Here is a 239,993-nt window from a genome sequence, read left to right as displayed (position 1 = left end):
TACTTTAGTTTTCAACAGCTAAAGTTTGAATATATAACCAGAGTAATGTTCTTTGCATCACAGATACTGCCAACCTAGGGCTACATACATACATATATACATAAATCCACTGAGGGTACACCTGGAAGTTATACAAATATTACATTGAAGGGGCTTATCTAGGAAGTAATGTGTTGCTAAGTTGTTTCTGGGTTTATCAGCCTTTCACATATATAAATTTATTTATATTTTACAAAAAATGTATCCTGTGCTGTTATATACAGTGAACATCAAGGTGCACAGCAAGTATAGAACAAAATATATTAATATAATTAAATGGAAGATGCATAAAGAAATACAAATGTTTGGGTGGTCCTACATGCTGAAACAGAAACTGCCTTCTGCAGAGATGAACATGAGCTAGGTTTAGAGTATTAACTGGTTGATGTAGTCCTACAGTGACATCTTGTGGACTGTATCCTTTGCTGCCTTAATATGTTATACTTCAGCCTGCCTGAGGATTATTTTTTAAAAAATAATATAGTACCTTTCAGTCATTGCTCAATTGTCACCTGCTTTACTCAGGGTGAATGGTCCCCTATAAACACCCTTCATAAATAGAGAGTTGTTAAGCCTGCAGCTCTGCAGGCAGAAGAGGCTTGATTCAGTTCCCTTTCTCCCACCAACTTGTATGCAAATAAAGTTTAAATTTGGTTCCTCATTCCAGTTCAGCCAGTGCTGCCCAGCAGTTTGCTTCTCGTAGCAGTTCTAACTATAGAACTGCAAACCCTGACAATGCCTCTTGTCTTGATGGAGGACAACTAGAGGTGTCTGTAGAAGCTAGCCTACTGTACAAAAGTAAATTTGTATTTGTTGCTCTCTCCCACTTTTTCCTCCGGCTGTGCTCACGCCAGCATATGACCTGGAAGGTTACTCAGAAGGGAATGTGGTCCTTGGGCTGAACAATATTATCAACACTTGATGTAATGGAACAAGATCTCCAGGGATCTATGCTGGAGATCTATCAAACTGCACAATTAGTCGATGGTGAACTCTTGTCACTGTATTGGAAAGGTAAACAGCAAACTCTTCCTGTTTAAAGGGAACAACCTTGACCACAGTGGAATAAATTTTCTAAGCAGCAACATAGCTGGAACAACATTATACTGGGAAGAGTTATTTGACAACAAAAGCTCTGTACTATATGGGGAAGCTACAAAATATCAGAGTAACAGAACTTTATTCCCAAAACATCAAAGACCTCTTGTCGTACCATTTTACTTCTGGCTTATTATGTCACGGGCCTGCTTAGTCTGATGCTAGTAACTGTGTGCGTGTAGCTTAACAGGAAGAAGCCCTAGTTTTACAAAGCAAAGCGAAAGGCCCTGGAAATGTTACTGAAAGCAGCTGTGTCTCAATTTTATGCAGAGCACAAATGACTTCTGGATCCATAGGTGTGATTTACTTCCCCCTACACTTCAGAAGATACAGGGTATACACCCTGCTACTGGTTACCAATAATCACAGAGGCATTATAAGCAAGAAAAGAATCATCTGTGCTACGCATTTCAAGCAGTATCATGCCACTGGAAACAGTCCTGCCTTCTCTCACAGAATCCTGGGAGCTGCAGTTAAAGGGGCTGAGAGTTGTTAGGAGAGACCCCTAATTCCCCTTGCAGAAGCTACAACTCTGAGAGCAGCTTAACAATCAGTCCCGGGAATGGGAGGTCTATGAGGGGAATAGGTTGACTTCCCAGCCCAGGCCCAGCTAATAACTTTAATGCCCACTTTTGAGCTCCACCCCCCCCCTCAATTATCCTGAATGTGTGGGACGCAGAGGCTGAGACCAGGGCTGGGTTTAGATTTGGTGAGGCCCTTTATATGTCCAGCTGTCCTTTGTCAACAACAAATTGTCACTGTTTTTGTGTTGAATATATGCTATATGGTAATTTATGGACCTAATAGGTATCTAAAGCCATTTGCACATTGTTGCCATGCGACCAGTCCATGCAAAATGTAGGCACCCTATATACAGAAATGAGCAAACCGGTGATATTTTAGGGAGCACGTAGGGCCCATTACTTACGGCATAGGAGCATACACAACACAGAACACTGTTCCTGTATGTAGGTTTTATTTTATTTGTTTTTTATCTTATATTTTGGAAATGTACACCCAGGTTTTCTTTCCTTTAAATTTTGCGGGGTCTCCAAGAGAGTGGGGCCCTAAGCTACAGCTTGTTTAGCATATATACGTAAATCCGGCACTGGCTGAGGCATGCAAAGGGAAACAGAGCGAGATTTCGACCATTAGGGCTCCTGTGCTTTTGACAGCTGCGCGAGGCAGAGGCTCAACAGGTGAAGCCGCCTCTAGCAAAACGACGCAGGGCAGAGGAAAAGCTTCCCTTGCCGTCCTGTGTTGGATAAAAGGCACACAAAAGCCCGGGAAGAAGAAGAGCGGGGGTCCCAGCATGGCGGAGCCGAGAAGTCCCGGGAGCGCTGGCGACCCAGCTAGCTCCTTCTCCCCCACCCGGCCGGAGCGGGCCAGGGGGCGGCCTCAGTCAGCGCTTGGCTCCCGCCTGCTCCAGCGGATGCGAGTCGCCGCCGCCGCCGCCGAAGGGGCGGGGAAGGGGCTGCGGCCGAGGCGGCCCACGAACGGCAGCCTCGGAGGAGGAGGATGTGGAGCGGCAGCGGCGGCGGCCCCTCAGGAGACCTAAGGCGTCGGACCCCTGAGAGCTCGGAGCCGAAGGCCGGTGAGGATTGGGCGCTTCTCGGGCTGAGGGGGCGGCGGGGACGCCGGAGTTCCTCCTCGCCTCAGCTCCACGCCCGGCGGCGGGCGCGGGAAGAAAAGAAGCGGGATTCTTCTCCTCAGGCGCAGCCGCTTCTCTAATGGGGGAGAGCGGGAAAGCGCCGCCTCTTCCCCCTCACCCCCCTGGAGCCTTGGGAGCGGCAGGCGGCGGGAAGCAAGGGGGAAGGCTTTGCTCCCTCGGGAGAAGTTTCAGTGCTGCTTTCCCCTCCCTGTCTCCGCTGCCCCTAGAGGCGGCACTCGGGCAGCCCGGCAGCAGCAGGCGAGGAAGAAGACTAAAGGGGGCTGCCGGTCCGTGTCCTGCCTCGCCAGGGCTCCTGGGCCTCCAACAGTCGCCGCCTCGGTTAGAGAGGCAGAAGTTGGGAAGGTCCCTCACTTGTTGACTTCCAACGGTTAAAGGCATAGGAGCCCTGCAGAGAAAAATGGGGCGGGGGGGGGGGGGGAGGATCCGACGAAGGGAAGTTATTGTAAAAAACAAACGCGAAGGTAAAAGTTATTGTACTGCACCCTATACCGGGGCTAGGGGCCCTGGGCTATCCAGGGCTCTTGGACTACAGCCCCCATCAGCCCCAGCCAGCAAGGCCAGTGGTCAGGGAAGGTGGGAGTCTAGCAACATCTGGAGGCCACAGTTCCCCCTTCTCTGCCATATATTGTGACAGGACGTGTTATTATGATCTGTGCTCTTCTTCTTTTGTAAAGTTTCTTTTATTTCATTTTACAGCGTGTATAAAGCAGAAGTATTAACAGCAACAAGATGGAAAACAAAACTATAAAACAGGCACCTAGAATGAGTCCAGTTGTTGCACATGGGTTAAAACAACAAAAGTCTGAGTAAAGACTGTTGTTGTTTCCAGAATATCAAGGTGACCTGTATTTGTCGATTTAACAGGATTTGTTTATCTAGTTTAACTTTAAATAGGACCACTCAGCAGTTTCCAAGGAATGCATTAAAATTATTCGTAGAAGTCCCAAGTTAAAAACGAGGTCATTATAAGCGAAAGTTACAGATGAAAAGGCATATTGACAAAGTTTTTATAAAGTTTTTGTGCAGGCATCATAAAGTGTATAGATAGGGCATTCTGCCTAATGTCAGCTTGTAGGAAGTTCCAGAATGCAGGAGTTGGCAGTCTAAAATATCAATCCCTTACAAGTGTGGAATTTTGTGGCACTTGTAAAAGTACCAGTTCAATATTTATTCATTAATTGTGGAATGATTACAGTCCTGGTTATTTAGGGTTGTTTATATATATATATATATCTATATCTTTTTATCTGTTGCTGTTTCTATGGCATTTTTTGTTGTTACTACCAAAAATGGTAGCAATCAGCTGAAAGTCTAAAGTTTGAAGACCTTCTTCTAACTTGCCCTTATTGGACCTGTTGCTACATAAGGTATTTACAGGTCATAATGCTGGAATTTGCTCTTTTAGTTACTGTAACAAATAATCATCTAGATAAGCCTTTATGAAGCAAGTGTAGCCAACTCTCAGAAGACTGAAGAAGCTAGATTGGTGGCCAAGATTTATCTGTCTGCTTTGATAACTGTATCTTGCAACTTCTCCAATTCCATCTCCAACCAAGAAAACAAACTAACAAAAAATAGATAAGGATTTGTTTATTTAATAGCCCACACTTCCTCCCAAAGATGCCCAGAGCAGTAAACATTTTGTGATTTAAAAAACAATTAAAAATAAAAAATATATTTAAAAACATAAAAAACAGTTAAACACAATAAAACACGTAAAACAATTTAAAAAACTGATATAGCGAAACACTTTTCAGCAGGTGTGTAAGAGAGTATAGTGATGGCACCTGCTTAATGTCAACAGGCATGGAGTTCCAAAGCACAAGTGTTGCAGCATAAATTGTACTGATGAAAGTCGTTAAATTTCTTCTTTTGACAACCAAGCTGTGTCTACATCTCACTGCTGTTCCTCAGAGTACTAAAAACACTATGTATAAAATTATCTTGTAACTACTGTCTGTTCCACCTTGTAAGTTACAGAGGTAGAGCAGCTTTCCAGGGGGGGGAGGGAGGAAACAGTTAAACATTTCTCTCCAAAGCCACTTCACTGATCTTCAAATCCAAAAAAAAAAAAAAAAAAAAAAAAAAAAAGGAAGAAAGAAAGAAAAGAAAAAGTGGGAGATCTGGGTCATGGATTGTCTGTCCCTGAGGATCAAACTAAATTAATTAAGGTGGCAAACCAAGCGTGGCCAACCATGATCCAATCTCCAATATATATATATATATATATATATATATATATGCTTTCGTAGATTTTCACGGGTACAGGAATGCAGGTTTTGGTGTCCTCGGGTGTCTTCCCGTGTAAAAGTTGGGGTGTCTAGGCGACGTTTCGACGAGGTCTCACTCGTCATCTTCAGGCTGGTGCTTTCGGCTTCTTGTTACTGGAACAGAGCAGGATCTCAGTGTTTGAGTTCCTATAAATACTGTTGAGGAGGTGTGGTGTATAGCCTCCAATGTTCTGGGCAGAGAGGAGGTTCCCAGGCTAGTGTGCCTTTTCTTCTTTTGTTCCTTAATTACTTGAGGGATATCTTGAGTGATTTCTTGAGTGATTTCCTGAATCCCACTTAGGTGGGTCATTAGGTGTGGATTAGTTGCTAAAGCCTTCGTGTCTTGAACTCTTGAACTTTGTGAAGAGTTTTTCTGAGAAGATGGCTGTACTGCACTTGGTTGTGCTCTGGCTTGGCTTCGTGTATAGGGGCCACAGCTCGCCCCTATACACGAAGCCAAGCCAGAGCACAACCAAGTGCAGTACAGCCATCTTCTCAGAAAAACTCTTCACAAAGTTCAAGAGTTCAAGACACGAAGGCTTTAGCAACTAATCCACACCTAATGACCCACCTAAGTGGGATTCAGGAAATCACTCAAGAAATCACTCAAGATATCCCTCAAGTAATTAAGGAACAAAAGAAGAAAAGGCACACTAGCCTGGGAACCTCCTCTCTGCCCAGAACATTGGAGGCTATACACCACACCTCCTCAACAGTATTTATAGGAACTCAAACACTGAGATCCTGCTCTGTTCCAGTAACAAGAAGCCGAAAGCACCAGCCTGAAGATGACGAGTGAGACCTCGTCGAAACGTCGCCTAGACACCCCAACTTTTACACGGGAAGACACCCGAGGACACCAAAACCTGCATATATATATATATATATATATATATAGGGGGGGGGAGTTAAAAGGAATCATGAGACTGATTTAGATTGGGGCTGCAGTTCTGGGAAAGGGATATTTAACCCTTCACCCCCTGCACTAGTTTCCCAATCTCAGTTGCATCCCTCTGAAGCACCCCTCTTTGCACTGCAGAAGAAAATGTGCACATACTGCTCAGACACACTTTGGGATGAAGAGTGTGGCATCATTTGCAGCCAGCAATTGTGGAATCATTGTGCCTCATTATTGTGGTTCAGGTGAGCAGGTTTGTACGCCTTTGCCATATGACTTGGGGTTCAAATTGATTCTTGCTGTGTCATCCAAAGTGTAGCTCTGGAACACGGGGGGGGGGGGGGGCGAAGAAATACCCACAAGAATTGACACACTGTTATTGCTTTGTTTGACTCTACTTTTAGCTAGAAAGATATCTGACTTAGAACCTTCAAATTGCACAATACTAGAGGTGCCAACTCCTTGGGGCCCTGGGAGCTCAAGCACCCACGAAAATCCCTGTGAAGGGGTTGGGCACCCACAAATTTCAAAACCAGGGCCATGTATGCTGCATGGCACCCACAGCTCTGGGCACCCACAGTCGCGGGATCACGTTGGCACTCCTGTTAGTATGAATAGTGCTTTGGAAAGTTTAGAAGAGAAATTTTGTGGAAGTGATCTTCCCAGATATCTTAGAGGCCTACTCAGCTGTCCCTATCATATTTCTTGTGAGATCACTAAGCAAGGCAGAACAGCTTATGCTTGCATTTTTCATGTAGCTAGCTCTGACTCTTGATTAAAATCTAGATTGTTAGCTCATTGTATATCCTCCTGTGTCAGACTGGAAGAGGTCAGTACATTCAAATAATATGCAATGATATTTTTCTGAAAATGATTTCTGGCATACGCAGTGATTTCCAGACTCTTGTGGCAACTTAAAGATATAACAAATTTATTACAGCATAGGCTTTTGTGGACTAATACGTTCTGGTGTGCCTGCTCCTTAAATGTTTCTGTTGTTTCTCTGAATTACAAGTTGCCCATTTTGATAGCTGTAATACCTAGTGGACTTTTCTGAAGTTTTGTATATGTCCTTTTCACACAATAATTTGTACCTCTGTATGTTAATCCATAGATTGCTAATTGCATGGAAATGTCACTGCATGCGTTCTCTCACACATAAAAGTTGTACAATCATTTCTGTATTGAAATAGTTGCAAAGTATTTTCTTAAACAAGACAAGGGCTGCTCTCCAGCACAGAGTGAAGGATGTTTAAGTGCATTGAAACTAGTTGGCTTTAGCCAGCCTCTGTGTTTTTTTGTGGTCATGTAGCACAGTGACACCCTAATGCCCACACTAAAATAATTTCCTTCCTATTTGTTCTCTTCCCAAACTTCTTCACATTAATTAGAGAAGTGCATTTTATTTCCTCTTCTGCTTTTTTGCTGGTGGATTATGAGATACTTAGACCTCTTACATTTTCTATGTAAAGAGTGCCTTTAAAAATACAGCCCTCTTCCACAATCATAGAATCATAGAATTGGAAGGTGCTCCAAGGGTCATCTAGTCCAGTCCCCTGCAAAGCAGGAAACTAAAGAATCCCTGGCAGATGGCCATTCAACCTCTGTTTAAGAAAACCGCAGCAAAGGAGAGTCTACTGCCTTCCAAGGTAGTCCTTTCCACTGTTGAACAGCTTTTACAACAACAACAACAACAACAACTTCTTCTTATTTCTACCTCGCCCATCTGGCTGGGTTTCCCCAGCCATTCTGGGTGGCTTCCAACAAAAGATTAAAAATACATTAAAACATCAGTCATTAAAAGCTTCCCTAAACAGGGCTGCCTTCAGATGTCTTATAAATGTCAGATAGTCATTTATTTAATGGGAGGGTGTTCCACAGGGCAGGCACCACTACTGAGAAGGCCCTCTACCTGGTTCCCTGTAACTTCGCTTCTCGCAGTGAGTGAACCGCCAGAAGGCCCTCGGAGCTGGACCTCAGTGTCCAGGTTGAACAATGGGGGTGGAGATGCTCCTTCAGGTATACTGGGCCAATGTTTAGTCAGAATCTATTTTCTTGTATTTTGAATCAGTTGGTTTGGGTCCTACCCTCTGGAGCAGCAGAAAACAAACTTGATCCATATTCTGTATGACAGCCCTTATTTGAATATGGCTATCATTACCACCTCTCAGTCTTCTCCAGTCTAAGTATACCCAACTCCCTCAACCATTCCTCATAAGGCTTGGTTTCCAGCCCCCTTATCATCTTGGTTACCATCCTCTTCACACGTTCCAGCTTGTCAACATCCTTCTTAAACTGTGGTGCCCAAAACTGGACATAGTATTCCAGGTGGGGTCTGACCATGACAGAATATAGCATTACTGTTATTTCCCTTGTACTGGACACTATACTTCTATTGATGCAGCCTAGAATTGCATTAGCTTTTTTGTTGTGTGTGTGTGTGTGGGGGGGGGTAACATCTTACAATTGGTTTTATTAAGCTTGTTTCTGAATGGCTGTAAAGCTAAGTGACTAAGAAGTGGAGATGGCTCTTAAAATTTGTGTTTTGCTGATAGACATTTTATAGAATTGGCTTTCATCCATCTTTAAAGTAAACTTTTTTTTACTTGAGTTTACTGATTTGAGAAACAGAATACCATATTTTTTGCTCTATAAGACACACTTTCCCCCTCCTAAAATGTAAGGGAAAATGTGTGTGCGTCTTATGGAGCGAATGCAGGCGGTAGGCTCTGCTCAGCATCCCTTTAAAGAGTCCCGTGGAGCGTGTGTGCGGCTGCCCTTCTCCCCCTCGGGGAAAAGCCCCGTGTGCTCTTTAAAGGGAGCGCGGCTCTTGGGGGAGCCTTCCTCCCACTGCCCGGGAGAGGCTGCACACGGCTATCCCATAAACCAGGATGCGCTGTGCAGCGATCCCTCTTGTTGTTCTGGCTTCTGGGATTCAGAATATTTTTTTTCTTGTTTTCCTCCTCCAAAAACTAGGTGCGTATTATAGAGTGAAAAATATGGTAGGTAGAATGGATATTTCTTGGGAATTATTTAGAAATCTGTTCAAATGGTTTGAAAACCTTTTATTGCATCAATTGCTTATCACATTCACATTAAAGAGGGTCCTCCATTAATCCCACCCCCAGCAAATTTAGCCTGATGGCTGATGATGTGGACATTCTACTATGTGAACAAAATATTCAATAACTTGCATAGGATACTGTACACATTGCTGTGTATTTCAAACTGCATGTGCATATAACAACCTGCACTTTCCCTTTATTTCTTGTTGCACTGTATGAGGTAACTAGTTTATCTGAAGAAATTCACCATCTGTTTTAATCCTACAGAGGGCATTCTAACCTTACGATTATTCTAAGTGGATATGTGTCTGAATCATATTTTCTGTTTTAAATATCTTGCATATTTATTTGGATTTTGAGTGTAGAAGGGAAACGTGATCACATGTTATACCTGTTATGGAAAAACATAATGAATTTTTTAAAAAGTAAATAGTAAAATAAAAACAGTGCAAATATTCATGAAGACTTGGATGCAGTGCATTCGCAGCAAATCTTTACTCATATCTTCTCAAAACATCAAGAAACTGTAGGAGCTTTTACACATCTTCCTGTTTGTTTTTGTGTAGTCATGTGAACCGTCTTTGCCAAGAGAAGAATTCTTTAAATAGTGAAGTATTTGGAACCCATTTGAAAGCCTCCTTTGGGTGTTCCCTTTTCAGTTTTATTCATAGTCCCCCAGAGAGTCAAAAGGCTTTCAGTTCCAATATAATGCCTACACTGTTTCACTGGAATTTTTTTTAAAAAGATCTCTATCAATAGACTTCTTTGTCTCTTCAGCTGAAGAAGCCCAGGAAGTCCTTAAGTCGGACAGATACTTTATTAAGTAGCCATCACCCGATCAGATGTCTGATTCAGTAAATGACATTATGCTTTGTTTTTTTGGACACTTCCATAGCCAAATATTGCTTGGCTGAGGAATTTTATTTATATGAGCGATTAACAGTCTGATCCTCTGCATGCTTACTTAGAAGTAAGTCCAACTGAATTCAGTGGGAGCTTACTTTTAAATAAATGCAGATACTATTCTATCCTGAATAAATACTTACTAACGAAGAAAAAGAAATTGCCATTGTGTGTTTACCAAACAGAAGGAAAATCCCCGAAACTTGTATGGCCAGATGTTGAGTGCACTTTGTGGATCAAGTGAAATTTGAGTAGTTTTAATATATGGGGACAGCTTTTATAAACTTCAATATGTTTATAAACTTGCAGCTCAATCCAAGGCATAAGTATGCTCTATTGGGCTTGATGGGACTTACTGCCATGTAAGTGGGATTTTAGGATTGCAGCCTCAGTGTGTAAAGTGGTTCCAAGGGAAGATTAATAACATTGAATTGTAGGTATCCAAGTTGAACATCTTTGCTTTTGTCATAGCTTATCCAGCCAAATTCTATTAGCTTTGTCAGCTTGTTGCTGTATTTGGCTCATGCCCTCCACGGCTTTTGCAAATTTGGAGAAACCTGCCTCTGTTTTGATGACACTGCATGCAGCAATACTTCTGCTTCCCTTTTTCGTGCATGATACAGATGTAAACAAATAACTTGCGTGGAATGGAAACAAAAGTGTTGGGTTTGTCGTTCTTGAGGCTGATTGATTCCTTTTGCTCTTTAATGATTCTTGAAGTTTCATACTCTTGTATAGGGATTTAATTTTTTTTACTGGTAAGTTTTTATTTCGGTGTCAAGCTGGTAAAATGTGGGCTGGATGAGGTTGTTGTTAGGAGGATTTATAGCTCGTTGGCTGGCTGAACCCAAAGAGTGCTCACTAATGGTTCCTCAGCATCCTGGAAAAAAGTGTCAAGTAGGGTGCTATGAGGTTCTGTCCTGGGCCCAACATCTTTATAAATGTCTTAGACGAAGGAGTTGAGGGGATGCTAATCAAATTTACAGATGACATCAAACTGGAAGGGGCAGCTAATGCTGCAGAAGACAGAATCGGGATTCAATATAATAATAATAATAATAATAATAATTTTTATTTGTATCCCGTCTTCCAGCTGTGACCTTAATGGATTGAAGAACTGGACCCAAACTAACAATAACAGTTTTAATAGGGACTAATGTAAGGTTCTACACTTAAGTAGGAATAACCAGCTGCACTAATATAAGATGGGGGATACCTGGCTTACCATTAGTACATGTGAAAGGGATCTGAGACCACAAGCTTAAAACGAGTCAACAGTGTGACGCAGCAGCAAAAAATGCTAATGCTATTATAGGCTGCATCAACAGAAGTACAGGAAAGTAATAGTACCACTATTCTGTCTTGGTCAGACCACACCTGGAGTACTTCGTTCAGTTCTGGATGCCGCATTTTAAGAAGGATATTGACAAACTGGAATGTGTGCAGAGGAGGGCGACCAAGATGATCAAGGGTTTGGAAATGAAGCCTTATGAGGAACAGTTGAGGGAGTTGGGTATGGTGAGCCTAGATAAGAGGAGACTGAGGGGAGATATAATGTAACCATATTCAAAGAGCTAAAGGGCTGTCTCATGGAAGATGGAGCAAGCTTGTTTTCTCCTCAAGTTAGAAGAAAACAGATCAGGAAGAGCTTTCTGATGTAGAGTTGTTTGACAGTGGAACAGACTCCCTCAGAAGGTGTTGGACTATCCTTCCTTGGAGGATTTTAAGCAGAGGTTGGATGGCTGTCTGTCATGGATGCTTTAGTTGATATTCCAGCATTGCATTGCTGGAAGTTAGACTAGATGACCCTCAGAATCCCTTCCAACTGTACAATTCTATGATTCTAGCTAGTGACAATGGGTGGCATGTACATAGTACAAAATGGCTTCCTTCTTAGAAAGATTATCGGGCTGAATGCTTGTGATAAATACAGTATTTTTGCATGATAGATGCTCTTTAATCCTCAATGCCTTCATTTTTAATTTAACTTCTAGATACGTCTAAAAGACCAAATCCTTTTGACATAACTTTTGTATTCAATATTTAGATACGAATGGAGTCTTCCTGTGGCAACTCCTAGCTAGTCCACAATTTTAGATATTTTTGAAGGCTGTATACTTGTTTGACTTGTTTATTAAATATGTCGGTCACTTGTTGCACAAAAGGTCTCCAGATGCTTACAAGATATTTTAAACATATATAAAAATACATTATACTGCAAACATGTTCACAGAAAAACACACACAGCTAATATAAAAAATACACAAAACAACCCACCCACTCCCTACAATAGCAGCAGCAACAACACATGCTCCTGATGGTTATTGTTCAAGCTGCTCAACTTATGGCTTATGGAGCCATCACCCCTTTTTTTGTTTAAGAAATTAAGGGCAGCTGGATGGTGGAAAACCTTGAAGAATTTTGAAGACAATGATGAAATGGTTGTACAAGATCTGGGAGCAGACAGGAAAACAGTGCAGGGATTTATAAAGGGACATTGCATAGTTAGAGTGACAGTAAAGGTAAAGGTACCCCTGCCCGTACGGGCCAGTCTTGACAGACTCTAGGGTTGTGCGCCCATCTCACTCAAGAGGCCGGGGGCCAGCGCTGTCCAGCGTGACACGGAACGCCGTTTACCTTCCCGCTAGTAAGCGGTCCCTATTTATCTCCTTGCCCCCGGGAGTGCTTTCAAACTGCTAGGTTGGCAGGCGCTGGGACCGAACGACGGGAGCGCACCCCGCCGCGGGGATTCGAACCGCCGACCTTTCGATCGGCAAGCCCTAGGCACTGAGGCTTTTACACACAGCGCCACCCGCGTCCCAAGAGTGACAGTAGAGGCAAATAATTTTGGCACCAGGGTGGTAGAGGTGATGGGGCAGTGGAAGGCTAGACAGAAGATTGCAGCAGTCAACGTGAAAGATGACTAGGGTGTGCAACAGTATTTTTGCCGAGAGGACAGGAATATTTGTATGTACAAATATTTGTACAATATTTGTAATGTTAAAGAACATACTATCACAATTGGACATCTACAACTGAGATGTCAGAGATGGAGCAGTTCTTGGTGAAGTGAAGATCAAGAGAATATTATCATGCTCTAGTTCCATGAGTCCAAGGGGACTTTTAGGGTTGTACTTCCTCAAACAGCTGGCAACCATGCTGCATGATTAGCTGCTTTTGAAGCTCCCCTTGAGTTCAGAAGAGGTTTTTTGTGTTTCTATTTCTTCAAATGGAAATATCTAAAAGTCCACTGGGATATCAGAAGCCCACACTCTCTAGCAGGGTGCTCAGAGCACTGATAATAACTAGAAAGAACAATGTTTTTCAGTGACTTGGAAAGTGAATGTCCATGCTGTTTGGTTGACAGAGTCAATACATTATTTTGCACAATAATAAATAAGATAATGACCTACTGTGTCATATTAATAATGCTTGATCCGAAAGGTCAAGCAATTTTCCATTTGGTTAATTCATTTACATGGGGAAAAACACAAGCATTAACTCAGGGTCATATAGAGAATTTCGAGAGAAGTGTGTTTACTGTGTATTTAAATTCATGTTAAATTTTAAACCAGGTTACTTTTCAAGAGGTGTATGAATGTAGCTGAAACAGAAGAATAAAAATGATCTGATAAAAAAAACATTTTGGTTTGAAAGGGTCTTGAGCAAGGGGCCTTCCGGTGGGCCCTTCCAAAGTCTAGCAGAGAACAGATAGGGATGGGCAGAAGGGATGGGTGGTGGCATTGAAAGCAGTACAGCTCCTGCCTCTGAGTACTTTCTCAGCCCAGCCCCTGATGGCACCACCTGAGAAAAGTGTCTCACCCCTCCTGGGTTTTTTTTTAAAAACATATTTTTTATTAAAGGTTTCTTGGTTTACAAAAGTATGTGCAATGTCTCTTTTTTCAAGTTACATTTTCTACAGATCAGTTTCATTTGTTGAGACATTAGTGCAGGCATAGGCAAACTTGGCCCTCCAGATGTTTTGGGACTACAATTCCCACCATCCCTGACCACTGGTCCTGTTAGCTAGGGATGATGGGAGTTGTAGTCCCAAAACATCTGGAGGGCCGAGTTTGCCTGTGCCTGCATTAGTGTTGCATTAGGAAGAAAAGGGGGAAAGAGGTGGAGGGGGCCATGGTGAGTGGGGGTGGAGTTGGGTGGCGATGTTTCTATTTTACTTAATGTATGTGTGGGGTTTTGTGTCAGCGTTGCTTGTGCGGGTTCTCTTCACTGTTTGTGTTTCTTTGGTGGTGAGAGAGGTTGGGGTTGGCCTAGGGTGTGGTTGTTTGTTTGTGATTGGCTGTGGTGAACTTTGTTTTCATATGTAAGTGGGTTGGGTGGGGCCTCACCCCTCCTGTATAGGATTTCAGCCTTAGGAATCGATTGGCTGTTAGCAACGTTAAAATATCTCATTGATTTGTCTCGTTATTTATTTATTTTGTGACTTTATATTCTGTCCTTCAGTATAAATTAATATTAGAATACTGGCTTTCCATAAAATCGAGCAGAAAAATAGAACTTTTAAAATTAGCTAAATAACATATTGAAAGGTGATGTTATCAAGTTCTTACAATTTCCAAAAGATTACTCATTCCAGATTTGAGAATGTGTTCAAAATAATTTAATGTATGTTTAAAAACTGTATCTGGGTGTTTTAGGATCAGTTTTCCACCAACTTTATGCTGGTCTTTGTCTTTAACCTGAAATCAATTTCCCTAACCAGCTCTCACAAGTAGTTAACAGTGGAATAATTTCATTTTAGATATGCTTAAGATGGGTATATATGTTTTGAACTTTGGTGGGAAGGGAATGGGGAGAGAATAAACACTTGTAATATCTTACAGTATAGTACTATTTTAGTATCATGATTGTGAGCCCAATCAGTAGGAACTTCCTTCTGTGAATTATGCCATGTGGGGGGGAAAAGCAACTTAAACAGTAATTAGCGCACCTTAAATGGTTTTGCAAATGCACGTGCTCCTTCCTCTGCCTTCCTTCCATTCTTTAAGTATCTGGATAACATGTCCTGATTCTGTTATGTGATCTTATGTGATCCTGTGGATTACATTATATTGTAGTTTTGAATATGCAGTAAATATATTAGAACAGCCAAAGTGGTATAATTTGGATAGCTAGAGATCAGTCACAACCCAGATTTTTATTAAATTGAATGGCCAAATTTTGGACATATCTGACTTATTGACCTGAAATGGCAGCTTCAGTGTTTGTTGTCTTATTCTCATTATAGGCAATCACTACTGAGTTGCTAGGAGAAGATTGCTTTCTATTTCAGTAAACTCAATTCTCATTCCAAATGGACTGTGTGTCAGACACTTAATTTGCAATATATTCCCCTGGTGAAATTAAAAATTCAAATAGTTCAGCTGGAACACTCAAACTGTGCTTGCTTCTTAAATTGGCCTCTGTTGGCGTGTTGTCGTGCTGCCTTTTATCTGCCTGATGAGTCTTATACTGAAGCACTCACCAGGTGTTTTGACAGAAGCGAGTGGCGTTGAGGCCAAAGATTTGTCTTTCAGCCAATAGCTTGAGACATGAGTGACTTATTAAATAGCTCCTCGAAGGCGACAGTCATACAAGACATCACATTCTACCAGGTAATGCTACCCGTTAAAATATTGTTAAAACCCTATATTGAGTTTCAACAAAAACCATTTTGTATACAAGTAGCCTAACTCCAACAAGTTTGACTTAACCTAACAGAGCTTACTTTGAAGTAAATTAGAGACCTAAATTTTCAAGCTATCCTCTGCTTAGAATTGTCAGCGAATCAGACCAAATCACTGAGCACAGGACTGGAATCTTTTTCCAGCCATTTTTATTGGACATACAGTACATCTGTGCAGTAAATACAGTACAAAGTGATGTAAAAAAATACACATACAGGGTTGGTCTTCTTAATGTGAGGGGCATGTGTGAAGTAGAAAATTGAACTACAGTAAATTATTTTATAAGCAGCTGTTAAGTTAGCACTGAGAGCCAGGAGTCACTGCAGGGGTCTGAGTGAGGAGCAAAGCCATGTCAGGTGAGAGCCAGGAAGACAGCTATTGCCCATGGAAACCTCAGCCTAAACAGGAAGCCTTTTATAGTTTGTCTGTCCTATGGGAACCCAATGGTTAGCCTGGATCGGCCTGGCCAGAATCTACAATCACTTTACTGTCCAGGGAGATGACCCAAACTGCAGTTCTGGTGGCTCCCTATAAAGGTCAGCCAGTTGCTCATAGTATTGAGTGTTTCCAGTCCTTGACCTGGTTGCTCCTTGCAGTATAAAAGCTGAATTTTTTTTACTACATATTTTAATGATTAATAGTAAGGTTCAAATTATTGATGTGGACATCCAGAACCTTAATTAAAACTGTATCATTAGGCAGCTTGTTTCTCTTGGATTCAGGAATGGCTGGCGTTGAAAAATACTGACTTGCTGAATCTAGAAGGATTCAATAATAGATATGGTTGGCATGCCTATTTGGGATACTAGAAGGTTAAAGTCCACAAAGGCTTTCTGAACCATGTGATTAGAAAACTGTTATATACGGTGTGGGCTAAATATAAGGACTTACTGGAACAAAAATGCCATGGTGGATTTCACTGACAGAAGCATTCTCAGTTAAAAGAAAAAATGAGAAGAAATTGGGCAACTTAAAAAGATCTATTGGAGTGGGAAAATAAGGTTAAAATTTAAAAGAAGTTCAGACCCATTCGATTGATTGCAATATTTCCAGTTAAATGAAACATTCCAAAAGGTTTTTCCACAGAAATTTCAAGACTTGAGAAAGACATAATACAAGCACAAAAAAGCCACTTTCTAAAATGTACAGACTTCTTGACTGGGAGGTCAAGGAGGAAGAAGTAAAATATGTTATGGTACAATGGGCCAGAGATTTGGGTTTGTTGTTTAGTTCTTTAGTCGTGTCTGACTCTTCGTGACCCCATGGACCAGAGCATGCCAGGCACTCCTGTCTTCCACTGCCTCCCGCAGTTTGGTCAAACTCATGCTGGTAGGTTTGAGAACACTGTCCAGCCACCTCGTCCTCTGTCGTCCCCTTTTCCTTGTGCCCTCAATCTTTCCCAAGATCAGGGTCTTTTCCAGGGAGTCTTCTCCTCCCTTAAAATTAGACTGGCAGAATAAAATGTTAGAATATGCAGAGCTAGCAAGATTAACAGCAAGATTCCAAGACCATACAGATCAAATATTTAATAGAGAGTGGAATATTTACAGAGAATATCTAAAAGAGCATTGTAATAATCTAAATTCTTTGGCAGGCCTGATTGACTTCTGCATAAAATCAGAGAATTTTACAAAATTAACACAACTGAACAACCTATGAGAGAGAACGTTAAGTGCGCAGTTGTAATGTAATTTAGGAACCACAGTGTGGGAAGTTGAAGTCATGTCGGAATTCGTGACATCTGAATTCAATCTTTTCTTTTTTTGTAATGAGTGTTGATTTTGGATTGCCTTTTGTTGATCATTGCATATTGTTTTCTTTTGTAGTTGTTTTGTTTTTAAAACCAATAAAGCATTTTTTATTTTTTATTTTGTAAAACCTTTAGTTCTGTGTTGGTTTATGCCTTCCCTGGTACCTTCTTCCAGAAGACTAGATGTATATTTTTGGTGTATCCCCCCTGTGGAAGCATTGGAAGCTGAACTGGATAAAAAAAAATCCTACAGGATGGATCAGTGGTTCCCCCCAAAATTTCCTCAGTCTGCTTGAAAATTGCTGAGGGTCTTGGTATGCCACTTAGTGATTTTTTTTCTGCCTGTGGTAGCAATTGTAATGTGCTGTGCTATTTGCTGTTAGGATTTTTAATTGCATTTTTACAGATATATTGTGGACCACCTGAATGAGGCTTACACCTGAATGAGGTGGTCCATGGACCACAGTTTCGGAAGCCCATGGAGGTGGGGAGAGAGTCTGCATCTGAAATGATGCAAATCTACTCCTAGTGTTGTTTCCTACTAGAACTCTGATCAGCAAGGTAAAATGTTGTTCTTTAACCCAAACAGTTTAAGTGGCTTGCTTAAAGTTAAACCATGACTACTTGCAGCAGATGGTATCTTCTGGGAATAGGAAACTTACAAGAAGGATCTTTCCTCTAGTTAAGAGTAATGTGAATAACAGGAAGCAACTTGCCAGCTGGTGTTCCTCCTGTTTCCAAAAGTGTGCAGTGTTGCTGCTTTCTGAATATGCACTTCTCTACTGTAGTGTGCCATTTAAAGACATGTTCAAGGGGACTGAAAGCAGCAAAGGATTTTTCAGTCTTACAAGAAGCTACCGTTTAATGATACATCACAGCAATGGTATATATTGCTTTTAAATTTTGCACTCTGTGTATGTGGGTGTGTTTAAATGAACAGGTGGTATTTCAGCCTTTGTAACCTTGCTTTGTGCAGCAAGGTGATGCAGATTTGAAAAACAAACAAACAAATATTAATCAGTTCATTTTATGACTTGACTTGGTGTAGTTCAGTGCCTCCTTGCTTCACTGGGTGGTGCTATCCTTGAAGGCTTATGAAGGTATATTTGAAGACTTTGCAAAACTGCGAAATTGATAGGTGTATTCTCTTTAAAAGCAACAAACACATATTCAAATGGGCTGTCCTTTCCTGCCATAGTTCTGCTATGAGGGAGGAGAAAGATGGGAGAAAGCGTGTTCTCCTTCATGGAGAGCACGTGTTGCGGTGGGGGCCACCAGGACACTCCAAAGTTGGGGGTGGGCAAATTGTTCGTTGGCCACCGATGCTATTGGGGCTTCCCTTGTTGTTGGGAAGAAGTTAATGTTGCCATTTGTTGACTGACAGCCAGAAATACTAAAACTCCTTGCACGAGGCTAGGGCTTCCTCTTTTCAACCGTGCATCGGATTGCCTCCCTCCCTAGAATAGGGTTGTTCGCTTTGACCTTGCTATGCCTGTCATGGGGTCGTCTGCTCTTGGGGCAGGGGCCTGGTAGGAATTTTGTCCATCTGGCTGATTGGCTGGGGCCATTTGGTTTTTGCCTACTGCGTAGCAAATCGTTACAACTTGGAAGGTTGCGGTTAGGCATTGGTTTATGGTTTGGTTGGTTGAGGGGAAGTGGTTGAGTGCCTGCCCTTGGTAGGTTGAGTGCCTGCCCCTCTAATGCTGCTGCTGCAAGGGATTCCGTTAAAGGAATTGGGGGCTAACTATTGCTTGTCCACTCTGTCAAGGGGGCTCGGGCCATAGCAATGAGCTCCTGGTTGCATTTGGGGTGAGGGCAGGTTCCCTGCTCCACATAACCGCCAAGTGTATTCCCCTATTCTGACTTTTGCATCGTGCGGAATGTCAGTCTGTCCCCCATGGTGGGGGCATATAGTCACAACCAATGCCTAAGCAACCACTCACAAATTTGTATTTCAATAAAGTTGTGGCCAAAATTATGCCAAAAATCTTAAACAAAAAATTCTGTGTGATGTGTGAGTTATTGGGGTGGCCCTGGAGACCTCGACACGCAAAGCATGTATTTTATTTTGTATTTTCTCACTCGCTGTTTCTTATACAGTGGTACCTCGGGTTACATACATTTCAGGTTACAGACGCTTCAGGTTACAGACTCTGCTAACCCAGAAATATTACCTCGGGTTAAGAACTTTGCTTCAGGATGAGAACAGAAATCGTGCTCTGGCAGCACAGCGGCAGCAGGAGACCCCATTAGCTAAAGTGGTTCTTCAGGTTCTTCAGGTTAAGAACAGTTTCAGGTTAAGAACGGACCTATGGTCCAGTGCGTCCTATAGAGCAAAAAATACGGTAATTCGTTCCGCAGGTCCGTTCTTAACCTGAAACTGTTCTTAACCTGAAGAACCACTTTAGCTAATGGGGTCTCCTGCTGCCGCTGCGCCGCCAGAGCACGATTTCTGTCCTCATCCTGAAGCAAAGTTCTTAACCCGAGGTAATATTTCTGGGTTAGCAGAGTCTGTAACCTGAAACGTATGTAACCTGAAATGTATGTAACCTGAGGTACCATAGGAGGGGGAGAACAGGAAAAAAAAATATCTCCCCCTCTCTGCTCAGCGCCCCTTCAGCGAAGCAGCAGGAGAAACAGAGCCCCTTCCATTTCTCCTCCCACTTCACTGAAGGGGCGTTGCACAGCTCTCCTCTGTGTTCACCGACCCCTCTCGCTCTCCAGGCTTCAGGCGGTTATCCACAAGCCTTCGGAGCGCAGCGGGAACTCCTGCTGCGCTTGGAAGGCTTGCAGATAGCTGCCTGAAGCCCCCAGAGCGCAGCCTTTGAAGCCTCCGCAGAGCAGCAGGGTGAAGGCACCCCGCTGCCCTGCAGAGGCTTTGCACAGCCATCCCCAAGCTAGAACAGCGAGATGGAGCGCTGCGCAGCGCTCCGTCTCGCTGTTCTGGCTTCGGGGACAGCCTTTGAAGCCTCTGCAGGGCAGGGGGGTGCCTTTACCTCGCTATCCTGCGGAGGCTTTGCGCAGCTAACCCCAAGCTAGAACAGCGAGACAGAGCGCTCCCTGTTCTGGCTTTGGGCTTAGCCGTGCAGCCTGCATTAACTCTATAGGACGCACACACATTTCCTCTTAATTTTTTTGGGGGAAAAAGTGCATCCTATAGAGCGAAAAATACAGCAAGTACTTAACCTGAGGTACCACTGTAGTTGCATACCCTCCAACACTTCTCTGATGAAAATAGGGGCATCCTAGTTGTTGGGTCCAGACTGGCAAGGTAAACGTAAGGCTGGGTTCTGTGGTGGTAATTGCAGCAGTTAAAGGGAGGAGTTGCGGAGGGGCTCAGATTTTGTTGGAATGGGGGCTTCAGGGAGAAGGGGAGTGAGTTGGTGTGACAGTAGATCTGGAATTAGGGAGCATTGGGGCTGACTGGGCATGAGTGTGTGCCAGCTTGGAGCTATCTGAGTGTAGGGGTGCCAACTTGAATAAAATATTGGGGGAGCACGTTAGCCCCACTCCACATAATTGATCCAAAGTTGTGGCGTGTGCACACACTATTTGAATGGCAATAAAATTTGGGTGAGGGCTGGCCACCTCAATACCCTCAATGGGGTGTGTGTACAAAGAGACCTCAGCCCCTAGGAGTTGGCTCCTATATCTGAGTGATTCTGACTGGGGTTTGAGGTATTTGGCAGTGACTTGGGGACCAAGGCGAAGTCATTGGCCAGTTGGAAAGACCTCAAAGGGGCAAAACATGTCAGAAATATCTCAGATGGAAAAAGCTTTTTGCAAAAGGCATTGATTTGGACCCTGGAGAGATACTGCTAGTTGGAATGCACAACACTGGGGTAATTGAACCAGTGGTTCTCTCAGAACACAACAGTTTTGTTTTTCATATATTCAGAGGGTTTGGGAAAGTATTCGCCCTAAAAATGGTGGCAAGGTCTTTGATAGAAACTGGTTTATATATTCCTTATGTGTTGGAGTACAGGTATATACTTATCCGTAAAGCCATACTAGGCTCAAAATGTGTGGAAGTACTTATGTAGACCATAAAAGTTTAATGTTTGAAAATAAAAACAGGCCATGAAAACAGGTCTGAGGCTAAAGTTGAAAATTGGAATTGAATGTGAAATGCAGCTGGATTATGGCACACAGAAGAATTTCTGTGATTGTAAATGGAACAGAAGCACTCTGTGATATGGTGCCATCTAGGTCCATGGTGCTTTGCAAGGAACTGATATGACAGGTCCCTACCCCAAGGAGCTTACAATCGGAAATAGGCAATAGGAAAATGGTCTAGCTGCTATTATTCTTCACATTAACAGCAGGCAGTCTGAATCTTATTGCTAAATTTTCAATGTGAGGGACAGCACAGGTGGAGAGAAAACAACTGTCATTCAGCCTTCAAAAGGCATGAACAAAAAGGGGTGGGAGGAGTGGGGGAAGAGGGTTATCCATCACAACGTCACACCAGGGCTGTGTGCCTATGCCTTTGTCAATGGAGTACAAGGAGTTAATACAGTAATGTGTGCAGGGTTAGAATAACCAGCAGACATTGTCAGACATTCTACTGATCATGGTGGGGAGAAGGGTACTCTGCAAGAGTTTATTTATATGTGCATTACTAGGCAGTTCTTGGGCCCCCAATGCAATTTGCAATACATTAAAACAATAAAATAAACAATTTAAAACATTATAAAATTTGGGGAAATTAAAACTCAATGCCATAGTTAAATGCTGTTGAAAACCAGGGGTTCTAGGGCATGAATGGGTCAATCAGTTAGCTGTCCACATGCCAATCACTTTGAATGGCTGACATAATGTACACTTAGACATGTGTACGTACATCTTGTCCCTGTATCTAGGGATAGAATGAAATCCAAAATCCGTGATCTCATATGCAAGGGCTGTGCCTGTCTATTCAGATACAGATCTACACACATAATAGATAATGTGCATAATCCCAAGATTTATAAGCCAAATATGTCAGCCAAAGGGTTAGAGTGAATGATAGCAGTCTCTTAAGTGTATCTTTTTATATAAAACATTTCAGATATATATTCCGCATAATAACTTTTGTTATCTCTAGATTCTAGGTTGATGGGTGTCATCTGAATAAGAGTGCTACCTAGCCAGCTTTAAACCAGTCTGGCTGGTTCTTTGCCTTCTATCTGCATTGTTCCCTCTAAAATCCAGGTTCATTGCTTAAATAATGAGCAACTTCAAATGTGCACACATTTAAATAGATTGACAAAAGTGGTGAAATTACAGACCTGGGAAGAGTAGGAGAATGTGTTGAGAAATGTGGGCACAAACCACTTGAATGGATGGAATAATACATGGGCTATTGAAATTTGTGTTATACCAGATGCCAGCCCCTTAGTTTCTACTTCTCAGCAGCATTATGTTGCTAAAAGCTAAGCCTATGTATATATTTCAGGGAAGTAATTTTCTCCAGAAGCTGTTCCCTTACAAGGCAAAATATTGTTGTGACCCTTTTGTCATTTTCTTTATTTTAGAGGTCCAGGATGGCTCACTGCCTGCGGCCTCTTTTCACAAAAAGAGGGTGGTGAAGAGGCCAGGATACATGAGAACAGAAGTGCTGCAGCAGATAGGATTTCAGCCTCTTTCTGACTGTGAACCCTTCGGCCCCAAAGGGCTTGAGCATAATGGCAGAAAACACTACAGAGAATTTAAAAATTGCTTTCTGAAGAGGCGATGCAAAAATGATACATTACATTGTAATGCTTGTGTAAACAGTCCCTCGGTTTCCCCAGATGTGGCAACTGGATTGCCTGCTGCTGGAAATAAAGCAGACAGTCTCAGACCCCTGGCTGATTTCAGAGTGCAGCAATCAGAAGATCTGATTCAACCTGTTTGTCCGGTGGTTGCCATCTATAAAAGAGATCTGTTGCCTGCATCCAACTCATCCTCACAGCAGACTAGTTTGCTTGACTCTGTGAAGGAGACTGCTTTTCCTGGTGGAACACAGAAGAAGGAAAGAATGCATGCTTTGGATCAGAAGGAAGAGAACAACAACCAGGAATCTGAAAGCAAGGACATGCCTTGTAGCTCTTTCAGTCCTCAGGATCACTTTAATTCAAGTTTTAGCTTCATACAGCTCTCGCTAAATTCAGCTTGTGAAACAAACGGCATTGGAGGCCCAGTAGACTGTAGAGAGCCTAAAGAAGCTTGGCAAACATGCAAAACAGGAAGAGCAGAAAACGTTAATTTGCATGTACCTTGGGAGGGACAAAGAACTTCAGGGAAAGAACTGTGGGCTTCATCCATCTCTCTGTGTAGCAAAGACCATAAGTGCCCAAGGGAGACTGCAGAAGATGATAAAGTGCTGGATTGTGAATCACACTCACTTTCACATTCGAATGCTGCATTTTCCTGTTCAACTGAGTCTTTGGAAGCAGCATCTGCTGGTTCTTCTGTGACCTCAGGCTATGAAAGTAGTAACACTGTTAGCGATCACAGCTGGGATTCCCTGATGAAGAAATATGAGCCAGTGCTACAGGACTGCTTGCTGGGCAACCAAAGTATATTAAAGGTTAGCGTTTTTCCTCATTCCTGTTTTGTGTTATAGGAATTTGAAATCAAATCCACAGCTTGTTGTGCAAGACAGGAAGCAGTTGTTGCACTTATTGGTGGCATTTGTAGTGTGGATTGGAAAATATGGTTATGGAACTGTTGTTAGCCAGTTCTAACCAACATGCAAAATTCAGCCCCATCATGCCCTGTAGTGCATCCTCCATCATCTTGGTCCTTTAGTTCCTTAGTGCGCATTCTCCTCTCTTACAAAAATTCCTACCTTACCTGCTCCCTTTCTGTCAACTCCAGTCCCTTTCTGCCCAACTCCAGTTTAAAAGGGGCCTTGAAGTTGCCACCAGCAGGTAGCAGCTGGGAAAGCAGACTGGGCAGACACACAGATCACCAGGCCACAGTCTTCCCTGCTGTGGTGAGGTGTATTTCCACTTCTATCATATTATTTGCCTCTATACATATAAATATTATTCAATGTGATGCCCTCTCTTTTGGTAGTGCATTTCCTCCCCGCTCCCTTTTTTGGCAATACATAAACAGCCAACCAACACAGTGTCATTTGCCATTAGGTTTTTTCCTGGTTATGCTCCCCATAGCTCCCTCCATGCCACTTCCATCCTCTTTCACAGAGGTCATTCCCCTTGGGTTATTGGTTCTTAGCTCACTGCTTAGTCTTAATGGTTTCAGGCTTATTTTAAAATTAGGTAGAATTATTACGTCATATTATTATTTGACGTCATATTTCTTGGCTGAAGCATGAAAGGCAGGAGACGGAATTCAGAGTTTGTTCTGTATTTGTGCTTTCAGATTTGCATGTGAATGGATATTATCAAACATGAAACCTGTCTCATTTGACAGCTTGTGAAATGCTCTTCTAATATCTCGATGCCTGCTCTGTCCTGCTTTTGAAATCTATAAGACATAAGTACCCTTAGAAATTTTCTAGTTAAGTGTGCCAAAATTGACACACTTGAAATGTTACGATCATATATGCAGTTATATAGATTTGAATTCAATAGCAAATAAAGATTCATAGAAATACTGTTAATTGTCTCTTAATTAATGCAGATAAAATCCTTAATAAGAAAGCTTCAAAGACTTCAAGCGAAGGCGGTAGCTGAGGATGATTATGAGAGGGGTGAGTTTTTTCCTCCTATTGCTGGACTTCTATTTTGTTTTACAATAGTTTTCTGTGATAGTTTTTTGGGATGCCGAGGTCATTCCCCTTCATTCAAGGGTTCAGGGTGGATTTCAATATTCTCCTATCCTCAGAAAAATCCTAATGAAGGAGGTTATAGAGAGTGAGTGACTTGCCAAGGCCAACCAGCTAACCTTAATGATGGGGTTGAGATTTGAATCTGAGTCTTCCACATCCCCATTAGGAAGAATAAAATGACTAATAGCATGTGAAAAAAGCAATGTTCTGTATTATTGCATAGAGCTAATTGTATGTTTAATTCAAACGTTTGTAACAGAGTCTTAGTACTCTAGAAAAGAAAATCAGATTTGGAAGGGAGAAAACTGGAGCTGAGAAATAGTAGTGGAGATGGGGAACGTAACCCTTTTCCTGCTCATTACTTTTCTGCCCCAATTTTCTGCCTCCTAAAGTGGTGGTTCTGTTGTTTTTCAAGGTTTGGGGGCTCTATTATATGTATATATTTGCATGTGACATATAGTTAGCTGCTGAGTGTTAACTCAAAATTAGAAAAAATGATATGGGAATAGTCAACTTCTACTAAAAAGAAATGAGATAAAGTAATGGGGAGAAAGACATTATTTCTTCCCTGCTCTGTGCTTAGTCACTAAAGGAGGGCCACTCATGGTCCATATGGTTGGATTACCCTCTCTCTCCACTACCCTTTTCTATGCCTAGCTGTAGGTGAAGTTGGGAATCTAATCAATGTTAACCATGCAAAAAGAATGTGATCAGCATCTAAAATAAATAAATGCAGAGTCCAAGGGTATGATGGTGTTGAGATGCAACCACCCTTGTGTTGCACTTCTTCCAGTGTCTTCACTTGCGGAGTCATCTGTCTGTTCTGTTCATTCACACTGTGTGCTTTGACATGCATGGCTTTCTTTCATTTTGTGTCAGATCCTCAGAATTTCTACTTCCCCCAGAACTGGGCCCATGGCTATTTGTATTCCATCATGGGACCACCATGTTCTAAAAAGGCACTTCTTGTGTTATTTTTGAAAGGCAGATGTTTGTAATGCAGTGGTTTGCACTCAGGAGTGACGAAAGATCCATGAAAAAATAAGGTTGATTCTATCTAATGTACATGACTCAAGGGAACTTAGTGTAAATTCCAGAACTACCTTTGGAGCTTTGCATTAGTTGCATTTTTATAAGTAACAGGTATGTAATCATTATGACATTACATTTCCATAGATCATCTTGTCAAAATGCACATAAGGAGGCAAACCTAAAGCTGTAAGAACAACAATATTAGTTTTTCCTAACTTTTTAATTCTTGACCTATTTCCTTCTTTTTCCTTTCTGCTGACGCTGTTCTCAGCCAAGTTTCTGGCACTGCTTTTTATTATTTTGTGTCATATGACCAGACTTCTCAAGATCTTTTGTGAAATCCACATTGCTTCTCTCAAGGGAAAGCTTCTGATCTTGAAAGCTGAGAGCAGGAAGAAGAATTAAAATCTTGACCTTCCATTCCCTTTGCTGTCATGTCGGTTTCAGCTCTGTTTGCAGAAATTACTTTGTAGTTTGGGGAATGTAGCAAAGTCACACCTGGTGAAAAGTTAGGTTTTAAAACTCACTAAACTATGGAAAGACTACTTGTTACCAGTCTCTTTTTGCAAGACACCTGAGCTGATTATTTATAATTCCTCATGTGATGTGAATAATAGGTTGTATGCTGGGGCAGCAAGGAAGTGGATTAGGGGAACTTGCAGGCCCCATATGATAAACAGAGTACAGTGGTGCCTCGCAAGACGAAATTAATTCGTTCTGCGAGTTTTTTTGTCTTGTGAATTTTTTGTCTTGCTAAGCACGGATATGCATTGACGGTTTCCCATAGAAATGCATTGACGGTTTTAAGAAAAAGGCGCAAGATGTTTTCGTCTTGTGAAGCAAGCCCATAGGGAAATTCGTCTTGCGAAGCAACTCAAAAAACAAAAAACTCTTTCGTCTTGCGAGTTTTCGTCTTGCGAGGCATTCGTCTTGCGAGGTACCACTGTATATTACGGGGAACAGGATGAGATAAAGCACCGTCATTATGAAACAAGGTGGGGCAGACTACATTAAGAACATCTACCAGTGATCTACCACAAACATCCAGTGATCTACGATCTACCTGTTGGACGCACCTGATCTAAGACATTTTATTGTAGGGCTTCACTGTACATGAAAATGTTTCTCACAATGATGCATTGTGGTCCTGTTGTATAATATCTCCCACCCTATGCTTTCTGGGCAGTCCCTGAACTAGACTTGGTCTCTTCAGCCACCTTTCCCTATATAGCTATGAATGGAATGGTGAATCTGCTGGAGGTCTTTTAAGACTAGCATTTTGGGCACAGGATTTCTTCCATACCATGAATTGGTTAGAGAGCATAAGTGGGTGATGAGGAACTGGAAGTATGTAACTTGTTTTATGGAGATGATGTTTCTGTGCTTTTCTCACCTTCTCATGAAAAGCTATTTTATTACTATGTCTGAAATGATTCACAGCTCAGCTTGGCCTAACCTCATTGTAGCATGATCAGCCATGCCTGATTAAACAAGGTGTAGCTTGGAATGCTGTGGTTGTGTTGACCCTGGGGCTCCAGGAAAACCAGAATTAATTCCACGGAGAGGGCAGAGAAAGGGATGATTTCTCTGCTGGTCCATATGTAGGCTTCCTCTGACTTTGGGGAATAATTTGACCTTCCAAAGGGCACACCCTTCTGAGAGATCTTTCCCTAAACCAGCCTTGCCTGTTGGACTGTAGCCAAAACTAGTGGAGTGAAATATCTCTGTCCCAATGTGTTATCTAGGAAAATATAGGTATTCTAGAGAAACCAGCTGCCTGTGATGAGGGGTCCACCAGTATCTGCCTGGTAGACTTGGTTGCCTAGCGACTTCTAAGTCACACCAGGTTTATGCCCTCGGTTGCATTGTGTTAGTGAAATCTTGGAGAATAATTATTGCCTGGAAATAGGTATTTATTCCCTATAATGGATATACATCTGATAATCTCTCTCTGTAATATGTGGGTTGCTTTCATTATCTCCTCTCAATTCCCCAGATAATCTTTGCGATATTGAATATTGGGCCCTCCTGTAGCTGGATCTCTCTCTAATCCAGATGAACACAAACATTGTTTCCCAAAGGTATCTGGTCATATATCTTAGCATAGTTTTCTTGAGTAATGAAGAGAGATGAATTAAAATTGTTTTCACCTGGCGGACATTGGGGAGAGACCCATTCATTGTTCCCACTTCATTAATAGAATTTACATTTCACAATGAAGGCACCGATTAATCATTAACATTTATTGAAGAGGCTTTCCTGGGATAATACATTTGGGAAGTAGTTAATACCATTTGCTTAGAGAATCTGTCTCTTAACAACAAAGGAGCAATACATTCTGATGAATTTGTGCTGATATTTCTAATTAGCAGGCAAGAATCTCCTTGGTACTATATGTTTTGACAAGTTTTTCCCTGGGTATTAAAGGTATTGTTTCATTATTGTGGATTTTGCGTGATATTTCCCTCTGCGCAAGGTTATATTTATTCTGGGGACCTATGTTATCATACCTAGGGTATTTCTTCTGTAACAGAAAGGCACAAATTTACCTTTATTTTCTTCCTTCTCCTTTCCTTTCTTTAGGTCTCTTGGTGAGTTTTAATTGAGATTTGTGTTCTGGTCAGGAATAACCCATTTGCTATTACTAATGTATTGGTAACAAGATCCTCTGGTAATAAATGATTAATTCATTGCAGCTGATGTAATAGTAGTTCCCCAGGAAATGTACTGGTGGTAACAGCCCCATGCGGCAATACAGGCCTAATTTGATTTGTTGGCATCTGGGGACTTTTCTTTCTTTAAGGCTCTTACTTAGCTTTATATGTGAGTGTGATCTCCATTCTGATATTGGTGGGAGAGTGAAGAGATAAGCCCCCGCCCCACCTTCCTTTCACAGTAAGAATCAGACACGCCACCCTTGTAGCTAGTTAAGGAAAAACAAGATGTACAGCCACCTGCTAGGTATTTATGCACATTTCTAGTTTGGCCCAGTTGCTTGATCTGTGAAGGGTTAGCTGTGTAGACAGCATTAGGCCTTTGTGCCATATTCAGCCCATGAAGGCTTTCCCACCATTCTGTACAACCTGAACTGCTGCCATATGGTGACTCGCCCTTGGGGTAATGTTGTTTCTGCCCTGTCTAAACTCTGGAGTGGCTCACAGGATCTGGAATGACCTCTGCAAATTCATTTCACAGCCACCTTGCTGCCCCCACTTGGGTTTAGCAGAGAAGTGGTGCCCCCCCCACCCCAACAAGCCCTTTTCTCTTTGGTGTGCAGTTCTGCTCTTACAGAAACAAGCTCCTTCACTGGGCAGAAAAACTTCCTTTGCCTAGATCTCAAGCTGTCTTGTGTGTGTGTGGTCTGGTTTCTAGCATAGCTTTCAAAATGGGCACCAAATTCTAAGAAGGGGCGAACTGCTTTTTTAAAAAGTGTGTGTGAACTTACTGAAGAAGTGTGCATGCACACGAAAGCTCATACCAATAACAAACTTATTTGGTCTCTAAGGTGCTACTGGAAGGATTTTTTTTATATTGAAGTACACACACAGTACTACTAATTGTATGAAAATGGATTCAAATTCTCCCTTGCTTTGGTAGCTAATTGAGAAAATTCCAGTGAAAGTGTCAAGTTATCCGCTTTTTGCAGATTTCCTCTGCAAATTCTAGTCAATTGCTAGCAGACAAACGTATCTGTACCCACTCATCAATATCACCCACTCATCAATATCTGACAATGCAAGATGCAAGAAGGGTGGTTTGGGTTTTGTTTGGGTTTTGTTTAATCTCTCCTTGGAGCACAAAGCAAAGGAGCATTCCAAGGAGGGAAAGGTAAACAATAATCTCAAACCACTTTCCTAAGTGAATCTGACACTCAGGTGCAGGGTGTGCCTGTCCTCAAGCTCCTCCCTCCCACATCTGTTGTCCTAGACCTGAGCTGCATCCAGGGAGAGGTTTCTCATTATGGGATTGCTTCTCTGTTACCGTGCTCCAGCAAGGGAAATTGAAAACAAAGAAGCAAAGCTCCTGCTGCCTGCACCAGACTTTCAGGAAAGGTCAAACTTGGTTCTTGTTTTGTTTACAGTCAAGCAGCATATGCATTTTGTTAAATAAACGAATTTTGAATCTTTTTATTTTCTCTGTTTCATCAAATTTATATGGGGCATAAACTGTTTAAAAAACAACAGCAACCCACAAAGTGGTTTACAAAAAGAAGGAAACAGAGATATCAGTAAAAACAGTTAAAAACAAAAATCCAGAAAAGCTTGGTTTCGAGGGTGGGGAAGGTTTAGGAATGATGGGGAAAGGGCAGGGCAGTGGCTGGGAAGAAAGATATTGTGAGGGATTACCCATCCTAATCACGGATATATATTTTTTTATCTTTTAAGTGCTTATTTTTCTTTTTCTAGTGGAAGACCTGATCAATGGTTTGTAGCACTAATTGGGGCCCATCATTGAGTGGGAGGACTAGGTATGGACTGTGTCAGGTCTGTGTGCTGTTTTTGTTGACATATTTAGTGTGAAATTGAGCTGGTACGACCATAGGGGGGAAAAAGTAGCTTAAAGGCAGCCCCCTGGTTTGTTTAAAATAATGAGCTGAACAGCTAATTTAGGATGTAATCCACAGCCTTGCAAGCCTCACTGAAGTGATGGATTGCATCTCTAGTAAACAATCACAAGTTAATTGGATTTTATGGAAAACGTATGTTATCAGGAACTTCAGAAGGGTGAGAATTCCTGCTTCATACTTGCTTCTTTAACCACAATCCTTTCCTAGGACTTTATTAATGTTTGGTACGCTGTGCACAATATGATTTAAACACCAATTAAATGGGATGCCTGGTGCTGGTAATATGGGTAATATGAATAATGCATTCATTTGGATTTCAGTTATCATGTATCTCGCTCTCTTGCCTACCACTGACCACAAATTACCATACATGCAATATATTGCCAGTGGTTTTGTGGTGGGAAACTCCTTGTCCTTTACTGACTCAAGGAGATGTTACATTGACATGACCTCAGTGAAATACTGAGTAGGAGGTCTTACATCGCCATCAAAGTTGGATTATTTTGATAGTTGGCTTGGTTGATTAGGAAACAGTAATTCTCCCTTAAAAAAACAAAAAACTATATATCAGAGCAGCTGATTAAGGTGGAAGGTGAAACATTTTGCCACATAAATGAAAACTCAGTTTTGTTAATCATAGGACCGTATATAATATTGTAGTGATTAACCAACTCCTAAAAGAGATCCAGAGTGTGGTTGTATGAAAGTGCTGTTTGATGGTTTATTTCTATCTATATTGAATAAACACAGAGCACAGTCACAACTTTCATATTGGAAAGCCTAATTGAGTAGGAATTGCACATTATCCTTCTGGATGATGCTAAGAACTCATTATTACTATTATATACCTAGGGAGAGAAGCCTGAAATCTTTTTACCAGATTTTGCTTATTTTGAGTGCAGATATGCTATCATATGCAGATGCCCTGTTGAGTGACTATTAGGGCAAATGTAATGTTCTGTTCCTTGTTTTAATTTTAAATGTAACATGTTTTTGTTTTACACATTATTTTATTTATTACACAGTTTATTTATTACCCAATTTTCAGTCTGTATGATGAAACATAATGAAATGGCTCATTTGTATTTACTTGCAATCTCCTCTTGATGGCCACATTACCATACGTACTCTCACAGGTAGGATGGTAGGGGGAAGTCATTTTGCCTGGCATAGCACAGAAGAGAAATGTTTCTGTTGTCCAAGGATGTTGGAATGTTGTTACGGCTCATTATTCATGACAGAACTTGACAGCTCCAAGGTTAAACTTGCTGCCAAGATTTTATTTTATTTTTTAAGTAAAATATCTGTGGGAGGTAGATGGAATGGGTAGCTTCCTTTTTTTTTTTGTACCAACTTGAATGTTTGTATAGGATTTTTGGAGGGCATAAATGTTTTCAGATTATTTTCTTTTCAGTGTGGGTCCTGGCAATAGGCACACGTGAAAGGGGTTCAGTTTAGGCTCTGCACACCGGTTGTATATTACACTGTTGTATGTTCAAATCTCACCACATTAATTGAATGCAGTTCAGAAAATCAAAGAGTTCACATACACATACCTTCACTGAATACTCCCAAAGAATATCTTTGTATCAGAGGAATGCTATTTCTTGTCAAGCGATATGGACAATCAGTTTTTAATTTATAAATACGGTAGTTGGGATTCAATGTTGCCTCACCAGCTCTAAAGGCTCCTTTGTTCTTGATCTATCTTCCGTGGTTGGACATGATTGGACACCACCCTCTGATTCCCTTCAGATACTTTTTCCTTTGGGCTCCAGTGATGCTGCTTGGGCTGCATAAACTGGTATGTGCTGCCCAAATTTCCCACTTTAGTATTTGAGTGGGACCAGTGATTTGTTAGCCACAATCTGCTTGGTATGGTGCTTCCTGGCTGAGTCTTTCACCAAACTGTGTGTGTAGGGGTATATAGGACTTATGAGATGGTATGTTTTAAGATAGCGCTTTTTTTTTTACATAGCATATTTTTCCTTGCATCAAATAAAAAAGATGAGTATAAACATAACAAGTTGCTTGGGTTCTTCAAATAAGGCATAAATTATTGCTCAATACATGATAGATGTTTAGTAGGGATAACCTGAGAAATGAGCACCATTGTAGACGAAGACCAGGGATAAGGAACCTCAGGTGGGATGGCCCTTTAAATGGGAGCTGGAGTTCAACAATATCTGGAGGACCACAGGTCTCCCATCACTGCTGTACACTCTTGTTGGATATTAGTTATACTTCTGTGGTGAAGTTCTATTCCACAGATTACATATGAGGGATATATGAGCTTGCTAAGTATTTTGGAAAAATGTGCTTATTTAAATAAGTGTTTGCTAGCATGCACTTTAATCAATCCAGCAAAGTTTCAAAAAACTGCTGTTGAAGGAATATACAAAGCCAAAACCATCTTTTGCTATGATGGGATCGTGAACATAATGTTTAGGACTAGTTGTGATGGTAATATTTAGCAATTTAGATCATACACGTGAAAAATGTTTGATCTGAATGAGTTATCAATATAACTTTATAATGGATGAGCCTATCTGATAATGTTGTATTCCTGACAAAATATTACACATCTTTGCTTTCTTAGGTAAACATTTACAGGATTATGCTGTTAGGCAAACATCAAATTTACCTTCATAACTGAATGCAGACAGCAAGCAAGTTTTCAGGAGTCAAGCTTAAGAAAAAGAATCTACTGGCTTTTGAGGAAAAGACTCTTTTGGCTATAATGCTTTACCCTTGAGAATGGTACCAGGCAACAGCAGTATCTGAAGATGATTTATTATCTTAGTTATACTTTGGACCACATTGCTTTAGAAAGTTAATTGTTTTGGCTTGCATATTTTATTAACTCTATTGCAGATTGCTTGAATTCTTCAGTCAGTTTTATGACTTTTGATATTTATAACACACAGGTTAGCTAACTGCCTCAGATGGTTTAGAATGGAATTCTTACCACTTGTGCCATTGAAAATACCACACAAACAGCTTAGTTGATGTTGCTTGCTATGCTTTGATTTGGAAATGGTGGGCGTTTCGTCCTTACCACTTGTTTAGGCAGGTTATTGACGTAGAGTGACTTGTAATTTGATTTGGAATGGAATGGCACCTCCTCTAATTTTAAAAGTAGGACAGACTGATTCTGTCTTTGTGTAATTTCTTATATACATCCTAATGTAGAGGTCAACAATTTGTGACTCTGAAGATATTTTTGGATTACAATTCCCATCAGCCCCAGCCAGCATGACCATGGGTTCCCCACTCCTCATAAAATGGAACTGTGCTTACAGATGGAAAAGGTTGTGGCTCTTGAATTAATTTTGCTCTGTTTTATAGAAACACAGCATTTTGACTTAAATGGCACAAATGGAATACCGTAAGCATTGATTGCTTAAACCCCACTGAAGTGATTGTGATGCACACAACTGTGCTCTTATACAAAACCACCATTCATTTTTCTATCAGCAAAGTTCTTATTGTGTTCCTTTAAAAATAGTGTGAACAATTGCCTATATCAATGTTCAAGTTTCTGAATGTCAATAGGTGCTGAGAACATGAACTGCCTTTGAATTCACTGGAAATCTTGTATGTGCTTACCAAGTATTAAATGTTAAAGTGAAATGTATAATTAGGTATGATAGCGGCTGCCTTGGAGTACGTATCTAAATTTGAAAATGTTGCCCCATGGGAAATTTTCTTTATTTGAAAAGGTATTTTCTTTAATTATGTTCTCAAGTAAATTTTGATTATGTAGCCAGAATAAGGAATAATGGCTTTCTTTAGAGGCAATACTGCTGTTTATAACGGCTCCTCTCCTACTACTAAACCTCTAGGGAAATTTTGCAAATGCAATTATATGAGATCCTAAAAATCTGAGAGTTTCTCATGAAAATTCCATTTGCTGTCCTGCCTTGCTAAATTGGAGGAAGGAAGAAAAAGAGGTTTAATCTTGCAGATGCTGGACCTGCATGCATGCTATTCTGCTGCCTAATCAAGCGAACCAATCCACAAGACTGTCAGTGAGGATAGAAAATGGCAGCTTCTAGTTTGACAGCACATTGGTATTGTCATGAATGAGAATCTCTGAACACTTAATTAACTGGCCATAATGATAAACAGATGTCAGAGGAGCAAACCTCCTGCAATAATAATTGTCTAATCGCAGCAGAGTTTGACTGATCGGAAAATTCTATACTTGTCTCCTAGCATTTGTTTTTAGATAAAGGGTTCGTGCTTTTCTGGTATAAGCCTATGTAAAAAGGTATGAGGTTTGGAGTAGTTCTATAATTTCATCAAGCACTCTTGAAAGATCTGGGAATATGAACAGGATGCCAACCCCTGTACTTCATGTATTGATTGCACTGCAGTTCATTTTCTGCCCAATATGACTATATTTGTCTCACTGTCCGCTGTAGTGAAATTACATATTTTACGTAATTAATTATGTAAATTGTGTAATTACATTGCCATTATGCTATTCTACCCCATTCATCTCAGTGCAAAGGAAACACAACGCAAATGGGAATCAACATAATCAATTATGTAACATTTGCAGATTGAAAGGAACAACAGTTGATTGATTTCATTCTGGACATGGGATGAACAAATGAACATTGGTAATTTCCACTCTGTTTCAGTTTTTGTTGGAATTCTCTGACATTCTTATTGCAAAGTAAGTCCTCTTGAGTTCAATGGGGTTTGCTGGCAGTTATGTGAGTACACTGCATAGATAATTGCAGCTTTAATAACCAAAAGATGACTCCTACTAAAACTTTATAGTTTCTGGAATGTTTTGTGAATCTTTTTGTGCTGGCAACCATGCAACATACTTATAGGTAATTTAAGTATAAGGTTTCTCGGGACTTTTACCACTTCTTTATGTTGAAATCAACAGTGGCACATGCCATGGATTTTGACTATGGCCAGTTCTTACTACTTTATTTGAGTGTCTACATGTAGAAATCAAACAACAGGCTTTCAGACAAAACAGACTTGGATCCATTTCATTTGGTATTGTTTTTAGAAGAAAATACACCTCATACTTGGAATTTTATTGAGTTCAGTACATTAGTTAAAGTAACTGGAACTTAGAGTTTATAGAGGGATTGTCATAAGAGTGCATACAACCCAAACAGCTCTTTTTCTAAGTACTGAAAGCGCTTCACATTTATTGGCTCTAATGGCAAATCATATATGGGATAATGGGAAACCTTTGACATCTTATAAAATGTACTTGTTGAAATTTATGTCCAGCCTATATGCAATCCATTCTGTGCAGCCTAGATTTCTGTAATTAACCCTGTGAAAAAGAAATAGGCAAGTTGACTTGGTTCTGAAGAAACATTTGGATGAGACAAAAGGTATTGGATCACTTCTTCGTCAGGTATTGGATCGTTTCCTCGTGTAGATTTGTTTTCTGTAGGAGCAACTATTGGGCGGAATGACCTTTACCAGCTGAAGTTGATGATGTAGTGGAAGGGACATTTTTCCACTTGACCTTTACACAATGTGTCATCTTGTCCTGTAGCACAAAAACATGATGCAATTGACAGATTTGATGGAATGCTAACCTGACAGAAGCGTATTGTTTGGAAGGATATGTGTGTTGAAATGTGAACCCTGTAGCTATAGCATGGCAAGCTTTCCATGTACCAGTCATTCCTAGGGGACTGATGGCACAGAAATGGCTGCTAGATGTTATCACTGTTGGACATCTTATTCCATTTAGTATGTTATCACTGCCTCTCTCTGTGTGTGTCTTTCTCTTTTTAAATTGGACCTCAGTAATTGTTTCCTAGAATATGTTTGACAGTGTCTTATTCTATTCAGAGTATTAATGGGGAGAAGGGGGTGCTGCTTGGAGCAAATTACTTTGATTTTGTGGCAAATTCACAGGCTCCCAGTAGGTTTCTAGGTTCAGTTCAAGATGCTAAATGGTCTAGACTGGAATGGACCAGAGAGAGGGGAAGGGGAGTCATGCTGCAGAGAAGCAGCTTCCACGCCACTTCTCTGGACTAAGCTGAAATACAGGAGATAGGTGAACTTTAAAATCAACAAAAAATAAAGTATAGCAGCTATGGCAGTGGGTGGGAAAGGTACCCATAACACTGTCTGTGGACTGTTTTTCTGTTTATTGACAAAAGATACTGGACAAATGGTTGGGATGGGGCATTGTTTGGGAAAATGACCTTTGTGCAAAGGGTTATTGATACCTTTCCCCACCACTGATGCAGTCATTTTCAGGTGCTGAAAGCTGCATTGTAGTTTATAACCAAACTTAGAATCAGAGAATCCATAACAGATCCAACTTCCGCTTAAAAACCCCCAAGGAGGGATAGTCCCAAGGAGTCTGTTCCACGGTTGAACAGCTCCTACTGTCAGAAAGTTCTTCCTGATGTATTCCAGGGAGAATGCTTGGGAGAATGCTCACGCTTCTCTCACATCTAATTAGGTGGTCACTTCTGTGATGGCCTTCTCAAAATTGGGGACCCCTCCAGTTTTTGAAAATCTTCACAAAACCTGCCCCCATTTGCTTCAGTTTAGCCCTCATTTAGATGTATTTTCATTTCCCTCAAAGTACCTAGCTGAATTTTCTACTTAAGGGTGAAATAATAGTTCTGATAATGAAAACTGAGTGAAGGTGGTTGGAAATGGTGGAAGAATTGGAGGATCTTTTGTTTCTCAAAGAATAAAAAAATTGTTTTACGTTTGTTTGAAATTAGTATATTTAAATATACTCTGTGGAATTTAAAAGCCTCTATAAAGAAACAAAAGGATGCTAACTTTTTAAAGTGTCAATTACTAACAGAAGATAGGCAGCTTCTTTATAAAATAAGATGTTAATATTGTTTTCAAGTATGCCTTTTATCCAAGTTCTCAAAGTTTCATCAATGTTATTTCAACCCAAGACATAAGTTCTTAAGAAATAAGTTTTGGAATAGGGAATATAGAGTTGACTTACCCAAAATGAGATGGCACATAAAGATGGGGTCAAATAGTAGTTGTGTGGGCCCTGATCCATTTTGGGACAGTAACAGAGGCAAAGGGTTAAATCCCCATAGTCTTTTTGCTTTAGTCCTGATTCAAATTGCCTCCCCCTCCACCTGTTTTTTGGTGGAGGAAATAAACAAGCCTATGATTAATGTCATGTCTAATTTTGCTGTAAGCATTTGATGTCAGTACTGCAAGTTTCATAATGTGTGTTACCATTTTCAACAGTGTATGCAATAATGTCAAGGGTTGGTTCTTTACATATATATAGGTTAAGTAGCTTGGCAACCAGTGTGACTCTTTGGCTGCATTTTTAATAATGTTGCTATCATTTAAAATATTTCACATAACCAAAGCTTTCTCTCTATGATATGTCCCTTTTGTTTATCACTACACCAGACTTTCTTTCGAACAAAATATAGCCCTGAATCATTTAATTATAATTTGTTTTCCTCCTTGTTTTCCCAGCTGATAAATTTAGAAGAAAACTTGAAGAGCTGGAGAAAGAGAAAAGTGCACTAAAATTTCAGCTTCCTTCACAACATCCTTCAATTAGCAGCTTTTTGGAGAGATTTAAAGCACAGGTTCAAGTGGCATTGTATGGGGAAGTTCCTAGGTAAGTTTGCTGGCCCGAGTGATATAGGATAATGTTTTAAGCTTCCTGAAAAACTGCGCTGAAATTTGTGAACATAGGGTGAAACCCAGCACTCAATTGAAATCAATGGTCCTTTGTCATTTATTTATTTATTGAGTGAGTGAGCGAGTGCATTTATATACCTCCCTTTCTGCCAAGGCACCCATGGCCAACTTAAAGCACATGCCACTATTTGCTGACTTGCACACTTCTTACCCAAAGAAGTCCAGAGAGCTCATGCAGTGTTAGGATGCTGAGCTGTGAACCAGAAAGCCCTTCATTTGAATATTGCCTCTGCCATAAACTAACTGGGTGGCCTTAAGATAACTAACTCTCAGACTTGGCTCCTCCATCTGCACATTTTGGGATAGTGATACTGCACTGACCTATTGTTGGTTGATAATATATGTATCTAATGATGATGACTGTTTGGGGGCACAGTCTAACAAGAAGTATTTCTCTGCAAGCCTCACTAAGGGCCATGTACAGGTCTGATATATTTACTTGCACAGGAGAACATCTCAATGGATTGTAGATCAGCCTTCCCCAAACTCCTGCCCTTCAGATGCTGGCTGGGGCAGACAGGAAGTGTAGCCCAAAACATCTGGAGGGTACCAGATTGGGGAAGTGTGTTGCAGATTATTACTCACCATAGCAGAGGTCCTGACATTTTCTTTTTTTTTTTTGCTGAGCCTCTCCCTCAATCTCCCACTTCATGGAAAGAAAACCTCAGATTTGTCTAGATTATTCTTTCCTTGTTCAAGTCTCTTATAATCAGTTCTCTATGATTGTTACTGTCTTTCCACAAGCATTTGTCAAGGTTCATATTTTCAGTGGGAAAGGCGAGTGGTTTTGTCCACACTCTTAATTGATTTCCCATGTTGTTCTCTCATGCCCTCTTAGCAGGTCAGGTGTTTCCGAACTAATCAAATCCCATGTGGCTTTCATAAGTGACTTCAGAAGGCATTTGACTGAACTTTGAAACTGTAACTGGGGAATGAATGATTGTTGTGTTATAAGAGAAATTAAAGAACACATAGTTGCAAAGGATGTATCACATGAATTAAAGGATTTATGTGTTCAGCCTTGCACAGGCCGGCAGAATCTTCTATTTTTATACACTAATAAGGAAAAAGAAGCCCCTCCCCCAATAAAAATCCTGCTTGCAAGCTGACCCAAGGGAATGTGCTTGGACACTTTTTAAACTGGGAACTGTGCAGCATAGTTTCTGTAAGGTAGAATCCAGCAACATGCTCACCTTAAATATCTAATTTCCTATTGGATGATTTTCCTAACAAGAGTAGGAAAATGTTATTTTGAGGTGTGCTATCTTCAAGTAGGACCAGTCATCTAAAAGTGTGATCCTATGCATATCTGCTTGGAAGTCAATCTTTGGTAAATGTACCCAAGATTGCAGCCTAATTTATCATTTCAGAAGGTGTTTTTATTTTACTTTCTAAAATTCAAAGCAAATGAGAGCTTTGGGAAAATCTGGGCACTTCTTGGATGGTAGTGAAAGAATGATTCATGATTGTTTTACATTAATCACACACATATTAAAAGGCTTGGCACTATTTTTAAAAAGCTGCATACCAGTGATTGTGGGACTTTCCATATATACACCACCTGCTGGTGAGGAAAGTGTTTTTACTCCCTTACAGTAGTATTGGAAACGAGGTGGAGTTTTAAATAAAATTATGACAGTAATATTTGATAGCAGTTTACTGAATTCTGGAAAGGTGCGATTCAGCACAAAAAGGGATGTGATCCATCTATGCACTTTCCTTGGATTTGCATGTCTCATCCTGGCCACTAAATGCTCAATTTAACAAATTATATAGAGAGGAATTCAAATTTGCACTCTTCCAGTCATTCCATTAGTGCAAGCATTTTATGATCTGCTCTCTCCCGCCATGTGCTGTTCTTGAGGTTCTCCAGACACTCCAGAGCCAATTGAGGGTGCATGGGGGTAGGGAGGAGAGCAGGGAAATCTTGTTCTTGTAGTGAGACTTCTTATGCTGGTCCCCACAAACCATCAGCACAGCCTCTCAGCATGGCTTTCTGCCATCTTTTAAGGTGGTAGTATTGTTACATTCCAGGCAGATATCAGCACAAATGCTGAGGACTGGAGGGCTAATTGATAAAGAAATTTGTCACGGTGGGGATAAAAAATTGCATTTATGCATTTGCCTCTAGCCACTCATTTAAGACACTAATGGATGCATTTTAGGCAAACAACATTGTATGGTGTACACAGAGAAAAAAGACCCTTAGGGCATCATATTGTAATTAGTGATCCCACCTTATGGCCTCTGCTAAACTCTCAAGGCCCCACACAACATCAAGCCACTAAACTGCTTTAGAATTTAAATAAATTCTCAAGCTTGGCACAACTATGTTTTTAGAGAATGGATCACCGTGACCTGGAAGATAGTGTGTGTTTTTCTGAATGTTTAGGAGATGACTGCCAATTTGCTAATGCAACACATGTCATCGTTTGTAATGGTTATTTTTGAAATGCTTAATAGAGAAGAAAAACAGCTGTTGCAGAGATGTGAACAGAAGATTTTAAATTCTCCTCACCATGGAAGACTACTAATTTCAGCCACAAAACGAGATCAGCTGCTTGAAGAAAAGGCATGGATACAGGTAAGAAGGACATGATGTCCCAGTATATGCGCCAATATTTATATATAGGAAAGCAAATGGGAAGTATGGTCAAGTGGATTTATTGTTGTGCGGTAATTAGAATCTTAGTCCATTTGGAAGTCTAAAAGAAATACAGTGGTACCTCAGGTTAAGAACTTAATTAGTTCCGGAGGTCTGTTCTTAACCTGAAACTGTTCTTAACCTGAAGCACCACTTTAGCTAATGGGGCCTCCTCCTGCTGCTGCACCGCCGGAGCACGATTTCTGTTCTCATCCTGAAGCAAAGTTCTTAACCTGAAGCACTATTTCTGGGTTAGTGGAGTCTGTAACCTGAAGAGTATGTAACCGGAAGCGTATGTAACCCGAGGTACCACTGTAATCAATAATTTTGGCCACAGTAGTGCAAACTTCTTGCAAAGTTGGAGAGTATTGAAGATTCAGTTGTTCATGAATATGTTTTTACATTTCCGAGTATTTTTAAAATACGCTCTTTATGCTCACTTGTGTAATTTACTTTCTTACATTTAATTGGCTATTGGAAATTAGTTGAGCTGGAGGGAAATAAAACTTTCAAAGACAAATTTCATTTATTCTTTGTTTTGTTTATTCTATCAGTATCTGATCTATGAACTTCATGATTTAGGTTCTTGAAAAAGTAACTTAGAAGTTTGACATGCAATGATTATTATAAAAATGTTGTTCTTGCCTAACTATTTCTTATAGGGTTTTGAAATCTTCATTTTCTTCTTCTAGTAAAATAGGAAATATTCACAATCATAACTAATAAATGTAAACTTGTAAATGTTGACTTATGATGTAGCTTTTGTTGTAACTGGTTTTCAAAAATAGGTACAAGTTCTTTGCTGAAGAAAAAAGGCTGGGTTGTCAAAAGCCAGCAGGACTACCTGTTCATGAACCAATGCAGATGTAGTGTGTAATGTTCTCTGTTTCAATGATGAGCAGGTCAGAGGAGTTGAAGAAGAAATAGTTTTATTAAAGAACTATGTACAATAGGTCTTCATTCCCTGGCTACTTTCTCCTTCTGAAGCCCTCCACAAAGGTTAAGGGATTGGGAGTGAACCATGGAGTATAGCATCATTCTGTAGTTTGGTCATTAGGTATTTGAGTAGAATGAAGAGCTGCTTGTTGCTGTTCTGCTCTTGGTTGAAAGAAACAATAAAGTTCCTGTTCAGTTTTTTGCCTGGCCTGTTCTCTAAGCCCTACATGGCACCTGGAGTTGTATGCTGCCTCTCCTGTTCCAGAATGAATTCCAGCTATCCGTCTCTAAGCATTATTATTCCTAAACCAGGAATTTGGAACTTCCGGCTCACAGGTCAAACTTGATCTACCAGGGATTCAGATTTAGCCTGTGAGATGTTAGGTGTGTGACAGGTTGGGATACAACTGCCAATGCGCAATCTTAAATCTTAAAGTGATTGCACATTGGCAAGGAAATCAGACTGGATTTTCTGCACAAGCAAGTTCTCCACAGGGAACTCACTTGTGCAGCTGATGCCTGTGGAAAGCCAAAGCCTTAGCTTTTAAGCACCACAAGCCCTGCAAGCCCTGCTGGGTGTTTTGAAGTCTTGATTTTGGAACTTCAGATTGCCTAATCAATCAGTCATTATGATTTCATGTGACAGATGTCATCAGCCCTACCCATCTGTCAAATTCGGCTCACAAGGCTAGTATCTGAAAAGGATCTGGTATGTAGCACCAAAATGGTTCCCCGCCCTGATTTAAATAAACATTAACCACACTTAGCACTAACCAGATTTCACTGTTAAGACCCAAACCCAATGGCTTCAAGTTACAAGAAAGAAGATTCAAATGAAACATCAGGAAGAACTTTCTGTTGGTAGGAGCTGTTTGACAGTGGTGGATTCCAAAGGTTTTTAAGCAGAAGTTGGATGGCTATCTGTCATGGATGCTTTAGTTGAGATTCCTGCATTGCAGGGGGTTGGACTAGATGATCCTCAGGGTCCATTCCAACTCCACAGTTTTATAGGATTTGAAGCTAGATTTAGAAACTGCTTTTTTACTGGATGGGAAGATTCATGTGGGAGTGGCATACCCTAACAACGCTGGGCCCAGCCTGTTGATGTTTGTGCACCTGAAATAATAACATTGTTAGAGTGTACTTTTTTATGTTGTGTCACATAGCTGTAATTTTGGACTTTAGTCCTGTATCCCCCCCTACAAATGTTGTCAAATATTTAACAATACAGAAGTTATGTAACACCATTTCCCTCTTTATTTCTTTCTCCAACTTTACCAGCTAATGGAAATTAGTACAGTTGAGTTTAGAGATGTAGTTTTGTTAACTGAAGACCATTGGGTTTTTGGCTCTATTATCAAATCAATAATACAGAGAATGAATTGTTTGTGCTACAACTTGATTTTATACACAAAATAACAGACCTGATGCTGTCCTGGTGACCTTGAGAAATACTTGTGTGTGCTGAAGCACTACGTTTGTCTCTTTTCCTGCTGCAGAAGAAACTGTACAGCAAATAATATATGTTTCAGGCAACACGAGTGCAAATTGAATTTATTGGACTATTTCAGTTCAGAATGAAAAGCTCTTCTTCCTGTGCTAATTAGTACAACTGCAAAGCTGAATTAGCTTTCAAGGGTTGGCATATCTTCAGAAATGTGTCTTTACAAAGTGACTGACTGTTGCTGCTTTGATTCATGCTGTTAGCTTGTATTTGTTTAAACATATTGATCCTAATCCTGAGAACATAACTCACAGATAAGCTTTCTTTAAATCAGTAGGACTTACATTAATAACATTCAACTTGAGTTTCATTGGGTTCAAGAGGATAAGGTAGAACTTCAGCTCTTTTCAGACATATTGAGTCTCGTGAGAGATTCTTTTCTATAGTTCTGTCCCATGTGACTGTGACATGGCTGCACATATTGTAATCATGTGGGTGAGGTTCATTGGGTGGGAAAGATGAGCTTGGTATCCATGATATTCAAAAATGCATTATAGCCTTGTGGAGAATTGGCTCTTGCATGTGTTTGTGTGTGCTTGCACCATTTGGTATAATTCATCACACTCCTTTTTTAAACACGAATGCACAATTCTCTCTCTACTTCATGCAGAAAGAAATTGAAATCCTTAGAGCAAGGCTGGCTGTTCTAGAAGCTAAAGATCAACAGCTAAGGAGAGAAATTCAAGACCAAGATCAGTTCATTCAGATGCAGGACTGTGAGTTGTCTACCTTGCTTAGCTGGGTATCGCTTGGAGAGCTGCAAGAAATAGGCAAAGCCTTAACTGAAACTTCAAAGGCATCACAGAATATTCCGTGCACTTTGGATTTACCAGAGTCCCTTAAAAGGTAGGTATTATTGTATGATACTTTGAAATCCTGTATAAAAACTCTGATGTATTGTTTTCTTCTGATTTCTCTCTTATAGGGCATCTTACCTCATTGGAAAATAAATACATGAAAATTTCTGTTTTTAGCTTTAGAGCCTGATGTTCAGGAAAGCTGCCTTGGGGCATTGGAATGATTTTGGTGCTACATAATATTTTACCAGGAATTGGGTTTACTATAGCTATAACAATAGTCACATAAGCCATTCATTGATAACATACATTTGTGATGGCATGGTGAAAACTTGCCAGCTTTGAAAGGATCTACTTCACTTGAACACCTTCCCACATGGAGCACCTTCCATGTGGTTGTTTTCCCCCCAAGAGGCTTGCATCTTATTTCTAAATGAGGTTTTCATGAGTGCAGAGATATGCCCCAAAGGCAATCATTTCATCCCCTGTGCTGAGTAAGAAGCAGCATTATCAATCTTTTGTGCCATTTCCATCCTTACTGGTGTCTTTCCCACGTGTCATGGGAGGGGATTATTTAAATTGTTAAATAAAGACTCAGGCAGTTTATTATAGTGCAGGTCTTTCATTTTGATACAGTGATTTGTCCTGCCCACTAGGCAGAGAAGTGGCAAAATAGGTCCCCACACCCATTTATTGACCTCTGATCTCAAAACCTTTTATCATATTGCAGCTGAAGACCCTCATTATTACAGAAGAGAGGTGCCACCCCCTCCCCACATTACAAAGCAAATGTCATTCACTTCACATCATGCTGAAAGGGGTGGGTGTCTTTAATTTAGCATAATGCTGATGGGGTGAAAATGTCTGTCCTGTCTTATTTCCATTAGTTGGTTATAGAATTCTGTAAAAAAAGAAAGAAAAGACTTTAGGGTCGGATAAATCAGTTGCATATTACATTGATTTTAAATAATTTTTGCTCCTATTTGTCAATTTCAGTTGGAAAATCAGTCAACAAATGCGGGAGTTAAAATGACAGCTTTTGGATTAGTCAGTTGCTATCCTGCTTTGTTATTGACACAAGTAGATACATTGAGAAGGACATTTTTTTATTGCATGCTTTGATGAAAAAGATCAATGGAGGTCACATCTACAAAACTGAGATTAATTATCACAGAAACCACTTATCTGTATGTATCTTGCTTAGCTTTCATATTTTTTTTAAAATTTAATCTTCTCATCTGCTTTCCTGTTGCTCATTCTTGGCTCCCTTGTATTATACTCTAGGGTAATGCCAAAATACTTATTTTGGATTAGGGGAGGGAGTGGGAATCTGGATGCCAGTTCTAAAACAGTGCCTTGAGGGCTGGATAGTGTCCAATATTTTTTAAAAAAAACTTGAACGCTCCGCTTTCATTCCCACATTTACCCCCTGTTTAGCCGTTGCTGGTTGAAATGCGTCCAGAATGCAAAACCTGTTTTATGGATGTTTTAAATAATCTGGATTAATATTGTCATGGCCATTGGCAGTAGGATTTTCTCTTGATGTTTCTGGTAACCACTCCATTCAGCTACAAGAGCCCTTAAAGGTTTGTCTGAAAGAGGTTAATTCAAAGATAATCTTAAATGCTTGGGGCCTGAAAGGCTTATTAATTTGAATATTGTTCAGCCACATAGTAATTCTGGTTGAAGACAAGGCCAGCTTGTGCCAATTACTCTCTCTCTCTCTCTCTCTCTCTCTCTCTCTCTCTCTCTCTCTCTTTCTTTCTCTCTCTCTGTGTGTGTGTGTGTGTGTGAGAGAGAGAGAGAGAGAGCGCTGCTTGAGGAAATTAGCGTGAAGAGAGTACTATGATTGTTCAATATGTTCATTAAGCACTATGAAAAGTGGTGCCCTGAAGAAATATCTATTGTCAGTAGGAGGGTCTGTCACCATAGAACTTATTGTAGCATAAAATATACATAAATCTTGGTTTCATTCAGATTTGGCCACAAATCTGTAGAGAGCTATGTAAGCTGTAAGGCAGGGGTCAGCAAACCTTTTCAGCAGGGGCCGGTCCACTGTCCCTCAGACCTTGTGGGGGGCCAGACTATATTTTGGAGGAAAAAAAGAGCAAATTCCTACGCTCCACAAATAACCCAGAGATGCATTTTAAACAAAAGCACACATTCTACTCAGGTAAAAACACCAGGCAGGCCCCACAAATAACCCAGAGATGCATTTGAAATAAAAGGCCACATTCTACTCATGTAAAAACATGCTGATTCCCTGACCTTCCACAGGTCGGATTTAGAAGGCAATTGGGCTGGATCTGGCCCCCTGGCCTTAATTTGCCTACCCATGCTGTAAGGTGACTCACTCATCTGTACTAGGTATTTATGTTTTGTTCATCTCATGTTTGGCTCATCTCAAGGATCTGGGGCAAGTTCCAACACCAAATCCTGTCCCTTCATAAGAAAAGCAATAGAATAAAAATCCTGCAAAAACTACTATTACCATAGGTCATAACAAGCCACCTAAATTTGCATGAAATGTAAAATTATTCTGCTAGTAGCATAATTCCAATTACCAGCCAGATAAAATGATACTATTTTGCAGTGCTGGTGGAAAATATTCAGATCCATACACTAGCAGATATCCCTGGAAACAGAATTCAGCAATTTTTTGGATTTGCTAGCCAATGTTTAATATCCCTTTTTGTACTTTCTTTTTTATACCTGGTGTGTGGATAATATGGGTATCTAAGGATTTGCCCAAGCATTATAGAAAACTCAAGGGAGTCTTTAGTTTTGTGCGCCTTTACTTTCAGGTTTGTCAGTAGCCACAGGCAAAGCAACAAGAAGGAGAAAGTCTTAGAAATGTCACTTCCCTCCTGACTTTTCCATTCCAAATGGTAAATTATTTGGAATATGCATAGGGACATAAGGAGGTGTCTTAGACCAAAGACCATCTGTCCATCTAGCTAAGTATTGTTCTACATTGATGGGCAGCAGCTCTCCAAGGACAAAGAATATTTCCCAGCCCTTCCTGGAGATGCTGGGGATTCAACCTGAGACCTCCTAGATGCCAAGCAGTTGCTCTACCAATGAGCTATATGGAGTGCCAGTTGGACTGTTATTCTGTGGTCTTCCCTGTCTGGAATTCCTTTCTGACAGTCGTTTCCCCCAATGGCTTGCCTTCACTTCTGTACTTGACTTTGTAGGGCTTCTGCTGCAACTTCCCCTCCTAACTTGGGGTTTGCTGCTGTCTTCCCTAGCTGCTGGTGAAGCACAGTAAAGTTGAGTATTCTACCTCATTTTAGCTTACTTTTAGTCTTCATTCAGAGCCAAATGGCTCCTTGGTGAGCCACATTTCTTCCCCCAGCTTCAGTTGTTCAGCTTTTGATTACTTTTTTAAATGCATCTATGGCTATTTTAGGGACGCGGGTGGTGCTGTGGGCTAAAGCCTCAGCGCCTAGGGCTTGCCGATCAAAAGGTCGGCGGTTCGAATCCCCGCGGCGGGGTGCGCTCCCGTTGCTCGGTCCCAGCGCCTGCCAACCTAGCAGTTCGAAAGCACTCTCGGGTGCAAGTAGATAAATAGGGACCGCTTACTAGTGGGAAGGTAAACGGCATTTCCGTGTGCGGCTCTGGCTTGCCAGAGCAGCGATGTCACGCTGGCCACGTGACCCGGAAGTATCTTCGGACAGCGCTGGCCCCCAGCCTCTTTGAGTGAGATGGGCGCACAACCCTAGAGTCTGTCAAGACTGGCCCGTACGGACAGGGGTACCTTTACTATGGCTATTTTGATGCATGACTTGCACGTGTGATTTATACTACTCATGGAAGATGATAAATTTGTATGCTGCGGTCTGAAAAGTCTGCATTTATTACTTCTGCATGTAAGCAAATAAACCCCTGGATATACAGACCAAACCTTACAACCTTACATTAGTTTATGTATTTTTCTGCATTATTTGTGCCAGTTGTGGAATGCTCTGCCCAGGGAGGTTTGCCTGACGCCTTCAATATATATCTTTAGGCACTAGGCAAAAACGTTCCTCTTCAACCAGGTCTTTGGCTGATTAATATTCTACAGCCTTTTAAATGTGTTTGTGGGAGGGGGCTTTATTGTTTTGTTGTTTTCGTTTTAACTATCTATTTCTGCCTTTATCTTGTATTTTTATCATGTGAACTGCCCTGAGATCTGAAGGGTCTTATATAAATAAAATGGATAAAAATAAATAAAATAAACATTATTACACCATTCTTACACTTACAATTCCTTTCACTTTTTATGAGAATTCTGTTCATCTCTGAAATTCTAAGAACCATCGCATTAGCACCTATTTCCCTTTTTGATATTGCAAGTAGTCCTTAACCTTAGAACTTTATGTTAATTGCCTAACTGTGTCTTGTTAAAGTATCAGAGCCCAAAAGCTGTTTAGCCAGTGTGGTGTAGTGGTTAAGAGCAGTAGACTTGTAATCTGGTGAACTGGTTTCGCATCTCCTCTCCTCCACATGCAGCTGCTGGGTGACCTTGGGCTATTCACACTTCTTTGAAGTCTCTCAGCCCCACTCACCTCACAGAGTGTTTGTTGTGGGGGAGGAAGGGAAAGGAGAAGGTTAGCCGCTTTGAGACTCCTTCGGGTAGTGATAAAGCGGGATATATCAAATCCAAACTCCTCCTCCTCCTCCTCCTCCTCCTCCTCCTCCTCTTCTTCTTCTTCACTTGAAATATTGATAGCCTCACTTTATGGGTTAACAATCACGTTATGCTATTTGGATTAAGCAGTAACTTTTCAAAAGATGTAACGATTGTTAGGGTAAAGTGAAAGCACCTGCAGAGAATCCAGTATGAGTCTATTTAATTTTTATTGTGCTTTCACAATCCATAATTGGTCCAAGAAGCATTCTTTTTTTGTATAATTTATGATATTAAAACAAGTTTATCCAATGGTGAATAAGTTTTTTTAAAAAACAACTTTAATTGTAATGAGCAGTTGCTTGATAAAAGATGTGCAAAATTGCACATGGAGAGGTTCACAGATAAGAACTGTAATCATGCCAAGGAGTTATTGATTCCTTGATTGATTCGTATTGTGCAGACTTTGCTGAAGGGCAAGGAAATCATTCCATTTCAAACTTTTAATAGAATTTTGCTATATATCTTCCACTGAGGCAAGCTTCAGCAGATAGAAGCCCCTGGAGTACAGTGTTTGCCTTCTTTCAAAGCACTTGGATTAGATCTATTTTGAAGGTCATGGCTTTCAAAATGCCATTTGTGGAAAAATTTCAAAAGTCTGTGGTAGAACCAGTGTGTACTGCTGTTTTGGAGTCTCTTCAGCAAATAAAATATGATCGCCTCCTTAGGCACCCACACCTGCTCACCAACATCTTCTAGTTGTCTTTTCAGATGTAAGTGTGGATTATTGGCATTATCCCACACTGAGTTAGCTTTCTTTTCCTACCCCCTGCCAGCTTTATTTGGTAATGGGATGCTACAGTTTCTGATGGCCTCATGCTAGAAACAAGCCTTAAAATATAAAATTTAGTGGGCATGGTCAAGTCAATCTTAAGTACTTTTTATGTCCAGCCCAGGGTGGGGTAGGGATTAAACATATGTTCTTCATAAATTAATGTGATTTTGTGTGACCTCTTCTTTAGAGCCAAAAAGTAACATAGGAATACTTTTAGAAATAAATACATACATTTAAAAGTGCTTAGCTTTGGATGAGTTGGGCTGTAAAGAAATGAATGGGTGTTTTGGTATGACAGACAATAGTTTCAACTATCTGAGAGAGTTGTTATGGGATAAACAAACTGGAATATTTGTTTTTGTTTCTGAGATGTTGATTATCCAATAATGGGAATCTTTTAATATTCATTTAATTTTTCTAGGCTTCAAGAAAAAGAGCAATCGCTCAATATGTCCATTAAAGATACAGCTGCCAGAGTAAGTGCACTTTAACTGCTATATTTGTTTCTGTAAATGTAAGGCATTAATGAGGCAATTAATTACATAAGTGTAAGGAAGCAGTCTGTGAACAGCTTTCTAAAGATCTTGTTTTTAATGTAATATTAAGTGATTATTGGAATGCTGACATTATGCTAATTTGGTCAGTGTATAAAAAGTGAAAATGTGACAGCTGGATAGTGGGTGGAATGGTGCATTAAATATTTTATTTCTTAGCTCATGCAAAGGAGAGATAATCAGTGAGCCGCCAATTGAAAAAAATTTATCAGGTTTATGACAGCTTTGAATATTATTTAAAACATCCCCCCACCAATCTCCATTTGCAAAGACTTTTGGAGTGGCTTAGAATAGGATTAATAAGAATAATAACAAACAAGACAGTCTTTACCCATCAGGTTGCAATCTAAAGGACACAACACAAAAGAAAGTAGGGATTCAGAGACAGGGGGAAAACAAGCAAGCTCAGGCATAATTTCTTAATGGTGCTTGTAATGACAGACCTGAACAGAAACAGTTCAGGGATACAGAGTTGAATGATGCTGGTTTTTCAGTAGAGTTGATAAGAGTGAAAGAGTGAGTGCTGCAGTCCTCTCCCTCCCTCTGCTTGCTCATATCCCTGATTTTAGCCATCATAGCAGTAGTTAATGGCCTGGTTTACATGTCACACAAAGCCAAACATGCAGGCACATGGAGAGGAGATTGCAAATTAACGTTACCAGATTTTTTTCAATGAATCCGGGGACACTTTAAATACCGGTACGTACGTACGTACATACATACATACATACTACATGTTCAGGACGTTGATGCTGCAGTGATGGCGGTGGCAGAGGGGCGGCCACCGCCTTGACCTCAACCGCCACATTTCCCCTTCCTCCAAGACTTCTATCTCCTTTCTCCTTGAGTCTGGGCAGCCCCTGAGTTGTTGGTTCTTCGGTGGTGGTGGGGAAGTGGTGCGCGGTGGGTCAGGCATGGAAGGCGGAGAAGGAGGGCCGAGAGTATGCAAGTAGGAGTTGGGATCAGGGCTGCTCCAATAGGCAGCATGAAGCCTCCCTTCACAGCTTAGGTGCTGGGGTCAGGGAAGGTGGAGGCAGCCCAGAAGATGCATCTTAGAGCCCCTGCACCACCATCATATGAGGACTTCCGGCGAGACAAAATGGTGGGCGCCACAGCAGCGAGCAGCTCTTGAAGCCAGCCAGAGCCAACTGCGCTGCCGGGCTGGCTCCGGGCTGGTGAGGCTGCCGCTGCCACATTTCCCGGGGACATTAGATGAAATCCGGGGACATTCCAGGGATGGAATTTGTCCCGGGAAAGATTCGCAAATCCGGGGACTGTCCCCGGGAAACTGGGACGCCTGGTAAGATGCTTCACTCCTCAGTCGTTCAACTACAGTGCTGAGCTAAGGCATGGATAATCTTAGTGTGTTGTTTGAAACCGGACTTGCGATTTAACTTTCTTTAGGCTAACCAAGATTTGTCCTGTGATTTACACTTCATGGAGAACTAAACCACAAGCCAGGGATTGGACAACATGCTAAGCCAAATCATGCTAGTAAATTTAACAAGAAGGCTCATTCCTACCATTCTAAGAGGTACAAAAGTGCTTTGATATTAGGAACCGAACTGCTGCTGCAGTCTTTATGACAGATTGCAAGAGGAAAGGAAGTGGTCCACCATCTTCCACACCCTAAGAAAATGCATTACTTTTTCATGTTAGGGCTTTCTCAGAATGTTGGAGCAGGAGTTCCAATATTTGCTCCTACCTCCGTTCATGGAGTAGGCAGGCTTCCTTGTCCTGTCTGAAGCACAACATGCTCTTCTATTAGTCTTGAGAGTCTCGGCCCAATACTGTGCTAAGCAACCTCTTCACAATAGCAGGGAGGATTATGATGGTAGAATTGTTTATAAATGTTTCAGTATCCATTTTGGATTCAGTGGAGGCTATTGAAAAGTTATTTGGTGTGAAAACTGTCCATAGAATATTCTGAAATCAACATTGCTGAATTAGAACTGTGCAACTGCCTCATAGATTATGCAGTTTCATCTTGGAAAAGTAATATAAACACAGTGGGTTCACTAATTTCTACGGGTACTTAAAATTGCAGGCTTACGTAAAAATCTTGAAAGCCCAGAATTAAATAGCATGAAGTGTCTCTCACTCTTCCCACAATAATAAGTAACTGATTGTTCCCTCCCCTTACTACATGGTCGTAGGAAACATGTGCTATTTATGAAGATATGTAGCATTTCGAGTGACTATTGAGCAAGACTTTGTGATAATGAACTGAGCAGTCAGCCTTAGTCACTTTATCCCCTTCAGAATAAAGCCAGGCCTGGTCTGATGCAAAGTGGCGATGCCTCACTTGGATATGAAACTCTGACAGAGGTGCTGCCTTTGGCATCAATAACTCAGCACTGCTTCCATCTATTTGATTTTTCTAAGTGATTGTTACAGCAAATACTGAAGATAGCATGACATTTTGAAAGAGTGAGTTAATTTTAGTATTCTAACACACACTGCTGCATCCTCCATTCCTGCCACTATTGATTAGCTTCATATACGAGTGAGGTATTGTACGGAGCCTGGCTCTCTAGGCTTAGAACACTCTAGTGCTGCTCGGAGTTGCTTATTTAAATGCCAAAATGGTGGCAGTTCACTGAAGGAGGGCAGTTGGCAAGGCAGAGCCACAACAGCAGTACTGAGACAGTCGGTGGAATCAGTACAGAGCTAGCTGATGCTAACTGAGCTTAAATCTTTGGCCATTTTATTCTTGTTGTTGCTTTCAAGGTTTCTTTCTTTTCATGTATAAACCAATATACATACTTAGTCCCAAGTAAGAACAAATAATATTTATTTTTGGGTGGTTGTATTTCTCTGATAGGCACTGAGCCACCTGTGTTTGGCATTGGAGGAAATGATGCTTGTTTTTAGATGGTAAGGGATGGAAGACAGTCTCTTTTGCAAATTTAATTTATCTATTTCACCTGTTTATATACTGCTTAATCTCTGAAGTTTATAAGCAGTGTATGTAAACAAAAAAACTCAGAGTGAATAAAATCAATTAAAACTTAATCACAAAAGCATAAAACTTCCTTATTGTCTGCTGAAATGGAAAGGTCTTTGTCAAACTTCTGACATTCAACAGGGAGGTGACTTGTAATGTATTATTTCTGCTTTGATTCTTTGAATAGTTGTTTGGCGCTCTGCTAGCACCTTATACTGCATTCCTCTTCCTAACAGATATTTGTGCTAGCTGTTCACTCCAGCAAGAGAATTGGGCTCAGTTTCTAGGAACATTGGTCCAGCCTGCGTGACTCTGCCCTGTATGTCTTGTGGTGGAATGCTGTTTTAGCTGTTCCATAAGGACAGCGAGAGTAGAGAGTAGGGCCGGATTGTTAATCTGAACCAAGTATTTGTTTACTTTGATCTTCAGCCGTTATGACTGTCAACAAGATATTTACAGAAAGATCAAACATCTGCAATAATTTTCCAGCTTTGGCCTCTTGCCTGAAATATAGTCTTGCAGTATCTACTTGTCTGCTTTGTTTGTGATCATCATTTTTCCCTATTTGGGCAACTGTTAAGAGAGTTACTATTTCTGGGGATTCTGTGGCAAAGCCCTTGAATGGCAGGATGAATGTCTTGCAGCAATATCACACATCACTTTTTATTAACCTTTGTTGTCATGCTGTGTAATGATATGTCATGTCTGTAAACCAAGACAATTTGAAATGCCTTTTTTATTCCCTTATATTTTTACATGAATGAATTATATATCATGGCTGTCTGCCTCAATCTAGGTGTGTACCAGTCAGAAGCTGTGCAGCACTTTAAGGCGGAAAGTGAATGATATTGAGACTCAACTACCAGCTCTTCATGAAGCCAAAATGCTTGCTGTTTCAGGTGATTTTTTTTAACCATTAACTTTTTCTTTTTTTTTTAGTTTTCAAGAAGTATTCATACAGGTTGCATAGATGCAGACAGAGCTGCAAGGCATTGTACTGAATCGCTATAATAAGACCAAAACAACAACAAAACACCATCAACTGCATTGTGCTACATATCCATAGGAAGCTCAAACTTACTCAAGAAAAGGGTGTGCACTAGGTGTTATTGCAATGTCCAGTGTTTATTTGAAATAAAGTTATGACCATAAATATTTCAGAAATTAATCATACCAAATGAATATTTATGTTTGGTTCCCCTATGTACTCAGTTTGGCTTCATCAGTTTTCCAACCAGTGTTATGTTCTAGACCAGTGGTTCTCATTTGGTGGTCTGTGGCACCATTCACATAACTCTTGAGAAATGGGGGGTTTGCAGTACTTAGTTAATTTGGAGCCACTGTTTTCAAGCTTTGCCCACCATCCTTGCAGCAAAAATGAAGTTTTGTACCACCAGTATTTGACTACCTTTGCAGCCAGCAGCAAGGCTGTTAAATCTTTATGCATAACTTTGTCTGTAGCCTCAGGGTTAATTGGCAATAAACCAATACCAAGATTCATCAGGATTAATTATTGGACTTTGAATGAGATCTCTTGAAATTTCCTGGAATTTCCCAAGATGTATTAGCCACTGGGCATTCCTACCACATGCAGTTAAAACTGCTGCTTTATATTGCATCCCCTCTAGCAGGTAAGTCCTTATTTGTCTGATTTAGCTTTACCAGCATTCCATCATTTTGATGAAGGGTTATTGAGCCTTCCTAGTCTCTAATGGTGAATTCTTCATCATGACCTGCATATGTAAAGAAAGCAGGAGACAGTTCTTCTAGCTAACAGTAGTTTTGTTTCATAAACTCATGAACACAAAGATGTTAGAGAATTAAGATGCATCTGATTTAAATGACATTCCACAATGGAATACAGGAATTGGCAGCTTCTTATTGAGATCGATAAGCAGCTAATGCTGGCAATGGAAGAACTATTTGTCTTCAGAGTGCATGTGAATATTATTCATGAGCAAAACACTGATATGTGAATCTGAACTTCACAACATATTAAGTAGTTATGATTTCCACCCCCCATAACAGCTTTTTATGCCATGAACTTTGGATTACTGTAGTCCCTTGCCTTTTTTTTCAGTAGGGGTGAGAGAGAACAAATTATGCACAGTCGTGTTTACAATTTGCAGAGTTGACAAGCAGAAAATCTCTCCATTAGGCAATGAGCCAGCCCAATGAATGGGTGTATGGTTCAAGAAGGTCTCCCATCGAAGAACACTGTGTTTTCTGCATGCCAAGAGGATGCATATAGCTTATGATTTTTGCACTCGCCAGCACATATAGTGTTGTGTAATAGCACTTTGTACTTTGAAATAAAGTGAGGCGTTGTACCATCAGCTCTTGAAATATTCTTAGAAGGGCTGTACACCTATGATCTCACCACTTCAGCTCCTCGCATTCTCCTCTCCTACCCTTCACCATGCTGCCCATCTGGCCTCTTTCCACAGCTGGCTTCTCTTATTGGGCAATTAATACTTTTCTTAGGCTTCCAGTGAGTTTTGTCTCTGCTCTGGAGAGATGCTCTTGCATCTCTCAGAGGGGATTAATGTTGAGTGAAATTATATGAATCCTATATAAATTACTTGGCGGGTAAGAACTTAGAACTTTTATATGGTTCACAATGCTTTTCAACTAGCGCTCTGTAGTTTCAGTTTCAATAATATTTGATGTATCGTTCAATAGCAATGGGGAGGGGGGAGGAAAAGTATGGATTGGGAGCACAGTGCATGTGGTTTGAGCTTAACCTTTCCCGCGGTTCCTGGGGAAAAAAGCCCTCTGCAAGCTGCTGTTTGCTGAGGGAATAAAGAAGATATGTAGCAAATAGTCTGGGGAAGGAGGAGTTACATTATGACTGTGGCATGAGAGAAGGGATACAGCCTCCTTCAGCGTAATAGTTCTGTAAAACAAATGTACTATTATGCCCACATTGCAAATGGGGCCTGAGACTGAGAGTCATAGGTTCATCGCTGACCCTGTTCTTTCCCTGAAATGTCAGTATCGTAGGTGGGTCAAGGACTAATTTGCATAAGCTACCCATTTGTTTGCTTAAGACTACCGCATGGCCTGACTTTTAGAATCTCTTCTTATATGGACTTGCAGCTTCATCAGTTTGTGGCAGTGTGGCTAATTACAGATCTAGGCTAATTACAGGTCTAATTTCTTCATGGCCACTCGGAAGTGGGGTGTTTTTTTTTTGCAGTATTGGCTGCCTATAGAGCACTGCTGTCTAGAAGCTTGGGGCTGCAACTATCAGTCCCAGCTAGCATGACCAATGGTCAGGGATGCCTTGACTCATGTATTGCAGAGGGTTGGACCTGATGACCCTTTGGGCCCCTTCCAGCTGTACAGCTCTGCGATTCTATGAGTTGTAGTTCATAACATCTGGAGGACACTACACTGTCTACCCCTGAAATAGTGGATAAGGTTAAGATGGCACTTTTGTGTTTATGTGGTTCTGAACTACATTAATGGTGCCTGTATCTGGGGCTTATTCCTGCACGGCTGTCTAGCTTCCATTCCATATGTTAAAAGCATCCGAATGCCTTTTATTTTCCGCACTCTTTTAGGGAATAAATTCTCATTTCCCTTTTGTATAATTTTCAGTTTAAAATATTTTACATGATTTTGTTTCATGTTGGCAATGTATATATTTTATTGTTTATAAGTGTCTTGTGCACAGCTGTTTGGTGTGGTATAGAAGCAAAATTATTTTCATTCTCAGTCGTGGGTGGGCAGTAAGGGGTCGAGGCAGACAGCAAGCAGTTTACCATTCAGTTATTTGCCTGGGGCAGCTGCTATCTATTCTGGGCAACCTGCCAAGTGGCAAATTGCATGGCTGAACTATATGTACAGTTTATTTCAGCAGCATTATGTAGGTCTTCATCACAGAGTTTGTACCCTACCCAGTTTGTACCCCACCCTAGTATCTTGCTTCAAATGGCTCAGATTGAGTCCAGATTGATTGACAGCTAATTGAAGGTGACTTGCCTGTCCCTGGGTGGGCCTTGAAAAATATTTTGACTCCAGGCGTGTTGCTTTAACCCCCAAATCTTCAGGCTGCCTATTTCATTTATTCGTTATTTATTTTGTTTGCAATTATTTGTTTCTGCCTTTCCACTGAAATATACCCAAAACAATTCCAAAGAATAAAAACATATAAAATTGCAAGAAGCAACAAAACAAAATAGCAGTTAAAATTCAGACCTGAAAAAAATCCTCAGCATAAAGACATTTATTTCCTCCCCTTTTCCAAGGACATACAAATAAAATTGCTTTCATTTGCTGCCTAAAAGAGAGGAGAACAAGGGCCAGGCAGACAGCTCTGGGGAAAGTATTCCAAAGTCTGTGCACCAGTAAAGTGTTGTAATTGTTTCATCTTTTATGCATTATAAAGGATGATATGGAAAAATTGGCAATGAAAGAAATGCCTCCATATAGCTTTACACTTGGAAACACAAGCATGGACTTCTGCTAATATTCTTTTGTGTTTATTTGTTTTCATTTTAAATAGATATATTAATAGAAAATTGGTGCAGGAAGCTAGTAGTTGCTATATGTTGTGCTACAAATGTCAAAGCAATGTTAATAAAGGAAACTACAACGTTTGTGTGTGTGTGTGTGTGTGTGTGTGTGTGTCTACCGGTATATGTGTGTGTGTGTGTGTATATATAAATATATAATGTAATTGCTATTTTTAAAATATTGACCATCATTTGATCAACTTTTTCTGCTTTTTGGAAGATACTTTCTTTCAAATTATTGGGAAAGGCTTGCTTAGCAAGATCTGACAAGTACTATCTGAGACAGTGCAGTATGGAAATGTTGAAAGAGAAAGGCATACTGAATAAATTATAACATGCAGTTTACATAAAACATAAATCTGTCATGGAAATGAAAAATTGTAGTAATTAAACAGTATTAACTAGATGCTTCCCTGATGAATATATTTCCAGCCACCAAAAAATTACCTTCGTCTCTTTTTTTAAAAAAGATACAGAACACCTTTATTATTTTGTGATTTTTAACAGTGGGACAGATTTATATTTATGTTTTTAAAAAACGAGTTCTCTTGTAGGATTTAGAAAGTGCCCATTGCAGTTACTGTGATTGAGGTCAGGAGTTCAGCACTGGCACTTTAAACGAGTGGTGTGCTGATCTCTTGATGAGTTCTTGATATTTGAAGGCCTATTCCCTCTGTCAGGGAAAAAGCTGCATAGGGCAGTTTTGCCTCGTGGGCATATATTAGAGGCAAAAATGCTTGTAAATTATTAACAGGGATACTATGTTTATTCCATCATAGCTTCAGGTTTTGATATTAACCTTCCCTCTGGGAATTAATAATGATTCAGTATATATGAAATTTTAATAGGCAAGGTAGTGCCTTCTTCTTAACTTTTTTTTTTAAAGATGAAGAATGATTAGGCTGTGAATTCTAATTAAGAAGCCTTAAATTTTTGAATGGCCCCATGGCAGAATAGCTCCAGCAATAGAGGGAAGCACACAGGTGCTAGCTCCAGACTTGCCAGACAGAGAGTTTTTTTGACCCCTCTCTTACATCAACAAGCCCCTTTCTCCTGTCTGTTGGACTCTGCACACAAGAAGGACATAGCACAGTGCACCAGACAAAGAAGACTCTAGTCTAGGTACATTATTCTATATCCTCTTTTCAGATCCTAACTTAAAGCAACTGCACAGCAGAGCTTGTGAGACAAAGAGCTTAGAACCACAAATAATGTTATTTATTTACTTATTTATTAAATTTGTATTCCAGCATGGGTGTAGCCAGGATTTTTGTTAGGGGGGGGGCAGGCCTTTTGTTGGGAGGGGGCAGAACCTCAGTTTGCTATGTATTTTTATTGAATTTTATTGATTCAATATTGGCCCCGCCTCGGCTGCGCCAATGTATATCAGCGCTTCAGCCAGTGTGGTGTAGTGGTTAAGAGCAGTAGTCTCGCAATCTGGTGAACCGGGTTTGCATCCCCGCTCCTCCACATGCAGCTGCTGGGTGACCTAGGGCTAGTCACACTTCTCTGAAGTCTCTCAGCCTCACTCACCTCAGAGTGTTTGTTGTTGGGGAGGATGGGAAAGGAGATTGTTAGCCGCTTTGAGACTCCTTAGGGTAGTGATAAAGCGGGATAACAAATCCAAACTCTTTTTCTTCATCATCCAAAGTTCTCAGGGCAATTCACAGCATAAAAATACAGAATAAAACCCAAAGTACCTAATAAGAACAAGAAAACAAACCAATAACCTCCCTTCCCACAAGTACACTTAAAAGGATCTAGACATCAGCCAAAGACCTTGTTGAAGAGGAACATTTTTGCTTTACGCTTAAGATTTATGATGAAGGTGCAGACTAGCCTCCCTAAGGAGAGCATCCCACAAACAGGGAGCCGCTGCAGAAATGGCCTGATCCCGTGTTGCCACCCTCCAGTCCTCTCGTGGAGGAGGAACACGAAAAAGGGTTTAAGATGATGATTGCAGTTTATATGGTTTATATGGGGTGAGGTGATCCTTGAGATATTGTGGTCCTGAGCTGTTTAAGGCTTTATAGGTCAAAAACAGCACTTTGAATTGGGCCCAGAAACTAACTGGCAACCAGGCAGGTGGGCCAGGATTGGTGTAATACACTTAAACAATCTTGTTCTGGTCAACTACCGGTCCACCGAATTCTGCACCAGCTGAAATTTCCAAACCATCTTCAGAGGCAGCCCTCTGTATAATGAGCCGCAGATAGAATTCCTGATCCTCACTTCTGGTTGTGGCTCCAACACACCTACATTCAGTACAACATTGCTATCAATTAACAGCTGCAAGGTAACTTTGAATCTCTGTTCTGTCCTCTTAGGTTTTCATGTCAAATGGTCATGCTTCCACCTTTTTTAGAGTAGCACAATCTTTCCTCTTTAAAGAACACATTTTACTCTTTAGCGTTGTTAATGTATTAGGGTTAAATGCACCCGTGAATTCATGCTTATATGCTGTAGTGTATTGATTAGTTTGAAATTAAATTCCTTTCCCCACCCCACTGTAATAAATACCATTTAAACTGAGTTTTTGTTTTGGGTGTGAATTCCTAGGTTCTGAAGTCTTTAGACATATTCTCAGGGCGGTGACCACTTAACCCAAGTAAGAGATCTACCGCTCAGAAAAACACATTTAAAGTTTGCATGTGAAAAACATGCACACACAGGTTCTTTGTGACATGTATAACAGCTGGCTCTGGAGAACCAGTCTGTAACTAAAAGAAACACCATGTGGAGTCTTGTATAGCAAAGGAAAAAGATAGCAACTGGAAAGGATTCCTTTGGCCAGGCTAGTCTGCCATGCATCTCTAATGAAAACAGAAGGAGGCCAGCTCATTTGGGGATGGGGGTGGTAGAAGCTATGTGCATGTCTTGACTCTCTCTAATTTTAAGGATTTATTTATTTGCGTATAATATATGCTCCACATGATGTGCAAGGGAGATTTCATTTCAGTTTTTTGAAGATATCCATATAACTAGCTAGCTGTAGCATAATGATGTGATGGATTGCTGGGTAATGATCCAGTCAGCATGCAATTATTTGTTAATCTAAAAAAAAATTACATACTGACCAGATCATTACCCTGCATTCCATCACCTTTAAAAAAAACCTAAGTAGCAGTTTGGTAACCTGAATGAAAAAATAATAATCAAATTACGGTAGGTTACCACTGTTTATACGGGCAGTATAGGTACGAGGAAATGGAAATCAGTGGACATAGGGAAAATGTGTTTACTACAAATTTTCTTTCATTTTCACTGCTCAGGTTTTAGCTCCTGTATGAACGATTAGCTATTAATTTCTTTTAGTAAGCTCCTTGAGGGTGTCTATTATTTATTTCTTCTCTGTCTTCCTCTGTCTCTCTAATACCCCTCCAATGAATCCACAGGAGGTAATTTCTGTACGGCTAGAGACCTTGTAGAAGAAATTAAGTCGTTAACAGCTGAAAGAGAGCGACTGGAGGGACTTCTCAACGAATGGTTCACGCTGAGTGCCAAAAATGTCCAAAAATTAGAGAGAATGAAAGAAGGTTACAAGAGACTGAAGGAAGAAATGGCGCAAGGGGAGTCTGCTTTTGGTAAGTGGAGCAGTTGGCCAGCTGTTGGGGTGACAGAAGCCTGGCATTTCCTGGGCTGTGTGTCATTCAGTATCCTGCCTGAACTGATGAGCAGCCATCTAATTTATATGACATAAGAATAGTTATTTTGATGGGCAATTCTGGCAGACCATTTGATATATATTAGGTTGAATGTGCTGTCAGCCTTGGAGTTTGTCATTCTTGAGGGGTATTTTTTCCCCTGGCGTTGTGTATGCTGATGATGTAGCAGGCTTTGAGTTGATTTCCTCTTGCTTATTTTTTGCATAGCCTCCTGTGGTGAAAAGCCTGCTAACTGACAGTGAGAATGTCTCTGCATTCATAGCTCCTGCATAATTTAATAGTGCTCTGCACATAGAATTGTGCATGCTTCAGTTTTAATCCATAGGAAATATAAGATCCCGCAAGCCCAGGAAGAAAGCTGTCTAGCATCACTGGGTTTTTGTTCTCTAAGCATGTTGTGTAAGGATGTAATCCACAGCATGTGTAATGTTTTGAAAGCAATAAGTCTTTATTTACCTGGAAGATTAAGGTGGATTTTGCCAGTTTAGTGACTAGAACTGTCCTGAAAAGGTAAACATGGTTGAGATTATTAATCACATTGAAAATAGGAAATATTTTTCATGTGTTGACATTGGTCAGCGGAGCTTATTTTAAACCACAGGCTTGGCTTTGACAGGACTCCCACACCAGAGCAGGTAACTAAGAGGCAAGCAATGTGGCTAAGGTGGCTGAAGGTAGGCACACCTGAACCAACCAGAGATAAGATGAGGATGTTGTTGTTTAGTCATTTAGTCGTGACCGACTCTTCGTGACCCCATGGACCAGAGCACGCCAGGCACTCCTGTCTTCCACTGTCTCCCGCAGTTTGGTCAAACTCAAGCTGGTAGATTCGAGAACACTGTCCAGCCAGTCCTCTGTCATCCCCTTCTCCTTGTGCCCTCCATCTTTCCCAACATCAGGGTCTTTTCCAGGGAGTCTTCTCTTCTCATGAGGTGGCCAAAGTATTGGAGCCTCAGCTTCAGGATCTGTCCTTCCAGTGAATAGGATACCTCAGCCTATTCAGCCCTGAGTGCTCACTGGAAGGCCAGATCCTGAAGCTGAGGCCACCTCATGAGAAGAGAAGACTCCCTGGAAAAGACCCTGATGTTGCCAGTACCAAAGAGGATAGAGCTAGCCATTGGGCTAAACTGTACTGGATGTTTATCATATAGTTTATGCTTGTGTTCAAGCTTTTCTTTCACCAGTGGTGGTGCTGATCTTTAATCCTTTTGCCTCCCCTCCCAACTTTTGATACTGATTTCCTTCCCTGCCCACATCTGCAATTTGCAGTCGGGAAAAAAGATCCAATTGGAGTTGTTGTGGGGAGCAAAGAGTTAACCCCACCCACATCCAAGTTGCAACCCAGATTGGGACCCTGCTCTGTAAATCTTTGAAGCAAACAGCTTGCACTCAAGCTGATGATAATTGCTGTGTGTAGTTTGCCCCATAGATGTGTAAAGAATGATGATAATTGCTGTGTATAGTTTGCCCCATAGATGTGTAAAAGTTATGGCTTAGATAGCTAAGCATTTATTGGTCTGACATCACTTTGTTTTATGTTAGGGGTGGACTATGGTCCTTCAAATTTCATCAGTGCCCCCCACCCTGCTTCTCCCCTCCCGTTCTGCTCAATTCACTATGTCACAGTTGTGACGCCCCGTGGCGGCCCTTAGGCTCAATGCCAAGTGCGGCAGAACTGGTTGCACCATCCTAAGGGCTGCATTAATGCATGGTCAGCTCTCTGGGGTCTGAAACATAAAAGTGGGTGAAGCAAAAAAAAAAAGTTTAGAAGAAATTTTGTAGGGGACCTTGGGATGGCTGTCACAAAAACCTTTCATCATCACAACAGTGTACTTGTGAGAGTGGTCAGCAGAGGCACCATATTCTCAAGATGATTGAGTGGTCCCAACACAACATTGTGAGGAGGCAGGGGGCAGAGCTGAGCACTCTCTGATCATTGAGATGGCCCGGTCCACTCAAAAAACATTGCCCCACCAAAGTGCCTTGGCCTTTTGGTGCTGGCACCTATGGTGGCCAGTGAGTTATTAAATCTTACATATAATAAAAATGCATGAGTGTCATGTTGCTGTTTTCATTGGTGGTTTCCCAAGGTCCTAAAGGCAGGGGTCAGGAGAGGTTGCCCTGAGAAAACAGCATGCTATTTAAAGTGATTGCCCTCTTGGTTACATGTGTGTGTGTATAGCCAGTCTCCTCCTCTTCATCCTTTTGCTGTGTCTAGCTCTGTTTCAGACACTCATACACACAGAATTTGCAAACTGACTTTCCTCTTGGCTTGTGCACAGCCAGTCTTCTCTTCTTCTTCTTATGCTCCTGCTCTATTTCATATAAATAATACATGTGCAGGCAGGCACACATAATTTTCCTTCCAATACATGAGGTGAAATATGAAAGGAAAAACAAATGTAAAGAACTGCTTTCTGTTCCCGGCACAGAAACATAATTTTAAAAAGGTAAAGATACTGAAAAGTTGATCCATTGTTACAATAACCATCTTTCAGAATATAGCATGGAGATTAGTTTGGTTTTCAAGTGAGTGTCTGATCACTGATAGATCTATTCTTGTTGCTAGGTAGTCTCTGTAAAAGAAAAGAATAATGTTCTTTTGCTAAGGTGCTGTCCTCAGATCTGTTCTCCTTTTTCTGAGATTTTACCTCCATCTGAACTTCCAAACTGCTTTTTTAAACTGCCCTAAATTTAAAATGCAGTCTGGGGATTTGATGCTGGAATCCCCACCTGCCTCAACCCCTCCAGGAAGAAACCACACACACCAGCTCAGTTTTCCCTGTAAAGACTGTAGTGTTACATTCCCAAACTTGGGTTTGAACTCTGGGGAATTTATAAAACTGTTTTGAGGGATTCACCTTCCAAAAGGAGAAAACTTAGCAAATTTTGGATGACAGCATGCATGCTGGCTTGTATCATTGTTTGCTTGTATCAAAGTGTCATCATCCTTTGTTTAGGGTGTAACCGCATTAGAAAACACACAACACTATGTGTTGCTTCCCCCTCCCCCTTAAGATGAACCTTACATTTCTTGTAATTCTCAAGCAGTGACTACAGAGAATATGTTCTCCTGGATAATAAAGCCCAGTGGAGCACAAATTCCTCCAAGCAAATATAAATAATTAAAATGAGTGATCCCCATTTTACTCTGTTTTCTATTGCATGTCTCTCTTTGGGCTATGGTAATTTGTTTAGCTCTGATTAAATTAAGCATATGATGGGTGTAACAAATTTTGTTGAAAACAAACCTATGCTGCCTTTTAAGGATTTTTTTTAAAAATGAAGCTATTTGCAATATTGTTATATATATTAATGTTGTTGATCCCCCATTTGCTTTTTAAAATAAAAATACTTTATAATGGGTGTATTATTATTATTATTATTATTATTATTATTGAAAAACATCCCTACATATTTAGCTGGAAGACCTAGTTGTTGGGAATATTTCTTGAAATATTTTCTTAATTGGCCAGTATATCATATGGGTAATATTTTACATTTATAGAAGCGTTCAGTGTGCTTCATTTACATGGTCTGTATAATACACACAGTAACCATATAGTGGGTCAGTGTTACCCCATTTGCAAGGATTATATTTGGGTTGACTGAGAGCTCATTATTCACCTATTGTTGCCTAGTGATATTAGCCATATGCCAGGTTTACAGTTGTTAGGACCCATCCTACTCTGCTGGTTGCAAATTGCTGTAACTGATTTTAACGTTATATTTTTATATTACTGTAATTTGTCCTTGGACCTTATGGTGAAGGGTCGGAGAGTAGAAATAATTAATAATAATAATAATAATAATAGCCATGGGGAATCTGTGGCCCTCCAGATGTTATTAGACTTCAACTCCCATCACTCCCAACCACTATGCTGAATGGTAATCTAACAACATCTTGTGCATCACAAATTTCCCATTCTTGCTATATATGAAAGTAGGATATTGGAATGCTGTGACTGAAAATGCATGAGTAGTTTTGATCTTTGGGGCAATATATGGATCACTATTATCTAAGGTCTGTGGTAACATATACATCGGCTGCAATCACATACTTGGTTTCCTGAGAGTCATCCCCATTGAGCTTAATGGGAGTTACTTTTGTGTGGTTGTTTATAGGATTGTGGATATAGTTGTATATTAGGGTTGCTGTACCTCCAGGAAGGGTCGTGGGTGGCACTGTGGGTTAAACCACAGAGCCTAGGGCTTGCCGATCAGAAGGTCGGCGGTTCAAATCCCTGCGACGGGGTGAGCTCCCGTTGCTTGGTCCCAACTCCTGCCAACCTAGCAGTTCGAAATCACATCAAAGTGCAAGTAGATAAATAGGTACCGCTCTGGTAAACGGTGTTTCTGTGCGCTGCTCTGGTTTGCCAGAAGCGGCTTAGTCATGCTGGCCACATGACCTGGAAGTTGTATGCCAGCTCCCTTGGCCAATAAAGCGAGATGAGCGCTGCAACCCCAGAGTCGGCCACGACTGGACCTAATGGTCAGGGGTCCCTTTACCTTTACCTCCAGGAAAACCTGGACATGTTCTCTTTTGGGGGGGCCAACATGCCCATCCGGGCAGATTTTTACATTTTAAAGGCAATGTCTGGGTTTGGGGTTTTTTGGGGGGGTTGGTTCTTTTTGGGGGGGAACACAGGCATACTTAGGAGGGTGCTGTGCCTGGGAAGCAGAAGTGCCGTGGAGGAGTGAGGCCATTGCATGGAAGATCAGGTTGGAGCTGGGGTCCTGCCTTCGCTTGGGCTGGCAATGGCTCAGGCTTTGGTTGTTCTGCACACCGCAGTGGCCTCACACATGCCCTAGCCTGTATGCCTCTTTTCCTGGCTTGGGCTACCAGTGGCTCAGGCTGTCCTCTTTTTTGCTTTTCTTGATATGGCAACCCTATGATACTTTCCTAGGTGTAAGCCCTGCTGAATGCACTTGAACTTACTGCTTAATAAACATGCATCGGATTGCACTGGATACTTTATTTTATTTTATTTATTTCATTTACAAGATTGATCCAATACCTTTCCAGAAGACCAAGAATTATATAAAACACAATCACATTAAATCAAGATCAATGTCAAATTAACTGAAATTTAGATGCAGTATTAGTTAATACTATTATGCTAAACATTTGATAGGTGCAACAAACACTTCTGTCTAATTTTTTAAAGGTTCTTAAGTTTGTGCCATGAAAATGGAAACATTTATTAGTAAGTTTGAGCACATTCTAGTAAAGCTTGCAGCTTAACCAGCGAAGTATTGGTAGGGAATGGCAGTATGTAATAGCTTAATTATTCTTGTTGTCTGAAAGTTTTAATCACATGTATAGGCATACATCGTAGATACTGTGGGTTCGGTTCCAAAGTTTTGTAGATTGTTGAGCACTGATTAATTTGGGACAAGATTTTTTAAACGAACTGTAGCACATTCAAATACATTGCCTTTTTGCAGACTCAGGTAGTTGATAAAATCTCCGCAATTCAAAGAATAAAACTTATTATGATTGCCAAATGGATGTGATAGCATCTGAATACACCCTCTAACAAAATTATTCTAAAAGATTTGCCTGTGGGATCTCTGCATATTTTCATACACTGATATTAGCATGAGTAGAAGGATCAAAACAGGGAAGAGTGGCTAAGATTTTGTAACTGTTAATATTTGGCAGGCTGAGAGATGTATCAGAAAATGTATCAGTAATGGACTTGAGGCTGCCTATCCATTTAATCAAGGCAGTTGTGTTAAGTCCAACCCAAACTGGTATCCTTTACAATTAAAATATTAGAATGAATGTATAACTCTTGAAATGCAAATCACTCCCAGTTAATGGAAACTGTAATTTAATATGCTCTTTTTTAGTTTAATTTAGTTTGTTTAGTTGTATATCAACAAATGAATATTTCAAAGATGCTATTTCAAATATGATAAGAGACCCATATAAACTGGCAGTTGTCTGACACCCTTGTTAGTTTTCCTTATCAGGGTGTGAGTTTTGCCCCAGTTGATTCTGAAACTAGAGAACTCCCCAAATAATGGAAACTTCTAATTTGTTTTAATCAAGCACACCATTGTAGGAAGTTGTGGTTCAAGACAGGAAAGAGTCCACTAGCACCATGTGTTCATGTCCCCAAATAGTGGTGATCTCAATCAGGGGCGAACAAAGGCGTTGTGACATCCAGGGTGGGGCATCGCTACATAGGGCGCATATGTGGCATTGCTACATATGATGCATGCGCCGTACATAGCGACGCCTCACATTCGCTGTACATAGCGGTTTGCTGGTGGCACCACTCCAGCACCATATGGACTGTGCCGGGATCCTCTGCTCATGGCTGCAGGCGCGAACAGAGGATCCTCTACATGCAGCTGTAGCGGCGATGAAGGGGTCCCATCACTGTCCGTATGGCGCTCGAGCGGCGCCAGCAGCAAACCGCTATGTACAGCGCATGTGTGGCGGCGTTACGTACATAGCATGTGTGCGGTGCTGCACAAGCACTGTACATAGCGGTTTGCCGCTGGTGCCGGGATCCTCTGCTCGCGGCTGCAGCCGTGAACGGAGGATGCTCCACATGCGACTGTGGCGGCGCAATGGCTGCTCGTGCCTGTGCGAGCCCCCGCAGGGTGACTTCTTGTCACCCCCCCAACATGGCACCTGGGGTACACTGCCCCCCTGTTGCAACGCCACTGGTCTCAGTGACCTGGTTTGCATGTAACACTAAGCCAAACCATTATTTCCTTGCTGTCTGATTATGCAAGCTAAAGGTTCTGTTACCAGATCAAACACCGGGTGTAAGATAAGTCAGGCCTGCCCTGGTACCCTCTTTCCAAAAGAAAACCTGTGAGGGTTCCATTTACACAACCTCTAGATGTCATATATTTCATCGTCTTCACACCAACCAATTTGGAAAGCTAAAATATACTGAGGCACTATATAGAAATTTTCAGTGAATTGGATCAAATGCTTTCTCTCATCTGGTTACTATGCCAAAAGCAGGCCTTGGATCAGAGCCCTTTCTACCTGAAATGAACTCAACTTGATCTGAATGAATAATCAAAGGAATAATTATTCACAAACTTGCTGCCAAAACTGTTGGCAGGATCTAACTATCAAGATTAATGAATAAAATTGGTTTGTAGCATGAAAACCAAAGATGATCTTTCACCAGTTTGAACAAAAAATAAAGTATGTTCATAAACAGGACGGGCTATTGAGTGCTGTTATTAGACACAGCATAACTATCTGTAGAGTGGAAAAGGTAGCTTTTGAATCTCATCTTTATTATGTAAGGAACTAGCGTGCAAGTTCAATCTTTGTATATTGATAGAAAGGCTACATTATGATCCTGGCACTCTCCAGAGTCTTTTGTGCCTGTGTGTCTTTTTTTTTTTGAATAATTATAAGCAATATTGAGGAACATGTACTGAAATAAATTAAAGGATGGGATAAATTACCATGAATATTAGCATCACAAATATACTAGGAGGAATAGAGATTTTAAAAGTTTTGAATGTCAAAACTAGGCCATGAGGCCAAGAAAAGTGGGAATTAGATAATACTGAAAATTTAAACAACCACCAGAAATAGCAAGGGGTGACAACTGGCTCTGCTTAGATCACCAGGCTGGAGGAAGGGGGATGCATATCACTATCCCCGCCTCACACACGTGAGTTTTGGCTGCCATTTCTTGGCACAGGTAGAGTTATGTGTTAAATGGTGTGTTGTAAATACAGTGGTACCTTGGTTCTCAAACTTAATCTGTTCTGGAAGTCCATTCCAAAACCAAAGCGTTCCAAAACCAAGGCGTGCTTTCCCATAGAAAGTAATGCAAAATGGATTAATCCGTTCCAGTCTTTTAAAAACAACCCTTAAAACAGCAATTTAACATGAATTTTACTATCTAACGAGACCACTGATCCATAAAATGAAAGCAATAATCAATGTACTGTACTATAAAATAAATAAGACAGTATTGTAAATGATAATTTTTTTAAAAAAAATCTTACCTGCACAGATGATAGTCATTGTTTGGATAGGGGGCTTTTATCCATTTCCACAGTCACACAATTAATCAATCAGTAGCTGAACTGGGTTCCACACAGTCACAACAACAAATTAACTGAAAAAGCCTCAAAAACAAAAACACAAAATAAATAGCAAAAACAAAAGCACCAAATTTAATCCATTCCGGAAGTCCGTTTGGCTTCTGAAATGTTCAAAAACCAAGGCACAGTTTCTGATTGGTGCTGGTGCCACAGAAACAGTAGCCAACAGCTACATTGAACATTCGGCTTCCGAAAAATGTTTGAAAACCTGAACACTTCTTTTCAGCATTTGAAAACCAAGGCATTTGAGAACCAAGGTACCACTGTATATTTATCACGTATCTATTTGCCTGTATATCACATACCAAATATTCATCTGATGAATCTGTTCCTGAGAGCAAGTGCCACATGTATCTCTGCCATAAAGTAGCTGCCAAAATACGTTTGTTTTTTAGGAAAATGGTTGTGGATATAAGCCCTCTTTTATTTCACTCTGGGGCCCACTCTCCACTAAACACTATTGCAGGGCTATTCCCCATTCTTTTAAATAAATCTCACCCTGGGTGGATTTGTGGATTATTGTATGAAACATAAACAGCAAAAAGCACTATTTAAAAACTACCAGTGTTAAGTGATAAAAGCTTCAGAAAGGCATACTTCGGAAATCTAATTTAGAACATCCATGCAAAAGAGACCAAAGAACACATTAGATATATTATTTAATGTGTTCAAATTGTTGGAAAAATGTTTTTGTTTTTTTTAAAATGTCATTTTAATGAGAATTTCACAGCCTGAAAATAAGCAACATAGCAGGTTTATTTTTTTTGAAGCAAGTTTAGGTGTAGAAAAGATGTGCTAAAGATTGTAGAACCATGGATATGCTGAACTTGGATTGGGGAGACCTTGGTTCAAATCCCCAGTCAACTTTATAAAGGTCAATTAGCAATCTTGAGCCTGTCACCATCTCTAAGCATGACCTACATTAGTAAGGTTTATAAAATGGATAACCCCCTGAGCGCTGAGGTTTTAAGAGTAATTCTGCATGGTATTCAGCATCTCAAGATTTTGCCATGCAAACTCAATGAGAGTCTCCTTATTTCCTGTAGTTTCCAGTACCACTACAAGTATTCCATTGTAACCCAACTTTATAAACAGGGGAAAGGTAAATGGATCTGTTAAAATAACAAGATTAATTGCAGGTGTCCAGAAGACTTCCTTCAAATTTGTGTTTCTTAAGAGGAGAGCTGCCTCTCACTATTTAAAATGGTTGCAAATAAATGTATGAGTGAGACTGACAGACAGGTCTTTCTGCTTTTCTATTGTTGATGCCTTACTTACTGTTACTTAGATAGAAGGAAGCAGAAGTCAAGGGAAGAGATTTAATCACATAATAATCAGGGCTAGAATTTTAAATGGGACGCATCATTAGCATGTTAATGAGTTTTCTCTCTTGATGCCAGCTGCCATGTATAAAAGGTTGCAGAAGTAATGCAGAGATGTGGCTTTGCAAAAATGTTTATCCTTTGATCAGTATATGCCTTGTGGGACAGAATCTGTGATTTTTAGAAAAATGTTTTACTTCCTTTTGAATAAACATTGTATCAGCTCATGATTTAAATATTTAGGACACAACCAGCCCATGCAGCTAAGGACACATATCCCATTGGGACAAACAAGTAGGCATTTCTTCTGCACAAGCTCCATTAAGAGGAATTGGAGCTCATTAGGTGAATCCTACCGAAAAAGTGTAAGGAAGCATCTGTATCTGATGGAGTTGATTTCTGCTGTTATTTCCTTTGCCCACCTCTGTCTGGGTTGGCAATGAATCTCCTCCTAGCATTTTTCAGTTCACCAGTTTGAGGACCCACTGTAGGCTTGAGTGCTGATGTTGTCAAATGTATGAGTGGTACATATTGTCAAGAGGTGTATTTCTACCCCATACTGGGAAACTTTTCTTTCTTTTCAGTACACACAGTGTTTTAAAATTATTTAAGATTATTTAACAGAGCAATCTATTATTACATATTCATTTTTCAAATTGGTGTAGGATGCGGCAGAGTGGCTCTATTGTATACATGCAGATTTTCAATGGCTTAGAAATTCTGCGTGTCCTTGTGTGTGTTTCTGAATCTACACATGGTCAAAAGTATCCCATCATTTCCTAGATTTTATTTTATGTTTGATATGGGTTGCCTCATGCTAAAGTGGAAAGATTATAATTCTGATTCCATCTGCCTAAATAAATCATTAAGACTAAATTGCATAGGACACATAGCAGATGGGTTCCCATCTGAAGGCAGCAGCCTTTAGTAACATTCCTTTGACCACTTCTAATATGAGAGGGGCTGTCAACATTCCCTTGCATCTCCCCTGCAGGGGACGCATGCAGAAGAAACCATCTGAAAAGTTGTTTTGATTGCTCAAGGAGGGGTGCTTTGTAGCTTTCATCTGAAGTTGTCCCAGATGAAACAGATTTTGTGAAGGCAAAGCAGCAGATAGCACTGCAGATTCACTAGGAGTTTAACCAGGATTAGAAATCTAGCTGAATAGATTTCTTATTTTAGTCCTGTATCATTATGGAAATTTTATTATGAACCAGAAGATGCACATATATGAATGCATTTGTGTGGTGATTAGTATTAGTAGAAAAACTCCTGCAATTGAGTTTTTTTTAGGACTGCAAAGGGTTTCAGAGCTCAATGATAGAGCATCTTTCTTGCCTGCAGAAGGTTCCAAATTCCAGGTAGTGCCGGGAGTGACACTTGCTTGTGGCATTGGAGAACCACTGCCATTCGGTGTAGACAGTACTGAGCTAGATGAATGAATGGTCTGATTCATTATAAGACAGCTTCCTGTGTTCATACAACTGAAACCAATGGCCTACTCTTATCCTGACATTAATTCTTGGTATATTTTACCATAATGACATTTGCCATAGCCTCCTGTTGTCATGTTCAAAATGTCATATTAATTTGTATTTTTTACTAAATATACAATCACATATCCTCCATGAATTGGTCCAACCCTCTTTTAAAGCCATCCAAATTGGCAGCCATCACCATTACATCTTGGGAGAGTGAATTCTGTTGTTTAACTCTGTGCTATGTGAAGCCACTGAGCCTCTTAGGCTTGCTGATCAGAAGGTTGGCGGTTCAAATCCCCACAATGGGGTGAGCTCCCGTTGCTCTGTCCCAGCTCCTTGCCAACCTACCAGCTTGAAATCACATCAAAGTGCAAGTAGATAAATAGGTACCGCTGCGGCAGGAAGGTAAATGGTGTTTCCGTGCGCTCAGCCTCTGGCTTCTGTCTCAGTGTTCTGTGCACCAGAAGCGGTTTAGTCATGCTGGCCTCATGATCTGGAAAACTGTCGGTGGACAAACACCGGCTCCCTCAGCCTGAAAGCGAGATGAGCACCACAACCCCATAGTTGATCTTGACTGGATTTAACCGTCCAGGGGTCCTTTACCTTTTACCTTTACCTTTTATGTGAAGTACTTTATTGCCCTGATGTTTATCACTTTACTGTTGCTTACATTTAATTGCATTTTACCTCTTTGCTTCCCATTCATCCAGTTGAGAGAGGTCACTTTTTATTTAACCACAATAGGGGGAAATGGTATCATCTGCAAACTACGCTACCTCACTGCTCACACCTAGTTTCAGATTATTAATGCACATGTTAAAAAGCACAGGTCCCAACACTGATCTTTGGGGAATTTTGCTTTCTATAGGCTACTTCCATTGGGAGAACTGTCCATTCCTGCTGTTAGCTTCCTGCTCCTTAACCAGGAGGTCCTCTCCCCTAGCATGGAAGACGAAGAGCAGACTCCATTTGAGGATCTCTCCCTCATTACAGTCGATCGGGTATATGAAGATGAGCAGCAAAGTCAGTCCTCAGGGAATGTGCAGGCGACCTTGGAAAGGACCGCTCATGGAAGAACCCCGACCAAACCTAAGAGGAGGCGTGTAGTGGTGATAGGGGATTCCCTACTGAGGGGAACAGAAGCAGTGATCTGTGGGCCTGACAAGATGTCTCGGGAAGTGTGCTGTCTCCCCGGGGCTAAGATCCAAGATGTAACTGAACGACTGCCAGGAATCATAAAACCCACTGACAAATACCCCTTCCTCTTGGTTCATGTGGGAACCAATGACACTGCAAGCAATAGCCTCCAGAAGATCAAAAGAGACTACGAGGCTCTGGGCAGGAAATTGAAGCAATTAAATGCACAAATTGTCATCTCATCTGTCCTCCCAGTTGAACGACGTGGCCCAGGGAGAGAGGGGAAAATAGTGGAAGTAAACAGGTGGCTTCGCAAATGGTGTAAACAGGAACGGTTTGGATTCTTAGATCACGGACTGCAGTTTCTTGAAGATGGACTTCTGGCAAGCGATGGGCTGCACCTCACAACGGTTGGGAGGAATGTTTTTGCAAAAAAACTCAGAAACCTCATCAGGAGGGCTTTAAACTGACTAATGTGGGGGAGGGAGACAGTGCTCCTGAAGGTAGGAGTCTATCAATTGATGAAGATGATCATCCAAATGTCATAGACCAAATGGAGCAAACAGCAAGCAGACCTAGTGGTGGGAGGAAAAAATCCTTAAATAAGAGACACGGGGGAATGACTAATGGACTTCAATGTCTGTACACTAATGCACAAAGCATGGGAAATAAACAAGATGAGCTTGAGCTCTTGGTACAGCAAACTAAATATGACATAATAGGCATCACTGAAACCTGGTGGGATAAGTCCCACGATTGGAATGTAAAAATGGAGGGATACAATCTATTTCAGAGAAACAGACCAGACAAGAAAGGAGGAGGAGTGGCGTTATATGTCAGGGATGTGTATACCTGTGAAGAGATCCAAGATTTAGAACCTCAAAGCCAAAGTGAGAGCATTTGGGTCAAAATTAAGGGAGAGAAGAATAACAGTGACCTCATTGTGGGAGTTTACTATAGATCCCCAAGCCAAACGGAGGACATAGATGATGCCTTCCTGGAACAGATGGCCAAGCAAGCAAAAGGAAGGGAGATAGTGGTAATGGGGGACTTCAATTACCCAGATATTTGTTGGATGTCAAACTCAGCCAAGAGCATAAGGTCAAACAGATTCCTCACTGGCCTTGCAGACAACTTCATTGTCCAGAAAGTGGGAGAAGCAACAAGAGGAACAGCCATTTTAGATCTGGTCCTAACCAATGTCGATGACCTGGTTAATGGGGTAGAAGTGGAAGGATCATTAGGTGCAAGTGATCATGCTCTTCTGAAGTTTACTATACAGCGGAAAGGAGCAGCCAAGCATACTAGGACTCAATTTCTTGACTTTAAGAAAGCCGACTTCATAAAACTTAGGGAAGTGCTGGGTGAGATCCCATGGACAGGAATACTAAAAGGAAAGGGAGTTCATGATGGCTGGGAGTTTGTTAAGAGGGAGATAGTAAAAGCACAACTTCAGGCAATACCAATGAGACGGAAACAGGGAAGGTGCCTAAAGAAGCCAGGGTGGCTATCTAAAGAACTTTTAACTGAGTTAAGATTAAAAAAGGATGTATACAAAAAATGGAAAAGGGGGGAAACCACCAAAGAGGAATTCAAACAAATAGCCAGCACGTGTAGACACAAAGTCAGAAAAGCTAAAGCACAGAATGAACTCCGGCTTGCTAGAGAGGTTAAAAGCAACAAAAAAGGCTTTTATGGGTATGTTCGTAGCAAAAGGAAGAACAAAGAAACAGTGGGGTCACTCAGAGGAGAAGATGGTGAAATGCAAACAGGGGACACAGAAAGGGCTGAACTCCTCAATGCCTTCTTTGCCTCAGTCTTCTCCGATAAAGAAAACAATGCCCGACCTGAAGAATTTGGAGCAAATGATTCAGCAGAGAAAACACAGCCCAGAATAACTAAGGAGATAGTACAAGAATACTTGGCTAGTTTAGATGTATTCAAGTCTCCAGGGCCAGATGAACTGCATCCAAGAGTATTAAAAGAACTGGCAGATGTGATCTCAGAACCACTGGCAATCATCTTTGAGAATTCCTGGAGAACAGGCGAAGTCCCAGCAGACTGGAGGAGGGCAAATGTTGTCCCTATTTTCAAAAAGGGGAAAAGAGAGGACCCAAATAATTACCGCCCAGTCAGTCTGACATCAATACCAGGGAAGATTCTGGAGCAGATCATTAAGCGAACAGTCTGTGAGCACCTAGAAAGGAATGCTGTGATCACCAATAGTCAGCATGGATTTCTGAAAAATAAGTCATGTCAGACGAACCTGATCTCATTTTTTGACAGAATTACAAGCCTGGTAGATGAAGGGAATGCAGTGGATGTAGTCTACCTTGATTTCAGCAAGGCATTTGACAAGGTGCCCCATGATATTCTTGTAAAGAAGCTGGTAAAATGCGGTCTTGACTCTGCTACCACTCAATGGATTTGTAACTGGCTGACTGACCAGACCCAAAGGGTGCTCATCAATGGTTCCTCTTCATCCTGGAGAAGAGTGACTAGTGGGGTGCCACAGGGTTCTGTCTTGGGCCCAGTCTTATTCAACATCTTTATCAACGACTTGGATGATGGACTCAAGGGCATCCTGATCAAATTTGCAGATGACACCAAACTGGGAGGGGTGGCTAACACCCCAGAGGACAGGATCACACTTCAAAATGACCTTGACAGATTAGAGAACTGGGCCAAAACAAACAAGATGAATTTTAACAGGGAGAAATGTAAAGTATTGCACTTGGGCAAAAAAAATGAGAGGCACAAATACAAGATGGGTGACACCTGGCTTGAGAGCAGTACATGTGAAAAGGATCTAGGAGTCTTGGTTGACCACAAACTTGACATGAGCCAACAGTGTGACGCGGCAGCTAAAAAAGCCAATGCAATTCTGGGCTGCATCAATAGGAGTATAGCATCTAGATCAAGGGAAGTTATAGTGCCACTGTATTCTGCTCTGGTCAGACCTCACCTGGAGTACTGTGTCCAGTTCTGGGCACCACAGTTCAAGAAGGACACTGACAAACTGGAACGTGTCCAGAGGAGGGCAACCAAAATGGTCAAAGGCCTGGAAACGATGCCTTATGAGGAACGGCTAAGGGAGCTGGGCATGTTTAGCCTGGAGAAGAGGAGGTTAAGGGGTGATATGATAGCCATGTTCAAATATATAAAAGGATGTCACATAGAGGAGGGAGAAAGGTTGTTTTCTGCTGCTCCAGAGAAGCGGACACGGAGCAATGGATCCAAACTACAAGAAAGAAGATTCCACCTAAACATTAGGAAGAACTTCCTGACAGTAAGAGCTGTTCGACAGTGGAATTTGCTGCCAAGGAGTGTGGTGGAGTCTCCTTCTTTGGAGGTCTTTAAGCAGAAGCTTGACAACCATGTGTCAGGAGTGCTCTGATCGTGTTTCCTGCTTGGCAGGGGGTTGGACTCGATGGCCCTTGTGGTCTCTTCCAACTCTATGATTCTATGATTCTAGGTACTTAACCATAGAAGGCTCTCTCTCCTCTTATTGCCTGACTTTACAACACTTTTGATGCCAAAAAAAAACTTGTCTAGAAACAGTGTTGGATGCCAGCTCCCATTTGTCCCAGTCAGTAATGGCCAGAGATGATGGGAGTTGTAGTCCCAAGAATAGCTGGAGGGCACATTGGCTTTCCTGTGCCATGTGATTCAGAATATTGCATTTTGTAGAGACATTTTCCCCATCCTGGCCCCACTACATATACATCTGAAGTATGACTAGGAATATATTAAGACCCTCCACCTCTCCTGCCAGCGTGACATCACATGCTTCCTGCCTTCAACATCATGCAGCAGAGACACATTAAAATAATCATTATCCCTTAATTTCTGTATAGGATTGTCCAGACATGTAGTAGACCTAATGTTAACACTCTATTACCCTGCCCTGCCCTCCATTATCTGCTGTTAGATACTGTGAGGCCAAAACCCCTTTTCATGAGAACAGGTTGATGTGCCTTCTTGTTCTAGGTGAAATCCCCATTTGTCCCTTCTTGTTTAAATGAGCTATATTTTAATTTGCTTGGACTATTGTAAAAAACCATCAAGGAAAATATAGGGTTTTTTAGCAGCATTCTTAATGGTGATCATTTGACTAACTTATTTATCCCCCCCCCCTTTTTTGCACAAATTTCTTCTTTTTCTTTTCTTTTTTTACAGTGGTATGGTAAACTAGAAACTTAGACATAGGATGTGATGAAGTGATCACAACCACCAGAGGGGAGATAAAAAGAAGATAAAACCAAATTCCAAAAATTAACATTGCATCCTTTACTATAGTTTTGTTCAAATTAGCTCACAGCTTGCTTTTAATTCTAATGATAGTATGTTTCTGAATCAATATTTTTTAATTCTTGCAAGAATATAATTCACTATAATGAGAATAATAATGACCCCACACTAATACATAACTCTAGTCCCAGTTGTTGCATATATGATGCCTGCTACTGACTGTGGATTTAAAATCTCTGGAACAAATTACAAAACTAAATTATAGTTAATAGGAATTTTTTTAAAAATTGGTAGGTGGTGGAAACAAACACCCCCTTTAGTAATTTTAATATGCGCACATTGGCTCTCCCCAAGATATAAACCTAAGAAAAATTCACACCTGACCCAACGAGTTCTGTGTCAAGGTTAACAGAATTGTGCACATTTTAGCCTGACAGGGAAATTGCTTTTTTGCCTGAATGAAAATGTGATAGTTTTCTGGGATATGAAATTTCATCTTTACGCTGACTGGAAAGATTATGAAACATCAGCTAGAGGCATGAAAGTCAAGGCCAAAAGAAACCCATGGGATACTTCCTTATGTTATAAGTATAATACAAGATGTCCATTTTATGAAAAAAAGGGTATTGGGTTTCATTCCCACTGACGGCTTCCCAGCAAGGAGCTGGGCCTTGCTTCAAGTTTGTAGAATGCCTTTCACACATGTTTCTTAAACCACAGAGGTTTTAATAATATGAAAGCTGACTAGGTTTAAATAGTTCAGGTATTTTATACGTAGGTCCAAAGTTTTGCATGGTGTTTCTCAATTATTCTCAATTGGCCTGGTTTGTGCAACACTTGAGACCACATGAATGTGGAGGCTCTTAGAGAGGAGCCTGCAGTCATTTTGATCCTCTCTAGTCCTTTTTACTTTTTACTGGGGACGCGGGTGGCGCTGTGGGTTAAAGCCTCAGCGCCTAGGGCTTGCTGATCGAAAGGTCGGCAGTTCGAATCCCCGCGGCGGGGTGCGCTCCTGTTGTTCGGTCCCAGCGTCTGCCAACCTAGCAGTTCGAAAGCACTCTCGGGTGCAAGTAGATAAATAGGGACCGCTTACTAGCGGGAAGGTAAACGGCTTTTCCGTGTGCGGCTCTGGCTCGCCAGAGCAGCGTTGGCACGCTGGCACGCTGGCCACGTGACCCGGAAGTGTCTTTGGACAGCGCTGGCCCCCGGCCTCTTTGAGTGAGATGGGCGCACAACCCTAGAGTCTGTCAAGACTGGCCCGTACGGGCAGGGGTACCTTTACCTTTACCTTAGTCCTTTTTACTACCATGCTGAGTTAAGTGAAGGTTTGGCTTGGTGCATTGTCTAAACTGGGACTTGTGGCAAAGTTCTTTTCTCATTAACCATGATGCAGCCAGGACTTGTTCTAATTCTGACGTAGTACAGTGCAGCAGCAAAATGACTGGGAAGGAGCAAAATGGCCACAATCTCCTCTCCAGGATCCTGCATGTTTGCTCATTCACCTGGTTTGGTTTAGCACAGCATGTGAACCACACCTGATACCTGAAAGTCACACAGGGAAGAGATCCAGCTCAGTGGTAGACCAGCTATGCTCTGCATGCAAAATAACTTGGGTTCAATCCCAGGGATTTCCCAGTAGGGCTGGGCAAGTCTCTTGTCTAAAACACTGGATTGCTTCTGCCAGTCCTTGAAGAAATTGCCAAGCTAGATGAACCAATTGCCTGTATCACACACTTCCACTCCAAATGGGCTTGGAGACTCAGCTCGGGCAGCAGCAGCAGCAGCAGCACCACATCTCAACTACTATAGCAGTAAACCTCCACCCTGTGAAATGAGTCCCTTTCTGTTCAGATTTCTTTGTTGGTGTTATGATGGGCTAGAGAAGCTGCCATGTGGAAGCACCCATGGATTTCCTCTTTGGAATTTGCTGCCAAGGAGTGTGGTGGAGTCTCCTTCTTTGGAGGTCTTTAAGCAGAGGCTTGACAACCATATGTCAGGAGTGCTGTGATGGTGTTTCCTGCTTGGCAGGGGGTTGGACTCAATGGCCCTTGTGGTCTCTTCCAACTCTATGATTCTATGATTCTATGATTCTATGATTCTACTTCCACTTTTTTTTTTAACAAGGTCCTGAAGTTTCAAAAAGGTTTGCTTTCCTATTCTTTCACGCACCTTCCATTTTGACTTGCAAACATAATTTTCATTACCGCCGTGCTTTCCCCCACTTTCTTTGTACATAATTCAGCTCTTTTCACACATTAAGATGGAAGACACATTTTAGGTGAACATAACCTCTGCTGAAAAAGCATTGGAAGTTGTGTGTAGCCATGCAGAACATTCCTTCACATCTTTTCTGAGACAAGGTGCAGTGTTTCTACTTCTTGGTCCTGCCAACTTTCTCTTTTAAAGAGACTGTTGCTTTTGAATCTTCATTAATATTAACGTGATTTGAAATTTTGCATTGTTTTATCTACCTGCAGTGCTGGCAGATTTTTCTTTTTAATGGTTGTGGGGTGACTTAAGTGTACTTAACTTTATGCGAAGAGCATTCTGGGCCTGCAGTTCTTCAGCCAGTGATGTATTCCTGATCCCTTTGAAGTCAATGGAATTAAATATATGTATCTAGGTGCTGGATGGCAGCCTAAGGCCATTTGGATGCATTTTATTAGCAACTTCTTTCTCTACTCTACTTACGATACCAGTCATCAGTTTATGCTCTGAAGTAGAAAACTTCACTGTGGTTTTGAAAGTTGTTTTTAAGAATTCTCCTTAAAAACCCAGAGTTCCTGTTCCATTACAGTTCAGTTTATATACTTTGAAAATTAGATTTTATTTTAGGCACTTTGAGAATATTTTTTTTTCATTAAAAGTTCTTATAACCTTTTCTTGTTAAGCCTTTTCTTTCTAGGAACCTTTTGTTTGTCTTTTAGTAAAATTTTATCTTTGCTTCATTAAAACCCTTGTGGTCTCTGTTTGAAGCCGAAACACATGCTACCTGGAAAGCTCTTGGGGGGATACCAGGCCTTTTTTGTTTTAGACTGAATGGTGTAAAGCAGCCTTGTAGGAATTTCTTTTTTACACCTGGTGGCAGAAAGTTAGTTTCTTGGAAAGGTGGGTGAACAGGCGGGGACTGGTACCCGCACACTGTCCAACATATAGGGCATCTGAAATCATGGACAGTTTAGATACAGTTGCATTATTACTGATACTGTTGTCATTATTGTTATTGTTCTTATGAGCATCTTTCACTTAAACACTCCTGTGTAGTATTTTTTTTAGTCCGTGTGTGTGTGTGTGTGTGTGTGAGAGAGAGAGAGAGAGAGAGAAACAAATGATCTACTTCCTTTTATGTTGACTTACTATTCTCTTGCATTATGTCTGCACCAAATTCAGAGGTTCATATACTGTATGTATTGGATTTAAGCTGATGTGCAGCTGATCCCCAACATCTACATATCTAACTTTAATTTTGCCCCACAGATGTAGATTATTATGTGTCGTGGCAAGAAGCAGAGTCTGCACCAGTGACTCACGCTGGTCTCATTTCAGGTTTCCCTGTGAGGCGTACGCTCTGCTGAATATTGACTTATTTTTGCGGCGCTTCTGCTTCATTCCAGGCAGGAATGTAAGAGATCTGTTGGAACTCTGTCCTGTGCAGAGTTTGTGTGCTAGGGTAGGTAGGCTAAGGTTAGCAGATTTTTTTCAATGAATCCGGGGACACTTTTCAACTTCCCTGGATTTTGTATGGGGACTGATTTGTAAATCCAGGGACTGTCCCTGGGAAACGGGGATGTCTGGTAACCTTAAAGTAGGCTGAATTTTGTGTGCAGCGAGTTTCCAGCACAAATCTCATAGTCAATATAGTAGAGATTTTAATCTCTAAATACCATCGCTTGGCTTGGAAGAGTTCCTAAAACAGCTTCTGCTCATTCCTTGTCACACAAGGGTGTGTGTCCACAATTTCTCCTGCCTCCCCTTTCTAAGGGCTGACCACTTCACCACATTCCACTCTGGCCTTGAAAGTCAATGGGTGCTTAGGCAAAGCTTGCGCTGGGGTACAGGAAGTGGCATGAGAGACAGAGAGAGGCTGTTCCAGAAGTGAGGCTCTGCTGGTGGGTGTTAGGATTAGGGATCATGGAGAATTTTGCAGTAAGGAAACTTTAATGCGAGCTGTGTGGTATTCCCTTGTTCGCCAACTATGAGCCAATTGAGTTCCATGCAAGTCTGAGCAATACTTATTGGTATCATTTAAACCCCCCACAAACTTAATAATAATTTCGTAAACCACTTTGTGGTCTTCTTTTCTTTTTTTACAATCAGACGGTGTATAAATTTTATGAAACAAATAAAAACATTTTTTTCTGAATCCAGACCATTATGCTAATGGTATTCTGTTCGTTGTCATTATTTTGGAGGTACTGCCTGATCTGATGTGCTGAAATTTGCAATCGCTTGAACTGCTTTGTTTGAGGTGATCACGGTAGTCACTACCATGCATAGTTATGCTTCTAGTCCTGTCTCCCTACCTGTACAGACCTTACATGAATCTCTGAACTTCTCTCAGAGGTACTTGAGGTAATCCTAGTATTGAAATGGCTCACTAATCTGCAGGATCAGTGCTGCTTAGAAGTCTGTGCCCTAAGGCAAGAACTATCATGAGCAGACTGATGATGAGAGGAGGATGGTGGATGGAAGCAAAATTATTACTTATACCATAAATTAGTATGCTGGGTGGGGGATCTTGCATTATCAGTTTTGGATTGGGTCACACTATGTAACTGTAAAGTCTACAGAAGTGAGCACAGCACTGCAAGGGTTAAATTAAACTATGCAGACAAATGTCGTGACACCTTCCCAGTGTTACCCCCCCCCCCCGTAAAAAAACCCTAGTGATAGTCAACAACACAATTGAGGACCATTGACTTTAAAAATAGCAAATTTTAAAACAAAGTACTTTCTTCAGCTGCATGCAGAAGCCTCATTAGATTCCTAGAAAATATAGAAAGAAGAAAGGAATGTGTCAAAATTAATGTGACATTTCAAGACAGGCAAATTACAATACCCCTGGGGGCATGCAAATGGTTACTTGATGATGGGTAATGAATAACAGTAGCAGTACTGTAAATTATGTGAGTTATGCTCGCAACACTGTCAGGAGAATTGAAACCAATAACATTATTTTTGCAAACCACCAGATTGTGCCGAGAGCATAAAAGTTTTAACAAAATGTGAACCGCAACAGGCCATGTCTGAGTTATGTTAACACGATCAAAGGATGAACAGGTATATCTCCTAATATAACAATGGATTAACAATACATGAACCTTCTGGATGAGGCCGCCTAGTCCAGCGTTCTGTTCTCACAGTTGCTGACTAGATGACAATTGCCTGCCCTGTTCCCTTAGCAGAAGCTGAATAGAACCGTACTCAGGACAGGACTAGAACCAATACCCTGCTGATACTATTCTAAATTGTCTTGGATGCCACAACTGGGATCTACATCAAAATGATGAGTCATAATAAATATTAGCCTCATTCTTTATGTTTAATTTTGGTTTTCCTTTAGAGCATCTTCATAAAAGCACAGTTGTTGGAAGGAGCTTTTATTCCGAGGAAATATTTAAGGGAATCATGTTAGGTTTAGTTCCATAAGAAAATACGTTTTCAGAAGAAGTCCAGTTTCCCCCTGCAATTCTGCAGATAAATAATCTGGGATTACAACAAGAGTTGTAAAAAGGTAAACACATATATGAAGTAGGGAAAAATAACATGCAGCAATATGGTGCCTTTCAAAGAATAGCTTTGGCAATGTGAGATTTTACTGAGGAAAATTGGATGCAACCGTTTGCTTGTCAAAATTTACTAGCTCAGATGGGATTAATATTAATGCTGATATAATGCCACTTTGGCTAATGGAGATATCAATAGTAGCAACGTTATGTGTCTGTTTTTAGTATTCCTTTGCTTTGGCTGTGTTGCATAAGGGTAAACTTGTTATTTTACTGTATTGTTTGGAAATATACATTTTAAAACAGCATGGGCTAGTTATGTTATTTTATTGGCCATTTCATTTAGAATAAACAGTATACATTTTAGCATGACTTTTGCTAGAAAGCTAAAAGTTGGATTTCTGAGACTTCCCCCCCTCCCCCTTTTTTGCATGCTTTAAATGAGTAGGTGGGCATATATGCACAAAGCTTTGCAGAGCTGTGGCTCATGTTCTGCTATATTGCTTTTGTCATGAAACGAGGAGCGAGAGCACCTATGCATGTGCTAACTCTGTTATATATACACTAAAGATCCTATATCTGCTCCAAGTTGGTGGATATGCATATTGTTTACATTTGTATATCAAGGAGCGTTATGAAAATGATTGTTGGAAAAAAGAAAATGAGGTTATGGATTATAGTGGTGATGATGACATTGATATTTAGGCAAATCAGAGTAAGTTGTGAATGTGATACTGTCCTACAAAGCCCCTGTATGCTTGCCACTGGTGGCAAAAAATTCCCAGATACATAAACCTTCTAGAAGTAATTCCTTAACTGCAGTGTGACAGTGAGCAATGCTAACGGATCATTCACAGATCAGTTTTCAGCACAACATACTATGGAATTGTACGCACATTGGATTTTTTCTTCAGCAGAACTAAAAACGTTTGAGATTAGCATTTTTGAAAGTTTAGACAGTTTTGAACTGTACAGCTTTCATCTCATCATAACCTTTATAGTCCCTAGAAATACCTCCCTGACCTTGCTGGAAGGTAGTAATGAATCTGTAATTAAAGTACAGAAATAGGTTTTCAAAGTAGAAGCTAACCGTGCCATTGCCACCTTTTTTCCACCAGGGGGCAGTGTTGTAACGCTATAGAAGCAACCCAAGATTATTTGCAGATTACTGCTGCACTTTTCACATGAAACTTCAAAGTGGTAGCTCATTTATTAACTTCAAATAGCTAGCTTTGATTCCTGCAGAATGGGGGGGGGGGGAGACCGAGAGAAATAACAGATACATCTTCACAATTACACTCCTCTTTGATATTGGGCTGCTTCTGTCTTTTGAAGGCCCGTTTTTCAGAACAATGATCTTTTGTTTCAAATTACAGTATATTTTGGTGTTGATTCTGCCTTAATATCCACCTTGCAATAACACTGTCATCTTAGCAATAATAGATGAGAATGGGTAATGGGGGTGTTGCCTTTTAAATCTTTAATATTTTACTGGTTATTCATACGCTATCTATTTGCAGTTCTTTGTGATCAGGCTCACACAATTTCAGGGAAGGAAATGACTAGTTTAAAATCAGGTTACCCTATTGGGTGACTTTTTGGAAACGATTGCGGTGTAGTAAAATCTGAGATGGTGTTGGAAAGAAGCCTCGGTTTATTTGATTTAAAATCTTTCCTGTCTTACGTTAGCGATTTGCAACTGGATACAGAGGGATACATAGCTGTGGTGGTCTTCAACTGGTGGGACTGAGAACTAGAAGTGGGTCACAGCCCAATTTAGCAGGGTGTTTGCGTGCCTGTCTCAGTGGTCCTAGTACTGTGTTCTCTTTGTTGCATTTGGTCACCCTACTTAAGTATGTGTGTTTTATCTATTTATATTGGTGGGGGCAGGATGACCCAGCTTTAACCTTGTGCCACATCTCTGATTGTTATAGGCAGCACTATATATCTATTATAACACCCCCTTTTTTCATGAGCAACTTCGTTTATAATTAGGCAGCAGAACTCATTTCTCACTTAAATTACTCTTGTTGAACGCTGAAGTCATTTTAAAAGAAGCTTCTTGAGCAGTTCCTTAAAATACTACATTTCTACTCTACCATGCAGCGCAAAAGAAATGGTATTGTATCAAAAATAAATGAACCCAAGTCGTAAAATGACCGTCTTGCAATCACAGTTCTGGTTAAGCGAGTTTATTGTGGAAACATCACTGCCCTTGGCGACGTGGAGGGAGGCACAAAGTGAATGCACTCTGGGTCCTCTAAGCAAGAATGCGTTTCCTAATGCCAATTGATGTGAGAGAGCACTAGAATAACATTTTTGCCAAAGCACCTTTGAACATCCTTGGCTTGGATCAGCTGGTGAATGGCTAATGACTCCTCCTCAATGAATGGACCACTTCAGGGTTATCTGGCTGCATTATCAAAACAAACAATGTTTTGATTTTGAATCTGCTATGGATATTTATATGACGACCACATTGCAGCACTGACTCAGAATGGATATGATACCACTTTCAGCGCTGAAGGAGGCCCCTTCTACTTGCACGCCCTGCAGCCCAGAGGCCCCTTCAACTGGGGCAACTGGAGTGCAATTTATGTGGATGACTTCCTTTTTAATTCCAGCCTCCAATAATATCCAGCATCCTCTTCCTTTTTCCTTTCCTGCCTGCTTGGGCCTGTTAAGCTCAGGAGTGCAACTTTTTACAGGAAGACCAATTCTTAGCTTGGTGGCACCCCAGGTATGGAACTTACTTGCTGCCTGTCCCCATGCTCAGGGCATCAGCTAAACGCTTGTTTGTTCCTGTAGGCCCCTTCAGAACAAACATAAACATGATATTACCTGCATAATCTGCCCAGCTTTCTGCTCTCTGTTGTAGCTGTGGATTTTTGGGGTTTAATTGTGGTTTTAAGAGTGTTTTGAAGAGCTGGTTTTTTTATTATGGCTGTTAACTTCCCTGGATTTTTTTTGAGATGAAGGGCAGCCAGAGGTGACTGGAAACTACTGGGCCTGATGGCGTGGCCAAGGGGGTTGCTAGAGGCAGAACCAATTTATTCTCATTTCCAAGGGAGAGGGCAGAGTTTCTGATGAGCTTGGTGGTGGAGGAGGAATTTTGAGAGAGTTCGTGGGGGGAGACTGTTGTTCTGTCTTGATTATTTGTGGATTAGGAGCATTATGTTTATCAACCATTCCTTTCCCCAATAATTATCTCTATATATTATTTTTTAAAACACCTGAGTCTTCCTTTTCTTTTACTCTTAAATACAATTAGCACTTTACTGGCAGTTGAGGAAAAGACCCTAGGCAGCTGTTTCCCATCAGGAAGCAACAGCTGGTAATGGCTCCTGGAAAAGTGTTACCCTTAGCACTTACCCTGTCATCTGTTGTGCTTGTGTTGCTGCTGCTCAGGCAACATGCAGAGATGGAGTTCTAGCGTTTGTGCTATTCACTCAGTGGTGATGTAGTTTACATAGGCACTCCAGAGAAGGGACATAGCTCATGTTTTGAATGCAAAACGATGGCAACAGCTCTGGTTAAAAGGATCTCAGGTGGCCAGGCTGGGAAAAACTTCTGCCCGAGACCCTTAAGAGTTGCTGTCGCTCAGTTCTGGGCTAGAATTGCCAGTGATCTGCCTGAGTATACGGTCGCTTCATTTGTTCATGTCGGTAATCATTTGCTTGTGGTGTTTAGAAGTTAAGCTGAACAACAACTCAGTGATCGTTCCAAGATTTCTGGAGAGACAGTCATGAAGGCCTCACCTGTATCTTGAAAGTAACTGTAATCAGCATCATATTTTATCTACTTCAAGTTGCACTTTGCACTTCTGCAGCTTTTGTCCACATTCAGAAGACTCGAAGATTCATTCTTTCTTTTTATACTGGGCATATGTTAATACCTCGGGTTTTAGTGGTACCTCAGGTTAAGAACTTAATTCGTTCCGGAGGTCCGTTCTTAACCTGAAACTGTTCTTAAGAGATCCGTTCTTAACCTGAAACTGTTCTTAAGCTGAAGCACCACTTTAGCTAATGGGGCCTCCGCCGGAGGCGATTTCTGTTCTGATCTTGAAGCAAAGTTCTTAACCCAAGGTACTATTTCTGGGTTAGTGGAGTCTGTAACCTGAAGCGTATGTAACCCGAGGTACCACTGTATGTGATATACAGGCAGTCAGGTTGTGTATCCAAAGCAGTGACCAGAGGAGAAATGACCACTGGAAAGAGCACAGAGAGAAGAAACGCCATGGTTCATCGGCAGCAGCACAACCGTATGCCTTCATCTGTCCCAGCTGCAACAAAACATGTCTCCCCCACATGGATCTCTGCAACCACATCAGGAGCTGCAACTGTCCAACAGATCGACCTCACCCCCAAAGGTTCACTTCTCTGTTGTCTCCCAAAATAGATGGATGCTAACTCAAAAAACTCAAACTGTGACCAGAAACTATTGATGCATTTATGTTATGTTTACTCTACAAAGCTGCTTCATAGCATTAGGACTGAACATAAAATAGAGAAGAATGAAAGCATTGAAATGATTGCAGACATCCAGAATTCTGCATAAATACATCTTGGAAACTTTGTCCTCTCAGTACAGGTGAAATTAATATAAAATTTATTCAAACAGTTCCAGGCGTTAGTATGAAAGGAAACAAATGCTCTTGGGATTAATCTAGATTCGTTTTACTTGACCTATGCTAGTTGTTTGTTTTCTGGACTTGAGACAGCTGTACAGCATGCATGTGTAGCCTAAAACCTCCACAAACTGAGTCAAGCTCTCTCCTGATCTGTGGAATGATGGCATGAAATATTTGTTGTGTGAAATATTATTTTCTGTAAGAATCAATACAGTTCTCTTGGACAACAATTTGTTTCAGCACTTACTTGGTGCGACGTATTGAATTATGCACCCATTTGTCCCCATAGTATGACTCTCCATTTTGTTTGTTAGTAATGAAAAAAGTGTCATATTAGTCATTGTTGTATGGTTATTCTTTCATATATTTCCAAATCCACCATATTGATTTACCTGTATCAGAGCTCTGCAAATGCCAGTCATTGATCCAGTGTTATGTATTACAGTACCTTCTTTCAAGCCAAGGTCACTCTGATTCTTATCTTATTCTTTGTCGACTTTGACTCATGAGCTATTTTTGCAGCCGATACGGAATGGAGTGCAGGAATGTGTTGTTAAAATGAATAATAAAGCGCCGCCTCCATCCCAGTTGTAAGTCTGCAATTGAAGGTTATTTTAAGGTGTTTCGAGCGGTGAGTGGCGGCCGCCTTCACATTCAGGCCTTTAGCCCATACAGCAATGTTTCCAAATGTTTCTCTGAAAAAGGTTTATAAACTATATGGAGAGAGAAAAAGGGAGAGAAATTTGGATTCATCACATTGAAATAACTGGGCAGTTGGATTCTAGTCCCCCTCAAAAGGGAGTATTTTTTCTGTACTACATAATTGTTTTTTTGGCTTCATGTTCACAAGCTACAGTGATAGGCACCAGGCTCAATGGCTTTTTAATAAAAAAAGAGGTTGGATGAATTCATTATAGATCGATATACAGTGCACTTTTGATTGCCACATGCTGAGGGCAAGTAAGAATAAATGGCTATCACACTCAACCCGGTTTCTCAGCTTTCTGCTGCAATCTGACATTTTTTTCTGGCTAAATGGACCCTTTGATCTGTTGCAGAATAGCAGTTCTTAAGATTTCATTGCTTAATAGTTCAAAATCTCTTTAAGACCAGTCTCTGGAACTAACGGGCGTATCTGTCAACCAAAGATATATAGTAATATATTATTCATAGCTAGCTTTCAAAAGATGCAGAAAAGACTTCCCTAATAGAAGAAGATTATGATTTAGGGACAACTCATCTATTACAATTGTCTGCCTATTTGAGCCCACAGAAGGAGCATGCAGATCAGACAGAGCTTGCAAGTAAAACAAGGAACGCCTTTTCCACAATAATCAAATGCAACTTTCGCAAACAGGTTTTGTTTGGCTTGGTGGTGAGAACTAATGGGTTTAAGGCAACCCATGTGCCTTCACCGAAAAGGTGGAGTTTGTGGAGAGAATGTAGAGAAGGGAGGGGAGAGGCAGTGTAGACACTTTTGGGAAGCAAGTTATAGATCTGGTGGACTGCAAGGGAGAATTTGGATGGTGGGTAGAGCTGGGAAAAGTGAAGACCATCATGAGGTAAAAAAAAACTTGGGAAGTATGGACACATTCTTAAAACACCTGTCTGTGCAAAGGAGTTTTCTTCTTTGTTCATCCACCAACAGTAATCATATTATGCAGAGCTGAATAGGTACTCTTTCTTTTCTAGCTGATAATCTCTGCTACTGTGTCTGGCTTCTCCCTGCACCCCTAAAAAGCAGATTTTCTTGAGTTTTCTTTTACAAAACCATTTTAGCCATTTAGGAAAGCTCAGCAAAGTTAATGGAAAAGATACAAAGACTTTTCATAGTGCTGTCATGTGTCCTTTACTGGTTGTTCCTTTCTGCTTTCAGGTGCTTAGGAGAAAGTCTATGTTGTTATTGCTTTCCTGTCAAATAAAGATGAGATTAAAGCCTTGAAACTATTTGCAGAGACCTCTGGAATTTCAAATATAATTAACTTTCTCCTCTTGAAAGAGTTCATGACATATATTTATTGCAAGAAGTTTAAGGAGTGCCCAGATCTAAGTCCTGAAAATGAAGCAGTTTGAATTGAATTTAGCTTATTATTCAGAGCACCAAGGTTTAAAGTCATACACATATTAAAAATTATATCTCTGCACCTCTAGAATGATTTTGAAAAAGGCACAATATTTTAATTTGTAAGTTCTGTTAGAAAACGAATCTTGCTACATTACACTCTGTATTAATTAGGTTATCGTTGGTGTCATTGGTTCTGATGCAGTTTGCCAAATATTACTAGAAATACTAGGAAAACAGAGCTTGTAAATTAAGTAAATATGCATGACTCATTCCAATGGCAGAATTCACATTTTCTCATCCCAGGAACTGGTATGTGCCCTCTTCCGCACTTTTAGCTCAAGGATTCCTGGTTATTAGGATAGGAGGAGCTGCATAATATTTTGTTGGGCCACTGATCCATCCAATCTTGTACTGTACATTCTGATTGACTTTACAGGGTGTTTGGCAGAGGCCTTTCACAGCTGTACCACTGGAGATCCTTTTAAAAACAAAAGAGAGCTGGTGGACTGATCCCGTAGGGCGAGGCTTACATGTGCAAAGCAAGTTGTCCACCATTAAAGCGTTGCTCATCCCTCATTATATGGTGCCTTTTAAGTATTTATATGAACAGTAAGAAGAGCTTATAAAATAAAGATGAGAAGGAATTTAACAAGGTGGTTATTTAAAAAACCACTTCCAGTTTTTGATAAGGTGGAATCCCTCTTGCATTTCAGACTGGTACAAGTTCACTTTTTTATGCAAGAAAGGAGTGAGACAGCAGTAACTGGAGGCATTGCTGTTTGTAGCAAATGATTACTCCAGTATACATCTTCTTGATTTGGTTGCTAAAATGGTAAGCAATTAGAGTTTACAATGTGCATGCGTTTTAAATTGAGTTATTTTGTGCTCAATCTTGTTTGCAGATAGAAAAGGTGAAACAGCCTGCCACAAAAACCTTCTGCCTAATTGACTTAGACTGTTTGTTGACACACACAAAGAATTGAATTTTGCACACAGAATTGAATATATGTAGTTAATACTCTGTGAAAGTGCAACAGTTATTCATTGGCTGTCAAACAGTTAACACTGACACAGGGAGGGTGCTGTGCCCTCTTGACACTTGAGCAATAGCCCCTTTTCTAAATTTGGAAGATGCATAAATAAATTAGAATCACCATCCAACTGAATACTGGGTCTCTTGGAAATGGGTTGGGCTAGTGGTGATTTCTGGATGGTTTTCTCCATCTCCTTTTCTGTTTTGAGGAGCAGTATTTTTAATCAGTTCCTAAAATTCAGATAGCTAGCAAATAAAAAATTAGTGTGGTCCCTTAAGCATGTTTAATTATCTTGATCTTCATCTAAACTGCATATTCTGCAAGACATCTGTGATTGGATTTCCCAATTTAGTTTTCTTAAAAGTAGTAATGCACCCCCATTTCTTTGGATACTTATTACTTAATTTTAATGATAAATTTTGTATTTGTTATTCACACTGTGTCTATATGTTTCCCCTCTGTAGCTAATAGCCACTCTAGAAGAAGACTATTTGATTGGGTAATCAGTATCGGGATAAAGGGTAATCAGTATAGGGACATTTTTTTATATTCTACAACCCCAATCTAAATTGACTCCTCCCATGCCTGCTTTAAGGACAAGAAAACTATGCCAGGCGATCCAGTCATACACACACAGAGATTCTATTTGGATGTGCGTGAAAGTTGAAGTGGATAAAAAGCCACTTGTTATGTTGTGAGAACCATTGATATAGAATGTGGGCTGCAACAAAAACTAAAACCTAGTAAAAAAATACGAGTCAAAAAAGCTAGATTACCATTTGCATCCATGCATCTCATATTTTTGCTTTTCATGAATAAATCTATAAGAAAAGTCTCAAATATTTCTGTGGCTGTTTTGACATGCTACATAGGTTTCAATGCAAATATGAATTCACACAAATGCTTGTGAAGATTACAATTCTACATATATTTGGGAGTAATAAAAATGTTGGGCTCAGCAAGCAACAGTATGTTAAATGGCCAAATGATTTGGAAGTATGACAGGCACAGTGTGGAGTATAAACTGAATATAAACTGAAGTGTATTCACAGAAACGATAATTGAACTGTTTTAGCTCATGACCCTGTTTATAAGCATGAAAGTCTATAGATAAGAATACAGAAATAGCTTTAATAAAGCAGACAGATGGCCTATCAGGCCAAGTATTTTGAGTATCCAGTCAGTGCTGATGTAGTAGAATTCCCATTATCCACAGTCCAGTTATCTGGAACATGTCTGCACCCCCGCAAAAAAGATACGATTAGAATCAGCTTGGATAATATCCCCAGGCCGTTGGACAAAGTACTGTACTGCATTCCTTTAATGGAAAGAAATTACAGCAAACAGTCTACTACAGAATTAAACTCATTTTTCTTAGAAGTCTTGATATTCCTGGATGCATAGATTAGTCTGTGTCACACTTCCATTTCTGTTTGATGAGAATGCGGGAAGAGAACACAAGAAAGAATATATGGAGAAAATTGTGACGCAGTTTTAGGGTCTCTGGTCTGGTCATGATTCACAAGCATCTTCGCCAAAAAAGAATGAGGATATTTCTTAATCAGGTTGACTCCTCCTACTGACCTTGAGAGGCAGGATCTTTAGAGCTCTTTACCACATCTGCAGTGATTCCAGATTGTTGGCTTACTTGCTTAGTGTGAAGTATGGTGGTTGATGTAAGCGGAAATGAGACTATAGTTTAAGGGTTCTTCCATAACTAGTTTGGGAGATTAGGCCCAAACAATGAACATTACAGTTGGTAGGCATGCAGAAAACATGGAGATTGGTGTAATATTTTATAATGCAGCAGGGGGTGTGTTTGGCCTCCAGGATAAACTAGAAATCAGGGTCAAACCCTGCTTAGCTTCAGGCTCAGTCTGCACTGAGCTCAATGTTATATCATATAAAGCTCCTCAACACCAGATCTCCCTGCCTCTTCTGAAACTTATGTGAAAAAAGTGGGAAGCCTTGCAGCTGTAGTAGCCTTAAGTCCAGGCCTGGGTGTTCCTGTTGCTGGAGGGAAGCACTCATGGAGATATACAGCTTGTTAGTCTTGAGGCCTTGTTATCCCCCCTGCCCCATGCCAGAGTAAGTTTGAGGAAAGAAGGTGAGAGCTACAGCAAAGGGGAGCTCTCTGGTTGAGCCTAAATCAAGTTTATGCTGCCCAAATCAAATTGAGCCCAAAGTGAACTAGTGTGAATCAAGCACATTCCAAGCAGACTAGGGAGCTTCCTTGTGACTAGTAATGACCATGTACTCAATCATTTTGTGATGGTCCTTCTCCAGTAGTAATTGTGTTCACAGAGGCACAGATGATTCCTCAAGCAGAAGAAATCAGTGATTTACCTTTTGATAGTTTCTAGGAGAAGAGGTTTTGGGGGGACTTTTGCCCAGGGGCATAAAAAAAGCTTGGTAGGGCATGTAGACTGACACGCAAATGTCTAGAACATCATTACCAAATACTTTCCTCTTAGATATATGAATGTTCTGTAAGTTTTAAATTTGGAATTTTTTTTTGCTTATTTCAGTCATACACTCCCCTGAGATCTAGGAAGTACACATAATATAGCAAGTAAACAATATAATAGTTTACTTTGTCAGCAGTGTTTTGTTCTGGACAGAGGAAACCCAGGTTGAAATCTCTACTAAGCTGCTGTTTGGCTTGGACAAGCTATTATAATTCTGCCTTGCCTATCCCACAGGACAGTTGTAAAGGTGAACTGTAGAATGTTTTGTATACTGAAGCCAAGTGTATAATATATACCTGTAAATCAAACTAACACATCATGTGTCTGATGAAGTGCACCTAGTTGATAGAAGATTAAATTTGTTAGTCTTCAAGGTTCTACAGGACTCTGTTGTTTTCATTTAGATTTGATGATGATGGTTTTTAAAAAAAGCTTTGTTCAGTCAGCCTCTACCACAGGACTAAGTTTGATGGATGGCAACCCTTGGAAGACGAACAGGTAACATTATATTCAGCACATTTTGCAAAGCCATTTTATATGTTGGTGACTTAGAATGAATTCTTGTCTGGTTATTCCGAATGCAACACAGCTTGAATATGAGAACACCAGGATTGAATTTCATTCCCACAAAGGTGTTATTTGTATCATAGGGGTAGCAAAAGACTTACAAACCATTAGATCTGAGATTATGGGAGATAAAAGTATAAGCAGGAAGAAAAATCATGATTGTGCCTAAAAAATAAGAAGTGGAAAATATATTATTCAAAGCCTTTTTGTAGAATAAAATGACTTGTTGGAATGCACACCGTATCAGCTCACCTCTGACTTTTGGTGACTTTCCAGTGAGCTGCTCTTGCCCTGTCCTTCTCTCTCATATGGATTATACTATCTCCTGTGGATGCTATGCTCAGCATTTCTATGTCTCCACTGCAGCTCTCTTAGCAATTTTTCTTTGTTGCTCAATGATTCATCCGGTTAAGCTTATGTGCTGCACGGGCAATTTCAGTGTCCCTGTCTCCCTTCCTCCTTGGTAAAGCATGGATTATTTTTTTTAAAAAAATATTCTGTTCAGAGACAGGTCTGCCTCCACAGTATCCAATTTGATGTATTTGTTGTCATATACAGAATGAAAGCTATGTTTCATTATGAAGCTCATCACTTGCTGTTTGTTCATATGGCAGAGCAATTGCTCCCACTGATAGGGGAAGGGCAGTGTGCTCAGTAGGAGAAGATAGACTTTGCATGCAAAAGGTCCCAGGTTCAGTCGCTGGCGTCTCCAAATAATGTCAGGAGGGAACTCTGTCTGAAATCTTGGAGAACCGCTGCAAAAAGTACTGAGCCCGGAAGACTAATGGTCTGACTCAAAATATAGCAGCTTCCTATGTGACCTATGTGAAAGAGGTTATGCTGTCTGTTGACAGAAGTTATCATGATATGATCAAGGCTGGCCCAGCCCAATAGACAGGGCAACTAAGAGATTCTAACCAGGAAAACACTTGAAAGGGAAATACAGTTCTCTCCCTCTTTGATTTTTTCCCAATAGCAGCAAGTTCCCTTTATTAACATATGGAGAAGTAGAAAAGGGTTGTTATCAGGAAGAAAACACGTTTCCTTTCCTGCTCATGCAACAAGATGCAGGATTGGGGGTAGAATTAATATTTAATATAAATTAATATGTAATAGGGACGCGGGTGGCGCTGTAGGTAAAACCTCAGTGCCTAGGACTTGCCGATCGTATGGTCGGCGGTTCGAATCCCCACGGCAGGGTGAGCTCCCGTCTTTCGGTCCCAGCTCCTGCCCACCTAGCAGTTCGAAAGCACCCCTAAGTGCACGTAGATAAATAGGTACCGCTAGAGTCGGACACGACTGGCCCGTACGGGCAGGGGTACCTTTACATTTACCTAATATGTAATAATGATTTCTGGTCATTATGTTAGCATATCTTCCCAGTCCTTTGCAGACTTTCCTCCCAATTGCTGACAAATTCATATTATCTGAAAGAAAATAAAAATCCCTGCAATGAATTTTCTATTACTCCTTGCAGAAGTTTCAGCATTCTATACCCAACATGTTTAATCTTTTATGGTCACTTTTAATTTGTTGTTTTAAATTGCCTTAGTTCTTGTATATATATTTGTGATGTTATCTTCAGTCAGCTGGAACAAGAAAAGAAGCAGATATTTTAATTATTCCCATTGTGGGGATTAGAACTTCACATGAGCTTCAAACCACCCAGAAATTCAACAGAGAGCTATAATGCAAGTTGTGAAACCACCCCTTTTTCAAAATTCCTCCTCCTGCTTATTGAAGTCTCTCCTTCCTTCAACAGAAAATGTATCTGACATGAGTATAAGTGTTCTAGTGGCTTTCTTTACCCATTGGATGAGATTATTTATGCAGACACCTACAACAAAAATATGTATATTGCTTTTGCTATCTTTTACTGAGTGAGCCTCATTTAAATGTAGAATCTTGATGTGATTACCCACTCCTAATTTCATTGGGATGTGTACTGGATGATTTTCCAGTGAATTGTGTCCTTTGCCTTCCTGGAGAGTTTTGAATCACTTGTCAAGAAAGCATAGGAAAGGCAAAGCCATCAGGTGACCTTGGTCACAAAGACTTGTCCTGACACAAACAAACAAACAAACAAACAAACAATGGTGGGCCATGCCTGTGCTTCTAGAAACCTCTCTTCAGCACCCGTATTGACTGCACATTCCCAGGCATGTGTCTCACTTTTCTTGTGATGGCAAAGTTAGGAGTCTGTAGCTAATGCATGGATTCAAGCTCCACAAGTGAATGTGAAGCAAGAAACCCTAAACCCCAAAACAAAAAGTTTCCAAGTCCTGTCACAGACATCACCAATCTATTCCTGCCTTTTTATCTGTTGGTTGGAAGTTGGGTGGATGGGGGTTGGATTTGCTGCCAGTCTGTTAGTTCTTGGCTCCTGATGTGCAGCTATTATGTAATATTTCCATAACAGTGCCTTAGAACTCCTTGCTTTGTTTCGGTATTGAAGATAAGTGTAAAAACGATGGCTCATTTCATCAGCAGTATCTGATGGGAAAAGTGTTTTTACTGTTACTGTTAATAAACGATAAATGTGTACTGTAAAATGACAAAATTGCATTTTGAAAAGGAATTCAAACCTTCCTCTTTATGCTATTATCATTATTCTGTTTTCATTTGTGTCTTCCTTCTGTAGTTTGAGCAATGTACAATGGATATTTTATTTGATTTCCCCCCTAATATTTCAAGCACCAGTTAAATTACCTGAGGATTTCTCCAATAAAGATTCAATTCCTTAAGGGCTATATAACGATGCTATGCACAGCAAAACATTATTTATTATGACACTAACTTTGAATATAGTGCTCTAAATGAGGCAGTCCTGTGCTTACATGCACATCTAGCTCCTTTTAACATGAATTTCCATTTTTATTTAATGTATGTTAATTGGCAGGGATACTAATCTGAAGTACCCAAAGTGTCCTTCTTTTCATTCCCCATTCTTTCTGATATGAGTGCTAAAGAACTTAATATGAACATCATATGAGGCAGCTGCATATTCCTGCATTGCAGGGGGTTGGACTAGATGACGTTCAGAGTCCCTTCCAACTCTATGATTCTAAGTAATCAAGGGTGGCACCAAATGATCATTTGAAGGTAAACTGATATGGAGAAGTTACATGGTAACTAACTTTAGTGGTTGGTAAGTGAATGTTGCAGAAATGGAATGTCTTGGATGGCAATTTTTCTTAGCTTTGGTTGTTATCCATGAATAAGTATTCCGGTTCCTCTTATGTCCTCTCCACCCTTTCCACTCTCACTTGATGATAAGGCCAGTCTATTGTTCTCAATTCTACCCCTCTCCAGCCTGCTTTATTCTGTTCATTTCAGTGATATGCTCTTCTTCCAATGGCTCCAAAACATGCAGCTGTGATCATGGCAATTACTGCAAGAATCAATCCATGGCGTGTTTATGCAATACATACTGTTCCTCTTTGTGAACTGGCTCTGGGATTATTTATGTAATTTTACTTCAGGTCATTGGGAATAACAGCAGTCCTTTTAACTGATGTCATAATGACATTTGTTGTGGCAAAATTATACAAATGCAAGGTAATCAACATAACACCAGTTTTTTAAAAGGGCTCAAGGATAGGCCAGGAGTTACAGTCCCATTAGTCGAATACCTGTCCTATGTAAATTGCAAGCAGGATTAAAGCTGCAATATTTAAACAAAGAGAACAGCTTTTTTCACCCTGGTGCCTTCCAGATGTTTTGGACTTCAACCATTGGCCATTCTGTCTTGACTGATGGGAGTTGTAGTTTAAAACATTTGGACGGTAGCAGGTTGGGTAAGGCTGATGCAGAAGAATAAGGCTTCTGAGGAAGAATTATCATGATGTGTACAAAAAAAAATCCTGTCTCACTGCCCTCAGTTGTTTAAGAGTTGTTGAAATATGGAGTTAGGGCACCTTCTTCCGCAACTGGCAGAGTGTTGTTAAAAGCAGGGGCAAGCATATTTTGCTGCTTGCCTTGGAAGGCATTTGCTGCTGCTTCTGGAATCCAGGTGAATGGCAAATTACTTGTGATACTGCAAGTTGCTGCCTTATTCCATGTAACAAGATTAGCTTGCATAACAGCATGGACAGCATGATTAGTAGAGCCACAAAAAGAATGAAGAGAATTTCTGTGTTACTTTTCCCAGCCTGACTGGAAGTGAGAAACATGGAGACCTGAAGACGAAAGGGCTTGACTCCCAGTGCCTTTAATTGGGGATTATACATCCCATCTATTATGTGTTTAATAGGACCAACTACCTGTCCATTTACACTAATTGAAGCCTCCCCTTGGAAAGCATAAAGGGAAGGTCCTAAATGTTCCTTTTGCACATCTTTCCCGAAAAGCTGGAAGGACTGAGAGAACTGCAATGGCCTCTTGATCTGAGGTGATCATTTAACACCTCTGTTTCCTCTGCGGTTTTTCTTGAGATGCTGTTTGTATAAATTATTTGAAATGTTTGAAGTGTGGGTGCACTAATGCATATGTTTGATTCAAACTGTTTTAAAAACAGCAGCAGCAAATTATTCTGATTTAATTTTCAAATTACAGTACAGGAAAGCATGTTTAATAACAATTTGTAGATTTTTGTTCTTTCGGTGTTCCTGTTAGAACAATCACAGCTGATTTAGAAAAGTCATCAAGACATTAGCCAAGGCTGATTTTGCTCCTGACTCATGTGTAAAAGCTATCAATGTAAGCTACATAAAACACATTTATGCTATTAGTTCACAGTGAAACACTGTTAGGTCTTTATCCATTAACTTGAAAGGTACAACAGAGCTTTCCTCAATTCAGCCAGGTTGTCTGTCTGTCTGTCTTTCTCTCTCTGCCTGTCTTTGACTTATTTTTTTACTACTCAAATGCTAATGTAACTTGTACTTGAAAATAATTGTACCATTACTTTTCCTCTGTCATTAGAGCAAACACAGAAAATAGCTGTATACATGAGTCAGGTTAAAACCAAAGTACGTAACATGTATTACTGTAATGCTTTTCTCTCAGGAGGATTAGTGCAATTGGTTCAACATAAAAATCAAGCAGCAGGCGAAAACCTGCTTCATAAAATTCTAATAAGGGCTAGGCTACACATTACTAGGTATGCAGAGCTGCTACTGAAAACCACCAGTGGAAGCAGCCACTGACGTTTCAGGGATAGGGAAGGGCAGAGTGTAAAGACAGGATGTGAAGGAAGGTGAACAACACATTATAGAGGCCCAGGGGAGTGCAACACTGTTCTCAATATCATTTTAGGACACATTGGTTGCATATAATAGTAATTCCCTTTAAAAGTAATTATTGCAGGATTTCATTTTCTGTGTTCTATACTGTATAATAAGTTATGGAGAAGACAGGAGAGAAAGGTAATAGTGGAGGTTGGGGGAGGGGGAAAGAGGCAGGGGAGGAAAAGGAGGTATGAAAGAAAAAAGAAAATGTAATAGGTTATAGAAGTTCCTCCCTGAAGCTTTGGAATTTTTCCTAGTTCTATATGGACAGCTACACCTCTTAAATTTCTTATTTTCTATGTCAATTGGAGCTTAACAGTGGTTCCGTACTGAAACTTATCCTTTGCTAAAATAGAAAGGAGGGGTGTCACCTTGTTGATTCTCCTGGGTCACTCAATGGTTTTCAGTGTCATTGACCATAATATGCACCTAGAGAGGCTGAGGTGGACAACAGTGGCACCACTTTTCAAGTGGTTCTGCCTGTAGCCGGACAGTCATTTCTAGAAGATGATATTGGGGGACCTTCGCTCAACTCCTGCAGGATTCTGTGTTATCCCCCATGCTGTTTAACGTCTAGATAAAATGACCGAAGGAAGTAAACTGGAAATTTAGATCATGGTGTCTTCAGCATGTCAGTGATACCCAGCCCTATTTTTCTTTCCCTCAAACCAAGGGAAGGCAGTTGAAGTGCAAAATTATTGCCTTGTTTTGGTATTCCAGCACTCTAACCGGCACTCCTAACTTACAAACCCAGCCATTAAAATATATATCTCTACCTGCCCTCTTTCTATGAGATTGTGGCAGATCCATGTTTTAACATACACATCTATTGCCTGTAAGTCTAGTTTGGCTCTGAGAACACTCCATTTGAATTTTAATCACTATACAGTCTCTTTTCTTTTCAACTCTTTTGGCTTAGCTGCTAATTGACCTGATGTTCTAGTTTCAGATTTGTGGCTGTAACCCTTTGAACTAATTTACACACTGTGCTTTGAACAGAACATTCTAATGCAAATATAATGTCCTATTAGCAAACGATGAATGGTGACTATTGGGGTTTGTACAATGATTTGAGTTCATTATTACTGCCATTCAATATTGCAGATGAGCAGAGGAGAAAAATAATTAAGCAAAATAGCAGAGTAAGCCCCATAAGGAGCATCAAATCAACACAGATTAAATCCTAGCAGGCTTAACTTGTGTTTAATATATATGATCCTTTGGGACAGAGTGTGTGTAGATATATGTACATACAAGTTATAGCTGCGAATTTAATTGGGTACAAATTGCTACCAAGCAAGTAATTTTTGCATAACTATTCTTCTGTAATGTTAGAAGAAAATGGTTAAAAAATGTTCCTCTGTTAAAGCTGTAAGTAGTGCTTTGCAATTCTTTCTTAAATATAAGTTACATTTCTGAATGGCTTCTTGGAGATTTAGCCATATTAACCACTGAATTAAAACTTGCTCTGAGAACTGGATGCAGATTTTATTTTCCAGAAACGGGAGCGCACCTTCCATTTGCGGAAGGGACTCCAGTCCAGTAGAAACTCCTGTTGAAGGGGGCAGTTGATTTCTTTTAATTACCCCTTTCCTCTGCAGTCACCCTTGATCTCTCTCTGTTCTGGAGGGTCATGTAACCCCCTGGAGCAGCTTTTCATGGGGCATCATCAGAACGGTATGGGTATGTTTTTTCTATTTAATCGTGAAGTAATGTTCTGCCAGTAATAATCAGGTCTTGCTTTTTGGAAAGTTATCAGCATTTAAACTGCTACGCTCATGCCAAGGGGTTTGTGCCAATATAGTCGAAGTATTGGGTTTTCACCCCTTTGAACAGTGGGCCTTCATGACATATATAGCAACACATTTTTTTAATTGCTCCAGAATTTCAAAAGCAGTTCACTATTAAGCAGGTGAGAGCTGCCATTTCAGATAGCTAATTAAATGATTCTTTGGAGCTTGGCCTTGGTCTTCAAGTAAACATCTTTCATCTGTAAGCATTTCCTAATTGTGATTGGAAAATGTGTGGTAAGATAACAGCAGAATTGAAAGTCTGACTACAGTTTCCCATCAGAGTTTTGTGACTGGCTTTCATATTTCACTCACTTTACAAAGGCTAACTGGAACAAACCCAGATGGCCATCAGCAATTTTAACTAAATTCATTAAAGCAGCCAGTCAGTTGTTGGAAATGTTTATAACTCTCCATTCTTTACAAAAGTTCAAGGTACACATCTATAGTCTAAACAGACTGATTTAAAAGAAAGTCCCATTGAAAGCAATGGAACCTTATTCTAGAGAAATTTATTGAGGGAATCTCAAGGATGCAATCCTGTGCACACATACTTGGGAGTAAGCTCCTTTGAACACCTTGGGCCTTGCTTAATAAGGATAATTTTTCATGGTGAATTGTTTGGTTCATGAGGACTTTGTGAAGATCACAGTACTTCTGTGAAACAGTTTTTTAAAGCCAATTTTCACTTGCACAGATTATTGTTCTTTAACAAAATGTGTATATTGGTTGATAGTAATAAAACCTTACAATAAATATTAAAATTACCAATGAAAACAATTAAAAACATTTAAAGATAATCAAAACAGTACAAGAGGTTAAAACACATTAACATCTACGTGTCTAGGAGTAAATGTCAAATATTTGCACACACACACACATTTTCACTGTATGAAGTGCTTTGCAATTCCTCTCTCTTCCTCCTTTATACGTACAAGGACATCAAAATATATTGCAATTTCATTCAGATCTGTCCAATGGTGCCTTGCTCTTGGGATGCATGTGGATTTCTCAATATTTCTAAGCATTCAATTCAGTGAAGAATACAATATTCAGCACACAATTAAATGATATCTCTTGGGAAAATACAGTATTTTCATTCTACTAAAATAGGAAAAGGGAAAAATAGAACTGTTCAGGGATCAAAGTAACCCTCAAATCTTCTGTAGCATATTCTGAGCAAATTGATGGGTTAATTTGTAATTAACATGTGATGTATATAGATGATTTTTTTCAGACTAAATTTGTGATTCTTCAGAAGTTATTGGTGAAGGATGGGTAATGAATTGAATGAATGAATGAAAGCCTTGTGATGTATGGTAGGCTAAATTAATATATGTACATAAGCAGCAGTTCTTGCCAATGGATTGTGGGGAGGGGGGGTGTTGCAGGTGTGTATCTGTTGTGCAAAAGAAACAGAAGAGTATTACTAATGTGTGTAGATGCTTCCTATAACAAGTGGCTTTTATCTCCTGCATTCATGGGCTGTCCTTGACAAAATGTTGAGGGCAGGGTTTCATTTTCCATTCTCAATTTCCTTTCTTTCCTAGGTTTGTTCAGCTCCTAGATATTACTGTAAGAGTGCTTCTGTGGTATATACCGTAATTCAAATAAATGATTTTCTGCTGGCCCTAAAACTGTCCATTACAATCTTGAGGGAGATTTTCCTTTTTTAAAAACATGTAATAGGATTGCTTCTTTCATTATCTCTTTAAACCAAAATACTATTAACTTCCTCTTTCTGTCAGAAAGGTTACCTAGCAGCTCAAGCATTTTATCCCTCATGATAAGGGGAAACTGTAAACCTATCTCTGGCAGTGGTGACAGAGAAGTGTGTCAAGAAGCAATGACACACATTCACTCATGGAACAATCTAGGTTGAATTTGTATACAATCAGAAGTGTAACCAGTTCTGTCTTCCATTTAAATTAATTTGCTTTGTTGTACAGGTAGATTGTGGTATCTGGGTCTCCTTTGTGAAGCACACTTCACAATCTTATTTTAAAAATTCCTCATACTATAAATTGGGTCCACTTTCAACTTTTCATATTTAAGCAACTTCAGTCTATAGGGACTACCACGTTATTTGGATAATAGGGCACCTGTTAAAGCTATTTTCAGAATTCTTATGCTTAGATTATTGTATAAAAAAAAATCAGCTGCTTATTGTGGACTTATTTGTGGACGAGTTTGAAAAGCAGCTTTTGCCTGACTACATTTGTGAACCCTGGTCCTATAAAAACTCGTTACATATGTGTTTGGGAAGTATGCATATAATTAGCAGGTTTTAACTCTCATTATCACTTCTTTCAGAAATGTAGCTGCATTAGAATCCTAGAAAAAACAAGGAGTTTGGGGTCATGTTGAAGAGAGTAACCCATTTATTGTGGTTTATGTTTGAGCTAGATCCTGCTTCAGATGCATAAAGGGTTGTCCCCAGTTGGCAGGAAATGCTATATTTAAGAAAACAAATTTGTTTAGCGGGGCTGAAAGGCCATGAAATGCAAGGCATGCAAGTCAGTCTGTCACATTTTGAGTCAGCACCATATGAGGAAATAAGAGAGTGAGCCATCAACAGCCACAGTCACACCATCGGGAGCAGAGAAAACAGCGGCGGCTGCTTTTATATTTTTGTCAACATTTCTTACTTAACCCTGAGCAACAGATCATTTGCTGCCATAAGTGCTGATTTACACAACCATGTTTCTTTGGCTTGGGCAGGTTTTTCATTTAAACAACCACATGGCAAAATGTCAATAGTATATGATAGTGAGAGTCCCCAACCACACAATTAGTAAAAATTAGAATTTACCACGTCTAGGAAAAACCCCTGTGATACAAGGGATGTCTAGGACATGATAAATATCAGCATTACAGTGTTGCAACATTAGCCATCTTATCTCAGGTAATGTTACAGCATAGAAGTCAGCGTAGATATCTTCTGACTTCTATCAAGCCACTCTCTCAATCTGTAGGATAAACTGATTATGTATATACATTAGTGCTGTGCTGCAATGTCATGATGCTTGTTATTCATGTGAAAACTGCCATTTTGAAGGTCCCTTTTAAAAACAAACTTTTTTCATGTTTGTTATCAGCCATTATTTCTTACAATCGGCTGGTGCCATTTTGTTTTCATGGCACTGACCGCACTGTTTCGTTGTAGGCTCCTTTTAAACCATCTTGTTGTTGTGCTGGTGCTAAAAAAAACCCTAACTTTAAAAACAACGCTTGGAAAATTGAATTTTCCTGTTAGTGTGCACTACTACCTGCCATTTTAAAAAGCCTTTGTCTGGATTTAAAACAAAAATATTACCTGCATTTTTTAAACATACTTTTCAAGTGCTTTCCAGGAGAATTAGTAAGAATTGCATTTTGAAGAGCACAAAACCGTTTGCATAACTTGTCCCCCGGGTCATTTCAGGGCTGACATACATGTGGCATGGAAAGCTCTGCCCTTGCATTTCCAAATTTCCAAAGGTGGGATCATTACTACTGCATTTCACATACAGTGGTACCTCAGGTTACATACGCTTCAGGTTACAGGTTTCACATACAGTGGTACCTCAGGTTACATACGCTTCAGGTTACATATGCTTCAGGTTGCAGACTCTGCTAACCCAGAAATAGTGCTTCAGGATAAGAACAGAAATTGGGCTCTGGCGGCGCGGCAGCAGCTGGAGGCCCCATTAGCTAAAGTGGTGCTTCAGGTTAAGAACAGTTTCAGGTTAAGTACGGACCTCCGGAATGAATTAAGTACTTAACCTGAGGTACCACTGTATTGCTATGTAGCCAATTATTTCTATATTCAGATGTGGTTTAAGAAATACAGGGCAATTCATGTTCATTTAAATCTCAACCCAGCAGAAGTCATTGCTTGTATAGGAAATAATACTGGTGACGTTAATAGCACAAAGTGGCCAGTGACACTCTCTTTGTGCGCTTATACAGAGGTAGCAACTTTGCAAAAGCTCTTTTGCAAAAGGCCACTTGGAAATTATTCATTATTGCTTGTAGTTTGCATTTTAAATCACCTGCAATACTGGTTGGTGGGTAGATGCTGATTCCACTGCAGATTTATTTTACTGTGAGTTTAAAATAAGAGCTGGAGGAAGAGGAGGGTGAAGAAACAGCTGTGAGTGGAGGGGGGGACCCTTCCCCATCCTTTGAACCCCCTGGGAAATTCAACACACCTGCTGTATCTGGAACTGAGTGTGGAAAGTGCAGCTGAATGGGACACAGCTGTGGGCCTCCACTTTGGGCCTGTAAAAAGCAAGTCTCAAGTGAGAGACTAGGGTAATGTCCACTGCTTCCAGGAACTCTTCTTGTTGTGAAGCTTCTGCAGGTGAGCTGACAGTTTGCATAGACCCTGGGTGAGAACGTACAGACTGAGAGGGAGGGTGTGTCAGAAGGAAAAATGCATTTATATTGATTTATATTTATATTGTTTTATATTTTTGTAATATTAAGTTGTCTGTTGTTGCTTCAGTTTTCTGTACATCACTTAGAGGTATTTTAAAATGCTAAGCAATATAAAAATGGTGTAAATAACAAGCATAAAATAATAATGCTATTTTGTTTGTTGGATCCTTTTGTAATAGCTAAATGGAGTTTTTACACGTGCTATTTTGAATGCCTTTATCCAGCTCTGGTTGGTAGTTGTTGCACCGTTTTCATAGTCCTTTTATGCTTTCACTTTTTGTTCTCAGCTGCCTTGGGGACATTTTAGGCTGGAAGCCAGGATATAAGCATTTTAAAGAATAAATAATTAAATAACTCATTATAGTTGAGGACCATGAACATCTGTGCTGTGGTAGATGAAGTACTGAGATTTCGGGGGGGGGGAGTAGAGTGCCTTTAATGACACCCACAGATAGCACCTTCCCTTAACTTTGCCCAGGTTTAGCCAATTCATGGGTCCCCTGTAGCCTTCTCAAAATGGTAGCTAAGGTGGCCATCACAAAAGTTACTGGTAATTGCTCTCCTGGACTGCCTCTCCCCATAACTTCAGTACTTGTTTGATGTTACCTCAAGGATTTCCTACCCTATCCCAATAACTAGTAGTAATGGCCTTTTCTTTACTTCTTTTTAGATATGCTCTATTTTGTGATTCATGTTATTTCTAATCTTTAGCATGCAAACCTATCTGTTTCTGAGACTTTGCTCCTCGTTCCTTATTTTAAACAAGCCCAAGGGACAGTGTTTTTGTCACCATTTGTTGTTCTTGGGCAAGGACAAGTATATGTCAGTTTCATCTGCCAGTTGACAGTGACGATCTTGCCATTATCAGTTTCTTGAAAGTGACAATATTACCCCTGTTCTATTTATTTATTTATTATTTATTTAACAGGCATTGCATATTGCTTGATCATCAAAGCTTCTAAGATGTTTACATAAAACACACATTAAAATACTGGTAAAATCTGATGTTAAAAAACAAGCTGACCTAAACATTTCAAAATATAAATAAAAGCAGATATAAATAATACAATCACATATTAAGATACATGTCGTATTTACACAAGTCACCTTCAATATCCACTTGAGAAGCTAGGATCTGAAAATCAGGGAGCGATTGGTTTGCTTCCCAAAGCATTGGCATTCCTGACATGCCTTTGTAATGAATTAAGATCTTCTGGATGAATTGCTGCACAAAAATTGCATGTTGTTTTATTGGATGAATAGACGTCTTTGGGCTCCTGGGATCTCCCCAAATGCATAAACAAGAGTAGCCAGCCCAATGAACAGTATTACAAATTTCAAGAGGGAAGAAGAATTTGGCATGGGACTCTGCCACTTGACTTTCTCATTAGAATGAATTTCTGGAGGGGATATTTTACTGTGGTTTGTATTTAACAGAAAGATTGTTGTTCAGTCATTCATGTCTAATGGTATAATTCAAGATTTAAGGCAAAATGGTACTGAGGTGCCACACTTGTTCTGCAGACACAGCTGATGCCTTGAAAACACATGCAAAATAGGCTTGCAGGTATCACATGAAAAATCTGTCATTGGTTAACCAATGAGCATTTCAAATAAATAAAAAATTGTCCAGTAGCACCTTAGAGACCAACAAAGTTTGTTCTGGGTTTAAGCTTTCATGTGCATGCACACTTCTTCAGATACCATTTCAGTTATGGTAGCTGAAGAGGCAAATCACTCTTTAAGAAGAAAAGCGGGATGTGTCTTTGGTAGTGGCAGCAATTGCAGAAGAAACATCAAAGAACGATGTGTCTGAGCATGCGCTTCTCATTCACACACCTAATTACCTTGTTTTGTTTGAATTGATGCTCTCCATGATAACCATGTTGAGTGCCAGTTGCTGGGAGACACATGTGGGAAGAGCGCTGTTGCACTCAGGTCCTGGTTTTGCACTTCCCATAGGCATCTGATTGACCACTGTGAGAACAGGATGCTGGAGCAGATGGACCATTCACCTGATCCAAGCTACATTATGTTCTTAATGCTATTTAATACTATTATAGAACAGTTGATTAGAAAAAGAGTGTCGCTAACCTGTGGCCCTCCAAATGGGTTGCAACGCCCATCATCCCAGACTATTGACCATGCTGGATGGGACTGATGGAAACCACAGTCCAATAACACCTGAAGGGCCATCGGTTGAACATCCCTGGTCAGTAATATCTGCGTTGGCTTGAGCTACCTGTTTTAGGTATGCCATGGACTCAATTGCCTGGAAGGAAATGTAGGGAACTTGGGAATGACTCAGGTGCATTTTTGAACAGGAGAGCTTATCCATATCAGTTGACCCTAGAAACAAAGTACTAGCATGATCAAGACTGGGATAACTCAAGATAACATGGCAGTTATGACCGCGATATTTTTGAGTCATTTGTCAAAGTGGCCATGGGATTGGCGGAACTGAGGACTCAGTCAGCCAAATGGAGTCTTCCCCATCCTGGTCAGAACAGACTTCTGGTTGGATCCAGCAGCTTTTGATGTTCTTCTGCTTGTGTGGGATGCCACAAGGCACATAGTGGATGCATATGAATCTGCTAATTCCATAGCATGTGGAGTAAACCACAGTGCAGATGAGTTGTATTAATCAAACTAACACTGCTTTGGTGATGACTATTCATGTGGGTTCAGTACAGCTCTGATACTTACATTGTTTGTTTTTGCTAGTATACAGGCTACCTGCATTTTATGGTCTTTTGACATCAGACTGGGGGAAAAATAATTCTTGAAGCTTAATCAAGAATTTTTCCCCACAGATGATATTGAGATTTTTGGCTGGCGTGTTTTAAAGTGCATGACAGGGCTTCAGTTCACAACTGAATGGGGCTGAAATCCAGCCTGGACCATTACAGCTGTGCCACACCTTTAAAGATCTGGGGGTGGGGGTGGGGAGTTTGATCATCCCAGCCAGTTCAGATTGTAAACATGAACTCGATAGATAAATAAGTTTGGCCAGCCCTATTTGTGGCTTCTTCCAGATCAAGCTAGTAGTACTTATCCAACTCATTTGAAGGATAATTTCCCTAGTGGACAAGATGATCACCTGAAGACTGTTTGCACCCAGCAGGCTGTCTTTCTTTCCACACATCTGAAGCTGCTCTCAATATTGCAGAATTGCTTCCAGAAAAATGAATACTATAAAAGTCACTGCTAAAGGCACATCATGCATACATTTATATCTATGCACAATGAAAGTATGCAAATTATCCGTGACCTTTTGTCTTGCAATATTCTTCCATGGTATCCCTGGATGCTAAGGACTTTCCCTATTATGGCAACACAAATAAATGTGATGGGAGAAATAACAAAAGCAAATGTACATATTCCTCGCTACCCCTGCCCCAATTTATGATTCCATGGGAAAACCCTACTTTTTATTTCATCAAATGCTTTTGTTTTCCTCTTCCATCAATATTTATAGTATTTATATGGGCAACTCCCTTCAGTAACAATAAGAGCTGAACACACAAACCCACAGAGAGAGACAAAAAGAAATTGACATTGCTTGTATTTGGAAAAAAAAACCTTTGACATGTTTACAGAATGCAGTCACATAGTTTCCCCTAAGCTAACTCCTTCCAGCTTTATATCATTCTTTTTTGGCTAGATTAAGGAAGTTTGCACTCTAGTACTTTCTTTTCCCTCTGCTACAGCTATTGACTTGCATTAAATTAAACCTTCAGATCAATAGCATGACTATAGTCCAAAGGTGAGAAAAATCCAGATACTTTTCATGGCGTTTTTCTCTCCCTTCAGTTTGTTGGCAGGAAAGTAGAACTATTGGGATTTTGAAGGGCCTTTAAATGAAAGTGCCCAGCTATATATACTGGAAATCAAGGGAGGAGCACATATTCCCCGTGAGCAGAGAGAATTGTATGATGTTCTTAATCCTTTTAAACTAGTTAAAATGTTTGATGGAGATGTGTGTATGTCCTAACAGTGTTTCCCAGGGAGTTTATAGCTGACCTACTTTTAACTAGTGGCGGTTGCTTATCTGTTACTTTTTTTTTTTTGTCATTGAGCATTGCTGATTTATTAAGCTATATCTTCAAGGGCATTGTAAAATTGTATGTAGGGAATAGGACACAACTGTGAAAAGTGAGAATTACTGTATCAGATAATATCCAATTAAAATCTAGCTAGCACAGCAGGAGAAATTGGAACTAGGGTTTATCATTCATGTAACATAATACATTGCAGTATTAGTTGGAAACAAAGTAAGTGTGAAACAGATTCCCCACCTTCCCCTCCAATTATTAATCTCTATTGACGTTTTATGTCAGGGGGGAAGAGAGAAAACCTGAGTCGGAATGTGTCATGTTCCAAGGCCATGTAAAGATGGGAACGGGTTGAAGAGCGCTAAAAGTGGGAGCATCAAAGCTTCCTATTAGGAAAGAACTTATCACATGTTTAAGTGAAAGTGTTTGCAACTGACACATCACTAGAGGTTGGCAAATTGGTTTTTACTTTTGTTCTAGAATGTGCTGTGATTCAAGGATGTGATTATATTCTTGCCATCTCTCTGTAGGTTCATAGCCCGGTGCTGAGCTGTGGAGGATTAGAAGAATTAAGGGAAATGCCTGCCTCAGGTGTAAAGGCAGTACACAAGTTGGCTGTGTGACCAAGTCTTGGGGTTGTGCCCCTTCCACACCTTGTAGAGAATCTTGAATGTTAACTAGGGTCGTTTGTGTAAATGCCATGAAAAGTGGGTGGAGGTACATCATAAGGGAAGCCAGCTCATATTAATGTGTGAATGGTGAGGGTGTGTACATGCCGCACTCTTGGCCTGTGTGTGAATCGGTCTACAGTCCTGTTTTCAGAAATTTTAATACCAGGAGGTATTTGAGGTCTAGTGGAGGGAATGTCAGAATTGTAACTTGGACAGCTAGGGTGAAATTTTGGCGCTCTCTCTTCATATGAGGAGGTGGTACCGTATGTGCATTGTAGAACTGGTTTATTTCCTCTGCGTATTACTTTTTAATTGAAATTGACTTTAAAAAGCACACTGATCTTCAGAGCAAGAGAGATGGAGACTGATTTTTAAATGTGAACAAATACAACTCTTCTGCCAATGTATTTTTAGTTCTTCTATCTCATAGGGGTAGTTGAATTTCTTCTTTTACTGTTAAATTTGAACTTGAGATGGGATTCCATTGAAATATCATGTGAGTCAAAGTACAAAGATAGCGCAGAAGGGAAGTTAGTACAGAAGAGGCTTATCTAGTAGGATGGGGCCATTACACTAGCCTCCCAGTGGGTGGGTTGGTTACTGGGTGCGAGAAGGGAAGGGAAGGGTTGAGTGGATGAGGAGGTCAGCATGGTTCACTCCTTCTGGAGCACCAGCCTCCCCTTCTGCTACTGTGTAATTATTGCAATATTTACTTTTCTACTTTTCATCTCCCTCCCACTTCCCTCTATAACAATTCCGCCTACAGCCACGTGTATGCATACCTGCAACTAAGGTAACAAGCATCTGATGAAGTGGGCTATAGCTCCATAATAATGTTACAACAGCCGGGTGCCTGTCCCCCTCTCTGCTGAGCAGTGGCAAGAGCCCATGGGGTCCCAGGCACACACACACAGGGTCTGTGTCCCTTTGGAGAATGGAAGATCCAGTGGAGACTGTCGTGCTTTAAGAAATAGGGTTTATTCACCTATTTACACCTTCGGTCTGCATGTAGGGAGTCCAGATCTTATAGCATAGGCATTCCAAGAGGCAGCACTGTAAGCTGCCTGCAGCCAGCCTCTCGCAAGATAGATCTCTCCCCCTTCTTCCAACTTATTCTTCCCAGAAACCCCTTTTCCTGTCCCCTCAAACATACACCCCATCACATTGGTAACATCTCACTTCCCAATGGCCCATCAACACCTTTTGTCATGTGAACTGGTTTGCTGTTCACCCAGCCAGGCTGGTTTGCATAAGCCAGTCCAGGAATTCCCTGTCCGGCACAGTTCTGCAGTTTGTGCTTTAATCCATATCCTGATTAATAAAAATCCTAGTATTTATTCATTCCTAGGGTTTAGGGGGGGACCCCCCGATCTATAACAATAAATTTCTTCATCTTTAAAGTGCCACAAGACTTGTGTTATTTTTGCTGCAAAACATGAATATGGCTACTTCTCTAGTTTATATAACAAATTCTCAGATGCTAAGGGATGTTATGCAGATAAATAAAATCTCTGGAGTGTTTTAGTTCTAATAAAGATTGTGATAGCCTGGGCTACTGAAGTAGGTTTCATCCTATTTGAAAGATAACACTCAGTAGATGGGCCATCCTAGTAGATAAGCCAAGATGTTTCTTCACTTTTAAATGCTTGAGTACTTCTCTCTGTGAACAGTACCTTTCTCTTTCACTTCTGTTTCACCCATAGTGTTCAGCAGCTGGCTGTTTTTTTTATTTATGAGCTTTATTAAGTAAAATAGATTTGTTTAATTTTAGATTCATGGTTGTAGTCTGAAATTCAAAAGGAAGAAAGCCCAATTAAACTTTTGCTTTTCTATGATGCAAAAATAAGCAGAATTGTCTCTTCAAAATAATTGTTATAAGATACTGGGTCCCCCCCCCCCCCCTAAATGACACAAACTTTGATTTTGTCTTATAGAGAAGAAGTTGAAGGAAGATATTCTCAGGTACATGGAAGTGCTGGAGGAAAAACTGCAAAGGTAAAGGAAGGATGGGATCTTTAAAATATTTAGAAAACATATCATTTTTAATTTGTTACTTTATGCTGTACAATATCTCTGATGACTGTTCTGTCTACTCCCCTAGTCCCACCACTATAATTCAAAGGACTGGTTTGGACTTTAGAAGGCTTTTTGGGATAACATGTCTAATTATTGTAACCTTGTTTAGTTAATGGTCTCTTTTTAAAATATGAGAAATATGAAACTTTGTTTTCAAAAAATGGGTTGAAAGGTCAAAAGTCTCAAGACATTTCAGTGTCTAAAAAATGTGAGGCCAGTCTCAGTGGAGGGATTTTTTTATATATTTCTAAAAATATTTTTATGCTGCTGTTCATTAAAAAAAAACAACAGAGAGGTTTACAACAGTAATGCAGAAACAATCAATTAAAATCATATATTTTGGCTGGCTTATATGGAAACCACAAACCCTTTCTCTGTGAAGTAAAGATTGTGTACTATGCACCTAAAATGGTAGCCTTGTGAAATGAGTCTGGACTTGTGAGCTTGCCCTTCCTATCAGAAGCTTAAAGAGTACTGCAAGCCAACCAGCTGGTCTTGCTCTCTACTCTTCTACTTTTTCCCTTTTGTCTGCTTTTCTTCAGTTTTCACTGTACATTAATTTACATCAGGGAGGCTTGAGGATTGTTTTAATTATTCAGAAATGTGGACTATGTCACAGGTAGAATGGGACTTCAGGGCTGCAAGGCATTTCCCACACATGACCAGAGAAGCAAATGTAGATTGCTTCAGTGCTGAGGTGAAATGAGAGGGGGGCGGGGAACTGTGTGGAAATTGTTCTGATTCATAGCATCCAGGAGGCAGAGACAGCAAGCTTCTGGAGTTGGTGAATCTCCATTTGAGGCCACACCAAAACATCCTGGTCAGCTTGAGTGACAATATGCTGGTTAAGAAAAGGTATAGGCACGAGGGAACACTTTTGGTTCACAGCACCAGTCTACATACATGTGCATTTCACTCTTCTGGCACTGATGATAATAATAATAATAATAATAATAATAATAATAATAATAATAATAATAAATAATAATAATTTATTATTTATACCCCGCCCATCTGGCTGGGTTTCCCCAGCCACTCTGGGTGGCTTCCAAAAGAATATTAAAATACTGTGATACATCAAACATTAAAAGCTTCCCTAAACAGGGCTGCCTTCAGATGCAGCCTTTGCCTTTAAATAGTGCATTTGCCTGTCCATCTACATTGATAAGGCCTGTGGCAGGGGGTGGAGCTGGGCATGCCATCTGATGCTGCCTGTTTTCCCCTTTAAGACAGCGTCAGGCTTGATGTGGAAGGGCTCTCCTTCCAATGTCACACTAGCAGAAGGTTGAAAAATGCCTGCTCTATTCTTTGTGAATGAGTATCCACATAACATCCGGTGGCAGAAAATCCTCCTATTGATCTTGCACATGGCATATTTCAGATAAACTTAGCCATGGCTCATTGGTTGTATCATATCATTAAGTAATTCCCTGTTGGATTATGAAGAACTTTGGAGATCATGAAGAATTCTCGTCTTTTTATTCCAGATCCAAAAATAGAAAGCAAGAAAACAATGTCATTGTTATGTTAATCCTTATTCAGAACATTTGCTTATTCCCCCCTCCTGAGCCGCTGCTGAGATTAATGTTTAATCTTCCAGCTTTGAAGAGCTCTGGTGTTTCCCTCAAGGCTTTGGTTGCCTCTTAAAAGGCTTATCGCTTGGTGTTGTGTTAGTCTTATAACAGGATAATCTAAGTATTTATGATTTCTAAAAAGTTCTTCAGATGCTACACTATATGGTTTCGAAGGGCCTAGACTCTGTAATGGAACATGTGTCTTTATAGGAAGGTCACCATGCAAGTCCTGACCCTCCCATCACCCTCATCCAGCAAAGCGGTGGTCAGGGATGATGGGAGTTGTAAACCAGCAGCATTTGGAAGGCAGCAGGTTCCCTAATATTGATCTATGTTTAGTAGCATGGTGTCCTGTCATCTAAATCACACTGAGGGTCATCTAGTCCACCCTCTAGAAATGCAGGAATCTCAACTAGATTGTACGTGAGAGATGACCTCTTTCCTCTTCAATTTCCTCCTGGTTTTGGGAAACAGTGGTGCAGGAGAGGGTGGGGAAGTACCTAGCCCTTCACTTGCCTGACCGGCCTCTTCTGTCAAGCCATCCTATGCTCTATCCTCCAGTTCTTAAGCTTTCCCTGCATCTGACTCTTGCTTCCTGGTTGTACAGGTCCCCACAAATCACTGGGCCCCTTTCCCGAGTCAAACTCCAGTACCCGTCAGTGTCTTCCCAGTCCCTTACACCACTCCATTTTAATTGTTGCAAGACGAATTAAATGCTACCCTCAATAACATTTAGGACAGGGAGGTGTAAATTCAAAGATGATGATGATGATAATTAATAATAGTTGCGTCCAAGCCATTCCTAACTCGAAGACAGCAACAAGAATATTACATACCACAGAGAGATCAGTATCCACTCTATATTCTGTAATAGCATTCTATTATATCTCACAGGCCACATGGTGATTCGTCCAAAATCCCTTATCACAGTTGCCTCAGGCTCCAAACTACTTTTTTATTTGTGTCAGTCACCATAAATATCACTTCTTTTTTTGAGCTGAAGAATTTAATGTGATTACGCTGTACTCCAAATCTCAAAGAGAGAAAGCAGGCAGAGGAGGGAGCGGGGCACATTTAGTCGCTCTTCTTAATTCCCAGATAGAAATCTTACAATTATTTAGGGGGATGCCATTCTTTGAAGGATGATAACTATTGACAACGCACAAAGGAGCCTTACTTGTTTATTCTGTTTTAGAATTTGGAAAGTGGGAGTATAAATGAATACGGGGTTTAATACGCTCCAACGCTGTGATATACATTTGCATTGCTGCTAAAGACTGACAGTGATACAGTACCCTGGAGCTTTGAAAATGAATACCACCCCCACCCCCCCTTTAACTGATACCTCACTATTTGTCTTCATTATTTCTAGTCAACTTCATCTTTGTTTAATTTAACAAGTGCACTTGTCAGTTCATGAGCATGTGGCAACAGTGCTGAATTTTGAAACAAGATGGTGTGTGTAAGGCATAAGGGGTGTAATTTTTTTCAAGAGAGCTTACATTCAGATTTATGAAATGAGCACTCATTTCGGTTACATGGTATCTTTTACTTAATCTTGTATTTCTCTAAATGATTAAAGGGGCCATGGCTAAATGGTTGAGCAGTTGAAACTTACGAGACGTCACATTTGACAGTCCGACATCCCTTGTTAATGGTTCCTAGGTAGCGGAATCAGAAGAGACATCTGCCTTAGCCCCAAGAGAACTCTGTTAGAGTTGACAGTAGTGGGCCATTGAAATAGCCAGCATATGGTGGTTCCCTGTATTACTTGGATTCTTTAAGGAGCCACAGTTAATTTAATTAGTTTGAAATAAATCTGATTAACCCAGGAGACCCCCAGTTTGGCTACCCTCCTTTTTTGCAAGCAGTTTCTGCAACTCTTTGTCTCTTTTGAACTACATGGAACATTACCAGCAAAGATTGCAGTGTGCCTTATTCACCAGTAAGGCCCAATTTTGTTCCCAATTTTGTTCTTACATGAATAGTTCTTTTTTCATGCATTCCTTTTCTGTGGAAGAGCACCCTATTTTGGGAACTGTACCCAGGCCCCCAACCAGCTTTGTCTGTTCTTGACATCTATGGTGATTTTTGCAAGAGGTTGCTGTTTGGGTATGCCACTTACGTCACACATAGTACATGTGGTTAATCATCCCAGTCAGTTCAGGTAATGGAATGAGTATAAAACTCTATCATGGCAAGCCTGGATATCATATTCCTGGAAAAACATGCTGCTGGTGGTGAACGAGGCAGCAGAAGTGGGACTACTAGGGCCAGACTGCCAGGTGCAGTTCTGGGGTCCTCACCTCCAACTCCCTTTGTGTCCACCATCTTTCATTCCCCAGAGTGGCTCCAACCTGACATGGGCCCAGAAGTGCTCTGAGAACCAAAGGTGTGGACTCTTCAGATGTTGTGGGGGCTGCCACTACCTGATAAGGAGGAAGGGATTGACTGAGCAGATGGTGGAGAAGAGGCCCATCCTTTTTCTAACCTTTCTTCAAAACCTTTTTTAGAAGACAATAAGCAAACTGGAGGCAGTACACTGACAACATGCATGAGAAAGTAAAGGGTCTGTTACCAACAGGGAACAATTTTTTTTGTTTGGGGTGCAGGGAAAGAAAGAAAAAGGGATCCTCCTAATTCTACCATCCTGAATGTGACATGAGGCTCCCTGAGGGCATCTTGCTCTGGTTTCCTCAAACCTGGGGCCCCCACTGGCCTGCAGAGATCTAGTCTTGGGTGCATCAGGAGCTGACAGAACCTTAGCAGATAGAAGTGGATAGGGCCATCTAATTACCTTTGGCCTCAACATCAAGGACTACCTTTGCCAATAACCTCCATGCTTTTGGAAACTTCTACCAACAATGGGGTAGCTTCAGCCTGGCTGATGCAGTCTTTCAATATTTTTAGGTACTTAGTTTTCATTTGGGAGGTCAGGTGTGACCTTAACCTTTCATTCCGAGGCTACTGGAGGTCCCTGACCTTTGTGCAGAGTTTCAGGTACACAGGTTAATTGAAGGACAGGCTAGACTGAACTTGAGAGTCTTCCAGACATTGTGAGATCTACAACAACCTTTTGACACTCTGCTCTTGCCTCTTAGAATGGTAGGCGGATGGGGCCACCTCTCTCTAACTCCTATAGTTACTGCCCAACCCAGAAGACTTTGCAGTGTGGAGCAAAAGACTGCAAGCCTCTTGTTTTGTTTATTAATGAATTTAGTTCTGCCAGTGTTAGAAATTCATGACTACTACGCTGGCATCATTGATTCTTTGAAAAATAAAGAAAGAGCACGGGAAAGCATATCAGAGCTAGAAAATCTATACAGTTTATACATTCTTGGCAATGATACAGGTTTTTTAAAATCAATATAAGAAGTCAGTTTTTTGGAATTTATGAAGTAGCAATGCACAACACCCCAGTTTTTGTTTAACTTTGTATTATTTAAAATTGGCCCAAGGTTAGCTTTATTCAGGCTACTGAGTTGAGCTTTGTTCTTTTTTATCTTTGGTTTTTGATCTCCCAAGAAATACTGATTGCTTAAGACATAGTGCTTTGGAATGTGAATTTATTCTCATTTGTGAAACCCAAGTACAGTGGTACCTCGGTTTAAGAACAGTCCTGTTTATGAATGATTCGGTTTATGAACTCTGCAAAACTGGAAGTAGTGTCCCACTTTGAGAACTTGACCTCGGTCTAATATTGGAATCTGAATGATGGAAGGGCACTGGTGGTGGGAGGCCTCATTAGGGAAAGCGTGCCTCGGTTTAAGAATGGTTTCGGTTTAAGAACGGACTTCCAGAACAGATTAAGTTCGTAAACCGAGGTACCACTGTATGTTTTTTCTCTCTTATGTCATTGCGAAGATTCAAAGTGCTGCAGAGTGGCACCTGACATTTCCCCTTCTTGCATGAGATATACCAAATTTGTAACACATAGTTCTGGGTGAAAGGGCACATTTTTAGGGAATGCAGCAGTATCCAGCAATACACAGGATGCATGAGTGAGGCATGCTGCTGCTGCAAAATGCTGAAGGATAATTTGCACAAAGTTGAAGGGCCAACTGTATACAGCTGCACCCAGTCAAGGAATTGTAGGGTGCCTGGGATTGGTTCCAAGCTAAGGGCTGTTGGAACTGTTTCAGCTATCACTGCATTAACTTTAGCAAATAATATAGCTGCTGGGCAGATAGCTTCGGGACTCCAGGTGTAGCTGGGCTTTGCAGAGTATGAAAAGCCAGGCCGCATCAACACAGCACACTGCAACACTATGCATTGATGGTATTCTGCACACCTTCATCCCAGGAATTCAATGATACATACTTGAACTTTTTGAGCTTGCCAGAGGAACTACAGTCGTGCCTTGGTTCTCGAATGCCTTGGTACTCATATGCTTTGGCTCCCAAAACCCAGAAGTAAGTGTTCCGGTTTTCGAACATTCTTTGGAAGCCGAATGTCAAACGCAGCTTCCGCTTGAGCGCAGGAAGCTCCTGCAGCCAATTGGAAGCCGTGCTTTGGTTTTCGAACGTTTTCGGAAGTTGAATAGACTTCCGGAATGGACTACCTTTGAGAGCCAAGGTATGACTGTATAGCAAAACAAAGTTGTGAAAATGATCTCGTGCTAACCTTCTGTTACAAAAAATCCCATCTCTTACAACCCTGTTGCAAAATTATTTGCTGTACAGTGTTGCTGTACAGTGTTTTGTGGAGAGGGAAAAGAATCCCACACACCAGAAGTAGGAAACTGAATCTGGCAGGCCAGAGCCTTACCTCCCTTACTCTTCATGTGTCAATTTAGAGAGGTGGGCAGGGCTCCCTGACATTATTATAATATCAGGCAATAGCTTCAGAGGGGTTTGCTCTAACTGTTGATTGGTGGTTACACCAAGTCCCTTTGAAGATGCACTTTGGATTCAAACCATGCCTACATAGAATCATAGAATCATAGAGTTGGAAGAGACCACAAGGGCCATCGAGTCCAACCCCCTGCCAAGCAGGAAACACCATCAGAGCACTCCTGACATATGGTTGTCAAGCCTCTGCTTAAAGACCTCCAAAGAAGGAGACTCCACCACACTCCTTGGCAGCAAATTCCACTGTCAAACAGCTCTTACTGTCAGGAAGTTCTTCCTAATGTTTAGGTGGAATCTTCTTTCTTGTAGTTTGGATCCATTGCTCCGTGTCCGCTTCTCTGGAGCAGCAGAAAACAACCTTTCTCCCTCCTCTATGTGACATCCTTTTATATATTTGAACATGGCTATCATATCACCCCTTAGCCTCCTCTTCTCCAGGCTAAACATGCCCAGCTCCCTTAGCCGTTCCTCATAAGGCATTGTTTCCAGGCCTTTGACCATTTTGGTTGCCCTCCTCTGGACACGTTCCAGTTTGTCATCAGCAAGTTTTCTGGAAACAAAAAATGTCCACTTGCAGGTGTAGTTTGAATGCAAACTACACCTGCAAAGGGACTTCAAAGGGACTTACTGTAATCTCCAGTCAGCTAATTGGTGAATGCAGAAAGCCTCTTAGAAGGCACACCAACGGGGAACTCCCCAGTGCAGCCGATCTTAGTGTGGTTCACTTTCAGCTGATTGGTGCCATCAGTGATCCAAAGAACAACTGGGAGCTCACTTTAAGCTCCCATCAGTGTCTTTGTGACTGTGTCCTGATGTCAGGTGTGAGGCACATGGGTGTGGTGTGGGGGGGGGGGGGAAACAGTCCCAAGGGCTAAATTGGGATCCATGCCCTGCCTAGTTAGGCCCACAGGTTAGAGTTTGTCTCACCTGTGCTTTATGCTAATGGAAAACTCTTTCTCACAGTGACTATTCTTATGTAGCCAAAACTGTACGGTCCACAGACAAGAGGGAGAAATCAGCAGATTTGAGAGAGTTCCAAAGTTTCAGAAGCACAACAATGCTTAGCAGCCACAGAACAGTAACTATCTGTGAGGGAGCAGAAAATGGGGTGGGAGAGTTGCATGGAATATCCTGGAAAAGGGCATGATGGGAAAGGGTGGCCAGAACTCCGGACAGGAACATTCCATTCTGCAACATTTTGTTGCAGGTCTTCCTTGTACTTCTTATACTAGATATGGGAGCATTAGAATAGCTCTCTGTGCAACAAATTCTGTATATTATACACCAGATAATATCCCTTTAAAAAGATACAGTGTTTAAAATAAACCAATTAGAAAGTAAGCTCTTACAAGGCTCCTTGCTGCTTTCCTTGTCAATTAGTTAATTTCTTTCCTTTGACAAGTCAGCTCTGCAAGCTTATCTTCATCACCTTAGAAAGAAATCAAAGGAAAAACAATCAGCTACAGCAGTCTGTCATTTTGTGTTTCCCATGGAGATAATTTAACTATAACACAGTGACATTGAACATTGATAGGAAAATGACAGGCCATGATTAAAGTTTTGTCCTAGATGAAATGAATGTCTGGCAGATGAAAAGAATACATAAAACCCCAACCTAATTCCCATCCCTGACTCTTGCTCAAATGCTTTTTTATGACTGTTATTGCCTAGTATTATGTGGTATGTTGTTTTTAATAACCATAATCAAACATCCATTATTGGTTTTCAGCAATAGAAAAATTGTTCCTTCCCCTATATTTTCTCAAACGGCCTTACAGAGTATAAAGAGTGGTTACATAATTTGTACTCTCACATAAAATACAAGGAGTTTGCTCTGCCCTCAAGCAAGATATTGATGTCAGGGTGTGTGTCCCCCTTCTTTTAAGGGAAAGAGAAAGGAATAATTTTGTCATGCTATTTTTAGAGTTCAGTGTAAATTTCACCAATTAGGCATTGTATTCTGTGGGTGCAGATGTAATTGTTTATTCTAGGCTGTGAAACTGAAGATACTAATTGTTGATATGTAAGATTTAGTAAAGGAAGAAGGCATGGTCAGACAACCAATATACATTTTCAAAGCAATATACGTAAACAATTTCTTTTACAATAAAGCATTGTTTTCAAATAGCTTTGTTGAATCCGTGTGCGGATTCTGCTACTTACATGCATGTGAGAGCAACAGATTTTGTTGACATGTTGAAATGGCTCATACTGATCCTAAGTGTGTTGCCCCCATCTGTGCAAAGTGTTTCTCCACTAGTGGTTCCATTCACTTTAATGGAAATGGCAGCTCTGGTCAAGCTTCCTTTTGTTGTTCCCTCCACTGAAGTGTATATGGAGTGAGTGGAGAACCTCCACATAAGCCATGGAGGCACAGAAAGGGACTGCAATATGATGACTGAATGAAACAACTGATGCATCAGCCAAGCACTCCTTGGCATAAAAGCTTTCCTTCTTGTTCTAGAAGAAGAAATGATGTGTACATTTGAGAATGTCTGCTTGTGAATTGGTTCTAAAGTGTGTTATTCTGCAGAAGCAATACTTGTTAATTTCAATGGAGTTGACTCAGTGTGGGCAGCACTTGCACAGCCCTAAATCTGTCCTTGGGTAGTGTGTGTGTGTGTGTGTGTGTGTGTGTGTTCCTTCTCAAGAGTGTTTCTGATTGTAGCCCATTTAATTTCTTACTTCCTATTGCTTCATCACCACCACCATCATCATCATTATTTAATTTGTATGTAGCCTTTCCATAATTAAAACCATACTCAAGGCATGTTAGAACATGCAAATATTTACATAATATTTACCATCTGGGCTGTGATACCACCCTTGAATCTCTGAGGCAAAGGCTCTGGGACATATCACATAGTGATCTCCGATCTCAATCTCATGTTATCTGTGGCCCATTAGCAGTAGGAATTCACTACGGGTTCGAGTTTCAGACACCTGCATATCTTATGATCAAGCTAGGGAACTATTGATTAAACCACTACAGTGGTACCTCGGGTTACATACGCTTCAGGTTACAGACTCTGCTAGCCCAGAAATAATACCTCGGGTTAAGAAGTTTGCTTCAGGATGAGAACAGAAATCATGCTCCGGCGGTGTGGCAGCAGCAGGAGGCCCCATTAGCTAAAGTGGTGCTTCAGGTTAAGAACAGTTTCAGGTTAAGTACAGACCTCTGGAACGAATTAAGTACTTAACCCGAGGTACCACTGTATTGGCAAATCGGCCGGGTCAATCTGAAGCCTACTATATCAAATATCTTCTGGACGACAAGTCCAATGATATCACATTGGCCGTGGCAAAGTTTCTTTCAGTAGTCATACGAATCAAAGATTAACATACCCATGACTAAACAAATAACACTTCGGTCTTCCTTCCCTGGGAGGTTGCCTGTATGAATCTGTATTTAATTCTGAATCCAGGTTATGGGTTGTTGGACCGCAATAAAGATTATTATTAATATAACAAAAGTAGTCAAAAATAATAAATAAATCACATCAAAAAGTACACAACCATAACCAAACGATTTTCATACAAATCATAAGATCTAAAAACAATGATATAAAATAACAGCCCCCAACCCCCCCCCAACAGTACCCCAAACAATACTTCAACCCAAGAGTCTGTTCAGCAGCCTCAGCTTTTGTAGCTGGAGTCGGTCAAGGCCCTGCTCTCCCAGGCAAGGTGGAATAGTCCAGCAATGCTAGGAGCAGCTCTTCCAGGACTCACAGCCAATTGACTTCTATGATAGAAAAAAGCGTAAGCATGCATAGGGCTGGATACTTATCTACTTGTATGATATTAATGACTGTTGACATTTGGGATAGGGAACATGGAAATCAATTATGCAATAGAGAAATGAAAGCTAAATTTTTAAAAAGTTAGATTATGTAAAAGCAAGGTCCATAAAATTTCCTCTTTGGAAAATTTCTAAGTGTCAGAAGATGGCTACTGTAACATGAGCATGCTAGTGTTAAATTCTCAAAGAAAGTAGGAGTTAAATGTTGAATTTACTTTAAGTTCCAGTTATTACACTTTTAGTGTAATCTCTGGCCTTTACTGACCCACAGACTAAAGCAGATTATAGTAACCATAAAACTAGTAACACACAGCTAAAGAGTTGCATTTTGTTTACCAGTTTCATACAATTTTATCAACTAATTTGTCCCAGAAATGCTGAGGCATACCTTCGAAAATCAATATTTAATTGTACAGCCGTTATGAAATACATTTATAACAATAGTATTGTGCAGGGTTTTTTGACTCCCAAAATTAATCTCATTATACTAAAGAATATGCTGGGTTAATCTGTTTCCCCCCACTGCTGTATACTTTCATACCACATATACATATACATTTATATCACAAAGCTTTTTACAAGATGATAAAAGAATCCAATTAAAAGTTCTGACAAGTAAACCATTTTTAAGACGAATGCATGCTGTATAATTTAGATCTAATCATCAAAGCCAATTATGAAGCACAATAAAATGTGTTTTGATGCACTGCTTTTCATTCTAATATAACTTCAATTTTTAAAATTTGAAATATTTAAACTATAAGGAATATTGCAGGACAAATAGATGCTCTGGGAAGAATTTTGCTAAAAGTAAATCATATAATGGAAGAAACCTGTACAATAGATTAGACAGCACCAACATCATGCATAAAAACAGGATTTTCTGTGCATATTTTGCATCCCTATTTGCCGCATGTATGCACCTCTCACACACCTGCTCTTGTGAATTAACTTTCATCAACCAGTGGGATCAGCGTGTCAAATAATAGTGAGCAAAGTTTGATGCAAATAACATTTCACTATTGGAAAAGTTGAATCCCCTTTTAGTTATTAGCCGATTGGCCAAAATAACTAAGCAACTATGCACCATTTTACAAGGGAAGTTTATACAAAAACCTTCCCACAGAAGCCTAAAAAGCTTCCTTGAATTGAATCAGACCATGGGTCTATCTAGCTCAGTGTTATTTTTGCTGACTGGCTGTAGCCTTCCAGGATTTCAGAATGGGGTCAGAGTTAAATATTTAAGTATTGATCAGCTACAATATAGACAACTAATAAGGGACTCTGCTCAATAATGTCCTCATTTCTGTGGTCCCACTGGGATTAAGTCAGCGATTTGGAGATCTCAAGCTGCATACCAACTTTAAATGAAGGGCCTTACAGACTCACAGTAGCGATGCAGTGGTTCTTTTTCTAAACCATAGTTACTCAACACAGGCAAACCCAAAATAGTATCATCTGAATTCTTCTTGGGGACATATGTTTATTTATATCTGCTTCATATCAGAAAAAGAATTGTACTAAAGAATTGAGAATTACTAAGCCATATAATCAGCATATCCCAAAAGAAAATAAAGCTTAAACAAAGTGTTGGATTGAAACATATAATTGTGTTCCTTGGTTTTAAAGCACTTTGTGCTCATCACAGGTTCAATGTGAGGAAATTAAATTATGCTATAAATAGCAAGTTTGGGCTGCAATCTCATGTACTTCTAAGCTTCCCTAATTCCTGAGTCTGCTGTCCAATGACTCCATGGAGCCAGAAATCTATGGTACTTTCACAGACGCAACTGTGCACAAAACTGCCTAATCCTGCAGATACAGTGTGCACAGAGGGACTCCAGTGTGCACATAGAGCTCTATACAAGCAGGGACTGGCCCATGCTTTGCATACATACCCCAAGACTGAAGTGAAAGCCCCTGCTTCTGTGTATCAGTGGACCACCTCCATTGAGTGGGCAGGAAGAAATTGAATTGGGCCATTTTAGACTACTGTGCAGCTTGGTTGGCTACTGTGAATGAATGAGACACAGAATTCTTAAGATAGCTGTAGATTCTGGAGGACAAGCCAGAACCTCCACAACCTAACAAGCAGCAGAGAACATCATCCTATTGCAGGGTCCCCCTTGACATCTATCAGTTACTATTTAAAAAAAAAAAAAAAGAAATTTGCCAAACTGGTTTTTGAGAACTATTATTTTATCTTGGTAAAAATACAAAACAAAACAAGAGATTCCCAAAGCATTACATAAGAGATGAACTCTTGTCTCCGAACAAAGTTCTTATTTTCTTTCTGGCTTTTATTTCAGCTGTGGGAGCCAGCTTCTTGAAAGAGTGTGGGAAGTTGACTTAGAGGCCTGTCAACTGTTGATCCGAGGGTTTCAGCTGAAAGAAGGTGGTTGTTGTGTTTCCGAGGGAGAAGAGAGCCAAACAGATGAAGTGGAGGATACTGCCGATGCCTCTTTGAGCACCAACCGGGAACAATCAAAACACTTTCCAGTTCAAGATTCTAAGTGGAGTACTCTCCAGTGCCCTGTTATCCAAAGCAAACAGCAGAGTACACACTGGGAACTGAAAGAGGTATCATGTTGGTTTTTTGCTGTTTGCTTTTCAGTTTGTTTTCCACTGATGTCATTCTTTTCATTTTTGACAGGAGTTTCACTTGGGCTTAAATGTTAGCAGCTCTGGTAAAAGAGAAATGTATGCTTGGAGTCTGATGATGAAGCCCAAAGGGACTGTGTCGCACATTACCAGTCTCCTGCATAGAAGATCACAGTGCATGGGACAATTCTACTAACCAGTAACCAGTTCCATTTGTTGAGATTTACGAAAGATAGGAAGCAGCTTCAGCGTAGGAGTTAAGAAGTGGTCCTTAGGGCCCAAACTACACATGACAATGATAATTTTTCCTTGAATGAATGTAGAAATAGCCAGCAGAGTCCCCCACACCACTCCTAAGCTGGGATCCTGGGGTGGGAAATATGGAGGCTTGAGCGCTTTGCCTCCACTGCAGTCCTGATTCCCAATTGGAGACCCTGCCCCTGCACTTTGCATGGGGGAGGAAACTTCTCAGTGAAGTGAATGCAAGTCATTTTTGCCCCATGAAAACTGTGGGTGTTGGAGGTCCATTCTCCAACTGCAACAGAAGAGGCGATAAAGCCTCCCTATCTCTTAACCATTATCTGGATTTCACCCCCCAAAACACAGTGCCTATTTCTATAAGAAAAATAGAAGTACAAAAAGAAAGTAGGATGGGCAAAACTGTCTGTTTCAGTTTCTCGCATTCTCATTTTTCCAATCTTAAGTTTAGTTCTCCATACTTCTGCATTAATTTGTGATTTTTTTTTTTTTAAAAGTCATCATGAAAATCCATCAGCATTTCAATGCGTATTTCTCCTAATATAAACAATTTTGCAATGCAATTTAGCCTAAAACAAGTTTGTGATTTTTAATAATCTACACATTTTATGAATACTACTCTCCAGTAGTATTTGTTCACCTTGCTTGACTAGAGATATTCATTTCAAAACTTGGAGAAGTGTGGAAGGCTAGGCTTCAGTTCTCATATTATTTTGAAAAGTACAAATTAGGCAGGTTCACCTAGAACAGGCTTCCTCAACCTCAGCCCTCTAGATGTTTTGAGACTACAATTCCCATCATCCCTGACTACTGATCCTGCTAGCTAGGGATGATGGGAGTTGTAGACATTTGGAGTGCCGAGGTTGAGGAAGCCTGACCTAGAATGTACCTCCTTTATCCTATATTAGTATCAGCACTTTCCCTTTTCTCCACCTTCTTGCCTGTGTTTGTGTGAATATATTAAACCCCACATCTAGTAAATGGAGAAAATGCAGAAAATCATAATGGTCATAAATGAATCTGTTTATGTGCCCTTGACACTCTGATGCATGCATAAGACTTAATTTGAGCCAGGGTTGCTGGTTCTTTATCATGAGAACTACTTCAATCTCCTTTGGCAAGGCACGCCATCTGAGGCCTAAACATTAGTCCTCAGTCATGCAGGCTGCGGCGGCTGCGCCGGGGGGGGGGGAATCTGACCTTGCAGTTCTGTGATGGGAGAGAATCGTGAAAGGCAGAGCTAAAATGTCTAATACCACTGAACAAAACAGAGCTCAGAAAGTCCTTCATCTAGCAAGCCTTCTGTGACACCGCAACCCCCTAATAACCAAAGGCAGAAAACATTGTCAGTGTGAAAGACAGCACAAAATAAGCAATGGTGGCTACAGCAAGAGGCTCAAGGAGCGCGAGGTTCTCATTGCCTATAGTTCCTAACCTTCAAAAAAGCAGGCGAGGGAAGAAAGCTAATATACCTGATTCCAGTGCCAAGCACAGAAGATTGTGACCACTTTCTCAGTGCTGAATAGAATAATTCTCATGAAGTACATCTTTCTCATTAATCTTTCCACTCCATGAAATGGAAGTCCCAAAGCAGTCCATCATCCCTGGCTGTGGGGAACATGCTTTCTTTGTATTTGGTCATGCACCACTTAATATTTCTTTGCAGCCACACTCTCCTTCCAAAGATGGATTCTGTGGAGCTGCAGCATTTCATTTTATGGTGTCTCATGAAGCTAGAGGCCATACATAACCTGTATTCTACTGGGGAACATTTGTGTGCCCTGATAGTATGAGTCCTCTAAGAAGTACCACTTCCTTCAAGCTATAGTCTGAATCTATATTATGCTTCATCTCCTAGTAAAGTGGACCTCAACTTACTTTTTCTGCCCAGCAACAGTTCCTTGAATGACACTAAAAGCTCAGGGAGGCCTGAAACATGTTCCAGGTACTAGTTAATACTGTTTTGTTCCACAGTCCTTTGTGGTTTGTTAGTATCAAACAGAGAGGGAATGATAACCCAGGACAGTTGAAATTGCCTATTTATCTGTGGAAGTATGTGGTGGAGTCAGGGAGACTGATTTCAGCATTCTAGATTCTGCCTGCCTTTGCAGTAGCTGTTAGCTCCACGGGCAAAAAACATGCACCCGTGTATGATGCATTATCATTAATGGCATCTGAGAGGCAAATATTTAGAATCAGATTTACAAATCACTGTGGAAACCGATGATCACAATCTTATCTATCTGATTTGATTCTGTGAGGATTCTGCAGTGTCTTTGTATATTGATAAGAATGGGTAGGAGCGAAAAGGAAACTTCCTCTGTTTTGAGCCTATAGGGTTTATTAGGTTGATATCCAATGATGCACATCGGCACTTTTGCTTTCTCTTTCCCCTTCCAGCCTTCTGTGCTCCGGCAGTGGCATGCAAAAATTTGTTAAGGAAGATATTGGGAACTGATTAACATTACATCAAGTGATAGAAGTTAGCTGTTCTTTAATTTAGTACTTTAATTATACTTCCAATGACTACTTAATATCCTTTCAATTTCCAGATGTTTACTTCATTACCTGGACCAAACATTGTAAACTGGAATCTATTTTCAGGGAAGACAGTTTTAATTGAGGTTTTCTCATGTAAAATTAGTTTTCCTTCTAGCTTTGATTAAAATTTAATCTTCCTTTCTCAGAGAAGATTGATCACGAAAAGAAACATGTTCTACTTTATATATAATTTGATGATGGATCTAATATATTGTACAAGCCAATTCCTATTGTTCCTAGTTCTTTTAGGATATTGGCTGTTACATTTATATTAATTTATTGTCTTTATATGCCACCTAGAATATATTTTATGCCTACTTGGAAAGCTTGTAACTTTCTATTGTGGATGCTGTACTAATGGGTGATATCCAACATTAGTCATACTCAGAGTAGATAAAGATTAATGCATATACCTAAATCCTTGGATTTCAATGGGTCCACTGTGAGCATGGTTTAGTTGCCTATTCACCCAGTTGTTTTAACTTTCTATGGGAATGTAAAAAATTATTGTGTAGCATTTGTCCCATATCAGTCTATTTACTTGCATAGACCATAATCTTTTTAGTTTCACTTGTATTGAATGTTCAGTATTACTCATATTTCTATTCCATTTTCCCCTAGCTTATCTAAAACATAATTACATTTATACGTAATGCAGCCTGTAAAAAAGAAATACACAGAGAATGAAAAACAAAAAGCAACCAGCAATAAACCCCACAAACTGCCCATTGGTGGTGGCGATGACAGTGGCAACAATTACATGCCTCCATCGCAAGCTCTCCTGTACAAAATCAAATACTCAGCTAGTAATCCTCGCTTGTGATACTAGGAATAATAATGAACTTACTTTCCAACTCTATGTAGTAGTATCATCTTAATGCCTCCGCACTTTGTGAGAATAATTTTAAGGCAGGCCTGTGGAACAACCCGATTCTACATGCACATTAATCCAATACTAGGACTATTCCTTTTATTTTCTCCTTATATGTCCTTTACTGATTTCATAATTATACAATCAAAATGCCTTTATGGCAGTATATTTATATATTATTTATTTGTGGCATTGTTCCCACAATGATTTCCTTGCTTTGATTATGGTTTTGACCATTAAATTCTTGCTTCTTGCTAATGTACAAAAAACACACAACACACTATCATATTTGTTATGAAGATAAATAAATAAATAAAATCCCTTTAAAAATAAACACCAGCAACCACCGTCCCACCTTTTCCAGACTGCATGCATTTTGAAAGGAAAACCCACAGTTTATACCTGAGGGACCCTGCCATAACTAATTCAGTATTATATTTTGTACTAAGGAATCTGTTTCTGAGTACAAAATGTCTCGTATAGATGACATTTAGTTGCTGCTAACATTTTCCCGAGTCCATGATTAATATCCTAAATATATTCAGTATAATTAACTATCCCTGTTGTAAAAACCCTTGATATTCTGCTTGGTTCTTTTCAGTGCAGTGCTATAAGCAGATGTTTCCAGGAATCTGCACAAGAACTTTGTGATTTCGTGGCCATAAAATATTCATGTTTTGTCTAAATATTTTACAGCCTGGTGAGAAATGTTTTGACTCCTTACCATCCTCACCCTGCCTCTAGCAATGCAGTAATGCAGTACATGAAATACCTGAGAAATGAGGAGGAATGTGCCCATTTTGATAGCCATAAAGGGCATGTGCAACGGATTATGAGGAAATGACTGCATAAACCACGACAATGTAAAGTTGACCTCCTGCCGTTATTTTGCACGTAAATATTTTTAAAAGGCACTTTCCATGGAACCTGCGGTGGAACAGAGGAAATCCTTAGAATACATCTGTCCCTGGATAGAAAACCTAGAGAAAAGGCAGAGAAGGAATATTAGGTATATCATTCACACATAATGCTAAGCCAAACTAGGGATGCAATCAGAACCGCTTTGCTATTCCCAGGTCCTTCTAGCTCAGCATGACATGGCAGCTAAGTCAAGCTTAGCATGTCATCCAAATATGAGGCTGTGCTCAACCTCTCTTCTCCTAAACCATGACCTGCAGCCAAGGTTTGTTGTTGAAGAGTGTTATGCAGTGGCTGCCCCACTGCCCTACTGTTGCCACTTTGCTTGAGTCTGGTGGGATAAAATGGACAAAACTGGAGAAATGTGTGCCAATTGGTATGACGTCGTAATTTGCCTGAGACGTTCCTCTTCCCAATTTAACTCCAGCCCTGTATTATGGCAAAAACCTTTGGCTGGATGTACAACTTACTGAGCATCCAATTCCAAATATCAGTGTGTTTTAGCACTGGGAGGAAGAAGTCTTGTAGCCCCTCCATTTTCTTTGTGTATAGGATATTCTTACATTTATAGATGTTCTATGAGATTTTACTTTCAATTTGTCAATATTTCCATAGCACTCTGTTACTATGTGGGGTTTTCCCATTGTGAATTTTGGATTTCACAATGAGGCATGATGCTGCATAGTGTTGGCTTATAGTCTTGTACCACCTTTATTCCAATACCTCTGAGTCTTAACCTACTTGGAAAACTGCTTCTTAATTGTAATCTACTCCTTATAATTTAAGCAATTTACACAACAGCAGTCCATCTGGTGCCAAACAGTCTGTCCACAGTATCTGAGTGACGTTTCCACCTGCTTAGTGGAGTTTTTTTGGGTTTTTTGCTGCCCTGTCAGATTGTCTTTTTAATTTTCATGTTACTGTACTAAAAAAAAAGTTCACATTTCTTACAGTCTAACACATATTTTATTAAAATGATTCTAACAACTGAATGAAGTAAGCCACATGCCACAGAAGAATCAGCACTTCATTAGCTGGCTTTTTTAGGGCAGAATGGTGGAAATGCATTTTCAGTTCCTGAAACATGGGCTCAAGCAGGCCTGGCGTCTCTTAAAGGCTTTGACATGACTGCCATTCCTTCTTCAAAGAAAACTGCATTGCATATTGCAATGCTTAGTGGCTATTAGCTAGTTGTAGTGCTTTTGTCAGCAGACTATGGCACATTCCTGTAGATTAAAATAGCCCTTAGTCCAGGGACTTGATACACAGAGTATAAAGGGCAAAGCATTTAAAAAATCCCTGCACTTTTATTTTTACTTTAATTAAATTTCATATTTATAGCACACCAAATAATTGGTGCTACATTTATTGCTTGCTTAAATGTCAACATTGAGCATTAGTGAAGGTCAGTATCTAAATATGATTTCAATACCCGTAATCCTGTATTGTAGAGGGATTTGGTAAGAAGGCACTTGACTTGCATTGCAGTACACTGAGAACCACTGGAAAGCTAGACTGCTCTCAAAGTTACATCACAGATAGACTGCTATTATTACCACTTTTTCTTACTACACTGAGAGCCTGCTGGATGTCAGGCACCACCATCACAAACTGTACCTTTTTGACTTTATCATTGGGATGCATTTAATTTCTCTTTTCTTGATTTACTTCTGCCATGTGTGCTAAAAATAAACACAGGAAAGGAAAAGGGGATTGGAAACTTTCAGTACTTTAAGCTGTCTGGAATATAACTATTTCTGCTACTTACAAGCTGGAGTTTTTGCACTGGTCTAGGTTTCTTTTTTCTAATTTAGTCTAATTGAAATGCCTAGGAATCATATTCTAAATTCTGGGCCTCATATTTGTAAAAGCAGGGTCAACTGCTTTCATGAGCAGCAGCACATCTCTGCATGATGAAAGGAATCAGTAGGATTAACCCTTAAACAAACTTGTGGTTCATGGAAGTCTTCTGGCCCATTTCCACTTCATTCCCATCTTCTCAGTGTTTTAGCATACAGCTATGAGGTTCATGAAACACTGCTAGAAATGCAGGAAAGTTTTCTTTCAAGACATCCCCAGACAAGCATTATTAGGAAACCAACCAAACAGACAAAATGCAGCCTGTTGTGGCCTTGCATTCATTTGGAATAGCTCTGTTGTCTTATATAGCCCAAATTCCATTTTAGGAATTGGCAAAGGCTGTAACCCAGTCTATCAGAATTGGAATGAGGGTTTGTGTGTTGTCTGTCTCTCTGTCTCCCCTTCTGAAATTCCATTTCACATGTTAAATCAGTTTTCACAGCTTAAGTGCATGGCATCATTCCGACCTTGTCTAGCTCAAATTGGCCCAGGAATCTGGAGGTGGAAGCATGACTCTGTTAAGAAAGTGGAGTTCCCTGATTAGCTTTTCACAAATCCTGCCTATTATGGGATGGATGGATATTGCTTGTCCAATTCTGAAAGCCATAGGTTCTTAAAAAGAGGAGTGTTTGGGAATCTTACTCTTCTGTTCTTACATTTGTTGGTCAACATTTGGCTAGGTTGGAGAACTGAGAAGCCTTATATTCAAAGCCATCTAGGAGATTCTGGTGACATCCCTTAATCATACTCCGAGCAAACTCATTGAAATCAATGTACCTCCTTGTGAGCAAGACTGATGTTGGATATCATCTTTTGAAACAGCTTTTAACAAATAATTTTTAGAACCCATATATAAATCTTAAGTCCTCCTTAGTACTATTTTCAAGCCAGGAAAATGAAGTAAGGTGTCTGCCTAAATAATACAATATTTTTTGCTATTTTTACCCTATTTTGACTGCTCCTATAATAAACCACTTCTTTTTCAGAGGAGTTATTAGTTCTTCATCCTTAATTTATGAAGGGGCCTGCCCAAGATATCTTAGTTTTTAAAAAGGCCTGATTGGGGATTTTGTATCTAGGAGTGCCTTTCTCCTTGATAGAACAAACTAGCAGCAGGTGTTGAAAGATAGTCCTTGCTAACATATTTTAAAATATTCTGTGCCTTGAAAATGGGAGGCAGGGGTTGTGGCAGTTGCTCTGTGCAGATGCACCGGGGAATTTAAATATAATTTTACAGAGGTAGAAAAGAGGGTTAAAAATCCTGGAAAAAATCCCATGTGATATGATGGGTTGAGGATATTACCATAGTGCCAAGGTGGATGGATCCCTCCCAACTATGCAATTCTATGAAGTAAGATAGTCCAACTGCCCACCCCCAGAACTGATGCCTACCCACCTATCCCTGCTTGTTTTGTACTCTTTACCTCATCTCCTCAGCTTCTTCTCTTTCGGCTTCCCTAGAGCCAGTGCAGGATTGTGACATTAACTTTACTTAAAGGGATAAAATGCTATGCTAACTACATCACTGCTGCCAAACCGTGATATTGATCCTTGTTGGCCTGGTTCTCAAACTCTTTTCTCTGGGCCATACTTTCAGAATAAAAAATTGCTCACACCACACTCAATTTTTAATTGATAAGAAATACATTGGGAAACAGAAAGAAACAACTCCCAGTGTTGCTGCCGGAAGTGACATATAGAAACTTCAGATGGGAATCAGATTTTAATATGATTTTTTTTCTTTGAGTGCCTTCTTTGTCCCAATGACAGTAATACTGGGTGAATGGTGCAAGTTGGTATTTCTTAATTGGTTTTGTTGTGTCCCCATTTTGGTTACGTGTGTGATACCCCTTTGGAACAGGGCGACATACATTGCTTTCAACAAGATGTTTTCATAAACAAAGAGATTAGATTTTACAGACTTCAGCCATAGCTTTCTCTTATTCCTGCATTGTCCCACTGACGTTGAGATTAATTTGGAGTAAGTGGTTTGAAAAGATTAGCTTAGACCTCAAATAGGTCTGAAAGAAGGAAGTAGACTGAGAAAAATAAGTGAGGCATATTCTGTTGTATGCATTGGATTGTTAGATGATAAACCCAAGAATCATACAGATTTGCAATGGCATTTTTTTGCATATTGAGATTCACCAGATGTAGGATGATTAAGGTTGATCTGGAGATCAGTGTATGTGTGCAATATTTTACTTCCACAGTAGCATGCATTTCTCATGCTAGATCAAAATATCCACCCTATCTGCAGCGGTTGTTGAAATTAGTGGTGTTTGCCAGTATGTCTCTTTATTGGTTTTGCTAAATTGCTTTTATTTTTGTACATTTGAATGTGCCACAAAGCCACCTTGAGTCATGGAGGGGCAGGTGAAAACAAAAAATAAATTTTGTGCACAGGTTGCTTAAATCCCCTTGACTTCAGTGTGAATGAACATGGACCTTGTTACCTAAATTCACAAATGCTAAAAAACCCATACCGAGTTAGTAGTTTGCCCATCAGGATAATATTAATTTCACTGATTCTTGGGAGACACAGGAGTGTCAATATGAAATAACTCTTTCATTGAGCAATACAAATTTTAGCTGACTGGCAGAATATAAATTCACAACTTCCCCATTACCCAATCTGATCGCCTACCCATGTGAACAGTGGCTCATTCACGTACAACATGGAAAAATATAATAGGGCAGAAACACTTTTAAGGTAAGGGTTTTTCAATTGTGTCAGAAAGTGAATAGAAGAGAAACAGTGTACCTTGCTTCCGCGATGACATAAATGTGCTCATGAAGCCTGCTGAAACTCTAGGGAGTTGTCGCCACAGTCCCATAAGCAGCAAGATAATAGAAACACCTGTTATTGGAAAAGAATGATAACAACAGTTTGTGGATGGTGTCCAGCTATCTGCCACTGGCAGTTGCCAAGGGAGCAGGGTGGCGCAAGGTAACAGGGGAGGTAACATATGGTCTCCGAGACAAAAAAAAAAATCAAACCTGCCCAGCAAAACTGGTACCCATCTGTGGTGCTCACAGAAAACAGCAGGACAGCTCAGGAGCCTAAAGGGACCTATCATGTCACTATACCACAAAACAAATCAGACTGTCAAACAGCGGTACATGCAGCGCTGAACTAAGAGTCACAAGGATGTTTCAGCAGAGTCAAAGAGAAGGTCACCACTGATATTATGAACTTGCAGAAACGTCCTCATCTATCTAAAGCACTTTTCATAACAAAGCAGAACTTCTTAAGGTTAAATCTGAACCACAATATAGGTTGATGAATTCTTATGCTGGCTAGTCCACTTAATGTATGCTTTATCTGTTACTGGCCACAGATAAAGACAGGATCTGAATGGAAATTTCTTGAATGAACCACTAAAAAAATTCTCCTATTCACAAAATTGTCCTGCTCATTATATATGGTATATGGACAGAATAACTGAATAAATTGGTGACATCAACAAACTTTTTGAAGATCCAAATACACAACGTCGTGACAGACATGCTTTTGTGCTTTGGTTAACATTTTTACTTTGGGCATAGATATATCAGTGAAATAAACGGGGGAGTTTGCAAAGTTTTCTGTACGGAAAACTGTGCTTCTTTGATAAATCAAGCTGTAACATTCCTTAAGGCAAAACATGATGAAGTCTGGAAAGGGGAAAAGGTGGAAATGCTTCCAGTTAAAACTTATTTGAGCCTCGTATTTAAAGCAGAAGTTCCTTAAACCTCAGTTGTGATTCATCCAAGAAAGAAATGTGTGGCATAACAGTCCACACATAAACTTGTTCCCTTGCCCTTCCCTGCCTGAACCATTGTTCCTTCTTCCCACCACTCTTGCCAGGAAACCAAGTATTTTGGAAACTTGACATTTGCACCAAAATTTTAGTACTTTGGAGCAGGGTGTTTGATTACCTGCATCTAGTTTGAGCACAACAACAACAACAACAACAACAAAGAATTCAAGTACCCATAAAAATATGGGTAGGCCTTTGCAACTGAGAAGCTGCTTTGAATAGGCATGCAAGCTGTGTGAGTGTCCCAATATATATTATGCTGATGGCAGAATTACAAATAGTCATTTTAGGAAAATACAGTGGAGATCATTGAGATTGTTTCTCATCAGAGGCAGCATATGCTGCATGTGAAAAAGAAAAAAATGGGAGTGCCCACTTCACAGTGGGAAGCAGAGAGCATCTTGCTGTTGTCACCAGCAAAAATCTCCCAGTGGTTGCCTGCAGTTTATAGTAGAAAGTAGAATACTTTGTCAAACCCAGACCACTGGAAGCTAGACTTCCCATAAAATCAAATTCTCAGCTTTCTCGTGGCAAGCCAGACTCCCCCTTAGCAAGCCGCTTCCAGCTTCCCCAAAATGCTGTCATCACAGAAATATTTTTTTAATGAACTGAACAAGATTGGAACTGCTTCCAGAGCGACAGATAGTTGCTTGCAGCAGTGGGCCAACCTGCCAGCTCCAGCATTGCAGTCTGGTTAATGCATTGAGCTTGGAGGCAAGGGGCCATTCTCTTCTTTCTTACCAGATACACACTCCATGCTTCTCAGTGGCCGCCAAGCAGCATTCCAACCAGGAAGTGTTTAAAATAGTTTCTGTGTCACTGGCAGTGTTTTGCCTGCTTCCATATATGTGTCAGATAAAAATATTAGCAGTGACATTAATAGGCAAGGAAGATGCTGAGAGGCATTTCTCTCCATTTTTTTAAAGTTAAAATGAGCCACTATCCTTTTACTATCACTTTTTTTTTTTATTTAGAGAAAATTGTGAGATTCTGAAATCATGTGAAACAACCACCTTTTTATTAGAGGTGTTACCCGGTTAATTGTACGACTTTTGATTACATCTGTGGAAATTATTAAAGCCAGCTGTTGCTAATCCCTTCCAGATGTTCTGGGCTACAACACCCATCAGCACCAGCCAGCGGCAATGGCTGTAAACAGTCATTCTGGATGGGGGGAAAAACATTGTCTGGGTTGGGGTTTTAAATGATGCATGTGTGTTTCATAGAAAGCACCATCTTCTACGTAAGAAAGATGGGGCACTTGCCTTTTCTAGCACCTCCCACCTGCAGTTTATGTAAAAATAACATTTTTAAAAAATCTGCTATTCCTATACCATGGCGATTTCTTAGTTATGAACAGCCTGCTGGATCAGGCACATGGTCCATCTAGTCCAGCCTCCTGTTCTCACAGTGGCCAACCAGGTGCCTGTGGGAAACCTGCAAGCAGGATCTAAGCGCAACAGTACACTGTGGTTTCCAACAACTGGTATTCTGAAGCTTACTGCCTCCACCTGTAGAGGCACAGCATAGCCATCATGGCTAGCAGCCACTGATAGCATTATCCTTCAGAACTTTGTCTAATGCTATTCTAAAGCCATCTGAGTTGATGATGGTAGCCATCATTGCTTCCTGTGGGAGCAAGTTCTGTAGTTTAACTAAGTGCAGGGAACAAGACCATCAACCCAGCAAGTTTAAAACCCACAGCAAACCAGCAATACAAGATGTCGTCATCATTATCATCATCTAAAAAGGAACTAAAAATTGACTTTTAAGGTGAAAAGGGGGAAAGAGAACAAACCAAGCAAGAGCAGGAATCTCGCACAATTCCTTGTTCTGCACTAATCCTGATCAGAAAACAACAACATGTAACCCCCAAAACTCAAAAGAGAGACAAAACAAATGGTGCTACTTTTATATCACAGGGTTCCACTAGTGTACTCAGATTCATATTTTTCCTCAGTCATTTCTCTGTGCATAGGGATTTGAATGTAGGTTTCTAGGTTCCAGCATGGCTCTTCCAGAACCTAGCTCCTGTGCTTGTGTGCAGTGAAATTCAGTTCTACTGAATGACATTCTGGAACCTACCAGGCCTGCAGATTCTTACAATTCATGCCAGGATCTCAAATCCAATAACACAAATTAATCAAAATTATTTGGCAGGAAGTGACCTTAAGATGCTTCACAATGTTTGGCTGGCTGTAGAAAGGAGTCTTTTCCCTACCTCTGAATGCCAACAATAGTAGAAGAAAGCTTGATTCCATAGATTTGCTCATCAAGACATTAATATGCATTTTCCCTTCTAAAGGCGTGACCATATAGGGTGGCTATCATCCATGGAGGAGGTTTATTTGGGGTTTTTTTTATGCCAACCAAATGGTACCTGTGTAGATTTTGTACTCTGACCTTATCTGTGAGCTTGCCAGATTAGGAAAATGCAGACAGTATGACTGCCACAGTTGATATAAATGCATGGCACTGATTTGCTAAACCCTGCACCATTTTGGTTTTTCTTATCAGGTATTGGTTTCATTTGGATAAATAGCCACAGGCACAAGCCAGTCCACTGTCCCTCAGACCATGTCGTAGGCTGGAATATATTTGGGGGAGGGGGAATGAACGACTTCCTATGCCCCACAAATAACCCAGAGATGCATTTTAAATAAAAGCACACATTCTGCTCATGTAAAAACACACTGATTCCCGGACCATCCGCAGGCCGGTTTGAAAAGGTGATTGGGCCGCATCCGGCTCCCGGGTCTTAGGTTGCCTACCCCTGCCTTAGATGCAGCTATAAAAAAAAATTCTCAGGAGATTCTCAGCCCTTTGCACTTCTTAGACCAACTGATAACCAACTGATAACCAACAGCTCCCACCCACATTACAAAGATTTGCATCTTGGGCCATTTTCACAAGTAGCAAAATGCAACATTAGAACAGCCCCATGGTTCTGATACTCACACTGCTTAGTACAAAAGCAGAAAGCCAGTAGGATACAGGAGGAGCAGGAAAAGCACAGGAAAAGCAAGGTAGCAGAACCACAGTACTTGAATTAATATTGTTAGAGTGGTAGATATCTTATATTAGTCTCACGTTTAGGGACTATTCTCAAATAATGATATTTTTTGTTTTGTTTTGGTGGGCATGCATTTTGCCTCCGCTTTATTGCTGAGGATGGCAGAGGATTTAAAAATCACTTAATTTCCACACCACCTGTTTTCAAATCAGCCTTGTGAAGTCTCTTGCATGGTCACAGCAGGAATCTGACCTATAGCCTAATATATTAATGGCAGGGCACTTTAATCAGATTCAGCTAAGCTACTCAATAAACCAGCACTTTGAAGTTACAACTTTTTTCATCTTCTTATAGAAAACACCCCCCCTTACGTGTTTTGAATTTCCCGAGCGTTACCCTGTTGTAGCAAAAACAACAGAGTCCGCATTGCACTTTAAAAACTCACACATTTATTGTAGCATCAGCTCGTAATTTGAACTGTGATTGTTCTACTTGGACGAAGTTTGCCCAGTGGTTATTATTATTTATTTCATGAGATTTATGCAAACAAACCTCAAACCAGTTTACAGAAAGATAAGACAATAAAACCAAGCAAAATTTACAGCCATACTTTAAAACTCACAAAAATTAAAACAATAATACAGATTAAAATTACCACAACTTTCGAAGCATCTGGGTAGGCTTATCTAAACAAGAATGTTGCCCCAAAACAACCTGCTTAATCTCAATAGGCAGGTTAGTTTTAGGGAATATGTTTTTCATCACTTTCATTCATGAATTTGGATGTGCATTTATGAGTTTATGTGCTATAACTGGAAGTTTCCCCAACCAAAGTTAGTTAGTTCAAAGAGAGTCAGTGTGATGTAGTGGTTCAGTGTTGGACTAGGACCTGGGAAACCAGCATTGAAATCCCTGCTTAGCCATGAAACTTTGTGGGTGACCTTGGGACAGTCAGTCTCTCAGCTTAACCTACCTCACAGGGTTGTTGTGAGGATAAAATAGTGAGGAAGAAGAATCACGTGTGCCACCTTGAGCTCCTTGGAGGAATGATGGCATATAAGTGCAATAAATAAGTAATAAATTTGGATACAGCCTGTCATAAATATGTGACTATTGGATAATCACTCTCCTTATTTCATACTGTGGAGCAAAACTCACTCGCAGTTAAGAAGAGGACCCCATCCAAATCTTTAACTACAAAAAAGAAAAAAGAAAAAAAAGAATAGTGAGCATCTAGAATAAAATTGTTTTCTTCAGATAGATGCGCCAGTTCGTAATCAGGACTTTAAGGAATCTTCAGTGCAAGAAAATAAATGATTTCGTGACTGATCTTCCTGCAAGCCTGCCAAATAGTAAATAAAAGTGGTTTTTTAAAATGTTGCTGCCCTGTCTTCTTGTATGCGGGTCACTAAGGTATTTTCTAATAGCTTTCCAATCTTGTAAATTGCTCAGGTGTTTTTTCTCTCCCTAAGATATGCAGGATCCTGCTGGGTATTGAATAACAATCTAACAGCTTGATGGATGACTTGTTCTTCATCCATACAGCCACAAGGACATTTATAGCCAATATATGGCATCGCTTAGTATGGCTGCCTGTGGTTTTAAAAGCTTATGGCATATTGATCCCTGGTGTAAACTTATTATTTTCCGTAAAGTTTTGCAACGAAGCATCTGGACAAATGGGATTATTGTAAAGTTGTACAGAATCCATTTGTGGGAATTAGACTGCTGAATATCTTGCTTGTGTCTATTGATAATTTCAGCAGAATATGAAGATGCCTATCTCTTCCTTCTATTATCTATCATCTATCTATCTATCTATCTATCTATCTATCTATCTATCTATCTATCATCTATCATTTATTTATTTATAATAAAGAATGTTTAATTCATAGACTGCTTAATGCCTAGGCCACTTCTAAGTGGCTTACAAAGCATTAAAACTAATTGCACAACATTGTTAAACTATGAAATAAGTAAAATACACAATAAGTAAAATACACAACAAAACAATCCCATTCAAATATAAAGCACCTTGATTAAAATGTGCAGCAAAACAATCCAATTAAAACAGCATAGCAATTGAAATGAGAGACTCAGGTGAAGAGAATGTCTATGTAAACAGGCACTCTTCAGAAGCCATTGGAATGTCAATACAAATTGGGACCACTCATATTTCAGTAATGCCACCAGTGAAAAATCCCATCCTCACCTCATCACAAATTGATAATCATCAGGTTGTGATAAGACTAACCAGGTTTCATTTGTTGCAGTACAGCCCTAAAGTCCACATACTGCACATCACAGTACAGTGGTACCTCGGGTTACATGTGCTTCAGGTTACATAGGCTTCAGGTTACAGACTCCACTAACCCAGAAATAGTACCTTGGGTTAAGAACTTTGCTTCAGGATGAGAACAGAAATCGTACTCTGGTGGTGCGGCAGCAGCAGGAGGCCCCATTAGCTAAAGTTGTGCTTCAGGTTAAGAACAGTTTCAGGTTAAGAACAGACCTCCAGAATGAATTAAGTTCTTAACCCGAGGTACCACTGTAGTCTAAATTGGTACCCTGATGGATACATGCTGCTTCCCATCCCACCCATGCTGATTCTTAACTGTGCATTATCAGTAGTCAAGCTGTTTACTTAAAAAATGAACAGTAACAGAAATTAAAGAGAAGGATTCCTTTTGTCCTTAGAACAGGCCCCACACTCCCTACTTTATACATGGCTACTGCAGACATGAATTTAAAGTGAAAGGTCAGTTGCTGAGTTTGTTCCAGCGTAACAAAATATTGTACCCCGAATTCATATGATCTTCAAGGATGCTAATGTGCAGCCAAAAACACAAACACTTTCTTGTAATATTTTTTCCCCTTCTTGTAGGAATTTCATATACTTACAGCAGAACTTGACGACAAATGTGAAAAAATAAGTGAGAAGCTGATGCACCTGGAAGATCAACTTCAAACAGCGCTCTGCGGCTGTGATGAAGACCTTGTTCATATCCTTTTTTTGATAGTCTTCCTTTGATGCTCCAGCTAAAGAATTAGCTTTTATCAGCACAGTCCTGAAATTAGCATTGTGTGAATCCTACTTAAGAGAACTAGGTTATAATAGAACTTTGTTCCCTGGAAACCTGAACTAGGAAATAATAATCGGTAATTCAACCATGATGACTTGGACTGACGGGTGATTTATTGGGAACCTTGTGGGATATCCACCAATCTCCTTCCACTCTGGAGGATGAGTTCCAGGTCAGGCTATGAGCCTAGATAATGGAGCTTGAACACAAACAGGTGCCATAGGTTTGTCCACTGAAAGTGCATCTATGGAAGTCTTTTTGAGGAAATGAGATTAGCTCGTGCAGAGCAATGAATCCCAGCAAACCTTGCTCCATATCAATGTATTCTGTCAGCTCTAAGTTCCATCCACTATACCAGAGACATGGGAACCTGTGGCCTTTCAGGTGGTGGTGGACTACCATTTGCATCACCTGTACTTGTAGCCAGGTAGTACGTCCCAGAGCCTAGAGAGGAAATCCATAAGGAGCAAAATTTGGAAAGTTCTTTGGAACTAGATTCTTCAGAGCCGCAGCTGCAGGGCATGATGTTAGACTTTCAGTCAATCCTTGGACAGAGTGTAGCATCTGCAGGGAGAGGTCCCTTAATTCACACCAGGGAGGGGCTACAAAGATAGCCAATTCCCATTCACTAGTCCTCAAGGGTCAGTAAAAGTAAAGGAACCCCTGACCGTTAGGTCCAGTCGTGGCCGACTCTGGGGTTGCGACACTCATCTCGCTTTATTGGCCGAGGGAGCCGGCGTACAGCTTCTGGGTCATGTGGCCGGCATGACTAAGCCACTTCTGGCGAACCAGAGCAGCGCACGGAAATGCCCTTCCCGCCAGAGCGGTACCTATTTATCTACTTGCACTTTGATCGGCTTTTGAACTGCTAGGTTGGCAGGAGAGGGACCAAGCAACCGGAGCTCACCCCGTCACAGGGATTTGAACCGCCGACCTTCTTATCGGCAAGTCCTAGGCTCTGTGGTTTAACCCACAGCACCACCCAGGGAGGAGGGTGCACATGTTAGGTGCCTGCTTTATCAGAATAGGGTCTCGTATTGGCCTTCCTTTGTTGTGGGAAGTTAAAGCCTGGCTAGGTAGGGTGCAGATGCTTCATGCCTCCCTCAGGGTTCATTCTGTGGGGAGAGGCCAGCTGCTTCGCCACCTGGCTTCTTGGCTCATCTCAAGGACAGCTCCTCTGCTCTTCTCTCACCAGCCTCACAAAGGGAGGAAAGCTCTACACTTGAGGACTTTGAAGCTCCACAGCCACCCCTGCTCTTGACACAGTTTGGTGCACCTTATGTTGTGTATAAAGATATACTAGTATTCTCTTCCTATCTGTCCTGTATTTGGGGGTAATAGTGGGGCAAGTGCCGGCTGCACCAAGCTTCCCATATTCTCCCCCCCCCCCACATTTTTTTTTTAAATGTGTATCTTTCCAAGCATCCGTTTCAGTGTTAAATTGCCAACTGCATATTAGGGAACAGTCCAGTGCAGATGCGCCCTCAGAGAATAGTGACAGGACCATTTATCTAGCACTCGCTGAAACTGAGAGGAGTCTTGTCATTGGCTTGATCTAAAATTAGGTCAGACTGAACAGATGTTGTTTTGAGACTTTCCCCCTGTACATACCATAAAAAGTGCATCTGAGCCTCTTCAGTGCAATTTGTGCCAAAGGTTAATAGAAAGAAAAAGCAGAATAGAAACAGAATGTACATTCTTGGTGGTATAAAGTTTAATTTCAATTTGGAGTGATTTAAATACTGATATAAGCACCCTCAAACTATTGTTGCATATACTCCAATCTCCAAGCATCAAGAGTCTCCAGGGTGTCTCCCGGGATTTGGCTTTCATGGAATGAAGGTCAATGGAGACTGTGGTATTTTTAGGACATATGGTTCTAAACACACACACACACACAGAGCATAGATGGAGGCACTCACAGCATTAACACCTCCAGCAGATCTTGCCTCCTCATCACATTTCCAGGAAAACCCCAAACTCAGCTTTGGGTCCAGCTCAGACTGAGACATATCTCTGTCTCTAACTTCCAGCATCAGCCAAACTCACACATGCCCCCCTTGGCCTATTATTCTCCATTCTAGAATGATGTAGCATCCAGTCAGGTGAAGGAGGTGGAAATGCCTATGCCCCATCCTAGAGAACAACATCATTTAGTTGTCACTATGGCAGCCGAGCTCACTCTATTAGATGCTGTTGGCCAGCTAAGGCCATCACCTTACAAAAAGACTTGCCTGACCGATTCAACAAGTTTCCTCATGGAGTTTAACCTCACAAGAATATGATCATAGGTTTTGAAGGGACTCACAGTCATCATCCAGACAGATCCTTCCTCCAAACCTATAGCATATACTAAAACAATCTGTCTTGTAATGTTTGTAATACCCAGTGGTTTTTTTTCTAGAAAAATAGGTGCTGGTATATTTTTTTAAAAAAAAAGCTGTTCTGGTACTGCGGAGAAAAGTACTGGAATACCACCACAGAAGACTTCTGGGGGGACATAATTGTTTGCCACATATTCAGCTGAACATATGGAAGAACAATGCTGCTGCTGTTGCAACTAACCTCCATGAGTTCAGCCAGGCAAGTACACAGTGCCAGATTACCAAATAGGCACAGTAGGCACTGGCTTATGGGTCCCAGGCCTTTTAGGGGCCCTGTGACAACAGATCACAATAATATTGATTTGATCTTGAAAGAAAATTACAAGCAACCTTTTTTCGTCAATGCGAGGTGGATGTCACCTGTCCCCCCCAGATTTCGACTGCCTCTACAGGATTTAATTTGGCACTGCATGTACAGATATTTTACGTTTTTGGGTCTTTTGATGGCCCACTGCTTTTAGGAACATGGAAACACAGGAAGCTGCCTTATAGTGAGTCAGACCATTGGTCCATTTAGCTCAGTATTTTTGACACTGACCAGCAGTGGCTGCCCAGGGTTTCACGCAGGGATCTTTTCAAGCCCTACCTGGAGCTGCCCAGGATTGAACTTGGGACCTTCTAGATGCAAAGCAGATGCTCTACCACTTTGTGGTGGTTCCTGATCACATGGTAAGAACCATACATGCCTACAGTTGTGCATGTCCATATTCCGTGAATGGAGTTGGCACCTGTGATCCCAGTCTTCCCTCCACTTGCTCCAATAGATGTGTGAAAAACCCAGCAATCTCCACTTACAAAAGTAATCTGCTAAACCAATTTTAGTGAATTATCATCTACAGCCAAAACGGGAGATGCATATCTTGGAAACAAACATATTTTCCCCTTAAAATATCCAGTGAGTACTTACCATGGCACATTGCCCTGCAGTTTTAACTGTGTATAGTACAAATAACCCTAGCAAGATGGGCATTTGGTTGTCTTCCAGATGAAATCCCTTGAATGAGGAAACATAAATTGTTTAAAAGGCTGCTTATGCCAACTGGCATCTGGTTTAAACTTGCTGAATCTGTCATGTCTACATAAATGGAAAGGCACAAAGTTAAAAATCACTTCTGCCTTTTTCTTCCACAATTCTTCTGCATGATGTTCACAAATGCATATGCTGCTTAAACTGGATGCAGACAGAAATATGGGATTGAATAAACAAAGCAAGAGGCGGCGGCGGAAAAAGTATAATCAGGAAAGTGAGCAGGAAAAGATGGCCTGCTTTGTAGTCAAAGCCAGTTTGAAAGGTTCATGACAGACTGCAATATTCAAAAAAATAAGGAACCTGCAAACAACCCTACCAAAGGTCTACTTGCCACTTCTCTGTGTCTCTATCCTTTTTTCTCTCCAGTAATGTCTTGTTTTACCCAACATGGGCTGCAACAACATTGTGCTGTGCATTTACCCACCCCCTGCTTCCAAATGGTTGGTTGTAAAACCACATGCTACCCTGGAGAGAAAGAAAGACACAGGGAGCAGCAATAACTCTGTCTCTCTTGTAGTAGCTAATGGATCCTAAAATACCATGGTAAAAACTCCAGCCAGATCCAACAGAATTAAATCCCAGTTTACACAACTGTTTTGAGCCCTTGCTGCACATTTTATTTATTACACTGATACACCCTGCTCTTCCTTTGAGAAACCCGGAGCAGCTTATGCTAGGCCCCCAGGCAGTCTCCGATTTAGGCACCATAATAACATAATGACATCATCTTCCCTCAGTCTATTCCTTGGCCAAATGGATTGGATTTGCTACAGTAGGAGCAGCAAGAACCCCATTCAAACAGATGCAGGAAAAGACAGGAGGTGGCTTGTGTAGGGCAGTCAGGATGGCTGATGACAAAGCTTCCTCATGCTTATTTGTATTATTCAAAGGCTTCCAAGTGGTTTGCATGTTTATTTATTAGATTTTGTACCTGCCCTTCACCATAAGTTCCCAGGACGGGTCATAACAACAATAGAATATGTTGTTATAAAAACAAGTAAAGCAGTGTCAATTGTAAAAGAAGTTAAAACGTTCCAAATGGAACAGAAGGGTATTGTCATGTTATGTCCTTTCCTAACACAAGAGGAGGGGACTTAGAGTTCAGCGGATCCATTTCCATGAGCAGGAGTTTCCTGTTTCAGAATGCAACCTGGCCTTGGAAGTTGATCTACAGAGTTCTGAGAGTGCCATCTGCCAGTGTTAAACTGATCACTTGCACAAACAGTTACATGTGTAAAATGAACAGCAAAGATCATGCCTGAAATGGCTCTTAGCAATAGTTCTAGTGTCACCTAAACTAATTCCCAGATATTTTAATTTCTAAATTGCCCATTAAAGTAGACAAACCTTTAACCAAGGGCTAAATGGGTGCTCAGGTGCATGATCTTCCTAAAACCTACAAGGATAGGTACTTTGGGTTGAAAATTGCAGCTGCTATGCTTCTAATGAAGAGAGAGAGAGAGAGAGAGAGAGAGAGAGAGAGAAGGCTGCTTCTGGGAGATCTAACTTCCTGGTGCTGTCAAGAAGGCGGTTCTGCCAATATTTAAACACACATTGCGGCTTTGATTAATAATTAAACTTCTATTAGAAGAAATAAATCCCAGATGCCATTGTTTTTCATTATACATTTTTATGGCACAGAATACTGGAACCAACCAGCCTGCTAGTAGGGCATAAATAGCACACACAACACAAATGAAGTCAGAAACCAGCACTAATGCTTAGCACTGAATATTTACACAGACCCACAAGGGATTTTTATTTAATATTGTAACTTCTCAATGCAAATATTAAGCAGGAGGTTTTGCATTTGACGGATGAATGGGAGCACAAGCAGGCAAATTAAAGCTCACTCCTATATCCACTTCCCTGGGAGTGTTGAACTCTAAGGGACTTGCATCTAAGTAGACAGGTATAAGATTGGTCTGTAAAAGTAAAACTTGTGTGTATCTCTGCATCTGATGGATTTGTTGAACAAGAAATACCACAGTGCAGCAAACCCACAAAAGAGCCAATGGCTGTTAATCAGTGGCAAGCAAATGAAAACAATCTGAATTGTTAATTGGAAGAACCAAAGGCAAGAGGTGACGCATTGCTGGTGTCTGAGGACTTGATGAGAGGTGTTACTTTACTAACAGGAAAGACTTAGCATTCCCAGTAAAATTAAATGGATTTTTATATTGCAATTTCACAGTCATTTGGGGTCTTAATTAGCAGTTATGGCTTGACAGACAATTTGAGGGCATGTAATAGTTTGAGATATAATGCTATTTTTGCTGCAAGAAAGTGGGTTGGCTATTTGAAATTCTGTCTGCATGAAATACACTTTTTCACACCCTGCAAAAATAAGTTTGTGTTAATGGTTTTAATAGTCAGCTTGAAATGCCAGTGGAGACATAAGCAAACCAGCCAGACATCTCATGGTACAAACCTCCCTTACTCTCCCAGGGATTTCTTCCACACCAACTGGCCTCAGAGTCAGGAGGTACTAACTGATGACCCCTGACTCTGGTGCCAGTTTTTGCAGGGTGTGAAAAGGAGTATTTCATAAAACAGTACATTTGTTACTGTGGCTGATATTTCTTGCACTTGATTATATGTAACACTCTGGCCCAGATGAGACAGTTTATCTATAATTTTTTTTCTTTAGTGACAGTGTGAATCATGAGACCTATATACAGTGGGAGGGGTGTTTCTCTCTTCTGAAACATGATCTACACTCTGAGTATTTTCTTTTCTTTCATGTTTGATGCAGTTAAATCAAATAGAGGGGATATGAAGATTTTATGGTCATATTTGCAGGAGTTGGACTAGATGGCCTTTGGGGATCCCTTCCAACTCCACAATTTTATGATTCTATGGTTTTATGGGGTTTTTTTGTGGGGGGAGGATGTAATCCTGGTGTGTATTTTGCTCTAAGGAGCTTAGTTTGGTCAGAATTGATTATAAATTTCCAGAGTTAATGCAAAATACATTACTTCTGGGAAATGAACCTCCATAGAGGACTGTGAAAATTTGTGATCTGGGCTTTTTAGACTCGTCTACCCATGTACTGTCTGAAACCAAAGCAGCACATTGGTTGTCAGATGTGAAATATATTGGCATTGTTTTCGGCTCCCCCACTCCACTATAACTAAACTTAAGGAGGTAACCCCATGTTCACAGCTGCCACCGGGCGCAAGGTGTGTCACAGCCGAGGAGGGTGGGTGGCAGCACTGGCGCCCACTCGCCTGCTCTCCTCCCCTGGGTCAGGCCTGACCCTGGAGTGGAGCTGCGCCAGGCACAAGCACTGCAGCCAAGGTGCAACTCCTGACACAGAGCCAGGCTCCAGTGAAGGAACCTGCTGTGGAGGTGCCTGTTTGGACCCCATCTCAAAATTGTATCCAGGGCCATGGCACCCCCAGCACCCCCCTCCCAACTAGGCCTCTGGTATCTCTGAGGTGTAATGAAGGAAGTGTGGGCCAGGTGGAAAAGAGCATTGGCAACTTTTAACAGTGGTCCACCCTTATATGAGGGGTCTGTTTACTTATCCTTGGTACATGGTTTTAGCACAAAAGGTATTTGTTCAGCATCTTCTCTGTGTCTTGCCTTTAGACTGAAAAAGACGGTCTAAAAACGTGAGCAGAAATTGATCTTATCCTTTTACACTAACATTAGTTCCCCATAAAGTAAAAAAGAAGAGAGAGTCAAACATCACAGTGAATGTATGTAAATTACAGAAAAAGATGAAATCTTGAGGAAGCTTTGAAAGAATCAGAAGCTGCCAAAAGGCTTTTCAAATTGGTATGTGTGACAGTCTGGCACTGAAGGTATTTGCATAACTTTCCCATGATCCCCTTTAGTTACTCCCCTCACCCCCAAAGAAAAACGATTTTTTATTTATCCACTTCATAACCTAAGGATGTATTATCATCTTGACATTGTTCTTGGGTATGGCAGCAATTCCTAATAGATCATGAGCCCCCAAAAACATAAAAAGCGAGGAAGCACATCAGTGTCAGCTTGTACTTTGCCCTCTCCCTGTGTAGGGAGTTTTTAAACATTTGGCTCTGAACCAAGACACTTTAATGTTCTGTGAAGTGTGGTTTCATAATATATTATCATTATCTTCCATGTTTGAAATGTAAAATAGCTCTTACTTGATTGTTCCCTTGCTGAACTAATTAGGTTAGTTTTTAGGTCCCGTTTCCATTGTGTTCCAGAATGAAAGGCTGTGGCATTAATAGGAGTCATTTTGTGCGTTTTGTGTAAGACTGACCCAGCTGCAGAGTGGGGGCTGTAGAGAAAGTAATTCCAGGCCTGGCTTTACGGGTAAGGCTGCAAGGCTCAGCTCCCTTAAGCTCTGTTGAGAGTAGTTTACTTTCAAGTAAAGTCATCTAGGACCAGAGCGGAAACTTGTGTTCTGCTTTTGATTCCTCGGACATGGAGTGGCTTTTCACTTTGTGGAGGATGCTGTGTATGAGAGAGGAAGGGAGAGGGAGAGGATGCATTTCAGACTCTGATAGATGTGAGGGCAGTATGAATGTGAACTTGGGGAGGGAATCTGTTCTCATGTTAGTGAGAATTGCCATCAGTGACCTGAAGGTTTGGCACAGAGACAAAAAAAGCGCTCTCTATGTTCATTTATATTCCTCTCAAGCTGAGATCGAAGATTATTCCCTCTGAATAGTGACTGTGGTATTCTCTTTGTGTAACACATGGGGATTTACAACAGCCACTCACGCTTACATATGTGCGTGCGCACACAAATTGCTGCTCACTTCATACCCCTCAAGCAAAAAATGCTGTTTGTTGCCCACAGGCCCAAAAAGACAGGACGAGGAGGGGGGCATAAGCAAGTGTGAAATATGTATTAATATTTAATCCAAGCAATTTGGATGAACTTGACGCTGCAATTAGCTAGCAATGCCCATCTGTTGTGCACAGCTCAACAACAACTTATTAAATAACTCGGAGAGAGGAAAGGAGCTGCCAATTACCTTTCAATTTATTCCTTAATAAAGCATATACAGTCTCTACAGAGAGAGATCCAGATGGTGAAGGAAACTCTCCAGGCCATGTTGGTGCAGCTCCAGCCCGCTAAGAAGGCAGAGGAAGATGCTGCTGTCGACTTCCTTGGTGGCAGCTGGTGTCCGGGAAAGGAAGGCTTAGAGGAATAATGAGCAGGAAGACTCGGCGGGGCGGGCCGGGGGAGAGAGTTTCATTCAAAAGGGTTGCTTTCAAGAGCTGAATACTGTCTTAGGAGGCCTCAAGGATTCTTCCCACCTCTGCGTAACTAATAACAACTAAATCAATTATTGGATATGGGGAGGGGGAGACCCTGAAAGACTTGCCTAACAAGTATTGTAACTTGCATGTTCACTGGGTCAGATCTGGAAACAGTTTTTGAAGCCTTGTGTCCCATGCACTCTTTGATGTGACAGTTCCAAACTGATGTGTCTGAACAGATGCACCAAGGGTGAGACTTATGCAGCAAAGCTGTAGCAATCTGCTTGTGCACTCCTTTCTAGTTTTGCCCATACCTGACAATGTAATGTGGAGATCTGCGCATTCAGAAGTCACAAGTGCCTGTTCTAAAGAGCAGTGGCTATTGCAAGTGGCTAGCCTTAATTGCATTGCCAGTGATACAACATGTTGCTGTTCAGTGGTGGCCTTTTTGTTCAGAAGTGGGGAAGCTATTGATAGCCGTAGTTGGCTATCAAGCAAACCCAGCAAACGAAGAATGCCAGATACCCTAAATGTCAGGACTCCTCAAAACGATGTACACTAAGAGGGATGGCTTTTGCCACACATGCATCCAATTGGGTGTCTGGGACACTTGCACAACCACTCAACCAGGGACCACTTATGACCATAGTAGTTTAAAGGAGACTGATGGGTATTATTACATTTTCCAAGCAATACAACACTGCAGCTGCTGGGATGCAGTGCAAATGTGATTGCACATGAATGGATTTGCTATGTAGCAGGACATTAATGTTTCTACCACACAAGAGCCACATCCACACCATGCATTTCAAGTGATATTCTACCATATTGTTATCCTTCCAGGGAGCTCCTGGAATTGTAGCTCTGTGAGGAGAACAGGGGTCTCCTAAAAATTTTCAGCACCCTTAGCAAACTACAGTTCCCAGCAAACCCTGTCCCTTTTGACTCTCAAAAGTGGCATAATAGTGCTTTAAAAGTATGACGTGGCCCTTACAGCATTATCTGGAACAGCCCTGAAGAACTGGTGTACTTTGTTCCATGCAATTTGTAAAACATCCCTCTTTTCCCAAATTACATTTGAGGGGGGGCACTAAGTTGGAGTTTAAACGAATAGCAAAATTTTGCTAAATGAAATGAGGGCTGCATATACCCATTGGCATTCCATATAATAGTGATAATTGAAATCAAAGGATGTCATAATAGCTTTTCCAACTATATTCATTTAGTGTTACAAAGTGAGAAGAAATTCTTGTTAATTCTAAAGAGGAAAATTATTTAAAGCAATAACCAATGGTTTCTTCTTGTTTTTTAAAGCAAACTGATGGTGCTTAGTGTAATTAAAATCTAGATAGATGTTTCACTGTTTTTATATAAAGACTTTAAAAAAAATTCTTCTGAAGGTTTCTGCAAATTGTATGTTGAACTGGGTGTATTTCTAACCATATATATCAACTCAGAATGTTCCTACCTGCAAACTCTGGTTTATTTCAGGATAAAAGGAAAGTGGGATCAAAGTGGTATTAAAAACAGAACCATAGGAACAATGAGCAGGAAGTGTCCAAAATGCTGTCTAGCTCTTTAAAGACAGATTCCCTTTCTTGAAGGGTAAGGAAGTATTTGCCATGGGCTGGCAAGCCTTGGTCATCTCCTGTGTCATTGTCTTTTTTTTTTTTTTCAATTAATTTTTTATTGATAGGCCAATCACATCACATTGTTCAAATCACATTAATTCCAAATTATACAGCCAAATTTTAAAATTTTTGGGGGGTACCCATATATCAAGTTCAGCACGAGTCCAAAATTCCGGATGACTCCAGACGTCACTTATTTGCTGCTTTTATTAAACAGTTCCATCCAGTTCACTTCGGATAGATCTTTAATTCCTTCTTTCTCTTCTTGTTGTTATCATTTATTCCTTTCTTTGCGATCTCTGATGGTTTACACAAACAGATTGAAGATTTAGCGTCTCTGTGTGGGTATGCTCTGCCAAACTCATATTATTCAGGAGCGACCTCTGTTAGTCTTCGGTCGGTCCATTATTTTTCCCAGGCTAGCCATAAATCAGGCGATATCGGGGGCTCTGTCAGGTCAAACTTGCATTCCAGCCTTCTTTCTTTTCCAAATTCCTGAATCTCCTCCCCCTCATCTGTCCTGCTAGCCTGTCTTTGCGAGACGCCATGTTTTTTTAACTGCGTCATAAGAATTTTCCTCCTTCTCGCCTTTCAATCTTCTCGTATTGTAATCCTTTCCCCACACAGTTTTAAAGTTCTGTTTATGTTATTTACGACGCAACGATCTTGTTTCTTTCTAGGGGTGGAGGGTTATTATAGTCATATCATGTAAAGGAATTTAGGAGGGTTTTTTCCTCCACCCCCCCCTTCGTTCCAACCTTCGTTCTCATGGTAGTAATTCATCAAGAGATTTACTTATCCATCCGTCGCTCCCGGTCACAGAGATGCATTAGTCAGCAGTCCTTATCTCGAGCCTTACTTGATATATGTGCTCCAGTCTTTCTTCTGATCCATCATTGCCAATTAGTCGAATTGTAGTTCCAGACTGAAGCAACTAGCACGCGCTGATTGGAATCGGCGTCGGGAAGATCTGAGTCCATCGAGGGCTTTTGCCAAGTGTTCCGCACCCCCGTCTCTCGGATCAGGGGGTGCTTTGAACACCGCTGGCAGGGCAGGCCCCCCCATGCCCTTGGGGGGGGTTTAGGAAGGCTGCATACTTCCCATAGCAGCCCCTTAATACCTCGTATGGGTCAGAGAGATGTTATTGTCGGCCATCTTCCAACGCGCCACCTAGTGGCCCCCCTCCTGTGTCATTGTCAATCACTCTACAGGGTGGCACCTGCAAAGACAGTTCTGAAATTTCAGTGTCAGCATGTAGATAAGATTTCAGTATGTGGCAGCATGGCTTCTCTGGTTCCAGCCTCAGGGAACCATATTACACCAACACCACAAAACTCCAGCAGTTGTCTGTTGCTGGCAAAGTTCAAGCTTCTGTTTTTCCTTCCTCCTATATAGACAGAGTTCGGGATATTTCAAGGAGCACTTTCTCTCCTATGTGACTTCCAGAGAGCTGAAATCTACAAATGGCAATTTACTTTGGGTATCAATGCTACTGCAACAATATTGACTTGCAGTATGTTCCTTTGGTGTGTGTGAATGATTTCATTAGGTCAACTCATTTGCCTGGGCAAGTTGAGTGGACAGCTTCTCCCCATAATGGAAGGACATTGTTTGTCTTCATCTATGTCATAATGTAGTCTCATTTGCTTGGCTGCACTATGTGATCTCTGATTGGCTGTGGTCATATGTTAAAGATACCTCCAAATTAAAAGAGAGAGAGAGGAAGCAGGGGGCCGCTAGGGGGCGCATCGGAAGATGGCCGACAATACCATCTCTCCGGCTCACACAAGGTAATTAAGAGGCTGTTATGGGAGTATGCAGCCTCCCTTGTTACCCCAAAGGAATGGGGAACGCTGCCTTGCCTGCTGTGCCCATAATTCACCCCCAGATTTGAAAGGTGGTGAGGGCACTAGGCACAAAAGCCCTCGTGTGGGTCGGCTCTCCTGGACACTGTCTCTGATCTGCGCAGCTAGTTGCGGGAGCTCAAAATAATCAGAACAGAAGCAAGCGCACATACTTCAAGCGATGATCGGGAGTAAGGACTGCTAACTAAAGAGATCTCTGGGAAGAGGAGCGACAGGCTGGACTTAACAATAAATCAAGAAGATTTATCAAAGGATCGGTATGTCGGAGCGAGACTGAAAAGGAGGGGGGGAGAAAAACTTTTCTTTTTTTGTCTTATGTGAGTACCCAATAATCCCCCCCAAAAAGAATCGTTGCAATTACTGATCACAAGCAGGAGGAATAAGAACTGTGTGGAAATTAATTACTATGCAAGGACGTGGCTTATGGGAGCATCAGGAAACGAAAGTAAGTCCTTTGTGATGCAGTTATAAAAAGAGATTTATAATGGCAGGCCCGCCCGCAGGAATCCAGGGGGAGGAGGACTATGGCTGTTACTATGTTGGAGTGTGGGTTCGGCCTAGCAGGGCCCCCTGAGAAAATTTATGAGGGAGCGGCGGGCCTGGGAAGATCAGGACAGACTGTTGGAATGTTTTGTACAGAGGTTTTGAAATGGCGTCTGTCTACTTTTATGGCTCTTGGATGAGTGTAAAATCCACACAGGAAATAACGACGTTCGTCTTCAACCCGCTTGTGGAGATTGTCAGAGATCACAAAGAAAGGAGATAACAACAAGAAGATGTGGAAAACAACAAAGAGAAGATTGAACAGAACTGTGAATATTATTTTGACAGAACTGTGTAATTAAAGCAGCAGCAAGAGAGATGATCGGATCCCTTTCGGAGCTTGAAGCATGGGTACCCCAAACAAAATTTTTAAAAATTTGGCTGTGTAATTTGGAATTCTTGTTATTTGGAATTAATGTGATGTGATTGGCCTGTTAATAAAAATTATTTAAAAAAGAGAGAGAGAGAGAAAGCAACAGTTCAGGTAAGCAATGGGCACACATAGATGTGAAAAAATTGCAAAAGCATGAAAGGTGAGGTGGTGTTTTTTTAAAGGATCTATCCACACAACCATCCCACTCAAGGCAACTTGAAGATCACCAAAATCATCACAATGCTCCTAGATTCTAAATTATTTCTTAAATGAACATCTTACAGATACCACAACCCGGCCCCACCCAGAAGTGGAGCCTATTTCCACTGAGTGGAGAGTGTATAAAACCAGTGCTAGGTGGATCATCCTCCTGAGCCCTGGAATTCTTTTCCACAATCAGATCTTTTAGATGTGCTTTCAGTGTAATTTGAAAAAATGGACTGTTAGTTGGAAACATTCCTACATGTATATGTCACGCCTAATGAGATCACAATTAATCTCTGGATTTTAATGCATGTGGAAAACTTCCAAAAATTGAAAGAGTTTTAAAATCTGCTCAGCCAGTCTTTAAATCATTAGTTGAAACACATTATTCATAGTGGTGATGTATAATTTATTTTAAATCGCTACTCCTTTGCATTGTGTTATTTTATTTTATTCATTGTGGGGGGATCACTTATATTTATGACACAGTCTTTTACTAGCTTCACAAATATGAGACACATGTTCCTGCAGCATTAACTGCTGTGCTGCAAGTCACAGAGGTGACAAAGGTTTGTTGCTGTCGCCTCTCTTTATCTGTAGCTTAAATCTGGCACTGAATTTTCTACCTCAAAAGCATCGATTGGGAATTGATGCCAGGAAGCTGTGTTGTCGGAGAGTTACTTTTCTACCCAGGGATGTCAAATCATAAGGGTAAAGCTCAAGTGGTTTTATGTAGTCATCTGTTCCTCTGGGTGGAATTAAAGCCCTGTAAGGGAAACGTGACTGGCTTTTATCTCTGCCAAATATATGTTACGGCCGAAAATCTTGGCTTGGAGCCTCATATGGGCTCTGTCTCTAGCCGTCTATCCTCTTTACTTCTCACTCCTAAGCTTCTAGCAAGTGTTCCTTCTAAAGCCTCTTTATGCTGCTGCTTTCTTCCCTTTCTCTTTCATTACTCTCCACATTTCAGTTCCCTTATCCTGCTTCCATTGGGTTGGATCCAGACTTACAGCACAATCCTATCCTTTTCTACTCAGAAGTAGGTCCCATTGAATTCAACAGGGTTTACCCCTAGGTAAGTTGGTTTAGGATTGCAACCTTAGCTATGATTACAGCAGATTTAACCTCAGTCTATTGCTCCACAAAATATTCTGAGCATGAGGCATCCAGATACAAAACCACCTGGTTCTGACCCAGCTGATCCTGTATGGACTGAAGTCGGTGTAGCAACCCACAAGAAAATGAAGTCTCTATTAGTAAGATGTTTTTGGTAACATTCAACAACAACACCCTAAAGTGCAGGCAGTGCTGTGATGAACATCTGCTGAGTAAATTCTGCTTAAACTAGGATGCAGTTGCCCAGGCATTCAGCATCCTTATCCTCAGAGCACTGTTAGCACATTGATAGACAACCTTTCCACTTTATATTCCACTTTCCCCATTAAGGTAAAGGTAAAGGGACGCCTGACCCTTAGGTCTGATCGTGACCGTCTCTGGGGTTGCGGCGCTCATCCTGCTTTATTGGCTGAGGGAGCATTTGCCACAGACAGCTTCTAGGTCATGTGGCCAGCATGACTAAGCCACTTCTGGCGAACCAGAGCAGCGCACGGAAACGCTGTTTACCTTCCCACCGGAGCGGTACCTATTTATCTACTTGCACTTGGGCGTGCTTTCAAACTGCTAGGTTGGCAGGAGCAGGGACCAAGCAATGGGAGCTCACCCCGTCATGGGGATTCGAACCGCCGACCTTCTGATCAGCAAGTCCTAGGCACTGTTAGCACACTGACAGACAACCTTTCCACTTTATATTCCACTTTCCCCATTAGTGTGGACTAAATATGGCTTAGTATGTTGTAACACTGAGCCACATTCACAAAGGTAGATTGCACACGCTAGGAGGGTCTTACATTGCACATGCTGGATTGTCCCGTTTTATTTTTTTAAACCCACTGTTGAGTTCATTATTTGATTACAACCCATAGCCAAACTAGGATACAACCAGTTCCTACACACACATACTTAGAAGAGTTATTCTGAGTTCAACAGAATTTACTTTCGATAGGATTGCAATCCTAATCTTTCTTCTTCTGCCTGTGCATTGGGTAAAGTCCAATCCACAGAAAAGCGCTCTCTCTCGCACTCTCTCTCTCTCTCTCTCTCTGTGTGAAGCTGAATGGTGAAAGATTCAGGACAGACAAAACGAAGCATTTCTTCACCTAGCATGGAGTTGAACTTTGGAATTCACTATCACAAGATGTGATGGCCACCACTTGGATGGCTTTAAAGAGGACGAGACAAAATTAATGGAGGAACAGGCCGTCAATGATACCTTCAGTATCAGAAATGGCATGTCCCTGAATATCAATGGCTGGGGATCACAAGTGGGAGAATACTAGTGTGCTCACGTCTTGCTAGAATAGGGAGCCTTCAGTCTGATCCATCAGGGCTCTTTTTGGGGTCGAGAGTGAGTGAACGTCAGCCTTGAAGGCCAAGTACCAAACTAAATGTGATGCAGGAGGTGCATGAATGAATCTCCTGGTACTTGGCCTTCAAGGTAGTGAAACATAGCCACAGGAGCCACAGCCTTAGTCCAAATTGTTCCTCTGGTGCTGTTGTTAGTCATGGAGGGAAAACATACACAATATGAGTGTGTAATGAGAGTGCAGGGCCAGGCCTCTACAGCTACGATTAGAGAGAATAATAGAATTGTAGAGTTGGAAGGGACCTAAGGGACATCCAGTTCAACCTCCTGCAGAGCAATAACCTCAACTGCATCCGTGACATCCAACCTCTGCTTAAAAACCTCCTATGAAGGAGAGTCCACCACCTCCCAAGGCAGTCTGTTCCACCGTTGAACACCTTTTAGCATCGGAAAGTTCTTTCTGATGTTTAGTTGGAATCTCCTTTCTTGTAACTTGAATCCATTGGTTCGAGCCCTGCCCTCTGGTTACCAATGGCCACATTCCTCTGGAGTCCCTACAAGCTCACTCTGCACAGAGAGACCACAGGACGATGCCATATGGATGGCCACTGAAGCAGCTTTTGAAAAAGGTATGTGCCCCTAAGAACAGTGCAAAGAGTTCTTTCCAAGCAGCTCCTCTCATATTGTAAGCATCTTGAACTTAGGGATGCTAAGAGCTGGTGATCAGGCAGATGACTAGGATAAACTCATGGTGGTGGTGGGGTAGTTGCATTCCTATGTATTATTTCCATGTGAAATGTATTAAATCACTAGTCTGATTTATAGAAGGTAAAGCCAATATCAGTTGATGCATTATTCCTATTTAATGCTATCTTTTCCCAAGTTAATAATTTATGCGGTTGACATCTCTTTATCATTCCTTTTGCCTTCCTCTTTACCACAAGGCATTAATAGCTAAAGCAGAAGTTCTCTTATAATAAATATATTTTCCAACAAAAATCGCTTTCAGTTGTTTTTCTTATACTGTACTCTGCACACCCTATACTTTGCTAAAGATAAAACTGCTGTTTTAAGTTAAAACAGTGATATAATCCTTTCCATAATTATGTATTATGATGTGAAAAACCAATCAGCAAGTATTTTCAGGGAAAGATAGGTGCTGGTTTAGATCAAGGACAGGCAAAAGGTGGGTCATGGTTTGCAACACATCAGCAAAGGCTTTTCTGATTTCCAATTGTTTATCAAGAGCAACAACAAAATGACCTTTCCCACCTGAATTAGGTTGCTGAAATGAAGAAATCTAAGAGGTCCTTTTGTGTGGAAGGAGTTATACTGAAAACAAATTCCTAGGCTGTGCTCAGAGGCAACCCGTTGTTCAATTCTGAGTGCATGTCTTCAGCAGCTGGTTCTGGCTGGTGTATCTTAGGGTTCTGGCAAAAACAGCAAATCAGATCTGACAAGCCTGAAGTCAGCCCACCCCTGGTAGAGGAATGAAGAGGTACACCCTCCTCCCATTTCAAAGCATTGCTTGCCTTACATCAGATGTTTGTTATTTAGGAAAAGTATGCCCTCTGGAACTGTTTTTATTGGCCTAATGGATGCAATTAATGTGCACATTTAAAAATATGTAAATAGCTAAAGGGGAGGGAGCAGCAATGAAACCACAGGGAGGGGGATTTAATCCTCTCCTTCCCTTCTGTGGTCCCAGCAAAAATATTCCACCCTTAGTTGCTATTTGCAGCGGGACACCAATGGTGGCTTCCATTCCAATGCAAATGGCAGCTTCTGGGGAGGATCATTCCTTGCTGCTGCTGCTGCTGCTCAGCTCCCCTCCTCCCTCACAGCTGCTATTTATATTTTTAAGTACAACAACATGTAGAATGTCTTGTCTGGCCCTAGGAGGTGAGTTGAACCAATAACTCTTTGAGCAATTCCTTTCTACAGCACCCTTCACTGAAAACACCTCGGGGCAGTTTACACAACTAAGGTAATATAAAAAGACAATACACAGTAAACAGAAAAAAGTAAAAATAGTTCTCTTCAGATAAATAATTAACAGTAAGAAGATAGAAACTGGCTAATGCCAGTTATGTTAGCTGAGTATCACCTGCCAGGTGTTACAGGTTGTGTGTCTTTGGGCTGCTACAGATTAACTAGGTATACAAAAAATAATTGTAAACCGTGGGGTGAAATGGATGTGAAAAGCAAAAAATGTACTTCGGTTTTTCCATGGAATTATTATCACAGACTGTACCTTTTGCATTTCACAGTCATTTCTCTGAACCATTTATACTCGTATGGATACAAGGCCCTACCAGCAGAACATGCATCTGGTGAAATTGACTGTAGTCTAGGAAGGTGTATGTCATAATAAATCTGTTACTCTTGTGGTGGTTTGTCCACATTTGAGCATGATGTAGCCCATTAGTCCACTTTTAATGCATTCCAATTACACCAGAGTCCACATTTGCATGGCTTTGAATTCGTGAGGAGCAACTTCAGTCTTTCCCATTCATACCAGTTCATGTTCCCTTTTGCGTTTGTCCTTGACTTCTAATGGGTTTATTCCATTAAATACTGCCAAATTCACCAGATCAACATCAGGAACAAGGGAGGGAACCTTATCCAATGGTCTTATCAAAGGCCTTTGCAGGGGAAAAGGAGCTCACTCTGAATCATGCTGGGTGGGTGCAAAGCCCAGGAGACTCCAGAGGGAAGCCCCCACCATTTCCTCCCTAGGGGTGGGAGGAGACCAGCAGTGCTTCCTACTCGCCAAGAGGTCATGGTGGAAGCGGTATGGGAGCGCCAAGGTGGCAGCAGTTCTTGCCTCCAATGAGTGTTCCTTGGAGGTCAGATCTGCTGCCCCTGTGGCCCCTGCTGCCTGAGGCGGTTGCCTCAACTTGCTTCATGGGTGGGTCAGCCCTGGATACACCCCCCCCCACACACACTGAAACAAATGGTCTACAGCCCTAAGCTAAGCTGCTTGGAATATTAAGATTGATGTTGTTTGGGGGTAATGAATTACGTAAATTAAGGTGTTGCAAGCACACCGTAAACTCCAGTGCAGGCAAGATGTCTGACCTGAAAAACAGACTCTGGGTATCCACTAGAAGCGGAAGAGAAATCCAGCCTGCCTTCTCCTTAACCTGCCTTCCTCAGCCTGCCACCTCAGTCCTACAGGTCTTCAAGGGTATGAGAGCTGGGATTGCAAAAACATTCGCTTTATAAATCCTTAATCACTTTAACTGCCAGTTTCCAAAGAAAAGCAAAACAGCCTTTGAGGGAAGGGATCCTATCAAACAGATTATAAACACTCTGAATAAATTGTTTGCTTTGGGTAGAGAGGATAAACCTGCCTGAGGATGCTTGTGATCCATCCTAATATTTTTTCATTCTCAATCAATTAGCTAATCCCGTTTTGCTGGGACTTGGCAATTCAGTACTTTGCTTCCCTATAATAGTTTGTTAAATCAAGATAAGAATGCCTTTTTCTGGAGAGGATGGGAAAGGCCACTATAGAATGGTTACCTAAAGCATAACGACAGTTCTTGGAGGGAGCTACCGGGTAAGATTAGAATAATCCCTGCGTATCCTCTTAGTTTACTATCCTATTAAAAGTGAGAGTGGGACCTGAAGATTTTTAGTCTCGGAGATTAGCATTTGATGAAAGAAGCTCTGAAAATGTATGCAGAGTGATGGGGATTTCAAAACCCCTAAACTGTCAAGGAAGAGGGGAGATATATACGGAATAAAAGATAAAGGATTAGAAGTATGCTTCCCCCCATTTGCAAGCTAGTCAGTCCCAAACCATCTCTTTTAGAAATCTGCTATAAATGCCTAAACATCCCATGTCTTGGTACACATAACACACAATTAAGGATATGGGTGCTCTTCTGAGTGTGCCTTCTGTTTATTCAACATGCTGTGAGGTGCAAGTGATAAGAAGCAACTCGTGTGGGACTGGATTTGATCCGTTCTAGAAAGCACATGCTACTTAGGCAAGATACTGCTACAAACACAAGGAGGGGAGGGAAGCAAGGCATGAAAGCGCAAAGCGAAATTTAAAAAGCGAGTTACGGTGGGGGAGCCATGCTGGGACTTGCAGGGCAGAAAAACAAATAAGCAAACATTTGCTCAAAGACCATGACGCAATGCTGAGAAACATTAATGACTTCCCACCACGCTGGCCAGTATAAGGTTGGGATCCTCTTTTGAAACAGTGGCATGGTGCAATTTATATATGGACTTAAGGGCACGGATATGGCACTAAGGTATTGTCTAGTTTGACTCATAGTTGTGCTGAAACTATTGCACCGCTTGGGAATTTATCTCTGGTGTTCCCAGGGCAAAGCCTAAAAAAACAGGGAGTAGGGAGGAGCACTGTTGCAATTTTGCCAAGCCGTGGAAAGACTGCATGACCAAGAAACAGAAGCTGCTGCTGCTGCTGCTGCCTGGGACTGTTTCTCATGAGCTTCGCTGCAATATTGATTGGCTCTGCTCGGATGTCAGTGTTTAATAACCCCATTAAATATAAAATTGAATTTATGTAGTGGAAGGAATGGAAGACTGATATTGCCTGCTGGATGATGGATTAATCACTACTTCTAATTAGCCCTTGCTCTGATAGCAGTTTTAATGCACACGGCAGCCAGGGGTTTGAACAAGCTGTAGAAGATATATTGAGGTGAGACACTAATGCTCACCTAGACCCCGCCATTGCTAATACAGGATGAGTTAAAGTAACATTTGTAGAACAGTGTGAAGGCAGTTTGGAAATCTCCCCTTCCATTCACCCCCCCTCTTTTTTCCAGGGTTGAGCATGGTGGGGGAACTGGTTTCTGCAAGTGTACAACAAAAGCCGTCTGTGGCGGGGGATACCAACTGGGTAATGTTTAAGCCACCACCTAGGCATACCTCTGCCAATATCTGATGTCTCCTTACTGGCACTAATTTCAGCTTCCTCCTTTGTCTCAGGCTATGTATGCTGGTTGCAAGGAAACAATATAGGTATAAAAGGAGAATTCCTAGATGCCAAGATCCAAGTTTGGAGCAAGTACTCTTTGGCGAGAAACCCCAGTAGTGGGGTTAAAATCACGATATATGCATCAAAGTAAAGCATGGAAATAAAGGCTGTTAGCATAGCTTTTTGGCTGACTTCCAGGTCCAGCCAAAATGTGCAGAACCCTGAGCACGGGACAGCCAATGATCTCAACCAGCCTTATGCTTTGAAGAAATATGGAACATTCACTGAAACATGGAACATCTTTTAACCTTGGCTGGAGTTGAAAGCTCCCTTGAGACTTGGAAGCAGCAGTGTTTTCACAGTGCCAATATTATCATTAATATTGTTATTCCTGCAATACACAGTCTTACTAAACACACGCGTGCGCACACCCACCCTAGTTGCAGGACAGCTTCCTTCAGCCATATGTCCATCAGCTGGTTAACAAATAAGTCGCCTGCCTCAGGGCCAGCCCACACAGCAACCTCTTCCATTAGGGAAATGGCAAGAACATTTGCTGAGCAGCTTGCTTCCTTCAGCCACGGTTTATTGACAGTGGGTGGCACACATGAAATGGGAGCGTTCACACTGTGTTTTAAGCTACCAGAGCAGCCCTGCTTTTTTTTTTTTTAAGAATAATTTTTTATTAACCGACCAATCACATCAAATCAAACCAAATTACATAAATTCCAAATTACACAGCCGAATTTTAAATTTTTGTTGGGGGTACCCATATTTCAAGTTCTGAAGGGGATCCAATAAACTTATTGCTTCTTACTGCTGTTTTAATGTCCACAAATCTAACCTTATGATGTTTACAGTACTGTCCAGTCCTTTCTTCTTGTTTTTCCACACCTCTTGTTGTTATTTTCATATATTTTTCCTTTCTCTTTGTGACCTCTGATAGTCTCCACAAGCTGGTTAGACAGTTTGTAATCCTGCGTGGATTTTTTTTTTTAAATCCAGTAGCCATATCCAGACGTTTTTCATGTAACATCACTTCCATACATCAAAACAGTCTTAGCGTCATTAATCTTCACCAATCTGCCTCCTTTCTCAAAACCTCTGAGGAGATTCACCAGGAATGCAGTCTGAAAACAAGTCCGTTCCTTCTCTCGGCTATAAATCCTTTGGCAAGATGGCGACTCTGAATTAATTGCTGCGCCATTCCAAAAGCTCTTATTGCTTCTCGATCTCCATAAAGCATACTTTTGGTTAAAGTTTATCTCCACACAGACCTTAATCATCCTGCTTGGGTCAGTTCAACCGACGATTCTAATGAGGAGGGGTTCTTGTAAATCACATAGAAGGAAAGTAAAAAAGGTCCCCCCCCCCATTCAGTCCCGTTGTCAACATACCCAGCCTTTGGTGTATCTTCATCGTAAAATATTCCTATTTCTCCAACCCGTCATGTTCTTTCGCAGAGGTCACTTAAATTAGCAGACTTCACTCCCCTTCTTCACTTGAAATATGTGCATTTGCTTCTTTTGTAATTAATTATTCCAAATTGCTGCAGCTAGTGCGCGATCAGAGACAGCTTCCAGGAGAGCCGAGGTCCACACGGGGCATTCTGCCTAGTGCCCTCACCCCCTTCTTTCGAATTAGGGGGTGATTTATGGGCACAGCAGGCAAGGGCAGTGTTCCCCATTTCCTTGGGGCATCAAGGGAGGCTGCCTACTCCCATAACAGCCTCTTAATTACCCCGTGTGGGTCAGAGAGATGGTATTGTCGGCCATCTTCCAATGCGCCTCCTAGTGGCCCCCCCAGAGCAGCCCTGCTTGGGAAGCACACTCACTGACTCTAATGCCTGAGATTTATGGCTTCCTGGAAGACATCTCTCTCTGGCTACAAAATACTGTGGAACAGACTGAGAGAGCGGCCCCCGGTCAATGAGATGACAACGCTGCACACTTGTATTCGAGAGCAAGTCCCACTGAGTTCAGTGGCCTCTTTTCAAATAAACACACAGTTGAAAAGCATAAAAATAGTCAAGGCAGGTGTCCTGAAACATAAAGCACCATGCTTTTTCTGTGTGGGAAAAACGGAGTGATGACATACTCTTAAAAAAAGAAAGCAGTATGAAATGTAGTGAACGAAAAGCCCCAAGAATGCCACATAGGGTGACAGAAAAGGATATTTAATCCATCAGTCAATTAACTAATGGAATTTGTATACCGCTTAGTCACAAAAATCTCTGCGTAGCTTACACAAAAATAACAATACTGACTTGTATTCAGATTCTGCTATAGGCATGAAGAAGCTCCCAGGTTCACTTACTGGTCTCTTCAAGTAGGGCTGGGAAAAGCGCCTGTCTGAAATAATAAACATGGACTCTGCAGCTTGTCATGTTCCTCCAAGTTCATGTTGAGTGCTACACTATTGTGGGGTACGGGGTGTTAGGACAGGGGTAGTGCCTCTGGTGGGGGGGCATCACACTCCTTCTGGGGTAGTTTGTCCACCTTTGGTCCTCACCCTTCACTCAGCTCTCACCTGTGGCTCCTAGAAGCTGTCAGCATGCAACAGTGGTCACACACCGGGAAAGTGGTCGGCTAAACCAGGTGAGGGTAGCTGATGGGTCTCAAACTCTCAGTGAGTTAGGGACTTCCCCCACACGTAAAGACAGGCTCCAGCAGATTGGGCGGAAAAGACCAATAGTGGGTCCAACAGTCTAGAAGGCGGTTTCTGCACATGCTGTAGAGGGAGGTGAGGGGCAGATGGGGAAGGTAGCCCATCTAGGAGAAGGAAAACTCTGATCCTAAACCTCTGCTCAGGAGAAGAAAAGGCTAAGAAGTAAACCTTACATAAATCCAGAGTGGAGGTTGGATGGTGCCTTGCATGCATTCTTCTGGAAACTCCTACAGCCAAGATGGTACAAAAAGTACTGCTCTGCTTTCCTTTGGACTACATCAGCGAGGCTGGGAGGGCAGCCCAGGACCTCCATACACACTGTCCAGGCTTGTGCCCCAGGGAGGTGACTTCAGTGCTGCTAACACAGCCATTTGACTTCATCCCAAGAGGCGTTCTCCATTGTCTCTCAAGACAGACGGATGCCAACAGCAACACCATTCACAGGGGCATCATGGGAGCTGCCTCCACCTAATCCATGTATAGAAGAAAGTTCAAGTTCACATCATCTGCCGGGGTGGGGTGGATCATATTTCCCCATTGCCATGGTCAGGCCACTACTGAGGTGATGCTTAGTCTTTGAGTGCCAACACACAATGCCAACACACGCACACACGCGCGCACACACACACACACACACACACACACTGATGTTCCTGCAAACTGCTTAGGGATCTTTGCCAAAAAATGTTAAGCAACATATATGTTTTACAAATAAATGAATGAATTAAACAGCATGCTACTACTAGATCACATGATGGTAACACAGAGATATAGAATCTGAAATCTCCAACCTGCAGATAATATTTGTGTGCATTTCTTTTTCTGTCCACTTTAGACAGTACGTTTGATTTCATAAGTGCTAAGGAGGTACCTTCCATGACTCAGATCCAATAAGTGTGCAGCATTCCACCAGGTACAACTTGTATCCATTAGTCGCTTGGCAGGTGGCTCCCCCTCCCTTTTCTCTTGACCACTTGCTGATTGCCTACGGTTGACTCCCTGCTGTATCTCCCATCTGCCAGCTGCCTTCTGTTGCCCTTTGTTGCCTAGTCCACTATTTTGCATGGAAGAGCAGAACACTCTCAGAGATCTCACTGGTACTGACTCTTCCCTCAATGGAGTCAATAACTGAGACATCTTCCGCATAAGCAACAATCTCACCAACAGGGTTTCTCACACAAAACAGGAGAACTCAATAAGAAAGGGTGTGTGTTTGGAACAATATTTTTTTTTTACCAACTTGTCTGTAACAATTTGGAGGGAAGGAACAAGAAATTGAGGGCATAACTATTTCACTTAAACATGTTTTGAATTAATAGGGGGGTTCTTTAAAAATTGATGTTTTCCTATAAGGAAGCTGGAGGGAGGGGAGGGTCGTAAACATTTTAAGTTCAGAATGAAAGAGGAGCCCTGCTGGATTGGACCCCAAAGCCTAGTATCTAATCCAGGATTTCTGATTCCCTCAGTGGCCAATCAGATGTCTCTAGAAAGCCCACAAGCAGGATAGGAGGCCAATAGCCTTCTCCCATTGCTGTTCCCTAGCAACAAGTAATTCAGAGGTGTAGTGTCTCTGATTCTGGAGGATGTACAGAGCCATTGATAGGTTTTCCCTATTATTAAGATCTTAAGTTTCCATCATTAAGACCCGAAGTGATTTTCAAGTGGTCTGTGAGAAGGAAAGTTTGTGAACCACTGTTAGATTATAGCAGAAAATCCAAAGTTATTGCGCCCCCTTACACTTTTACTATAGCATAAACTTTTGTGGAACAGAGTCTACTTCACCCGACACAGCAAATCAGATTAAAAGTATAGTGCCAATCATAGATTTTAGCGGGCAGGTATGAAACCCAGAATATGTAACAAAGTAGCTCTGTAAAATAACATCAAAAGCACCAAATGTAAAATAGCACATTCACAGTCGCTGCTGCCCAGTTCTCTGTAGCTTGTTCTTCATGCCTTGGAACGGGATGGAACCATTTATTTATTTAAGCAAATTTTACCTTTTGATCATTTCAGTTAAGTCTGTTGAGGGTTGTTGGGAGACCCCTATTGGCCTCACAGAGCAACAATTCCCAGAGTTCTGAAGAGGGATTGATAGATAAACCACTATGCAAAATTGTATCTCTCTGAGAGGAGAGGTTATACACCTCCTGCACATCTCACACTGGGGAAGGAATAAAATCCTTTGGCCATTTTTGAGGAAATGTTAGGGATTTGTGAAGAAGCAGTCTTGTGCTGATTATTGAGGGGGAAATAGCCAGAGTAGCAATTGGGAACCTGTGGCCTCCCTATGTTGTTGGACTCCAACTTCCATCAGCCTTGACCAGCAAGGACAATGGTCATGGCTGATGGAAGCTGGAGTCAAACAATATCTGGAGGGCCACTGATTCCTCAGCATGGATGCAGTTTAGCTTCGCTTCAGCAATACAGTGGTACCTCAGGTTAAGTACTTAATTTGTTCCGGAGGTCTGTTCTTAACCTGAAACTGTTCTTAACCTGAAGCACCACTTTAGCTAATGGGGCCTCCCGCTGCCGCCGCGCCACCAGAGCACGATTTCCGTTCTCATCCTGAAGCAAAGTTCTTAACCTGAAGTAATATTTCTGGGTTAGTGGAGTCTGTAACCTGAAGCGTATGTAACCTGAAGTGTATGTAACCCGAGGTACCACTATACTGGCAAGTCCAGAAGATGAAGATGAAAGTTGTGTTGTTTTTTAAAAATTAACATTTCAAAGCACCATTTCTGAGTTCTGGCTTCTGCCTACTCATGCCTATTGGTTAAATGATAACTGTCACATTATTCCAGTCAAGGTGAGTAATGTCACAGATGTTGCCTCAGGGTGTAAAACCAGTGAAGTGGGCTGAGATCAGGGTGCTCCTGAGGAATAACCACAAGCAGAGGGCGGCTATTTTCTGACATCCATAAATGGTGTCCCAGTAGCATCTTTTCCATTGAAGTAAGACTCTTAAGTTTCACTCATGTGTGGAGCGATCAGAAAAATGTTTGAATAGGACTTACAATGATATTCCCCAAAGGAAAGAAACTAATTGCTTGATTATAGAAGAGAAGCACAGCAGTTAACTGAGGAGCCATACTTCAGTGTTTGCCACAGGACTCCAAATAACCCTTAGATGCCTCAGAAAAAAACAGAGGAGGAGAAGCTCTGTGTTTCCTTCCCCTGTTAGACCTGGTCCCAGGGGGGTCACAAGTTCATGGATTATACTAATCCGTATAAATGTAATTATACATCTTTATGGTTCCCTGAAATCTCTGCACATTAGCTCCACACAGTAGTATGATCACGCTTCTAATCCCATTATTCTGATCTTTGCACAGAATATATCACTGGGGGCTTTGCTGAGAACAAAATTTGATGCTTTTTATCTGAGAGGATTTAGGCTCAGCTGATTCTAGCTCATTGATGGTGTGAATTTGAAGGTCAGCGCATTGCTTTCCCTTAGTTCCCATAGGGAGACAGCTGGGAAAGGGTAACGGAGAATATTCAGAGCAGATGAAAGCAAGTGCCTAGAGAGCAGTCGTCTGGATATGTACTGGACCACTCTCAATCTCTCTTGCCTGTGCCTATTTCACATGTTTCTTACAAGGCATAGATAGGAGTGGCCAAGTGTGGATATAGCCAAACTCAGTCTCTGGAACTGACCCATTTTATAAGCCATTTAGTCCCTCCCACCCTGTCATCTTTAAAGTGAAATGAATTTGAACTCACAGATTTGGGAATTGAGACTGCACTGGAAAATCTGGGGAAGTTTCAGACTTTAAGGAAGTTCAGGAATGTTGCACTGGATCAGTGCACTGTGAAAAGTGGACATGACAAATGTCTCTGCTGCCCCTAGGTTAGACCCCCCCCTTCCTCCAGGTATTATGCATTTTAGGGCATGCATGCATTCCACCCATATATCCATATGCCTGTTACACAGAACTTATTCTATGCTTATTCATGTCAGGATACATAAATACATAAATTTAATTGAAAATGTGTACATCAAATGGCTGTTTAAGACAAATTCCACTGGTTGCGGGTCCAAAGAACAGCTACATTCTATACTGTGTGAATGACACACTCACATAAGTTTCTCTTATCTTCAGTAAGTAACAGGAAGCAGCCCATTTGTATTATGAATGGCCTTCTGCCTCCAGGCCCACCAGGCCCATGGGGAATGGAATCGCTGCCTTGCACAATGGCAGAGGGGACCCACATAGAGTCTCATTCCAGATGCAGGTGGCCCACCCATCCTTAGCAGGCAGATGCTTTACAACAGCTATGCAGTTGTGAGCCCACTCAGCTTGTGTTTTCTGTGACAAAGTCACTGCTTCCCTTTGCAAACTGCTTTGAGGTTTTATTACAATCAAGTGGTATCTAAATGTTGTGAAATACAAATAAATAAATAAATAACCCATTGCATTTGAGGCAACGCTCAAGGGTGTGTGCCATTGGGTTTGTGTTGGATGGTTCATTATCTCCTGATGCTCAACTTGGTAAATGTTACATAAGGTAAAGGTAAAGGGACCCCTGAACATTAGATCCAGTCGTGACCAACTATGGGGTTGCGGCGCTCATCTCGCTTTATTGGCCGAGGGAGCCGGCGTACAGCTTCTGGGTCATGTGGCTAGCATGACTAAGCTGCTTCTGGCAAACCAGAGCAGCGCACGGAAACGCTGTTTACCTTCCCACTGGAGCAGTACCTATTTATCTACTTACACTTTGATGTGCTTTTGAACTGCTAGGTTGGCAGGAGCAGGGACCGAGCAACGGGAGCTCACCCCGTTGTGGGGCTTTGAACCGCCAACCTTCTGATCGGCAAGTCCTAGGCTTTGTGATTTAACCCACAGCGCCACCTGTGTCTCATAAATGTTACATAGGTGAACCCTAATCCTTGGAGCCAAATGTAAGTAGCAGCTCTAAAGGAGAAAGAACAACACTGGGACTGCAGGTGAGGAGGTAGTGTTTCATCTTTCTCCCTCACTCTGTCTCTCTCTGCCTGTGTGGCAGGTTGGGCAGGATAACTCCTCCCCCCAGAGCTGCTATTTGCATCAGGAAACATTCTTTGGTGCCAACAGGAGCTTTTATTGAAATGCAAACAGCACTTTCTGAGAGGCAAGTAATGTGGGGACCATGGTGGAGGGAGGGGGGAATGGTTGAATTCTATCTCCCCATTTCCTGTAGTTTTGAAGCTGCTCTGCCTCACCTGTGGCTGCTACTTCCATTTAAAAAAACGGTCACTAAATATCTACACCATCATTTCTCCCAAAGGAGCCCAGAGTGCTCAACATTACTCCTGGTTTGGTCCTCAATCTCCTGAAAACAACAGAGAAAAAACAACAACAGCTGATGGCCTCATCCTTTCCCAGGCTTCTGATTGCAGAAGCTAAAATTGTCAGTGCTAGAGACCTTTCTTTGTTCAAGTATAAACAATGCTGCAACAACAGCACTCCAAGTCACTCTGACAGAGGCAAAGTGTTTTGCAGCTCCTTCCAACAGATGGTCTTTTCCACATCAAGTGCCAGAATAGCAGCATGACCAAATGGTTAAAAGCTAAGCAAAGGCCAATTTCATCTTTTATCCCAGAGAATAGAAAGGAAGTTTCCTTTCCTTTCCATTTGATAGCAGAACTGGCACTGCAATGTTTTCTGCTGCTTTTTGTAGCATTACAGTCCTTCTAAGACCAGCAGCTGAAAGCACCAGGCATCAGTTTCAAGCCTAAGGTCAGGGACCCCAATTGGTAAAACAGATTATTTTTCCAAAAGCTTTGAGTATATCAGGCTCTCGCTGATTTCAGAAGGAATGTAATATAGTAAAAATGTGAAATGGGAGTTGCAACTATCTGGGGATAAATATGAAAATTATATATTTTAAAAAGCAGGATCCAGATGGCCACATATTTGAAGTTGAAAGTCTGTCCTCTCCAAAACTGGTAACTGACCCAAAGTACATTCAGATTTCCCTGACAGACTTCAGTCAAGTGGGATGGACATTAGCCCTCCTTCCAAGAGGTCATTCTCATGCCGTCATTCTCCCAAACACATCTGTGTAGGTATGTAAAACTGGCAGAAAGTGATTCATGGTGTGTTGCATAAGAAGCTGCCTTATACTGAGTCAGAGCAACAGTATATTACCTACACTGACTGGCAGCAGTTCTCCACAGTTTCAGGCAGGAGTTTCTCCCAGCCTTACCTGGAGATGCCAGGAATTGAAGCTGGTACCCTCTGCCCAATGGATGCTCTATCACTGTGTTGTAGCCCTTCTCCAGTTACTGCATTGCGGCCAGTTATTAACTGGGGGAGACTGATAATTGTTATGAAGGCCATGGAATCTCAATTTTGCCCTAAGGAGTCACCCTTATATCTGGAAGTTCCAGAAGTTCAGAAACCTCAATGCCACATTCTGGCTGTAGGTCTACAAACACTTTCCGTTGTACAGTGGGATTATTTAGCTCACCAGTCACAGCACGATAAGTCAGCCAGCACATGGATTCCATTTTTAGTTGCCGGAATCCAGCTTGAATCTCCACTTAAAAACAACAACTCACACAATACTTCATAAATCAGAGGTGTTATTTGACATTTTCCTTTTAGGGCAGGTATATGAAAAGCTGCTTTTGCAGCTTTGTAGAATGTTGACATTCAAACCCATATGAGATCCTTGGAGGCCTCTGCTGCTGTATGGATTCAGGACTATTGATTACTGGTAGGTATTTCAAAAAATCCACATGGATTTCCTTTTGCAACGCAAAGGATTCCTGCGGCATCTTGAAGACTAACAAAATGTAGGGCAGCATGAGCTTTCACAAGCAAGAAACGACTATGGTATAACATTTCATATGTGCATTCTTTCAGGAATCATTCCTAACGCACACCCATGAAGAGAATCATTGTTAGGACTTGCTAATACATAACCAAACAAGCTTTTTCCTGCATTTGACATGAGTTTTTCCTGAGTACCAGCCACAAGCTAAGATAGCAGGCTTTACAATGCTCTTCTGACATGATTGGGAAGACTTTGGAAGCTTCCACTCTTGCTTAGCCCCAGTTTATTGTGTTGTAAGGACTAAGAAAATCTGCTTCACGTTATCTATGTTTAGTTCCTAGCATGTCAACTTCAGACCATGGTTACTGAAACTGGCTTGTCAAACTAAGCATTGTTAAAATTAACCACAGTTCTAGCACTGGACAGCCCGGAAAGTTGTGGTCAGACAAAAGTAGGAGCAAGAGTTTCCAAACTTTTCCTTCCAGCTGGGTGGGAGGACTTGCTGCAGCTTGTTCCTACTTGTTCACATCACACTATATTGTGGTTTCGTGTGCTGTGAAAACACAGACAAGATGTAGGGGCCTGCCTCTAATTATCAAAGTGGGTATGAAGTGACTAAAAATAATTTTTTTAAAGTGTGCAACATAATTTACAGGAATTTCCATTTTCAAAGCAATTATTAGCCGAATTGCTTATATTTAAACCAGCCTTCTCTTTTAATAAGCAAAGCACATTCAATGCCAAGTGTTCTTTGTTTTAGAAAAACAGCATGTATAACTAAGTCACAAAGGCTTTAGAAATTGACAGTATTTGGTGGTTGGGGTTCCTTTTTTCTTCCTGTGTGTGCGCTTTTGCTTATGAGAAAACCACAAAAAGTTGGATTAAGATGGACTCCCTGTAAACCTTTCGTCACTACATGCCTGCTAGAAATGTTAGCCCACAGTTGGAGGCAGATAATCCATTGGAGCACACCATGATGTTAAGCTACTATAAAAATAGCTTTTAAGTCCAAACTTCAGAGCAGATGTCAGCCTGTGAAGTCCCTTTCAACTACAAAGTGAATGGCTCAAATCAATCTCACGTAAACAAGAAAAAATAAACTACAAATACAAATCAGTCCCAAACTGACACAAGGTAGGGGGAAGTCAAGCAAGGCTTTAAATCTTTAAAAATTCCACCTTTGAAAGCACTGTATGTACACCAATATGTCATCTCGCCTTTGTTTGGACTTCTCAGTTAATTCTCCTTTGTCACTGGATCCATGGTGGGATGCCAAAAGGCAGCACAGGGAAACAAGGACCCAGAGTTTGCTCATCAAAATGTATGCGTTTGAAACGGAAAGATCTTCCACACAAATGACAAGAAAGAAGTAGCCAAATAAAGTTTCAGAATGGAACACATCTGAATATGTCAGAAGACATTCAGGGCGGATAAACACATTTTAAAAAACCAACTTACACTTAAGGACCCTTTACAATGTCTCGGTTTGAAATACCTGAATGTAACATAAACAAACATATCAAATTCTGTGACCAAATCCACAACCTCCTTTCAAATGTATTGAGGCAAATCCTGCTTTTTTAATGTAGAAAAATGAATCAGGATCAAAAACGTCACTGCTGAGGTCAAGCATTAGAAACACAACACACACACAATAGTCCATGTGTTTCATTCATCGTTGTGCGCAAGTTTGTAATAGTTCTACTCTTTTGGACAAACAGTGCTTTTTTAACATTCCATGTCAGAGAGAAACACTGTTATGTTCTTGATTCTAAAAAATTCCAGGCACTTCAGCTTCAATCCTGTACCCACTTTCCTGGGAGTAAGCATTACTGAACTCAGTGGGATTTACCTTTGAATTGACACATACAGCATACCCTCCAAATGACCCAATTTTCCAGGGACAGTCCCAGAATTACGACAGCCATCCTGGCTTCTGATTTGATCCCGGAATGTCTGGGAGTGGGGCTATTGCCAGCTGAGCCAGGCAGAGGGGAAAGAAGCCTTTAATAGAGTATTTGATTTACACCACCTTTTTAGCCAGTGTTAGTTCCACCAGGCTGGCAGGTCAAGTGACTGAGCTGAAATATATTTGGAATAGATGTCTCTCCTCAAATGCCCCTGGAACACTGCCTTAGGGGGACTTACAGCAGTGGAAGTTCTGCCAGCTTAAGTTCCAGCATAGCCTCAGCTCAGCAGGGTTGAGAAACCGGGCTGGTGTATCACCGGTGGAGCTGGGGTGTGGGAGTTATGCTAGTGTAGCTCTGGCTAAGCCCCAACTCAGCTGGCACAGCCCAAGACCCACCTATTCCAAACCTGCTCATCCTGGCAGATCTCAGGTTTGGACTGAGCTGTAAGCCATTTTGCTTACTGATCTTACGCTCACAAGAGCCAAACAGAAACGCTTCAGTTCACAATTGTTCCTCTAAGAAAATAAAGCATCACAGTACAAAAAGGGTGTTGGATACATAACCAGGGACGAGACCTTGTTGGTGGGCTCCTACATAGTACAATGGCTCTGTTTAATTGCAAACATATATTTCAGTTGTTATAACAACTAATGAGTACATGCTGTTCAGGATCTATGTAGATTAGAAAGCGGAAAGCTTGATTTAAACCCATTATTTAAATTGTTTCTTGGAATTTAACATGGAATGGCCTTGATTTAAAACAGTCCATTCTTGAGACTCCTATGCAGGAATAGGTGGAGCAGGCCAGTTCAACTGCAGATATGTTTGACGGACCCAGATCAACAATGACCCCCAGTCCAATCAAAACCCAACACGACACCACTCAGTGCCATGCCAAGCCCCCCATCCCAAGGCTGTCCTAGGACTTGCTTTGCTTGTATAGGTTGTGGGGATGTTAAGGATAGTAGAAGAATATATATTGATTAAATATTATCCTTCACTCACGCTAGTGAGTTATGTAGCAGAGCAGATTCCCCTCAACACAGCAGGAAGCTAGTTTGCAGATTCGTTTGAATCTCTTTAGTTAAGTAATCCAATCTGGCTTGCCCAGATGGATTATTCCTGGTGTCCCCTTTTATCCCTCTTAAAAGAACAAAGACACAAGAGTCTTTCCTTAAAGGTAACAAAAGGTTTACTCACATTCAGTTCACAGTATGATCACTGAAGGCAAGCTTTAGCTTGTAATTACATAACAAAGTGTGAGTTTATCCCATTTTGGGATTGAGCCCATGTGCTGCTGGCTGAGAGCCAGCAGACAGCAAATACAAATTCAGAGAACAGCATCAAGAGAACAAAATGGCTGCAGGAGAGCAGCATGTCAGCAAGAGAAAGATGGCTGCCTGACTCAGCTCTTTTATGGAGTCAGCCAGAGTCACACCTATCTGCCTGGTCACATGCAGGGGGAGGACACTCCAGACTACTGCAACAAGAAGTTATACTGGCTGGCGAAACATCCCTCTGCCTGTGTCCATTCTAGGGAAACAAGGAATGTTGTATTTGACTGCTCCAATGGATTACATCTCACATAGGTAACTTGCAACTTACACACATTTAACTTGTGCATATTTGGCTTCATGCACTTGGGGGGTGATTAAAAAAGGGGGGTGGACATCCAGGAAAAAAGACTAAGGTAATACCACCCACCATTGAACTTAATGCATTTTGACTATACATGATTTTGGCTTTACATGCTATTCCCGGTATATAACCCCTGTGTAATTTGACAGTCACCTGTACAGCAAGTCACTACTCCAACACAATGTAATGTCATCATGTTATGTGCTACACTACAGAAGTCTTCCTGCATGCTCAAAGGCTCAAGACCTAAAAGTATCTGAAATCATTGGATCTGGTAAACGTCTACTGTGGTAAAAATGTCTGTTCCTGCCAGTGAAGCAGCTTGGTGGAATAAATATAACATGGGGCAGGGGAATTAATTCATCAGTAACATAGTTCTTTTGTCCATTACTCTTTGACCTCACACCTTTTAATTCAATATTGCTTCTTCAGAAAATTCCCCATTGCCTTTCACTTATTTAATGTGCATCATTTCTGGAACAAAAGAGACTTGATTGGCAAGATTAGATTCATCAGGGTCACCCTTTTGATTGGCTTCACCTTTTTTGCACCAAAAACTTCCCTAAGAATAGCATTTTTAAAGGAAGCATGGTGCGCATAGCTTTTGATTATGTATTCTTGACAAGCACTTGCACTAATTCCTGTTGACAACTTACAACACTGTATTAAGAAAGTTTTGACATATCTACAGACAGAAACCCAGCTAGTTCCTCCACTAACTCCACAGTGGATGCTATCTTCCTATTTCTCCACACCCCCCCCCAATCTTTAAAAGTTGTTTTGCAACTTTTGCTGAGTCCACTCAGGGATCCTGTCATTCTCCATAAATCGTCTCCAGCATTCACTGAGGATGCCAATTTCATTTAAATAACATTACCAAAATATAATAATCTCAGACATTGGGTGTCTGGTGTAGTCATTCCATCGCCAGTATGGTGTAGAGGATTGTGTGTGGCATAGAATGGTGCAAGGGGCAACACAGTGCAGGGTGATAGAGCAGCAGACTTTTCAAGATTAAGATCTTTGTTTATATATGAAGCTCACTGAGCAAATCTAAGGCCAGTCACATATTCTCACCTAAACTACTTCACAGGACTGTTGTAAACTGGATGACCTCCATGAATGCTGCCCTGAGCTTCTTGGAGGAAGGACGGGATACAAATATGAGAAAGAAAGGGGCAAAAAAGACAAGTGATCTCTACTAATTTTTCAGTGAGAAAGGATGGTCTCATGGACCTTTCTTGGGCTGGAAATGTGTAATCTCAAGCTCGTTTCCTATGCTGTTAAAGCCATAGAATTGTCATTTCTCTGTGACAGCTTCTTCTGGTAGAGTTTGTTAGACAGAATCATCTGAGGGTGACACAGATATATCATAATAGTAGTAGAACTACCAAGCCACTGATGCTGGCAAACTGAGTAGCCATGACCCCATATGCAGTTCACACCCATGATACACAATCAATGTCAGGCTGAGTGGCTGCCATTTGGGTCCCTGGTCCCTGCTTCCACCAAGGAAGAGTGAAGTATAATTATGTTAGAAGGCACTTGGGTGCTATTTTTCTCATCACGAGCCCACATCTTAGTATGCCATGGCTTCAGCCATTTCCTGGTCCCTTGCAGTTTCAAAAGAAGCCAAAGGCATTTTGTCCAAGGTGTGAACTTTCAGCTGGGACAATAAATTCTAGACAACAGAGGTCTTGTAAGGTGCTTCAGGACAGCACCCATCCCAGCTAAAATTGGAGAAAGAATTCCTAAGAGCAGGTAGAGGCATGTAAGTGAATATGGAAAGAGGTGTACCCATTAGTAATTACCGTAATCTACTTAGCGTGGCATCTGAAATACAATGGTACTTACAAATTGGTGTTGGGTGTTTTGTTTGTGTGTGTGCATGTGAATATGAAAGGAAGACTCCCACATTCAGTAACAAAGGGTGATTTCTCATGGTAAATCTCTGATGGGTGGAACTCCTTGACACATTTGCAACCCAGGGCCCATTCATCATGCTTCTGAACCACAAAAGGGATTTGGGAATCTATCAAAAGTATCAGGAAATAGGAAGAAATCCTGTTTGTTACCCAATGACTGGAGCAGACTACATTGACTATCCTCTTTACATTCATGCAGGAAAGGATGAGGCTGAATCATAGACTCCCCCCCCCCTTCCATTTTTTGAGGGAAACTATTGCATGACTTTCTCTGCAAAGTCCCAGAAGCCATGTGTCACGTTTCTTTCAGCAAAATTGGGCATGCCATAACCTGAAAGGCCAGCCCTTGACTATTATGCAGTTCTGATCTTTTCCTTATTCAGGAGAGACTCCCATGGATTTTAGGGAAATCTTTTGCTTGAATAAGCAACTTGGTATTTGACCCCAGATATTTTTGAATTATTGTTGCTTGAGAAGAGACATACAACACCTCCCCAAGTTAAATGTTGACATCCGTAAATTCTCAGGCTGTGGGAAACGAGCAACTCAAAGTCAGCATAAATAAAACTGGCTATTTGAATTAGAGCAATACTTTTCCTGTGTGGAAAATGCATGGAAAGGGTCTACTCTGGACAACAAGATCTCTGGAGGGGGTTGGAGATGCAGCTTCTGGTCCAGAGTCTGTTGGATGGAAGGGCTAGACTGCACCTGCTTGCCTGTGCTCAGTGGGCTACACAAATAACCGAAAGGGTTGGAAGGTGTCTGGAGTTGATGTTCTGGCCTCAACACATGTCAGGCTGCATGCCTGATAAACACATATCCAACCCATACACTGATGTATATCAATCTTCAGCTTGATTAAATCGAACACAGATGGAACAGCAAACACCTTGTGGATGCAGGTGGTCAAATATTTAGTTGTAGAAAAAAGTTAATGAACACCTGAATCTAGGGGATGGGCAAATCTTATAATTTCAGTTTCTCTCAATTTCCCTGTTATGTGTACTTTCATAACTGCAAGAAGTCTGTTTACTAACAAAAAAAAAGGGGGGGGGGCTTGCACCAGGGGCAGCAGAGCACTTTAACTCATTTTAATTGCACAATTAAAATGTGCAGTATGCATTTGAATCCCTCCCACAAAATACTGAGTCTGGGGGTAATTTAGGTGGCTTCCTCAAACCCCTTATGTTGTGATGGGACACAGCAACAATGGGAGACAGCTGCAATTGCAGGGAATCGGTTCCATTTCATCAAATGGGAGATAGGTAAAGGTAAAGGTACCCCTGCCGTACAGGCCAGTCGTGTCCGACTCTAGGTTGTACACTCATCTCACTTAAGAGGCCGGGGGCCAGCGCTGTCCGGAGACACTTCCGGGTCATGTGGCCAGCGTGACAAAACTGCTCTGGCGAGCCAGCACCAGCACACAGAAACGCCGTTTACCTTCCCACTATAAAGCGGTACCTATTTATCTACTTGCACTTAGGGGTGCTTTCGAACTGCTAGGTGGGCAGGAGCTGGGACCAAACGACAGGAGCGCACCCTGCCGCGGGGATTCAAACCGCCGACCATGCGATCGGCAAGTCCTAGGCACTGAGGTTTTACCCACAGCGCCACCCGCGTCCCTTCAAATGGGAGATATTTCTGAGCAAATATTTTATCTGTTGGGCTCATTTCAGCCCCTGATACTTTTAAACTTAGCACAAGGGCACTCTGTGATACATTTTTATTTATCTTGGTGCACAGAGGTGCAAGCATTGAAAGAACTGAAAAGCTCACATTCCTGAAGCCAAATCTCAAACAATAGTATCTTTTGCAAATGCCTTTTCCCTTTTCTTGCACGCTGACAAAGCTTCCTTTTAGAAAATGCCTGCAATGGTGCTGCATCAATATGAAGGACATTTCGTGTGAAGAAAGTACATGCCTATCACTTAGTAATAAGTAGAATGCTTACTTGGTGCACAAAACAGCCCCCATATGGAGCATCTCTAAATTGCCTTTTTGTGGCACCTTTCTCTGTGCACCAGAACCATTTCTGTGTTTGAGGGGATTTTCTCCATAGCAACCTCTCCCTCCAGTGGCTGTGGCTAAAATTCTTGAACACACAGAGCAAGCCATCACATATAAACTGGCAGTGGTTTCCACATGTAACTGCCACAGGGACCAATGATGCTGTGCCTTTTGAATGTATGCGTCAGCCCTTTCTGTCTGGCGCAATAAGACCTTGGAAAGGTCACTGTTGTACAAGAGAGAGTTCCCTATAAGCTTTTCAATAGAAAACATGGAAAAAATGCATGTCCCTGCCAAAATCAGATTCCTTATACTTACTATTAACCACATCTGTCAGAGCAAGAGAACGAACTGCTATTGCTCCATTGCTCTCATATCAATTCACTGAAATGTGTGCAAACTCGACAGCACCTGCTTCTTATCACCGAGACTGTGCTTTAAAAAAATAAATCACTCAAATGGCCAAATGTTCAGGTCATTCTTAAGCCCAAGAAGATCATGACTCCAACAGCACATTAGAACAGATTATGTGGTTATGGCTCTAATGCAAATGCTCGTATTATTTTCTTGATATGTAGGCAATAGTTTCTCCAAAACTACAAAAGCACGTTTATTCCTGGGTGTTAATTTTGCAAATCTGAAGTCATAGCAACTAACATTGCACACTGGGGAAAGGTTTTCTCTTCCTCCAATGCTGAGAAACATTTAATTATCACGACATACACACAAAGACTGAATATTTTCTGAATATTTCACCCTTCCCCCAGCAGAGCTTTCACTTCTGTGTCAGGTAACCCAAGACACAGGCAACCCTCTCAAGAGGAGTTATACTAACTAGGAAGTGCAGGCAGGTGATAAAATGCCTGGTGTACTACAATGGCCATCTATATATAATCATCCTCCCAAACAGTGCTCCAAACCCAATGTATTATTAGCTATATATGAGGAGACAATATTTTTCTGCCCATGACCTACATTCCCCTGGAGGAAACCTGTTGGGGGGGGGGGGCATAAGCCAGCAGAAGGCAGGACCAGAGGGAAACGTCAGTGGACCAAGGGATGGGTGGGCGGGACAACTGGTGCAATTCTTACCTTTGTACAGTCAGCTATTCACCAGTCACATAAATGCCAGAGGTTTCTGCACACTCACACCCCTAACTCTCCATCTAGGTTGGCAAGAAGAAGGACCACAGTTCAAGAATACATTCCAGCCAGGCAAAAGCACTTGGGGCGGATGGGTGTGCAGAGCAGTGTGTGCAGAGAAGAGTGTGGTCAGAAGAGAGAGGGGCAGGATCTACTCAGGGCGATCTGGGACAATTTGTAAAACCCCAGAAGGCTGCATGAGGGCCTGAAGGCTTCCCACTCTTCGGCTATCCTGTCTAGATGAGTACCAATCCTGAAATGCATTTACACTGATATCCATCCATCTAAAATTAATTTAACCTATAGATTGTTATACAGACCCACAACTGCAATTCCCTTTTATCCCATTACTAAGTTACAGGCCATGATAGTGTTAATTCAAGCTGGTCTTCCTGTGATGGCACTCATGAGGACCAATTCAAGCATATTTGTCTTGATATAACTGGATGGCCTGCAATTCAATGAAGATCCTTCCTGCACTGATAAATGTTGCGCCTCAAGTGGAGAAATTGGATTCCGTTTTCATTCAAAGCCGAATCTAATTGGCGCTTTGTGAAACAATGTGAGAACTGAAACACAGCCATCCTTCAAAATTTACACTTAACCAAATTTTATGAAGCACTTCTCCAGCCATTGTTTACAAAAATGCACATATTAGGGAAAAGTGAGCCTAAGAATGAATATATTCATATAAAAATAACATACAAAAATGTTATAGGAGGGAAAATTGCACCCCTCACAAACTGCAGCTTCCCCTCTAACAAGCTCCCTCTCCCTTTCTCTGTGCTTTAAGGGTTTGGTATGGATGTGTCCTGACTGACTGATTTGCAGCCTTTTTCTAAATTCCTATCTTCCTGATTCAATCTCCAGTCATAGGTTTCTTGTTTGTTTAATAGAGTTTAAGGTTGATTCCTCTTGATCTTCCTGTTTTCTCTAACAATTCTTCCCATGCACACCTCTTTGTCGCTTGTAATAATCTCTGCAAGCAACTAAGCTGCACCTCCTCTGCCCCCCTCATTCCCCAGGTTTATTGTTTTATGCCAATACTGTGGCTTCATTAAAGCCAGCAACAAAAGTTGGCAGTATATTGAATTGCTGACAGCAGAAGCTGCAGGATGCGAATGAAGCCAACATGGACATGGGAGGAAACAGTGTTGACGCTGAGCTGCAGGCAACATTCATCAATGGAAAATGCAATAAATCCAGTGACTGGAGAAGTGAATTACATTTAAGCCCCACTTAGCATCATGGAGCCTGACCAAACACCAGCCTTTTATTTCTTCCTTGGATTGTGCTCACACCTTTCATTTCTCCCTTTTGATGCCTTTGCATCACAAATGTTCTTCAACTATGCAATGCTTCACGTGGGCAAAGAGTGCTTTCAGATGGGTGTTTATTGTGGGATAGATGAACCTCATGCATGCAAGCTTTTTGCAGTGTCCATACAGTGTTGCTGCCATCAAAATGCCAGCCCATAAAACCCTCCCCCCAATTTAATCCCTATTTACCCCTTCCATGGAAAATCTGATAATTAACAACAACGGTCCAACAAACCATTTGCAAATTAGGCCCCTGCCTGGAAGCAGCCAAATAGCTGCAGAAACAATGAATCTTCACAGGCTCACAGTGGCAGACTTTGGGCTCTCAAATTTCAGTGGCACCCAGTGCAATGCTACCTCCTGAAATATGGTGCCCCATGCAACCGCACCAGTTGCACCAGCCTAAAACCACCTCTGAGGCTCACCTGCCCTGATGACAAAAGCAGTGAAATGTCCTTGCTCTGAAGGAGTCATCAAAAGATATAAAATGTATATAGATAACGGCTGAGCCTCAAGAAAAACTCCAAAGTCTATATTAGGGCAATACCTTCATTAGGTCAACTTAGGGCACATTCAGATGTGGGGAATATTGTGTCAATTTCCCTGATTATAATGCTCATGCTTTTATCCCATTTTCTAACATCGCTTTCACACTGTTGCATTACAGAACTGTGGCTTTTTGATTGTTATACTAGCATGTCATGCTAAATTTCATTCACACCAGGTGGCATGGTACAACAAGCACCATTCTCCCACCCTTTTCGCACATGCATGCTTCTGTTTCCCCATGATTTATCTATGAAAACAGAAAGAAAAACAATGCACACCGGTATACTGCCCGAGATTTTGTCACCTTACACTGGCAATTTTCTGGGGTGATGGGGTTTCAAATGGATTGTTTCTAGAACCAATTAACATGGAATTGAGTGCTACACTCTCACTATATTCCCCTTGATTTCCAGAAGTGGTTTTTACACCATGTGAAAGCTCAAATATAATATGGAAATTAGCAATTAGGCAAATGTAATATACAGTCATGGGGATGCAGGTGGCGCTGTGGGTTAAACCACTGAGCCTAGGATTTGCCGACCAGAAGGTCGGCGGTTTGAATCCCCGTGATGGGGTGAGGTCCCGTTGCTCGGTCCCTGCTCCTGCCAACCTAGTAGTTTGAAAGCAAGTCAAAGTGCAAGTAGATAAATAGGCGGGAAGGTAAACGGCATTTCCGTGCGCTGCTCTGGTTCGCCAGAAGCGGTTTAGTCATGCTGGCCACATGACCTGGAAGCTGTACGCCGGCTCCCACAGCCAATAAAGCGAGATGAGCGCCACAACCCCAGAGCCGGTCATGACTGGACCTAATGGTCAGGGGTCCCTTTACCTTTAATATACTGTCATGTGAATTCAGTCCAAAATGTCACAAAATAGTGTGCAAGTTTACAAGTCCCTCACAATTCTTCTTGGCAGCAAACAAAACAAGAGTAAGGAGAGAAAGGAAACAGGCTGGCTGGTGGTGAATCACAGCGTTCAGATGGGATTTGGGAGGAGGCAGGAGACATTCTAGTTAGGTTCTATCAGGTACTACGCAGGTTTCAGTTGGGGCCAAATATTCCTGGGGGAAAGGAACATCACTGTTCCCCCATTATTGGGAACATAGAATTCAGAGGTTGCTCAGATCTGTCTTCATCTTGGTAGGAAGAAAATTGGCATGAAGAGAAACTTAAAAACACCCTAAACAGATGTCTTAAAGTCTTGTCTAATTTGACTCTGAGTTACCAGCAAAGTGGAGGATACACACAAACAAACGTTTTGGGTATTTAATACTCATATATAATATGAGTATTGTTACAGGATCCTAATGCAAATTGTCCCCACTGGAAAAGTATACAATGCTGATGGCATTCTTCTTTCTTCCTGGCAGGGCTCCTCTGCTTTTAATGGCCAGACATTCAACAGGTGTGACTTTTCCTAAAAGGGACGTGCAATCACGGGAACAGCTTCACTTGCTGGGTGTAGCCCTGCTGTGCAGTTGTTAAAGGTGCAAGAGGCCAGCCAGAGTTGGGGCAGAAGGAGAGGCCATCCTAATGGCATTTTTGTATAACAGGCATGCCGTACATGATCATCCTTTCTAACTGAGATGTTCTGCCTCTCCCAGCAGCCACCAAAAAGCAGCACTTGACTAGAGATGCTATAATATCTAGAAGGATCATTTAATTAGCCAGCTATTAGCTAATCAGTTAAAAGAGACAGTTAATTTAAACAAAAACAACTTCAATCAGCTGACATCTCCCAACCTTCTTTAATAAGCTATAATTGCATCTGCTCTTCGTTCACCTCGACATGATTAAAGCTTCCTTTCCTTTCAAACTTCCGGGAGATCATTCAGCAAAGCCTGGCAGACATGACCAGACAAATGAAGAAATACAAGCCCTCGCCTGACTCACCAAGACGCAGATTTATACTCATCTAAGCACCAAGCCTCCAGTTCATCAATCTGAGAAGCACAGGAGGTCACGATCCAGCGTGGAACAGGAGCACTTAAGGCCTATCACCTCAGGAAAGCTCTTCTCTCACAGAGGTAGACTTCAAGTCCCACCTGATGAATATGACACACCTGTTGAGCATCCATTGATTTCCTGGGACAGTAAAATTCTTTTTCAAAGGCTGACCTGTTTCTTCTAGCATATATCAAATAGATGCAACAGTTATTCTTCCTTTCCTCTCCCACAGTCAGTTTTTCCTTCACACATAACAGCTAAACATTTCAGGGGCAAGACGTAGGCAGCTGAGTGGCTGGGTCATCATCAATGGTGCTTCACAAAGCTTTCAGTAAAGGTGCTGGATTCTGAAGAAATCCTAGGAGTATTGTCTTAGTGAGCATTGTGCTGTATTCTGTACTTGTTTTTATGAATGTAATGTTATCATTGATTTTCTGCTGTTCATCTCCAGTTCTGGGCACCACAATTTAAGAAGGACATTGACAAGCTGGAACGTGTGCAGAGGAGAAATGATCAAGCGTCTGGAAACCAAGCCTTATGAGTAGCGGTTGAAGGAGTTGGGTATGCTTACCCTGGATTAGAGGAGACTGAGAGGAGGTATGATAGTCATCTTCAGATATCTAAAGGTCTGTCACATGGAAGATGGAGCGAGCTTGTTTTCTTCTGTTCCAGAGGGTAGGACCCAAACCAATGGCTTCAAGTTATAAGAAAGGAGATTCTGACTAAAGATCAGGAAGAACTTTCTGGTGGGCAGTGCTGTTTGACGGTGGAATGGACTCCCTCGGATGTTTTTAAGCAGACGTTGAACAGCCATTTGTCATAGATTCCTTAATTCTAAGATTGTGTGTAAAGCACTTAGAGATTGTTTTTGTTGAGCAGTATCAAAATCTTGTTTCCCACTATAAATCATCACGCAGTAACTCACAACAAATCATGTGATCTATTTCCATTAAAAGCATTTTGTTGGAGGAGACATTCAAGCTCTGGTAATAGTTAGATCTGTCATGTTTCATTCACACACAAAAGTTATCAGGGAATGTTGGCTGCCATTGAGTGAGGGGCACTGCATGTGTGAATGTGCCTTAGCAGGATAAAACAGCAACTAGTAAGTCCATTCAGGATGGCATACACAGATCAAGAGACAGCTGGATAAGTTGAATTGCAGTAAAATAATAGCATGGTGGAGATAAGTTTCCTTATAGTCTACTTGAGAAATAAATCCCACAAAAACGACCCAATAATTAATGAGGCAGGAAACATGGTTAGATGTCACCTTCCTCCCATAGAGCGTAACCCTAAATATTTGGAGAAGCCAGCCACCTATTAACCACAGCATTATAAAATTACATTAGATGCAGTTTTAAACAGATGGCTGCAATGTTTTGGTTTGCAGCATGCCATATTTTCATATACTTCTTCCATGACATCAGTATCAGTGCATGGAGATGAAGGCATCTTGTTTCCCTGAAGCAGCCAACTTCAAAAATGAACAGTAAAGCAGCAGCCACAGCAGTCGCCACAAAGGCAACATTTAAATCATGGCAAGTAGCAGGGAGAAAACAAGCTTCTCTCAAGTTCAAATGAGACACAAGAGAAGCTTTTAAAAAGGTATTAATGCTGGGAAACGGTTTGATCTTGACTGAAACCACATTGCAATCTAAATGAACTACAAAGGCAAAAGGATTAGGCTGGCCCAGATTGAATTTATTAAAAACAGCTTCAGGGTTCAGCGACAAGCATCTCTGCTGGCAATCTCCCATTCAGAAAGAAAAAGGAATTGGGACACAATACTAATTTCACACCAGCTGGAGACGAGATGCGGATGGGGCTCTCCTAAAGTGTGCTAACTTACAAGAACGGAAGACAGAGGACTAATTTACAGCTGGATGCCCAGCAAATCCAGAGGCTCTTACTGCCAGCCATGCGCCCGATTGATCGCCTGACTGCTCCATTTCTCAGCTCCCCAGATTCTTGAGGTGAGATGTTTTGCCACTGGCCCTGCCACAAGTTCAAATCATTCCCAAGCCACTCCTGCAAAAGGGGTTGTGGGAGGGCTTCACCGCAATGAGGAAAACCACAACCCACATTTCCCTATACCAGTATTTGCAATGGTGCATTAAACATGGCTTGGCTTACTAGCTTTGCTCCGGATGAAGCCAGAGGTGTGATATTTGCTGCTGCAAACTTTGTAACCTGGTGTCGCAGGAGACTGACATGCGGAAAACAGGGTGCTTAATTTATGGTGTACATTAGAAGGGGAGGAGGAAGCATGGAGGCACAAGGTTCACCCTTAGCCTGAAAAACCATGGTTTGTAAGATGAAGATTGTTATGGATGCACTCTTGCACCTTTCCAGATGGAATGTGTCCCTCTTTCCACTGTGCACTGTTTTGGCAGTTCTGCTGAGCCCCCAAGACAATTGGGGGTGGTGGTCAAGAGAGGGCAAAGCCCCAGTGTGCAGCAGAAGTCCTTCCACAGGGTTTCCACTGAAGGAGCTGGCTAGGTGAATCCCACCTTATGTCTGAACCAGGTCTTTATATTTTCATTAGGTTCTGACCGAACATTTACTGGAATCATTATTCTAACAGTGAGGTAATTTTATTTGTTGGAAGCCATCTTGGGAGATTCAAGAGCCTGAAGCATGGAATGTGGCCTGTTAAAAAGATATAACTGCTGGGCTTTTGAATGTGTGCCAGTGAAAACGCTCCCCTTTTCTGCAAACTTTGAGTTACAGGGAATGGTTTTTCAGGCTATGCCTTGGAGAATATGAAGAATAGCTGCTGCAGCACACAGCTGGTCTTGCCCCTAAATGACACGGGCAACATTTTGGGGTTTGGTACTGGAAATGCCAGCTGTGGCTCATTAAAGTTATCCTACCTTTCCTGCAATGCTATTTTGTCTGGCCAGAGTAATGCAGGAGCCAGGAACAGCTAATGAGAGATGAAGGACAAATCCATCTTAAACCACACAAATACCAACAGATATATCCCATAATGTAAATTATACTGGTTTTTTTTTTGGTTTTTTTTAAGATCGGATCATTAGCCATATTCAGGACAAAGGCTGTGACACTCTGTGGAGAGAAGCACCCTTTTCTTTAGGCAGGGGTTTCAGGTCAATGCTATAGAATGTAAGAGATTGGAAATGCTTTCAAAAGCCTCTGTTGGGAGCAACTGAGACCTTTCATTCATCTCTGGCAAAATTGTAAACATCGCAGTACAGTCTACAATAACAACATGGTCACTTTAACACCCCCCCCCCCCGTAAGCCTCTGCACTCTTCTGGCAATCTTTGTTTTATGTGGAGGAGCCAAGCACTGCAAAGCAGAATCAATGAACCTTGAGAAATCTCTGAGTTCATACAGCTGGACTCTCGTGGGAAGAGATCAGGGCAGAGGAGAGGGCAAAAGCAAGAGGGCAAAAAGAAAGCAGAAAAATAGAGACAACATTCTTTAAAAGTGAAGATACGAGCTAAATACAACATGCAATGCACTTCTGACTTCTAATTTTTTTGTTTGCCAGATTTATTCATTACTTGCCTGTACATATCCTCTATCCACCAAGATTTCAGCAGGGAAATGTTTGCATTACATTCAACATGTGATATTGCGGGACCTATAAGCATTTCATAGAAAAACAAATACTGTGGGGATTTATTGTTTTTGTTTGCTAATGTTATGCATAGTTATGTTTTTATATTGTGTAAACTGCCCTGTGATCCTCAAGTCAAGGGTGGTTTAGAAATTTTACTACTACTAATTCCCACCTACACACTTAGGGTGCTTCCAGGCACAGTGCTCTTAGTTCTATGCAATGGTTGGTTTCCCAGTTTCTGTTGTACCCAGAATTGCAGCCATGCACCTATACTTCCCTGATACAGATGCCAAAAGCTTCCCCCTTCTTCTGCCCATTTATCCTTTAAATTCATAGGTCCCAAGTGGATAGGGTTGCCAGACCTCCATTCCAGCTAATTACAGCATAGATAGATACTCTTGGGTGCAGTGGCAGTTTTGCCATACTCCCCTCCTCTCTCCCAATTAACCTCCATCTCCAAGGTCTGCCCTGTGACATTAGTACTTCTCTCTCTCTCTCTCTCTCTCTCTCTCTCTCTCTCTCTCTCTCTGTGTGTGTGTATATATATATATATATATGCTTTGCCAGAATCTTGACACAATTTGCTGTTCCTAAACTGGAGTTTGTAAGTTAAACCAGTAGCCCAGTGCAACATTTTGTCACTGCAACGCTTTGTAGCTGCAAAGCCTAATCTACTTTACCAGGCAGTAAACAAGAGATGGCATCACTGGTGTGCTGCATGGTCCTATTTAAAGACTCTGTACACAATTTTCTATTGTTGGTGGGTGGGGGAGACTCCTGGCATGCAGCCCTTATTAGTCACACATTTCCTATGAAGAAACAGAGCCTTAATTACAATAACAAGGTTTTCATCCCTAACATATACAACCCCCACCTAGTTTTCTTTAGAACCTGTTATTTTCAATCACGGACCCAAAAGCAGTATCTAATTATTATAACAGTGTTGTTTCTTTGCAGAATGCAATGAGATTTATTTTTCCACCAGTCTGGAAGGGGTCGAGGCTTTTTAAAGAAACATTTGGCTCAGTGGTTTCCTTGTTCTCCCATTATCTGGAAAGCTAGAATTTGAGACGATTCAAACATAAAACAAACTGATGCTGGAACAATCTCCCCGGCTGTTTTTGTGAAACCCTCAGGCTTGGAACAGAAGTTAGATATGACAATGAAACTCCAGTTACAATAGCTTGTGTTCTAGTTAGACACTAAGAAATAAACCTCTTCTTGTACAAAACTTGGGTGTTCCTGGATGTGTGATTATCTGCACCCAGAAAACTATTTTATAATGAGCCATTGTTTCTACTACACAACAATTTGTTTTATTTATGCCAATTTGTCATTTTAATCACCACCCCCACAAAATTCCAAGATGTAACCAAAGCACCCAGGGCAAATTTTCATGGTCCTGCAGTGGTCTTTCAACTCTTGTTGACCTTGTTTACCAAGCAGTTGTCAAGGAAACACGTTCAGTCTGTTTTACATTTTTCCCCTTTCTTCAAAGGAATTCCACCCACCCCCCACAAGTGGATTCTAAATCTGGTTCTGAAGGACACTGAGAAAGTCAAATTTCAGTCGCTGTAATAGAGTACTCGGTCATTTTAAAAAAACGATTCAGACCTAGGCAAGCCTAAACATTTTGTAGTCCCACATGGCAAAACTGTGTGATCCACAACATTGCCAAATATGGCAGAACTGGCAATGTTGTATCCCTGATACCACAAATGCCATTGATGCCCCAAGTGATTGATTGGAATGCTTATACAGTATAACATACTAGATCCTTTGCTTAACACGATTGTGGGACCACGTTGGGATGGTTCAGATTGTCTCCTCTGGAATTCCTGAAAGATCCAAGAAAGTTTTTCACCTTCACTTTCTCACCCTTGTTCTGCAGGATGAGCGCAGTTCTTGTTGAAACCAATAGGACTAGTTATCCATCACTGAACTCCTACTGATTTCAACTGGAAGAAAATTCATTTAAAATGAATTGAACCCCATAGTTACATCATAACAACTGATAAATCATAAAATCATAGAATTGTGGAGCTGGAAGGGATCCTGAGGTTCATCATCCAACCCCCTGCAATGCAGGAATCTCAACTAGATCATCCATGACAGATGGCTATCCAGTCTCTGCTTAAAAACCTCCAGTCCACCACCTTTTGAGGGAGTCTGTTCCACTGTTGAACAGCTCTTACCATCAGAAAGTTCTTCCTGATGTTTAGTTGGAATATCCTTTCTTGTAACCTGCATCCATTGGTTTGGGTCCTACACTCAAGAACAGGAGATAACAAGCTTGCTCCATCTTCCATGTGACAGCCCTTTAGAGATTTGAAGATGGCAAGCGTAACACTAGGACATGTGGATAGCCATTTACCCTCCTCTAGGAACTGTAACCCCCTTCATGGATCACTGCCTTGCCGTGGCGAAGGGGCTTGAAGAACTCAGAGAAGCTATGAACTATGCCGAGCAGGGCACCCAAGATGAACAGGTCATAGTGGAGAGTTTGGACCAAACGTGATCCACCTGGAGTAGGAATCGGCAAGCCACTCCAGTATCCCTGCCAAGAAAACTCCATGGACAAAGACAACAGGCATATAAAAGATATGACGCTGGAAGATGAGCCCCTCAGGTCGGAAGGCGTCCAACATGCTACTGGGGAAGAGCGGAGGACAAGTACAAGTAGATCCAGAGCTGATGAAGCGGCTGGGCCAAAGCCGAAAGGACGCTCAGTTGCGGATATGCATGGAAGCGAAAGGAAAGTCCAATGCTGTAAAGAAAAATATTGCATAGGAACCTGGAATGTAAGAACCATGAACCTGGGTAAGTTGGATGTGGTCAAAAATGAGATGGCAAGAATAAACATTGACATCCTGGGCATCAGTGAACTAAAATGGACGGGAATGGGCGAATTCAGTTCGGATGACTATCATATCTACTACTGTGGGCAAGAAACCCGTAAAAGAAATGGAGTGGCCCTCATAGTCAACAAAAGAGTGGCGAAAGCTGTACTGGGATGCAATCTCAAAAATGATAGAATGATCTCGATACGAATCCAAGGCAGACCTTTTAACATCACAGTAATCCAAGTTTATGCACCAACTACTGGTGCTGAAGAAACTGAAATTGACCAATTCTATGAAGACTTACAACACCTTATAGAAGTGACACCAAAGAAGGATGTTCTTCTCATTATAGGGGATTGGAATGCTAAAGTAGGGAATCAAGAGATAAAAGGAACAACTGGCAAATTTGGTCTTGGAATTCAAAACGAAGCAGGGCAAAGGCTAATAGAGTTCTGTCAAGAGAACAAGCTGGTCATCACAAACACTCTTTTCCAACAACACAAGAGACGACTCTACACATGGACATCACCAGATGGGCAGCATCGAAATCAGATTGATTATATTCTCTGCAGCCAAAGATGGAGAAGCTCTATACAGTCAGCAAAAACAAGACCTGGAGCTGACTGTGGCTCAGATCATCAGCTTCTTATAGCAAAATTCAAGCTTAAACTGAAGAAAGTAGGAAAAACCACTGGGCCGGTAAGATACAATCTAAACCAAATCCCTTATGAATACACAGTGGAAGTGAGGAACAGGTTTAAGGATTTAGATTTGGTGGACAGAGTGCCTGAAGAACTATGGATGGAGGCTCGAAACATTATACAGGAGGCAGCAACGAAAACCATCCCAATGAAAAGGAAATGCAAGAAAGCAAAGTGGCTGTCCAATGAGGCCTTACAAATAGCGGAGGAGAGAAGGCAAGCAAAATGCGAGGGAGATAGAGAAAGATACAGGAAATTGAATGCAGAATTCCAAAAAATAGCAAGGAGAGACAAGAAGGCCTTCTTAAATGAGCAATGCAAAGAAATAGAGGAAAACAACAGAATGGGAAGAACCAGAGATCTGTTCAAGAAAATTGGAGATATGAAAGGAACATTTCGTTCAAAGATTACCATAATAAAGGACAAAAGTGGTAAGGACCTAACAGAAGCAGAAGACATCAAGAAGAGGTGGCAAGAATACACAGAGGAACTATACCAGAAAGATATGGATGTCTCGTATACCCCAGGTAGTGTGGTTGCTGACCTTGAGCCAGACATCCTGGAGAGTGAAGTCAAATGGGCCTTAGAAAGCATTGCAAATAACAAGGCCAGTGGAAGTGATGGTATTCCAGCTGAACTATTTAAAATTTTAAAAGATGATGCTGTTAAGGTGCTACACTCAATATGCCAGCAAGTTTGGAAAACTCAGCAGTGGCCAGAAGATTGGAGAAGGTCAGTCTACATCCCAATCCCAAAGAAGGGCAGTGCTAAAGAATGCTCCAACTACCGCACAATTGCACTCATTTCACACGCTAGCAAGGTTATGCTTAAAATTCTTCAAGGAAGGCTCAAGCAGTATGTGGACCGAGAACTCCCAGAAGTGCAAGCTGGATTTAGAAGAGGCAGGGGAACCAGAGACCAAATTGCAAACATGCGCTGGATTATGGAGAAAGCTAGAGAGTTCCAGAAAGACATCTACTTCTGCTTCATTGACTATGCAAAAGCCTTTGACTGTGTCGATCACAGCAAACTATGGCAAGTTCTTAAAGAAATGGGAGTGCCTGATCACCTCATCTGTCTCCTGAGAAATCTCTATGTGGGACAAGAAGCTACAGTTAGAACTGGATATGGAACAACTGATTGGTTCAAAATTGGGAAAGGAGTACGACAAGGCTGTATTTTGTCTCCCTGCTTATTTAACTTATATGCAGAATTCATCATGCGAAAGGCTGGGCTGGATGAATCCCTAGCCGGAATTAAGAATGCTGGAAGAAATATCAACAACCTCAGATATGCAGATGACACAACCTTGATGGCAGAAAGTGAGGAGGAATTAAAAAACCTTTTATTGAGGGTGAAAGAGGAGAGCGCAAAATATGGTCTGAAGCTCAACATCAAAAAAACGAAGATCATGGCCACTGGTCCCATCACCTCCTGGCAAATAGAAGGGGAGGAAATGGAGGCAGTGAGAGATTTTACTTTCTTGGGCTCCATGATCACTGCAGATGGTGACAGCAGCCACGAAATTAAGAGACGCCTGCTTCTTGGGAGGAAAGCAATGGCAAACCTAGATAGCATTTTAAAAAGTAGAGACATCACCTTGCCAACAAAGGTCCGTATAGTAAAAGCTATGGTTTTCCCAGTAGTGATGTATGGAAGTGAGAGCTGGACCATAAAGAAGGCTGATCGCCGAAGAATTGACGCTTTTGAATTATGGTGCTGGAGGAGACTCTTGAGAGTCCCATGGACTGCAAGAAGATCAAACCTATCCATTCTTAAGGAAATCAGCCCTGAGTGCTCACTGGAAGGACAGATCCTGAAGCTGAGGCTCCAATACTTTGGCCACCTCATGAGAAGAGAAGACTCACTGGAAAAGACCCTGATGTTGGGAAAGATGGAGGGCACAAGGAGAAGAGGACGACAGAGGACGAGATGGTTAGACAGTGTTCTCGAAGCTACAAACATGAATCTGACCAAACTGCGGGTGGCAGTGGAAGACAGAAGTGCCTGGCGTGCTTTGGTCCATGGGGTCACGAAGAGTCGGACACGACTGAACGACTAAACAACAACAGGAACTGTAACATGGGACGTGGGTGGCACCGTGGGTTAAACCACTGAGCCTAGGACAGCGGTTCGAATCCCAGCGACGGGGTGAGCTCCCGTTGCTCGGTTCCTGCTCCTGCCAACCTAGCAGTTCGAAAGCACATCAAAGTGCAAGTAGATAAATAGGTACCGCTCCAGCGGGAAGGTAAATGGCATTTCCGTGTGCTGCTTTGGTGCCAGAAGCACCTTTGTCATGCTGGCCACATGACCTGGAAGCTATACGCTGGCTCCCTTGGCCAATAAAGCGAGATGAGTGCCGCAACCCCAGAGTCGGTCACGACTGGACCTAATGGTCAGGGGTCCCTTTACCTTGGGAACTGTAAATAGCAGTCATTACAGTCCTACTTGGACATGCTGCTCATGTGGACACCTTGTATGTGGGTAGGGCATGCAGGGATGAGCACCCTAAGTTTAATTTTCCATCACTGCTATCTTAATGCCCTCCACAAATTGGAGAGGGAAGCCTGAAGCAGGAAACTTCCCCTCCTCATGGAGGCTCCCCACAGGACTGGGAACACTGATTTTTCAGGGTTGAGCAGGGAGCCTGGCTGAGTCAAGTAGCCCTCTCCCACTTCAAAGTTCCCTGTGTCTTAACATCTGAAAAAGACTATAAATAGCTCCTCGTCATACATTACTTTGCATGGGCACTTGGGAAAGCAGACATGCTTGCTTCACTAGGCAGGTGAGCGTGTTCTTAGCAGCTACAAGAGGCATATGGAAGCCCCTTTGAAAGAAAAATTAAGGGTGTTTGGGGCCTAACCGTTAATTTATGTGCATGGGCTGGTATATTCACAAAGTTTAAAATAGTAACAATAAAACCACAGCAGACTATTTCCCAAAGGCCGCCGCCATTAACAGCAAAAATAACTGTAAATTCTAATGAAATTACCACAGCCATGTGGGGAATGAGGAGACTGAAAATGATTATAAAGTCTGCAGATAGTTTTGCTGGCTTTTCCAGTCCCTTTGTAAAAATTCCCAGAACCAGAGCAGAAGTTGCACACATCAAGTAGGAGGCCCCCTAAATAAGTGTTGCTGGTTTGCCAGATGAATGCTCCTTTTCAAAATCTTAAACCTAAGGCAGCTGAAAGACTAACAAGAGCAGGCCGGTGCTAAGATCAGTATACCAGAAGAGACAAATATAGTGTGTGGCTTGTCATGGACAAACTAGCAAAGCAAATTCTTGCCCATTTAATAAATGAGATGATTTGGATTCTTATACAGATCATTGGTATTCATAACCTTGCTTGTAAATAATGAGACACTGGTTAGATATTTCCCACATGCCCTTTCCATATGAATTACTCACACACTGAATCAACATGGGAGCAGAGCTGGGCTGATTATCCCGGCCTCCAACATGGCAAATGGTAGCTTGCCCCTGGCATCTCTGTGTACAGTGTGAGCATCTGAAGCTCACAGGCACACCAAGTAAGGGGGCCCGGGAGGCCAGTCCTACCCCCCACAAAATATTTTCAATGAAGGGGCTGGGCCCCCTCAAAGTTCTATGGCGGCCGTGCCCACATGCCCTGCAGCATGCTGACATCACTTGCGCACACCGGAGGGGCATGCTGATGTTGTGCAGCCTAGACCCCCTCAATCGTGGGGGCAAGGCAGCACAGAAGTGTTCATGCATCCATGTGGACACCAGGGGGTGGGGCAAGCCAGCATGTGCAACAATGGAGTAAGGCTCATTAAAAGGGCTTGAGAGAAATATGCTAATCTGGTCAGATACTCTCTTACCTCCAATATTTTGGGAGGGGCACCCCATCCCACCCAACCCATCACTTGTCCATTCACCCCCTCCCTGCCAATGCCTCGCTCAACCCACTTGTTCACCACTTCCTCCACCTCCTATATTTCTCTGCTATCTTCTGCCTCCTCCTCAGCCTTGGGATTCACTGCACGGAATCCCAGTGTTGCAATCAGCACTGTGGTAACTTTGTGTGACACAAACACAGTTCAGTACCGACTGCCTGGTGACAATCAAGAGGCTTGACCTTGGATGTCTGCAGGGCACTTGCTGTTTTGCCTTGGCAGAGAATGGGTTTGTGATGCAGAGGCTGAGATAGGAGCACAGTTCAAGCAGCCTTTGTCCATTCTAGTTCATGCTACTCCATGCCCAGAATTCCAGCCACCACACCACTACAATACTTTGGTTTTGTAGCATGAACGAGATTAAAAATTTATGGGATTAAGAAATGTGATAAATTTCACAACCCTGGAGCTATGGAGGTACCAAGAAAAGCCTACAGACCTGGCCCCTTTCTACAAACAGCTGTAAAACTCCATATGCAATTTCAGGGTCCCAGATTATGCCCAATGACAAAAAAGCAGACAATGAAGCAAACATCTGGAAGCCTTCTTGCTCCCTTGTTCTTTTCAGGTTTCTACTAGTTTATTGCGGGGGGGAAGCCAGATTCCTTTGTCGTTGTTTGTTCTGCATTTTTGAATGCTCACTAAACATCTATTTATTTATTACAATGAACTCTCTTAATTGAATTCCATGGATGACAACAGAGCAGCCCTAAAGATTAATGACTCAATTTGGAGACAAGGGAAAATGCAAAGTGAAATTGATTACGTTAATTGTTTCTTTGAGAACCTATCTTGTTCAGCGCTATCCCAGGGTGTACTCTCTGTTGCACTGGAACATCCATGGTGGTCCAGCTACCCGTTTTCTTTAAAGCTTTGGCACTTTGGCATTATATTAGATTTACTTTTAAAGCAATTTCCAAGTCTCTGGCTGACAATAATTGTCCGGAGATTGTGACAGAGAAAATGATAAATGGAGAGGCTTTTTGGAGTGGAAACCTTGGTTATTATTAGATCAGTCGGGGAAAAGAGACAGAGCATGAAATAGAAGATGAGAATGACCCATTACGTTGGCCTTAAACTTGAAGCAACACATCTGTTTCTTAACTTCATGTTCCAGAATTTGGCGTAAAGTACACAGCCATCTAAGATTTCCCCCATTAAAAGGTAGGCCATTGGATTAATAGAGAAGAGACAGCCACTACAGTGCTCTCAGTTTCATATAGATTTCATTTATGATTTCAAATATTACATTTATATATTGCCCTTTTTCCATGATGGAACTCAAAGTGGCACACATAAGATTCCCCTCCCTGCCCCGCAGGTCTCCCATTAAAAGCACTGAGCAAAGTTCTGAAATCAGAGGCCTTCAAAACTACATTCATCCTAGGTCTAGTCCATTATGTTTAGCTACAGCTCCTTCCCGGCTTTCTGAGGCTGGGTGTTTCCCTCAGATTTCACATTACCTATTGTGCATCATTCCTTCAGTCATGCTCCAACTAAGCAATTTCCCCCAAGCTTCCACACACCCTGCAACTTCTTTTCAAGCCCCGTCTTCCCCACAAAGCTACTGCTGACCCTCGGGTTTACACTAGGGACTCAGCTACATTAGTAAAGAAACAACGATGTGAATGAGTTATAAGCATACAACACCAGGTGGCACCAGAGAGCAGAAACCTTTTCTATGTAAATTTCCATAGGGTTCGTTTCTTTTAACAATCTTTCTTTCTGACTTATTATAGAGTTTCTTTCCTGGGTGTAAATCCACCCAAGGTTTTAATAAAACTCGGTCAAATGTCACCCTCCCCCTGCCTTTTGTGGGACCATTCATTTCCCGCAAGTGTTCAGGAGGGAATATATGAAGTAAGTGTGTGTGTGTGGCGGGGGGGGGGGGGGAATTCCAGTAATTTTCAGGTTGGTGGTGCTTACCTTTAAATTCACCATAAACATTTACAATGGCTTTAAGTAGCAGCTTGACCACCCTCAGCAATCCAGCTGCATTCCTGGAAGAGAATGCCCTCATTCTCAGGGAAAGAAGACGGTCACCTCCCAAAAAGATTCTGTGTTGTGACTGTGTCACTATCATAGAGCACTTTGTCCAAGGAATGCAGGTGGCCACATGAAGCAGCAGGAAACCTGTTTCTTGCTGTGAAAGAGGGGAAGAAACAGGCAGCCCGCCTATTAAAGATAAAACAATTACTCTGAAAAGTCTTAGTTTGCTGCCTGTTATGTACTAAGCTTGGATCCTAGAAGAACAGGAAGGTAGGATCCTAGAATGCAACAACTGATTGGCTTGCAGGAGAAGACCAATCAGGCTCCAGGAGGGAAGCAGAATCAGCCAATCAGACGGGACTCATTGTGTAAATAATGTATATAAAAGCCTGAGGTTTGGGGGGCAATTCAATCACTGTTTTACAAGCTGCAATAAAGAGAATGAAATCACTGCAGGACTCTGAGTATATTTCACTGGCGCACAAAGATGACTCCAATTGTGGGAAGGGGTATTTCCACCCTACCCCTCTGAAACTTCTAAAAATTGCTGGGCTTAATATTTTGCTCAGACCCAGCCACTACTTTTATTTCCTGCCAAACTGACAGTTCTCTCTTTCCTCAGAGAAACGGTTGGATTTCAGATGCTAAACAATTGGAATGTACGTGATAACTCTATACTACGGGTATTATTCAAATAAGTTTTAATCAGCGTAAACCAGCTAATGGACCTACCTTAGTTATGTTCATTCATATCAATGGATCTACTCTGAGTAAAACTAGCTTGACCCACCTTTCACATGAGCTCAAGCAACTGGTGTTTTAAGACTTTAAATATTGTCACTGCCTATGTTCTACCTGAGTGGCTAAATAACAATCTCCTCTTAGTGTGGTATCATTTCCTTTGCCATTCAGCTGCCTGCCTGCTTTTGCCTGGCCCCCGGTGAGTTGGAGATAACATGCACAGAGATTTGTTCTTTTCAATACTACCGCTGTCAGGTTAGAAAATTTATGACCCAGAAAAGGTGAAGGCTTTATAGGGAGAGGACAATGAATCATTACATGTTCTGAAGGGAAAAGGCCAAGGACATTTTCCCCTGGAACAATAATAGAATCAAGTTCTGATATGACCCAATGATCAGCAGGAATCCCAACCAGATTATGTTACAAAGGTGAGGTTTAAAGGCACAGAAATGGTACAGGGAGGCATTTTCTTCAACTGCTAATAGGCCCCAGTGGCTGTTTGAGGGAATATACTCTGTGTTTAGAACTTTGCTCCACCAGCTGTATCCCCAAGGGTTTCTGTCCCTGAAGAAGGGTACAGATTTGAAAGGCATTGGGCTCTGTGAGACATGCTTCTATGCATCTGTAGCTCTCCCCACATCTTTATTTGCATTTGGTGGCTTCTTGCTGTCCCTTTCCCCTTTCCCATCAAATAAAATAAATTTCTGCACAGAGAAAACTAACATTTTTGGGAGATGGGCAAGAACCCTTTTCTTTGACATCCACTTCTCTGTGACCAGAGGGAATGTTTTTTCTACACAAGAGTAGTAGCAGTCTGGAATGGTTCATAACCAACTTGAGTTTATTACCTCAGCTAGAAGTAGATCTTGGAAACTAGCTTATGCAGTGGTACCTCAGGTTAAGAACTTAATTCATTCTGGAGGTCCGTTCTTAACCTGAAACTGTTCTTAACCTGAGATACCACTTTAGCTGATGGGGCCTCCCACTGCCACCGCACCACTACTACGCAGTTTCTGTTCTCATCCTGAACTAAAGTTCTTAACCTGAGGTACTATTTTTGGGTTAGCGGAGTCTGTAACCTGAAGCGTCTGTAACCTTAGGTACCACTGTAGTGTGTAGTGAGAAATGACACATCATGTGTACAAAAGTGGTTCAGGGACTTGCCTAAATTAGCAGATCTCATTGGCCTGGTTTGCACATAACCATAAGGCAGAGATAAGAAAACCATGCCTTACCAAGAATGAGCAAGCATGCTGGTGCCACCTGCTCAAATCACACCCAGGTCCCTCCTTTTGCCCTGCTGGGAGAAAATAAGCCAGAGCTCTGGCTCATCATTTATGTGATTTTGTCTTGAGGTTTGCTTGACATAAATGAACCATGAGCCTGAGTTCATGTGTAATGCCAAGTAAACAAACTCTGATTTGTTTCCTTTCAGTACTGCAAAAGGGGGTTGATGCAATTTGAGCAGCATGCCCAGCACACTTGCTTGTTCCCAGCAAACCACGGTTTGCACAACTCTGGCTTACAGTTACATGAGGACTTAGCCATTGTGGCACGCACACAAAGATGTGGTGGTTTTGTTATAGACTATGCATCCCCAACCTGCAGCCCTCCAGATGTTTTGGCCTACAACTCCCATGATCCCTAGCTAACAGGACCAGTGGTCAGGAATGATGGGAATTGTAGTCCAAAACATCTGGAGGGCCGAAGGTTGGGGGTGCCTGTTATAGACTCAGTTATATGAGCCATATGAGATTATATGAGCAAATAAGCTTTTCCACAACCCTCTGTCCTGCATGAAAACATACACTATATTTCCTCCCATTTGCTTAACGTATATGGACTAGCCAATAGGTGATGACAGAGTCTGATGTCAGGGAATTCTGAATTACTGCCCCATGGAGCATAGGGTTCAGAAATGCATCAGCCAGTGGATTTCCATTGAAATGTCCCTCCTGCAGTTCTTTTAGCAATGGCACTAACCCACCAACTTGCCAAAAGGCAAATCAATTTAACAGAAGCCAACTTTTATTATGATGGGAATAGCAGTGATCCTATTAGAAGTACCATTTCCATCATTATCCCAAAAAGACTCAGCAACAGTGCCGACAGCTGCAGCTTAGATTTTCCTTCAGCTCAATTCCAGATGGACCTTAAATAACAAGAGAAGTGCTGAAAAAATCTTTGTTGCCTCTGTGAGAAACACACTCCATATTTAAGAGCAACACTCCTGGAGTTTTCCCACTGCTGGTTTTAGGCTGGCACAGGGGCTGTTTCACAACAGTCCCAGTACCAACCTGAAACTCTTGCAAAGCTCTTGATGACCTCCTGATGGTTAGGTCTTATGGGCTGCTATGCAAGGTCTGACAACCAGCTGTTCAATGACACTTATAGGCTGTGGGTGGCCCCAGTGGTGGACCTACATTTTGGGGGCCCTGAAACCACCAGCAGTGAGGTCGGGGTAACCACTGTTCTCTTCTTCAATGGTTTCTTCCATGGCAGATCACCAATCTCTGATTTGCTATTGCTTGGCTTCATGTTGATGGTACAGCTCCTTCATATTGCCTGCAGGAACCTCAAAATGAGGGCATTTGTTTATTTATAAAATAAGATCATGTTTTGTCATCATCCCCATTCTTCCACCTGCACACTCTGTGCTTACTATCCTTTCTCTCCAGTGTGTAGTGAAAACCTCGCTAGGAACAATCTGAATTCTTATATACAGTGGTACCTTGGGTTACAAACACCCCGAGTTACAAACACTTCGGGTTACAGACTCCGCTAACCTGGAAGTAGTACCTCGGGTTAAGAACTTTGCCCCAGGATGAGAACAGAAATAGTGTGCCAGCAGCGTGGCGGCAGCGGAAGGCCCCCATTAGCGAAAGTGGTACCTCAGGCTAAGAACAGTTTCAGGTTAAGAACAGACCTCCGGAATGAATTAAGTTCATAACCAGAGGTACCAGTATATTCCGGCTTCAGATCATAGAAAGGTCCATAGCAAGAACCACACTAACTTTTATTGGCCATCCTTATGAATGAATGAAAATAAGAGAATATAAAGTTTCCCCTTGTTTCAAGAGACCATAATATTGCCTATGGCAGTTTCCTGCTTACCACCCAGATGTGCTTTAGTGCATTTCTTAGTAAAACGCTTAACTTGGGCCATTAAGTGTAATTCATACGAAGCAGCTGAGCCATCACTCTCGTCTAATCTAGTCACCTCTGGAGTGAGATCATCAACCGTCCCCAGCTGTTTAATGTAGATTATCTGATTCAATTAATCTATGAGGAAATATTAAATAATATGCAGGAGATGATGACCCAGTTGGAGATGAGCCAGGACACTGGTGCCAGCGCTTGCACATTTCTTTGTAATGAATGGCATGGGACATTTAACATCTCCAAGCAATAAAATTGACAATCTCAGTTTTACAGCTCATTAGAAAGGCTATACCTCCAGAAGCACTGGCTCTGTTAGCAGAATATCTGGGTAACCAGCTAAACCTCTTCAAAACTGCCGTATCCTTTTGCCTCTATAGAAGTGGCATCCTCCTCAATTTACACCAGTTCCAACTTCAAGTACCACCCAGTTACATGTCCCTCTTGGACCCAATTTAAAAACCAAAAAGGGCCAAAAATTATTACTACAACCATCACTCAAGATCCCCCCCTCCAAATTGACTAATATGGAGGGATGGGAGAATATGCCAATTTCAGTTTATAATTTTTCCAGGCTTAAGGCCAGTTCTCCACATTTCCAGATCAGTTTATGGTGTTTTATAAAGTCATCATGAAAATTCATCAGAATTTTAGTGGGAATTTCTCCTACTGTAACTATTTCTGTATGAATTTTGCTTAATATATACATTTTTGTAAAATAATTCCCCAGTTTAATGCATTTTTAATGCCATTTTCACCATTATATACTTTCATGCTTTACCCCTTTGTGCACACATTACTTGCCTGAAGAACTGCATTGCAACATTTAGAGTACAAATTTGGAAGGACGGGTATGTTCCAGTTCACATATTGTTTCAGGAAGTGCAAATTAGGTAAATCCAGGGCTTTTTTTTTTCAGGCGGATCTCAATGGAACTCAGTTTCAGCACCTCTCAGGTGGGCATTGCTTTTATAAGAGAACATGGGAGGTGTTCACAGTGAGTTCTAGAAAAAAAGCACTGGATAAGTTTCACCTGTACAGTGGTACCTCGGGTTAAGAACTTAATTCGTTCCGGAGGTCCATTCTTAACCTGAAACTGTTCTTAACTTGAAGCACCACTTTAGCTAATGGGGCCTCCCGCTGCCACTGCGCCGCCGTCACACGATTTCTGTTCTCATACTGAAGCAAAGTTCTTAACTTGAGGTACTATTTCTGGGTTAGCAGAGTCTGTAACCTGAAGCGTCTGTAATCTGAAGCATATGTAACCCGAGGTACCACTGTATATGCAAACTGAATTGAATTTGTCTCCCATCCCTCACTAGTATGAAAAAACATGACTCTTACAAAGGGGAAGTAAAATACTCAGGAAGGCAAGTCACATTCTAGTGACTAGACTGGGTGAATATGCAGACGGGATAAAGCAGGCCTGCATAACTCATTACCCACAAGCTAAACTCAGTCAACCAGTCACATGTGGTCATCCTGGGTTGGCAAATGCTTGACAACCCCATTATTTTTGAAGTTCCAAGCAGATAGCAAAAACAGGAGGAGGCTTATTAATTGAAAGTTTATAGCTCAGCATCAGAGCATGTGTACTGCACACATAGTGTCCCAGGTTGACTACAGGGGATCTTGGAGACCTGCTGCCAATAGTACTGCACTAGATGGGCCAGTGGTCTGCTTTAGTATAAGGTAGCTTCCTATGTTCCCATACAGCTTATACTAAATGAAAGTTGATCACAGAATATGCAGACCCAACATATATATGAAAGGGTGTGTTCAGGATCATGATGAGGCATTCGGGGTAGACTGTACTCAACCCAAAGGAAAGGAAAGCCACGTATCTGCATGTAGTAATCATTGTGGGTCCTATAAAAAACCACAGAGGATCGTCTACTAACTGCAGGCTAATTCACCTCGAGATCAATGGCTACAGGTACTAGTCATGATGGCTATGCTTTGTCTCCACTGTTGGAGGCAGCAATGCTCCTGAGTGCCAGTTGTTGGAAACCACAGGTGGGGCGAATGCTCTGGTGCTTAGAAGGAACCAGGTTAAAAACCAAACCAAACCACCCAGGCCTTGGTAGTTTAATTCTCTGCATTTGTTTAATGTGGTGAATTTACTCTTTTAGTTTGTTTTATATCAATTTTTAATCTTTGATTTTGTAAGTCACTTTGAGTTAATTTTTTTTAAAGCAACTAGTAAACAACAACAACAGCAACGGACTGGAATTATTAATATTTGGCGTCATGGTTGACTTTTAAAAAGTCCTAATTATTTCTAAAGGCCCCAGTTCACAGAAAAAAATAGTATGCTTCACAGTGGAGGAAGGAATTTTTGATAGGGCCTATTCTTTGCTCAGGCCCCAGATTCAATTCCGATCATTTCCAGGTAGGGTTAAGAAAGATTCATCCCAGAAAGCTGCTGCCAGTTAGTGAAGACTATATGGACCAGTGTCCCAGAACAATGCAGCTTCTTAAATATAGTACTATACTTTGAGTGTAATGGATCTACTGCTGTCTGTTTTTGCATGGGGAACTTGTGGGCTTCCAGCTATTCTCGGACTACAGTGCCCATCCTTCCTGCCAATGGCTACCGTAGCTGGGGCTGCTGGGAGTTGGAGTCCAACCGCATTTAGATGGCCCAATTCCCACACCTGCATTGTATGCTCTACTGACAAACCTTCTCCCTAGACTGGTGCCTCCTCCTTTTCTATCTATTTTTTAAAAATGCAGGTGCAAAATCATCTGCTCTTTAGCAAAGTGTTGTGTGGATTTTGTGATGTGATACTCTTCTGCTTGAGATTAGTCCATCATGCTGCTGAAGTTATTCTTTCACATCCTAATGAAAACAAGATGCAGCTTTTTGCCAGAGGAACATGCATATGCTGAGAATTCTTAGCCTTTATTAATCACACTGCACTCACAGAGTGCTTACTGACACCACATATGTCCAGACATATGGTTTATGAATTGTTTAGGCATATTGGGGGGAGGGGGGAAGTGGGCAGGAGAGAGGCTACTGAAGCTGGCTCAGAGCAAGGAATCAGGGAGAGAGACCAATGAAGATAACACCTCAAGGACCTCACAGACAAATGAAAGGAACAGAAGAAAACAAGACCCCTAGGGCTCCCCGCCCCCCATAGCTAACACAAATATCAAAACATCAGCAGACTTTCATAAAAGCAGAACAGGCCCAAGAGAGCAGGGAGGCATAAAAATGAATAGTATTGATACAATCTGTGCTCTCTGAAACATAGGGCAGCAGCAGCAGCAGGCGGGGGTGGGGGGTAGGGGGGGGCTCACAGTCCTCACACAGAAAAGAAATATGACTAGATAAAACAAGCAATTTTGAATTTTTCAGATAAGGCTGATGAGAGAAGGGTTTAACCTAAGACTTTCAACATTTCTAGGTTGATTAGGGATTGAAGAGTTTTTGTCAACTGATATATTCTTAGCAGTCTTGTCAAGGCTGTTAATAGTTACCAATGCACAACTGGTATTGATAAATACCCTAGCGAGGTCATTTATAAGTGGTTGAGAAATGACTGTTTCACAATTTCCTGCTCTGCACCTTTAATGGATACAACCATAGGATTTTGAAGACAGAGTTTCTTCTAAATGCCCCAAACTAGTTTTGTCAGTTTGGTGACACCTCAGCATCATCTGTAACCAATGAGAATGAAAAAGAGAGAGCAAAGGCCTCTTTTTCCAGTCCACTGATGGTCAATCTCATATTTGGCATGGATGCCTTTCTCCCTCACACCTCTTGTTTCAACCATTGTAGCCTTAGCACCAGTTTTGTCCAAAGTTGGCTCATGTGCCATTAATGAGTGGACATACCATTAATCTGTGGATCTTGGACATTGCATTCAACTAGGAACCCAAGGTTGAGAAAGGCTGAACTATATACAGTGGTACCTCTGGTTACGAACTTAATTCGTTCCGGAGGTCCGTTCTTAACCTGAAACTGTTCTTAACCTGAAGCACCACTTTAGCTAATGGGGCCTCCTGCTGCCGCCGCGCTGCCAGAGCACGATTTCTGTTCTCATCCTGAAGCAAAGTTCTTAAGCTGAGGTACTATTTCTGGGTTAGCGGAGTCTGTAACCTGAAGTGTATGTAACTGAAGCATATGTAACCCGAGGTACCACTGTACACTGTGTGAATAAATTCATTGATCCTGGATTTAAGTACAGTATTACGAGACAATGGAGTAACTTTCTATCTTTGTAACCTTTGGGCAATCAGAGGCAAAGGAAGGATTTCCCATTCACACTGAGCATTTCAGAGAAATGAAATGGATAGGCATGATTCAGTTCCTGGATACTGAGAAGAAGAGAAGAGATGGGGAAGCTGTGGCCCTGCAGATGTTGTTGGAATCCAGCTCCCACCAGTCCCTGTCAGCATAGCCAATGGTTGTGGAATCTGAGTTGCAGATTCCCTATCCCTATTCTAAAGGTATGCCTTCATAGATCTCTAGACCTAAGATAAAAAATTCCTAGAAACAGTTAGGCCAGAAATGTGGTATCCCAGTGTTATTGGTCTCCCCCCATCATTCCTGGCCACTGGGCAAGCTGGTCATGTTTGATGGAAGCTGTAGCCGAACAACATCTGGAGGGCCACAGTTTCCAATCCCCTATTTCAGGATGATAATGTCTACTTATCCACATTCAGCAGATGTACCTTTCCCTCTTTTCTGGTTGGGAAAATCTCCTTGCAGAATATATCTCTGCCAAAGGCACAGGAGCACCCTTCAAAGTCAGGAAGAATTACTTTAACCACAGTAGAGAATCCCAAGGTCAAAGAATTAGCCCAAGGTTATGCAGAGTTGTGGGCATTCTTTGTTGGGATATTTTAGGCCTCAGGAGTTTGGTTGCATTCTTCCAACCTATTTCTTTTTGAGAAGTTAAACCCTGATGGGATCTCATCTGGCTGTCGTCTTATACATAGCCAAGGTAACCATGAATAGTAAAATATGAAAATCTAATCTGGCTTACTAACACACAGTATAACTTCTTTTCATATGTGACCTCACACGTTCAGCTGCTCAGCGAGAAGAGGCTAAACATTACTTTCAAAGTCTTAATTCAATTTCAGAGAGCTTGATGTGAAATCTCACAGAACAATGAGGATCTCTTTCTAAAAGGAATAAACCACAAAGCTGTCCTTGATGAGTTCTTTGATTTCATATTCACATATATTCATACATTCTCCACAGATGCTTCCTTCAAATCAGCTGGGGATTTGGGGTCTGTACAAACAATGCACATTACAACTTTGCCGCATTTCTATATCAATGAAAAGTTTCTTTCCCCTGAATAAGCCCTCACCCTTTCTGTAGGCTTCAGTGAACAATGGAAGAATTAATTGCTCCGATTTAAGGAAGGGGGAAATGGTTTTACTTTTATACTGAAGGGGGGGGGGACCCTCCACAATGGCATTGTTAGACAGTGTGATCCCCATGTGTGGAGGTGTGATCACTATACATTCATATTTTAATACATTTATAGTGAGAAGGCTGTAACCAATTTAAGAATCTTTACTCATTTACAATGCAATGCCATACATGTCTATTCAGAAGTAAGTCTCATTGCAGTCAGTGGGGCTTTCTCTCAGATATGTGTACATGACGGATGGCAGCCTCAGTGTTGCTTTGTAACCAAGTGTGTGACCAGTCAGTTGAATTTTAAAAACTTACACATTGCCCTAGTTTCAACCTACAGTATAACAAAGGCTTTGACCCATTGTTAGAAGGAAAGGTCATTTAATATATTCATTTTCAGTAATATATAAGCACCAAGGTCACCACAAAAAATAAACAAATGTGCCCTGTGCCATCAGACCTACTGATTAAAATCAGCCTCTTCAAATTAATTCGCAGTTGATGATTCTACCAGTTATACAAACTAATCGCGCCAGTTCTACACATGTTTACTCATTAAGTTCAATGGGCCTTAATGGCCCTTATAGGGGAGGTGACAACCTGATTAGCTCCTTGTCCAGCCTGAGCACCACCTGGCACTGTGCTCTCTCCATAGCATAATGGTACTCATTCTGCCTTAGACTACCTACCTATCTAAGAACCTAACACTGGAGAGAAGATTAGGATAGTGATGGACACTGAGAACGTCTGCTTTCACCTTGGAAAAGGCTGTGGGGGCTGCCACCATGGACTCCTTGTCACCACAGCTACCTTTCTGAGCAGAGTCTATTAGGAGTCTGTTTTCATACATTTTCCAATAAAGTAGCCCCAACAACATTTCAAACTATTGCAAGGAGTCTCTGCAGTTGTGAAAAATGTTCTGGGGAATGGTTGAATGCAGGACACATGCAAACAAATTGGCATAAGGGAACTTTCTGCATGGTAAAGGCTGTAATGGTGCAGGAAGCAACAGATGGGTGTTTCACAGAAATGAGACTGGACCTAGCCCATAATCCCCACCCTAACTAAAAGAATATCAGGAGACAATAAAACCCATCACCTTTTTCCCACTCTCTCAAGTATATTCACAGTTAAACAGACTTTAACAGTTCACTGGAATTTTCCCCCCTTAGTGATATTTTTTGCAGGCTGGAAAATAAGTGCTAGAATGTTATTTATAGCTGCACAATATTTGATGGAGGTTCTCAGATACCATGGTGTACAGAGACACCTTGAGTACACAAACAGGACAGATTTTAATCTATCAAGATGAAACATAAGTGCTAAGCCCAGACTCTAGAGACAAACGTATTCTAATCTAGTGCATTCTTTCTGATTGAAAGATGCGGGTGACCTTCATTCAACCTTATCATCAAATGTATGAGACATTAAATATTGTTATCTGTCTGAAAACCTATTGTTTGTTTACTGCTTGCATATATATGAACAATCAATAGCAATTACTTCTTTGAAACTGGTTATTTATAGGTCATTTTCTTTTAGATATGTTATCAAGACACATTTCTATCTTTTATACTTTGCAAAATGAGTTTATAAAAATTACTAGGAATGGGGGAAAACATTTTTAAGTCCATGCTTTTCAATTCCAGCAACTTCAGAGATCCCCTAAAAACTTAAAATGGGTCTTTAGAGTGTGTCACCTAAACACCCCTGCCCGATCCAGCACCACCAACCTGGCAAAATAGAACTGAGTTTCGTCTACACACCCACCTTAATTCAGTGGTTCCATGTTAACATAAATGCTAAGGGGATGAGCAGTAGTCCCTGAGCACCACCTTGCGAAATCAGGAACCCAGATAAATGCATCCAGTTCTCAATCCTGTCAGCTAATCCAGAAGGATATAATGGCCAATTGTATCAAAAATCTCTGAGATCAAGAATCAACAAAGCCCAACTTTCCCTGTTTCACTCTATTTTTTTTTATAAATAATTTTTATTAATTTACAACCAAATATAACAAACAAATAAAATATATTTCACATTTCATGTTTCAGTCTCTTAATTCTTGATTTAGACTTCCTTCAGCTTTTCCGCAAATCTTTCGTAGCCGTAATTAAGTTTTCGCATTTCTTTTTTTACCCATTGCCATTATATATATTTGTCCTTCACCTTCCATTAGACAATGTCTCTCAAATATTCACAGTGCTCATTTAAAACCTTCTAGCGTTATTTGTCCATCACTTAGGCTCTCCAGATATTTAACATATTTCCCCCAGTTTTCTGTAAACCTTTGGTCTCTTATGTACCTAATCTTTCCAGTCATCTTATCCAATTCAGCATAGTCTAGCAACTTAAACCTCCATTCTTCGAGTGTCGGTATTTCTTGTTGTTTCCACTTCTGCGCCAGTAGCATTCTTGCTGCAGTCACTGCATATTGAACAAATTTATTGTCCTTTCTCTTAATTTCTTTTCCTAAAATACCGAGTAGAAAGATCTCTGGTTTCTTTACAAAAGTGTACTTCAAAATCTTCTTCAATTCATTATATATCAGTTCCCAGAATTCTTTCACTCTCTTACATTCCCACCACATATGGTAAAAGGAACCCACATTTTCTTTGCATTTCCAACACTTATTACAGGTTTTGTACATTTTTGCCAGTTTTACCGGTGTTATGTACCACCTGTAAAACATTTTCATCACATTCTCTTTCAATGACATACATGCAGTGAATTTTAAATTCTCTTTCCATAATTTTTCCCACTCTACCAATTGTATATTATAACCAAAGTCTCTGGCCCAGTGAATCATGACCGACTTTACCTCTTCATCTTTCAAATTCCATTCTAACAGCAAATTATACATTTTTGAGAGGGTTTTTACCTCTTTGTTGACTATTTCGGACTGAAATGTCGAGTCTTTATCTGTGTAACCCCCTTCTCTTACATCTTTCCTAAACATTTCATTTACCTGATAATAATGCAACCAATCATAAACATATTTTTTGACTTGTTCATATGGTTTCATCTTCCATTTTCCTTCTTCTTTCACTAACAATTGGCTATATGTCGCCCAATCACCTCTCATATTAGTTCTTTTAACGCTCATAACCTCTAATGGTGATAACCAGTGTGGTGTTTTAGGTTCTAATAGGTTTTTATACCTATCCCAGACTTCTATTAATGGGCCTCGGAAGATGTGGTCTCCAAAACCTTTATGTACTTTTTTCTTATCCTTCCACATATACGCATGCCAACCAAATCTATTATCGTATCCTTCTAGATCTAACAGTTCCTTATTCTCTAATTTTATCCATTCTTTCAACCAGCAAAGACATGATGCCTCATAATATAGTTTCAGATCCGGCAGGGCAAAGCCTCCTCTTTGTCTTGTATCTGTTAGGAGTTTATATTGTATTCTAGGCTTTTTGCCCTGCCATATATATCTTGAAATCATTCTTTGCCATTCTTTGAATAGATTAATTCCCTTAATTATGGGAATCGTCTGGAACAAAAATAACATTCTTGGCAACACGTTCATTTTAATTACAGAGATTCTTCCCCATAATGAGAATTTCATTCTTCCCCACACTTCCAGGTCCTTCTTGATTGCATTCCACACTGGTACATAGTTATTTTGGAATAAGTCAATATTTTTCGGAGTTAGCCATATTCCCAAATATTTCACTTTTTTGACCGCCTCTATCTCCAATTGTTGTTGCATTATTTCAATTTCACTTTGGTCCATATTCTTTACGATCATTTTGGTTTTTTTCTTATTTAATTTAAAACCTGCCACTTCTCCGAACTTGTCCATCTCCTCTACCACCTCCTTGGCCGTAGTTGCTGGCTCTTCTATTGTAACCACCAGGTCATCTGCAAATGCTTTGATTTTATATTCATTTTGCCCAATCGATACCCCTTTTATGTTTCCATTTTGTCTTATCGAGTTCAGAAGAACTTCCAACACCGTTATAAATAATAATGGCGAAAGTGGGCATCCTTGTCTTGTTCCTTTAGAAATTTTCAATTCTTCTGTAATGACATTATTTATTATAAGCTTAGCTCTTTGTTCTGTATAGATTGCCTTTATTCCATTGAAAAAATCTTCACCTATTTCCATATATTCCAAGTTTTTCAACATAAAATCCCAAGTTATATTATCAAATGCTTTCTCTGCATCCACAAACATCATCATTGCTTGCTTATCAATCCTGACAGACAGATATTCCATTAAATTGATTACATTTCTTATATTATCTTTCATCTGTCTGCCTGGAAGGAAACCAGCTTGATCTTTGTGTATATAATCTCGTAATATTCTTTTCAGTCTTTTCGCAAGTATCCCTGCAAATATCTTATAATCTGTGTTCAACAATGATATCGGTCTGTAATTTTTAACTTGGGTTAAGTCTGAGTCCGGTTTTGGTAAGAATGTAATGAATGCTTCTTTCCAGGTTTCCGGGATGTCTCTTTCTTTTAGTATATTATTCATAACTTCCCTCAACGGCGATAATATAATGGATTTCATTTCTTTGTAATATCCTGCGGTGAATCCATCTGGCCCAGGAGCTTTCCCCCTTTTCAAATCTTTTATAGCTTCCTTTATTTCCTCTTCTTCTATTGGGGTATTTAACCACTGTTTTTTCTCAGTCGGGATCTTCTGCACCTTTTTATCTTTTAAATATCTCTCAATTTTTCTCAAATTATTTTTTTCTTTCTTCTTGTACAATCCTCTATAATAATCCAAAAATCCCTTTCTAATCTCTTTCGGATTGGCTGTCTCTTCTCCTTCTACCGTAATTTTGTTTATTGTGCTTTGTTCTTTCCTTTTTTTAATTTGCCATGCCAACCATTTGCCGGATTTATTCGCATGTTCAAAGTTGTTTTGTCTCAGTCTTTTAATATTCCATTCCACCTCTTTGTTTATTATCATTGCAAATTGGCTTTGTAATATTTTAATATTTTCTCTTGCCTTTGTGTTGTTCGGGTGTCTAATTAATTTCTGTTCGTTATCCATTATTTGCTTCAAAATTTCTTTTTTCTTCTTTTCTTTGTTTTTGTTCTTGATTGAGTTCTGTTGAATGAAAAATCCTCTCATTACTGCCTTACTTGCATCCCAGACGACATTTATTTTTGTCCCTTTATTACAGTTATCCACAAAATATTCCGTCAATTTCTTCTGTGCTTTTTCTATTACTTCTTGGTCGTCCAGTAGATAATCATTCATCCTCCATCTGAAGGATCTTTCTTCATAGCCTTTCAGTTCAAATTTTATTGGACTGTGGTCGGAAATCACCTTCGGTTGAATTTCAATTTGTTGGGTTCTTGGGGTAAGTTCTGTTGAGATCCAGATTTGATCGATTCTAGACATCGACTGGTTCGGTTCCGAATAATAAGTGAATTGCTTGTCTAGTGGGTGTCTAAGTCTCCAAATGTCTATCAAATTCAAATTTTTAATCATCGAGAAAAAAGATTTTGGTAGTTTCCCCTCTTTACTTACTCCTTCTCTATGTCTATCCATTTCTAGTGAAACCACTCCATTCATGTCTCCCATTATTATTATTTTTTGATCCATATATTCAAATAATTTTTCTTCCAGAATTTTATAGAACTCAGTCTTATTGCCATTAGGTGCATAGATCCCGACTATGATTAAATTTTCTCCTTGCCATTTGATTCTAACCGCAATTATCCTTCCGTCTTCATCCTTAAATATTTGTTGGGCTTCAATTTTATTATTGATGTAGATGACCACTCCTCTTTTCTTTTGTTTGTCTGAAGATATAAATTCATTTCCCAATCTTTTATTAATCAATATCTTTTTCTGTCTTCTTGCCACGTGTGTTTCTTGTAAGCAAATTATATCTAAATGTTTCTTTTTCAAAAATTGTTCAATTCTGTTCCTCTTTTTTTTTTCGTTCATTCCGTTGATGTTCCAATTCCATATTTTCAGCGCCATGTCTTCCAAATTTTAATTTTAATAATTTTTTGTTGATTTTACAATTTGGCTTCCTCTTCCTCTTCCTCCTCTTCTTCATCTGTCTTCTTCTCCTTTTCTCCTTCTTCCTCCTCTTCTGAATCGCCTGTTGCTCCTTCATCCACTCCTTTATCCTCTTCTTTCTCTGGTTTCAGCTCTTTATATTTTCTCAGGAATTTTCCCAACTCTTCTGCGCTTATCAGTCTGTGTCTTTTACCTTTATATGCAAATGTTATCCCTTCTGGGAATTCCCATCTGAAATCGATCTTGTTCTTTTTCAGTGTCTGAACCAATGATTTATAGATATCTCTTCGTTTAAGTAGTCTAATCGGAACATCTTTGAATATAATTATGTAGTTCCCATTTATGTTCAGTCTTTTTTCTCTGTTCTTCTGCAGAATAGTGTTCCTCATATCTCTGTCTTTAAATGTGATTAAACAATCTCCTACAAATCTTCTTGCTTTTGTTGATTTTACTCTCATTCTGAATGCATTTTGCACCGTTTTTGCCATTTCTTCCTCTGGAATCTCTAACCACTGTGCCAGCTCTGAAATCAGTTTATCTTTTATATTCTCTCCCTGTGTTTCAGGTACCGATCTCAATCTTAAATTCACTTCTCTCTGTCTTAATTCATTCATAGCAATTAGGTCTTTCATGTCTTCTTGTGCTTTACTTAATTCTCTCATTTCCATTTTAATTTTCTCTTCTTCCTTTCTAACATCCTTCATTTCCATCTTTGTCTTCTTCATTCCTTCCTCCAATGATTGCGTCCTTTTCACCACCTCTTTCAGTTGTCCTCTCAATTCCTTTACTGTTTCATCTATTTTTTTATCCACATTTCCAATTTTATTATCTACGTTTTCTAATTTTGTTTCCAAATTATTCTGGCTTTGTTTAATGTCCGCGAACATTTTTAAAATCTCTGTCTTAAACTCTGTTTCCTGTTTAGACCCCTTTCTGTCCGATGGAGTCCCCTCCATCCCCTTCTTCCCCGGATTTGACATTGTCTCAGATTATATCCCAAAATAACAATAAATATTTCAGCACATTAAATTTGAATCCGATAATTATAAAACAAATCTTAAAGTTTTCTAAATTTTAGTTCATCAATAATCCATCAATTGTCCATTTTCTTCTTGCCTCCAATCAGGCTAATCCTTTTTAAATATGGCAGATTATAAGTTAAAATAAAATAAAATAAATTATCTTCTTGCCTCCACTCAGGCTAATCCGTTTTGATTAAGGCTTCCTCTTCTTGCCTCTATTCAGGCTAATCCACTTTTGGGGCCAAGATAAATTTATAAATCCTTCAAGTTCCGGGGGTCCGATTAAAGTCCAATCAGCAATTTTAATAAGAGACAGAAAAAGTCAAATCAAATTAATCAATCGGTACTGCAAGGCACTTCCATATAGAGCCGCTAGGTGTCAGAGTTTTCCAAAGAGTCTAGAAAATGCCAATCGTGGCAAAAAGTCCAAAAAATCCAAAAAAGAAAGAGAAGGGAAATGAAAACAAGTTGTTATTTCTTTGTTCGCCACCAGAGGGTGTAGTACAATGAAGTGACGCAGTTGCTAAAGCAGGTCAATTTTCTAAATTTAGTAGTTAATTTAACTTATTCCCAAAAAGAAAAAGAGGTCTTTTAAAGACCTAATCTGTTGCTTAATAGTCCCAACTTCCCAGTCCGTAGATATTGTTAACTTTAGCCGTTTAAATATATTGTAGAAAATGCTTAGTAGATAATAATGGCGGCGGGGGCTTCTCTTCCGTTCAACAGTCTGTTGTTCCCTTCAAAAAATAAAGTCACGGAAGCACCCCTTTGAAAAAAATATTAGCCCCCCTCGGTTAAACAGAAAGCCTCTTTTTTAATTAATATTTATCTTCTGTTCCCCCCTTATTTTCCAATTGCTTTAAAAGTTTTTAAAAGTTTCCAAATAACTTATGGGGGAAAAGGAACAGCGACCGCCAGGGTGACTCACTCTCCTTTGTTGCCGCTCTGCCCGTAACGCTGCGTCCTCTTCGATTCCGGCTGCCGGCTGAACTCGGAAAGTATTAACTTTTGCTCCCCGGGACTTCCTTATTTATTCCTTGCTCCTTGTTGTTCGCATTCGTATTGGTGCCGGGTTTTCAGTAATTTTGAGAGCGAAGCGCTTCCACGGCAAGCTCGGGGCTTCGCTATTTGGAGGTAGTTAATGGCGTCCCTCGACCCGCTGGTCCGCTCCGCCGTTCTCTTCACTTCTTACGAAGCTACCTGACGGCCGGGCGAACCGCTTCTGGTACCGCCGGGAACCTGACCTTCTGGACTCCCACCAGAGGTGTTTTTCGGGGGTTACCGCGCCCTGTAACCCCCCTATCCCTCCAAAATAGCCTGGGATTTCCCTCCCGGAGAAATCCCCGCTTGCGACGAGATCACGCTCCACCGGAAGTCCTCCCTGTTTCACTCTAAGCAATTGGGAGATCTTCGAGGAGTGATGCAATGAAAGTCCTCTCCAGTCCCCAAATGTTTTAGCTATTGTACCTAGCTGATGATGATCTGAGTTCATTGGTCACTAGATAATACACTGCTATTTTTTTCAGTTTCCAATAACGTATTATTATCCCAGACAAATTAGTGTCTAAAATTAAGGGCATCACAGATTTGTTCATATATTACCACCTGTCTAGTCATCTCATCCTACAATTACTAGCCTTTCATTTTAGCATCTGTGATGGATGAGTCTCCCTCATTTGGAGTTGTTGATGATTTTCTGCTGGCAAAATGAGTGGAAAAAGAAAATGCAAAAAGCGGACCTTGGACTCTGTAAACCACATGTTGACCCTCTACCGCTCCTTTTAATAGCAAACTCAGTTGGTAGTGCCACTAGAATTGTAGTCAAAATGGGAGCACCATGAAACAAGACAGAGGTATCAGCATGCTTGGGGGAACCCCAAAGTTATAGAAGTACAAAAATGAAACAAAAACCTTATGAGGGGCAACTCCCCAAAACAGCTTGGTGATGACTGAGCTCAGGGGTGATGGACTGTAGAGAGACTGATGGAAAAGAAGATTAGGATTATGGTGGTGGGGAGTGGAGTGTCTTGTTGGCAGGGGTGCCAACTTGAATAAAATATTGGGGGACTCACGTAAGCCCCACCCTGCATAATCAATCACATGATGCAGTGCACACACAGCATTTGAATGAGAGTGCCCATTAACTTTGCCCCCCAGCTCCCTCAGATATTTTACTGGGGGGCTGAAGGGACCTCGTCCCCTAAGATTTGGCTTGTTGGAAGGAATGTCTGGCTGGCATCTTGAACAAAAGCACTTCCTTTGGGTGGAAGAATAAGCCACAATAATTTTCTTGCAAACCCTGTTTGTACAGCCACACTGTTAGACCATCCTTAAGATGCTTCAAGGGTACATCCAATACCCTTAGTTGTGGGTGTTAAGGTTGTTCCACATAGGGATATAACAGGAAACTCATATTCACAACAACAATCCTTTTCAGATGCTATAGGGTTCGATGAGGGGTTCAACTGTCCTACTGAATGGATGTAGATTAGGGAAGGAGACACTTCCCTTCCCACTCGAGGCATATAAACTCTGTAAGAGTCAAAACTAGAAGCCTTTCAGCTGGAATTGCTTGGGAAATCTAAGAAACAAACAAACAAAATCAGCACAGTTTTGAAATTGGTAGTTAAAACCAGCATTTGGAAAGGTTCAGTCTGCCATCTTGATTCAAAATGGCATCCAGCTGTAGCCAAACACAAACAAAAAATCTCCTCCTTGATTTCAGGAGCCAACATGCAAAACTTGTTTACTATATCTTAATAAGTGCCCAAATGCGTAGCAAACGAACAACTTTCCCAAATACGTAGCAGATGAGGTAATGCAGAGAATAATGCTGTGGTGTGCTTACACATGGATTAGATGTGAATGCTATTTTAGAACATTTATTATTGTTAGACACATTTGGATGGAGGTGTTGAATAAAGGCACAATGATTTTCTAACCTTGGGGAGGGGAGACAACAGTAAAGTGCTAAGGATCCATCTAAAAGGGATTAGATGGTGAAGGTATGACGGGATAAAAACAAAGCAAAACACTGCAGAGTTGCCTCCGGCAGTCTCCTGAGCTGAACTCTGAAACAACAACATATCTGCTCAGGTTTATCCAAACCATAAAAGGCTGCAGCAGCAGAATAATTTCTGACAAAGCAGTTCACAATTCACAGCACACAACGAAAACAAGGCACAGCACAAGCAGTTTTCCTAGTTATATGTCAGGTTGGGTCAATGTGGAGGCTTCACACAACCTACCAATGGCAGCGGCTGGTCCTTAAGAGAACTCTGAGGCCTTAGTGAAGGCAAGGAGTAGTTTCTTGCTCAGTTCGGCTCCAGTCTCAGATCCTGAGGTTCCTCGGGTGGCTGCTCATGCACCACCCAAAAAGAGAGGAAACCCAATGGCAAAAAGAGGACAGATTTGCAAAAAATTTACACATGCACATTTATTAGGTAAAGATGCAAATTTAGAAATAATTACTATAATTTCAAAGAGAAACAGAATATATCTCCCCATAGTGGGAAAAACTGTGGCCAGGTGGCCCATATGTTGGAATAGCTGATGGCAGGAGAATCACACCAGAGTGCAAGTGAAGGGTTAATTTGTACACTGGGTTTTCAGGGCAGTTAGTGGGTGTAATGTAAGGGGGTCATTCCGGGTGCAAAGCTAGTTAACAGTTTGGGTTGCTTCCAGAGAACCCTGGCTGCAAACTGGGGTCACTCTGAGGGTGTTGCTTAGCAACTGGGTAGAACGGCAAGAAGAATCGTTCGGCCTGGGTTTGCTTGTATATAAAGAGGCTAGCATGTCCCATGTGTTAGTTGCAGCTGTGCTCTTTGTTGCTGCTAGAGGTCTTGCCTAATTTGCTTTATTCACCTGATCTGTTTGCAACTTAGGGAAGTCTGCAAAGTTCCTTACTTCCTGGAGTCAATCTTCTCTGTTCATCAACTTCTACTAATGCTACCTGCTCAGTCCGCTATCCCAGCTGCTAGCTGTTGAAAAGCAACTTGCAGGGCCCTTGCTCCCCCTCCTCGGGGCTGTTTATCTTTAAACTGGACTTGCTGAGCAGTCCTTCGAATGGAGTGTGTCTTCAAATGCAGGCCTCTTCTCTGATGGTCCTCTGGGAAGGGCTACAATTTGTATCCCACTGTGGGATAAATCAGCCTCACATAACCAACATGTTTAACTCTAATGCATGAAGGGGTTAAGACCTTAGGACAAGCTCTCCTGACAAGCTTTGTTTAGGTTGCATCTCCTCACCTTGAGAGAAAGGGCTACCAAACTCTTTGATCTCCCATTTCCCACCATGTGAACCCTACCAGTAAGGAGTTCTAATTTGGTTGCTCCAAGCTTAAACTATGTGGCTTAAGCAAGCAATCTCTGTTTCTAGACAAAAAATTTAGAAACTCTTACCAACAGTTAATTATGCTACCTGTTTTTCTTGCTACAGTATGGAAAAACACATGAACTTGACCTTTGAAGAGTTTGTAAGTAAACTATTTTTAACCTACAAAACACCTCTTTCTAAGCTAAGGGAAGTGGGGAACTTTGGAAGCAACTTAGAAGGGGGTATTTTAAACAGCCTATATTTCTATATTTCAAATCTTTGCTGGGGCTTTTTCGCCAAAGAGTACTTGCCCTAAACCTTGATCTATGCAACCAGCAATTTTTTTTATTTTACCATATCAAGTATTTCCCCTTTAAGCCAAAACCAGCATCCATTACTGACTTCCTGGATTATTGCCAAACATAGGCCAAATCTTGACTAGGGCTATGAGACCATGATTATGTAATGAATGAAAAACGGTTGCATGTAAACACAAGGACCTGTATGTCTCACATAGCCAGTGATTACACAAACAAGGCCTAGAGAGTAGATAAAGCATCTATTCGATGGTGTGGCTTTTTATCTACAGATCCAGGGAAAGAAAAGCAGAGAAAATTCAGACAAGGCAAATACAGCTTTGCTCATTCACTTTCCACTCAGGAACGCATCACAGCTATTTCACTAGCAACAGTTACTATGTAGGGCAAGAGCCTCCAAAACTGAATTAGTAACACAATAGCAGTATGCAGAGGCAATCTCCTGCCTGACTTTCTGTGCGCGCCTGTTTTATTCTGTTTTTGCCTTGGGTTATTTAAAGATGACATAAGTTTCTAAAACATCTAGTCTAGAACAGCAAGGACACAAGCACATTTATGAAGGTTGGGTTTCTTTTTAGGTGCAAATATAATGAATAGGTATTCCTTGGCAAACATTAATAAAGAGAAGTGAGAGATTTTGCATGTTGCAGAAAAGGCATTTATCTTCTTTGATGCCCAGTTTTTTATTTTCTTTTGGCCAAGTGGGTTAAATCTCATCCATCACCATAAAAAATGTAAATAATTGGACTGAATGGACAACAGTCTTCATTTCTAGGACAAAGAGAACTTTGTGAAGCTTAGAAGTTTGTGCAGAAGTTACATGGCTACAGAAACTTTCGTCTCACGTGTAATGGAAAACAAGAGTCCATATTACACCAGTCTATATGCAAATAGAAATCTATTGAAATCTATTTAGCCTATTTAACCTACTTACACTCCTCCTTTGTATCACAATAAGGAAGGTGGGTAAAACAACCCAATGAACAATTAAATTGCAGTAATAGTGGATATTCTGCACCAGCAAGAGATCGGACAAGATGACCTTTAAGGCAACTTCAAATTCCATTAAATGCATCATTTGTTTGCATATGTATCACAATATAAAGTAACTTCAAAGCTGTGCATATAATAACTGCAATAACTATTGGCATAATTACTGTGACTTTTGAGAGATTGGTGGTCTTAATGGCATTGCAGTCCAATAACAACCTGCATTGCCTTTTTGAATCTCATCTTTATGAAGAATTTCAGCCCCCATAAGCAAACTTAGAGGCTATCAAAATGACTCAGTGGCACATTTTATCCCATTGCTATTAGCTTCTGAGCAAAACCACTCTAATGTGGTGGGAATAAGATGATGGCTAGACAAGCTAATCTAGGAATATAAAGGTAAAGGTAAAGGTACCCCTGCCCATACAGGCCAGTCTTGACAGACTCTAGGGTTGTGCGCTCATCTCACTCTAGAGGCCGGGAGCCAGTGCTGTCCGCAGACACTTCCGGGTCACGTGGCCAGCGTGACAAAGCTGCTCTGGCGAACCGGCACCAGAGCAGCACACGGAATGCCGTTTACCTTCCCGCTATAAAGTGGTACCTATTTATCTACTTGCACTTAAGGGTGCTTTCGAACTGCTAGGTGGGCAGGATATTCCTATATCTAGGAATATAGAATCATCTTAAAATGAGGGGGCAAATAATATAAATAAGCCATTTTCTTCCCCCAGAACATCTCCTAGACTACTTTACTCTACAGCCTCACTTGGTGAACTGTTTGTGCATTAGCTAAAATGTCTTTATAAACAAATAGCTGGAATGAATGTAATGTATATAGAAGTTTACATTGACATGGGACTGTACGAGACATATTGATGCTAAGCTGTTGTTTCAACAACACAGGCTCAGGTAATGAGAGGTCTAGTGCATTTCCCAGCGGTGGCTGACACATCATTTTGTACGGGAGGCGGGGGTATGAGGGCAGAGTCCTAATATGTCTCCATTCAATTATAACACACTTGCAAACACAATTTTTCAACAGCCTTGCTTCAGATACTGCACTGCAAATACTGTGAGCTCAGTCCTCGCAGCAAACCAATGGCTTTCCTCTCAGTGATGCAGATGTAACTGGTCCCAATTACCCACTTTGTGAGTGCAAAAGTTGCCCCCTGGCTTTGAGCCACAGGACAAGTGCCCCTGTGGTCTCGCCTTTTGGCTTGTGCCTCTGGCAGGAGTGAGACTGATATGCCACATACAGCGATGACCAGTGTCCACTGGAACTGGTGAGGTTGCTATCATAAAAATCCTCATGACAATTCATCATTATTTTAGTGCACATTCCCCCTAATGTACACATCTCTGCAAGCAATTTCCCCATATACAATGCATTTTGATGCTTTTTAAAAACTAAACTATTCATTTTCTGCATGCAGAGCATTGGATACATCCCATGGTCTCATAAAATGCAAAGTATCTAAATACAAACCCAACCAAATTTCTCCCTCATCCCTGACATTGACACACAAAGAAGCTATCTGCTATTTTTGTCACAGAGAATCGCAACCTGGATGTGCACAAAGTATTAGCTGAGTATACAGAACCAGCCCCTACATGCATGTTCAAAGTTGTGAATGTAATTTCAACAGATACAGAGAGACCAGCTTGAGAACGCTCCTGCAGTGCTCATTGGATCATACTTGAAAAGCCTCCAGACAGATACAGCATTCTACTGACGTTGTAACTGACTTGGGCTGATGCTTAAGGATGGAGGAAAGATGCATCTGGTCCACATTTTAAAAGGGAACCAATCTAATTTATGGTTCTGGACTTGCATGCTATTCTTCAAGTGCTGTGATGCAGTTTCTTTTAAAAAACAAAAAATGAAATATCGTGAGTGAAGGCACAAACAAAGCCTATGTTTCGGGGGAAACGTAATGGGAAGGATCCAATTTTTATTTTTATTTTTGGAGAAAGGGTAGGTTACATATAACACGTGTACAAAGTGTACACAAATTAGACTTCGCAATTTAAGTTTTCATTCTTATTTTTAAAAACCCACAAAAAATAGGAAGGGACCAGCCTATGTTTGTTTGTGTGTGCAAAACTGGCCTGGAATAAGACTAGGCTAATCCATCAACCCCTATTGATGATTTAACATACTATTGGAGGGTGTTGCTGGGCTTGCACCTCTATCCACCACTGTGCTCCCTTCCTTCTACCTCCACTGATCTCCCTCAGTTTTGCATCTATCTTAGTGGTGCGCACTTGCTAGTCAACTATGTCTGTGCTCAATAGACTTTTCCCTAGTGTTTCCTGCTGCAACTACTTACTGATGTTAAAACAATACATTCTTGTGGTTTCAGTTGCATTTTTGCACTTGGTGTATGCTTGTTAGATGTAACATGAAGTCAATCAAAAACAAACGTTGGCAAATGATGAGTCCAAAATACACAAAGAAAAACGGTTATGAAGGGGCAGGATCATCTGATATTAGTTGTTTTCCAAAACACTCAACGAGATGGCACTTCAAAAGCAGCTGCTGTAATGGGGCCTCATTCAAACGCTTGCTTACAGAAGAGAGGATTATGGTTGGTCACAGCTCAAATATGCATACTCTATAAATTGTCCTGCCTATGGAACTCTTCTAGACATTTCACACCGCAAGAATTGTTGCAGATGTATAGAGGCACCAACAATCCTTATTCATCTCTACTTTTCATTCTTGTATAGCTCCCAGGAGAGTCACTGCATAGGAAATGAAGGAGGAGGAATTGGGAGGAGGGAACACTCAAAAGAGTAAACGCTTACATGCAACATATTCTATCAGGGCATATTCTACATATCATAATAGACCTTGCCTACCTGAAAGCTGATGTCACCCATCCAATTTTCTGGAAAAAGAAGTCATCTGAAGGCTCTTAGCAATCAGCCACAAACTGCAGTTTATGTCTTTATTGCTTCTCATAGAGTGCAGAGGAGTGGATGAACTGGTGATCTCTGGGCCATGGAAGACTTCGCCATTTTGCCTGGTTCCGAGGAAGCACCATCTTAATTCTATATTGGGAAAGCAAATTCTTCTTTGTGCAGCAACAGCTTATATATCCAGCCCAGATACATAGCTTCCATGCTACTCCCTCTTCCAGTTTACTTCAGGGATGGGGAAACTATGGCCTTCCACATGGTTTTGACTCCAGCTCCCATCAGCATAATCCAGCATGGGACCCGTGCCCTAGATTCTTAGATGTATGGTTCCAGACTTCCTAGGTGTCACAGCAGTAGATTTTTAGGGAAGACTGTGTACATATACTGGCCTCTGAGTAACTGGTGCTGTGAAGTGCATCATCCCCTAAAATGAAAAACAAATACAGTGACTGTAACAGTTCCATACAATCCAGCAACTCTGCACATGCCAAAGTTATTTCCAGGTGTCCAATAAATTAAGTTTTCAGCTGCTTTGCATCACCAAACAGTGAAACTCATCCTGTACATCAATTAATTTTATCAGTGATCCTTGGAAATGTTAAGTAGTGTAGCATACTAAATGTGCTGAGTGATTGGCAGTCAAGAGCACTATGGGAACATCTGTGTTCATCATTGACATCGGATTACCTGAGAACATGGATGAAGTTTATTTGGAGGTAGATGTGGTGTTGTTAGCATAAGAAGATATAACGGAAGTGACAAAGAAAACAGATGATTTTCATTGTCATCAGCATCATCATAATTTTTCTACTTTGAAGTATTATTAGCTAGTTGGGTGTTGATGACCTTGTTATACCTGAAAGTTCAAAAATAATAACTGACTACTTTAGACTATGGCTGCAAAAAACAACAATGCAAAAAATGACACCTTAAAATTATGAGCTCATTTATTATCAGAATGGCCTATAGGGGGGTGGGAACCATGCCTTTTGACATGGCCATTGAAAAAATAATATTGTGCCTTTATTTTAACCCAACTGAAAGGTTGCCACTGTTATTACAATAGTTATTATTCTCTCTTATGTTTCCTACAGACCCCACCCTTTCCATATTTTTGCTTTGTTCTTCCTCTTTTGTGTTTATTTATTCTACTAGTGGGAGGAAATAGGTGGTAAGAGACTCCTACTTTAGGCTAGAAAACCTGCTTCCAGAGGGTGGCATGATACTATAATTGCCTCTGCCTTGATGAACACCATGGCAGTTGGTATTTGGGAAAGATATCAACATCTACAGTCAAGGGAAACCAACTCAGTCAGGGTGGCAAGATAAGGCTTAGACCTCAGGGGCATTTGAGAAAATCAGATGATTCATAGTTAACAAACCAAACAGAACTAAAAGATAAAACTTAGCTGCTCTCTCACTAGTACTTATCATGAAGAATATTAATTTAAAGCAGCTTAGTTTAGCAGCTAGGTAGCTTCTGCAGCTCTGAGAGAGAGAGAGAGAGAGAGAGAGAGAGAGAGAGAGAGAGAGTCTTGTTTTCATGAACAGCAACAAAGGACTGGGTTGGATCTGACAGGTCTCCCCAAAGCCAAGTCCTATGTAACCTTATATCTGTTTCCTCTTCCAGAATGCTTTAACAATCAATTCCTCTCCCCAGGGAACTTTGGGAATCGTTGCTCTGGGAGGGGAATAGAAGTCTTCTAGGAACTTGCAGCACCCTAAGCAAACTACACTTCCCAGGATTATTGCGGTGGTGGTGGGGAGCCACCACTATTTAAAGTCGTATGATACTGCTTCAAGTAAATAGGGCGGATAGGGCCTGGCTAGTCCAAAATCTATCTATCCATCTTTTCCATCATTTATTTTAAATCCCACCCTTCCTCCAAAACGTCTGGCCCTGACTAGAAGTATAAAATGACCGCGGTGGAGGAAGCCGCTTGGGTGCCTGGGGCGGCGCGCACCATGGGGCCTCCAGAGTCTGCCTGCCTCCTTTCACTCAGCCACCCCACAGTTGGGGGGTGGGGAGGCAGCAGGTGGACCGTTCAGCCAGTGCGGAGCCTGTGCGCGCCCAAGCCACTGCATCTTTCCCAGGAGAGACGTGTGGCTCGGGTGCGCTGCAGGCCCCGCAGTGAGTGCCGCCCGCCATTTTGTCACCCCCCTCAGTGGTGACACCCGGGGTGGCCCGCACCCACCACATCCCCCTTCCTCTGCTCCTGTAAAAGGAGAATGCACTGTAAACTCAGTGGGTTAGCACAAGTAGTACTGTATATAGGAGGCACCAAAATTAGCCTGCCTGGCACTGAGATGCAGTCTGAAGTTGAGGTGGAACTTAAAGTGTCCTCAGCACTTGTATAAAAAGTCCAAAAACTGTAATTAGGTGGGGGAAATACAAATGTGCATGAATCAAATAATCATAGCAGTGGTTTTCCCCTAAGTGTCCCCAGACTTCAGCAAATACATCCTCCCCCCCCCCCCATTTTTCTCTCTCTCTTACACACAAACTTCCTGAAAGTCTGGTGTGCTTAAAGATAAAGACTTGTGGTTTTCCACAAGCTATTTCCACTCTGCTGTAAGTTCTGTTAACATTACATCTGTGGTTTCTATATCACAGCAATTACATAGGCCCTTTAGCTGTAGATCAGGGTTCCATCAAAACATTAATTACAATTAGTGTAGCAATGAAGAGTCCAGCTCATGTTAACCTACTTGCTGTCTAAGTAGTTGACAGCATTCTTTGGTTTACCTATGTTGACCTAACAACCCCCAACTGCCCCCAATTAGATTGGGACATCCCATTTTGGGGGTGCCATGCTCTCCACATGTGACTCACGTGGGAACATGGCCAGGAAGCCCACACCTCTCTCTCCAGAGTCGGAAGCTGAAGTACAAACTCTGGGGTGCCTCTTGTCCCACTTGTTGGTTTCCCATAGGCATCTGGTTGGCCACCATGGGAAATATGATGCTGGACTAACGAGGCCTTTGGGCAGACCCACACCATACACCACACCAAGCATGAGATGTCCCTGAAAGACTCCTGGGAATTGTAGTTTCCCCCTTCACAGAACTCCGATTCCCAGTACCCTCAACAAACTGCAGTTCCAGGATTCTCTGGGGGGAAGCCCTATGTTTTAGCTGGAGCAACCCAATAAAATCATCATCGCCATCATCATCTGTGTGTTTGATGTGCTTGAAATGTATGGTGTGGATCTGCCTTGTCTGATCCAGTGTGACTCTCATGTTTCTTCATCACTGCATGAAACATGATCCTCTTGGGAGAACAATAGGACAGCCTCTTATTCTCAAAATGTGTGCCAGAAGAGACCTTAGATCTGTGGTGCAGCACATCCACTGCATGGAGAAGCCCCCAGGTTCAATCTCTAGTTAAAAAGATCAAGTAGAAGATAATAGGAGAAACACTCTGTCTGGTGATACCCAGTCAGAACAGGCTGGGATACTTAGACAAATAGTCTAGCCTGGTTTCTAACTGTGCTGAATGCTACTTCACAGGGTTGTTGTGAGAACGTTGAAAGGAATAGAGCTATGCATGCCACTTTGAGCTCCTTAACTACACCTGCACATATGCATATGCCTTGAGTGCCTTGGCAGAAAGGTAGTATAGAAATGCAAGCAATATACCAACAAAAGAAGAATGGTGGATGAAATGGATGGACTATGCAGAATTGGATAAATTAACAGGAAGGATTCGAGACCTGTGGGACCAGAGATTCTTAGAAGACTGGAGTAAATATACGAACTATTTGAAAAGTAGTTGTAATGAACAGATTACGCTAGTAGGACTGCAAGAAGTTTTGTAAGGAGGACTATTTGAAATATTGCAAGAAAGACTATGAGGAGAGTTATTAGTTAATGGTAATTAAGAGTAATAGAGGAATTCATAAATGCAGAATAAGTGATAAAGAACGAAAAATCATCAGTGTTGACGGAAGTCTAAAACATTGTATAAAATAAGAAGTTATGTTATATGATTGTTGGAAATGATATGTTAAAAAAAACAATAAAGTGTGTGTGTGTGTGTGTGTGTGTGTGTGTGTACAAATGCAAGCAATAAATAAATCTGCTGAGGACAATACTCTGTACATCTGAAAAAATGGGTTTAGGGTTGTGTACATGCTCCAGTTTGTTCTGCACCCAGTGCTCTGCATAGAAAAGCGATATTAGCACAAGATATTAGCAGTCCATATCTACTCTGTAGTTTCTTATGATAAATGCATCAAAATGCAGTATTTCCCCAAACTAGCATAAATCTGGATTGAGGGGGGGAAATGACATAGCTACACTTTAAGCCAGTATTGCATATCCAACCCTAGTCCACAAGCTTATGCTGCAATAAATTTATTTGTTTTTAAGATACCATAAGACTCCTTGCTGATCTTGTTAAGAGTGAATTTAAAGGCTAGTTATGGATTTGTAGAAAAAAGTATCCCCCCCATATTCCACCTCCACCCCCACCCCCTTCATAACTATTTGACTGAATGCCTCTATGGGGGAGAATCAATAGGAGGAGGAGAAAAAGCAATTTAAAGTTAGTAAATAAAAAAGTATGAAAAGCTTACTTTAAAAGATTGGATTTGAAGTTTAGTGCAGCACATCTACCTCTCCCCAGGATATCCTGAAAAGCAATTTGTGGCAACTGTGCACAGCTGTTTAAGGCTAAAGGGACTACCCAGAACAGTTTCAGCTGGTGAGGTATTTGAAGGCTAAAAGGACAAAATGGAGCTGAGTGTATTCTCCCCACAAATATAATACCAGCTATTGCTAGGGTGCGGAACACTTCAAATGTGAGCGATGCCAGAATCTGGTCCTAGAAAACTTTGATACGTAATTGTTTGACTTCTCTAGTTACTTAATCTCTTGGAGTTTCTGCTATTTCACCCACCAGGAAAACGGAATCCATATTGCATTGACCTTGTGGCTGTAAGCCTCTGACACTGATTGGCTGAGCAGGTGGGGTGGCTCAGAAAGTTCCGTTTCTCAAGGAAGGAAGCAATTTGCCGTCCAGCTTCTTTGAGGGAGTGTAAAGTTGTCCATTTTGCTGGGATTAAAGCTTCACAGAGTTGGTCCAAAGGGAACTGGAAAGTTGGGGAGTCGTGAGAATTTTAGCAGAGGTGATTTAACACTCGCAAGTAGAATTGAGGACAGTACCAGCTATCATGATTGCCTGCTTGCCTGCTTCAATTTTGCTCATACCCCCTTAATTTCTGTCTGCTAACGTACAGTCCTCATCTTCCACAGACTAAAGAACAAATTCCCTCAAACTGGGCCTCTCCTTCTTCCCATGACTGACTCTTGGAAAATAAGCTGGCAGTTCCATCACTACATTTGGCAGTGTGCTCCGTTTACAAAGAGTTTGGGAAAGGAAGCAAGCCCCTTCCATCTTTAAAGCCACTTCCTCTACCACCTGCTTCCCTGCCCCGTCTCGCCCAGTGAGTCTCCCCACCCCTTGGAGGTGGAGATGGGGATGGGACAGAGGCATCAGAGGGAATTGGGTCCTTCCAGTCTTCTTTCAAATGCTCCTGCCCTGGATTTCTGAGCATTACAATGGGACACTGAGGGCCTGATTACTTTTGCGGGTGAGCCCAAAATCAAAAGAGGTGGATAAGCTAAACAACACAAAGACCAAAGGCAGGGAGACTGAAGGTACTGTGCAGGGGAGGCAATGGCCAGTGGAAGAACAATAAGAATGAGGGTTAATAAAGAATGTGGTTTGATATAAAGGACCTAAGAGATGGGCCAGGAACTAATCAGAGAGTAGTCTTTGAAGGAATTGTTCAAATCTTTGGGGCTTTGCATGTGATAAGTGGCTCCACATGTTTTGTAGTTGGTGTAGAGCAGGGTTTCCCAAATATGGGTCTCCAACTGGTTAGGGACTACAACTCCCATCATCCCTAGCTAGCAGGTCAGTGGTCAGGGATGATGGGATTTGTAGAAACCCCGGTGAGTCATCAGGTAAAAGATGGGTAAGGTAATATATGTGGGTAGCCCTAAGGCAGCTGTAGGAAGACAGGAGCTGAAGATTCAAATCTTTACAATGTCACAACAATTCATCTGTTTAATGTAAGTGATCCTACAAGGTGGCCTACTGGATGCTATATTATTTCGCCATTTTCTTCCTTGGTTCCATAAATCTATCTTAGAGGTGCAAAGAGGGAAACCTCATATTGCAAGCAAGCCTTCGAAATATTTTGCTGGGCTGCATGAGCAGATGCCACAGGCAGCCTGTAAATCATCCTGATTTTTATGCAAGGTCTTATAATGGCAAAATCCTGCTTCACTAAACGCCCACTCTAATGTTGAATCACCACTATGTCAATATTTATCATATTATTTGGCTACAGTTAGGACTTTTCATTTGCCAAGTGTGCTAGCAAGATTGTGACTTCACACACACTGCTTGCAGGCAGGGAGAGCAAGCAGACAGAATCAAGGTGCATGACTGATGTTCAGCTGTAATCCCAGCAGGATCCCACACCCTATTCTCCTATTTCATCAGCCGCCAACTGAGAGCAAGCAGAAAAGTCACTGAACAGGAGACGGGAGATGGAGAATAGCTGTGTTCAAATTTTCTTCAATATTGAAATGTAATCACTGCTCTTTACAGTCTGCTTCTTTCATACCACTTATTGGCTGCAAGGTAGAGATTGGAGTTTTATGGCATTTCTCTGCAGAGGGAGTCACTTTTGCATCAAGAAAGTAAGAGCAAAGGCCCATAAATTCAATGTTCAAACATTGTCTTCAACCCAAGTGATGCTCATAACAGGTACGGCAGTAGGATAAGCAGAACAACATAAGAAGACCTGGCTGAATCGCAACAAAGGCCTATATTGTCCAGCATTCTGTTCTCACAGTGGCCAAACAGATGCCTGTGGGAAGCCCACAATGAGGACCTAAACACAGCAACACTCGTCCATCTACAGTGGAGTACAATATTCAGAGGTTTGCTGCCTCTGGCAGATAGCCTTCATAAAGAGAACAAATTCCCTCAGATGTAGCTTGGAAGTCCCAGGAAAAGAGAACGAATATTTCCACTGAGAAAGACATACACTGAAATTGCTCCCAAGTGCCTTGAAATGTGTGTGGCGGTGGTGGTGAGGAAATTTCACCCTCAAATATATTGTGAGGACAAGAAATCAGCAATGGAACACATATTTGAATACATGAAGTGCCTTTCCAGCACCAGAGAAGTCCCATAGCTCAGAGCTGCACCACATTCATTGAATCTGAAAGGTCCTAGACTCAGTTCTTGACTATCTCTAGGTAAGGCTGGGAGAGACTCCTGTCTGAAACACTGGGAGTTGCTGCCAGTCCATGTAGATGTTACTGAACTAGATGGGCCTGACTTAGGCAGCTTGTTATGCTCCACCTCTGAGAAGTCACAGCCACCCACCACATATCAGAAATTAGGGGGGCAATCAGACTAAACAGAGGGCAGCATTCTGAGGTGAGCCAGGAACCAGAAGCTGCAGGACAAGCCAGTAGTCAGGACCAAAGGAGGCCCTCTTAGATGTCTTGTGTCCAGGAATATCCAATAGCTTGCCTGGGGTGGTAGAGCCAAGAAGGGCATAAAGATTCAGAGAGGCAGGAAAGGGCCATAGCAAAATCATATAGCAACTGCATTGCATGTAGACATCCCCCAATGTGTGGTATCTCCAGATAGTGCTTTTCAGAAACCTATGTCTGAAAGCCTGGAGAGCCACTGCTAGCAGACAATATAGCCAACACTGAGCTCGATGGACCAATGGACTGACTCCTGTGTTACTAAAACTGGCTCTGTAGAGAGCCGCAACTTGATGTGGCTCATGATCACAAGGGGCAGTGGGCCAGGGCTTCTGAGCTTCATGGTTTTCAAGGAACAGTGTCTAATTATCCCACGGTACAAGGAGGCAAGATCATGAGAAATGGTTTTGGTTTGTGCTGAAACCATTTCCCAGTATAGCAACCAAGAGGGATGTTGTGGCTGTGTGTTAATGCTTACAGCGAGTGTGTGTTTCCTTTTAAAAAAGAGGGAAGTCTTTGCCGATTATGCAGTTCATCTTCCTGCCAATGCCCCATTGTTCACTTTAATGGAATTTCTGTTGTTCTGTCTGATGTAACTTCAACTGCTCCAAGGAATGAAGCATCCCTTCTTCCCCCTTGAGATATTAGTTTACATTTTAATGGATCTTCCTGTCAGGTCATGTTTTCCCTGATATTTAGCCTGAGTTTTCCATTCCATCTTTTCAACACGTAACTAGGTCCTTTATACATACCACTCTATAGCAACCTAAAACAAGCCTTTGTCTCCAGCAACTTGGTAAAAGCCCACCGGATTTTGTTATTTCATTTTTAATGTTGTATTTACTCCTGTCTTAGCTCATAGTACACATTTTATCTGTCTCTGGATAGTTACCAGTTCTGTCAATATCATTATTGGGACATGGGACTGAACTGCAGTAAATCATTTGGAACTTTGATTCAGGCCATCTTACTCTGTCCGTGTCACTGATTAGTAGTCATTTTTTATTTAATTATTTTTCTTGTTAAGAGGCAGGGGTGGGGAACATCAGGCCCAACGTCCAAATAGAATCAAAGAATCATAGAGTTGTAGAGCTGGAAGGGATCTGAAGATCATCTAGTCCAACCCCCTGCAATGGCCCTTCACATTGCACCTCCGCCCCAGGCTCTGCCCCATACCAGCCCTGCTTTGCATCAGAGGTTTTTATTTTTTGACTGGCGGCAATGCGTCTTTGAACTCTGATAATGTCACTTGCTGGTGGGGATGGAGGATAGAGAACGGTATGGGTAGAAACTAGCCTCCTGTACACAAGTGATGTTTGCATTTGTGGCCCTGCCCACCGCTGACATGTGACCCCTGCAAAGGAATGTGGGGCTTGTGCTGAGAAAGTCCCCCCCCCTCCAATTAAAAGCATTTATAATCCACTCTTCACCCAAACATCCCAGGGCAGAAAATAATGCACATGGAAACAAAAATTAACAGTATAAAACTGAAACAAAATACAAGAACAACTGTATAATTTGCAGTAAAATCCACCCGCCCTGTGGAATGCCCTTCCACCAGATGTCAGAGAGAACAACTACCAGATTTTTAGAAGACATCTGAAGACAGCCATGTTTAGGGAAGCTTTTAATGTTTGACGGACTACTGTATTTTAATATTTTGTTGGAAGCCGCCCAGAGTGGCTGGGGAAACCCAGCCAGGTGGGCGGGGGATAAATAATAATAATAATAATAATAATAATAATAATAATAATGCTCGACATAGCCAGTACACCTCACTCCTTTCCATAAATATCTGGAGAAGGTGTGTTGGGGTGGAGGGAAGCTAAAGCATAGGTGCCGACTCCTAGGGGCCAAGGCACTTTCAGCCCCCCAATGTATTTTTGAGGGGGCCAGTCACCCTCAATTTCCAGAGGGTGTTTGGCTCCTCCCCCTGACTACTTGTGACATCATGCGACATCAGGAAGGTGTGCGACGTTGCACATGGCCCCCTCAATCTGGAGAAGCTAGTACCTCTGAGCTAGAGGCTTAGCCTCAATTCTTGCATGGACCAACAGAACATTTTACATGGTGTGACTGAACAAGAAATGGGGGAAGTGTGGGAAGGGAAGGTGTGGAGTCTGCCTCTTTGGATGTGCACACTGAATCAGAGGGAGTGGACCCCGAGTGGATCTCTAGGCTTTAGAACAGAGGCAGTCAATGGGGTGCCTTCCAGATGTGGTGGAGCACAACTCCCATCACTTCTGACTAGTCACCATGCTGGCTGGGCCTGATGGGAGCTGGAATCCGAACAGCTGAAGGGTGCCGTGTTGGTTCTCCCTGATCTGGATTGTTCAGAAGACGCCCTGCAGAAGCCTGAGTTTCCCTCACATATATTCCTGTGCAGAGATCATGAAGGAGAATGACAGCTTCCAGTGACCAAGTTAGTGCATTTCTCTTTGGTAACTCTTGAGGCAATGCAGAAAGAATAAAAGAATACAGGCCGATCCCTTCTCAGACTGAGTTTGGTTGCGTTCCGTTGTAAGGAGAAATAGGTTTCCATGGTCGTTAACCAGAAAATTCATTTTATAATGGCTAGCCCAGGTTTAAAACAAAACCTCTCTGGATCATTTTCAAATGTCGTTGCTGGGTCATTCATGTGGAAAAGTGCTTATTATCTTCTGAAATTTCAGAGTGGTTGTGGCGGAGAAAATGGATATGCTTCCCCTTTAAAGAACACAAATGGTGCTGCTTCAGGATTACATCTGCCACTAATAATAATAATAATAATAATAATAATAATAATAATAATAATAAACCTTTACTGTTATTTCTGCCTCGTTTTTAATCCACTCCCTGGTTTATGGACCCAGAGGCCTTCAGGGAGTGTCACAAATCCACACGATGTTCCTGCATGCTCCGTCTTGCATTTGGAGCTCTGATTTAGATGACAGATGTGTACAATCATGTGTAACAGCCAGACAACTCCCCATTGACTCCCCATTTGAGGAGGCTCAAGAGGGCAAGTTATTCCAGCTAAGGTCAGCATTAACTTAAGCTCAGAAATATTCCAACCACATCCACCTGTTCCAAAAAGAAGTGGGAGAAGGAGGGGCGAAGGGCTTGTTTGTGCCTTTGGCTAATCCCCCTCCCCACTTCTCCCTTTCACATCCCCTTTTGGAGTTCCTCCCATCGCAGATGTAAGTTTCAATTCAGCACAGGATCTGTTTACAGCTATTAAAAGGAAGGCTGCAGCTCTTAACACATGCTAGAAAGTTATTATTAAACACACAAAACAGAGCCTGGGATAAAGGCAGACGTGTCGTGTCAGTGGCTTTACCCTCTATTACAAATGGCATTTGGACCAAGCCAATGCACAGGACAATAAACAAACAAACAAACAGAGCCTGCGTCCTCTTGTGAAATTTCCTCCAAAGAACTGAAACTCTCGGCTCATAAACCTCGAGTCATGCTTTTCACATCATTCTTTAAAAGGCGACGGGACGGCAACCGCTGTCGATGAATCAGCCTTGTGCTGGAAAGGCTGTAATGCTGTCTTGTCCAAACAGGGTTGCCAACTCTGCTTTTCTGGCACAAGTTTTGCTTTTTTAACAGCTGCACGTAAAGCACTCTCTCAGCAGTCACAGCTTTTCTCTCTCTCCTGATACAGAGATGCAGTGATGGGAAACAGTTCACGTGCCGAGTGTCTTTCTTCCAGAAAGAAGCTGACAGCCCCTTGTCAAAATGGCCTGCCACCATGTTCATATCTAGTCAGATGTGATTATAATAAGTTTATGCATGTGATGCACTTAGAAAATTTTGAAAGTATTATTATTGGCTTGGTTGCAAGAAGGACAGTGGTACCTTGGGTTAAGAACTTAATTCGTTCTGGAGGTCTGTTCTTAACCTGAAACTGTTCTTAACCTGAAGCACCACTTTAGCTAATAGGGCCACCTGCTGCTCCCGTGCCAATGGAGCACAATTTCTGTTCTCATCCTGAAGCAAAGTTCTTAACCCAAGGTACTATTTCTGGGTTTGCAGAGTCTGTAACCTGAAGTGTATGTAACCTGAAGCGTATGTAACCCGAGGTACCACTGTAATTGTGCCTCTTTATTCAGCTTTGGTCGGAGCTCACCTGGAGTACTGGGTCAAGTTATTATTTAGTTCATTTCCATCCAACCGTTCTCTCCAGTGTGGTTCTCCCACTCCTTGTTTAGTCCCCACAACAACCCTGTGAGGTAGATTCAGCCAAGGTCACCCAGTGAGCTTTATGGATGGGTGGGGATTTGGACCCAGGTCTCTTGAGTCCTAGTCCAACACTATAACCACCACACCACACTGACTCTCTGGGTGCTGCAGTTAAAGAAGAATATCAACAAACTGCAACATGTCAAAAGGACGGCGGCAATGATGGCGAGGGGCCTGGAGACCAAGTCCTATGAGGAAAGGTTGAAGGAGCTGGATGTTTTTAGCAAGAGTATGCACAAGCCATAAGATTCAGCTGGTATCTGTGGAATCGGACCAATCCGTTTCAGAACTGCTCTGTGTCTTTCCTACACTACTTGTTATTCAGGACCAAAATAGATCTGCTAAAAATGAAGTAGCCCCCTTCCCCATTTACTATAACACTGTGCTGGTAAGTCTTGATGTTTTTAAGTCGAGACCAGAGGGTCACTATAGTAACTACCAAGTTTCCTGTGTACCCAGCTGAGGGCCAGACATTTATTTATTCCTTTAGGTTATTTATATGCCACCTTTTGCACAAGCCATGGGGCGGTTTACAACAGAGTCAAATAAGATAAAAGGAATACATAACAACTGTATCAGCGTCCATTAATCCATTAATCTGATCAGGGCTCTCCTCCAAATGCCCATTGAAAAAGTTGCTCTAGTCTTAACCAATAGGTTGGGAGTTTCACATGCAAGGCGCCACCACTGAAAAGCCCCTTCTCCAGGCCATGCATTTTGTTCTGCATCAAGGCCACTAAGAGGTCCTCATCTGGTGAGGGACATCATCACACTCAACTCTCCTTCTACACCCCCCCCCCCCGCACTTGTCCTGAGTAGTTAAATGCAACGAAAGCTAAATCAAGATAAATAACAATAAATAAAACAGTGTTTCCCTCACAGCAGGAACTAGCCCAATTAGGAAGCTAGCAAATTAGCCGCACTGGCAGGAAGCCCATGTCAGGATTCTCTGCGTAAACTTCTTTGTGAGTTTTGTAAATGGCAGATCTTTGCACCTACTTGGCGGAACTGTAAATTGACTGCCTGTGGCTTTCAGCTGAACCTGACGCACCATAGATGCTTCCTGGCTTCCTGACAGTGATGTGATGATACCAAGTGCCCTAGGAAATGGCAATTTAAAACAAAAAGAGGAAGACACAAACATATGGGTGAGATCAGGTAGACAAGCACAAAGGTTAACCTGGAGAGACGCATCTGGTGAATCCCTGCCACAGTGGTAGCCAGCCCTTGAGGAACAGGAACCGCTGTTTTTGACATTTTAATTCTAAGGCTCAAGATTACCACTTCGTACAATCTGCTATGATAGTTTTCAAGAGACTGAGAGGCCAGGCATTGGCATGCACTACATCTCATACAAGAGCTGCTTCTATGGGTGGACCTGTGGTAGCAGTTTCATACCCCCCAAACCATCATGTGATGCTTGCAGCTACCACATGATAACCCTGAACATGGGAGTTGTCCCTCAATTAACATTTTTACAGGCAGCTTATCAAATCTCAGCTTGGACAACCGCTTTCCAGCAGGTGCAAAGGTTGACATACCAAGCAATGATCACTGATGTAAATGTGACAATGGATCATGTGGAAAGTTTCAAGAAGAAGTTACAAGGTCATAGCTCAGTGGCACAGCACATGCTTTGCCCGCTGAAGGTCCCAGGTTCAATACCTGCTACCTCCCAGTTGGGGAAAAATTGTTGTGGGAGATGGTGGGATGGCTTTGGGAAATGTGGGTGCACAGTGAAGATGAGTGAGCCACAAATTCTCCACCCACTTGGATTTTGATCTATTTACAGTGGTTTGATACTGCTTTCAATGCACAGCGCAGATGAGGCCATAGTCTCTATAGCCCTGTGGCTGGCTATACATTACAGTTCCTTGCAACAAATGTTGGAGGCCTATTTCTCTTGAGATGATTTTTCATTTCTGGAGCACAATTTGTCCTTGGTTCACAAGTGGTTGGAACTATTACATACACACGAATCCCTAATTCATACAAAGCAGTTTGAAACTTTGGCTGGTTGTGGCCTGAGTGGCAAGTTGGACATGTACCAAAGCAGCAACCAACTTGGGAGGTACCCAACAATGTATCAGTCTTCTCTGCCAATATTTTTAACTCATCTGGTCACATGGCTGGAGCCCATATAGAAATCCCCATGTATGTGTCAAAAGCATAGTAAAGCAACTTCTTGGCTATGAATGGGGAACCCATGAACCTCCAGGGGTTGCTTGACTATGATTCCCATTATCCTGACTGTTGGCCAATTTTGGCTGAAGTGGATGGCATTGCCCAGAACAAGTGTCCAGATGTGACTATGGTGACACAGCACATATAGCTAGGCTGGGCTGGGCTGGGCTGAATAACATCTATATCATGGTTGGTGTATCCAAAAGGAGAGTGCCCCCAGCAGTTAAAAGCTGTTTGTAGAGATAGTTAGGGGTAAAACCACCCAGAAAAATGGCAAGGGGAGACGGTATTAAGTTAAAAACAAAAGGTTCAAAGAGTGCTAAATTGTGCCAAGCCTGGAAGATGTAGCAGAGAGCTTGCACTTGAGGTTGCTAGGCAAAGGTGTGAAATTAGTATAAAAAGGAAAAAAGCATCCCCCAAAGGACCCAAGCAATAAAACCAGAACAGTGGGAAGTAGATTTGATACCTGTTATATATAATTATGTCAGAGTCTCTTGTGGTGATACCATTACATTTGTGCCATCAGTGCTAAACACATATGCTCACACAATACGATTTCTAGACAGGGTGTGTGTATATGTGCACACACAGACAGGGCATAAAAGGTTTAATAGAAACCTGCTTTTCCTCTTTGGATTTTTACTAAAGACCTTAGATTATGGGGGAAACCTCCCATGGGTTTTGTGTGGAGTGCTATATTCTGCACCTGCAATAAGATAATCAGTCCCACACCATATGTGTGTGTGGAGGGGGCAGGTAATCTCATGGGGATAGCTATGTTTGCCATTATTCTTGAATGTTTCCTGAAAGTTTTCCCCATTTAGTCCATTTCAACAAATTATTTAAATACCAAGGCTTGTCAGTAGAGGCAAACTGACTGCTAGTGTCTGGGTGCTTCCACATGGAGTGTGCACAGCTATGGGGTATGTTTTTAAGTGTAAAAGACCCACATTAAAAAAATCCACATACCCATACAAATTGGTTCAAGCATGGAAAGGGACAGGCAACAGATTAAAGCTTATCATCTGGAATGGTCAACATTTGCCACTAGACCTAAACACACATCATATCAACGCAACACTTGCAAATGGAACAGTTGTGCTTGAAGGGGAGTGGGAGCGGCTGTGTGTTCCCAGAGACTCAAAATTGCATTGGGACTGTTATGAAAATGCAACATTGATGGCTCCATTGTATAACCTGCTATAATGGCATTGGGATTCTCTCCAGCAACTCTGCTAACCACTCCTCTCCTTGTTGCCTGGATTGCAGAAAGGTCTGCTGGGCTGGGTTTTGCCCTGCTTTTATTATCTGTTGAATCTTGCTTAAGATTATGTGTACAATTTATTTTCAAAAATCAAGGCAAAAGAGAATCTGAGTTAGAAAAACAGCTTCCCATTCCTACCAGTCTTTTTGTGTATTTTATCTGGACTTTGCCAATAGTGCACTTGTTGTGGAAGAAAAGAGGAAGTGCCTTTGTATATTGTCCTTGGCATTTCCTACTGGTACATAAATAATAGTCTCCGGTTTCACATAATGTACTGACCCAGAGGAAGTTGGGAGTCTCTTCTTTCCATCTTGGCAGAATAAAAGTTGAAATGACTGCAGCACAAAACTCAGCTTTCAATATGCTATGCTGGAGTTTAACTTTTCTACTGGTGGTGAAAGAGACTTCTCAGCAAGAGTGGGTGAATCCGTCAATTTCCGTTTTCCAGATTTTATTTCATTTTTGTCCATTTCTGCATTGCTTTCTATTTTTTTAAAAAAGCAAGAAACCCACACACATTTTCCCCAATATATTACAGAATATTAGATTTAGTTAGCTGTTAGGGAGGTTGTATCCCATTCTGCAATTTAAGACTTGTATTTTTAAAGATTTAAGTTTGATTCATGTTTGCCTTAGTTGGTCAAGTTAAATACATATTTTTAAATTGTGATTGATTAATTTGGATGGGTTTTCATTATATTGTACTCTGCCTTGAGATTGGATATGGGTTAGAAATATTCTCAATATTAAAAAAGCATTGCTGTAAGCAATTTTACCTAACAGACATGTTTTTGCCAGCAATGTCCCCATATAGTGTGCATTTTGTGCATGGGTTGCGGGGGCGGGGGTTGGGTTGGAAAATTGCGTTGTTAAATTCAAAGAAGTGTGGACTGCATATATTGGTCCATATATATGCAGTTATTGGTCCAGGAAGTGCAAACTAAGTAGGTTCACATTTAAATGTAAACCAAATGTGTTTCTTCCCCATTCCTCTTTTGCAAGAATGGATCGCAATGATCCTTGCATCATTATTAACAAATGTATTGTTGCCTATGGATTGGTGTGATTAATTCAGCTTCATCAGATACATGACGTGGTCATCTAAATGGGTAGATATACAAACCATCATAACAGATGGGAGTCCCAGAGGCCAAACAATGCAAGGGATACCAGTAAGTGTTCCATATTATTATGCAGAACAGAAGTTAATACAAGATCCAATTAAGTGAAAATAATTAAATCAGGATTTATTGACCTTTGTCGTTCTTACATGTTCATCAATCAGGATCAACATTTCACTTTTTATTGGATTTTTGAAAACTGGGAAGCTCCAGCAGCTTACTCTTCTGAAATTAGCATCTTTTACCTAGTCTTTGTTGACATAGGTTAAGTGGAAACTATAGGGAAATGTAAAAGCCTCAGCGCCTAGGACTTGCCGATTGAAAGGTCGGCGGTTCGAATCCCTGCGGTGGAGTGCACTCCCGTTGCTCGGTCCCAGCGCCTGCCAACCTAGCAGTTCGAAAGCACCTCCGGGTGCAAGTAGATAAATAGGGACCGCTTACTAGCGGGAAGGTAAACAGCGTTTCCGTGTGCGGCTCTGGCTCGCCAGAGCAGCGATGTCACGCTGGCCACATGACCCGGAAGTGTCTTCGGACAGCGCTGGCCCCCGGCCTCTTGAGGGAGATGGGCGCACAACCCTAGAGTCTGTCAAGACTGGCCCGTACGGGCAGGGGTACCTTTACCTTTTTATAGGGAAATGTGAAAATGCCCCATGACATATTTTGCATAAGGCAATGGGGCTGATTCCACTGATGAAAGAAAATCTACTACAGAACAATAGGCCTTTTGACAAGGAAGCCCAAAGATTCATGCACCAAGATTAATTCATGGTGACCAGCCGTAAGAGTTACCGTATTTTTCGCTCCACAACATGCACTTTTTTCCTCCTAAAAAGTAAGGGGTAGTTTGCACATGGCTGTCCTTAGTAAGATACCCTGAGATAATGAGTTGGCTCTTGTCTTTATCATTTTGGCTCTGAAATCTCAATGACATCCCTGCGGTGAGTGGATAGATCTATCCCAACAGTCAAAGCTCATTTGTTACTATGTTGCTTTTGGCTTTTCATGGAAGGTGAATATGGTGCAGCAAGTTAATAACTATGCATATGACAAGTTAAGCTACCAAGTGATACATTACTAAGTGATACATCATAGGATGGCTATTGTATCACCAGATAACAAAGTCAGTATCAATCACAATTCTGAGCTTTCAGAGAGCAGAAAAGAAATATTCCTCTCCTTCTCTGTCTAATGCCCCTCTCCAATCTCACGGTAATGATTGTCTGGAACAGGAATAGGCAAACTCAACCCTCCAGATGTTTTGGGACTACAACTCCCATCATCCCTGACCACTTGTCCTGTTGGCTAGGGATGATGGGAATTGTAGTCCCAAAACATCTGGAGGGCAGAGTTTGCCTATGCCTGGTCTGGAACTTACATGTTTATATGTACACCTATCTAATGCACATGCTATCATATACACATTGAAGAGCAGGTGCTCTTTAAGTCCATTTTACCTGGACCTTTTTTTGTTTCTCTCCGTCTCTATAATTATATGTCACTGAGCATCAAAGGAGGGAGAGAAAAAAGAAACATATTGGAAGGGGGGGGAGTCAACTTTTAAATTTGTTTTAAATTTGTATTAATTGGTTGTTAGTTTGTCATTTTTTTTGAAAATCAATAAAAATTAATAAGCAAC

The 239,993-nt window shown here is 41.3% G+C and overlaps 2 protein-coding genes and 2 long non-coding RNA genes across 11 annotated transcripts; 3 read left to right on the top strand and 1 right to left on the bottom strand.

The window, feature by feature from the left end:
• Positions 1-2,522: 2,522 nt before the first annotated feature.
• Positions 2,523-150,761, top strand: DISC1 (DISC1 scaffold protein). 7 transcript variants are annotated; one of them, XM_083433893.1, is made up of 15 exons: positions 2,529-2,731; positions 3,506-3,647; positions 6,119-6,222; positions 22,899-23,935; positions 24,997-25,066; positions 38,214-38,361; positions 40,908-41,028; positions 44,139-44,374; positions 50,197-50,251; positions 54,073-54,175; positions 61,192-61,380; positions 112,343-112,403; positions 125,020-125,290; positions 141,460-141,578; positions 150,084-150,761. In XM_083433893.1, the coding sequence occupies exons 3-15, from the start codon at positions 6,156-6,158 to the stop codon at positions 150,229-150,231; spliced, it is 2,625 nt and encodes an 874-aa protein (XP_083290019.1). In that variant the 5' UTR covers positions 2,529-2,731; positions 3,506-3,647; positions 6,119-6,155; the 3' UTR covers positions 150,232-150,761. The 7 variants fall into 7 exon arrangements, with proteins under 7 accessions (XP_083290024.1, XP_083290023.1, XP_083290021.1 ...); XM_083433894.1 differs by lacking the exon at positions 2,529-2,731 and adding an exon at positions 2,756-3,151; XM_083433898.1 differs by lacking the exon at positions 61,192-61,380 and having other exon boundaries at positions 2,523-2,731.
• Positions 44,786-77,704, top strand: LOC310673718 (uncharacterized protein; the record flags this gene model as incomplete). Its single annotated transcript, XM_083432309.1, has 3 exons — positions 44,786-46,498; positions 74,109-75,515; positions 77,681-77,704. Exons 2-3 carry the CDS (start codon positions 74,121-74,123, stop codon positions 77,702-77,704), a joined length of 1,419 nt encoding a protein of 472 aa, XP_083288435.1. The 5' UTR covers positions 44,786-46,498; positions 74,109-74,120.
• Positions 125,297-136,327, bottom strand: LOC310674588. 2 transcript variants are annotated; one of them, XR_014509659.1, is made up of 4 exons: positions 136,304-136,327; positions 134,524-134,619; positions 131,517-131,581; positions 125,297-129,961 (listed from the first exon to the last, which is right to left on the bottom strand). It is a non-coding gene; the product is annotated as an uncharacterized lncRNA (long non-coding RNA). The 2 variants fall into 2 exon arrangements; XR_014509660.1 differs by lacking the exon at positions 136,304-136,327 and adding an exon at positions 135,232-135,691.
• An 86,759-nt stretch (positions 150,762-237,520) lies between the features above and the next one.
• LOC310673775 lies at positions 237,521-238,485 on the top strand. The gene is made up of 3 exons (XR_014509225.1): positions 237,521-237,653; positions 238,312-238,329; positions 238,371-238,485. It is a non-coding gene; the product is annotated as an uncharacterized lncRNA (long non-coding RNA).
• The last annotated feature ends 1,508 nt before the right edge of the window (positions 238,486-239,993 follow it).

Source organism: Podarcis tiliguerta (assembly GCF_965153285.1).
Source record: "Podarcis tiliguerta genome assembly, chromosome: 3".
NCBI lineage: Eukaryota > Metazoa > Chordata > Lepidosauria > Squamata > Lacertidae > Podarcis > Podarcis tiliguerta.
This window is presented reverse-complemented; position numbering and strand designations above follow the sequence as displayed.

Coding starts and splice junctions, on each gene's coding strand:
- DISC1 (XM_083433892.1), top strand. CDS start 2,656: ATGTGGAGCGGCAGCGGCGGCGGCCCCTCAGGAGACCTAAGGCGTCGG. Junction 54,176..61,191: donor CAAAATGCTTGCTGTTTCAG/GTGATTTTTTTT, acceptor ATGAATCCACAG/GAGGTAATTTCTGTACGGCT. Junction 141,579..150,083: donor TGTGATGAAGACCTTGTTCA/TATCCTTTTTTT, acceptor AAAGCATATACA/GTCTCTACAGAGAGAGATCC.